General features: G+C 51.6%; 14 protein-coding genes, 2 long non-coding RNA genes and 1 other non-coding gene across 46 annotated transcripts in view; 10 read left to right on the forward strand and 7 right to left on the reverse strand.

The window, feature by feature from the left end:
- Nucleotides 1-10197: 10197 nt before the first annotated feature.
- On the forward strand, nucleotides 10198-13877 carry LRRC25 (leucine rich repeat containing 25). The gene is made up of 3 exons (XM_006186254.3): nucleotides 10198-10416; nucleotides 10917-11725; nucleotides 13441-13877. Exons 2-3 carry the CDS (start codon nucleotides 10926-10928, stop codon nucleotides 13577-13579), a joined length of 939 nt encoding a protein of 312 aa, XP_006186316.1. The 5' UTR covers nucleotides 10198-10416; nucleotides 10917-10925; the 3' UTR covers nucleotides 13580-13877.
- Nucleotides 13878-16302: 2425 nt separating this feature from the next.
- Nucleotides 16303-19219, reverse strand: GDF15 (growth differentiation factor 15). The gene is made up of 2 exons (XM_006186242.3): nucleotides 18790-19219; nucleotides 16303-17361 (listed from the first exon to the last, which is right to left on the reverse strand). The coding sequence occupies exons 1-2, from the start codon at nucleotides 19088-19090 to the stop codon at nucleotides 16718-16720; spliced, it is 945 nt and encodes a 314-aa protein (XP_006186304.2). The 5' UTR covers nucleotides 19091-19219; the 3' UTR covers nucleotides 16303-16717.
- A 26929-nt stretch (nucleotides 19220-46148) lies between these two features.
- On the reverse strand, nucleotides 46149-76570 carry PGPEP1 (pyroglutamyl-peptidase I). 6 transcript variants are annotated; one of them, XM_032465274.1, is made up of 6 exons: nucleotides 76413-76501; nucleotides 74314-74366; nucleotides 73877-74013; nucleotides 57505-57621; nucleotides 52277-52509; nucleotides 46149-49440 (listed from the first exon to the last, which is right to left on the reverse strand). In XM_032465274.1, exons 3-6 carry the CDS (start codon nucleotides 73982-73984, stop codon nucleotides 49248-49250), a joined length of 651 nt encoding a protein of 216 aa, XP_032321165.1. In that variant the 5' UTR covers nucleotides 73985-74013; nucleotides 74314-74366; nucleotides 76413-76501; the 3' UTR covers nucleotides 46149-49247. The 6 variants fall into 6 exon arrangements, with proteins under 6 accessions (XP_032321165.1, XP_032321163.1, XP_032321164.1 ...); XM_032465272.1 differs by having other exon boundaries at nucleotides 57490-57621; XM_032465273.1 differs by lacking the exon at nucleotides 76413-76501 and adding an exon at nucleotides 74553-74572 and having other exon boundaries at nucleotides 57490-57621.
- Nucleotides 76571-90742: 14172 nt separating this feature from the next.
- On the forward strand, nucleotides 90743-102468 carry LSM4 (LSM4 homolog, U6 small nuclear RNA and mRNA degradation associated). Its single transcript, XM_006186244.3, has 5 exons — nucleotides 90743-90888; nucleotides 95007-95048; nucleotides 97032-97130; nucleotides 99690-99873; nucleotides 101786-102468. Exons 1-5 carry the CDS (start codon nucleotides 90886-90888, stop codon nucleotides 101875-101877), a joined length of 420 nt encoding a protein of 139 aa, XP_006186306.1. The 5' UTR covers nucleotides 90743-90885; the 3' UTR covers nucleotides 101878-102468.
- Nucleotides 102469-117793: 15325 nt separating this feature from the next.
- On the forward strand, nucleotides 117794-119612 carry JUND (JunD proto-oncogene, AP-1 transcription factor subunit). Its single transcript, XM_032465266.1, has one exon. It carries the CDS (start codon nucleotides 117927-117929, stop codon nucleotides 118965-118967), a length of 1041 nt encoding a protein of 346 aa, XP_032321157.1. The 5' UTR covers nucleotides 117794-117926; the 3' UTR covers nucleotides 118968-119612.
- Nucleotides 119613-124915: 5303 nt separating this feature from the next.
- On the forward strand, nucleotides 124916-137777 carry IQCN (IQ motif containing N). Of its 2 annotated transcripts, none has more exons than XM_032465239.1 (2): nucleotides 124916-125045; nucleotides 126282-135520. In XM_032465239.1, exon 2 carries the CDS (start codon nucleotides 126312-126314, stop codon nucleotides 135354-135356), a length of 9045 nt encoding a protein of 3014 aa, XP_032321130.1. In that variant the 5' UTR covers nucleotides 124916-125045; nucleotides 126282-126311; the 3' UTR covers nucleotides 135357-135520. The 2 variants fall into 2 exon arrangements, with proteins under 2 accessions (XP_032321130.1, XP_032321131.1); XM_032465240.1 differs by lacking the exon at nucleotides 124916-125045 and adding an exon at nucleotides 136768-137777 and having other exon boundaries at nucleotides 126153-129929.
- Nucleotides 124948-140024, reverse strand: LOC116659013. Its single transcript, XR_004314282.1, has 4 exons — nucleotides 139578-140024; nucleotides 126495-126693; nucleotides 125989-126145; nucleotides 124948-125085 (listed from the first exon to the last, which is right to left on the reverse strand). It is a non-coding gene; the product is annotated as an uncharacterized LOC116659013 (long non-coding RNA).
- LOC102513931 (cell wall protein RBR3) lies at nucleotides 138603-142904 on the forward strand. 2 transcript variants are annotated; one of them, XM_014568536.2, is made up of 4 exons: nucleotides 138603-138773; nucleotides 141004-141411; nucleotides 142489-142640; nucleotides 142758-142904. In XM_014568536.2, the coding sequence occupies exons 1-4, from the start codon at nucleotides 138668-138670 to the stop codon at nucleotides 142770-142772; spliced, it is 681 nt and encodes a 226-aa protein (XP_014424022.1). In that variant the 5' UTR covers nucleotides 138603-138667; the 3' UTR covers nucleotides 142773-142904. The 2 variants fall into 2 exon arrangements, with proteins under 2 accessions (XP_014424022.1, XP_032321162.1); XM_032465271.1 differs by lacking the exon at nucleotides 141004-141411.
- Nucleotides 142905-158723: 15819 nt separating this feature from the next.
- On the forward strand, nucleotides 158724-172296 carry PDE4C (phosphodiesterase 4C). Of its 5 annotated transcripts, none has more exons than XM_032465255.1 (15): nucleotides 158724-158921; nucleotides 161973-162164; nucleotides 162695-162731; nucleotides 162818-162891; nucleotides 163150-163202; nucleotides 163461-163573; nucleotides 163651-163744; nucleotides 164278-164441; nucleotides 164641-164739; nucleotides 165161-165325; nucleotides 165412-165511; nucleotides 166143-166297; nucleotides 167694-167816; nucleotides 168182-168259; nucleotides 168781-172296. In XM_032465255.1, the coding sequence occupies exons 1-15, from the start codon at nucleotides 158776-158778 to the stop codon at nucleotides 169168-169170; spliced, it is 1983 nt and encodes a 660-aa protein (XP_032321146.1). In that variant the 5' UTR covers nucleotides 158724-158775; the 3' UTR covers nucleotides 169171-172296. The 5 variants fall into 5 exon arrangements, with proteins under 5 accessions (XP_032321146.1, XP_032321147.1, XP_032321149.1 ...); XM_032465254.1 differs by having other exon boundaries at nucleotides 158725-158921; nucleotides 168077-168259; XM_032465257.1 differs by lacking the exon at nucleotides 158724-158921 and adding an exon at nucleotides 158967-160809 and having other exon boundaries at nucleotides 168077-168259.
- Nucleotides 172297-173859: 1563 nt separating this feature from the next.
- RAB3A (RAB3A, member RAS oncogene family) lies at nucleotides 173860-179085 on the forward strand. Of its 2 annotated transcripts, none has more exons than XM_032465277.1 (5): nucleotides 173860-174017; nucleotides 175179-175406; nucleotides 176500-176618; nucleotides 177229-177353; nucleotides 178246-179085. In XM_032465277.1, the coding sequence occupies exons 2-5, from the start codon at nucleotides 175179-175181 to the stop codon at nucleotides 178434-178436; spliced, it is 663 nt and encodes a 220-aa protein (XP_032321168.1). In that variant the 5' UTR covers nucleotides 173860-174017; the 3' UTR covers nucleotides 178437-179085. The 2 variants fall into 2 exon arrangements, with proteins under 2 accessions (XP_032321168.1, XP_032321169.1); XM_032465278.1 differs by having other exon boundaries at nucleotides 173865-174106.
- Nucleotides 179086-179139: 54 nt separating this feature from the next.
- MPV17L2 (MPV17 mitochondrial inner membrane protein like 2) lies at nucleotides 179140-182113 on the reverse strand. The gene is made up of 5 exons (XM_006174843.3): nucleotides 181868-182113; nucleotides 181058-181228; nucleotides 180273-180349; nucleotides 179972-180100; nucleotides 179140-179661 (listed from the first exon to the last, which is right to left on the reverse strand). Exons 1-5 carry the CDS (start codon nucleotides 182052-182054, stop codon nucleotides 179563-179565), a joined length of 663 nt encoding a protein of 220 aa, XP_006174905.3. The 5' UTR covers nucleotides 182055-182113; the 3' UTR covers nucleotides 179140-179562.
- A 3284-nt stretch (nucleotides 182114-185397) lies between these two features.
- Nucleotides 185398-190009, reverse strand: IFI30 (IFI30 lysosomal thiol reductase). Of its 2 annotated transcripts, XM_032465268.1 has the most exons (7): nucleotides 189585-189987; nucleotides 188410-188592; nucleotides 188242-188316; nucleotides 187908-188000; nucleotides 186963-187115; nucleotides 186710-186763; nucleotides 185398-186625 (listed from the first exon to the last, which is right to left on the reverse strand). In XM_032465268.1, exons 1-7 carry the CDS (start codon nucleotides 189717-189719, stop codon nucleotides 186563-186565), a joined length of 756 nt encoding a protein of 251 aa, XP_032321159.1. In that variant the 5' UTR covers nucleotides 189720-189987; the 3' UTR covers nucleotides 185398-186562. The 2 variants fall into 2 exon arrangements, with proteins under 2 accessions (XP_032321159.1, XP_032321160.1); XM_032465269.1 differs by lacking the exon at nucleotides 186710-186763 and having other exon boundaries at nucleotides 186484-186625; nucleotides 189585-190009.
- Nucleotides 190010-192341: 2332 nt separating this feature from the next.
- Nucleotides 192342-204837, reverse strand: PIK3R2 (phosphoinositide-3-kinase regulatory subunit 2). Of its 3 annotated transcripts, XM_032465252.1 has the most exons (17): nucleotides 204706-204837; nucleotides 204054-204230; nucleotides 202154-202894; nucleotides 199222-199314; nucleotides 198823-198864; nucleotides 198616-198747; nucleotides 198317-198527; nucleotides 197673-197758; nucleotides 197416-197524; nucleotides 197228-197326; nucleotides 196898-197078; nucleotides 196695-196820; nucleotides 195484-195626; nucleotides 195076-195252; nucleotides 194191-194262; nucleotides 193856-194026; nucleotides 192342-193541 (listed from the first exon to the last, which is right to left on the reverse strand). In XM_032465252.1, exons 3-17 carry the CDS (start codon nucleotides 202473-202475, stop codon nucleotides 193334-193336), a joined length of 2172 nt encoding a protein of 723 aa, XP_032321143.1. In that variant the 5' UTR covers nucleotides 202476-202894; nucleotides 204054-204230; nucleotides 204706-204837; the 3' UTR covers nucleotides 192342-193333. The 3 variants fall into 3 exon arrangements, with proteins under 3 accessions (XP_032321143.1, XP_032321142.1, XP_032321144.1); XM_032465251.1 differs by lacking the exon at nucleotides 204054-204230; XM_032465253.1 differs by lacking the exons at nucleotides 202154-202894; nucleotides 204054-204230; nucleotides 204706-204837 and adding an exon at nucleotides 201608-201650.
- Nucleotides 204838-205971: 1134 nt separating this feature from the next.
- MAST3 (microtubule associated serine/threonine kinase 3) lies at nucleotides 205972-243036 on the reverse strand. 14 transcript variants are annotated; one of them, XM_014550739.2, is made up of 29 exons: nucleotides 242965-243036; nucleotides 237333-237364; nucleotides 234803-234892; nucleotides 227004-227092; nucleotides 226852-226924; nucleotides 226654-226674; nucleotides 226060-226138; nucleotides 225447-225607; nucleotides 225191-225266; nucleotides 224668-224877; nucleotides 224481-224582; nucleotides 224067-224199; nucleotides 222420-222484; nucleotides 221923-222008; nucleotides 220935-221143; nucleotides 220138-220276; nucleotides 216559-216691; nucleotides 216225-216390; nucleotides 215604-215705; nucleotides 214780-214902; nucleotides 213840-213949; nucleotides 212691-212827; nucleotides 211897-212141; nucleotides 211258-211464; nucleotides 210697-210923; nucleotides 210175-210297; nucleotides 209373-209509; nucleotides 209079-209260; nucleotides 205972-208033 (listed from the first exon to the last, which is right to left on the reverse strand). In XM_014550739.2, exons 1-29 carry the CDS (start codon nucleotides 243001-243003, stop codon nucleotides 207501-207503), a joined length of 4029 nt encoding a protein of 1342 aa, XP_014406225.1. In that variant the 5' UTR covers nucleotides 243004-243036; the 3' UTR covers nucleotides 205972-207500. The 14 variants fall into 14 exon arrangements, with proteins under 14 accessions (XP_014406225.1, XP_032321136.1, XP_014406227.1 ...); XM_032465245.1 differs by lacking the exon at nucleotides 234803-234892 and having other exon boundaries at nucleotides 226852-226921; nucleotides 242965-243026; XM_014550741.2 differs by lacking the exon at nucleotides 234803-234892 and having other exon boundaries at nucleotides 242965-243026.
- Nucleotides 219588-219659, forward strand: TRNAA-GGC. The gene has a single exon. It is a non-coding gene; the product is annotated as a tRNA-Ala (tRNA).
- Nucleotides 243037-248495: 5459 nt separating the features above from the next.
- Nucleotides 248496-266279, forward strand: IL12RB1 (interleukin 12 receptor subunit beta 1). 2 transcript variants are annotated; one of them, XM_032465250.1, is made up of 16 exons: nucleotides 248496-248639; nucleotides 249552-249614; nucleotides 250473-250602; nucleotides 251030-251199; nucleotides 252549-252688; nucleotides 254200-254233; nucleotides 254721-254843; nucleotides 255596-255678; nucleotides 256523-256760; nucleotides 259662-259829; nucleotides 260528-260665; nucleotides 261022-261177; nucleotides 262958-263092; nucleotides 263969-264074; nucleotides 264387-264468; nucleotides 265215-266279. In XM_032465250.1, exons 1-16 carry the CDS (start codon nucleotides 248570-248572, stop codon nucleotides 265581-265583), a joined length of 2205 nt encoding a protein of 734 aa, XP_032321141.1. In that variant the 5' UTR covers nucleotides 248496-248569; the 3' UTR covers nucleotides 265584-266279. The 2 variants fall into 2 exon arrangements, 1 of the variants encoding a protein (XP_032321141.1); XR_004314281.1 differs by lacking the exon at nucleotides 263969-264074 and having other exon boundaries at nucleotides 265215-265260.
- Nucleotides 266280-271144: 4865 nt separating this feature from the next.
- LOC116659014 overlaps nucleotides 271145-277223 on the forward strand; it is a 12281-nt gene continuing 6202 nt past the window's right edge. The window contains exon 1 of the long non-coding RNA XR_004314284.1: nucleotides 271145-271280. This is a non-coding gene — a long non-coding RNA (uncharacterized LOC116659014). The remainder of the gene's footprint in view (nucleotides 271281-277223) is intronic.

Here is a 277223-nt window from a genome sequence, read left to right on the forward strand (position 1 = left end):
CCCGGGCCGGGGGTTGGAGGGGAACGCCAGCCCTTCCCACTTCCTGTCCAGCCGGCCACCCCCTCCCCCAGCTTCCTCTCCCTCAGGCCTCCCGGGGCCCCGGCCCGCGCGGAGGAGGGGCCCTCGCTGCGCGCAAATGGGGGCGTGGCCGGCCGGCTAATGTCGGGCGTCTAGCAGGCGACTGCTCAATGCCCTAGGGGCAACCGGTGCGTGGGCGTCAAGGACACCCTCATTGTAATACCCGTTCCCATCACCGTTCTCCAGCACCTACTCCCAGCCCAGCACAGAGAGGGTGTGACTCACCCAAGTCACACAGTATACTGGTGACTGCTGTGACTCCCGGGTCCCACGGACGCTCTCCCCATCACCCCAGGTGCCCCATTTATTGCCTAATGCTCTGTGGCTCCCCAGGATTCTGTGTGCCCTGGGCAGGTCCCTCGCCCTTTCTGAACCGCGGTTCCTTGAGTCGATGTGTCTTCATTCTACCCACAAACATTTATTGAGCTCCTGCTGTGTGCCGGCCCTGTGGCCCCAGCCAGGTCACGTTGCTATTGCTTGTGGAGCTAAGGGTCTGACGAGGAAGGCGGACGGTCAAAAGCTGACGAGTCAGTAGGACAGTTTCAGGGAGTGCCACGTGCTAGCGGGGGGGGGGTGTCCCTGGTGAAGAGAACTGGGCGACCGCTGGGTTGGAAGGCGGGGGAGGGAGGGAGAGAGAGGGAGGAAGGAAGGGTGGGAGGGAGGGAGGGAGGGAGGCGGAGGCGCCCGCGGTCCCACGAGCTGCCAAGCAGGAGGCGAGGCGGCGGGGGCGACCAGCGCGGTTCTCATGGTAACCGGGACGGATCTTCAAAACACAGCCTGGGCGCCAGCGGAAAAGTCCGAGAAAAGCGAGCTCTGGGCCCCACACGGCGTCCGGGAAGCTGAGCCCCGCGCACATCCAACCAGGGCGCACGCCCTGCAATAGCAGAACCATAGAAGGGCCCCCTTCCCCGCCACCCATGCGAGGGAGGAGCATGAGGGGAAAGGAATTTTTTTTTTTTTTTAAGAAGGGGAGGAGGTGGATCCAAAAGATCTGGAAAAAAAATGTTCAGATTGCAGTCAAGGCGCGTGCAAAGGCTCTAAGGTGGGCACACGGTGAAGGTATTGGAGGCAGAGAGAAGAGGGCCATGTGATTGGAGCAGAGGGGCCGGGCCACTCCCGGCAGAGACAGGTTGGGATTTGTTTTGAAAGGAATAGGGAGCAACGGGAGGGTGTGTAGCTGCGAGGGGCAGGATCTGCATTCGAATTTTAAGAAGCTCCATAGGGCTATCGGGTAGATCGGGATGGCGTGGAGGAGGCAGGGAGCTTGACCTGGGAAGAGGGCCAGGTAGACAGGGGTCCTGGGACAGGGCAGGCCCGGGAATTGGTTTAAGAGACGGAGTGGGCCGTCGAGGAGAGCTCAGGCTCGAGACTGGACCATAGACCTGAGGCCCCTTTGCTGGCTCCCGGTCGCCCCCGTGTGGCTGCGCGGGGACTGCAGCCACCGACGCCAGCAAACCCAAGCCCCGCGGGGTTGGAGTCCGTGCCTGCGGGAGCCCGAAGACCGCTCTCCTGGTCGGGCATGCGGCCCACCTGGAGGAGGGGCCATCCCTCCCCTCACTGATGCCTCTTCCAGTCCTTGCATTCTTCAGGTCCATCCTTCACAGGCCCACCTCCCGGCCTTTGCACTGTATGTTCCTGCAGCCTGGAGCGCTCTTTCTCTGGTTCCTGGTCTGGCCTAGTCTGGCTCTTCGGCCTTTGGCTGCAGTCTTCGTTCTTCTCCCCCACCCACCATCTCTTTCTCCTCCTCTCCCTCCCTTTCCTCCTCCGCCCCCCCCCCCTTTCTTCTCCTCCATATCTCCCTCCCGCTGCCTCCTCGCCTTCCCTGGCCATCTCTGCCAGATTACTGGTTCTGCACTAGCCTTGGTTGGACTTGACACTGTTACGATAAAATAGTGCCTCAAGTAATCTGTTGGCAGCGTCGGCCTCCCTTTAGATCCTCCCTCCCGGCAGACACAAAGGTGGGGGTGTCCATGAATATGTTACTTGAGTCCCTCCATTAAGGGGTGGGGACTTTGGGAGGGGCCTGGATCCAGGCGGGAGACCCCGGCAGCCCCTCCCTAGCACTGCGTGGGAGGCGGCCACAGCTGGGAGCAGGGTCTGCGCCTTGAGACATTGCCTCTTAGAAGCTGTAATTATGGGTAATTTTCTAACTGCAACACAAAAATTAAAACCCAAACAACACCGGGAGGGAAGAAGCCACAGCAGCTGGTGAGCACCGGGGCAGGCTGGGGTACGGGTGGAGGTTCCAGCCTAGACTTGGTGGGAGGAGCAAGAACCCCTGGAGGGATGAAGGAGCGGGGGGTGGGGGGAGCGGGGAGGGCCATTCGGATCGGCTGGACTTCTTGGAGAGCCAGCAACCTCTTGGAGTCGCAGGTTTGCGAAATGGGGACTATACCGCAAGACCAATCACCTGGCGGCGGAACTAATTTCCCAGATGGAGGACCGGGGCCTGGGTTTGAACCCTGGCTGTGCCGGTCCAGCTCTCAGGCCCTGAGCGGGGGCGGGGGCTTATTGAACCTCAGCCCCCAGGCTCTCAGAGTCTTGATGAACTCCAGGCGAGAGAAGGGACGCCGGAAGACTGGGTGGAGGACCTACAGCCCCCGGAAAAGACAAACACACACACACCCTCGCCCACACACACACTGGGTGGAGGACCTACAGCCCCCGGAACACACACACACACACACACACACACACACACACACACACACACTCGCCGCCGCCCCCCACACCCCTCGCCGTGCTCCACAAAGCTCCTGACACTCACCGCTTCCAGCACCTTCCGTGGCGCCACAACCCACAAATCAAAACCCTGGCCCTGCCACCCTGTACTTGAACTCCTGAGTCAAGCTAATAATTAGAGCTTAGTGCACCCAGCTCTGATCAGCTCTTAAAAACCTCCCATCAGCCTCATGAGAGAGGTAGCCTTTCTTCTCCTCATGTTACAGAAGGGGGAAACTGAGGCTCAGAGAAGCACCTACGGGGTCACATGGGCGATCCAGAAGCCGCATCCCGTCCAGTGGAATGCCCCCAGCTCCCTCTCTGTGTCTGGGATACTCACTCTGGGAAATTGGAGGCATTTTGTGGAAACCTCAAGAGTAGGGAAGGAAGAGATGGCGGAGGGAGAAGCCTACAGCAGCTGCAGATAAAGTTCTGCAGGTAAAACAGGCTCAGAGCTGGGGAAGCTACTTGCCCCGAGAGTTGGGGCACAGGGTCCCCCGTTGGGGTGTGCTGGCAACGCCCCTCCCTCACCTCTCTCTGGAGCTCTACCTCTCTTCTTGTGTTGGAGGAAGGAGTTTCCATGGCAACCTAAGGCCTTAAGCTCCCGGGGCGGCACAAGGGGAGGAGTCTTTTCTTCCCTCGGAGAGACTCTCCAACCATCTGGGTCACATTGCACTGTTGGATTTTCCCTAAAATCTTGTTTTTGCACGTTGATTTCCCATGTCTCCAGTAATCCATGAGTTCTATGAGAATAGGGAATTCGAATATTTTGTTCAGTGCTGTGTCCTTAGTATTCAGAACAAGTCTGACACACGGTAGGGGCTTAATAAATTTTACCTGTTGCTGAATGAATGAGTTAAAAATGACCAATGTCTCAAAATGTAGAATGGATAAACAAGATTGTCCTCTGTAGCACAGGGAAATATATACAGTATCTTGTGGTAGCTCACAGCGAAAGAGAATGTGACAATGAATGTATAATATGTTCATGCATAACTGAAAAATTGTGCACTACACTGGAATTTGACACAATATTGTAGAATGACTATAACTCAATTAAAAATGTTTTTAAAAAAAAGACCAATGTCTCCTCTGGGATGGGGTGTGAGGCCTCTAGTGCCCTCAGGGGTCCCAGCCTGAGGGCGACACAGACAGTCATGACTTCCTCACACCCACCCGGTGTGGCCCAGGTGGAGTCTAGGGATCAGAAGAGAGAAGGACCAATTTTCTGCCTCTGCCAAGCCACCAGTACATGCAATTCCGAGCATGGCCACACGAGGACAGCAGAGACTTGCAAGTCCAACTGCTGAGAGTCCTAGCCGACCCCTCCTTAGCGCCCCTTTGGAGTGGCTCTTGAGACCCCAAGTTTCAGGCTTGGAATCTAGTCCACCTCTCTTGATCTTATCCACACCCTCAAGTAGGCTTCCAAATATATGTTTACGTATTTATGTACTGAATTATTTAATGGCAAAAAGAAGAAAAATACAGAAAAAAATCACCCAGCTTTCCCACTCCTCTCCCCAAAAAACTCGTTCTCACTTTGCTCTCTTACCTGCACATGTTTTCCCTTTTTTGTCTTTTTCTTCCTTTGAGAGACCTTCTTGGACTAACCTTTCCCCAAACTGCAAACCGCCCTGTCTTTTCCCCCAAGTCCCCAGAAATCTGTTTAACTTTTCTGCCCTAGCACAATTATTTCCTAACCTCCTTTAAAAAATGTGATAATTTATAAGTCATCGCATCTCCCCCCTTGGAATGTCAGCTCTCTAAGGGCGGGAGTTTTGCTGCATCCAGTAGGTGCTCAGTAAGTATTTTTGGAACGAATGAAATCTGACCAAAAATTTAAAATAAATAAACCTAGCAAATAAAACTAAATAACCTTCTCAGCCACCACCCCCAGGCAGTCACTATTACGAAGTCAAGTCTAAACTCACGCATCTGGAAGCGACAGACAGTCATTGTGGGCCATGCAACGGCTTTGCACACCCACCCTTCCAGGTAGATGCAGGCAAATGCATCTTGTCTGAGCAAGTGTAGCCTAAAGGTCAACCACACGGGTTCAAGGCTGACCCTTTGTTGCTGTAGAGCCTTGGGCACACCATGCCTCAGTTTCCTCGTGTGTAAAATGGGGGATAATGACAGTTCTTACCTCAAGGAGCTATGGTGAAGATGACATCACTTAATGCTACTTAAATAGCCAGTGCTTGGCCACTGGTTTTTTCTTTTTTGTTTCTTTTTTCTTTTCTTTTTTATTTAGTTTTGTTTTTGTTTGAAGAGCCTAGTTCTTATTTTTTCTTTTTAGATTTTTTTTTTTTTTTGGTAGGGGAGATAATTTAGGTTTATTTACTTGTTTGTTTTTAAAGGAGGTACTGGGGATTGAACCCAGGACCTCCGGCATGCTGGGCATGCTAAGCCTGCCTGTACCACTGAGCTATACCCTCCCCTCACTGCTATTTATAATTACTTAAAATATTTAAAAAATCTAACTGTTAGTATTCCCTTATATTCCTCTACCTATCTGAATTTCGAGTCCCCTAAAAGTAGACCCGGAGACCGGTCTTCAAGAGCATAGTTATTTGGAAGAAAGCCTTGGTCCGGGTGAGGAGAGAGACGGAGGCCTGCGGGGGGCACCAACTGGCAGGCTTCACTGGGCTGGGTTCCCAGGGGTCCCTCAGGGAGCAAGCGTGGAGCATGTTCTGTCTGAGGCAGGAGGGAGCTGAGGTGTTTCTAATCAACTCTCCTTCCGTCTGTGGTCGGGGCTGCTCCCAGGAGAGCTGTCTCGACCAGCAACATGGCCTCCCATGACCAGAGCAGCCTCAGCAAATTAATGCAGATCTGGCAGGTGGAGCGTGACGACCACAGCTGCCTCAGTGCCAAATTTTGTTTGTCCATCCCCGTCCCAAAGGCATTCAGTGTCTTCTAGAATTTTACTATACTGTGATCAACAAAGCCGTTTGACCACAAATGAGGTCTTTTCATTTCATTAAAACTCAAGCTTTACCTTCTGAATTCGATTTTTGTGCGGGATGGACCATCTACCCGTCCTTTGCCTTGGGACACTCAGCTGGTGTATTGGTCACACAGGTTCCCAACACCAGACACATGCTCACATTCATGTTTGTCTCCCAGCCCTTCACAGCCACTTTGCACAGTGGTTTTTACTGTCCTCATTTTATAAAGGAGGAAGCTGAGACAGAGAGAGTTTAAGGTACTGGCCCCAGGTCACACAGCAATGAAGTGGCTCGGTGGACCTCAGTCACTGTTTGCAGAATTAATGCCTGGAGGTCTGCAGTCACCCGAGTCTGCTCGTGTTCCGGGTTTGCGCCTAAGTCAGCTTGGCCACCTGAGCCTGACCCTCAGGCATCACACATGTCTCTGGTCCCCACCTACCAGCTCCAGAACCTCTCAGAGGTCTCAGGATCCCCAGGCCCTGGGATCGGCCTCTGCTGCTGTGTCGGGCTGCCTAGCACCCTGCCCTCCACCCTCCCGGGGTAAGACTGGACTCTAAGAGTAGTGAGACTCAGGCTAGGGGTTGGGGGTGTCAGTTGTTTGAAGGCTGTCACACGGAGATAGGAATGGCAGGAAAAGGCTGGGGCCAGAGATTTGGAGGCCTGGCCCTGGGGAGGCTCAGAGGTAGAGAGAGGGGGCAGATTCCGGAGAAGTGTGGCAGCCCCGGGACAGGACTGGAGGGGGATGAGGGGGAGGGCAAACCCTTGGCTCTGCTCCATCTCCCCAGACTAGGGGCTCCTGGGGGCAGGCTAAGGCATCACTCAGGCCAGGATGGGTACAGGGAGAGGTCAGAGGTTACTGAGTCAGAGGGAACTCTGTGCATCTCTGTCTTTGTCTTTGGGGGGGATCTCTGAATTTTTCTAGGTATCTCTGGGGTCTTGGGGATGTTTGAGTTTTTCTGGGTATCTCTGGGGGTTTCTGAAGGTCTCAAAGTATCTCTGATGGTCTCTGGGTGTCTCTGAGGGTTTCTGGGTATCTCTGGGAGTTCCTGAAGGACTCTAAGTATTTCTAAAGTTTTGTGGGTATCTCTGGGGTCTTGGGAATCTCTGGGTTTTTCTGGGCATCTCTAGGAGTTTCTGAAGATCTCTAGGTGTCTCTGAGGCTCTCCAGAGGTCTTGGTGCTGACAGGCTGGCCTTGCCTGAGACTTGGGCCTGTCTCAGGCCGAGGCTCAGTGTATATCAAGTGGGCAGGAGAGGAAGTATGAATGTGTGCCCTCCAGAAGCTTCTGGCTCCTCTCAGCTGGGGAGTGAGGGGAAGGCAGCAGACCCAGGAGCTACCTTTCTTCACCTTTCTTCCCACAGCCTGGCGGTGACCTGTGCCAGCTGCACAGGAAGGCCCAGACCCTAGGTCCCCCCCAGACCCACCTCCAAAACCCACGGTCTCAGGTCCCAAGCCTGCCAGACCCCACCCCTCCCACCCCAGCCTGAGCGCCTGACACTTTAATTCCTCATTTTCTTCACTTCATTTCCTCATTTCCTCCTATTCTAAGAGGCCTCAGTGCTGGAATCCACCCACACCCAGGGCACCCCTCTGTTCCTCTTGTCCTAAAAGCCTGAGTTCTTGTGTGTGCTTCTTGGTTGATTTTTTTTTTAACTTTTTTTTTTTTTAAGGGGGCAGATAAAGAGGTTTATTTATTTATTTTAATGGAGGTACTGGGGATTGAACCCAGCACCTCATGCATGCTAAGCATGCACTCTACCACTGAGCTATATCGTGCCCCTCTTCTTGGCTGATTTCAGTGTTTCCATTGACTGTGTTGACTGGGATTTGCAATTCAGCTGACATGATAGGATTCTAAAGGAAAAAAATAGAAAAACATATATGGGGAAGTTCTCCCTCCCATCCATCTACCACTAAGAGCTAACCCTAACCCCGGGGTATTTGTTTTTCCTGTTTCATTGACAGTTTCAGTTACAGGAAGCTTTTTTTTTTTTCCTCCAGTTTGGAGACATCTGCTCTCAGGCCTGCTCTCACCTCAGGGCCTTTGCACCAGCTGTCCCACCCCCTGAATGCCTTTCCCCCACCTCCTTACTCAATAAGCCCCTTCTTCTTTGCAATAAGGGCCCACTTGATCAAACCCATTAAAAAGTTGCCACCCTCCCTGCATGCTTCCCGACTTTTATTTTCCCTTCCACCTGTTACCTAGTTTCCTGATAGATTCTGCATGTTGCCCGTCTCCCGGATTGCTACCAGAACTCCACGGGAACTGGGAATTTGTGTTTTGTTCCTGGCTGTGTCTGCAGCTCTTAGACCACCATTGCCTGGCACACATAGGAGCTTAATAAAGGTTTGTGGAGGAAATAAATGAGCCTTTCCTTATTTTTTCATAGAGATCTGTAATTTCATTTGCATGATTCTGTGGCACCTCCCAGGCAAGATGAACTGTGACTGATCTAATCAATCCCTTAGGTGGTTTCCAATTTTTTTCTTAAAGCAAACAATGCTGCGACAAACCATTCTGTAGCTCTCTGACTTTTGTGTGTGAGTATGCCAAGTATACTTAACATAAAATTGACTATCTTAGCCATTTTAAAGTGAAAATTCAGTAAGTTTTAGTACATTCTTAGTGTTGTGCAGCCATCACCCTATCTAGTTCCAGAACATTTCCATCACCCCAAATGATGGTCACCCCAAACCCCTTCCCTATGAGCAGTCATTCTGCACCCACCCTCAGCCCCTGATGACCACTAACATACTGTCTCTGTGGATTTGCCTGTTCTGAACATTTCATATCAGTGAAATCGTACACTCTGTGGTCTTTTGTGTCTGGCTTTATTCACTCAGCATGATGTTGTCAAGGTTCATCCACGAGGTAGCATTTATCAGAGCTTCATTCATTTTTAAGGGCTGAATGATATGCATTGTATGGATAAACTACAGTTAGTTTATCTACTCATCACTTCCTGCCCCTGTCATTTTGTAAACATGCAAATATTCAAGAGGGTCCCAGTAGTGGGACGCTGGATCAGGGAGCACTTGCGTTCCTAATTCCCCTGACAGTGTGCCTACCATCGGGCTGAGCTACAGATGCTCCCCCCACAATGAGTGGGGTTGCCTGTTTCCCCACAGCCTGGCCAGCACTGAGTGTTATCACACTTTTGAATTTCTGCCAATCTGATAGGTGGAACCAAACAGTATCTCTGAGTTGTTGTAATTTGCTGTTTTCTTACTAGGAGTGAGTATCTTTGGGTTATTGAAGAACAATTTGCAGCCCTTCCTCAAAGTCTTTGTTCAAAACCTTTAACCATCCCTCTGAGTTTGGAACTAGAAAGAGGCAGAGTTTGAGGAGAGGGGAAAGCATGAGGGAATAGATTCTAACCTCCCAGAGTCCAGGAGAAGGCTCTTAACATTTATCTCATTTTACAGATGTGAAAACTGAGGCTCAGAGCAGTTAAAGTCAGACAGTGAGCCAGGGACTGGAAAAAATTTGAAGCTAGTCTGTCGGATGCCAGGACACAGTGAGGCTGAGACCCTTCCCACCCCACCTTCCCTCCTCTATCTCACTATCTCTCGGGGATCTGACTCAGGCCCCCCTCTCCCTCTGGGACTTCAGGCACCTCACAGAGTTGCCCATCTCCAGACCCCAGGCTCACTCCAGAGAGATCTTTTGACCCAGTGGCCTGCCTCTGCTCACTCACCTGCCTTGGCCCTGGGAATAAAGCCCTACTCCTCAGCCTGGTTTCCAGGGCCTGTGTCGCCTGTCCCCTGCCCATGCTACCAGTTCAGTTCCTCTGCTTAACCTCTTCACTCCAGCCATTCCACTCCTAACCATGCAGTCCCGGCCAGCCAGGCTTTCTCAAGCTGCAGGACCTTTGCTCCTGCTATGACTCCTGCCTGGAATCTGCAAGGCATTCATTTCTGCCCACCATGTCAGCTCATCCTCCAAGCCCCAGACTCAGCGTCCCCTCCCCTAGGAAACCCGCCTCACCTCCCCCTGCAGCATGGAGGCATGACTGGACATGAGGAGAGCTCTGAATTTTTGGCGGAGGCTAGAAGCTTAGAAAGGCAGGTTTTAGAAATTCTTGGCAAACTTCTACTCAGATGTTGAAGCCCCAATTCTAATGCCTTCTTCTCCAGGAAGCCTTCCAGCAGCCTGTCCCTTGCTCTGTCTTCTCCCAAGACTGAGTGCTTCTGGAGAAACTGGCCAGAGCTGAAACCTCTTGAGGGCTCAGCATGAATGATGTTTGTCAAATGAATAGATGAGTGCATAGGTTGGGAGTCAACTGAGCTGAGACCAGGAAGTGAGTTGATGAGTTAGCAGTTAATTGGGGTATTAATGGGGGACATGTGGTCAGTGGGTTCCAGCAAGAAGGAAGCGGGCTGCCCCTCCCCCTCCCGTGAGACTCCTGGTCCTTGAGGCCTTTGTGTGGGGCGGCTCTCTGTGTCTTCTTCATTCTTCCCCTCTACTCCACCAGGGCACCAGTTCCTCTTCCCTCTGAGTCGCTGGGTGCCGAGCTTGAGAAGCGCCAGGGACGACAGCGGATACGGATCCGGATCCGCAGAGGGTCCGACGCTCTGGTCCCAGAGTCCAAGAGAGCCACGACGCAGCCTCTCTGCCCTGGAGGCTTCCAGCACCGCCAAGGCAAAGGCGTGGCAGCGGGACCAAGAAGGTAGGACCGAGGCCCTAGAACCTGGGTCTGTGCAGGGGCCTCAAACCAGAACTGGAGGCCCTTTCAGCAGCCCCCACCCCCATCCCAGCCCAAGCCTCCCAGACACTCACAATTTGCAATTTTGGGAGAAAGGCCATGGGGCTGGGCCGTTACCGGGACAACCGCTCATTTGCAACCGCCCGTCTTGGCCCGTGAGGGCTCCCGAAGTGTTTGGGGAAACATCTGAAGGGGCTCATCTGAGAGAAGGGGAAGGGGCTAACTGGATCGCCTCTTCTTCCAAGATCGTGAGGCGCCGGGGTTAGGTACTCTTAGGAAGAAGGGGAGACTGAGGCCGGGGACCAGAGCCAACCAAAGAGGAGTGACCAGCGAAGGGCTAGGTTTTAACATTTCAGAAGTGGCCTGACCTGCTCTGAGCTATAAAAAAAAAATAAACAGAGGTGGTGAGTGGGAGGTTGACCACAGGCTGAGGTCAAGGCCTGGATTCTGGTGTCTTTCCCTAGGTGGCTTGAATGGGGGGTGCCCTGATGTGGGTGCTCTTGTTGCTGCTGCTGCTGCTGCTGCTGCTGCACAATCCAGGCAGCCAGGGGTTGTCGTGCAACGTGTCATCGGGGGACGTGGACTGGACCAGGGAGTTCACAGACACGTGCCTGAACTTCAGCGGCCAAAACCTGAGGCAGCTGCCCCAGAACCAGTCTCTACAGGCCAGCAGCGTGCTCCTCCTGGACCTGTCTGACAACCACCTTAAAAAGCTCCCACCGCTCTTCTTCACCCTCCTGGGGGAGCTGCAGGTCCTGGATGTGACAAACAACCAACTGGACCCCGTGGACAGGGCGCTGGCTGAACGCTGTAACCTTGACCTGAAGGCTGACTGCAGCTGTGGCCTATTACCCTGGCATGAGGTCCGGCGGGACAATTGCTCTGACCAGTTGCCTCTGCAGTGCCTGGATATGGCTACCGGAGGCTGGCACAACCTCTCTGCCTTCTTGGAGGTGGGCTGTGCCTCTGGCCTGTCCACAATGGCCATAGGAGCTCTGGCGGCCAGTGGAAGCCTGCTCCTCCTGCTTGCCGTTACTGGCCCAGTGCTGGCCTGGAGACGCTGTGGCCATTGGGTGGATGGTAGCTGGGGACTGAGCAAAACATGGACTGCGCAGGATGTTCCCAGGTCTGGCTCTGGCTGGCAGCCGAGGTACAGTAGCCGGAGCCTCAGCCAGAAGCCCCCAAAGGCCACCCTGCCCCAACCTTCCACACCTGACTATGAGAACATGTTCGTGGGCCAGCCAGCTGCTGGGCACCAGTGGGCCGAACCCAGGTGAGTGACAAACACACATCTACCTACAAGACTCTTGAGCTGATGATCAGGGTTCAATTTCCCAGCACTGCCTCTTACATACTGTGTGATCTTGGGCAAATAGTTTCATCTCTCTGGGCCTCAGTTTCCTCATCTGTAAAATGGAGCTAATAACAGCTCTCCACCTTATGCAATTGGGCTAAGAATTAAGTGAGTTCCTGTATGTGAAATAAGCTTCCCCCTTCGTGACCTGCAAACCCAGTTTCTGGCTGCTAAGCATGGGGAGAGAGGAGGCAAGTGTTCAAGGCAGAGTGGGGGCTCTGCAGTGGCAGTCAGTGGCCTGGGCTTAGGTCTCATGTCATCCAGGGCTGTCTCTGAATCCCTGTTTCTGTCTTGTAAAATGGGACAGCACCCCCATCTCCCTCTGACACACAGGAGATGCTAAGAAAGCCACCTGTGTCCCTCTACCCCTACAAAGCCCCGACACCTCCAGAATTGGCTGGGCTTAGATAGATAGGTTCAGCTTTTCCAGGTTGGATGAGGGAGTGGAGAGAATTTCAGGGAGAGGCACAAGCAGGGGCAAAGGCCTGAAGGTGGGAGAGAACAGAGAATCTGCTGTGGATGTGTTTTGAGAAGGCAAGATTGCAGAACTGAGGTTGGAGAGGGCTGGGGGGAATCCAAGCAGGAAGGGAAGAGGGTCATGGCTGAGTTTGGGCAGCAGAATCCACAAGGCAGAGAGGCCTCTGGGAGGCTGTTGGTGAGAAATGAGAACATATGCAAAGCAGATGCAAATATGGCTCAAAAGCAGAAGTAGTCTGCGGTAGGGAGTTGAAGGCACCAAACTCCCTAAGGCAGCTTGTGTTCTGATGCTCGCCTCTGCCTTGCTGTCACCAAGATCTCCAGGACTAATCTCTAAAACCATTGTTTAGAATTGGATGTGTCAGTTCCCTCCTACATTTTACAGTTGCAGAAATGGAGATTCTGGGAGGTAGGGGAATGACTTGCCCAGGGTCAGAAGCAGAGGCAAGAAACAAATGCTGACTTCCATCCCCATACAACCATTTATATGTTTGGAATGATTCATACTAAAGTGTAAATTACTGACAGACATAGCTTGCCCAAAGGGGCCTTTATTACAAGAGGAGCCAGGCATAGGGTTAGGCTGTTCTGGAGGCAGGAAAATTCTTCTCTGGGGGTCTTGTCCACCATAGCAAGACATACCTAAGAAGCTACCTCCTCCCTGACCAATTCTATGGATGTGGAAACTGAGACTCAGATTTATTTTTGTATCGAGGCCACAAAGTTAGTTGCTTCAGGGGACCTGGTGAAAACACTTCCCATCTGAAGAGGCACTGGCTCGGCTCCAGCCACTGGTATCCATGTGGCTGGTGTGATTAGAGCCTTCAGTTTTTCAAGAGAGAACCGAAGTCTAGATTTTAATGTAAAATATGGGCAACCATCTTCAACTTTAAGGAAGGAAAAAAACTTCCAATGACTCAAGGTCTTTGGACCAGAGCGTTAACAATGCTGAATCCACAGAATCTTCTCTGAATCACTGCCCCTCCTTGCTTTCCTCAGAAAAAGTTGGGCCAGGCTGAGAGAACACTGTCCTGAGCCTCAGTTTTCTATGTAAATATCAAGAGTTGCCTCAGCTGCCCTGACCTTCCTTTGCCTCTCAAAGCTGACATGCAAGCTCCCTGAGTCCTACCTTCCCTCCCATCTGTCTGTCCCCACAGGGCTCACCCTTCAGAGGACAGCGACTTCTACATGAACTATGAGAGCCTCCACCAGGACTCCCAGCCTGTCTACTGCAACCTGCAGTCACTGGGCCAGGCCCCGCTGGACGAAGAGGAGTATGTGATCCCTGGGTGCTGAGCCTTCATCATCTCAAACTCCAGCCTGCCCCCTTCTGGGTGACTTGGGGCATTCTGGCTCTTCCCTGGCCTCAGTCTTCCATCTGAGGAATGGGGCCAGGGAAGGATCATCCTTGAGACCCCAAAGAGGCTCTACAGCCCCCTCCCTAGCCCACTCTGCTCTTCAGGCCCCTTGGAGGCTAGAGGGGGTGGAGGAGAGACCCCAACACGGGGACAGGAGGGTCAATGTGTGAACTCTGTCATCACCCTCCTGTTGGTATGCAGGTGGTACTCAATAAATGCTGCAAGGTTGACAAGGCTGCTGGTGAGTGGGCTCCTCAGGGCGGGGATATCTGAGCTCCCAAGACAAGAGCTCTGAGACTCCCAGATTGCTCTCAAGCCCCAGTCTCTCCTCTGCCCCTCCCAGGCCCCCTTCTCAAGTGCCTGGTATCCAGACTCTGCCCCCCAAAGCAGCCCACACCAGCCTCAGAGGGATGTTTATAGCTCATGAATGGGACTGTTTCCCTCCCCTGCTCACACACCTTCCATGGCTCCCCACTGCCCCCAAATCTTCAGCCTGGTGGTTGGGACCTGCGTGATCCAGACCTGCCACCCTCACTGTCCTCTCCCCCCTCCTTCTGCCCTTCTGGTCTGGACCTTCTCCCCATCCAGCCCACTTCCTTCCTGAAGCTTTCATTTTTTCATGTCATTTACCCATACCATTTTTTTAGGCCCAGAATGCCGTTCTTTTCCCCACATTTTTCAACTCAAACATCTTAATACAGAGGCAGAACTCTGGCCTGGGCATCAGAAGGCATGGGTCGGGTCCAAATCTTGATTCTACCATTAACTCTCTGAGCCTCAGATCCCCCCATCTATAAAATAGATCACCTAGGGGTGATTATAATTGGTCTCTAAGGCTGTTTTGGCTCTTATATGCTGGGATACCTTAACTCATTCTTCAAAATCCAGGTGCAATGCCAATGGCCTTCTGTGGTACCTCCTCAGGTAGAGTTAACCACTCCCAGAGCTCAGTGTTTTTCAAGAGTTTGTTTAAGTTCATACCTCAGCTGGTCTCAGCCCAGCTCCTGCCAAGACCCCAATCCAGGGGAGACAGAACTGGACACAGACCCGACCAGGCCCAAGAGGTCAAGCCTGGGCCAGATGGAAGGATGGAGCTAGGTCTGCCAGAGGGCGATGAATGAATGCAGGAGTTTGAAAAATGCTGTAAGAGGGGAATCTGGAGTGGGTTTTGAAGGATGCATAGGTGTTTGAGAAGTAGAGAGGACAAGGCATACTGGGCAGGGGGACCAAGTGTGGAGGCATGAAAAGGGCCATGGGCAGGAGGGACTAGCAAATGCAATGGCTGATGTTTGGGGAGAGACTCAGTATGACTTCTGCTAGTTTTGGGTGATCCTGGTGTTGAGTTTAATTTTGAGGCCCTCTTGGGTTCTCCAATACTTGGGGGAGTGACCTGGGTGGAAAAGGTAACCTATGAGGGTCTTTGGTTTCCTTGTACCCCTGTATCTCTGCCCAAGACACTGCTCAAGCCCCCAATCCTGCCCCCAATCATCTGTCTTCTTCCTCCCAACAGAGATCAGATCCCATCCCTCCCCAATTCCTGTAACCTCATGTCCCCTCATTACTCTTCCAATAGATCCTCCCCCCTCACCAGCACCAAGGGGTTTGGTGGGTTCTGGCCCCCACCCAACTCTCTGGCCCCATTTTCAACAGTTTCACTGCTGGATTCTGAGCTTGTTCCCACCTCAGGACTCTGCACCTCCTGTTCTTCCTGCCTCAAATACCTGTCCCCCAACTCTTCCCTTAGTCCTAGTCTTCCCCCAGGTCTCAGGTCAGGTGTAACCTCTTCAGAAAGGCCCCCTCCCCTGACCACCTAAATCAGCCTTGCCCCTGTTCACTAATGCATTGCCTGGGCTGACTCCTTGGCACAGTTCTTAGTACAACCAGCTGCTTCCTTACAATTTATCTTTTATTCATTTATCTTGTACTCATTTGTCTCCTGCACTTGATCGAGCTTGAGTGGAGTGGTTTCAGCCTATCGTGTTACTTTGCATCCTCAGTGCCCAGCCAAGGCCTGGCACAAAGTGGGTACTCCCTGAATACATTCAGGGGCACCTGTAGTTGTTCAGATCCGCCTTTGGGTGGTGGTGTTCACAGGGGATACATCCTACTCACTGCTCAAGCTGGGCACTCTGTCCTCCAGACCCTCATAACAGTTCCTCAGGGTAGACAGGCAAGCAAGTGTGGGGAAGGAGCTGGACTTGGTACACCTCAACAATTCCAAGCTCCTAAATAGGAAAAAGTAGAACCTGGGAGATGTGAGTGAAAATGTTCTTCACAACTTACTTGTTAATCCCTGCTCTTTTTATAGGAAAGGAGAGAGGCACCATTAACATGAAGGGAGGTACCACAAACAGGAGGACTAATGGGACACTTCTAGGTCAGGGGCGCCTGGTTGCAGGGGGACAGGACTCTGGGCTGCTGGTGTTTGGAAAGGTGATTCCAATGTGGGGAGAGACAGCAGGATGGTGTTAGAGACAAAGTCTGGTAACTACAGAAATAGGAGTACTGAGAGATGAGTGGAGATGGATAGAGACTGAGACCCAAAAAGGTCTCAGAAAGAAAAACAGACGAACAGGGAGATAGAGAAGCACAGAGACAGACAGAGAGGGATGTCCCCAGCTGCCCTTGTCCCCATGATGCCCACTGGCGTCATGACCACCATCCAATTGCTTGGCATCCCCAAGAATGTCCTGGCACCCATTCCCTGAACTGTTCTCATCACCCCATAGCATGTCCCCGGTGGGAATTGAGGCCAGGGAGGGCTCTTCCCAAAGTTACCAGTTCCATCCTGGGCACCACAGGGGTCAGGTCAAACAGTCTCATTTTTATTACCAGAGTTTTACATAAATGCACACTCTGTCAGACCACCCCACCCCAGCCCTCTAGGCCCGGGGAAGATCACCCCAATAAATTAGTAATAAATAACAAACTTATAAATACAGCGGTTTGGACGGGAGGGGGCAGATAGCAGTGGTTAGAAATCGGGTCCTTCAGGTTCCACGAGCCCATTAAAAAGGCAAGGACGACTTAAGTCACTTCCATTGCGCACGTGCCATAAGTGAAGGACCGGGGCCGCTCATACGCAGTGGCAGTCCTTGGCCACAAGGTCGTCGAAGGGCGTGAGTGACACGCTGCCCTCGCTGTCTCGGTGCATGAGCACCACCGGCTCGTAGCTGGCCGGCACGCAGCACGGCGCAGGTGCAGCATCAGGATTCAAGCCGTGCAGGCGCGCCTGCATCTGCGCGTGCGTGTTAGCCGACCGGAAGTGGCTCGGACAAGCGCCGATGCACATGCGCACGTCCAGCTCGCGCGGCGCCACCACCCAGTCCGCCCAGCCCAGGTCCTCGACCGAAGCGCGCAGGCTCTGCAGGCGGCAGCAGCGCTCCCGCCCGAGCGGGCAACCGTCCCGGGTGTTCGCATTCGCGTGGCGACGTCCCCTGGCGGCTCTTGACCGCCAGTGCAGCTCAAGCTGGGGCTGTGTAGAAGGCAACGCCTCCAGCAAGTGGTCCGCACGCGGCAATAGTCGCAGGCGTATTACGGGAGCCCGGGAGCCTTCGAGGCTGAGCTGACGCTGTAGTGACCGTGTCACGTCCCACGAGCTCCTCGCCGTCGGGGACAGCCGGAGAAGGGCCCGATGCAGGCGGGAGGATGCGAGGAGCCCCTCAGTTAAGTCGACCCGGGGGATGCTCAGGTGCAGGTGGCCACCTGGCCCAAGTCGCACTATGGGAGAGAGCGAAGAAAGCCAGTCACCCACTGGGCTACTGTGGGCCAGTCACAGGGGTGCCCATTTCCCCCAACACCTCAAGCTGGATCCCACCTCAGGACCTTTGCACAAGCTACTTCCTCTACCACTCACTCTTTCCCCCTGAATCTCAGCATGGCTGGTTACATATCCCTCCATCCTGCCTAAAATAGACACGGCCCTATTTTCTTTGGTTGTCTATCATTTGTCTCCCCTACTAGAAGTTCAGCAGGGATTTATGTCTGCTTGGTCATCACTGTGCCTGGCACACAGTAGGTGCTCAGTAAATACGTGCAGGAATTATGTATATCTGCTCTGTAGGGAGACTGAGATTTCAACACTGCCTCTGCCTCCTCCTGGCAGTCAAAATCATTTTTATCAAAGGCTAAGTGCCCAGGGCTGGGGATACAGCAACCGGCTACTGTGTTCAATTGTCTGGGTCTCAGTTTCTACATCTGAGAAATGAAGAGTACGCGGCTCCCCAGAATTCTCAGACCTCCAGGTTGGTACAGATGTTGGGAAGATTGGGGAGACTGAGGTTTGAGGGCTCTCGACCCAGTCAGTAGGCTTAGAGACGGCGAGAGGTTTACCTGGAGTCTAACAGCACAAGTAGCATTAGGGCGGGATAAGAGCTCTTTCCTGTCCCCTCCCAGTTTCTAGCGCAGCCCAGCTCTCCTTGCATCTCTTCTGCCACCCGGACCGTCGGTGAAGGGCGTGAAAATACTCCACTCCCTTTCTAAGGCACCAGTAGTCACCTGATACTTCGGCAGTGTCTTGGCGCGATTGCATCAGATTCGTAACCAGCCCAAGGAGGTTCTGCCCATCTCTACGCACTAATCTCTCCCCGCCTCCTTCCCCACTTCCGCCGGACCCCTGGATCCTCCCTCCTGGAATCCCCCAACTACCCTTCCCTTACTTCCAAGGCAGAGACCACGCCCCGCGCCCGACCGTGTCTCCGGGTTCTCCAGGCTCTACGAGCCTGCAGTAGAACCGATGGATTCTCTGGGCTTTAGTTTCCCCATCTGCGATCCCCGGAGATGTTGTAACATCTCACGTAGGCTAAGCCTCGTCTTGTCGCGATGCATCCCTGGCCACTAGCTCCCCACCTCAGCCCGGAAGGGGGACATTCTTGCTCTGTTCACAGATGGGGAAACTGAGGCTCGGGGGCAGACCTAGGCTTCTGTGTCTCAAAACCACTGGTTATGGGGGGGGGGGAGGATATAGCTCAGTGGTACAGTGCATGCTTAGCATGTGTGAGGTCCTGGGTTCAATCCCCAGTACCTCAATTACAATAAATAAAGAAAAAAAGAAAGAAAAATCTAATTACCAGCCCCCCCCCCCCCAATAAAAACCACTGGTTAGATGATGGGAGCTGCTCAGGATGGGATCTCGGAAATTTCACTTACGCTTTGGAGTGAGTATCTGGACTTGAGGGGCGGTGATGAGGTCCGGGTTCCAGTCCTCCCAGGTCTGGTTCGCTCGAAGCCGGGTCAGGAAATCTTCGTAGCGTTTCTGCAACTCCCGGAATCTGGAGATATCCAGACTGGAGTGCACGTTAGAGGGTCCCGGCAAGGCTGGGAGTTGATCCTGGGCCAGAGATAGGGCGCCTCCCGACGGTAGCCAGGAGAGCATCAGCAGCATCAGCAGCATCAGCAGCACCAGCAGCACCGGAGAGCGGTGCAGTGGTGTCTGTAGCTGCCCGGGCATGGCTGTGCTAGTTAAGCTCTAAGCTGGGACTGACCGGACGCTGCTGGACTGGCCTTTATAATCCTCGGACTTTGTCCGCCCCCGCCTGCCTGGTCCCGTGGATGCAGAGTAAACACTCCAGGGGCCACACTGGGCGAGGTCTTGGGCTGCTTTTCAGGGGGTGGCGCTTTTGATGGGGGGGGGTGGGTGCTCCTAGGTATGCTGGGAAACGCCCCCGCCGCAGGAGCCTCTTTGAGCCTCACTATCCTTTTCTGTGAAATGGGGACAGCATTCCAGCTTGGTGGGCTGGTGGAAAGAATACTTTTCTCAAAAAAGATTTATTACTATGTGCTAAATACCATAGCAGAAGTTTAAGAGGTGACCTTCCCTGATGGGAGTCCCATCTCTCCCCTCTCAGCTTAGGATCAAAGGCTGAAGATAGTGAAAACCAAACCTAGAGGAAAAAAGAGCCTGAAAGAGTCAGAACGTGCAACTTGGGGGCAAGTCATTCCTTTCCATCACACCTCTGTTTCTTCATCTGAAAAATAAAGACTGAGACTTTCACAGGCGAGAAGGGCAAATGAGGCATAAAGGACAGGATCAGGCACATAGCAGGTGCTTGACCAACTGGGTGTTTTTACAGTTACTCAGCCTCAACTGGGGACTCCTACCTATTCTTCAAAACCCTTCTCTAAAAGCCCCTTTTCTAGGAAGCCTTCTCTGACATTACCTCTTCACCAGGGTGCTCCCAACCCCATCCTTTCCTCCAGCCCAGCCCTGACCCCACAGCACTGAGAGTGTGTGTGCTTGGCTCTGTCTGCCCCAGACTGGGGGCTTCTTGAGGGCTTGGGCAGGGATGAAGCTACTCTGGGCCCTAATCCCTTGGCTGCACCCAAAGAGGAGGTAGCAGGGACTTGGGATGCTGGGGCCTAGGGCAGGGAGGGCTGGTGTCAGGTCCAGCCACCAGATGATGGAGAGGCAGGGGGTGCCCAAGGAACACCCTTCCCTCAGGGGCACCCAAACCTTGTTCCACTGCTCAGGACTCCTGGCCCCAGGCATCAATCCCTGTGCCTGCCTCCAGCTTCCTGGCCTCAGAGAGGGTAGGCAACTATGCAAGGCAAACTGTAGGGGTATGTAAAGTCTGACAGGGGGTGCGCAGACAAGAAGTACAAGGACTTGCTGGGGGTTACACAGCCAGGCTCCCACTGGAAGAATGGGGTCCAAGCCTCTCCCACCTCCCAGTACACACCCCTCACTTGCTGTGTGAGCCGAGCCAAGCCTCCAGCCCCCCCTGAGTCTCAGTCTGAGCCTCTGTGCTGTGGGATTGTCACCCAGCTGTGGGAGGGGTCCAGAGGATCCCCTGGCGATGCTCTGGGCTTAGGAAACACAACTGGTCACGCTACCATCCTGATGGGCGCTCGCTGGGAGGCTGAGCGTCTTGAGCCATCAGTTTGGCACCCACGGTAAGTGCTCAGTAGAGGGTGCAGGGCTGATGAGACCTAGGGCTGGGGCCCCGCTCCACAGCCACCCCACCACGCCCCCTACAGAGGCCGGGCCCCAGAGGCAAGCCAGATGCTGAATCAATACTAACATGGCCCGGGCAGGTCAGCAGAGGCCACTGATACCCAGGCCTGACTGGAGGGTTGTGGGGGCAAATGCGATGCTGTCTCAGGCGGCATCACTGCAAGATCAATAATGGTGAAAAGCCAACATTTTCTGGAGTCCAGGCATGGGCACCGCTCACACGCACTTCCATTAATGGGTAAAGGAATTAAGCCTCAGGGGGGCAAATATGTGTGTAGGGTCGTGGGAGGGCAACTCCACAGTGGGGAACTTGCACATACCCAGCTTTCTACTGGGCCATCTGTTTACCTGGCATTTCTAGGCTTGTGGTGGGATTCTGAATTTCCCTCCATCTGTGACTTGTTTTTCTCCAAATTTAAAAGCCTCTTGAAGAATTTGCCCTGATTCATGTTTCAGCAGCCTGAACAGCTATTGGCTCCAGAGAAGTCAGAGGGTTCACACTCCCGCCTCTCTTCTCCCTGGGACAAGGGGCTTCAACCCTCAGAGCCTCAGTTTCCCCATCTACAAAGAGTGGTATCGGCAGCCCCTTTCCTGACAGGGTCATGTGTGAATGGGAATTCCGCACACACTGGTGGGGATCAACATGATCACGATTCAAATCCCAGCACCCACCCCACCTTACTGTGTGACCATGGACAAGTTACTCAACATCTCTGTGCATCAGAATAAAGAGCTATAAGGGAGAACACTCAGCGGGGAAATCCTCTCATCATTCTCATCCAGCACACTCATAGCAGCCACCACAAACCAAGCACCAGGTCACCCACCAAGGACAGAACTATCAGTGATTTGGAACTCTCTCTGCCAGCCGATGACCCCAGGCTGAGGGGGACCCTGGTGGACACCAGCTTCTCACAAAGACACACAAGAAACCACATAATTCAACTGTTTATTTGCTTTCTGAGGTGTCAAGTTTGGGGTCTCCCAGGGCCCAGCCCCTAGCAAAGCCTGGCAGACCCTTGCCCGGTCTGGGGTCCCAGACACGGGGGTTTCAGACAAGGCACTCACAGGAGTCTCCCCGGGGGGTCAGGGAGAAGCCACCCCGAGGCTGCAGGGGCTGGACTCTCCTTTGGGGACAGGACACAGGGTCACCTTCAGCAGGAAGGGTTTTTCCAAGAGAGAGATTTAGGACAAGATAGAAGCCTGAGCTGTTAAGGGAGTCCTGGAAACATGCCAGGTACCCCCTGGGCAGGCAGAAAGCCAACTCTGCTTCCCAAGGTCCAGATGGGGCCTCCTGTGGCATCCAGCCAGGACTTCGGAGCAGAGGGCACAACTTCAAACCTACTTTCTCTGGGATTTTCCTCAAGGTGTGTAGGACACAGAAGCCTGCGATGAGCTTGGGTGAGCCCGGCCTGGGCAGTGGGGGGCCAGGGCCACCTCCCAGAGCCTGAGGGTGCTTCTCTCTTTCCCGTCCCGTCCCCTTTCTCTGTGACCCGTGTGTACCGGAGAGGCAGGCACTTCTGTGGATCTCTGGGCGGTTGAAGGGAAGGCCTGAGTGAGGAGAGGGAGGAGGGGAAATGGATTTTAAGTAGGGGGAGCAGCTGGGGCTGGACTGGGGCCCCTCGAGGTCTGGAGCCCTGGATACTCAGCTTGTGACCACTGAGCCTCAGATTCCTCATCTGTTAAAGGTCTTGTAGGGGAGGACTCGTAAGGACCGGGTCTGTTAGACTGTGTGCTCAGCACTCATTTGGAATTAAGTTTCAAGACATGGACCTTGTGGAGAAAAGGAGTCCTCCTATACTGTTGGTGGGAACGTAATTTGGTGCAGCCACCACGGAGAACAGTATGAGGGTTCCCTAAAAAGCTAGAAATAGAGTTACCATGTGATCTAGCAATCCCACCTCTGGGCATATATCCAGATAAAACTGTAACTCGGAAAGATGCATGCACCCCAATGTTCATAGCAGCACTGTTTACAATAGCCAAGACATGGAAGCAACCTAAATGTCCATCCACAGATGACTGGATAAAGAAGTTGTGGTTTATTTATACAATGGAATACTACTTGGCCATAAAAAGTAATGAAATAATGACATTTGCAGCAACATGGAGGGACCTGAAGATGATCACACTAAGTGAAGTGAGAAAGACAAATGTCATATGATATCACTTACATGTGGAATCTAAAAAATGATACAAAATGAACTTATTTACAAACCAGAAATAGATTCACAGACAGAAAACAAACTGTGGTTACCAAAGGGGAAAGAGGTTGGGGGGAGGGATAAATTAGGAGTTTGGGATTAACATATACACACCACTATATATAAAGTAGATAAGCAACAGGACCTACTGTATAGCACAGGGAACTATATTTCAATCTTTTGAAATAATCTATAATTGCAAAGAACCTGAAAAAGAATATATATATGTATAATGGAATCATTTTGTGCTTTACCTGAAACTAACACAACATTGTAAATCAACTATAATTCAATGGAAAAAAAAAAGACATGGACCTTAGCCAATGCCCCCCTCACCCTCAATGCTGCCATTCTGACCTGAGGGCCTTGAATTGACCCAGACCTTCAATTGGCATAATTGCGGTCATACAAGGGGGTGCCAAGAACTCTGGACTGGGCACCTGGTGCCCTCTCTGGCAGACCCAGTGTATCAGGGACCTGGTCATGACCTCTGGGTCCAGCGATGAGTTGACCCCCAGCTGGGGCTGCAGGGACCATGAGACTCCCAGCAGACTTGGTGTGACTGGGGACAGAGGAAGCAGGGCCTGGATTAAAGTGGGATTTCTCATCAGCAAGGGGCAGTCTAGGCCAGAGGTTCCCTGGGGGAGGGAGAGAGGAAGGCCAGTCACCCAGAACCTACTGTGTGCCGGGCTGGGGTTCCCCATTTCCTCCAACACCTCACGCTGGATCCCACCTCAGGACTTTTATACAAGCTGCTTCCACTACCAGCCTGAATCTCAGCATGGCTTGTTACACATCCCTCCAGTCTGCCTAAAGAAGGCACCACCTTCTTTTATTTGGTTGTCTATCATTTGTTTGCCTTGCTAGAATCTCAGCAGGCATTTCTGTCTGTTTGGTCGTCACTGTGCTCAGTAAATACTTGCAGGAGTGAATGTGTATCTGCTCTGTAGAGAGACCGAAATTCCAGTGCTGGCTCTGCCTCCTCCTTCTGGCCGTCAAAATCGTTTTTACTGACGGTCTACTAAGTGCCCAAGGCTGGGGATACAGGAACCAGCTTCTGTGTTTTCAACTCTCTGGGTCTTGGTTTCCATATCTAAGGGAGGAAGGGTACCAGACCACACAGGTCACCCAGTTTCCAGAATCCATGGACCCCAAGGATCCCTAGGCCTCCCTCAGAGTGGTCCAGATCTTGGGGACAAGTGTAGGTTGGGGCATGGTTCTAGGACCCTCAACCTAGTTTCTGGGCTCAGAGAGGACAGGAGTTTACTTGGTGTCACACAGCACAGGTGGAATTAGGGAGGGATTAAAGTACTCTTCTGGGTCTGACACTTCCCCCACCCCATCCCCCACACAAACTCCTCACAGATCCTTCTGCCCACTGGAACCTCCATGGAATGAAGGGAGTTGAAAGGAAAACTCTGGAGGGCACCTGCTACTGGTGACTTCAGCATGCTGGCCCACGATTGCTTCAAATCTGGAAGCAAACTGGGCAGGTTTTGCCAACTCACCCTTTCCCTCCCCTCAACACGCATCCCTGGGTCCCTGTTCCTGGATTCCCTCTTCCCTTCAGTCAAGGGCAGGAACCACTCCCTCCTGGTGATTTTGTCTCTGAGTTCTTCAGGTGCTGCGCCTCTTCCGGAGAGTCGCTGGTCTCTCAAGTTCCCCATCTGCGTTCTGGGGAGGGGTTGTAACAATCCTACATTGGCTGAGCCCCACCCTGTCCTGCCACAAATGAAGCCGCTAACCCCCCTATCAGTCCCAAAGAAGGAACGGGTGCTCCTGCTGGGTTCACAGACGAGAAACTGAGGCTTAGCGGCAGGTCTGGGTCTCTGATTTGGAACCACGGGCCAGATATGGTGGCTGCCCAGGGGGTCTCTGTGCTTTCACTCACGCTTTAGGCTGAGGTCAGGGTTCCAGTCTTTGGACTTCTGGTTCACTCACAGCCTAGTCAGCAAGTCTTTGTAGCATTTCTGCAGCTCCCGGAATCTGGAGACATGAGGACCGGATTGCACCTCTGAGGGATCCTGGTCCACGGCCAGTGGCAGGGCGCACCCCAGTGGCATCAGAGAGGAGGTGGTGGCTAGCCCAGGCATGCCTATGTTAGGTTGTGATCTGAGCTGGGACTGACACCGCAGGACCTCCCTTTACAATCTAAACCTATCCACCCTGGCTTGCCCAGTATCTTCTGTCCGTCCCTCCGTGCAGAATGAACACTCAAGACGTCAAAGCCAGTCCTGGTACCAGGGATGTGCTCCTGGGGAAGCTGAGGCACCACTCTGAGCCTTAGTATCTTCCTCCATAACGTGAGAACATCATCCCAGCCTGATGGGCTTGTGGAAAGAATAATTTTGTCAACCTCCCTGCACTCAAAACCAAACTTATTAGTCTCCACTATGTGCTAAATTCTGTAACAAGGGCTTAAGAGATGGCCTTATTTCTTTTTAGGAGTCCCTCTCTCCCCTCTCAGCTTAGGATCAAAGGCTGAAGATAGTGAAAAACAAAGGAAACAGAGGAAAAAAGAGCCTGAAAGCCAGAAAGAAGGTCCCAAATGAACTCCCCCAAAAAGTAAAAGAGAATAGGAGAAAATCTCCTCCTGCCTGGTGAAGATGGGCTCTTGGGCTGGGGAGGAGGGAGCAGGAGGGAAGGGGAGGGGGGTCTTCTCAGCTGAAGAAAAAAGAGTAAAAAAAAAAAAGTGCAGCCTGGGGCAAGTCATTCCTCTCCATCACACTTCCATTTCTTCATGCGAAAAATAAAGACTGAGACTTCCACTGGGGAAGCCCCTCTAGCAGTCACTCCCCATTCTCCTCCCCCAGCCCTGGGCAACCGCTAATCTGCTTTCTGTCTCTGTGGATTTGTCTGTTCTGGACATTTCATATTAAACATTCTTGGGGGGGAAGATATCACTCAAGTGGTAGAGCGCATGCTTGGCATGCATGAGGTCCTGGGTTCAATCCCCAGTACCTCCTCTAAAAATAAATAAATAAATAAACCAAATACTCCTCGCCTCCCCCCAAAAAGAACATCCTTTCTCCACACAATTCTCCAACACCTGCCGAGTGCCCTATAATTCAATTCAATTATGGTACCATCTAACCAGAGAGAGCATCAGACCCCATGGCTTAAGGGCTGAGTCCCACAAGACTGTCCTCCACCACCACCCTTCTTCAAATGCCAGTCACAGGTCCAGATTGTCACCTGGCCTTCCAACCCAATGGCTAAAATCAGAGGTTCCCAAGATCCCCTCCTTGGGTTTGATTAATTTTCTAGAGCAAGTCATAGAACTCAAGAAACCTGTATATTCACTAGATAACAGGTTTATTACAAAGGATATTAAAGGATATGAATCCACAGCCAGATGGAAGTGAGGCATAGGGCGAGGTGGGTGGAAAGGGCATGGAGTTTCCAAGCCCGTTCTGAGTGTACCACCCTCCCAGCACCTCCACATGTTCACTAACCCGGAAGCTCTCCAAAGCCCATCCTTTTGGGGTTTTATGGAGGCTTCATTACCTAGGCACAACTGATTAACTCATTGGCCATTGGGATTGAACTCCATTTCTGGCCCCTCTTCTATGCCCAGCGGTGATGAGGGAGGGGTGAGGCTGAAAGTTCCAACCCTCTAATCACGTGAGTCATTCTCCTAGCAACCAGCCCCCAACCTTGGGTTGTTCTCCAAAAGTCATCTCTATAACATAACAAAAGACATCTTTATCTCACTCTTTACAGGAAATCCCAAGGTTTTTGGGAGCCCTGTGCCAGAAATGGGGTAGAAGACCAAATATATATTTCTTATTATAAGTCACAGTATCACACATATAAATGGAATCACCCAACAGGTGGCCTTTGGGATCTGACTTCTTTCACTCAATGTATTTTCAAGGTTCATCTATGTGGTAACATGTGTCAGTGTTTCATTTCTTTTTATGGTTGAATAATATTCTGGTGTATGAAGACACCACACATTGGTCATCCATTCATCCGCTGATGGTCATTTGGGTTATTTCCACCTTTTGAACTATTGCTAATACAGCTTTATTGAATAGTCATATACAAGGATTTGAGGATCTGTTTTCAATTCTTGTAAGGCTATATCTAGAAGTGGAATTGCTGGGTCATATGGTCACTCTATGTTTAACTTCGAAGCACCACTAGAAGATTTTCCACAGCCTCTACCTTTTATATATATATATATATATATATTTTAATTGAAGTATAGTCAGTTTACAGTGTTGTGTCAAGCCTCTGCCTTTTTATTTTTAAACTTTTATCAAGATACGACTTACAGATAATAAATGCTGGAGCGGGTATCAAGAAAAAGGAACCCTCCCACACTATTGGTGGGAATGTAAATTGGTGCATCCACTGTAGAAATTCCTTTAAAAACTAAAAATAGACTTACCATATGATCCAGCAATCCCACTCTTGGGTGTATATCTGGAAAAGACAAAAACTCTAATTCGAAAGGATACACACACCCCAATGCTCATAGCAGCATAGTATATATATACTATTCAGCCATAAAAAAGAATGAAATAATGCCATTTGCAGCAACATGGGTAGACCTAGAAATTATCATATTAAGTGAAATAAATCAGACAGAGAAAGACAAATATCATATGATACCACTTATACGTGGAATCTAAAAAAATGGCATAAACTCTATTTACAAACCAAAAACAGGCTCACAGACATAGAAAACTATGTTTATCAAAGGCGAAAATGTGGGGAAGGGATAAATTAGGAGTTTGGGACTAACAGATATATATTAATATATATAAAATAGATAAACAACAAGGACCTACTGTAAAGCACAGGAAACTATATCCAATTTCTTGTAATAACATATAATAGAAAAGAATCTGAAAAGAAAAAAATATATGTATGTATATGTATAACTGAATTGCTTTGCTGTACACTTGAAACTAACATTATAAACCAACTACACATCAGTTAAAAATAAAATTAAATTACTAATTTTTTTAAATAAAAAATTTAAAAGATAAAGATATTTTAAAAAAAGATATGACTTATCAAAAGCAAAAAGGGCTAATCTTAAGTGTTCAGTTCAACAACATTTCACATAACTACTTCCTGAATGGGATTCTAGGACATTTTGGGCCCCATCCCTCTCCCATTACTCTCCCTACCTCTGGATAACAGCTGTGCCCACCTCTGTTACCCGTTTTCCAACTTGCTATACACAGAACCAGCCAGAGCACCCTCTTTTCTATCTGGTGACTTTCACCCAATACACTGTCTGTGAATCACTGCATTCTTCACCTGTCATGTGTTTCGTTCTTTATCATTGCTGTATAGTATGCCACTGTGCATGTCTGGGAGTGAATATGCTGACTCATGAGTGGGTGTTTGTCACTTTATGAGCGGGACCAGGAATTAGTTCATTTTATTCCTGGACCTTCTCAAGGGGACATAGCCCGTGGGTGATCCCTGGGGACACGAAAGGGGGTCATTAATTCCATGGCAATTTCCACTTCACCAAACTCTGGAATGCTGGCAGCCAGGCTGATCTGGCTAACCCCTTTACGGCATCTTTAGCCGATGACCTCATGGCCAGTCCCACAGCCAGTGTAGGAAGAGGGATATGGCAGGCAGCAGGCAGCCAGCCAGCAATGAGCTCAGTGGGCCGGGACCCTGCGTTTCTCACCTGGCAGCTTCCACGAGTCCCAGAGGCCGAGTTAGGGCAGAGGTAAACAGAGCACAGAAGCCAAGGGTCAAGCTGTTCCCTTCACTTGGCTTGGCCCCAAACCTCCCAGAATTTTCCCTCACCATCTACTGTTAGCTATAGTCACCTTCATCAAACACACATACTGCACAAGAAAACACACAAACCCACTTCTTTCTGTTGTTTGTTTCTCGTGATGCAAGGCAAACATGGTCATGTCAGGAGATCCAGAAGGGATGAGAAAGCAGATTATTTAAAAATCTGTGAGTTCATGGACTAGGAGAACTGCTAGCCTATCGCTGTGTATGCCCATTTAGGTCAGCACGTGACTGTGTCATCCAGGATGTCCCCAGCCAGCCTGGGTTCAAATCCTGGCTTAGTCCTTGAGATGCCAGGCAGATCTGGGAAACATTTCTAATCTCTCCAAACCTCAGTTTCTCAGCATTACCCCATTATATGGCAGTTCTGAGTAAATGAGATGTACTTGGGGCTACAATCCCAATATTTTAGAACTAATAACTATTATTATTATGGGTTGTTGGCCAATAATGTCTCAGCTTCAGTCAGAGTTGGGTTCAGACAGGCCAGGCAAACTGGCTTGGAAAGTATGGCCTCCATTGGCAAACTCTTATTTATCACTTAAACCCAGGCTTTGATGTCCCATCTTCCAATCAGCCTTTCTTGGTCTCTCCCCAGGTTCCTTCAGGCTGAGGTGCCTCCCTCTGGCCCCATCCTGACCACACAGGGCTGGAGTGTCTGAGTCTGGATCTATGTCCCATCAGACCAGGGCCCAGAAGTTTGAAATTAAGGATCGGCAGGGCTCTGCTCCTCTAAAGGCTCTAAGGGAGGAAACTGCTCCTCCAGCTTCTGGTGGCCCCAGATGTTCCTTGGCTTGTGGGTCCCTCACTTCAGTCTCTGCCTCTGATTTCCCATGGCCTTCTCCTCTTCTCTGTCTATCTCCCCTCTTCTCTAAGGATATCTGTCATTATATTTAGGGCCCATTGTAAAACCAGAATAATCTCATTCCAAGACCATTAACTTCATTACATCTGCAAAGACCCTTGTTCCAAATAAGGTCACATTCACAGGGACTGAGGGATAAGTATCAGATTGTCAAGGTGGGTGTGGTCCAGAGAAGCGCCTTGAAACTCCTTAAGAGACACCACAGCAGTGGATGTGTGGTGATGGCATGGGGAGACACCTACATCTGCAGCAGAGTGTAGAGCAAAGAAATAAGTAACAAGGGAAAATGTTTTGAGCACCTACTGTTACTGAACTGAACTTGGGTCTGTTCGTCCAATGTGCTGCTAAGTCACTCTACTGACACCGGGTTGTGGTGAAGGAAAGTACAGCATTTACTGCAGGGCACCCAGCAAGGCAGTGGGAGACCAGCCTCAGATCCACTCCACCTTGGTCCTGGAGTGAGGAGTTTTTTAAAAGGGAAGAGCAAAGAGACTGGAATTAATCGTTGTTTTGTGACATTGCTGTGACATTTCTTAATCGTAGTTTCAGGTATCGAGATGTCTATGGTTTATGAGTCTCTGGCCAGGTGTTCCATGGCTCCAGGGCTCTGTTAGCTCATCTTACCTTGGAGAAACAACCTGGATTTTTACCTTAGCGATGTTATCTACAACAGCAATTTTGGTACATTAACGATGTTATCTACATCAGCAATTTTAGGCATCTGACTCTGGTTGATGAGTGTTCAGTGAGCACAAGATTGAGGTCAGAGGGGACAAGAGAGAGAATAGTTTTGGAGAGACGGATTGATCATAAACTTGGTAAGGAAGCGCAGTTTTGGGGAGCTTGGTTTCACTACTATGTGTCTGGCATGAAAGACACCATTCTTATAAGATCTGATGAGGTGAGATGGTTATTTTCATTTCACAGGTAACAAACTGAGGCCAGAGAGGTGGATGTGCCAAGTCCAGAAGCCAGTGAGGCTGGACTTGGAGCCCTAGGCAGCCAACTCCCCAGCTTGAGTGGTCTCCCTCAGAGCTTCTAAAACGAGAGGATATGGCTGCCCTCAGGGGTGAGCATGTGCTGTGTAGGCGGGTCCGGGGTCCGGGGAGGGAGGGGCACGGAGGAAGAAGAATTCTCCCTCTACCCTTCTGAGTCCTTGGCTGAGACCCCCTGTAATAAAAGACAGACTAGCAAGAGAAAAACAAGCGAAAGTTTAACATCTATACTTTGTGTGTATATGGGAATGGGAGATATGGAAGGAAACTGAATAAAACTTCCCAAGGTGGCCCAAGCCACTACCTTCAACATCATCTCCAGCTAAAGACAAAAGAAGGATATTGGGGAAGAGTGTTGAGGCCAGTTATGGAAGGTGATCAGGAAAAACCAGTAAACAAGGGTAAGATCTGTTACACAAATTTTAATTTGTGCCTTCTCCATTGATAAGATACTCCAGGGATTTAGAACCAACCTTCTCTTCCTGGTACAGAGAGGGAGACACACTTCAAATGGAAATTTCCTTTATACATAGAAATGTCCCTTACAAAATGGTAACTTCTGCAACGTTTTCAGAGTTTCCCTTATATCTGCAGTTTCTCAAAATCATCCTTATGCCACAGAGTTATGTTCTGGAGTGGCATCTCCTGCCACCCCTCAGATGGGACTGATACACTTACAATGTCGGGCGTACGATGGGCTTGCAATACCTGGGCATTGTGGGAAGAACCCAGGCTCAGGGAAGGGAGATCAGGGATCGAATCCCAATCCTGCCATTCCCTGGCTATGTGACCTTGGGCAGGTGGCTTGGCCTCGTTGTGCTAGGTACCTCCTTTGATGTTCTGAGTCCTGGACAGGCCACAGCTGTGAGGATCAACAGGTCTTTCTCCTTGTGCTCACATGAGAGGTGCTTTACAGGAATCTATCTATTCATGTCTTCATTCATTCATTCATTCATTCCGCAAATATTTCTTTAACATATATTATGTGCCAGGCTTCCTTTCAAGTGGCAAAAGAGGTTTCTAGGCATGGGAGGAGTAGAGGGAAGGGTGATCCTGGCAGGGGAACACAGCATGTTCAAAGGCCCTGAGGTCAGACAGGCAACTCCAGACCACAGCCTGGCAAAGGAACTTGAAAGCTGACCCAAGCCCATGAGGTCAGTCACAGCAGACAGGCCTGGTTCAAATCCCAATTTGGCTTCTCCTTGGCTCCATGACCTGAGCAAGCAAGCATTTCACATCCAGAATCTTCTCCTTGTCAAAGGTCATTTTCCTCACCTGAAAAGGTCTCTTTACAGCTCTTCAGGATCAAGAGTAAGGTTAAAAAAAAATATATATATATGATCATGTAAATGCCCCCCCCGAAGTGCCCACCTCAGGGGAAGGTATAGCTCAGTGGTAGATCACGTGCTTAGCATGCACGAAATCCTGGGTTTAATCCCCAGTACCTCCATTAAAATAAATAAATAAATAAAAACCTAATTACTTTCCCCCTTAAAAAAAATTTTTTTTAATTGCCCAACTGATGGCTGGGTTACTTCTTGAGCAAAGTCAGTTTTATTTTACTTTATTTTATTATTAAAACAATGTTTTGATCGTGGTAAAATACACATAACATAAAATGTATCATTTTAACCATTTAAAAATGTACAATTTAGTGGCATTTAGTACATTCTCAGTGTGGCATAATCATCACAACTATTTCCAGAACTTTTCCATCACCCCAAAAGGAATACCATGTTCCCAATTAGCGAGACTCCCCATTCCTTCCCCTACCCCACCCTTTGCAGCCACTGAAACCGTGCCCCAGAGAGTTAACAGAAGCCGATGACTAACAGGAATCCTTGCATTTCTCTTGCAGAGCAACGGATAGGGGAACAGCTTGTTATGACCCTTTCAACTGCCTTCACGGATTAAGTTCACTTTAGTTATTTTTTTCTTTCTTTCTTTCTTTCTTCCTCTCTTCAACTGCATACCTTCCCAGCGTCACATAGCCCAGTTGTTTTATAGGAAACTTGGAGTCAGCTCTTGTCCACCGAGAGCCAGCTAAGGCTGACTGGGACCACTGACCCTAAAACGGAGACTGTACAGGTGTTGGATAAATGGCCTTTTGACGTCAGTGGGCCAGAAAACTCCACCCTCAGATCGCATTAAGGATCTCCATTTTTGAATATGCAGAAGCGTGTAACCCAGATATGCCTGTGCAGAATACTGATTATCTTACGTTTTGCCTATTTCCAGTCACCTTTCCCCATGCCCAGGACCACCTGCTTATTCCATAAACATCCCACCCCCTCATCTTCGGGGAGATGGATCTGAGACTTGTTCTCCCGTCTCCTCGCTTGGCTGCCTTGTGAATAAATTCTTTCTGTGCTGCAAACCTCAGCACTCAGCATTTGGCTTGCTGTGTGTTGGGCAGATGGACTTGGTTCAGTAACACTGGTATCAATACGCATGTACAAGTTTTTGTTTGAACACCTGTTTTCAGCTCTCTTGGGTATAAACCAAGGAGTGGAATTGTGGGGTCATATGGTTATTTTGTTTAACTTGTTGGGAAATCACCAAACCTTCTCCTGTCAGTTTGATTTTTCATCATAAAATATTCCAGGCAGACCCCAAAGTATCAATAATAAAATAACAAATACCCAGGTACCCAGCACCCTGCTAAAGAAAGAAATATTCCCAAGGGAGTTGAAGCCCTCGTCCACCTCTACCATCCATCATTCATCAAGCCCTTGTCTAAAATTTGGATTTGATCATCCCCATGCCCGTTTATATATATACATATATATAAATGTGTATTTATATTTATATATTTAGGTGGTTGGCGTGATACAGGAAAAAGAGGGGGGTGCAGGAGGATGGCCGTGTCCCAGGTCTCATTCGAGTCCCTGGGATGCATCACGCCAAGTAAGGGTCCTTGTCTTCACACAGGGAAGAATTCAAGAGTGAGCCATAGTTGAGTAAAAGTAGGTTTATTTAGATAAATGTACACTGCTGGGGTGGGAGCAGGGGGTTAAAGTAAAGGTAAATACACACTCCATAGACAGAGTGTGGGCTGTCTCAGAAGGCAAGAGAGAGGGACCCTGAGGTAAGGTGTTGCTAGTTTTTATATGCTAACAAGTGAGAGGATTATTCCAACTACTTTGGGGAAGGGGCGGGGGTTCCCAGGAACTGGGCCACTGCTCCCTCTTTGACCTTTCATAGTTAGCCTCAGAACTGTCTTGGCTCTTGTGGGTGTGTCATTCACCATGCTAGGACATTACAATGTGTATAATGAAGCTCAAGGTCCACTGGAGGTTGACTCTCCCGCCATCTTGGGCCTCCAGGTCTATTGAGAATTGACTTTTCCACCATCTTGGTGCTAATTGCTCTGTCATTCCTTTAATGGCTGTGCCTTTCCCCCTTCCTTTCTGTCTCAGGTGTATTTATAACTTTATTGGCAAAATGGTGAAACAGGTAGCTCCAACCTCTCCTTCCCCGACAGTAACATCAAACAAAAACCATCAGAATCAACTTTGTTAGAACTCAGAAAAATGGTCAGAAGTTTGCAGCAACTAAGCAAATGTTGAAACAAGAAAAAGGCAACCTGAGATGGTAGGAAGGCTTTGTGGCATTTCTACTTGCCCTTGCCCCATCCGCTCTCCAGCTCAGCAGTGGTCTTGTAGCAGAAGTAACCCATGTTCCCACTGCAGGACCCCAGTACCTGGTTCTGGGGGGAGCAGAGCAGATCTTATTCACAAATTACTGTGTCGGTCTGTTCTAACCTGTCTGGAGGCTTCTCAAAGGACTGACAGGACTGCTCACCTCTGAACTGCCTAACTTGGAGCTTAGGCTGGAAAAGTGCTCAAAAATTGCTCAAAAAAACTGCAAGCTGAACCAACCGCATACAGACACCTAGGGCAAAAGTTTATGGTCAAAATATATCACAAACATTAAACCCTGGGAGGAAAAGCTGGGGGAGATCCTTTGAGAAATTAGGACATGCAAAAGCATCTGTGTATATGGAGGGAATTTAGAAATCCATGTGCCCGCCCAGGGGCAAGACTTACGCTCAGAAAAAACCTGAGACCAAGCTTTCACCTCAGGCTGATCTCTAGACTCAGGACAAGTCTGGCCAAATGCTGGAGGAGTATTCCAGCGCAGAACCAGTCTACAGAGACTGGGAGATGCAGACTTTGCAGACTTTTTGTTTGTTTGGCTAGCTTAGTTTTTTGGTTTTTCTTTTTAAGTTCCTAGAATTCAAGGAAATCTCTGTTAAGACATTAGCTGAACATGAGCTAAAGGAAGAGAGGCTTCAGCAACCATTCGTGAAGGGGAATACAGTCTTTGCAAAAAATAGTTTGGAAAAGTACCTAAACTTAAGATATACTACAGCTTTCGATGATTCAAAAATAAAAATAAAACACCAAACCCTCAGGAAGGGGTAGAACCGAATTTCCAGAGTTACCATATTATAATATTCAAATGCCTAGTTTTCAACAACAACAAAAAAACATAAGGCATAAAAACATGAAAGTACAGGCCATTAAAAAGAACAGAATTAATTGACAGAAATCATCTTTTAGAAAGCCCAGACATCAGACTTACCAGACAAACACTTTAAAATAACTGTCTTAAACATGCTCAAAGAGCTAAGGGAAAATATGAAAAAAAAAGAACTAAAGGAAATCAGGAAAACAAAATGTATGAACAAAATGAGATTATCAATAAAAAGATACAAATTAGGAAAAGAAATCAAACAGAAATTCTGCATCTGAAAAGTACAATAACTGAAATGAAAAACTCACTAGGGGGGCTCAAGAGAAGACTTGAGCCACAGAAGAAAGAATCAGCAGATCCGAAGACAGGACAATTGAAATTATCAAACCTGAAGAGCAGAAAGCAACAAGAATGAAGAAAAGTGAACTGAAAGGAAAGATATCTCATGCTCTTGGACTGGAAGAATTAATATTGTTGAATGTCCATTGACAGATGACTGGATAAAGAAGCTGTGGTATACTTATTCAACAGAATACTACTCAGCCATAAAAAAGAATAAAATAATGCCATTTGCAGCAACATGGATGGACCTAGAGAATGTCATTTTAAGTGAAGTAAGCCAAAAAGAGAAAGAAAAATACCATATGATATCACTTATATGTGCAACCTAAAAAAAAAAAAAAGACACAAACTTACAAAACAGAAACAGACTCACAGACATAGAAAACAAACAAGGTTACCAGGGGAAAGGGGGTACAAAGCGATAAATTGGGAGTTCGAGATTTGCAGATATACAATACTATACATAAAACAGATAAACAACAAGTTTATACTGTATAGCACAGGGAACTACATCCAATAGCTTGTAATAACGTATAAGGGAACAGAATATGACAAGATATACACATAGAAGATATATTTGTATAACTGAATCACTATGCTGTACACCAGAAACTAACACAACACTGTAAATCAACTATACTTCAATTTAAAAAAAAAACGAAGGTGAAATCAAGACATTCTCAGATGAGCAAAAGGAGATGATTTTTTTTTTTTTAACCATTATATCTGTCCTGCAAGAAATGCTAAAGGGAGTCTGGTAGGTTGAAATGAAGGAACACTAGGCAGTAACTCAGAGCCATATCTAAGGACTGAAGGGAGAAGTAACTAGTTCTACAATAACAGTTGGAGACTTCAATATCCTACTTTAATAATGGATAGAACGTCTAGACAGAAGAGTAACAATATGCAGGATTGAACAATACTGTAAACCAACTAGATTAAACAGACATCTACAGAACACTTCTTCTACAAGGGCAAAAAACACATTCTTATCAAATGCACATGAGACATGCTCCAGTATAGCTCATATGTCAGGCAAAGAAGCAATTTTCAATAAATTTTAGAAGGCTGAAATCATCTCCAGCTACAAAGGAATGAAGCTAGAAATCAATAATAGAAGGAAAACTGGAATGATCACAAAGATGCGGACATTAAATGACATTCTCTTAAAGAAACAATGGATCAAAGAAGAAATCATGAAAGAAATTGGAAAATGCTTAAGGATGAATGAAAACAAAACCACAACATACTAAAAGTAATGGGATGGGGAGAGGGTATAGCTCAGTGGTAGAGCACATGCTCCTGGGTTCTGGGTTCAATTCCCAGTACCTCTATTTAAAAAAAACAACAACCTAATAATAAATAAATAAATAGACCTAATGACCTTCCCCAGCCAAATTAAAAGTAATGGGATGCAGCAAAGGCTCATAAGGAAATTGACAACTTTAAATGGCTACATTGAAAAAGAAAAAAATCTCCAATCATTAACCTAACTCTACACTTTGAGGAAGTAGGAAAAGAAGAGTAAACTAAAATCAATGCTAGCAGAAGGAAGGAAATCATAAAGATTAGAGCAGAGATCAATAAAATACAGAATAAAGAAATAACAGAATCATTGGAATTAATGAAACCAAAAGCTGCTTCTTTGAAAAGATCAACAAAAATCAACAAACTTTTAGCTAGGTTGACAAAGAAAAAAGAAAATGCAAATAACTCAAATCAGAAATAAAAATCGGGCATAACTACTGATTTCATAGAAATAAAAGAGATAATAAGAAACAACATGGTCTTACTGTATAGCACTGGGAACTATATTCAGTAGGCTGTAACACCTATAGTGAAAAAGAACATGAAAAAGAATATATATGTATAACTGAATCACTATGCTGTACACCAGAAACTGAACACAGCATTGCAAATCAACTATGCTTTGTTGGAAAAAAAAAAAGACAATAAGGATACTATGAAAAATTGTATGTCCAGAAATTAGATAACCTAGATGAAATGGACAAATTCCTAGAAACATACAAATTACCTAAACTGACTCAAGAAGAAATAGAAAATCTTTACAGACCTATAACAAATGAAGAAATGGAATCAATAATCAAAAACCTTCCAACAAAAGAGAAGTCCAAGACCAAATGGCTTCACTAGTGAATCCTACCAATCATTTGATGGATAGTGAATGCCAATTCTTATCTAATTCTTCCAAAAAATAGAAGGGGACGCAACAGTTCTAACGAGGCCAGAATTACCCTGATAATAATGACAGATACACATGTCACGAGAAAAGAATATTACACACTGTGAGATAATAGTATATATATATATATATATATATATAAGTCTCTGCCCTCAATTCCTGGCACAGAACTCTTGAAACCCTTGTATCTTCCCAAGTGGTAAGAGCACTAGGACATCTTTTGTTCTAACATTTGGTCTTTGACCCTGGTTCCCGACACAAAGTTCCTCAATCCTCTGGAATTTCCTGGGTGATAGGAGTGTCTTTTGTTGTAATGAGGTGACTCTGGCTGGGCTTGTAGTAGATGGTTCCTGGATGAGGGACTGGTCACCAGGAGATCCAAGCCATGATTAGAAGCTTGGAATTTTCAGCCATATCTCCCATTGTCCAGAGAGGCAAGATGGCCTGGAAATGGAGTTAATGATTGATCATACCTACAGGATGAAGCCTCCATAAAAATCCCAAAGTACGGGGTTCAGAGAGCTTCCGGATTGGTGAACACGTGGAGGTGCTGGGAGAAGGGCAGAGGAGCTCTGCGCCCCTGCCCACACACCTTGCCGTACGCATCTCTTTCAACTGGATGCTCCTCTATATCCTTATCCTATCTTTTTATAATAAACAGGTAAACACAGAGTAAACTGTTGTCCTGCGTTCTATGAGCTGCTCTAACAAATTAATTCAACCCGAACAGCGGGTTGCGGGAAGCCCCGATTTATAACTGATTAGTCAGAAGCACAGGTGACAATCTGGACTTGAGATTGGCATCTCAACTGGGGGCAGTCTTGTGAGACTAAGACCTTAACCTGTGGCTCTGATGCTATCTCCAGGTAGAGTATCAGAACTGAGTTAAATTGTCAGACACCCAGCTGGTGTCATAGAGAATTGTTTGTTGAGAGGGAAAAACACGGAAGTGCTTTTCTGTGTCAGAGGTGTTGTGAGTGTGGTAGTGCCGTGAGAGTAAAGGAAAAACCCAAAAAAAGTACTGAGATTTTTCCTAAAACAAAGATCAATATCCCTTACCAATACAGATGTAAAATCCCTAAACCAAATGCTAAACTGAATCCAAAAGTATATTAAAAGAGCTACACACCATAACCAAGTGGGATTGATCTCAGGAATGTAAGGGTAGTTCAACATAAGAAAACCAATCAATGTAACATAATATTAATAGAATGAAGAGAAAAAAATCCCATATCATCATCTCAATTGATGCATTAAAGACACTTGACAACATCCAATATCCTTTTTGATTAAAAAAAAACCTCAGGAAAGTAGACATAGAAAGAACTCACACATGATAAAAGACATTTATGAAAAAGTCACAGCTAACTTCATACTCAGTGGAGAGAGATTGAAATCTTTCCCCATAAGACAAAGAAAAAGACAAGAATGTCTACGTTTACCACCTGCTATTCAACATCATACTAGATGTTTTAACTAGAGGAATTAGACAAGAAAAATAAATAGAAGGCATCTAAACTGAAAAAGAAGAAATAAGACTGTCTCTATTTGCAGATGACATGACCCTATGTATAGAAAACACCAAAGAATTCACAAGAAAGCTAGAAAATATTTATATATCATATATCTCAGGAAGGTTCAGTATCTAGAATATACAGAGAACTCCTATGACTCAACAACAAAAACACAAACAACACACTTAAAAAATAGGTGAAGGATTTTTTTTCCTTTAATTTTATTTTTTTATTGAACTATAGTTGATTTACAATGTTAGTTTCAGCTGTGCAGCAAAGCAATTCAGTTACATGAATTCATATACATATATGAATTCATATACACATATATTTTCAGATTCTTCTCCATTATAGCTTATTACAAGAAATTGAATATAGTTCCCTGTGGTACACAGTAGGTCCTTGTTGTTTATCTATTTTATATATAGTAGTGTGTATCTGTTAATCCCAAACTCCTAATTTATCCCTCCCCCGCCAAGCGAAGGATATTATATCCAAGGAGGATATACAAATGGCCAACTAGTAGGTGAAAAGATGCTCGCATCATTAATCATTAAGGAAATGCAAATGAAAACTACAATGAGATACCACTTTACACACATTAGCATGGCTATTATCAAAATAACACGTGTTGGTGTGGATAAATTGGAACTCTTTTGCACCTCTGGTGGGGGGAGGTGAAATGGTGCAGCTGCTGTGAAAAACAGTTTGGCAGTTCCTCAAAAAGCTAAACACAGAATGACCGTATGATTCAGCAACTCCACTTCTGGATGTATATCCAAAAGAATTGAAAGCAGGGGCTGAAATTGAGCTTGTACACCAATGTCTACAGCAGCACTACTCACGATAACCAAAAAAGGTAGAAATAACACAAATGTCCGCTGATAACTGAATGAATAAACAAAATCTGGTATATCCACACAATGGAGGAATTACTCAGTCATAAAAATAGAAAGAAGTTCTGTTCCATACTACAATGTGGTAGAACTTTGAAAACATTATGCTGAATGAAATAAGCCAGTCACAGAAGGACAGACATTATCTGATTCCATTTTTATGAAATACCTAGAATATACAAATTCATAGAGTCAGGAAGTAGATAAGAGGTTACCAGGGGCTGAAGAGGAAGAGGGGGAGGAATGAGGAATTATTGCTTAATGGTTACAGTGTGTCCGTTTGGAGGTGATGCAAAAGTTTTGGAAGAAGACAGTGGTGATGTCTTGTGTGTATGCTCAACATCATGAATGTACTTAATGTCACAGAACAGTCCACTTAAAAATGATTAAAATGGTAGTGGGTAGAGTACAGTGGTAGAGTGCAGGCTTAGCATGCACAAGGTCTTGGGTTCAATCTTCAGTGCCTCCATTTAAATAAATAAATAAATAAATAAGCCAAATTACTTCCCCCCTGCCAAAACTTAAAGCAGCAACAACAACAAAAACCAAATATATATATGTGTAAATAAAAAAACTTTATAAAAATGGTATCACATGGTTACAATTATTTTCACTCAGTGATCTGGGTTTGTCTGCAAGTCTGGCTCATCCTTTTTCATCACTGTATAGTACTCCGTGGTAAGATCACACTCTAACATTTCCCTAGGTTCCAACTCATTATTATTATGAACCATGCTGCTGGGAAGAAATGCATTTATAGGTTTCTCTGGGGTTCGTACCTAGCACAGAATGGCCAGGAGGGAGAGTCCAAACATCTTCAATTGCACTCACATGGCCAAATTGTTCTTCCATGTGGTCAAGTGGAAGTGACCAGTCACCAGCGACTCTGTCCACTGCCCCAGCCCCTGCCTGTGAGCCTCCCTAGGAGCGAAGAGGGATTGCAGTGACTTTCATTCGCTGACCCCTAGGCTGAGCTTCTATTTCTGGTTGTCCTGGGTTTGTCTTCCCTAAATTACCTGTTCACAGCTGTACAGCATTGAATAGTGTGTCCCCAAAGTCACGTCCACCCAGAACCTCAGATTGTGACCTTTAGGGCCTTTGTAAATGTAATTATTTAGTTAAGAGGAGGTCATACTAGAGTAGGGTGGGCCCTAAATCCAGCGACTGATTTCCTTGTAAGAAACCGAGACTGGAGTGATGCTGCAGAGACCGAGGGATGCCACCCAGTACCAAAGTCACCAGAAGCTAGGAGGGAGGCCTTGGACCAGCTCTCCCTCACAGCCTCCAGCCCTGCTGACACTTTGATGTGGGATTTCTGGCCTCCAGCAACTGTGACAGAATACATTTCTGCTGTTGTAAGCCACCCAGCTTGGGGTCGTTTTTATGACCAAAACAATTCTATCTGCCCTTTTTTCAGTCTGGTGTTTTTCCTTTCAATCTAATGTGTCTGGGAGGTCTTCATAGGTTCTGGAAGCTTCTCCTTGGTCAGTTAAAGGCATTGCAGGTATTTTCTCTCAGTCCTAGGCTTATTTTTTCAATTACTGTATGGATTTTTTTTGGGTGTCCAAAAGTTAGAAATTGTGATTGATTCCAATTGATGTATTCATTTTTTTTTTCCTCGTCAAAGGCAGGATTTCATTTGCCAGGCAGTTAAGGCTGGGGTATGGTTTGCCTCGGTGATGCTCCCGGCTGTGACCTCCCTGCCTTCTGGGTTTGGGCCTCTGCCAGGCCCCTTCAATTCTGTCCACCCCCGCCTCAAAATCAGGACTCATTTGGGGAAGGATGGGGACAGCTGAGTGTGAGTCAGCAGAGCCTGGGCTGCAGGGGGATGGGGGGCGGAAGTGGTCGGCTCAGGGCCTGGGACCGGCTGTGTGGGTTCCTTGCCTCCGGGGTCACCAGGACAGCCCCTGGCCAGGCAGGAAGTGGGTGAGCTGAGGAGTCAGGCTTCCGGCCCCCATGTGCTCACTGCCCGGAACCCTGACTTCCCTCCCACCTCCCGCCTCTGCACACCCCGCTCCAGTGCCCCGGTTTGCATGCCTGCTCCTGGAATGATTTCACTGACCACGGGGTGCATTTACGTAGCGCCTGCAGTGTGCTAGGTCCTGGTTGACGTGTGGACACGCAGCCCCATCCAGGTGGATGCAGGAGTCAGCTCCCTGTCACCGGGGAAAACTGAGGCTCAGAACGGGGCAATCCTATGCATGGCTCATACAGCTTGGAGTCCAAGTCCACCCAATAGCCCAAGTCTTCCTCCTTGGCTGGTTGGGGCGCTTTCTGCCTCTTGGGTTTCTCACCCCCAAACATAGCACCTTGGCAGAGAAAATGGCTAGAAAGTTTCCATGTTTTCTCTCTTTGTCTCTTTCAGTCTCTCTCTTTCTCCCTTGTTCTCTCTGCATTTCTGTTTTTCAGTTTCTCACTGCTCCTCCCCAAATCATCACCGTATGGTGTGTGTGTTGGGGGGTTGGGGGGTAGTGGCAGCCTGAACCCTTGCCTCCTCCCTTTCTGGGACCAGGACATGTCCACGCAGCTCTGGGCACTCCTTATAGAAACTGCTGAATGCCTAGTGGCAAGCGGCCAGTGTAGGAAGGAGAGGATAGTTAAGTTAAAGAGGGTGTTGGGGAAAGACTTATTTGGGATTTCCCATGTGGCACTTTGCCCTTCTTACCCCTACCTAGCCCTGTCATTGTCAAAGTGTCCCAAGATGATCTCAGCATGTTTTCCCATATTTGGGTTTTGAGGGATGCATAGGAGTTCTCTAGGTGTAAATGGTGAGGAAACTTCCAGGCAGAAAAGACAGCCTGGGGTCAGCAGAGACAAGGAAACAGGGATTCAGATGTCCAGCAGAGGAGGCTGTTTTCTCCAGTGGGCCAATGGAAGCCACCGAGGGTGTGAGAGGTGGGGAAGGGTCCAGGCAGAACCTGGAACGGGATGGACTAGAAGGGTCAGACTGGCTTCTGAGGACTTCACCTTTAAGACTGAGAATGTCCAGGCAAGAGCTGAGGGAAACTCTGTTGAATGAGGCCAAGCCTTACCCTTGAATGAGCCTCCCTGATTATGCCTTGGACCCTTCAGCTGCCTGTGTGTTACCTGTCACAGCTGGGACCTCTGCACTGTCCTCCCAGCCTGGGAGCTGCTGGATCCCTGGTGTGTTCCCAGCCCAAAGCCCCGCGCATAGTAGGTAATTCATAAGGGCAGCTGTGAGGAGACCAGGAGACGGGGCTCTAGAAGCTGGGAACTGGCAAAGTGGGAGCCTCAGCTGGAGGAGGAACCTGGCTTTCTGGGGTGTGTCTTCCCCCTAAACCCAGGCTCAGGTGCCTCCCTGTACCTCCTGTTGGCCTCAGAATGGAACACCCAGCACTCACTTGTCTCCTTTCTCTGGTAGTTTATTGCATACCTATTAAGCGCCCAGTGCTGTACTGGGTGCAAGGGACACAGGGGACCCCAGATAGACCTACCTGTCCTCCTGGACCCCCACAGAACCAGTGAGTTACTACTCAGAGTTTGTGGGTTGAAGGGGATGGATGAGGCAGCTATGGGAGGCAGACAAATTGCCTGGACAGCCAGGAGGGCTTCCTGGAGGAGGAAGTAATAATATTTATACTTATTAAGTAACTACTATGTGCCAGACACCCTGTTAAAAGCTGTAAAAGCAGAATCTCACTGAATGCTCACACACGTCCCATGAGTATGGGGAAACTGAGACTCAAAGAAGTGGAGCTCAGGTCATCCCCCACCTCCCAGCTTCTCATGGCCTTTGGAATAACACCCTGACCACCTGCCAGTCCGTCAGGCTCTCTGAGCCATCAGCCCACAGGGCGCCATCACACACCCCTACCTGGATCACCCACTCCCCTCCACACACTGCCTCACAGGGCGCAGGTGAGGCCACAGGGCTTTTCTCTGGGCAGAGTAGCCAAGGGGAGGCAGGGGTTCCCGTCAAACCAAGGAGGCAAGGGGAGGTTTTCAGGTTTTGGGAAAAGGATCCCCCATCTAAAAAGGGCACACAGGCCCTACCAGTGACCAAGGAGCATCTATATGGTAAACCTAAGACTGTGGCCCACACCCCGGGGCCATGGAAAGAGTCAGACTTAGGAGCAAAACCATTCAGCATGGACACCTCATCCGAGGGTGCAAAGACCCTGGGTGCTGTGGAACTTGGAGGGGGTACTCTCTCTCCTGGGACCCATGTTGTCAAAGACAAGCCATTTTCTGTATTGCTGAAGCCCTTTTGGTTTCAAAGCTCTCTTCTTTGAAAGCCACTGACCCTGGAGTATCCTCATTTCTTCTAAGGACAGCCATGGGGGGAATGCTCGAATCCTGCTTGTGCTGTTTAAGCTGCTCAGCTCCAGAGACGCTGGCTTGGGTTCATACTCCTGCCCCTCCTCTCCCTGAGACAAGGGGCTTCAACTGGCAGAGCCTCAGTTTGCTCATCTGCAAAGGCAGCTTAAATGGCAGAAAAAGATTCGATTAGTTTCCCCTATCAGTTTCCCCCATTCTCTGAGAGTGGGAATTCTGCACACACCAGGGGGTCAACGTGATCATGATTCAAATCCCAGCACCAACTCCATTGCTGTGTGACCATGGACAAGTTACTCAACATCTCTGTGCATCAGAACAAAGGCAGGGGGTTTGGAGGAGGAAGAACACACAATGGAGAAATCCTCTTGTCATTCTCATCCAGCGCACTCATAGCAGCCACCACAAACCAAGCACCAGGTCACCCACCAAGGACAGAACTATCAGTGATTCGGAGCCCTCTCTGCCAGCCGATGACCCCAGGCTGAGGGGGACCCTGGTGGACACCAGCTTCTCACAAAGACACACAAGAACCCACATAGTTCAACTGTTTATTTGCTTTCTGAGGTGTCAAGTTTGGGGTCTCCCAGGGCCCAGCCCCTAGCAAAGCCTGGCAGACCCTTGCCCGGTCTGGGGTCCCAGACACGGGGGTTTCAGACAAGGCACTCACAGGAGTCTCCCCGGGGGGTCAGGGAGAAGCCACCCCGAGGCTGCAGGGGCTGGACTCTCCTTTGGGGACAGGACACAGGGTCACCTTCAGCAGGAAGGGTTTTTCCAAGAGAGAGATTTAGGACAAGATAGAAGCCTGAGCTGTTAAGGGAGTCCTGGAAACATGCCAGGTACCCCCTGGGCAGGCAGAAAGCCAACTCTGCTTCCCAAGGTCCAGATGGGGCCTCCTGTGGCATCCAGCCAGGACTTCGGAGCAGAGGGCACAACTTCAAACCTACTTTCTCTGGGATTTTCCTCAAGGTGTGTAGGACACAGAAGCCTGCGATGAGCTTGGGTGAGCCCGGCCTGGGCAGTGGGGGGCCAGGGCCACCTCCCAGAGCCTGAGGGTGCTTCTCTCTTTCCCGTCCCGTCCCCTTTCTCTGTGACCCGTGTGTACCGGAGAGGCAGGCACTTCTGTGGATCTCTGGGCGGTTGAAGGGAAGGCCTGAGTGAGGAGAGGGAGGAGGGGAAATGGATTTTAAGTAGGGGGAGCAGCTGGGGCTGGACTGGGGCCCCTTGAAGTCTGGGAGCCCCCCAAACTCAGCTTGTGACAACTGCTCCCGAACTGGAGGACAGGATCTCTTAGCAGGTATGCCCAGCGTCCCCCCAGAAACTAACTTTCAAAGTGTATATTTTGGCAAATGCCCTCCCGTCTCAACAGCCATTCTGCCTAGGGTCTAAGGGGACCCTGGCCTTTAATGCACTTCCTCACTGCAAAAATGGAGATGTTTTTCCTCCCAATGGCAGCCCTGGTCCCTTAAGAGGCACTTGTTTGCAGAGAAAGGAAATTTAATCTGAGAAATAAGAATAAAGCCCTTTTCGGCTCCTCACAAGCCTGTGGGTGTCATGGCATTTGTGGCCACAAGGGGTGACCTGAAAATGAGGTGGCTTGCCTCAACCTGTGTGACCACCATCAGAGCCCCACGCTGGCTGTGGGCTCATGAGGGTTTCCAGTGGTCTCAGGGTGGCGGCTGAGGCCTCAGAGAAGAATGGGGCTTTGTCCCACCATCCCTGAAGGGGACTTTTGGGTTCAGACTCTCCAAGGGGCGGAGAGTTCAAAGGTCAACAGTCTAGACAGTGGCAGCAAAAAAGAGCCCAATGTGGTGGGCAGCTTTCCAGGAGCAACTCCCCTCCCCTGCCCAGTCACCCCCTGCGGGGCACAGGCTTGCGGTGTATACAAACACACACACACACATACACACACACACCAGCTGGCCTGGCTTCCTGGCAGGAACTTTGAAGATAACAAAAAGGCATCTTGAGTATACTTTTCCAGTCGTCCCCCTGAGCAGGCCCTTTCTGTTCTAGAAGTTTCCATGCCAGTAAAGAGCAGGGTAGCTGAAAACTATTTTCCTGGTGGAAGCTATGGCAATTTGATCTTTCCCCAAAGACCTGGCACTGACTGGGAAGCCATGACTTCTGCCTCCCTGTCCCCACCCCACCGCCCCATGGCCCTGTCTCTCTCAATGGCCAGGGCACCTCAGTTGTTCCTTGATTTGGAACCAGGTGAGCCAGGTGGCACCAAGTCCAGTCAACCAGCTGGAATTCCTGCTTCTACCCACCTTTCTTTCTATCCACTCTGTCTTATTTCTTTTCCAACTACATACTCAGGCACAGACCACTGACCTTCTTTTTGGTGGTGGTGGTGGGGGGGACCCAAAGTGGCTGAAAGAAGAATAAAGTCATAAGGTCTGAGGCTCTGGCAACTTAAAGGAGATGCCATCACTAGTCCCCCAGATCACTACCCCTGCCCCATCCTCCACCTCAGCATCCTCTGCAGGGGCTCACCAGAGGCCCCTCCTTCACCTTCCCTTGGCTCCACCCCCAGCATCACCTCTCACCTTTCCCCCATCAGCCTTCCCATCACATCCCTCAGCCCATCTTTCTACACTCACTGCACCCACCACTTCTGGCATCGCTCACCTACATACCTACAAGCTGCACTCACATCACAAACCTGTCCCTTTCCTTGTTCTGTGCCCCCCACAGTCTGAGACTCTGAAATGGTAAGGGAGAAGGAATGCGACCAGCCTCACCCCCACCTTCTCAGACAAGGATGTTTTAGTCCGGGACCCAACAAATGCAGACAGACACACCATGGAGTGAACAGATGAATTTGCCCAAAAGAAAAAGATAAAAATAATTAAAACAGGAAAATTAAAAAGCTGGCAGGGAGCGAATGAAATGTTTAATGACTGTCTGATTAAATAAAAACAAGCAATATGCTCTGTATCGTGAACAAGGACAGGGTTCCAGCTTGACTTGATGAGGAAATCTAAAACCATTGCAGGAACATAAAAATGACACACACACACTCGACAATGATCAGACAATAAGTTATATCTCTAAGTTGCTAAATCACACGGTGCTTTAAACAGAGAGAAATGAGGACAAAAGAAAGATAAAAATGCAGAGTCTGGAGATGGTGTGTCTGGGTTCCAGCTAAGCTCAAACCTGGCTCACTTCCAGTTCCCCCCTCCCCTCTCCAATTTGCCTGGATCCATTTCCTCCTCAGAGCCCCACAGATCAGACCTTTAGGGAACCGAGCTAGACAGAGCTTGATGTCAATCTGAATAAGACATCTGGCGGACCCTCTGGCTTTGAGCCTCCCATATTCAAAAGAGCCACAACCTCTGCTCACAGAAGCCAGCTGAGCGAGTAGAAGCAATGATAACCCACATTCCAGATTTCTCAGGAGACAGCAGACTAGGACTGGGGATGTGAGGGAGGCATTTCTGGCAGAGGGAGGGCTGACTTGGGGGGTCCTGATCATTTCACCCTGCCAGCCACCATCCACGCTAACTGCCACATGCTGACCCCAAGTCACCCACCTGCACACATTTCCTCCCGCCCAGAGAAAGTCCAGGACTCAGAAATGCATTTAACTCAGAAACCCATTAACCTGGTTTCCAAGCAACACAGCAGCTCAGCAGAGGCAAGAACTACCCTGGGCATCGGAACAGGAGGTAAAGAGGGTGAGTGTTTAAGAAAACAAAACAAAACAAAAATCTCAGCTGTTTTCAGAAGAACTCCATGCTGGGAAACACCAACAGGATCCAAACAGCGTCAGATCCCAGCATGCCTCACACTTAGGGAGATGATAAAACTGCGTGTTCTCCAAAAAAAAAGAAGACTATTTCCCAGACGTGGATTTTCCTCATGGTTGCTGCTGCCACTCCCTCTCTCTGATGGGTGTCAAGGTCCAGGTGAACTCAGTTGCCTCCTGGGGGTTGTGACTCTCATTCCTGGCTAGTAAATTCCAAGTCACCCCAGGGAGTGAGATAAAAATTTACCTAGTCCTGGGTCCCAAAACCATCTACATAAAAGCTTGTGGCTGCCCTCCTGTTCAAACACACCAGCACACATGGAGCTCAGCCCCCAGACTCCCTTTTGGGCACCCCACTGCTGAAGGAAAACAAGAAGCTGGTCCCCAGCACCAAAACTGAAAACCCAGGCCAGATGTGGGGTAGGTTTGCAGCTGCTACACATTTTTACGTGTTAAGAAAAAAAAGTCACATGCACGTTGAAATGACAGTCTGCCTTCCCGCTGGCGCCCAGCTCCGGAGGCCCTGTGGGTACAGCTCACAGCTCTGTTGTTGAAAGGATCAACCAACTCTTTCAATCTCCTGGGGCAGCAGCTACCCAGCCCCTCCCTGTGTTCTGGCCATGGGCCAGCACCCCCAGCCCCCAGTGAGGGGATCTCAGTGTCAGCCCCCAAACAAAGATGTAGGTCCAGTGTTTGGGGCAGGAGGCAGAAGGGGCCACACCCCACAAAAGACACTTCTGTGTTTCGCTAGAGCCCACGTTTTAACCAAAGGGAATATAAATTACTCTGCCCAAACTAGCGCTATTGTTTTTAAAAAGAGAATAAAAAAGAAAGAAAAGAACCCATGACATCCCAAGGCGGCCCTAGTTGGGGAAGTCCAGGCTGTTGGGACATAGATCAGGGTAAAGACTTTTCATAAAGCTTTTAAATTTTGACAAAACCAGTCCCAGACAGAGGGAACTCCGGAATCCCTCCAACACAGACTTAGAAAAGCAGGTGGCCCCAGCCATGGGATTGCAGAGTGGAGCGCCACCTGATTAGGGTTCTCTGCAGAAATCAGGACCTCAGGACCTCCTGGCTTCCTGGCTGCCACAGCTGCATCCCCAGACGCAAAGAGAAATAGATGGAAAAAAATCTCCAGCTGCCCCCTTCAAATCAACTGGTGCTTTTGCAGAGAGAAAGGGAGAGGAAGTGAGTGCTAAGCTGGCAAATTCCATTCAAATTGGATCCCCAGCTGACAGGCTTTTCGTTTCAGGTCAGGCCCCTGCAGGTGGACGTCTCTCCCAGGGTCCCTGGCAGGATGAGGTCTTGGGAGGCCTGAATGGCTCTCAGTGTTTGTGGCAACAGTTGATTTTGCCTTCTGATTGCTCCAGGACGTCCAGCATCTCCTCGATGATGGCCTGAAGCGCCCTGCCCAGCTGGTCCGCGTTGTATGGCTTGCCCAGAGGGGGCACGTGAACAAAGGCTGAGCGGCCGTGACTCTGGTACAGAGAGGTATAGTAGGTGAAGTCACAGAGGTACCTAAACCACAGGGCGCAGGGGATGGGAGGGAAACCAAAACAGGGTCAGAGAGCGAATGTTCCATCCAAATGCATCGTAAGACATTCCCCTCCCCCACCAACCTCACCAGCAATCCACACGATGGAATATTGCTTCCTCCTCCCCATGCCAGCAAAAATGAAAAAAAAAAAAAAAAACAAACAAAAAACCCCAGTAACTTCAAGTGCTGGAAAAAAAAACAAAACAGTAACTCCAAGTGCTGGTGTATATGTGGGGAAGCAGGCAGTGTGAGATGCTGCTGGTGGGGATGCCAATTGCTCCAGAGGAGGGCAATCTGGCGGGCTAGTCAAATTATAAATGCAGAGACTTTATGACCTGATGTTTCGAGTTTCTGGACTCTATCTCAGGAGCCAGCTGCACAAGGGCCCAAGAAAGATGAACGAGGTATCTGCTGCAGCATGATGAATAAAAGCAGAACAACTGGAAGCAACCTGCCAGGGTCTGAATGTTGATGGTCCCCTCAAAATCCCTCCCGCCCTGTGAGGACACAGCAAGAAGTCAGCAGTCTGCAACCTGTAGGAAGGCCTTGATCTTGAACTTTACTGCCTCCAGAACTGTGAGCAATAACATTCTGTTGTTTATAGGCTGCTGGTCTGGGAATTTTTGTTATAGCAGCCTGAACAGACTAAGACACCACCTAAAAGTCCACTGACAGAGGAGTGGCTTAATAAACTCTGTTCATTCACACAGTGGAATAGTATGCAGCCATTTACAATGTAGGCAGTAGGTCCACAGGAAGACAGAGAACTCACTAGGACCATGTCGTGTGCCCACAAGTGAAAAACAAAGAAAGGGAATTCTCACAAAAAATGCACACCATGTAACCACATCCATGTAGAACCAGAGTGAAACAGGACAAAATTTCAAAGCAGCATGCCAAGTGTCCTACATATGTATGGAAATGTGGGTGAGTTGGAAGGTTCACAACTTAAGTCTCTGATCTAACAGAGGGATTACTGGGGCAGGGGGTGGGAGAGGAGAAAGGGCAAGAGAATCTTTAATACCAGGAAGGTATGAGAAAATATTCCAGAGATATCTGAGTAATTTAAAATTAGTTTTAAAGAAAGACTGTTAGGGAGCAGGGTATAGCCCAGTGGTAGAGCATGTACTTAGCATGCATGAGGTCCTGGGTTCAAACCCCAGTACCACCGTTAAAGTAAATAAATAAACCTAATTACCTCCCCCACCAAAAAATTTTTTAATAAATAAAATAAGTTACAAGGACATAACATGGGGAATATAGCCAATATTTTATAAGTATAGATGGAGTATAAACTTTAAAAATTGTGAATCACTATACTGTACACCTGGAACATATTCTACATCTGTAACATAACTTATGTACCTCAACTATACTTCAATTTAAAAAATAACTTTTTTTAAAAAAAGGAAAAAGAAAAAAGACTGATGGTAAATTCAGCCACTTCTTCATTCCATCAACTGAATTTGCCACATACTGCCTTTGGGCTGGAGAAGTATACAAAGTATTGAGAGACTGAGGTACCTGGTGCTGAAAGCACACAGAACAGAGAGGTCTGGGAGGTTGGGGAAGCCTTACCAAGGAGGAAACATGATGGAGTGAAGACTTGGAAGAGGTGTTATCAGAGGGAGGTGAGTTCTAGGCAATGGTCATGGCATGTGCAAAGGCCCTGAGGCTAAAGTGAGCCAGTGTTTTTGAAGAACAGGAGGAGGTCTGGAATATAGTGGGTAAGGGGAGAGTGGAGGCAGATGAGGATGGAGAGGTAGGCAGGGGCCAGACCACAGAAAACCTGTGGATGGTGGGGAGTTGGGATTTTATTCGAGGTGTAGTGGAAGCTGCAGGAAGAATCAAGCAAGATAGGGACATCATGTGACTTAACTTAATAAAAGACCTGGTAACAGGCTGAACAGTTACTCCCCAAAATTTATGTTCACATGGAACCTCAAAATATGACCTTATTTGGAGATGTATTTTTTGCAGATGCAATTAGTTAAGATGAGGTTATACTGGACCAGGGTAGGCCTTAAATCCAAAGACTCATGTCCTTGTAAAAAGGCCATGTGAATACACACACAGGGAAGAAGGCCATGTGAAGATGAAAACAAATATTAGAGCGAAGCATTTACAGGCCACAGAACACTAAAGGTTGCCAGTAGTCAGGCACAAGTCAGGAGAGAGGCCTGGAACAGATTCTCTCTCAGAGCCTCCAGAAGGAACCAACCCTGCTGACACCTTGATTTTGGACTTGTAGCCTCCAGAACTGGAAGATAATAAATTTTTGTTGTCCTAAGCCACCAACATGGTAATTTGTTACAGCAGCCTTAGGAAACTAACAGAAACCGACTGTTCAGGGGAGAAAGACTGTCAGGGTTGGGGTAGAGGTGGCAGCAGGAACACAAGGGAGGGGGCCGGAGCAACATCAATGTGGGAGATGCCAGGGGTCTGGGTGGGGAGAAGTGGGTAGATCCACATATAATGAGTTCCAGAAGCAGAATCAGTGGGATCAGTTATGTACATATACTTAGCTCTGTGCCTCATGCACGGTGAGAATTATATATTGTGAAATGCTACATAAAGTTTTCAATGTAAAAATATTATGTATAATACTGTTAAAATATCCCATGCTTTAATTAGGTTGCAAATCAATAAAATTTTCAAAAGTTTTTTTAAAAAGTGCTTAAAAAAAAAAAAGATAAAAGAGTGCTCAGCCCAAAGAGGCTAAGTTAACACACTTGGCTTGTCCAACATCCAGCCTGGGCTGATGGACGAGGGAAACCTCTACTCACACCTACCCCATCGGGCTCCGTGGTGCCTTACCTGCCGGCATCTTGTGAGATGGTCACCGATACATCCAGGCCCAGTGTAGTAACCCTCTTACATACAGCGTCCATGTCGATGATAGAGTCAATGCTTTCAGGCCCATCCTCCACACAGCACTGGGAGCCAGGGCAGAATCGGCAGTTGTCCAGCCCCTTGTAACCTTTGTTGTGCCCGCATTTCTCCAGTGTGACTGCGGTCGCCATGCCTGACACCCCCACATGTACCACAAGCTGCAGGCAGATAGGCAGGGCTTAATAGGGTCTGGCAATGGGATTGAGGGGTCCCCTCAGGCCAAGGAGAGGGCAGCATCCTTGCTGGGCTCTGCATAGGATTACATGCTTTCTGACCTCTTGCTGCTGGAATAGACACTACAGTCACTCTTACAGAAAAGTATGCCAAGTGAAATACACAAGAATGTGAAATATGCAAAGATGTTCACTGAAGCTTTGTCATTACAATCAAATACTGGAAATGACCTAATTAGCCATTCATTAAATAAATTATAAGCTACTTTGTAGCTGTTAACATGCCAAAAGTAATTCTGTATGCAATAATCTTTAAGACATATTGCCAAATGCAAAAGGCAAGATATAACTTCCAGGAATCTCACCTAAATATAATCAAAGAGATAATCTGTCCATGGTCACTACAGTGTTATTTATAAAGGTGAGAAAAAAACATGGAAATGACTAAGCATGCCCAATAATGGGAGAATGGTTGTATTAATAACTAAAAGTTACCCTGCCATTAAAATCATGTTTAGGGAGAACTTTTAATGACCTGGGTGATTAAATGCTTGCAACAACATATTTATACAAGGCAGGATACCAAACTGAATATAGTTTAACTTCAGCTGTTAATTATTTGTGTGTATGCTTGGACACAGAAGGGGCACTGTAAGAAAATACGTGAACATTTGAAATACAGGCTGACGAACACGCTGTCCCCTATGGCAGCCCCAAGCCACAGAGCAGCACTGAGCACTTGAAATGTGGCTGTGGCACAAATTGAGATGTGTAGTCAGTGCAGAACGCACACCAGATTTCGGAGACTGGGCACAAGAAAAGAACGTACAATGTCTCATTAATAATTTTTAAGATGTTGATTACACGTTGATATAATATTTTAGAACTATGAGGTTTACATTTAAGATATTATTAAAATTAATTTCACCTATTTCTTTGTATGTTTTTTAACTGTCGCTTCTAAAAAGTTTAAACTGTCCTGTGTAGCTGGCATGGTAACATCTAGTGGGCCATGATGCTCAAAAACCTAACTGGCAAGGAGTAGGAGCCCCTGGGCTGCTTTATCTGCTGCTGGATGCCTGGCATCTGCACTGTGTTATCTCATGCTCCATACACTGAATTCTGGTGAATGCAAAATGAAATTAACAGCTGTAGTATAGAAGGTTGAATGGTGCCACTACCACCACTACCAAAGGAAGGAGGGAAGGAAGGAAGGAAGAAAAGGAAAGGAAAGGAAAGGAAAGGAAAGGAAAGGAAAGGAAAGGAAAGGAAAGGAAAGGAAAAGAAAGGAAAAGAAAAGAAAAGAAAAGAAAAGAAAAGAAAAGAAAAGAAAAGAAAAGAAAAGAAAAGAAAAAAGAAAAGTCCCTGCCCTAATACCTGGAAACTATGACAGGGACCTTATTTGGGAAAAGGGTCTTTAAAGATGTAATTAAGTAAAGGTCATCACGGATTATCTGGATAGGCCCGCGATCTATTGACAAATGCCTTTAAAAGAGACACACTGAGGAGGGAAGAGAGAGCCGAGAGGAGAAGGTTATGTGATGACAGTGGCAGGGGTTAGAGTGATGTAGCCACAAGCCAAAAAACTCCTGGAGCCCCCAGAAGCTAGAAGAGAGAAGGAAGGATCCTCCCCTAGAGACTTTGGCCCTGCTGCTGCCTTGATTTTGAACTTGGGCCTTCAGAACTGTAACAGAATAAACTTCTGCTGTTTTAAGACACCCAGTTGGCAGTTGTTTGTTACGGCAGCCATGGGAAACATCCATGTGCTAAGCAGCTTAAACAGCGCATGCGTGCACACACGTCTATGCCAATTCATGTGTGTAAAGAACGCGTGAGTGGTGACAATAACCAAGGTACCAGTTAACCATTACAGAGAGCTTACTATAGACCAGGAGTTCTCAACCAGGGGTGATCCAGCCCCCAGAGGACATTTGGCAGTGTCTAGAGACATTAAGGGGTATCAACATTGAGGACACAGTGCTCCCAGCATCTCATGGGTGGAGGCCAGGAATGCTGCTCAACACCCTACAGTGCACAGCACGGCCCATCACAGAGAATGATCCAGCCCCAGCATGGCTGAGAAACCCTAGGGGAGGCTGAGAACTGTTCACCACCCTGCTGGCCTCCTCTCCATCAACCCCACCACGAATTCATGATGTTGGTACTTGTACTATTGCAATTTATAATAAGAAATATATACCTGTTCTTAATCCACTATTCCTGGCACAGAGCTCCTCATAGCCTTAGAATTTCCCAAGTGATGACAGCAATAAATGTCTTCTCTTGTTCATGAGGTGACTTTTAGGAAGCACCTAAGGATGGGGGCTGGTTGTCAGGGGAAATAACCATGTGATTAGAAGGTTAGAACCTTCAGCCCCGGCTCCCTACCTCAGAGGAAGGGAGAGGTCCTGGAGATGGAGTTTAATTGCCAATGGCCAAAGAACTAATCAATAATGCCTACGTCATGAAGCCTCCATAAAAACCCTAAATAATAGGGTTGGGAGACCTTCTAAGTTAGTGAACACATGAAGATTTGTGGAGAGTGGGGCACTCAGAGAGGGTGTGGAAGCTCTGTATACCTTCCCACATACCTTTCCCTCTGCATCTTTTTCATCTGGTTGTTCCTGAGTTATAGCCTTTTATAATAAACCAGTAATCTGGTTTACAATATAGTAAATAGGTTTCCTCAGTTCTGGGAGCTGCTCTAGCAAATTTATCAAACCCAAGGAGGGGGGTCATGGGAACCCCTGGTCAGAAGCACAGGTGACAATGACCGAGACTTAAGATTGGCCCCTAAAGTGGAGGGCAGTCCTGTGGGACAGAGCTCTCACTTACCCTGAGGGATCTGATGCTACCTCGGGGTAGACAGTGTCAGAACTGAGTTGAGTTGGAGGATATACATGCTGTCCGAGAATCACATGGTGTGGGGATAACCTCACACATGCACTGAAATGGTGGTAGAATTTTAGTACGACAGTCATCCCTCAGCTCAGTATCCACAGGGGATTGGTTCCAGGACCCCCCTCCCCCGCTCAGATATCAAAATCTAGGGATGCTCAAGTCTCATATAAACTGGTGTAAAAAAAATACATATATATATATATATATAAACTGGTGTAGTATTTGCATATAAACTACCATACATCTTCCCATATACTTTATTTTTTATTTTTTGCAATTTTATTTATTTATGTATTTATTGAAGGGGATTAGGTTTGTTTGTTTGTTTTGTTTGTTTGTTTGTTTGTTTTACCCATATACTTTAAATCATCTTTAAACAACAAGGATTTACTTTATTGCACAGGGAACTATATTCAATATATTGTAATAGCCTGTAATGGAAAAGAATCTGAAAAAGAATATATATATGTATATATTCAGTTATATACATAACAGAATCACTGTGCTGTACACCTGAGAGTAACACAAAATTGTAAATCAACTATAGTTCAACCAAAAAATATCTCTTATAAACTCATTACCAAGGTATAATTTTAAAAAATCATCTCTAGGGGGTGGGGTATGGGGTATAGCTCAGTGGTAGAGCACATGCTTAGCATGTGTGAAGTCCTGGGTTTAATTTCCCACTCTCTCCATTTAAAAAAGGCAAAAAACAAAAAAATCACCTCTAGATTACTTGTAATATCTAATATAATGTAAATGCTATGTAAATAGCTGCTGGCTCAGGCAAATTCAAGTTTTGCTCTTTGGAACTTTCTGGAATTTTTTTTCCCAAATATTTTTAGTCTGTGGTTGGTTGAATCCTGACTGTATTATTATTCCCACCTATCACAAGAGACTGAGGCACAAGGAGCCCAAGGAGCTTGCCTGTGACCTCACAGCTGGTCAGGAGCAGCCTGGCCCCCAAATCCTTTTTCTTTATCCCTTTCTATATGGTGAGAAAATTTTTAAAAACATGTTCCTGCGTTAGGTTTTCTTTTTAACTAGAGTAAAGCAGGTCTGCATAGACGCAGCTCATTCACAAAACCTTCAGTCACATGTGGCTAAGCCTCCAGGTCCCCCTCCGTATAAAGGGGACAGTTCTACTTGAGGTGCGATGGGAGGGCACCTTAGAAAGGAAGGCTCCTCCAGCCAGTGCTGCAGAATCCAAAACAGCAGGCTAAGGTGGGAAGTTAGGTGGGGACCCCACAGGGGACCTCACCTGTTGGAGATACCAGTCCAGGTGGGTTCCCAGGCAGCTCCTGCCCCAGGTCTTAGCCGGTTCATGTGTACCTCTGGTGGCAGGGTTTGGTTCCTCTCTGTCTGGCCTCCATTCATTGTATATGCTTAAAACCAAAGTTCCCTCCCCCAGCCATTTTCCCTCTGTGGAACCCACCTGCTTCTCATTCTAGGGAGTTCGGAGAAAGGTGACACCACCTGCTGGCCACCGGAGTGGGCATGTGACCCAGGCCTCACCAATCAGAGCATTTCTTCTTTTCCAGCTAGAGTGACTGGCTCAGGGACTAGCCTGTGACCCAAGCTGGCCAATGAGAATCAGCCATAGACTTCGGGGAATTATTTGGAGAAAAGGTGTTCTCTTTCTGCAGATGGGCTGAGTTGGGAGGACATCAGCCAGTAGCCACCTGTCTTTGCCACAGCAAAAGCAGTGAGCAAAGCACCGCTGAGTGGAAAGAGAGAAGGCTGATGACACTGGGTGAGTGCCTGGATCAAGCTACATCTGAACCATACGAAAATTTGTGCTCAAGCTGGGTTGAGGTGTTTTTTGACTGTCAGTTATAACCAAACATGCCATGACTGGTACAGAACTCCAGTCAGACAGAACCAGGCTCTGGGAAGTTCCAGATGTTGCCCTCCTCACTCACCTCCGGGGGTAACCCAGGAAAGTGTGGCTCTTTGAGGGATAAGGCTGTGATCAGAGCAGGAACAAGACCACACAAACTATCCATGCTTGGGGCGCCCATCTGCAGGTCCTGATGAGGAAGCACCTGCCCTCACCCCACTCACCTTTGCCCCACTCACCTGTGGACTGTGCTTCTCCCACAGGGCGGGGATGAGCCTCTGGACTGTCTTGTACTCCACTGGAATCTCATACACATGCAGGTCCACGCTGTCACCTAGCCCCAGCTTCTCCAGCTCCTGGAAGCAAGAGGAGAGGAAATGTTAGGGCATTTGGTAAAGGCTGCAAGGATAACTCGATCTCTGGGGTTAAACTGACCTATCCTCAGAAAACAGGTGGGGCTCCAGACTCACTGTGCAGAGCAGGAAGTCATGCATGCTGAGCTACCCTAAAGCTCCTCCCTCATCCCCTTCCCCACCCATTCGTCTCGAACTCTCTCAGCATCCCTGTGGGCTGCAGCATGACACTGTGGTCTCTGGAGCTAGGTTCCTGGGTTTGAACCCTACCTGTGTGACTTTGGGCAAGTCACTTAACCTCTCTGAGCCTCAGTTTCCTCACCTGTAAAATGGGGATAAAAGAAAGCACTTACTGCACGAGGTAGTTATAAGAGTTGAAGGAATTAATCCATACTAAGAGTTCCAAGCAATGCTTGGCACATTATAAGTACTCAAGTACTGTTGGCCACCATTACTACTGTTGTTTTTGTTGTTTGTTATTATGCCTTGTCTTTGTTATACTTGCTAAGAATTATTTATAGACTTGGTGCATGGCATGTAGCAGGGTCTCAACATACATTTACAGATGGACCCAACTCCTTAGGGAGCCTCTGTCTCAGGCATGAGGGGGTTTAACATCATGAATTATATACAAAAATGGGCTGTGAAGACCCCAATGTTCATAGCAGCACTATTTACAATAGCCAAGACATGGAAGCAACCTAAATGTTCATCGACAGATGAATGGATAAAGAAGATGTGGTGTGTGTGTGTTAATATATATAATGGAATACTACTCAGCCATGAAAAGGAATGAAATAATGCCATTTGCAGCAACATAGATGGACCTAGAGATTATCATACTAAGTGAGGTAAGTCAGAAAGAGAAAGACAAATATCATATGATATCACTTACACGTGGAATCTAAAAAATGGGCAAACATTTATTTTAATGATTTTTTTTTCTTTTTTCTTTATGGGGGAAGGTAATTGGGTTTATTTATTGACATTTGGAGGAGGTACTGGGGATTGAACCCAGGACCTCGTGCATGCTAAGCATGCACTCTACCACTGAGCTCTACCCTCCCCCAAGGCAAACTTATTTATAAAACAGAAACAGACTCTCAGATCTAGAAAACAAACTTACGGTTACCAAAGGGGAAAAGGGGGTGTGGGATAAATTAGGAGTTTGAGATTTGTAGACATACACTACTATATATAAAACAGATAAACAACAAGTTTGTATTGTATACTACAGGGAACAATATTCAATGTCTTGTAATAGCCTATAATGGAAAAGAACCTGAAAAAGAATATATATATATATATGCCGAAAAAAAAAAAGGGCTATGATGGATCAGCACATGTGCACTTTTCTGGGAAAAAAGATGCTTTCCTCAGATTCTCAATGTGGCAGAGCCCAAGACTGGGCCTCCTTCCTCCAGTGGCCCAAGTCCCAGCACACAGCAGACCCAGGATGAATCTTTTCAGAGGAACAATGATTCTGGGAACCCTGGCACACAGGGGCTGTCAGGGACATTTGAGGATGAAGGTTTCAGCTCAATATCAAAAACTCAGCATTCTTCATGGTAAAATTAATACTCCAAATAATGATGATCGGTCAGGCTGTTTCATATTATTCTCAGATCTCATGCAGTAGTTTGGAAACGTTACCACTGGCAGATGTTACAGAGTTCTACAGGCAGGTCTTGGGTGAAGCATTTTTTGCATCTGGCCTTGCTGAATTCACCAGAGGTGAGTTCTTGCCTTTCCTGCAGTGGCTTCAGGATTTCCTAATGCAGTCACCTTGACCTTGCCATCCACGCTGGCCCAACTCGGTGCCCCATCGACTGCAGTTGCTCTGGAGAGTATCTGATGCCTGGAAAAGCAGGTCCCCCCTCACCAACAGATACTTCCAAATGGCTCCCCAAAGAGGGTGCGTCGAGGTCACCTGGAGACAGGACGCCTGGAGGGTAGGCGGGGCATGGTGGGGGTGAGGTGGGGGTGGGGAATCGCAAAAGTCAACACTGGAAACTGGGACACTAGCCATCTTGCCAAGTTTGGTGACAAGTGAGATTTGGAAGGGCCCCCCAAGAAACCCCACAGCTGGACAGACGAGATCAGAGTGCAAACCTGCTCCCCAGCCCTTGGCAGCCAGACAACGGGGGAGCAAGGCAGTTCTATTTTGTGTGAAGTCAATTATAGGACATTTAAAACATACTACAGAGAAAGTTATATAAAATATTTCGTTTCTCCCACAATCATTTTTCTTGGTCATTAATATTTTTATTCTTCATGCTCCCTTGTCATCTAAGTCTCAACTCCCTGGACTGTGCAATGAGAGTCAGAGGGGACATTCATTAAAGGGTTTGAGGATTCAGAGACGCGGCAGGCCCAGGGGTTGCCAGCACACGACTGCGATTCCTCTGACCGAGTTGCTTTTTAACGTCATCCAACTCCTGCCACGCACTCAAGGTTTGAGGTGTGTGCTCCCTGTGTCCGTTTCCACGATTTCATCAACATTCACCCACTTTCTGCACGCTGTATGTGGCGCGCTGCACACCCAGAGTGATTGCTTTGAACGGCCACGCATTAAAAACAATGGGATAAAGTGGGGAGGGTATAGCTCAGCAGTAGAGTGCGTGCCTAGCATGCACAAAGTCCTGGGTTCAATCCCCAGTACTTCCATTAAAAATAAATAAATAAATACCTAATTATCCCCCCCAAAATAAAGTTAAAATTAAATTTAAAAAATAATAGGATATTATAGACCACTGTTTGCTTGAGGTTTGTTGGATACACCCAAGTTTTGTTCAGGAAACTGATTTGGAGACCAAGCCCCACTTCTCCTGTCCTACAATGCCCCCACCTCCTGTCCCCCAAGGAAGAATCTAAAATCACATCACACTCTCCCTGCTTCTGCCCTGCTGCGGCTTCTGTCATGATCAGAATTAAAATCCTAACTCCCTACCAGGGCTCACAAGGCCCTAAGGGGTCAGGATGCTGCCTTCTTCTCTCTTTGTCCCCATTTTTGCTACTTTTGCTCACTCTCCCCAGCACACAGCTTCCCACATACCAGGCTCACTCCAGCCTCAGGGCCTTTGCACCAACTATTCTCTCTGCTTAGAATGCTCTTCCCCTCACTGCTTAGCCTTCACATCTCAGCCTCCCTAGAAGATCTTCTGGATGCCCAGCCCACTTTACATGCTTTCTTGGCCCCACTGGTCAATGCTGTTGCCACGGCCCAGGATGTGTGCACATTAGGTGCTGGTGAATGTCGGCTGGAACAAGTGAGCCACTCAAGCTTGGGCTGAGAACAAATATAGGCCAGGCAAGTCTGGGTGAGTACCAGACCCTCCTGAGGGTGTCTTACTTTCCTTAACTGTAAATGGGAGTTTGGACTTGCTGCTGGCTGGGACCCCCCTTCCCTTTTCATCCTTTCCTGCATTTAAAAGTAGCTCCTCACTATTCACAACAACCAAAAGGCAGAGACAGCCCAAGTGTCCATCAATGGATGGAAGGATACAAATAAAATGTGGTCCACCTCTAAATGGAATATTATTCAGCCACGAAAAAAGGAAGCCCTGACACATGCTACAATGTGGATGAACCTTAAAAACATCTCGTTGAGTGAAAGAAGCTAGACACAAAAGGCTGCCTAGTATATGATTCTGATTATATGAAATGTCCAGAACAGGCAAATCCATAGAGACAGAAAGAGGATTAGTGGTTGCCAGGGGCTTGGGAATGGGGATGGGAGTAATTGCTCATGGGGACAGAATATCCTTTTGGGATGATAAAAATGTTCTGTAACTATACAGAGGTGGTGGTTGTACAACACTGTGACTGTAATAAATGCCACTGAATTGTACACTTTAAAATGGTTAATTTTATATTATGCAAGTTCATATCGATTTTTTAAAAAAGGAAAAAAGCAGCTCTGAATGGCATGGATGGTGGAGGGTAGGAGTGAGGGGTGTAGACCCTAGAGCCGGAGAACCAGCTTTGTTCCCCCTCCCTCATTGGGTGGGTGACCTTGGGCAAGTCACTCACTCTCTCTGTGCTTTTAGTTCCCTCATCTATAAATGGGATTAGCAGTAGTACCCATGTCATAGGGAGAAAAAAAAAATGAAACAATACACATGAAAGGCATAGAGCCAAACAGGGCTCAACACATGTTAACTCAAACTATATTTTAAACTATACACCACCGAAAAGCACAATGCAGAAGAAATTGACAATTTCTTAGCAAGGTACAATTTGCCAAGACTAAACCAGGAAGAAATAGATAATATGAATAGACCAATTACCAGCACTCAAATTGAACCAGTAATTAAAAACTTCCCAACAAACAAAAGTCCAGGACCAGGTGGCTTCACAGGTGAATTCTAGCAAGCATTTAGAGAAGAGTTAACACCTATCCTTCTGAAACTATTCCAAAAAATTGCAGAGGAAGGAACACTTCCAGACTCACTCTATGAGGCCATAATCACCCTGATACCAAAACCAGACAAGGATATCACACACACACACACAAAAAAGTTCAGGCCAATATCACTCATGAATATAGATGCAAAAATTCTCAACAAGATACTAGCAAATCGACTCCAGCAATGCAGTAAAAGGATTATACACCGTGATCAAGTGGGATTTATCCCAGGGATGCAGGGATTTTTCAATATATGCAAATCAATCAATGTGATACACCACATTAACAAACTGAAGAATAAAAACCATGTGATAATCTCAATAGATGCAGAAAAAGCTTTTGATAAAATTCAACATCCATTTATGATCAAAACTCTCCAGAAAGTGGGCATAGACGGAACATACCTCAACATAATAAAGGCCATATACGACAAACCCACAGCTGACATCATATTTAATGGGGAAAAGCTGAAAGCATTCCCTCTAAGATCACGAACAAGACAAGGATGCCCACTCTCACCACTTTTATTCAACATAGTTTTGGAAGCCTTATCCATAGCAATCAGAGAAGAAAAAGAAATAAAGGGAATCCAAAGTGGGAACAAAGAAGTAAAACTTGACACTGTTTGCAGATGACATGTTACTATACACAGTAAACCCTAAAGAAGTGACCAGAAAACTACTAGAACTCATCAACGAATTTGGTAAAGTTGCAGGATACAAAATTAATATACAGAAATCAATTGCATTTCTATACACTAACAACAAAATGGCAGAAAGGGAAATTAAGGAAATGATACCATTTACCATCACACCAAAAAGAATAAAATACCTAGGAATAAACCTACCTAAGGAGGCAAAAGACCTATATGCTGAAACTATAAGACATTGATGAAGGAAACTGAAGACATAAACAAATGGAAAGATATACTGTGTTCTTGGATTGGAAGAATCAATATTGTTAAAATGGCTATACTGCCCAAGGCAATTTACAGATTCAGTGCAGTTCCTGTCAAATTACCAATGACATTCTTCAAAGAGCTGAAACAAAAAAATGTTGAAATTTGTATGGAAACACAAAAGACCAAATAGCCAAAACCATCTTGAAAAAGAACGCAGCTGGGGGAGTCAAGCTCCCTGACTTCAGACTATACTGCAAAGCTACAGTAATCAAAATAGTATGGTATCTGGCACAAAAACAGACACATAGATCAACAGAACAGGAAAGAAAGTCTAGAAATAAACCCATACACTTACAGTCAATTAATCTATGAAAAAGGAGGCAGAAATATACAATGGAGAAAAGACAGTCTCTTCAACAAGTGGTGCTGGGAAAACTGGACAGCTACCTGTAAAAGACTGAAATTAGAACATTCTCTAACACCATGTACAAAAATAAACTCAAAATTGATTAAAGACTTAAATGTAATATCAGATACTATAAAACCCCTAGAGGAAAACATAGGCAGACACTCACGGACATAAATCACAGCAATATATTTTATAACCAGCTCCTGGAGTAATGAAAATATAAGCAAAAATAAACAAATGGGATCTAATTAAACTTAAAAACTTTAGCACAGCTATGGATACCATCAACAAAATGAAAAGACAACCTAGAGAACGGGAGAAAATATTTGCTAATGATGTGACAGACAAGGGACTAATTTCCAAAATACACAAACAGCTCATATACCTTAATATCAAAAAAAAGCAACCCAATCCAAAAATGGGCAGAAGACCTAAACAAGCAATTCTCCAGTGAAGACATACAAATGGCCAATAGGCACATGAAAAAATGCTCAGCATTGCTAATTGTCAGAGGAATGCAGATCAAAACTACGACCAGATATCATCTCACACCAGCCAGAATGGCCATCATTGAAAAGTCTACAAATGATAGATGCTGGAGAGGATGTGGAGAAAAGGGAACCCTTCCACCACTGTTGGTGGGAGTGTAGATTGGGGCAGCCACTATGGAGGACAGTATGGAGGTCCTTAAAAAACTAAAAATAGACTTATCATGTGATCCAGCAATCCCACTCCTGGGCATATACCTGGAGAATAATAAAATTCAAAAAGACACCTGCACCCCAATGTTCATTGCCGCACTGTTTACAATAGCCAAGACATGGAAACAAGCCAATTGTCTATCTGACAAGGGATCAATATCTAGAATGCAACTGACCCTTGAACACAACACAGGTTTGAACTGCACGGGTCCACTTACATGCAGATTTTTTTCAGCAATAAATACTACGGCACCACACTATTCGTGATTGGTTGAATCTGTGGATGCAGAACCATGGATACAGAGGAACAAGGTCTGTGGAAGGCTGACTGTAAGTTATAGATGGATTTTCCACTGTGCAGAGGTTTGGCACCCCAACCTCCAAGTTGTTTGAGGGTCAACTGTATATAAAGAATGTTTACTACTCAATAACAAACAAACAAACAAACAACCCCTAACAATTTATTTTAAAATGGTCTAAGGACATGAGTAGACATTTCTTCGAAGAAGATACATAAATGGCTAATAAGCACATGAACAGATGCTCAACATTATTAGTCATTAGGGAAATGCACATCAAAACCACAATGAGATGTTACTTCACACCCACCAGGATAGCTTTAAAAAAAATGGAAAATAACAAGTGTTGGTAAGGATGTGGAGAAACTGGAACACTTGTGCACTGGCGGTGGGAAAGTAAAATGGTGCAGCCCCTGTAGAAAATAGTTGGGTGGTTCCTCAAAAAATTAAATAGAATTATCAAATAGTCCAGCAACTCCACTTCTAGTATATATCCGAAAGAATTGAAAGCAGAGTCTTGAGCAGGTACCTGTACACCCATGTTCATAGCAGCATTATTCACAATAGCCAAAAGGTGGAAATAACCCATATGTCCATCAACTAAGCAATGGATAAACAAAATTTGGTATATCCATACAATAAAATAATATTCATCCTTAAAAGAGGAAGAAAATTCTGGCCTGTGCTACAGCATGATTGAACCTTGAAAACATTATGCTGAGTGAAAGAAGCCAGACAAAAGGACAAAATGATATAATTCACACAACACTGTACATCAACTATACTTCAAAAGAAAAATTAAAAATAAGTAACAACAAGGGGGAAGGGTATAGCTCAAAGTGTTAGAGTGCATGCTTAGCATGATGGAGGTGCTGGGTTCAATCCCCAGTACCTCCTCTAAAAATAAATAAATACACCTAATTATCAACCCTCCCCCCCCAAAAAAAATAAGTAACAACAAAACTATACGATTCCACTTAAATGAGGTTCCTAGGACAGCCAGATTCATAAAGACAGAAAGTAGAATGGTGGGTGCCAGGGACTGGGGGACGGGGATGGGGAGTGAGTCTTTGATGGGGACAGAGTTCCAGTTTGGGAAGATGGAAAAAAGTTCTGGAGGTGGAGGGTGGTGATGGTTGCACAACAATGTGAATGTACTTAATGCCCTAAGCAGGACATGTATAAATAGTTAAGATGATAAATTTTATGTTCCCTATATTTGATCACAATTTGGAAAAGAAAAAGCAGGAAGCTACAGTCTGTATTAATTGCCTTACCTTTGGATGGCTCCCTGAGCACATATAATAAGGCATATGCTATTGTGCCAACACCAAGTGCTCTCAGTAGCCAGTTAACAGGAAGACAAACAGCTGCCCTTGGGCCTCCCGTGTCCAGGATCTGAGCACAGGATTCCCTGCGGCCCAAGCTGTTCCCTGTGTTACCAGCCTCTCCCCACTGGGCATTCAGGATGTGGCTCTTTGCCAACTGCACTTCATTTGTTGAAAGCTGAGACCTATCAGATTCTGATTTTAAATCCTCCCAAACTTTCTGGCATTCCTCCCTGCCTTTTCTTGATGGAAGTATCTAAAATCCACAGAGGAAATATCCACTTCAATGCCCTCCCCACAAATTTGCAGGAATTTCAAGTTCACAACAGTCTGGCCAGGAGGATGGCCCCGGATATGTGAAGGCACCCAGTCTGGAGTCCTCCTTGGTTCCCTAAATGACTAATCCCATCCCTTTATCAGATCTTGAACATGTCAGGGAAATGGGGATGCACCCACTTTTCATTTTCAGGAAATGTGAGTTTTCCAGAAAGTCATGAGTTTAGAAGCACAGAACACCCTTTCTCAAGCCCTGGGCTGGACATCCTGCCATGTTCAACTCAGTTTTTCCAATGAAGCTAATATTTACTTAATATTTTCCTCAAACTCATTCACTTAATTTTTTTCCCTTAAATAAATTCAGTCTCACCACTAGGTGACAATATCCATGAAGTTATAGGACTAGTTACATACGTTTTTCTAAAATACATTATATTAAATACATAACCACCATAATATTTTGTGCATGTATACTTTTCATATATGGGATATTTCAAAAATAACTTATGGCACTTCTCTCTTCCTCCAAAAACATCTTTAAGTTATTTTAACTCAGGAATTTTTTTGAACATGGCATTTGGACTCTGCCCTCAGGCTAAAGACAAAAAGAACTAGAAGCAAATACTAAATTCTAACAAGTAGGCTTTCTTTTGGTGAATCATGGGTTAGCAATTCCGAAATTCCTTTCTGTTTATTCTAGGCTGATCAAAGAAGTGAATGCACTGGGGATTGCGGGGGAAGAGCGTTCACACTACTGGTGGAAGGAGTCACAATTCTGTGGTGTTGGATCAGAACTGGAGGTATCTGTGCAAACTCCAGGGTTTTGATACAGAAATGGGTGTGGAGGTGTGTGTGTGGATAGGTGTGAATGTACATGCCTCTATTTTCCAGCTCTGTCCATTGACAGCTCAGAAGCAATGACATCCTAGCAGCAATGAGCACACCCAGGTCTAACCTGCTGGTGTTAAATATTATTCTCCATTAAAAGAATGAAGGCTTTTTCAGAGAAGTTGCTCATTTCAGGGATGGGGCAGAGAAAGTACAAAGGTGAACCGGAAATTACCATATGACTCAGCAACTCCTCTCCTGATAAATAAATAAATAAGTATGTGTGTGTGTGTGTGTGTGTGTGTGTGTGTGTGTGTGTGTATGAGAAATGAAGACCTACAACCACATAAAAACTTATGTGAATGTCCATAGCAGCATCATTCATATTCATAACCAAAAGGTGGAAATAACCCAAATGTCCATCAATGGGTGAACAGATAAACAAAATGTACAACAGAATATTACTAAGCGATGAAAAAGAGTGATTAATGCTACACTGATTCATGCTACAACATGGATGAACCTCAAAAATGTTACGCTGAGTGAAAGAAGCCAGATACAAAAGACCACCTCTTATATGATTCCATTTACATGAAATGTCCAGAACAGGCAAATCCATAGAGATTAGTGGTTATCAGGGACTAAGAAAAAGGAAGAATGGGAGTGATAGTTAATGGGTATGGGTTTCTTTTGGAGGTGATGAAAAGGTTCTGGAATTAGGTAGAGGTGATGGTTGTACAACTCTGTGAATATACTATAAGCTGCTAAATTCTATACTAAAATATAAAGAGTGAATTTTATGGTACCTGATTGTATCTCGATAAAATTATATTCCAATTTTAAAAAAAGCATACAAAGCATCTGACATCCAACACTCAGGCAAAAATCAGAAAGGGGGTGTAGGGGGAGGATGTCCTGCTAAATGCTATGTAGGATCCAAGGTAGGATCCTGGAACAGGAAAAGGACATTAGTGGGAAAACTCGTGAAACCCAAATAAAGTCTAGAGTTTAGTTAATAGCAATGGACCAATGTTGGTTTCTTCATTTTGAGAAATGCAGTCACTATTTAAGATATTAACACTAGGGAAAATCGAGTGAAGGGTAGATGGGAATTCTTTATATGACCTTGGTAATTTATCTGTAAATCTAAAATTTCTCTGAAATAAAAAGTATATTTCAAAAAAGTGAGCCTGGAACCAAAAAGGAAGGAAGTGTTCAAGAATGCCGGGGACATGGTGAAAAGACAAAGGATCCCACCTGAAGGGGCCAGGGGCCAAATCTGGGACAATTTGAACATCAAAGTTAAGAGAATAAGAGACTATCACTTATTGAAAATGGTAAGTACCCATGAGTCCACAGAGACACTAACAAACTTACAGTGGAAGGCCATAAAAAATGTAGAAGGAAAGACACAATTAGAAAACCACCATTCGGCAGCCATCGTGCTAAAATAACAACTGATTCAGGAGAGACTCACCAGAGGATGCTAATATCGTCTCAAAGTATCTCTTTATGGTCTCAAAGTATCTCTCTATGGGATAGTTTTTAATTACAAAGAGCAAGATAGTAACTTTGCAGGAAAGAAATTCACCAGACCTCGCCTTTAGCAACTGATGGAGATCAACGGTACCAGTAATGAGACACAATATACACAGTGCCTCCTGATACCATGCACAGAAAAGGACACAACACTACTTCTGTGGGATTCCTGCCCCAAACACCCAGCTTCAATCTAGTCATGAGGACGCATCGGAGAAACCACCTGAGGGACCCTCTCCAAAGCACCGAGCAGTTCGTAGCAAACATGTTATGCCATGAGACACAAAGTAAGACTGAGGGATTTTCCAGATCATGGGGGATTAAAGAAATGGGACAACTGAATGACATGCATAATCTGGAATTTTCTTTTGCTGTAAAGGATGTTAATGAAATGACTGGCAAAAACCTGACTCAGGGCTACAGATGATAGAATTGTATCAATATTCAGTGAGTCTGATTTTGATCACTGTGCTGAGCCTGTATTTTAGGAAATATACAGTGACTTATAAGGGTAGAGGGGTATCATGTCTGCAGCTGACACAGAGCATGACGGCTCCTCAAAATATTAAATACAGAATTAGCATATGATGCAGCAATTCCACTCCAGGGTGCACACCCACAAGAATTGAAAGCAGGGTCTTGAAGAGATATTTGTATGTCCATGTTCATAGCAGCATTATTCCCAAGAGCTAAAATGCAGATGCCTCCCAGCTGTCCTGACCAATGAATGGATAAGCAAAATGTGGTATACACGTGCAACGGAATCTTAATCAACCTTCAAGGGGAAGGAAATTCAGACACATGCTACAACATGAATGAACCTTGAAAACATTATGCCAAATGAAATAAGCCAGACACAAAAGGACAAAATTGTATAGTTTTGCTTACACAAGGTCCCTAGAAAAGACAGATGTATAGAGACGGAAAGTTAAAGAGTGAGGGCTGGGGGCTGTCAGGAGTGAGGAATGGGGAGTTAGCGTTTAATGGGGACAGTTTCAGTTTGGGAAGAATGAAAAAGTTCTGGAAATGAATGATGGTAATGGTTGCAAAACAATGTAAATATACTTAATGTCCCTGAACTGCACACTTAATAATGATTAAGATGGAAAGTCTGATGGCATATATATTTTACCACAATTTAAAAAATGACTTGAGAGTCAAGAAAAAAATTTTAACTTTATCTATGTAGCTACCTATTTATCTATAAAGAGCAAATGGAATATAGTGTTAACATTTGGGGAATTTGGGTGTGAAAGGACTTCTTTGCACTATTCTTATAATGTGTCAAATGTTTTTTTAAATTATTTATTTGGGGGGTAATTTGATTGATTGATTGATTGGTTTTAGAGGAGGTACTGGGGATTGAACCGAGGACCTCACGCATGCTAAGAATGTGCTCTAGCCCTTGAGCTATATCCTCCCCCACCCCAATTTTTTTTTAACTGAATGGAATAAAGATTGTTTCCTCTTCCCCTATGGCTTGGAGGAGAAATCTCTAGTATAGACCTTCTCCCAACATAAAGTAAAACAACAACAACAAACAACAACAACAACAACAACAACAAAAACTCACCTATCTATGCATCTGATCAACCACAACCCTATTTTTCCTTACCCTCCTGTCCCTTGCTGCTTGAAATTTTCCTGCCGCCTCCCCTGTTGTTTCCTTATGGCCCTGGCAGCTCTTTCTGGCAACAGAAAATATGTTGAAAGGCCAGTAATTAAAAGACTCCATCTCCCAGATTAAGTGAGGACTTTTATTTGTTCAGAGTTTCACTTGGGGAGTTGTCCCCAAACTGAGACTGCTGTACACAAGCCCAGGCAAGTCAGTTTGGTGGAACCACCTCCGCAGGCTGGGGTGGGGGGACTGCTGCTAACTCGATTAGTGACTAAGCCAAGGAACCCTCTGTGGGGTGCAGGAACTCTCTGGGTGGCCACTGTGACATGTTACGTGCCCAGGCAAGACACCCGGCTCAGGGCAGCAGCCCCTCCCCATGGACCCTCTCTCTGCCCCTCTCCCTTGACCCAGTAGAACAGGTGCCATGTGCTGAGCACCCTCACCAGCCCAGAGCAACTCAAGGGTGGCTCCCACTGGGTGATGTTTACCGAGCATTAGTGGGAAGAATCACCCACATGGATTCTTCATGGCAGGAAATAAACTGGGGCCACCAGGGAGCCACGAAGTGAGTCACTTTCTTCTCCTGATCTTTGTCCCTCAAGTCCTCTGCGTCCCCACCTAGATCCTCCCAATCTGGGGGAAAAAAAATACAGAAACCACCAGCAAAGATGGACACACACCCTGTGGCCAGCATCCCCACAGAGAGGCATCCACATGTTCACCAGAGACCCTGAGGGGGCGTCCCTGCTGCTTTATTCTTGGGGAGCAAATCCCAAAGCCCCCAGGGCCAGGGCCCATGGGAAGAGGGGTGAGTTAGAGAAGGAGCCAGTTGCCCCCCTCAATCGCTGGCCCCCACTACACTAATGCAGGCTGAGCAAAAGCAGCTGGAGCTAGAGGAACACAGAGGCTGTGCCATCCCATTCATTGGTTTGCAGCTTGACAGCAGGCAAAACTCACCTGTGGAGACTGAGCTCAGGACAGCAGCTGCTTATGGGCAGGATGAAGAGTGATGGGGGAGGCGAGGGGCAGGAAAGAATGTTTAGGGTGGATAGAAATCTGCCAACTCTCTTGATCAAAGTATTGGTGACATGGGCTTAAATACTTTTCACCAAAGTGACGGGGGCACTAAAGATCTGTTCATGTCTTTCTACAAATTATTCCCCAGTTCTAATAAGGGCAACAGTTGCATGTGGGGGGCACCAGTAATTGAGCTAAACTCTTTGCCTCTAAACTTTCTGCTCCAAAAGGGCCAGATAGGTTCTCCTGGGGTGGGGAGCAGTGCACCCCAAGTCCCACAACAATCTGCAGTGAGTGCAGTTACCAAGCACATACTGTGAAAGGAATGGGGCTTGTGCGCCCCAGATGACACATTGTCTACACCCTGTCTACCTGACAAGACCCCGCCGCACGGCTGCGTCTGACCGATTCCCTTGACCCCACAACAAAGACCCCCTTTGTTCCCTGGTTAATATCCTTAGCAGGTCTGTCTAGACTCACTGTGCCAGTGATTGTCCCGTGAAGTCACCAGGACCTGGGACCCAGCTCTTCCTTGCCCCGCTTGGGCAGGGAAGGCTCCAGAAGCCCCCAAGACCCAGAGTTTCCAGCCCTCAACACCCACCTGAGCCTCCTAGGGAGAGACAGACCCAAAGCTAGCATCCCACGTCCACCATCCAAGACCTGGGAGAGACAGGACACTTGAAAAATCCACTCCCTCTTGTGTGAGGGGCTGAAGGGAGGTGCCATCCTGGGAAAGAGGCAAGGAGGGTTGCCCCTCTGTCCCTAGAACTCCCACCTCCTAAATGTGGCTGGTGGGAAACAGTCCACTCTCTGCTGGGACACAAGTTCACCCAGGGCACGAGGAAGGAAGGTCAGATGAGAGAGAAAGACAGAGAGACAGAGAAACAGAAAGAGAAGAGGAGGGGAGGGGGTGAAAGACAAAGATGGAAAGAGACTGATGGAGAGAAAAAGGGAGAGAGACAGAAAAAGAGTGAGAGACCAAGAGGGACCCATAGAGAGGCCAAGAGAAACAGGCAGAGACAGAAGAGGGGAGAGACAAAGAAATAGAGAGAGAGAGACAGACAGAAACAGAGAGATGGAGAAAGGAGGGGGGAGAGACAAAGAAATAGAGAGAGAGAGACAGACAGAAACAGAGAGATGGAGAAAGGAGGGGTGAGAGATTGAGAGAGAGAGAGTAAGAGACAGGTGGGAAGAGACAGAGACCCAAGAGTGGCCAAGAGAAACTGAGAGACAGAAGAGAGAGAAAGACGGGGAGAGAAATATGGAGAGAGATGAGAAAAGAGAAGGGGAGAAACAGAGAGAGACACACCCAGAGAGAGGCTAAGCATGACAGAGACAGAAAGAAGGGGAGAAACAGATGGAGAGATGCTAGCTGGCCCCTGGGAGAGGAGGAGGACTTCCTTCTACAGGTGGCAACTTGAGCTTCAGAAAAATTCGTTGGGACAGGAAGTTAACTGCCGATCACTCTGCCTAACCAAACACCCATCTTCAGCTTGAGGTGACAGACATCAATTGTCACCCACAACTAGTGTCTGGATCACACCAAAAACACCCCGAGGAGTATTTTCTTGAGGGACGAGTTTGAGCCATCCAATGCCACCCTTTCCAGGGGCAAATCCGTATTGTCCAGCAGAACTGAAAAGTGCCAACAGCAACTACGAGCCACTCCACTGGCAGATCCTGCAGATGCCCTGCTTCACAGAAAGTGGAGGACCAAAGTGAGTCTCTATTGACACCAAGTTGTAGCAAAGGCAAAATGCACCGATGATGGTTATAAAGTCAGCAGAGGTTTACACCTGGAGGTGGGGGTGGGGCGCAGTGGGAGTAGCTGAGAAAGGACACTAGGAGCGTCTGCAATGGAGAGGAAAAGAGAAGTGGCTGGCAATGTTCTAGATCTTGATCTGGATTCAAGGGATGCGAAGGTGCACATGTGTAAAATTTCAGGGAGTTAGCTGCACACACTCAGCATATGCATGTGTGACTCCAGGTTTGTTTTTCAAAAGAGAAACAATCAGATCTGGGAAGGTCAGCGTCATTTTAGCTGGGGAATGGTGGAGATTCCTCTCTTCTTGTTTCATAAACATGAAGAAGAAAACTGGAAGTCTTCTAGAGGCGAGGTCTGGAGAGATGGTTGACTAAAATATAAGGGGTATTTCCCCTCCAGCAGCAGGATGAAAAGCTGCTATCCTCCACCATCTGAGTCCCAAAGCTTGGAAGGATTTCCAAAGATTGTTTAATTGATTTTTCTCCTATTTAGATGCAGATCATAGTGTCTGGGGCCCAGGAATTCAGACACACGGCTTTGTGTCCACTCAGCCCCGTGAAGACTCCTGTCTGAAACTCGCACAAAGCCAGACACACATGTCTTCAGAAACACGCTGTTTCCTTTTTGTCTGGGGCTCCAGGGAGCGGGTGCAATGAGCAGGGCCTCAGACACGCTCCCATCTGCAGGGTCCGGGGGACCCCGTCCCCCTGTCCTGCTAGCAAAGTGGGGTGAAAATTTTCAAAATGGGGGAGGAATAAGGCTGAGATTTTGAGGTCTGGAAGAGGGGTGATCAGAAAGGTGGGGAGCCCCAACTGACAGTTGACACACTGAAGTTTCAACTTGGATTTTTCTCCAAATTCAGGGCTCTGGAGTGGGAAACGGGATGCTTTAAATCAAGCAGCTAATGGGCTAGGAGTAACACGAGTTTGGCTCCGGTCTCTGCAGATCTGATTTATATAAGGAGAAAACGTTTCTCTCTCTCTCTGCCCATTGTTCCCCAGTCTGTCCCTCCAAATGCCCCATCTGACAAAGAAACTGGACAGTTCACGACAGCGGGAAACCCCCCCCCCAACCAAAATGCAGCCTCCTCTTACTAAAGCTGCCAGGAGGCAACACTGAGGGTCACTGCACCCCCTCTACAAGGTTAATACATCCCCCAACAACCCTACCTGGTCCCCCCCCAAAACCTGGTTGGAGCATGGGACACTTCTGAAGCAAGGCCACTCTGGTTTCTGGGCTGGATGATCTTGGATAACTCTGGGACTCAGTTTTCTCATCCAGAAAGTGGGCCCAAGAATAACTGCACCTAAGGGTTGTTGGGAGAACTCAGTGCTGGGCAGCAAAAACAAAACAAAACAAAACAAAACAAAACAAAACAAAACAAAAAAAACCAACAGCAACAAATACTGCTTGGCATAGAACAAGCACTCAACAAATGTGAGCTACAGCTGAAACTATCTCGGAGGAAGTGTGTGTCAGGCTTAAATCTCTCAGGAAGCTTCACAGGAGATGTTCTCTTCGTAGATTCCTTTCTTTCTTTGGTGCCAAATATTTCCAGGGGAAGCCCAGCCCCCAAGCCTGATTCCTCCCCTCTGGATCCAGTTACCTGGACTGCAATCCAGCTGGCGTTCACCGTGTGTTCCCCAAAAGGGCCAAACCCTGAAAAAAAAAAAATAATAATAAAAGCGGCATGTCACCACCCAGTGGCCCTCCGTGGCCCAGCCCAGGGCCAGGCTGCTGCTTTCATTCAGGCGAATGGAGCTGGGAGCCTTGGGAGCAGCTGCCACCTGGGACATAGTTATGGGGTGCACCCAGCAGCCCTTCAGAGCCCTCCACCACACATACCTGTCTGCTCTTAATTGAAGCTGTGAGTCCTTTCTTGGCCTCGCTTTCACCTGATCTTTGTGCCCGGCAAGGGGTCCAGCAGCCTCCTTTTGCCCCAGAAAGGCTAGCTTTGTTCCTGTCTCAGTTTCTTTCCCTAACCTCGACCCCCAAATATAATTATTTTATCACTATCTTTGTGCTTCTTCCTTGGACTCTGGGGCTGCAGGGCCAGAGGAGCTCCAGGGATCACCACCTGGTAAGGAATGGCCCTTAGAGGATGCACATGGGTATCACCCAGGCCAAGCTGTCCAGACACCATCCTGCCAGCCTCCTCCCTACCGACTCAAACTCCAGGCCCCATTTATAAACCAGAAAGTCACCTGAGGATGCTAAATGCTCTGTATGCCCTGTGGCATTCAGCCTCACTGTGTACCCCTTTCAGGCAAGGGTGAATTTTACAGGCCCATTTTACAGGAGCTGGGACTGAGGCACAGAGAGGTGAAGCCAGCTGCCCAAGGTCACACAGCAAGAAGACAGAAGAGCAGGGATTCAAATCCAGACCCATGAGAGTCCATGATCTCCCTCTTCTAATCACCCCAACACACTGCCTAGAAAATAAACTCCAAGAGAGGCTGTCATTGAAGCATGGGTCACTCCACCTGGGCTGAGTGTCCAAGTGGTGTCAAGGCCCCGGGGAGAGATGCTATGCCCTGGTACAGCAGGGAGTCTCCAAATAGGGTCAGAACCTCTCCACCCCATTCCTCTTCCTGCACAGACCAAGTATGAGTTTCAGTTCAGCCACTTACAAACAACGTGCCTCTGTGAGCCTCAGTTTCCCCGTCTTCCAAATGGAGACAGTGAAGCTGTAATGAACTCATGTAAGAAAAGTGCCCAGTCCAGTGGCTGCCTGCTGAGTCAGCACTGGAGTAATAAAAGCAGATATAGAAGGCTGCAGGGGACAGGGACCCTCTGGCAATTTTACACAATTGTTAGTCAGGTAAGTGGCTCCTTCCATCTTCCTGGGATTCCAGGACCAGCTCCACCCTCCCGTGGCTACAAAACACCTATTAGAACCTTAGGTGAATTTCTCACTGTACTCCTCCAGACAGGGGGTCAAAAGGATCCCTCAGTCAGAGGCCGGCCGGAAGCTGATGCTCACGAGGCCCCTGAGGCAGAGTCTCCTCGAGGAGGAACAGTTGGTTTTGGGGAGTTGGTGACAGCGGCGGCCAGGCTCACCCACAAACAGCCTGGGCAGAAAAGATTTTGACCAAGACAGTCCCTGGGAAAACCAGGCGAGCGGCCGGGTTCCCGAGGTCCCCCAAACTCCACCTGTCTCTGCCTAGAGGAGCAGCCCCCCATTAGCGCTGGGCTCTGGGAACAGTGGCTGGCAAGAGATTCATTTGTCACCGGGGCACTTCCTACCCGCAAATCAGTCTTTGTCCCCTGGGACCCGGACGGTGACAAACCCGACCTCGGGAGGGGCAGGGAGGAGTCCAGTCCAGCTTGCCGGCAGGGTAGACAGAACAAACAGGTGCCCGTTGGGTCACTGTCCCCAACCGGGGAAGGAAGGACGCCAGAAGGGCCTGCTCCGTGCGGGACACTTGCCAGGAACCCCCACGTCTTTCCCTGCTCCGACCCCTGACAGGGGGACCACAGGAGCGCTCCCTTCTTCACTTTCTGTATCCCACTTTCTATGTCGCAGGGACTGACTTGGGCTCCCGTGGGCGATGACATCTTCCAAACCTGGGACGACTTCTATCTAGCACCTGCCCCGCCCGGGCCACGGCGCTCCTCCCGGCCCGGCTGCCTCCTGAGCCTCCCGACCCGCCCCTGCCCCGGGCCGCTGCCACCGCGACCGCCATCAGCGCACTGCCCGCGTACCCGTCACCACCACTGCCTTCCTGGGCTGCTCCATGGCGGCTTCAGGCTGCGCCTCTGACCCGCTCCTGTCGGGACTTGAGAGTCCGCTGCGGCCGCCTCCCCCGCCGCCGCCGCCGCGGGGACCCGCCGCCGCCCCGCCCCCAGGCCCCGCCCCCGGCCCCGCCCCACTGCGTGCGCGTCCCCGGGCCCGAGACGCAGCGTGCGCGCCCCATCCCTAACTCTCACCCCAAGTTTCTGACTGCCGGTACTTCCCAGCCTCAGTTTCCCCACCTGTAAGATGGGGACAGTTCGTCCCGCAGTGTGTAGTCAGGCACTGAGGAAGAGCCGCTCGTTTATTCCGCAGGCGTTCACTGAGCGCCTGCTGTGAATTATGCCGCTTCCCCCACCTCCCTGTCAGCAAGTCTCCACTATTCAGCCCCGTTTACAGCTTAGGAAACTGAGGCATAGTTCGGAAGGCCACTCACCTAACGCCTCCTGAGGTCGCAGAAGCGCAAAACAGGCTCCTATGTTGCTAAGGAGGCTGATGTGGCCCCAGAGACCTCAGCCTCCCCTCCTTCCATCTCCCCAATACTCAGCTGCTCTAACCCCAGCAGCCCTCCAAGGGCCTAAAACAGTCCCACCTCAAAGCCTTTGCACTTGCTGTTCCCTCTGCCTGGAACATGCTCTGCAGTTACCGGCTTCTACAGGGCTCAGCTGGAACATCACCTCCTCCTAGGGGTCCAACTCACCCTGGCCAAAATCTCCACCCCAACTCACTACCCCAGTAGTTCCATCCCATTTCCTTGTTTCCTCCTCTTCATAGTTGCAATCACATTCAGAAATCATTCCTTTATAGGCGCTGCTTTTCTGATTTCTTTTCCATTTCCTGCCCTGACTTGCAGGGCAGGGGCATGTCTCCATTAGAGCCACGTGCCTGGCACACAATAGGTCCCCAACCAACGTTTAGCAGAGGCCAGAATTCCTCCAAAAATAGCCAGAAAAATTAAGCTGAGTTTCTGGCTACATCATTAGAAACTGGGCTGGACCTTGGACTTGGGTCACTGACATCTCATTCCAAGCAGCCTTGGCCCTGGATTAGCCAGGGTGCTGACCAAGGACTGTCTGCCTCTGTCCCAAGCCTCAGAATACCCAGGGCAGTGTCTCTGGACTGCCAGGAGCCTTGTTTGTGAGCTCAGACCAGAGGTCACACACTCAGCAGCTATTTTGGTCTCTGGCAGCTTCAGGTAGAATTCAGAAAATCTGAGATCCTGCCTGGGCCGGTTGTGGGACTGAGACCTCTGCCAAGTGGAAGAAGAGAACAGAACAAAAATCTCACCAAGAATCAGGTTTTATAACTCAAACATGTAATGAGTGTCTGGTACTAAGTGCCAGTGTTGCTGCTAAAAGCCGGGGATGTGGAGACAGGCAAACCACAGCAGGTTTCATTCCCCTCAACACACTGGGGGAAAAAAAAGAGGAAACTGATGACACTCAGAGTTAGTGGTGATGGGAGAAACTGAGTCACATGCTATTGCTGTGAGTTACTGGGGGTAAAGGCTTATGTTCCCTGGACATGGACCCTGTTTAAGCACATCACTTTTCAAAGGTTCTCTCTTTTTTAATATCACAAACCCTTGGAGGAAGGAACTATTCTTATCCCATTTTGCAAGTGAGGAAACAGACCCAGAGCAGCTAAGCCACTCGTCCCAAGTCACACATGGAAGGGGCTGGGATTTGGATCAGGAATAAGTGGGTGAGTCCTTAGCAGAGGACAAATGGGGCCGAAGAAGCCTGGCTGGAGGGACTGAGATATGTGTTCACAATCCGACTTTGCTGTAGTGTAACCAGCAGCACACGCCTATGAGAGGTTAGGTGAAGGGATGGGAAGGGATGGAGCGCCCTTTTTTAACAAAGCAAGATGGTTACATTGGAAAGCCAAAGGCAATAAAGTGGGGCAGCTACTGTGGATAAGTTTGGCAGAAGTTAAATGTAGTTACCATAGGCCCCAGCAGTTCCACTCTTAGGGAAAAACCCAAAATAATTAAAAATAGATGTTCAAATCCTGTAGGTGAAAATTCATGACTGTACAATTCACAATCGCCAAAAGGTAGAAAAGGAAACAAATGTTTATCCATAGATGAATAGATAAACAAATTGTGGCCCATCCACACAGTGGAATGTTACTCAACAGTAAAAACGAAGGAAGCCCTGACACATGCAACGACGTGGATGAATCTTGAAAACATCACACTGAGCGAAAGAAGCCAGACCCAAAAGGCCATATAGTGTATGGTCCCACTGATATGAAATGTCTAGAGCAGGCAAATTCATAGAGACAGAAAGCAGATTAGAGGGGAAGTGGGGGAAAGCGACTGCTAGTGGGGACAGGGTTTCTTCTGGGAGTGATGAAAGTGTTCCGAAACTAGATAAGAGAAGGGGAGTACACAACATGGGGGATGTATTTAATGCCATTGGATTGTACACTTTAAAATGGTTTAAGTGGTGTTTTGTGTATTTTATCACAATAATAATAATAATAATAATAATAATAATAATAATAATAATAATACCAGTGTGGAAGCATTGATGGAAAGAAAATCAAATGTAAGAGAAAGAAAGATGTGTTTGTGAATGCAGAAAATAGGAAGGAAGAGAAAGAAACTGCTAACAGCGGGGTCTTTGGGGAGGGAACCAGAATGTGGGTGGGGGTGGAGGCGGGACACCCTCAGCCTTCCTTCCACGTGTACATACATCAACTACTCAGAAATTAATATGATAACAGGCCTCTCTTTTTTAAAAACCACCACTAGATTTTTTTAAAATTGAAGTCAAACACACATAAAATTTACCATTTTTAAGAGTACAGTTCAGCAATGTTAAAAGTACAGTGTTGTGCAACGGGTCTTCAGAACTGTTCTCATCTGGCAAAACTGAAACTGTACTCGTGAAACAACTCCCCATTCCCTCCTCCCCCAGCCCCTGGCACCCACCCTTCTACTTTCTCTATGAATTTGACTACTTCTAGAGATTTCATAGGAGCGGACTCATACAGTATTTGTCCTATTGTGACTGGCTCAATCCACATAGCATAATGTCCTCAAGTTTCATCCATGTTAGAGCAGGTGTCAGAATGCCCTTCCTTTTTAAGGTTGAATAATATTCCCCCGTATGAATGGACCACATTTGTCTATCCATCTATCCATCAGTGGACACTTGGGTTGTTTCTGCCTTTTGGCCATTGTGAGTAATGCCACTGTGAATATGGGTGTACAAGTATCTTTCTGGGAGCCTGCTTTCAATTCTTTTAACCACTCAACTTTTCTAACTTCTTAAAAATAGTTTAAGATTGATGCAAAGTTGCAAAAATAGTTCAGTTTCCATGGACTCTTAACCAAACCATTGTTAAAACCAGGAAATCGACTTTGGTACAATATAATAGACTCAGGTTCCACCCCTTACTTCCCAGAGTTGTAAAAAAAAAAATTCGTTTGTAAAGAATTGTTTCTTTTTGAATTCTTATGCAATTTTCTTAGAGAGAATGGAGGACAGCAAGTATGGTGGTTAGAGCCAACTGGCCTGGGTTCACCTCATGTGGTGCGTGCTCTCAGATGAGTTTTTTTCCCATTCCAAACCTCAGTTTTCTCATCTGTAAAGGAGTGCTAGGCCCCTGTGAGTCCTGGGAAGGGAGGCCAAGTCTACAATAGCAGTATTAGCATAGATAACAAAGTGATCACACAGAATGTCTTCATAGGGCGTCTTTTTTTGTTTTAATAGAATGGGCTGAGTACATATGGGCAGAAGAGAGTGATATATTGCTTAGTCAATCAACAAACCCATAATCTACGCAGTCCCTTCCACATGCCCTCGCTCCATGCCATCTCCAATCTCTCCTAACCCATGTCACAGCTGTAATTTCACATTTATTCATGTGAGTGTGCAGCAGTTGACTGTCTCTCCCACGAGACTGTGAGCCTGGGGAGAGCAGGGACCTAGTTTAACTCGGTCACCACTGCACACAGGGCCCAGCACACAATAGGTGCTCAATAAATGTACCAAGTAGAGCAAAACCCACCTGGCTAGAGATTGGCTTGGGAGAGAAGCTACATTTCTCTGTGGGTTCCCACCCTAAGTGCACCGGGAGACTGGGGGCCCAAGACTTCAGAGAATCAGGTTGGGGAGGCTGGGACTGGAGCTTTCTGTGTTCAGATCCTACCCCTGGGATCTCCAAGGCTCTTCTCATGGCCAACTCCTGCTAGGCGTGGCCTTGAGGGAGAAGGGAGAGAGAGTGGAAGCGCATGGGACCACATGGCTCCTTCTTGGTGCTCCTTCCTTTTGGCTCTGTCAAGGGCAAACTGGCCTCAGTTCAGGAACTGGATGGGCCTTTTGGCAGAATTAAGCAGAAGGATATCAGGCAGACATGCACATTTAAAAGGGTGAATGCCTCTATGTCTCCTGGTGGTCTTGGGACGTGTGAGTCCTTTAGGGAGCTCGGGCTAGAAGATGGAGGGGTGGTTTTGGTGACTGCCCATTGCCAGGTCCCCTCCATGGTCTGCTTACAACTCTGCCTGCTCCCCATCCCACAACACACGAACGTTGAGGCTGGACCTGGCTTTCCTTTGGATCTGTGCTAGCACACAGTAGGTGCTCAATCAATTCTTGAGATGTAGGGAATCATGGGAGCCAGTGATCAAGCAGTCCATGTGTTCACCTAAAGATCTTCAACCGCAGGGTGCAGGGGCTCGATTTCCCTACACTCTTCCTGGGGAATTTCTTTGCTTCTGATTCTGGATGATGAAAACAGACAAGGTCCCATCCATCACCGTCTCCTGGGCTGAAACGAAACTCTGTTCTTTGATTCCTGTGCGCCCAGGAACATGCTGGCCCAGGTACAAATGATATTTTGTTTCAGCTCAGGATACCCATGGCCAGAAAAAGCCCCCCTAAAGGCTCTGGGTCTCGTGGAGGGGAGAAGGACTTGGTCGCTGTCCTGAGCAGCAAGGTCTTGACCCATAAGGATGTCTGGGTTTATAGCTTCTCAGAAGAGACAGACGGACACCTGAAGATCCTAGAAAAACTTCACCCGATGTCCCCTTGGTGCTCCAGCCTTGACGGAGCGCCCTGTGGTCCTGAGGATTCTATCCGGAGATGTTTGAAAACATCAAACTGTTCACAAGTCCCGTAGGAAACATTTGTTTTGAGTTTGTATCCTTGGCACCCCCACTTTTTTTCGTCTAAGGAGAATTCACTGTACACATTGTACTTACAGTTCTGTACACCATCTTTTATGAATGGGACCCCTTATCTACTTGAGTCATTTTTTTAAAATTGAAGTACATAGTTGATTTACAATGTTGTATTAGCTTCTGGTGTACAGCAAAGTGATTCAGTTAAACATATATATATATTCTAATCCATTATAGGTTGTTATAAGATATTGAATATAGCTCCCTGTGCTGTACAGTAGGACTTCGTTGTTTATCTATTCTGTATATAGTAGTTTGTATCTGTTAATCCCAAACTCCCAATTTATCCCTCCCACTTCTTTCCCCTTTGATAACCATGAGTTTGTTTTCTATGTCTGTGAGTCTGTTTCTGTTTTGTATCGTTTGTTAGATTCCATGTATAAGTGATATCTTATGACATTTGTCTTTCTTTGAGTTACTTCACTTAGTGTGATAATCTCTGGGTTCATCCGTATTGCTGCAAATGGCATTATTTCATTCCTTTTTGTGGCAGAGTAGTATTCCATTGTATATATACACAACATCTTCTTTATCCAATCATTTGTCAAAAGACATTTAGTTTGCTTCCATGTCTTGACTATTGTAAATAGTGCTGCTACGAACACTGGGTGCATGTATGTTTTTGAATTGGAGTTTTCTCCAGATATATGCTCAGAAATGGGATTGCTGGATCATATGGTAACTCTATGTTTAGTTTTTTAAGGATTCTCCATACTATTTTCCATAATGGCTGCACCAAATTACATTCCCACCAACCGTGTAGTGGGGGGTTCCCTTTTCCCCACACCTTCTCCCGCATTTATCTTTTGTGGACTTTTTAGTGATGGCCATTCTGACCAGTGTGAGGTTCCCTGAGCCATTTTTTAAAAATTGAAGTATAATCAGTTTACAATGTGTCAGTTTCTGGTGTATGGCACAATGTTTCAGTTATTCATATACACACATATATTCATTTTCACCTTGAACCATTTTTAACCAAACCAAAATAACGTAAGTAATACAAAGTGTTAAAATGCAACATCAAGATACAAAAACAGACATACTAATTAGGAATGTCATTATGATGTTACTTTTTTGAAAATCCAAAATTGTATTTTACCTATCCACACTAATCATGAAAGAACATGGATTTCTATACCTTGCAGGGGAAAAAAAAGTCTCTCCATGTTGCATTGAATGCAAGAGCATATTTTGCGGGATTGAAAGAGAAGTTTTCTAGCGATTTTATTTCTTTCCTCCATTCTTTTTGCTGAGTAGGTTCTAACAATCCTTAGAAGCTGTGAATGTCATTGGGGGGGGATCATACTCAGAGATAGTACCTCATTTTCCCCACCTGTCATGTGGAGGAAAATCCTGGAACCACCTCATGGGTTAGCTTTTAGGATTCAAGGAGGAACTGAGCCCTTAACCTGTACAAACAGCCCCCTAATCTTCCTTTTCCCTCCCCTTCTCTTCCTTATCAATTTTTTTGTATAATGCATCTCAACATAACATCATAACCTGTCTTCTATGTCACATGTATGGCACATGTAATTTTTAAAAATAAGCTTTTTATATCAGAATAAGTTCAGATTTCCAGAAAGGTTGTGAAGACTGTATAGAGTCCCCATCCCCTCCCCCATATTCCCTGAATGTGGACCTTTAACATTATCAGGGCGCATTTGTACAATTAAGAAATTTACACCAATGCGCTGCTATCAACCAACTGCCTGACGTTATTCAGATGTCCCCAGGTCTTCCATTTGTGTCCTCTCTTTGGTCAAGGACTCTGGCCAGGGAACTCTTTTGCATTTAGCTGTCATGTTGTTACTGAGTCCAGGCTCATACTGCTCACAGGCCAATAAAGCGAGAGACCAAGTTTTGGGGCAAGGAATAGCAAGACTTCGTTTGGAAAGCCAGCAGACTGAGAAGATGGTGGACTAGTGTCCCAAAGAACCAAATTTCCCTGAGTTAGAATTCAGACTTCTTTTAAATCAAAAGGGGGAGAGGGTAAAGTCATTGTTCCAGCCAGACTCCAGAGGGGATGTGTTAATTTCTTCCTTCCTGCAGCCATTCACAGGGAGGCCTCATCAGGATGTTTCCTGTGAGCTAAACAAAGGTATTTTAGGTTAACACTCATGACCTGGGAGGCAGTGTTCCCAGAGATGGACCATTATGTGTAATTGAAGCTTATAGGCAATATCCCTTTAGTGATTAACTCGTAAATACTGATACTATAATACTGATACTGATAAAGGAATCTGTACCAGAACTGAATACTGATAAAAGAAATTTTCACATATTGAGATACAGGGAAATCATTGTAGCTTATATATGCATTAACTTGAGTTTTATGCTAACTAAAATAGCCTGTTTGTGGGCTATCAAACACATATTGTATACCTGCTTTAATTATTCAAGAAAAGGGCATATTGACCAGAAGTAAATACTGTCCATGTTAAAAATAAAGATTAAATGCCCCTCTTCCTGGGATGCCAATGCTGGTTCTCCTTTGATGATAAGGCTCCCTTTCCAGGTGCCAAGGCCATACTGACTTGCTGTATCCATACTGATTTGTGTGTGCGTGTGTGTGTGTGTGTGTGTTTTGAAACCTTGAAGAAATATACCCCTGACTTATTTAATGTTCTTTGTTCTGACAAGATATAAAACTGTGCTGCCCCAATGTTCATAGCAGCACTATTTACAATAGCCAAGGAGTGGAAAAAACCTAAATGTCCATTGATAGATGACTGGATAAAGAAGTTGTGGTCTATTTACACAATGGAATACTACTTAGCCATAAAAAATGACAAACAATGCCATTTGCAGCGACATGGATGACCCTGGAGAATGTCATTCTAAGTAAAGTAAGCCAGAAAGAGTTTGAAAATTACCATATGATATCACTCATATGTGGAATCTAAAAAAAAAAAAGACAAGTGAACTTATATATAAAATAGAAACAGACGCATAGACATAGAATACAGACTTGTGGTTGCCGGGGGGAGGGGGATGGGAAGGGATAAACTGGGAGTTCGAGATTTGCAGATACTGACTGATATATATAAAATAGATAAGCAAGTTTATACTGCATAGCACAGGGAATATATATTCAGTATCTTATAGTAGCTTACAGTGAAAAAGATACGATAATGAATATATGTATATTCATGTATGACTGAAGCACTGTGCTGCACACCAGAAATTGACACAACATTGTAAACTGACTACACCTCAATAAAAAAAAAAAAAAACTGTGTTGGAATCCATGCTTCTCTGGAGCAGTTTCTCAAAGTCATTTGGGAAGCAGGCTTCTGGGCTAATCCTCAGTTTGGCTCAAATAAAACTCTTTTCTATTCTTATTATTGATTTTTTATTGATTTTTTTCATCAACAATACAAAGGTTCACCCCTATTACAATGTCTCCCCAGTCTCCTCTGGCTGGGATGGCTCCTGGCTCTTTCCTTGTTGGTCATGTCAACTGAAATAAAGTGCACAAAAGGTGAGAGTTATATTTTACTAGGCTGAGGTTTCTGAGGACTTAAGCCTGGGATGACAGCCTCTCAGATCACTCTGAGGGACTGCTCCAAGGTGGCAAGGTAGAAGCCAGGATATATGAGTTTTTGCAACAAAGACCAGGTAGTCAAAACATCAAAAGATTACTGTTAATTAAAGAAAAATATATCTCAAGTTAAGGAATTCAGCACAGTCTATGTATGGGAAGGTGCAAAGGACTAGGCTCATTGAAATCATTCCTTGGATGAGCACCTAGCTCTCTAGAGCCAGTATTCTGTTCTTTCACATTCTGAGTTTCCTTGGGGTGCACTGCTGGGGGTGGCTGCAGAGACCTGGCTGCCTGCTTGTCTGCATCCTAAGTTCCCTCTGTTCACTGTCCAGGGTGGCGGTAGTGGCTGATGACTTGATGGCCACAGCATTCTTTTACTGATATGGCTTACAATATTTTTTGTTCACACTCATGATCTATGCAGTCTTGGGGAGGAGTGGCTGGCGTCCTGTAGAATGCCTCCTATCTGGGTCTGTCTGATGTTCTTGTCATGATTAGAATAGGGTTCTACGCATCTGGGAAAAACCACAGAGGTGAGGCGCCCATCTCATCTCCCCAGATCAGGGATCCCTGATATCCACATAACTCCTCACAGTGATGCCATCAGAATCACTTGGTTAAGGTGGGGTATGCAGTTCCCTTGGCTGCTGTAACAAATGACCACTGGTGTAACAGAGCAGGACCCTGGGGGGCTGTCCTGGGACAGACCCCTCCCCATGTCCTCTGCTGTAGCTCCTCTCTGAAGTACCCAGATAATAGTATCTCATTTATACGTCCTCAGTTTTTCAGATGCTAAAAACCACCACCAAAAGGAAGACATTAACTACTTGATAATCAAGTGCGTGTAGCCCCCAGACCTATTAGAGGTTGACAGTGTTCACTGCCCCGTTATCTCAACGTCAACCAATCAGAGAATTATGCACAAGTTGATCACATACCCTGCGTCCCCATCCCAACCTGGTCTTTAAATATGCTTTGCTCAAACCCTTTGGCGAGTTCAGGTTTTCTTGGGCCTGAGCTACCCCATCCTCCTTGCTCAGCCCTGCAATAAACTTTTCTCTGCTCCAAACTCCAATGTTTCAGTTTCTTAGGCCTCATTGTGCATCAGGCACACAAACTTGAGCTCAGTAACGGGAGGACTCCAGTCCATCCTAAATCCCAGATGATCTCATCTCAGCATCCTTAATTAACTACATCTAAAAACATACTTTTTCCAAATAAGGTCAAATTCAAAGGTACTGGGGGTCAGGACTTGGACATGTGTTTAGGGGGCCACGATTCAACTCACTACAGGTGGTATCTACCAGGAGTCTCTGCTGTCAATTTACTATTTTCCCTTTTCTCTGTTTTTTAGAATTGAGCCACTAAGTTCAGCCCACCTCCAGGGGTGGGGGTGGGGAAGGATTTACATATAACTTTTTTAAAGAATGGAAAATACTCTGTCTAGTGGATGAAACAGCTTCCTCAAGTCATCCACTGCTGTTAAACCTTTATGTTCTTTCTGCTATTTTTAAATTGGCAACATTGCTACAAGGCCTTGGCATAGAGTGGTTCTTGTCATTTGCAAAACCTCCTTAGTATAAATTTTCAGAAATGAATTACTGAGTTGCATGGTGTGACACTTCTATGGATTTTTGAAACATAATACCTTGTTACCCCACTTGAAAGAAAATATATGTTTACCAGTTTCGTGACAACCTTGACTTTTACAATCCCCCTCCTCCTCCTTTTTTAAAGCAGAGGGTAGTGTATCTTTGTTAATTTGATAAGTACATTAGCTCACACTCTTTAGGTTTCTACTGTCAGAAATACAATTTAAACTGGACTGGAAAAAACAGAGGTGTATTAGAGGAGAGGGTGTAACTCAGTGGTAGAGCACCTGCTTAGTATACATAAGGCCCTGGGTTCAATCCCCAGCACCTCCATTAAAAACTAAATAAATAAACCAAATTACCTCCCCCTCTAAAAATAAAATAATAATAATAATTCTTAAAAACGGGGGAGGGTATAGCTCAGTGGTAGAGCACATGCTTAACATGAACAAGGTCCTGGGTTCTATCCCCATTACCTCCATTACAATCATTAAAATAAATAAATAACCTCAATTGCCACCTAAATAAATAAATTAAAAGAAACTGCTATGTAAACAATTTTTAAAATTTAAATAGAAACAAAAAATTAAAAATTAAAAAACAGGAGTATTAAAAAAACTGGAGTATTTTCAAGGAATAGGGACGGATGAAGATTTATGAAGCATCAGGTACAGCTGAATCCAGGATTAAACAGGGCCAAGACTCTGAAGTCGAAAGATGGCCATGTCTGTACCTGACTCACTTTACTCCAGCCCTGCAACTCCAGAAGCACCCCAGGGAAGACCTCTCATCCACTGAGCCTGGGTCATATGTCCATGATGACGGAGGAACTGTGCTGATTGCCTCAAACAGTGGCCCATGCAAATTCTCACGTTGCTCCTACAGGTCAGAGTCAGGAAGGCTTAAGTGTGCAAAAGAGCAATTACAATGTGGCACAAACCAGGTAAGTATGAAAATCAGTGCAGGTACTGAAGTTCAAAGAATAAGAGAGGGAATGATTAGATTGGGGATGGGGCAGTCATTGAAGAGTTCACAGAGCAGCTATGCATCAGTGCAGGGTCTGCCAATTGTTAGGGACAGACCAAACTCCAAGTGGATTATGCAATACAGGACAACTTCTTGGGCTCTTATAAGTGGAAAGCCACGCCTTATGACTTCAGGTATAGCTGGATCCAGGGGCTCAAACTGTACCTCTTTTCCACAGAGGAATGCTTGTGTATGTTAGACTCAACCTGCAGAGAGAGCTTCCAGAAGATCAATCATGATGGCACTCGTCTTTCACTAGCGCACTTCTTTTTCTCTCGTTTTTTTTTTTTGAGTTACAGTCAGTTTACAATGTTGTGTCAATTTCCAGTGTAGAGCACAGTTTTTCAGTTATACATGATCATACATATATTCATTGTCACATTCTTTTTTGCTGTGAGCTGCCACAAGATCTTATATATATTTCCCTGTGCTATACAGTATAATCTTGTTTATCTATTCTACACATGTCTGTCAGTATCTACAAATTTCAAACTCTCAGTCTGTCCCTTCCCACCCCTCTCCCCCTTGGCAACCACAAGTTTGTAATCTATGTCTATGAGTCTGTTTATGTTTTGTATTTGTTTTTTTTTTTTAGATTCCACATATGAGAGATTTCATATGCACTTTTAAAAAGCTCTATGGAAAGCGTTCTTCTCCGCGCAGCCCTCAATATTCCTCCCAAGGGAGATTCTAAATGGCCTCGGTCGGTCACTTGCTCCTCTTTAACCAATCACTATGCCCAGGTGGATGGAGACCTCTGGCCACTCTTATGTTGAGTTGACAAAACTGCAGTAACCACATTCCGCCACATGGGGTCACCCAAGCAGAGTTTTCAAGGGTAAGAGTTTGTCAGTTGTGCAAAAGAAGAAAGACTGCAAATAGAAAAGTCTAGAAAAGTCAGAAAGAGGTGAACCAGCACGCGATTTTCTTCCTACTTCCACCACTATGTTGATGCTGGAGGACTTCATGTACCCCCCAGTTTCTGTTATTTAAATCAAAGTGGCCTTACCCTTGGCAAATAAGTCTTGGCTGGTCACCCTGGTCCCTCTAACCCATTTGGCATATCACTGTTGGCCGCCTACCAGCATCCTGCACACTTCTCAGCCTTCACTAGCATTCCTGGAATCATCCCCAAGCCAGTGATAGCAGGGGGAATAAACACCTCAGCTGCCCTGATGCTTGGTGGGACCACTATGAGACACAAGCTCTTATGCTGTCTCCTAAGGTCCAGAGCTGGACTAACCCATCACCTTATCGTTGGCGTCCACTGCAGGGATACTTCCCTCCTTGTCTCAGATTTCCATCCCCATTGGGGGTGCCTCCTGAGGTCATCCCCTGAATATGCTCTGTGTCCTTGAGTCCTCGTCTCAGGGTCAGATTCTGGGGGAGGGCAAACCCCAATCCAAGACATGAAGGACAACTGTTGGTCCAGGGCTACTGGGAGCCTGGCACTTTATACAAGTTCCACATCTGATCAGTCAACACAGTAACCCTGATTGGCAGAGTTACAAACAATTCCTAACTTATGATGGTTTGACTTTAGATTTTTCAACTCTATGATGTGTGAAAGCAATCATTCCATACAAATCGAACTTTGAATTTTTATCTTTTCCTAGGCTACGTGGTACCGATACTCTCTCAGGATGCTGGGCAGCAGCAATGAGCCTCAGGTCTGTCAGTCACATGGTCACAATGGTAAACAGCTGATATGCTTACAACTATTCTGTTTTTCACTTTCAATGCAATATATAATAAATTATATATGATATTCAACACTTCATTATAAAATAAATTTGTGCTTGATTTTGCCCAACTGTAGGCTAATGTGACTGTTCTGAACACGTTTAAGGTAGGCTAGGCTAAGCTAAGCTACGATATTTGGTAGGTTAGGTGTATTAAATGCATTTTCAATTTACAATATTTACAACTTACAGTGGGTTTATTGTGATGTAACCCCATCATAAGTCAAAGAAGATCTGTATTCCTGTTTTTAACAAGCAGGAAAGGGGAGGAATCCCCTCGCCAGACCCATCTCCCCTCACCAGGTCCCAGAGGGGAGATTTTAGTGCCCCAAGCCTGCCTGATGGCAGGTGACTGGACCAATGGATTCTCATCCTCTTCTGCCCAGGTCTCTGAGACCTGATGCAGGGGAATCTTTTATTGAGAAGCTGAGCAGCAAGAGCTCCCTGAGTCAGCTCTGAGAGGCATAGGGTCTTTTCAGCTGGAAGAACCTGGCCCTGGGCTTAGTAAGAAAAGGCTCTCAGGCCAATGCTGACTCTCAGGAAGCCTAGTGAAGGGTGGTCACTAGAGGAGGACACCTATTGCTCAGCCTCAGAAGGGCTAGGAGTTTTGTACGGTTATTCACTTCTGTGTTTCCAGGAACAGGCACATAGTAGGTGCTCGAGAAATATTTGTTGCATGCCTGTGTATCAAGTGCTCAGTATGTGCTAAATGATGTTCTATGTGCTTTTACATGGCTTGATTCATTTAGTCCTCACTGAAACCTTCTAGAGCAGACACTTATTACGCCCATTTTACAGGGAGGCAAACAGAGGCTGAGGGGCACAGCCGAGATTCCAATCTACCAAAAGACGTGCCTTAGATAACGGTCAACTACAATAATGAAAATCAGCAGAGTAAGAGCCCGAAGGGAGACATTACACACATCTCAATAACCACGGAGTTTTCGTTCCTCCATTTGGAAACTGACGGCAATAACCGAATTTGTCCACCCGGTGGAGCCCCCGAGATCAGCCTAGGGTTTCACTTGCGCATGCGCCCTTACCCACAAGGCCTCCTGCGCCGGCGCACGTTGCTCCACCCCCTTTTGCAGCTCTCACAGCGGCACTTTACGATTCTGTCCCTTATTTCTCCGGTGGGAACACGGCCTGCCCCACCCCTCGGGCTTAATAGGTCCCGCCCTGCTTTGCTTGGATTGGTTGTCCATCTCATGAGTACCGCGCTGACTGGCTTGCGTCACTGCCACTCCATTTCAGGCTTGTGGCGCGCAGCGGGGCGGCTACCGGCGGGAAGGTGATCGGCGACGGCGGCGGCGGAAGTGGCCGGCGAGCCCGGTCCCCGCCGACACCATGGTGAGGGCAGGGGAACGAGGGAGCCGGCTGTCGAGGGACTTCGGGGCGGGTGCTGGGGCAGGGATAACCCGGAGGGATCGTGCAATCGGGGCCTCGAGTTCTGCCCCCGGCCCGAGGTGGGGGAAACTGAGACTGAAGAGGGTAGGGGCTTTTCTCAGAACACCCAGCACGATGTTGTCAGGGGAATTTGGGATTGGACGAACGTGTTATCATAGTATAGCGGCCTAGCCTCACCGTACCCATTTTGCGTATGGAGAAACTGAGGCCAGAGAGGACGGGAACCCATCGAAGGGCACGGTGAATGCAGCAGTTTTCGGGCAAGGAAATGGTTCCGAGTGCATTCTATCCAGTCTAACCTAATAGTTAGGAAAGCTGGAGTGCCAGAAGTAGGAGACAGGTCTGCGTTCTCAAATTAAGCCAATTTGAAGAATTTCATGGCTTGTAAGGCCCTTAGGATACTAACCGCACAGCCTCCTGTGCCACTTTTCAGACTGAAAAATAGACCTAAGAAAGGATTTGCTTCTCCCTGGGTCACATGGCATGTCATTCCGGGGGGTGGGGGGCATTTTGAGCCAAGGATGGACTAAGCTCATCCCAGTTCACAGAAATAAAAATCAATCGAGGACCTGACAGGAAGCCTCCTCCCCAGGGCAATGCTGCTCACAAGTTGTGAAAGTTGTGGATGTAAGTCAGAGCGTGCCTGAGCCTTCAGTGTACGACAGGGAAATGGAGGTCCATCCAGAGGAATTTAGAACTGGGAACCTCCTGGGAGAGTGGCTGGCCCATCAGCACCTGAGTCGCTCTGAGATGGTTGCTGCACATTTCTCAGAGCCCGTGATGAGGGCTCACACTAAATCCTTCTAGTCGATGTAGAGATGGAGAGAAGGGAGCAGATTCCTCTCTGCTGGAGGGTAGACTTGGTTGAGGGAATGGGTAGAGCTGGAAGAATCCATCTCTGTTAAGCTCCATGGAAACAGGATCTTTGTTTTTTATCCCTGGTATATTCCCAGATCTTAGAACCATGCCTTTGTGAAGTACAGATTCATTCATCCAGCCTGTTGCCATCTTCTGAAGAGTTTTCAGGCATGGACAAGGCATGACACACCGCCTGTTCCCTGTGGTCGGGACAGGGCCAGAAGTGGAGATCTGAGTAACAGCTTCCTGAATCGGGAGCCTTAGGGCACCATTAGGTCTAGTCCTGTATTGGTCTGGACCTGAGGGCCAGACACCAGACATTCTGAGAAAGGAACTTGCATTCCTGAAGCTTTTTTGTGACCTTCCCAGCTCCAGGTGGCCCTGTCTCCCCCTGAACTGGGTGTTCAACCCTCTTCTGTCTCCCTGGCACCTTCCTCTGTCTTTCGCTTCCCGCCCCCTGGCTTTCTGTTTCATCAGGATCCTCCCCTTCCCCTTGCCTCTGTCTCCAGCATAGTTCCGGGACAAGGATGTAGAGGATGGCAAGACGTGGCCACTGCTCCAGGCCATTGCAGTCTTGGAGGGCTATCCCAATGCCACCTCCCCCTAATCTGAGCCTCTGCTTGTCTGTGGGGTTGGGCAAGTATCCCCCTGCCCTAAGTGTGTCCCTAGGTGGTATGTGCTGTATTTGGTCAGCAAATATTTACTGAATCCCTCTCATGTGCCTGGCCCGGTGTTTGGCGCTGGACAAAGTCCACACCCTCTGAATTTTCCAGTCTAGCAGGAGGCTTGGCGTTTCCAGTCTAGCTAGGGAGACATAATAAATAAACAAGTTAATTAGAGACTGGTTACGGCCTATAATAGAAACAGCAGAGGGTGGCCCAGGTGGAAACCTTGTTCCCTAGATGGGGTTATAATGAGGGCCTGGCTGTAGGCGGATCTACCAGCCAGGGGAAGGGCACCCCAGGCAGAGGGAACTGAGGAACAAAGGTTGGCCAGCAGCAGCAGGTGGGGTGTGTGAGGAACAGAGCAGGCCAGTTTGCTGGAGGCGCATCAGGCCTGGCTTTGCTGCCTACCTAGGGAGTGGGTGCACAGGAGGACAGTTGTGAGCAGGTGCTGGTCCCATCTGCATCGCAGCCGTACTTGGAGGGAACACTGCCAGCAGCAGCTGAGGAGGCTGTGGGTCCTCCAGTAGCTGGGATAGGGTCAGAGCCAGAGAGAAATTGGCATAAAAGCTGCATATGCCATGAAAGGCCATCTCTGGGTCCCCTGCTGACAGGCATCAGCCTGCTTTCCCCAGGTTTACCGGGACCTTGCTACATCCCTGAGTAGGTCCCTCCTGCTCTCGCCGCTGGTGCCTCATCTAGAGGGGCCTTGGCTGTACTGCTCCGACCCTCCCTCCACCTCTCAGCACTGAGTCCATCTTCACTCTCCCCTTCCAGGGCTAACCTGGTTCTGTCCGCTCTCTGGTGATCTGGGAGGAGGACCCAGGTGTCTCATCTCCCCAGTCCAGGTACCCACTGGGGACACAAGAAAACAGGCTTGCCCAGGAAAGCGCAAGGCTTCTCCATAGTAAAGTGCCACCTGGGTGTGTGGCTCCTGCAAGCCCTTCTGAGCCTCCTGTTCTTCCTCCACGGCTCGCTGCGCCCGGGCAGCATCACACAGGTGCATTCCAGAGGTGAGGGCAGGAGCTGCAGGTTGGCCATGTTGGGACCCCAGTTGGCCTGCCTACCCACCCATCCTTCTCAGAGCAGCCATCTCTTTCCACGTGGCCCCTTCCTCCTTATCTTGCCCTTCCAGGAAGCCAGTGCAGGAAGTGGGCTTGGGCCTGGCTTCCTGTCGCCACTGGATCTCCCCCCGCCCTCCCGCCCCTGGGTGGCTCTTCTCAGGGAAGGCCCATGAGATGTGGGATTTCCCCTCCAACACACACCAAGCCCTTCCATAGAGAGCCATCCTCTGGGCATTGAGGGCCATTTGTGGCCTCCTCGCAGAGAGGCCTCTGGTTCCCACCAGTTGGAGAAGAAGCTGCCCCCTGTTGGGAACGTGAGGGCGGCCTGAAACTCCCCACGAAGAGCTCCTGGGGGTCAGGCCAACTTAGAATTCCAAATTGCTAGGGCAAGGTATGGTCCTCTCTGAAGCAGTGTCTTGTCTTGTCTTGTGGGGCTCTTGGTCTAGAACCTTCACCTGGCTGTACTGGATAGGCTGTCACCGGACCCTGGACCCCAGCACTGCCACTTGAGTGCCCCTTCTAGAGACCCAGAGGCAGGCCCCAGTGTATAGGTCATGATTTGTGTTCCCAAAATGAAAAGAGCTGATTTTTTCCCCAGTTATGTTTGTTATAAAAAAGAAATTTAGTAAAGATGGAAAAAGAACTCTCTTGAAAGTTCACCTTACCCAGATGAGTTTTTAAATTCCATCCTTTATCTGCTATCATTGCAGTAACCACAGACTTTTTTCCTGAAATGTTTCTTCCTCTCATCTGGTGAATTCCTCTCCATGAACACCCAGCTCAGATGTGGCCTCCTCAGATCGAGTTAACTCCCAAATACACCTGGCCGAATCACTCTTGGTTCTGTCGGGGCTGCCTTCTGAGGCGTGGGCTCGGCAGGAGCTGGCTCCTGGCAGATGGGGTCCAGCGAAGCTCTGTCTCTCACTAGCTTTCGGTTGGGCAAGTTCCTCAGTCTCGAAGCCGCAGTAGCCCCATCCGTAAAGTGGGTGTGATGATAACCATCAGTGATGCTGAAAATGAAAGGCCTAGCTAGAGCTGTGTGTATTAACATGGATATGTCTCAGAAGCATCAGTTGAGCTAAAAGACGCAAGTAGCAGCAGGACCTGTGTGCTTTGATGCTATTGATAAGCTTGGAGGGCTACGCCTGGTCCTGTCGAAGGTGTAGGTGTATACAGCATGAGCCACAAAGAAATGCCCAGAATGGTCAGCATCAAGCCCAGAGGGCAGCTGCCTCTGAGATGGCCGGGGTAGGGGAAGTGGTTTCTGAGACTTTTCTGTCCTAAACTGGGAGGCAGGTATATGTCCTGGGGTTGGGCAGTTAGGATGTGTTTCTATGGAGGGATGAACACTTCTGCACCCCCAGTGCTGTGATGAGCTGGCAGATTTGTGGGCACTGAAGCTCCAGGCATGCCCAGAGCGGGGGGCTCCACAGCCCTGATGAAACAGACCAGTCATGTGCTTTTGTCTGCCTTTCAGCTTCCCTTGTCACTGCTGAAAACAGCTCAGAATCACCCAATGGTGAGTATGTGCAGGTCTGGGATGGCAAGTTTCAGTGGCTTCCAGCCTCAGCTCAGGGTCAGGGACACTGGGCAAAGGGTGAGGTGCCTCCAGCCAAACCTGCTTTCTACCTGTCCATGAAACAGTGGTTTGACCTCTTCCCTCTCCCACACATCTCAGGACCTGTATCATTGCTGCTGCTGCTCAAAGTAATACATGCTTATTTAAAATGTCAAATAGTTAGGGGATGGTATAGCTCAGTGGTAGAGTGCATGCCTAGCATGCTTGAGGTCCTGGGTTCAATCCCCAGTACCTCCTTGAAATAAATAAATAAATAAATAAACCTAATTGCACCCCCCCAAAAGTTTTTAATTAGAAAAAAAAATCGAATACTAGAGAGACCTAGAAAGCAGAAGCCCCTCTTCATTTACTTCCCAGTTATTTAACTAATTCTTTGATACATACATGTCCAGACTTAATGTGTATGTAAATGTGAATGATTTTTTAAAAAAATCTTATTTATTTATTATGAAAGTATAATTGATTTACAATGTTATGTTAGTTTCTACTGTTCAGCTGAGTGATTCAATTACACATATATATATTTTTTATTTTTATGTGTTTTATTTATTTTTGGTAGGGGGAGGTAATTAGGTTTGTTTATTTACTCTTAGAGGAGGTATTGGGGATTGAACCTAGGACCTCATGCCTGCTAAGCTCACGCTCTACCACTAGAGCTATACCCTCCCCCCATATATTGTTTTTCATTATAGGTTGTTTCAAGGTACTGAATATAGTTTGCTTTGCTACACAATAGGACCTTGTTTTTTATCTAGTAAATGTGAATGATTTTTTTAAAACATGGATGTGCTCGTGCAACACATATTCCCTAAACTGCTTTTGTCCTTCGTGACCCAGTGTGGGGTCTGTCAATAGGTTTTGTGGTCTTCTGTTTTTGGATTCAGATATTATTCACATACCATACAATTCAACCTTTTAAAAGAGTACAATTTGGGAGCATTCAGTCCATCTCCCACGTTGTGCCATGTGCCACCACCACTTCTGTGCAGTTCCAGAGCAATCCCGTCACCCCAAAAGGCAACCCCGTCTCCCTTAGCAGTTGCTCTCACTGCCCCCTGCCCCCTCAGCCCTTGGCAACCACTCATCTGCTTTCTGTCTCTGGATTTGCCTGTTCTAGACATTTCCTGTAAGTGGGGTCATATACTGTGTGGCCTTTCATGTCTGGCTTCTTTCAATCAGCGTGATGTTTTTGAGGTTTGTCCATGTTGTAGCGTGTGTTGGGGCTTCATTCCTTAAGGCTGGATGATACTCCATTGTATGGACACACCACATTATATTTATCCATTTGTCCATTGGTGATGTGGACATTTGGGTTGTTTCCACTTTTTGGCTATTTGTGAATATTTTGGCTGCCATGAACATCCGTGTATACATTTTTCCATGGATGTGTTTCTTCATTTCTCTTGGGCAGAGAACTGAATTGATTCTTTTTTAAATCTCACCCTTTTCCCTTCCCAGCAATAGCATGTCTTCAGAATTACGTGCTTTTCCCCAAACACATCAAAATAGACGAGTAATTATTGCAATGAAAAACAGTGTTTCCAGACCATCAATGCTCAGGCATATGCCATCACTGGGCACCCACCTGCCCCCTGGGACGCCTCCTGGCCCCTGGCCACCCTGTTACCCTAACCTTACTCGTTCCTTTAAAGATTTGTAGGTTTTTTTTTTTTTCCCACCAAGAGGAAAAAAAAAGTGGCTTCATTGTAGTGCCCAGCAAAGCGTATAGAGAAAGCAGAGCACATTGCTTCTAAGACTAGGTCATCATTGAAGAGGGTTGGGGCACTATATGCTGTGGCCACTGGGTCCTGAGAAGAGCCGAGGATGTGTCTGAATGGGGCCCAGTGAGAAAGAGCCACTCTTAGGCTTAAGGCTCTACCTTCCTTGGGGCCCAATACTAACGTGGAACCCACTTCTCTCCAGTTGGTGGAGCTCAAAAACGGGGAGACATACAACGGGCACCTGGTGAGCTGTGACAACTGGATGAACATCAACTTGCGGGAGGTGATCTGCACATCCAGGGTGAGTCCCCTGTGCCCCGAGTTTGCGCCCGCTGCCTGGGGGCCCAAGGACAGCACCGGTATGGTGAGCACCAAAAGTGGGGGAAGTGTGGCTGGGAATGTGCACTTGGACCTGGGGCTTACTGAGCCTCAGCATTCTCACTTCCAAGTGGGGTGAAGGCCCCTCCTTGGGCCCCGTGGGAGGAGTGGGACGGGGCATACTGCAGCCTATACTGCAGGTCATCCTGCTGTGGGTGACTCCTCATGGCGGGCGGGGCCCGAGGGACTGGGCAGGATGTGGAGGGAACAGACGGACAAGGCTCCAAGTCTCTAGTGCCCTGGACTCTGAACCTGACCCTGAGGGACTTAGGCCTTGGGGTACTTCTGGCTGTAAATACCTGCTCTACAAGGAGGGGGTGGTCTCTGGGCCCACCTCTCCTTGTCAGCCTCTGCTGCCTTTGGTCCTGGCTGTGGGCATTGCCCACCATTCAGGCCGTGGTGGCATGGCCCTGGGATGTCCAGTCCACCCGGTGGCTTGTTTACCTCCTCAGACCTGAAACCAGGAAGTACAGGGCCAGGGCTGGGGAGAATGTCACCCAAGGTCAGAGGCCTTCCCCGCGTTGGGGTGATCCACAGAGTGCCGAGGATGAGGACGGTGGTGAAGGCTGGACTCCCTCCCACTAACCTGCACTGGGTTCTGCTAGAGCTTTCCTTTCACCTGGATTCCGGTCTCCGGGAGGGCATGACCCCCTCCCCGCACCTGCTCAGCTCTGTGACCTGCTTCTTGTGACCGAACTCCTGGTGGCAGGTGTCTATTTCCAGTGTGGCTGCAGTGTCCAGCTGAGTGCATGTCTTCCTGCACACAGCCCATAGGCCTAGGATCTAGAACCAGTCACTGGGTCTCAGAGCAAGGTCAGTCCAGCCTCCATGGCCAGCTGAGTCTGGACATGTGGCTCCCCCCACTCTGTGACCCAGTGGTTGGGAGGAGAGGCTGGTGTGAGGTACGATCTCACTCAGGCCAGGGGCGTCCTCATCTGTAAACAGGTAGTGGCAGCCCCTCCCTCCCTTGGGCAGCGGGCTGAGAAACCACAGAAGAGCAAGGGTTGAGAGGCATTTAGCTGCCCCCATGAAAAGCAGAAGAAGCTGTGTTCCTCCTGGGAGTGTGCTGGGCTTGGCCTGTCCTTAGCTGAGGGAAAGTTGAGCCCTGAGCACCCAGTCCCAGCCCTAAGCTTCCACAGAATCTTTGTTTCTGTCTGGCTGTACTTTGGATCCCCAGGGACTTGGCCCCTCAACTCCCCTTTCTGGGAAGGAATGCTCTGAGGCCTCTTGGGGTTCCTCTATGGGTTGGGGGCTCTTAATGTGTGTTCCTGGGAAGAGTTGGTCTTCAAACATTCCCTTTGTCCCTGCCTAGTGCCTCCACTGGGCTGGGCCGGACCGACCCAGGCACCGCTGACAAGTGTCAGGCAGGAGGACTGGGGGTTTTGAGGAGGCTGGAAGCAAAGCCTGTTGATGGCTAGAGTTAATCAGACAACGAAAAGGTGGGAACAGCGTGTGCAGAGTGCTGGGGGCCAGAAGCCCACTGTGTGTGTTCCCGAAAATTCCAACTGGAAGGCAGATTGAGTGCTGAGAGAGGGCAGCCAGGGTGGGGCTGGATCTTGGGCCCTCTGGAGCCACGCTGAGGAGTTTGGATCTCATCCTTGGGCTGACAGGGTCCTGATTGGGATCTAAGCAGGGAGATGTCTTGGTCTGATTTATAGGGGCGTGTGGGGGTTGGGGAGAGCACTGCCCTGGCTTCTGGCTTGGGGCAGCAGGGGTGGGGCTGAAGAGCTCATCTGATGGAAGAAGCCCTGGTCTCCTGCCCAAGGGCAGCAGGAGGAGGCTGGCAGTGGGGAAGGCCTTGTGCTGGTCACAGGGTGTATGGTGGAGGGGGCGGGGCATTCTTCCTATGAACAGCAGGGTTGGCGTTGCCCTAGAGTCTGCAACGTTACAAGCCCCCTTGTCTCTAGCCTCCATTAGCTCCCCTGAAAACTGGCATCACTGGAGCAGCCCCTGGCTGGCGCCAGACCTGCCTCCCCACCCCTCTCCTAGCCCTCTTCACCTGTCAGGCAGAGTCTCCATCCTGCTCGCGGGTGTCCCCTGCCCAGCTCAGACCCTGTCAGGAGATACTTGGGTGAAGGAATGAGTCAGGACATGTAGAGAGGGTTCCAGAAGATGAGTTCTGGGAAGCTGGGGGCAGGAGGTGGAAGGAGCTAGGCTGTGGCAGCACCTGGCATGTGGGACAGACTCACCCGTCTTTGGGCTTTGGGCTGCATCCCACACCCGAGGGCAAGCTGAGGACACGGAGGCCTTCTCACGTGGCCCCACCCCACCCTCCTCATGTTGGAAGGGCTGTCCAGGGTCTGGAGAGATCCTGCTGGAGGGGGACCCTTCTTATGTCATGTCCAGGACAAGAACTTTGCAGCCTGAGAAGGTGGTGCCCGGCACAGGCGGCCTGAGGGGACAGATGCTGCCCGCGCTGTCTGCATCCATTCTGCGGGGACAGCCCCTCTTCCCCAGATCAGACACCTCCCTTCTCGTGCAGGATGGAGACAAATTCTGGCGGATGCCTGAGTGCTACATCCGCGGCAGCACCATCAAGTACCTGCGCATTCCTGATGAGATCATCGACATGGTCAAGGAGGAGGTGGTGGCCAAGGGCCGTGGCCGAGGTGGCCTGCAGCAGCAGAAGCAGCAGAAGGGCCGTGGCATGGGGGGTGCCGGGCGAGGTAGGCTCCCCTCTCCCCCCTTCTCCCCTAGCAGGCTGGCCACCTGAAGCTGCCAGGGCCTCCCCACTGTGGGGTGAGAGCAGCACGTGGTGTCTGTCCCAGCCCAGTGTTGACATTCTTGGCTGGTGCCGTCACGGTGCCCCAGGCCTGGCTCTGAGCCCCTCCTACATAAAGCTGAGGGCTCATGACTCACGGGGTGCTCCTGTGTGGAACGGCTGATGCTGTTGGGAGCCTGGCTGAGTCCTGGTGGTCAGTGCTGACTCCCCCGCCCACTGGGGCCCTCCTGCAGTGGCTCTTGATGCTCCTTAACTCCAGGTCCAGCCCAGACTAACCCAGCGGGACTCGAGCCCTGCCTCTGTTTCCTGGCAGGTGCTCTGGGCATCTCCCCGAGGAGGCTCAGTTTCCGCTCTGCAGAGAGGGTTCCATGGTGCCTGCCTCATCAGGCTGCTGCTGAGGACCCCTGGTTCAGGGCCAGTATGGGACCCTTCCCTGCTGTGACTCCTTATACAAAGCTGGCATCATATCATGCCTTTTTGATAGATTCCCACCCACACCACCCTGAGATTATAAATCTGGCATAAAATTTAAAAGCTGACTTGTGCAATCAGCTGTGGCCTGAGCCCAGAGGCCATCTGCAGATCCCACCCCTCCCCACCTCTCCCACCCAGCTCTTGTTCTTAGAGGGACCTGGTTTTGTCTCTTCCATCTGGAGGGGCCTCCTGTGTGCCAGGAAGGACACAGCAGCCAGCCCTGAGCCAAGGCTCACATGTTGGTCAGTGACATGTGAGGAACCAGAGGGAAGAGGGCAGGAGGGCATTCCAGGTGGAGGGTAGCCAAGGCCTGGGTGTGAGCAGGGCCCTTGGGGGTTTCACGACCTGTCCTGAGGGCTGGGCTCTTCACTGGGGGCCACCAGTGTTCAATAAGCTGCCCGAAGGAGCTGGGAGGTTGGGGAGAGTGGCTTGCTGGGGCTGCTCTGAACACAGGCCATGGGGCCCTCACCAGCAGGTGGAAATCTCGCAGGAGCCCCCAAGTGGCCAGGCTCCCCTTGGCGACGCTGGTCTTGCCCTGTGAGAGATGAGGTTAGGCAGACCCTGCCAGCATTGGCTTCTGTCCCCAAAGGGCCCCCCACTGCATATTTGTGGCAGAAGGGGGCTGTGTGTACATTTCTGTGTCCCCATGCTACCCTGATCCTTCTGGGACCTCCTTGGGCAGGGGCACACCTGATCCTCAACTACTTGCTTCCTTCCAGCAGCACTGCCACGTGCTCCATGTAAAATGTCTTTTGGAAATAGCCCCACCGCTGGCTGCAGAGGTCGGAGCTCAGGAGGCTCCCCTTCCCCTCTCCAGGCTGGATACACAGGAGACCCCCCAGTCATTTCTCTCCTGGGACAGACATGGGCAGTGCTAGAGCCAGGGAGGCCTGGGTCGCCTGGTGCAGTCGCCAGCCTCACAGCTGGGGATCATTGCCTCACCCCTGGACTGAGTCCAGCCCTTGTCCTAGCGTTGTTCCGTCCTCCTCCTGGAAGCCCTTCTGGCTTTGTCCTTCCAGTGACCACCCACCACCTTAGCCCCCCGCCCTCTTCCCAGGACGCCTGCCCCTAGCCCCAATGTGACTTGGTGCCAACCTCTGTCCTCTCTGGTATCCCTGGCTCCCCTGGGAGGCCTGGTCTTGTCCCTTGTCACACTGAGAATGTTCTGGAGCACTACCTATGCCCTGCCCCTCCACCTCAGGTTTTCAGCCTGCCCTCCTCTTTGGAGATACTGTCACTGCCCCCACTTTACAGAGGTGGAAGCTGAGGCTCAGAGGGGTTTGATGACTTGGCCATAGTCCAAGGGTTCCCATCCCTGTTCCCAGTCCACTGTGGGGCCTCCCAGCCCAGCTCCGCTGCAGCCCCTTTCCTCTGTCCCACAGGTGTGTTTGGCGGCCGGGGCCGAGGCGGGATCCCAGGCACTGGCAGAGGTCAGCCAGAAAAGAAGCCGGGCAGACAGGCAGGCAAACAGTGAGCCACCCTCCGTTCCGCAGAGGCTGAGCTGCCTCTGCCACCACCACCGCCACCGCCACCACCGAGCATCTGCTCCCACCCCCGAGGCTGCTTTTCTACTCTCCAGTTCATGAGTCAATTCAGAACAAAAAGAAGAGGCAGGTGTCGGGGGAGGACCCCTTGCCTGTCATCTTGTGAGCCTCCTCTTTTTTTTTTTTTTAAGCCAGCAGTTCTACAGTTGGAAATGTTATTCTGTGCTTCTGGTTTGGTGAAGTCACAGCCAACTTGATTCCTGGAAGATCCTGTGTTTAATGCATCCTTAAAGCCCGCGCTCTTGTTTTCAGGGCCGGCATTTTTCCAAACAGGTTTGTTTTGCATTTTGTGTTAGACCCCCGTGTGGCGAACAGATGGGAGGTTTTTCATTTTAAGCTGTTTGCACTGAGATTGACAGCCTGGAGAGTTTCCTGAAACACGGACCCTGAAATTGCCTTTGCAAAACAAATCCGGACTAATGGATGCCTCAGAAGCTGTCCCAGGGTGACGCTGGGCCCTGTCCCTTCGCCTCCTCTCTCCCTCTGTGTGTTACAGAAATAAAAACAAATACAACTACAAATGGCAAATCCATAATTCCTTTGAACCGTTGGGTTCATCTTGTGTGTTCTCAGGAAATCACAGACCCATGAAAGAAATTTCCTTTTGCAGGCTGTGGCCTCTCACTAAGGGGAAGCATTTCACCGGGGCACAGGTTGCAATGTCCCTCAATGTCCTCTTACGAAAGTTGAAAAGCAAGACTGGTGCCTGGGCAGTGGGGGAGAGAGTGGGAGCCGTGTGGAGGTGGGGGAGGGAAGTCCTGGGCGGGAGCCAGCGTGACACCCACATGGCCTGGCTTTGCCACCAAGGTTCTGCCCTCTGTCCCTGTTTCGCAAGCACCATTCACACCAGAGTTCACCAAGAGAGAGGCTGTGACGGGCAGCTGCCTCTAGGAACAAGTGAGGGAGGTTTTCGTGAACCTTTTACCTCCTCTCCAAGTCAGGGAACCACCTGTCCACATCTCAGTGATTTGCCTGAGAGGCTGAGCCAGCGCTTGTACAAAATGCTTCCAGTGATGGGGGAAGGTATAGCTCAGTGGTAAAGTGCATATGGAGCATGCACAAGGTCGTGGGTTCAATCCCCAGTACTGCCATTAAAATAAATGAATCTAATTATCTTCCCCCTGCAAAAAAACACTACGTTACACAACATTGTAAGTCAACTATACTTCAATAACAATAAAACTCAAAAAATAAAATTAAAAAAAATGCTTCCAGTGATATCGTCTGCTAACTGATTCTCCTCGGAACCGCAGGGACGGCCCGGTGCTGGGAGGCCAGTTCCTGTGGATGTGGGTGCTACTTGTCACCATCCTGAGACCAGGTGTGAGGAGCGATGGGAAGAAAAGTTGGTGGGGCCTGTAGAGCTCCACTTAGCAGACCTGCAAAGTCCTGGCCTAGTTATCTCAGAGATCTCTGAATTTAAGATTTCTCCTTCCAATCCTATGTGAAGAATGTAGTTCCCCACCCCCAATCATTGCTTCTTCCCTGTGGCCCCCCTCCAGGGACGTGCTGCTGCCTGAATCCTTGTCTAGTGACAAAGAGACACTTTAACAAAGGTGAGGGATGGGGGTATGGGGTCTGAGTGTGTGACCTGGGCCCTGAGAACCCACATCGTCATCAGAGATGTGGGCAGTGGCCCCTGGCAGGATGGGCTGTGCAGGGGCCCTGCTGACAGGCCTGAATGAACAAGGAGACAAGGGCCGCTGGGGAGGGAGAGGGCAGCTTTCATAGCCCACCTCCCCCATCGCCCTGGACGCATAATCTCATAATGGTCTCCGGGGCTGGGTTTCCTCCCTGCCGCGGGTCATCTGGTGAGGCTTTGATGAAATCCGGGGGCGGGCGGCTCTGGGTGGGTGTCCTGGGCTGCTGCGGCTGCGAATGCGAAGCCCTTTAAAAGCCCCACCCCACCCCCACCCCCGCTTCGCGGTTTGGTTTTTCTTCCCTTACTTAGCTCTGGACCAAGAATGTGTACAGACAGTCCCTAGGGTCACTTCGCAGCTCAGGGTCTTGGGTCCCCGACGCGCCGTCTCGGATCTCCGGCGCATTCCCCGCGTGCGTAATCGCGGCTTCCCGCCCGCGCCGCCAGCCGCGCCTGCCGGCCCTGACCTTTCCAGCCGGGCAGTCCCGGCTTGGCTCGTGGCCCAGTCCCCTGCTTGCCCGCTGGTGACGTGAGCCACCTCCCCAGCTCTGGCCTCTTAGCTGCCCATGGGCATCCGGAAGGCGCCGTCCGCCTGAGCTGGGTGTCGGGACATCCCCGTTTTCCAGTCTTCTTCCTTAATTTCAAGAAACTGGCCTCAGCCCCTCAACAAGAAGAGAAACCAAAAGCATTGGCCTAGTTCCTACACCATGGCCTCGAGCTTTCTGCCCTTCTGGGGGTCTGTCCTCAGGAACTGGCACCCCCATCAGCTGACTAGTGCTGGCTTCCTTAAGTTTAGGTGGTTCTCTAGGCCTGGGCCTCCTCCCCTTGGAGTTTGCTCCTGTTCCTGGCTGGTTAAGGCGGCTCATATGCCCAGGTGTGACTCAGCCTGGGGCCAGCTCCACTGGGCCAGCCTGGGTGGCCCTGCTGCCTCAACCTGGGACCAAGAGTCCATTTCAGAGACTTTGCTGCAGCCAGCAGCCTCAAGCAGCCCCACAACGTGGTACTGGGTGGGAGGGAGTCTATTGCTTTCCTGTGTCATCTCTGTCCGCACACACCTCCGCACTGATTCCTCCTCCACTGGGCCTCTAAGAGCAGCTCCATGGAGCAGCTCTACCCTGAGCCTGCCGCCTTTCACCTCCTCCAGGTGGGCTTGATGGCAGTTGTCCTCCCCACCCATCCAGCTGGACCCTGGGGTCCACACGTCCTGGCATCTGCAACATGCGTGTCCCTAGTGGCTCAGCACGTGACTTGGTGTCCTCTGATGTCCCTCTGTGGACAAAGAGCTACTTGACCTCTGAGGGGTACTGAAGATGGTCTGATGTCCACTCAGATGACCTCACTGGGAGAAGCTACCCACCACAATGGGAGCAGAAGGCCGGTGGGAGGCATGGAGGAACTGGGGCCACAACCCCATCCCAAGGCACTGGAGACTCAGTTGTGAATGAGGCAGAGAACCCCCACTATGGTGGCCCTTAGCTTCTGCAGTGGTGATCTGGCAAAAAACAAGCTGAATGCATAAATTCGGAGAAGAAACCAAGGATGGGGAAGAGAGTTGGTCTGGGCAAGCTAGGGGGTGACATTTGAGAAAAGGGCTTGAGGGAAGCAAGGGAGCCAGTCATCTGGGGAAGAGAGTTCCTGACAGGGAAATGTCTTGTGCAAAGGCCCTGTGCAGAGTAGTGACAGGAACAAAGCGAGGAGACAGGAAATGGGGTGGGTGCAGGCCCTGAGTTAGATGGTAAGCCACAGAAGATTCTGGAACAGACTAAGGCAAGGTTGGAAGCCAAGAGACAGGAGGCAGTGCTGGGGGCTCAGCCCAAGCTAGAGGCTGCTGAGGTGAGAGAAGGGGCAGGGGTGCCGTGAGGGCCCAGGCAGACAGGCTTGTTGTTCTGCAGGAAGTTCAGGAGGCTGGGATGGGACCTTTCCACAGAGCAGAAGGAGAACATGGTCAAACCAATTCCCTGAAGGACGAGAAGCCACTGGCCTCGGGAACAGAGCAGGGAACAACAGCAAATGCAAAGCCTTTGAGCTTCTGTGGCTGGCCAGGGGAGGGCAGAGAGGGCCATCAGACCCAGGGGCATGTGTGATCCTAACAATAGCCTGGCACGTGCCAGGCAGCTCCCACCTGCAGACACAGAGAGGGTGAGTAACCCACCCCAGGACACACAGCTCCAGAGCCTTCTCAGAGCTCCTCCTTCCGTCATCTCCTTGAACATGGAGGATCCATTTACCTTCTCTCAGTTCCACTGTGTCAGGTGTAGAATCAGGAGTGGGGGCCGGAAGGGGAAGCGGGAGGCAGATGAAGTCGGCACCTGCTCTAAAATTTACTCCCCAGCCTCAGCTGAGGGACAGGGTTCGAAGCACAGAGAGTGCTAGCAAATTTAACCCCACTGTGCCTCAGTTTCCTCGCTGGTCAGCCGGAATAACAGGGGACTCCACCTTACAGGGGTTGTTGGGAGGACGACATGAAGGCCAGAGGGTCAGTATGCATACAGCCAATGTACCACATATGTTTGAAAACACCTAGGAAAGGTGCTTTACCCAGCACCTATGGAGTGTCTGAAACCTCACCTGGGGCCTTCTTTATCTCCATAAGCCATGGGGTCCGAGTGATTGGTTCACTGTTTGGGGGGACCCGAGTGGCAGTGCCACACAGCAGGCAGTGGCCAGGCCACTGTTTTCTGTTCCCTGGAGGCTGGCATCCAATGCCTGGCCCAGATCAGTGAATGGTCACCTTACAGGCCCCAGGTCCTGCCCTGAGAGCCCCCTCCTGGTTTGGGCCCAGCCACCCTGCGGTGACTCACCCCGACCCCGCCTCCACTGGAATCAGGCACCGAAATAGTCACCCAGCTCACTCCCGGGAGTGGCCGTGGAAATATTTCAGGGCTGCATTCAGCGCCTAAAAATACTTGGCACAACCTCATGCATCTTCCCCTCCCTCATTCCCTTCTCTGTTCCTTTGAAAACAGTCCTTGGAATCACCCCAGGGGCCTGTCCCTCCACACTGCACCCCTCCAGCATGTTAGGCATCCCTGGCAAGCAGGGCAGTGGGATGTCCCCAAATGCCCAAGTCCATGTGGAGGGTGGCGAGGTGGCCTCCCTCCCTTCCTCTCTGTTGCCATGGAGAGACTCAGATGAGTTTCCCCAGAACTCTCTGGAAGGGCAAAGCCTTTCCACAACCCCCAGAAGTCTTGGTTCCTGGAGGGGGAGGCCAGGGCGCAGCAACATTGTCCAGGGAGATCTTCATTAGTCGGCAGTTTTCCTTAAAAATTAGAAAATGGTTCTTACCATTAGTGCTCATGAGGCTGCCAGAAGCAGGCCCCTAGGACAGGGGCCCTAGCTGGACTGAATTCCGTTGCCTCCACTGCCCACTTGCTTTCGGACCCCACATAGGTTGCAGGTCCTTTTCCTCCCCAAGGGGAGCAGACTTTCCCCTCCAAGGTACCCAAATATCCTTGATGTCATCCCAACCACTCAGCCTCCCAGGCACACTCCATCCTAATCACCAAGCCCCTTGACCTTTCTGGTGGCTGCAGGAAGGTGGAAGGAGCAATTGGAGTCAGGCTGTTGCTTGGCCCACCGGGGTCTGATCCAGCTTCTCAGTCCCCTGAAGCCTCCAGCTAGAGGGAACAGCTGGTGCAAAGGCCCTGGGAAAGATGAGTGCTGGGTGTCTTGAAGATGCAGCAAGTTGACTCTTATTGACTAAAGCCCACTCTTTATTCAGATTTCCTTAGTTTTTACCTAATGTCCTTTAAAAAAATTAAGGTAACATTTTCTAATGTAAAATCTACCATTTTAAAGTGAGCAAGTCAGTGAGATTTAGTACATTCACAATCATCTCGAAAAGAAACTCCATACCCATTCCCCCTTCCTCAGTCACTGGCAACTACTAATCTGCTTTCTGTCTCTGTGGACTTGCCTATTCTGGGCATTTTATATAAATGGGATCACACACTACGTGGTCTTTTGGGTCTGGCTTCTTTCACTCAGCATAGTATTTTTAAGGTTCATACAAGTTGTAGTGTGTATCAGTACCTCATTCCTTTCCTTGGCTAAATAATAGTCTATTGGAGGATGAATCACATTTTGTTTATCCTTCATGGACATCTGAACTGTTGAGCGTTTACTCTGTGTCAGGTACAGTTCTAAGCACTTAATACCCATCGCCCGACTACAAGGTCAACTGTGAACAACACACCCATTTGCCCATTTCACAGTTGGGGAAATGAAGGCACCGACAGGCAGGCCACCGAAGGAACCACAGGTTATCTCTTGGGTCTATATTCTCTGGAGATGGAGATAGAGAGATAATAAGGCAACCAAGAATTAAACAATGTAGATACTCAGTGAAGACCCTAAGGATCTTCCAGGCAGGGAGAGCAGCATGTGCAAAGGCCCTGAGGTGGGAATGAGCTAGTGTGTTAGAAGAAAAATGCAGAGGCTGATGTGGTTGGAGTGGAATAAGTGAGGAGGGAGGTAAGTGGTGGGCGCAGCTTCAGGAGCCTGAGGGATGTGCAGAAGGGTTTGGGCGGTACTGTGAGTTAGAGAGAGAGAGAGAGAGAGAGAGAGAGAGAGAGGGAGAGAGAGAGAGAGAGAGACTGAAACAGATGCAGGAAGAGAGAGGAGGAGAGACTGGGAGCAGGAGGAGAGAAGGAGCTTTGGCATCTGGAGGGCTGGGCCCAAGTGGCTAGGGGTCTTTCGCCTGCTTCCTCCCAGCCCAGACCCCTCTGTGATACCCTGACTTCATGGGCAGGAGGTAACGGCTTTGTGCTGAAAACAATGTGGACACACAGAGGGTGGTCCATAAATGTTCGGTGGATGAACAGAGGGATGGACAGATGGTGGATGGATGGATGGACAGACAGACAAATGGACAGGGCAGAGGGAGGGAGGAAGACATGATACCCAGGTCAGTGCAGTGTGAACATCGTCTCCCACCTTCCAGCAGGTGATTGGATGGGAGTCAGTGGAGGAACTTATACAGCTGCCCTGGGACCTCACCCACTTCTCTCAAGTCTCAGAAGATGAATAGCGTGAAGTGGAGGCTACAGGAAGGGGGTTGGGCAGGGTGCCGTGAGTGCAGAGGCGGCCTGGCCCCGGCGGGTACCAGATGCTGCTACCTGCCTCTGCCTCTGAGTCAGCGTTGCCTTGGCAACTCGGGCCCTGCCGGATGCTCCTCCGGGCACATCCCCCATTACTGCAGCCACCTTCACTGCCGCCTCCTCACAGGGGGCAGGGGCAGAGGGGGCAGCTATTTTTATCCAGACTGTGGGCAGAGCTCAAGGACCCTGATGCCCACCTTCTCCCATTTCCGTCAGCTTGTCTCCTGAGCCACCCTATCCCTGCAGAGCTTGCAGCCAAACCTGGGGTGAGGAGGTTGAGTGAGGGGCCCAGTGGGGTTGGAGAGCCAGTTGTCCGAGGATCTCTGGGCTCTGTTTGGGAGGGGGGCTGGAGAGTGTCTCGTGAGGTTGGCCCTGGTGAGGGACATCATGGGCAAAGGTTGGGTGGCAGGATGGCAGCAGTGGTCAGAGAGCTGAGGAGTAACTGGGAGATGAGCTGAATCAGTGTGCCACAGAGGGTGTGAGGAGGCCAGGGTGGCACTCACAGAAAGAAGAAGATGGGTCCCTATGACCCTGGGCAGCTCCTATGCCCCCTGAACCTCCCCTTCATCCCCTGGAACATGGCACTGGTGGGGAAATGGAGGCAGGGAAGGTAGTCATGGGATCTACTTGGGCTAGCAAGGACTCCAACTACCCCCAACTGCAACTGCTGACAAAATAGATAATCTTGTGATCTCCCACACCCTGACCTTCTCCCATCTCCCCTTTCCTCACCCCCACTCCAGGCCTCTTCCATGATTCTCTTCCAATACATTTTGCATTCCTACCTCAGGGCCTTTGCATATGCCAATCCAGCTTTCAGGAACATCCTTCCCTGGTGCACCCTCAGGGTATTCCCTTTGTCTGCAGGTGTCAAGGTCTCTGTACTCTCCACTCCCCTTCTGAGAGGTCTTCATAGCTCTTGTCACTGCCTGATATTATATTACTTTTCTTTTTTCAGTTATTGCCACCTTAAGAATGTGGGTCCTGCTCAGCCTCAGTTTAACACAGCTCAATAATGGCAGTAGCCAGTGTGCCAAGAGATGGGGGAGCCAGGCAGGGAAATATGGGTGTCTGGATCCTCTCCACATGACTCAGAGCTGCATGGGCAGGGTGGGGACTTGGGAGTGACCTACAGCTACCTGGGCAGGGTTGACCTTCAGTTCAGGCCACAAAGTCCTGTCAGAGGTCAGTGAGTAGTGGGTGAGCCAGGCCAGGGCCAGGAGCCACCACCAGAGATCCCTCCCCGTTGTCCTCCTGGACTGTTGGGGCCTCCAGCTCCCAAGATAGCCTGTGAGTCCCCTAATAACTCACATACTGAACATCCCCAGGGCCACTGTGTCCCCGCTGGCCCCAACTGTGCTGCCCTAGGGGATAGTCACTCCGCTTTCTTTGTGCAGATTTATAGGGTCATCTTCTCTTCATGCCAGAGACAGAAGATTGGTTCCAGTCCCCAGCCAAGACCTGTGGATCTTAGTGAAAAATGGGGCTTGATTTAAAAACAATCATGTGTCTCTTCCTATTTCCCTGTTGTCTCCTGTCTTCTCCAGCTGGTTTCTCTTCCCACCTTGTTTCTCTCCGTTCTCTAGCTGTCCCAGTCCTGCTCCACCAGACTTTCCCTCCCTCCCTCAGGCTATCTCTTCCTCCATCTCAGCCTTTCTCCCTTTGTTTATCTCGCAGGCACTCTAATTCCCTTTCCCCTCCCATTATTTCTCCCCTCCAGCCCCCCTATTAGGAGGCCCTGATGAATCCGGCCTTGCGCAGAACCTGGGGACAGGCCCCTTAGCCTCGATCTACCCATTCATCAAATGGGCTGATCCTAGGCCATGAAGTCCTGGGAGGAGGGGAGTTAGGCAGTGTCAATTTCCTCTCCCCTGCTCCAGTCTGCACTCCGGGGCCAGGCCGGGAAGGGGTTAACCGCGTGCCGTCCCCTTCCCCCCAGCCCTGCATTTAATTAGCGGCCCCGCGGGCAGACTAGCCTAGCTGGGAGGAGGGGAGGAGTTGGGAGGGGGGTAGGAGTTGGTGGTGGTGGGGAGGCGGGGGAGAAGTGGAGGGGAGGAGCAGAAATGAAGGGAGAAGGACGAGTAGGGGCCGGAGGTAAAGAGAGGGGCGGGGAGCCAGCCGGGGGATTCGAATCCCGCCTGGCTAGTGTCCCCAACTCGTACCTCCGGGCTCTCGGTTCCCTTCCCCGACACTGGGGATGGGAATCCCCTCCCAACCCCCTCCCGAAGGCCGAGCCCAGCGCCCGCAGTGAAGGTCAGCTCTCTCCCCAGAGTCCGGTAGAAGAAACTGAGGCCCATGTAGAGGTGGCGACTAACTAGGACATTTATTTAGGAGTTTTGTCTGCGTGCTGGAGAGAAAAAAGAGAACACCAGTTAGTCCCAGACAGGCCACCCCAGGGGCGGTCTCTGCCCGTAGGAGGGGGCGACGGTGTGGGTCGGGGAAGCCGGGGAGGCTGGGTCCGAGGGGCCGTGACCTGGAGCCCAGAGGCCTTGGGGTGTTCTAGGTAGGCCATGCCCCTTCCTATGCCTCAGTTTCCCCATCTTTGCGTAGCGTCAAGGAAACTGGAAGGCGGACCCTCCCAACCACCACACCCACGGTCTCCGGCGCGACGTGGGGCGCGGGCCGGGAGGCCGAAGCATCAGCCTCCACGCCGCTCCGCCTCGCCTTGACGTCGGTGTTGACGCCACCGGCCCCCCTAGCCACAGAGTCAGGCCGCTGCGCAGGGTTAACTCTTGCGCTGCCGCCGGCCCACTGAGACCCCCAATAACATTTCTCCTCTCCACCCCCGTCACAGAAGAGGCCAGGCTGCGGGGACCGACGTAGGACATGTCCTGGGCAGACCCAGCCGCCAGGAAAGGCGGGAGGCCCCGATCAGTCGCCAAGCTTTTACCAGAGCCTGGAATGCGCCTCCCTCCCCAATCCAAGTCCCTGTTTACTGCGACACCCCTCCCTCCGGCCCGACCCTGACCCCTCCAGGGCTGGGCGTGTCCTTGTCCGGATCGGTCTCCCCGCCCCGGGCCGGAGACCCGGGGCGAGGTCCTCTCAACCAGCAATTTACTGCTTCAAGGTCGACTTTCTTACTCCTATTTTTAAGATGAGAACCGTCGAAGCCCAGAGAATTTAGGGGTCACCCAGAGCGGGGCTGTGCAGCCCTGGCCGAGCCCCAAGTCTTGCGGCTCCCTGGCCCCCACCCCTGTTGGGGGGGGCGATTCTTACGGCGGAGGCGGGGACCTTGCAGGCCCTCCCCTGCCCCAGGGGAAGTGAGAATGGGGGGGCCCTCCCCCGCATCCTCACCACTTCCTCCCGAGGAGAGGCGGCGGCGGGGGCAGGGGTAAGGGTGGGAGGCGACAGGCAGGAGAGTACCTAGGAGCGGCCTCAGGTTCAGAGTGGGTCTCCCTGCCCCCACGCCCGAGAGGGGCAGGACTGGCATTTATATGTGTCGCGTACCGGGGCCCCTCAGATTTGCTCCTTCCTTGGGGCCTCTTCCAAACAGGCTCGGACTCCTCTTGTTTCTCCCCATCCGGTCTGCCTCCTCCTTGCTCCCTCCGCAGCCTGCCTCACCCCTATTCCTTCTGCTCCCCTACACGGGCCTAGACCCCGTAGGGCTGCCGACCGGGTGCTGGCCCACAAAGCTCCCCGAAGGCCAGAAGTCCAGCCCCATCTCCTGTCTGCACCAACCCACCTCCCTTTACCCCGCCCCACCCGAGTCTGCCTGTAGAGATTCACCTGGATTCCAGCCTGCCCTCCAGAGATTGGAGCCATGCTTTGTTCAGAGCCTTAGTTTGTCCACGCGAAAAATGAAGACGAGTATTCTTTCCTCCCATGCTGCTGCGAGGCTTTTAAGGAACAGTGTTGAGGGTGGGGTTCCCATCTTGACATTGTGGAAGCATCTGCTCATTACTTCACTAACTCATCCATTCCAGCATCCATTTATTCGTTTAGTTATTTAATGTATCCATTGATTTACACATCCCCCATTCCCCAATCCCAGGCAGCCTGGGAAGGACGTCAGGGGCCCACAGTACCGTGGATGGGGACAATCCCAAAGTCTTGAGGCAGAAGTAAGAGCTTTCACGTAGCCAACCTGAAGCCTCCCCAGAGAGGCCCCTGGGGTCCCATCTCCATGAGGAAGCTGTCTGCCACCCCTGCCTCCATCTGTTCCCCAAAATGGGCCAGTATCTCCCCGAGCCTTGGGGATCTGGGCTGATGAAGGCAAACCCCACACATAGTAGGTACTACATAGTAGGTACTCATCACCAAGGCTGTGCACATTACTGAGCTCCTACTGTGTGCTGGGGCCCTCGGAGACGGGAAAGTGGTATGGGTTCCCGTGGCCCCTCCTGCCACCTGTGTGCACATGCCCCATTCTTCTTGGCTTGGCTGGGGGCCTTTAATGCTTTGTGGATACTGGAACATTCACCGTCCAGGACTGGCCCAGAGTGTCCCTGAGGAGGGAATGCCTGGGTTTTGCTCTTATTTCATCGTTTTTTGGTTTCCTTCTATAAAACTGGTTTTCCATTCCTGGTGGTGACTGGAAGCTTCCCTTTTGAAATATATTTACTGAAGTAAAAACAGAAAAGGGGTCGACTGAAAGGAAAAATTGTGACATTGACCTAAAGTGGGTTTCTATATTCTGGTGGTTACTTCCCATAAGTCATGTCAGTTCAGAGGTGATGAGAGATGGCCCAAAACCCTCACCCAGCTCACAGGCCTGGGCACACAGCAGGTGCTCAATAGAGGGTGGGTGGAATGGATGAATGATGGGACTGGAGGTTGGCCCAAAGTAAAGGAAAAACAAATCAACTTCTTAAGTTGGTCTAGTGAAATCGAATGACCCACCGTCTGACCCCCAAATCTTCTGTATCCAACGTCGGCCTATAAAAAGGGCCTACCCTGGGCCTGGGTATACAGCAAGTGTACATTAAATGTACCCTGGATGAATGCAGGGGCCCTGCTTGTCTTGGGGGGAGGGAGGCAGGGTGGTAGGCAAAGTTGTTTTCTCCTTGCGCGATCGCCCTCCACGGCTCACTCGGGACGATTGGTCCCAGCGTCTCTCTTGGACCTGTGGGACATCGTAACTTCCGGGAGCATCAACAGGGCCACGGATCATAAAGCAGACTCTGCCAGGTGTTAATCTGGTGCTGAAGGTATCTGTTTCCTGGTCTGTAAAGTGGTTTCGTGAGACTAGACAGACCCGATGCCAGCCCAGAGGGCAGAGGCTGGGTTCCCTCCCAGCGCTGGACAAACACCTGCACCGGACAGGGGAGGTGACTGGGGTTCCTGCTCCAGGCAAGGGCGGAAGCTGGGCAGAAGGTGAGGGGAGGGGCCGCCGCCTGCGCCAGTAACCTGATCCTCAGGAATGCGCCGGGGCCAGACGCGCCCCCAACCCGCGGCCAGCGCCCTTCCCCCGGCCGCCCCAGGGGGTCCTGCCGGCGGGCGGGCTGCCCCAGCAAGCCCCACCTCCACCAGCCCATGGGTCCTAAGCACCCTGGGACTGTCCCTACAAGCCCTACCCAGCCCCTCCAGTGTCCTGAGCGCCAGCGGACCATTCCTGGCCAGGCCCTCTGCCCCAGGACCACGCTGCTTTCACGCCTTTCTGCTTCCTGCTTAGCTCTTTTTCTTTGGGCCTTTACATTTTATCAAGTAGATTTTAGTCTCTAGGTCTTCAAATAAAGGCTAAACATTAAACCAAATTGCAGGCTGCTTTACACAAGAAAGCAAATCTTTTCATGCTGGGGAGAAGCCAGAACCGCGGAGATTTGAACACTGGCGCCGGGCATCAGGCTCAGCCTCCATTTGGAAGGCAGGGGTGGGAATGGGACTGAGTTCTCTTCAGGCCTAGGCTGTATGACCCAGGGCAGGTGGCACACCCTCTCTGGGAAGTGGGATGTCCCAAGAGTTGGGGAACTGCAGGGAGAATAAAGGCAAAAATGACTGCTGACCTAGCCCTAATTACCATCTCCTCCCTCAATCCCATCTGCCACTTCCACTGCCATTAAGACAAACACCACCTAGGTTTCCACGGAGATACCTCCACTGCTACCCTTGCCTTCCTTCTCTCCGCCTGGCTCAGTGAATCCAGTCCCACTTGCCTCTCTACCCTCCATCAATGTAGCCAGCTGGTTTTTGACCCTGGGCCTTTGCACTTGCTGTTTTCACTGGGACCCTGTGCCCTTCTATTATCTCATGATTTACTCCAGCTCCTCCTTTATTCAGCATCACCTCCTCGGGTGCCCCTCCCAGATTACCCAACTCTAAAACACTTCCCCCCTTAATTCTCCATGAAGGAGGTACCTTTCATTCTCCTTGAAGCTGTGCTTGTCAGGTTCTTCCTTCACCCTGTGTACTTAGAGGGTGTGGGTGTTTGTGTCATTCATGTGTGTCCCTACCACTAGGCCCACAGTAGGTGCTCAATCAACGTATGTGGAATGAATGAATGCATGGGAATTATTCCTAGTTCATTGCATGGGGCTGGTTGATGAATTTTGGGCCCCCCTTGACCAGCTTGAGGAGTCCCCAGTCTGGGAGGACTGAGCTGGACACAGCTGCCTCTCAGTTCTGCAGGGTCAGGGCTGGTCCAAATGGAGGAGCAGGACTGGGATGTCCCAGAGGGAGGAAGGAGAGGATGAGGAAGGGCATTCATTGGGTCACAGGGAACAGCAAGTACACAGCAGAGTAGTCTGAGAGGGGTAGGCTTTGAAGAGTAAGGATGGCAGAGGCTGCCAGGACAGCACTCCACACTTAGAGGCCAAGATAGGTCCTCCTCACCCAGCCCCAAGGATTCTCCTTCCCCTGCCTGGGGCAGAGAGAACCAGACAGATAGTGGACAGAGCTCAGCCAGAGGGGGTCTGGGGGAGTCCCTGGAGGCATGGTTAAGGAGGGCTTCCTGGAGGAGGGAACACTGGAGGTGGGTTTGGAAGGACGAACAGGAGTTTGTCAGGAGGCTAAGGAAGGGCACTCCAGGCTGAGGGAGCTCCAAACCAAAGAACTGCAGTTAAGTCTGGCCAAAAATTAATAAAGCAACACAATTATAGAAAACATTACTGAGCCCTTACTATTTATTCAAATTGTCCATAAACAGACTCAGAGAGGTAACAAGCCTTGGCTTTCCTGTGCTTCCATTTCCCAAAGTCTGTCTGCTGGTCAACCTCTCAGCTCAGGCTGGCCCTGCCCACAGCTTACCAGACCATTCACCTACCTATTAATGATAAGGTTCAAGGTTAGGGTGGAGTCTCCCTAGTCCACCCACTCACCTTCCTGCCTTGGAGAGAACCATGGCCCCATCTATTCCAATTGAGCCTCAATGCCCAGGCCCAGAAGGGGTCCCAGAGCAGGGCTGGCTACAGGTTGGGGGTTACATCCCCTGCCATCAGGCAGGGACCCAAGAAGACAGGTCTGGATGGCACAGAGACCCACATGTTTATAAACACACAGATACATACATACGCACATGTAGATAGATACTTACACATACACAGGTACACAAATCCACACCAGCACAGACACCCACCCTATGTGTGAACACACTTGGGTACACTGACCCACACATGAACAGACACACTTGGGCACAGACATTTATGTACATAGACACACATGCATACCCTTCACCCTCTGCCTGCCAGGCGAGGCCTCTTGTTCATGGTGACACCCTCCCTCATGGCCTTCTTGCTCCACAGCCCAGTTAGGGGGCAACACCAGGTGAGGCCCAAGATGGGTAAGATCCCAGCTCTCCAGGGACTTATGGTCCATCCTATCATTCTGGATGGTTCTAAGGATATAACGGAAACAAGGTGAGTGGGAGGGGCCGCAGGACACAAGTTAGCACTGGGGGAAGGGAGCACCAGGCTGAAAGCATAGCATCTGTCAGGGCCCTGAGGCAGCAATGAGTTGGGAAGACAAAACTAAAAAGAGGATGAGGGTAAAAGGTTAGAGGAGGAGCACCAGAAGAAGGCGGTCACCAACTGGCTGAGGACTGAGCTCCATCTTGAATGTGGTGTGAGCCACGGAGGGATTGTGTGCAAGGGCGGTAGGTCAGGTTTAGATGTTCCAAGGATCTCTTGGGAGTGTAGGGAAGGACTCCTCCCACTTCCCTCATAGCTCATCCCCAGCCAGCCTTTATGGAGGCCAATTAAGCCTGACCTAATAGTAATAAACAGGTAATAATTACCAGCTGGGATTCCTGCCTTAATAGCCCGGTCCAGAAGTCACCGGGGGATCCATGGCAGGGCCTAGGAGATACAGAGTTAAAACGTAAGCGGCCGCCCAGCCCAGGGGAATGGACAGGTCCATGCTCCTGGCCCCGGGCACAGGTCACTCCACCTCGCAGAGCCTCAATTTCCCGTCAGTAAAGTCAGGAAGTTGGACTCTGCGCTTTAGACCCCACCCAGTGAAAAGTATCAGGCCAAAGCGCTTCTAGCAACTTCTGGCAGCCCTACTGTTCCCTCCCCTGGCCTTTCTGGGGCAAACACACCACCGGGGATTGGGATGCTGGTGGGGGTGAGGTGGAGAAAAACCTAGCCCACACCCCCGGCGAGCAACCGGGCACAGCTCCCTCAAGCCTCTCAGTCGACCCTAGCCTGCACAAAGCCTAGTGAGACGCGCGCTAAGGGAGACACAAGCTTAGTGGAGTGGGAGGCGCCAGGGAGTTATTTATCCATCCGGGGCCCCATCCCCCTCTGGTCCCCGGAGGACGGCACCGCCCCCGCCCCTGCCCGGCCGGGGCCCCACGCGCGGACGCTGGGCGGAGCCTCGGGGCAGGCGGGCGCCTGGTGGCCGGGCCCATCACGCCACCCGGGACGTGCTTGGCGGCGGGAGGCGGCTCTGGGGGCATTGGTCGTACATAGCGCTCTTGGGGCGGAGTGACCGGCCCCGGCGCGCGGCACGCCCCCATGACGTCAACCCACAAGGCAGCGCGCTGTTGTGCCGTTTACTGCGCGTCACCGGGACAACGGCAGTCGGTGGGGGTTGAAGGGGGCGTCAGTGACTTGGCCCCGCCCCACCATGCAAATGACCGACGTCATCCGTGCCCAATGGCGAGCGGGGGCAGTGAGCTCATCGCGCCCGGCCGAGGCTATAAGGGGGCGCGAGGGTTACGCGGCGCAGGAGCCGCCGCCAGCGGAGGGCCGGGCGCAGCGGCCGCGGCCGGGGCGGGCGCAGGGCCGAGCGGACGGGGGGGCGCGGGCCCCCCGGGTGGCCGCGGCCACTCCCCCCCCCCGAGCCGGCGCGGCGGGGGAGGCGGAGGATGGAAACACCCTTCTACGGCGATGAGGCGCTGAGCGGCCTGGGCGGCGGCGGCGGCAGTAGCAGTGGCGGCGGTGGCAGCTTCGCGTCCCCGGGTCGCCTGTTTCCCGGGGCGCCCCCGACGGCGGCGGCCGGCAGCATGATGAAGAAGGACGCGCTGACGCTGAGCCTGAGTGAGCAGGTGGCAGCGGCACTCAAGCCGACGGCTGCGCCGCCCCCGGCCCCCTTGCGCACCGACGGCGCCCCGGGCGCGGCGCCCCCCGACGGCCTGCTTGCCTCGCCGGACCTGGGGCTGCTCAAGCTCGCCTCGCCTGAGCTCGAGCGCCTCATCATCCAGTCCAACGGGCTGGTCACTACCACGCCGACGAGCACGCAGTTCCTTTACCCCAAGGTGGCGGCCAGTGAGGAGCAGGAGTTCGCCGAGGGCTTCGTCAAGGCCCTGGAGGACTTGCACAAGCAAAACCAGCTGGGCGCGGGCGCGGCCTCCGGTGCCGCCGCCGCCGGGGGACCCTCGGGCACTGCTGCGGGCGCTGCACCTCCCAGCGAGCTGGCCCCAGCGGCGGCCACGCCCGAGGCTCCCGTCTACGCGAACCTGAGCAGCTACGCGGGCGGTACCGGAGGTGCGGGGGGCGCTGCGACTGTCGCTTTCGCCGCGGAACCTGTGCCCTTCCCGCCGCCCCCAGGCGCGCTGGGGCCGCCACGCCTGGCCGCGCTCAAGGATGAGCCGCAGACGGTGCCCGACGTGCCAAGCTTCGGCGAGAGCCCGCCGCTGTCGCCTATCGACATGGACACGCAGGAGCGCATTAAGGCGGAGCGCAAGCGGCTGCGCAACCGCATCGCTGCCTCCAAGTGCCGCAAGCGCAAGCTGGAGCGCATCTCGCGCCTCGAGGAAAAAGTGAAGACGCTCAAGAGCCAGAACACGGAGCTGGCGTCCACGGCGAGCCTGCTGCGCGAGCAGGTGGCGCAGCTCAAGCAGAAGGTCCTCAGCCACGTCAACAGCGGCTGCCAGCTGCTGCCCCAGCACCAGGTGCCCGCGTACTGAGCCCGCGCGCGGGGCGCATGCGCGGCCCCCTCCCTGAGAGGCGGGCTTGCGGTGGGGGGGCCTGGGCGCCTAGGACTCAGAGAGGGCGCGGCCCCGGGGCCCCCCCCCCGGAGGGTGCCAGGACTCGGAGAGGGCGCCTCAGACTCGACAAGCTGGACCCCCTGCTCCCGGGGGTGAGCGCATGACCCCCCGTCCCCCGCCCTCGCGCTCCCTCTGTCTCCGGCGCGCGGCCACCCCGTGTTGCACAAATCCGCGCGTCCTGGCCGCCCCTTTGTACACACCACCGTGGAAGGGGGCTCCGAGGGGGCGCAGCCTCAAGCCCTGCGTTTCCTTTTCTTTTACTTTTTTTTTTTTTTTGGACTTTGGAAGAGAGAACAGAGTGTTCGATTCTGCCCTATTTATGTTTCTACTTGGGAACAAACGTTGGTTGTGTGTGTGTGTGTGTTTTCTTGTGTTGGTTTTTTAAAGAAATGGGAAGAAGAAAAAAAAAAACTCCCTCCTCCCCTTTCCTCGCTCTTGCTACCCCCTCCTCCCGCCCTTTTTCTTCTGTTTTGTTTTTTGTTTTGTTTTGCTACGAGTCCACATTCCTGTTTGTAATCCTTGGTTCGCCCGGTGTTCTGTTTTCAGTAAAGTCTCGTTACGCCAGCTCGGCTCTCCGCCTCCTTCTTCCCCCGCCAGGGCCTGACGGGCCGGGCGGGGCCTGGCCGGGTTTCCTTCCCCGTTTGCCTCCGCCCCTGGTCAGAGGAGGGAACCGGCGTCCTGGAAAGGTCTGCACATCTGGCGCGCAGCGAGCGCCATCTAGGCGCGCCTGGGCGCGGGGCCGACTCTTCCGTGTTGGGTGGGGGACATTGGGGTTTCCAGCCAGCGTTTGGAACCAGTCTGCGTTTGTCGCCTTTGCGGAGGGGGGACTGCAGGAGGGAAAGGGGACAGCTCCAGCCCAAGGCACGACGGAAAAGGCAGAAATCTAAACTTTCTGGGCTTCTGTTTGCCTGTCTGTAAAAGGGGCAGAACAATCAGAAATTTGTCCCCAAAAGTTGTGAGGATTAAGAGAGTTTGTTTACTGAGCAGTGCTTGGTTTACAGGTGGTCCTCAAGGTAAGCTTTTATTATTGTTCTTGTGATGGGGAGCCTGAGTCTCAGGACCAGAAGGAAGATTGACACAGGTAGGATCTAACCCAGCCAGTCAGGATTCCAGGACTAGAGGTGTAGTTAGGTTCTGTGGGACCTCCCTCTTAGGGCACTGACTTGAAATCCAGGATTTTTCAAGTACTCCCTGAAACTCTGCTCCGCAACATCCTATTCTCTCATTTTGAAAACACTAAGTTCAGAGAGGTTGAGTGACTGGCTTGAGGTCAGACAGCTTTTCTAGGAGACTCTGCAGGGATACTGAGACCTTGGGTTTCTCACCTCTAGAGCCTTGACTGCCAGGCTACCCTTTTCCCCTGCCTGCTCTGGCCTTTGCTGTTGTGGAGGCAAAAAACCCTGGATCTTAGGCTTCTACCTCTCTTGGGGCCCAGGGGGACATAAACATTGGTGGCCAAGGATGCAGGGCAAGTGAATTTTGAACACTGATCTTGTACCCAACCCTGCTAGGGAAGGTGGGCAAATTGTGCCTGTTTTACAGATGAAACAGGTGCAGAGAAGGAACACAGTCCCACCGCCATCAAGAGAGTAGGGCCCCACCAACCCACATGTTCCCTCTTCCTCTGGGTCACGCTGACTGCCAACTTTTCTTCAAGGCTTCAAGAGCTGCCTTAGGGTTTGGTTTTTAACCCTGTGACCTCTTGTACCACCTTCAGGCAGATGTGTCAGGAAAGGGGCCTGGAGTGAGAAGGGGGCTGATGGGGGTGTCTTGACATGGAGGAGACCATGTTTTCTGGGGGGCAGAGCTCTTCAGGAGACTGAATCCCAGCTTGGGTGCCAGTTGGCTACCATAACCTCAGCCAAGTCCCCTCCTCACTGTGGTTTTTACCTCCTGTGCTGTGAAAAGGATGTGTTTCATGTGTCCAGATAACATGTCCCAGGTCAGAAGTTGGAAGGACTCGGTATGAACAACAATGAAACAGTACTCAGGGGTGCTCTCTACAGCCCCCAATCTATAGAGAGGGGGAGGCCCAAGGAGTTTTCGAGATCTACTGGGATACCCCCAAAATGTTTTTACCCACAGCATTTCTGACACCAAACGTGTGGGTGTTTTTTTCCCCCACATCAACCAGTTCTTCCAACTCCAGACACCAACTGGATATCCTACAATTCAATTCTGACACGATCTACCTGGAGTTAGCACAGACAACACAGGTGAAGGGTTCAGTCCCTCAAGTCCACCCCCCCTGCAGACGCAGGTCACGTGTCCCAGATTGCCACCTGTACTTCTGTAAACTTGATGGTTTCCACAACTCCCTCCTCAAGTTCAGTAATTTGCTAGAACATCTCCCAGAGCCCAGGAAAGCACTGTACTACTATTTCCAGTTTCTTATAAAGAATATAACTCAGGAACAGCCAGGTGGAAGAGATGCATAGACAATGTATCAGGGAGGTGCGGGGAGCTTCCATGCCCTCTCTGCACACATCACCCTCCCAGCATCCCTGTGTGTTCACCAATGCTTAGGCAGGATCGATTAAGTTACTGGCCTTTGGTGATTAACTCAATATCTATCCTGTACCCTCACAGGAGGTGGGGCTGAAAGTTAGAATCTTTTTTTTTGGTGACCAGTCCTGGTTCTGAAGCTATCTAAGGGCCCCAGCCCTCTATTAGCATACAAAAGACACTTACCATTCCAGAGATTACTAAAGTTTTAGGAGCTCTGTGGCAAGAACCAGGGACAAAGACTAAATATATCTTATATATTAAGATGGGAACCGTCCTAGTCACCGCTGAAACAAAGGACAGAAGTTCTGTCCAACAGCCATGTCCCTGGTTTTGCCCAAAGCCACAAGCACAGGGTGGAGAAGACTTAGGGAATCTTTGCAGAGGGAGGCTGGACATCCCTGTTGGCCTCTTGCTTCAGTGGCTCCCCAGGGAGGCCAGGCAGAGGCCTCTGGGCCAGGCTGTGTGGCTTTGGCAGGACCCTGCTGAGCTGAGGCCAAAGTGTGTGTCAGCCCTGGCCCGGCCAGCAGTGATTCACCCCAGGCCTTGGCCCAGGCCCAGGATGTGACTGGGGACCGTGGCCTCACTTCCCCTTCCAGGACTGTGACTCAAGGTCAGTGCCCACTTTTGCCGGGCTGTTGGGGGATTGCAGGGGGCCTTGGGTCGGGTGCTACCCTAAGGAGCCCCTATCCTCAGAGCTGGACACAAACACCTGCCTGGCCTTTTAGGACATAAGTCAGAGCACAAGATCCTGGGCCTCCTTTGCTTTAAACCCTCTCATAGCTTCCTGGCTCCCTCTCAACAAAATCTAAACTCCTGTATTCCTCTCTGAAGCTCCTATACAGTCCTCCTTCTCTGCCCTCTTCTCCCTTGCCTCCAATGGCATTAGCCTCCTTCAGGTTCCCTAAACATGCCCAGCTAGTTTTCACTCAAGGCCTTTGCATATGCTCTGCCCACCACTTGGGACTCCCTTCCCACAGCTCTCCCAACTCTTTCTCTCCCTGTGGGGCTCAGCCTATCCCACCCCCTCTTTGGTTCCTTCCTAGAAGTTTCACATCCCTAAATTATTTGAGTTGTTTGTGTCCTCAGGCCCAGATCAGGTCCCAGCAAATGCCCAAGGGATGGGAAATGGAGGCCACCTCCAGGCACATGGAGGGGAAGATTTTGGGGTCCCCTATGTGCTCAGAGCCCTAACTTTCTGCTCAGGATGGGCAGGCCATATGTAGTAACGACCATACTCCTTAGCCCTGACCTGGCTCCTGCTCCTCCCCCTCCCCACTGAGTCTACCTTCTAGAACCTCCCCTCCCCCCAGGAGCTGGTAGGGATTGGCTGGAACCTGGCTGTGAGTCACAAAGCCACTGTGGCACCAGGGCCCCAAGGCTGGCCATTCGGGCTGGTGGGTTCAGCTTCAAGGGCAGGTGAGTGAGGCTGGTGGTGAGTTTGGTGGGGGTGGGTACATGGCAATCTGGTCATTCTCCCCTGGAGCTGAGTACCCTTGGAGTCCTCCCAGGCCCTGCAGGTGGCTCTGAGAGGTGGGTCAGCTCCGCAGCCCCTCAGAGCAGAGGTGCTAGGGGCTCCAAAAGGCCTGATGGTGGGTTTGTCTGCCTTGGGGGCCCAGCCTGGAGAGCCTATCACATCTTCTTGGGAGCGTGGGAAAGTGGGCTTAGTTCAAGTTAAGACGTCGGGAAACTGAGGCTCAGAGGGATTTACTCAAAATCGCCTTACTGGCTACTTGGCTTATGTGTCAAGGGCTCCTATTCCTTCATCCCATCTCTTGCAATCTGGTTTCTCTTTTCCTGGCTTTCATATAACCCTTTTGGCTTTTATGTAATATTTGTTCCTATGAATTGTACGGTTTTGGATATTACTATGAATGGTATTTTCTTCTCGTTTTCATTTCCAGATGGGTTTGTCTCAATACAGAAGAGCTGTTGGTTTTTGTATGTAGCCATGTGCCTTAGCAAAGATAGGATACATGATAGATAGATAGATAGATAGATAGATAGATAGATAGATAGACAGACAGACAGATTGATAGACAGACAGACAGACATATTTTTAAACTAGAATCTCTTGGGTCTTCTAGGGTGGCAATTCTTGCTAAGCGCTCCTCCTTTTCAAACATTTACACTGGTCACTCAAGTCTTTGTCACCTTGATTTTGCTGTGACCACCAAAAATGATGAAGTGGGTAACATCTTGCTCCTTCCTTTAATAGAAATGACTTCAGTATTTCATCATTTAAAATGACATTTGCTGTGGTTTTGTGATTAGGCTTACCATTTTTAGGCACTATCCTATCTATGTATTAAAAATGTTTATTAGAAATAGCTATTGGATTTGATAAAATGCTTTGGGTGTCCTTTTTGAAAAATCATGTGACTATCTTTTTTTCCCCCTTAATGGAGGTTCTGGGGACTGAACCCAGGACCTTGTGCATGCCAAGCATGCACTCTACCACTTGAGCTATACCCTCCCCACTCCTTCTGTTTCCTTTTAAATGGCCTATAATTGGAATAACCAGTTTATCCTCTTTTATGTCCAGCTTCTTTCGCTCAAAACAATGTGAGATGTATTCATACTGTTGACCTCGTGGGTCATTGATTTATAAATAAGTCAATATTTCTATTTATTTATATTAATACATTGATGAATATACAGCTGATTTATTCACTATTCTGTTGATGGGCAATTGGATCGTTTCTGGTTTGGGATGAATATAAACACTTGGACCTCTTGAGTCTATTCGTCAGGGTGGGATTGATGAGTAATCTTCAAGATTATCATTAGTTTCCCCAAGTGGTTGTAACATGTTCATCTCTTAAATTTTAGCCATTCTTGTGTATCTGGATACCATTTCTAATGGCTGGATAGCACACCACTGTATGAATGTTCTACTGATTATTCTACTGATTAATTTCAGACATCTCCTGTTAATAAGCATTTGGGTTGTTTCAGTTTTGACTCTTCTAAACAATGCAGCAATGAACATCCTTAAACACCGTTCTTTATGCACTTGTAATTGACCCCTTAGCAATCACCTTTTTGGTTATTTCCAGTTGTTTTGTTTTTAGGTACAAAATAACACTGGAATAAACGTCCTTGCACCTTCATCTTTGTAAACTTAAAGTCTTTTTTTTTTAACCCAAAGACATGCATGTAGAGTAGATGCACTGACAGTTGTAGCAGAAGTGTTCATTTTTGACGATGGCTTTACCCCACCCTATGGCCTGACTGGTATTTCTCTAGTTTTACCTCTGAATGCATAAGTTTTGCAAAAAAAAAAATAAAGATTCTTGTTTTGTTAGAGAATTTAGGTTTTTTAGCTTTTAACATCTCTTCTCACATTGTTCTTGGGGACAGAGCCAGCCCAGGGCAGTGTTGCTGCACATTGCGTGGGATGAAGGGCTGAAAGCTGCTTCCTCTTGCAAGCTGGCTTCTGAGATTGCACCTTCTCCTCCTGCTCCTCTTCCAACTCTATGACCCTCCAAGGTATGAAGTCTAGTTGGTCCAGCCGGAAGGGGGAAAACTTCTGCAAAATAAATGTGTTATGCTCCAGATTATATATCAGGGCTTCTTGACAGTGTCTGAACTCTCTCTGCACCAAGGTCCTTCTGAAAGCCAGTCATCCCCTCATCCATCTTTCTACCCATCCTTCCATCTGCCATTGATCTATCCATCATCTATCAGTTATCCACTATCCATTCACTGATTCACCCAGCTGTTCATCAATCCACCTCCTATTCATTTATCTCTTTACCAATTCCTTCATCTTTCTTCATTCACACACTCATTTATCTACTCAGATTTCATCCACCTGTCCACCCACTCACCTATCCTCCCTCCATCTATCCATTTATGCCTCCACGCACCCATCCATCCATTTATCTATCTACTCATCTATCCATCCATCCATTCCTCCATCCGTCTATCCATTTATCCATCCATGCACCCAACTACACATCCATCCCATTTATCTGTTTACCCACTCATCCATCCATTTATCCATCCATCTATGGGTCCATTTCCTTATTTACTGATCTGTTCATCAGTTCAGCCATCAACTTCCTTTACTCATCCATTTTTGATCCAACCCTTCATCCATCCTTCCAACGCATCCAACATTCATTCATCCACTGATTTATCCACTCAGTATCTAGTCCTGCCCATCTATCCATCCAACTTTCAATCTCTCACCCACTCATATATTAGTCAAGGTAGCCACCCAGCCACTATCCACCTGTTCACAGCCTGGAGCCAGGTCTTGTGACTGAGATGGGGACAGAGAAATGACTCAGATTTGGTTCCTGCCTTCTAGGAATTCACAGTCAATGGGAAAGGCAAATAATAACACCACGCACACACACGCACACAATGTGCACATATACACACAAACAAGATATTTCCAAAACAGTGTGATCAATGCTGTACTCACAGTATGCTCCAGATACAGAGGAAGATTGAAAAGCTGGTAGGTGGTTGGCCATTCAGGCGAGAATGTGCACTGCATGCTAGTGTCGAAGTAGCTACAGGATGATGGGGAGATATAGGGACCAAAGGCCACCTGGGCATGTGGCCAGGAGAGAGAGGGCCTGCAAAAGAGAGGAGGAAGACTGCAAGGTGCCAGGAACAAGAAGAAATAGGTCCAAGAGTGAGCACATACCCCAGGCAGGAGACCTTGTGTCTGCTGGCCCTACTCCCTGACTGCCTCCCTGCCACCTTCCACAGGCAGAGCTGACCCGCCTAGGAACCAAGACAATGCAGCAAGCAACACAGCTACAGGTGCCACCCAGTGGGCAGAGCTCCCACCAGCCCATCCCTAATCTTCAAGACAAAGCGGGGACACCACGTCCACAGCCCCAGCACCAGCCACCTGCATCCAAGGAGACCCTCCTGCAACAGCCTGACAAGGACAAGACGGTGGCTCGCCATATCCCACACCTCCGGGCTGTGGTCGAGAGCCAGGCCTTCAAGAATGTCCTGGTGGACGAGATGGACATGATGCTTTCCCGCGCAGCCACCCTCATCCAGGCCAACTGGAGGGGCTACCGGCTCCGGCAGAAGCTGATCTCTCAGATGATGGCGGCCAAGGCCATCCAGGAGGCCTGGCGACGCTTCAACACCAGGCGCCTCCTCCGATCTGGCAAGACGGTGGAGAAAAGAGTGAAAATGGAGGAGAGGGACATTCCTTACCACCCACCCCAGCAGGTGCGGTTCCAGCATCCAGAAGAGGGCAAATCCCTTCTGGCCCCACCCATCATGCTGAGCAAGGAGACTCAGTTCCCATCCTCTGACAGCCTGGCCACTTACACCGAACAGCTGGCCCTGCTACAGTCCCAGGGCATGTCACAGCCTGGTGTGCAGGCTACATGTGCCGTTGGAGGCCCCAGTGTCACCTTCCTGCCACATCAAGCTGTCGCCATCAAACTTCCATGTCCAGTGAGTCTAGAGGCAAAGTGCCACCCATGCCTGCTGACAGGAACTGTCAGAAGTTCCTGCGTTGTCCATGTAGAAGGCGACACAACAAAGACCAAGCCAGTAACTGGCAGAGCCAACAAGGCAGGAGCCACAGGGCCACCACTGTCCGGAAGGTATGCCCAGGCAGTACATGGACAGCTCAAGACCCAGACTCAGGCCCACATGGAAGCAGAGGTCTTCAAAGCCCCACCCCAGACAGGCCCAACATCTGTGATAACCAAGACCCCACCCCAGCCAGTGCCCACCATAACAGTCACCAAGACCCCGCTTCAGATGTACCCAGCAGCCAGGATAACCAAGACCCCACTCCAGCCTTGCCCAGTGCCCATGGTAACAATAACCAAGACCCCACTCCAGGTACACCTGGCAGCTCCAGTGACCAAGACCCCAGCCCAGACATACCCGGCAGCCACAGTGACCAAGACCCCACTCCAGTCATGCCTGGCGGCCATGATGAACAAGATCCCACCCCAGCCATGCCCGGCACCAATGGTAACAATAACCAAGGCCCCACCCCAAGTGTACCCGGCAGCCCCAGTGACTAAGACTCCACCCCAGACGTACCCACCAGCCATGATGACCAAGACCCCACTCCAGTCGTGCCTGGCAGCCATGATGAACAAGATCCAATCCCAGCCGTGCCCAGCACCTGCAATAACAATAACCAAGACCCCACCCCAGCCATGCCCAGTAACCCCAATGACCAAGACCCCAGTCCAGATGCGGCCAACAGCCTCAGTGACTAACACTTCACCTCAGACACGCCCAGCAGCCATGATGACCAAGATCCCACCCCAGTTATGCCTGTTGGCCTCAATGATCAAGTCCCCACCCCAGACACGCCCCACAGCCACCATGACCAAGACCCCGCCCCAGACGTGCATGGTGCCGATGATGGCCAAGACCTCACCCCAGATGCGCCTGGCAGCTACGATGACCAAGACCCAATTGCAGACATGTCAGGCAGCCACAATGGCCAAGACCCCATCTCATCAGATGCTCCAAGGAGGCTCGGTGACCAAGGCTCCTCCCCAGACACGCCTGGCAGCCATGATAACTAAGACCCCGGCACAGTTACGCTCAGTAGCCACCATCCTCAGGACCCTATGCCTGCCCCCTCCAGCAGCAGCTGAAAATCCGAAACCTTCACTTTCAGCAGCGGCAGCAGCAGGAATTCCTGACACCTCATCCCACACCTGTCTAAGTGGGCCAAAGACCAAGGCTGTGGGGAACACCAGGCAGGCAGCAGGGGTGGTCAAAGTCTCGTCCCGCTCATATTTGACTGAGGGAAAGGTGAAATATTTCTCCCCGTCACATCTGGGGGCTGGGGCTCCCAAGGTTCCAGCCAAGCCTCCTTTGGAAGGTGAGAAAATCAAGGCCTTCTCCCAGAAACAAGTGAAAATGGAAACCGTGTTTGATACCAGTGTCGCCATGGAAATGCCTGGGGCTTTGTCCTGGGCAAAAGTGGCTGAGGACAGGAACAAGCAGGCCCACCTGAGGGCTGATATCATGAAGATCCAATCCCGGGTGTATGCGCCTGTAGAAACAGCTGTGGTGCCCCAGGCACAGCTGGACACGTGTCCCGACAGAGTTTCGCCTCCGGCACAGCCAGGCTCATGTTCAACCACCATCTCATCCCAGAGACATCTGCTCGCTGAGCTGACCAGGGCTCTGCCCCAGGCCCACTTGGGCACGTGTCTGTCCAAGCCCCTATCCCAGGCATATCTGTCTACCAAGCTGACCAAAGCCCCGTCCCAGGGGTATCCACCGTCACCTGCTGAGCTGACTGCAGCCCCAGCCCAGCCACATCTAGCCACGTGTCTGTCCAAGGTGCAGTCCCAGGCCCACCTGCCCACCAAGCTGACCAAAGCTCAGTCCCAGGCACAGCTGGTCACAGGAGCGATAAAGATCCAGTCCCAAGCCCATCTGCCCGCAGGGCTGACTAAGGCGCAGTCCCAGGCCCAGCTGGTCACAGAAACAGCCAAGTGCCTCCATGCAGCCCACCAGGCTGCCGAGCTCAGCAGCAAGACCCAGTCCCAGCCACTCCTGATTGGGTTCAAAGCTTCCACCCAGCCCTGCCAGCACATCAGTGCCCTGGGCACTCTGCCCCGAGCCAAGCCAGAGGACAGACTGACCCAGCTCCCGTCCCATAGCCATGTGCAGGCCAAGGCCACCCAGGGCCCATGCCAGGGGGTCTCTGAGACCCAGAACGTGCTGGTGCCTCTGCTGGCATCTGCTGGGCACACCACGTGCAACGTCGAATCCTGGGGGGACAGCGGGGCCACCCGGGCCCAGCCGTCAATGACCAGCTCGGCCCCGCCCTGCCAGGAGGAGCTGGCAGCCTCCCAGCTGGCCTCCCTATGTGCTGAGCTAGCCGCCGTGCTGGGCTCCCAGGAGGACCTCCGTGCCCTGCTGGCGAAAGCCCTCTCCCAAGGGGAAGTGAGGGCGGCCCTGAACCAGGCCCTGTCCAAAGAAGTCTTGGGAGCCACAATGGCCAAGGCCCTGCCCCAGGGCATCCTGGGCACGGCACTGGTGAAGGCGCTGTCCTGGGGCGAGCTGGGCACCACCCTGTCCCGCGCCTTGTCCCAGGGTGAGCTGCGGGCGGAACTCACTAAGGCCATTCAAGGCCGACTGGCGGATGTGCTCAGCAAGGCCCTGACGGAGGAGGAGAGGGCCACCTTCAACCAGGCCCTGTGTCAGGGGGAGCTGGGCGCTGTTCTGAGCCAGTCTTTGTCTCAGGCAGCCTTGAGGTCTGGAGTTGTCCTTCCCAAGGCTGCCTCGAAAACAGCGGGAAGCAGGATGACGGTGATGCCGACCCCAGTGGAGGTGGACTACAGGGGGAGCCCGTCGGCTGCCTGGGGGCCCACCCTGGGCTCCATGAGACTACAGCCTGGCAAGGTCAGGTTTCCTTGGGGTGGGGCGTGGGAGGGCTTTGTCACCAACTGGCCCTCTGGGCTCTTGGGAGAGATGGGGGATGGGGCCATGCTCGTGGGGTCACCCTGCTCATCAGTGGTCTCTGTGGGAGCCTTATTGATTGGTAAGGTGGTCACCACCATTCATCAGTATTTCCTGCTCGCTGCCCTGGACCCCACTCTGTCATGGGAGATGGGGCCTAGCAGGGACTCCTTAAACCTAAGCTCTGGGGTGAACGAGGAGAATGTGTGCCTGCACCCAGGGGCCAGTAAATTGGCATCAGATCTCAACCCCGTGTTGAGTGACATTGACTCCAATTTGCCCAAGTCACCCCACCAGCATCCTCCCTGCAGTATTTGGCAGCCGCTCACTGCCAATGGTGTGGGCCCTAGCACCAGCCGGCCATCATTGGCCGGTGGTGGCATGACCCCGAGTTCCCACAATCCACCTGAGGTCAGCACGGTGGCCCCACGTCCATGGGCGTCGTCGAGGGAGGGCAGGGTGGCACCAGCCAAGCTTCCCAGAACTACAGGTGGTAGGAGGGCCACCCACTCCCACCAGTGTGCTGCCACTTCTGGGGGGTCTGCTTGCTGGTGTCAGCCCTCAGGGGTTGGCAGGGTGCCCCCTGGTATGTGTCGATCTTCAGTGGCCAAGGGTCCCCAACAGCCATCCATGGTCCCCAAGGAGATCCTGCAGAGGACTCAGTCCCCCAATCATAGACGGGCCTCCATGGGCACTAGGGAGATGACCAACAAGGTAACCCCAAGTCCACCGCATGCCACCACGGTGACCAAGGTGCCCCTAATCCAACCACAGGCGCCCAAGGCCTGTGTCATAACCCCAGGTCTTCGGCCTGATTCCATGGCCCCTGGTCATCACTGGGCACTCAAGACTCAGGTTGATCCCAGTGTTTTCCAAGCCTCCCCAGGCAAGAGGTTGGCACTGACCCTTCCCCGTGTAGCCATCTCCAGGCAAGAGAAGAATCAAACACGGGGGACCATTTCCAGTGGATGCTGCCCACAGGAGCTGGTGACTAACCATATACTCAAGGAACTGGTGGCCAGTTTACCACAGGGTTCAGACAGTGACCTGGCCAGGAGCTTCTCCCAGGGCTCCACAGGCTATGGCCCCAATGTGAGCAATTCCCAGAGCTCACTGTGTAGTTGCAGTTCACTCAGCCTTTCCACCATGTCTGTGGCCAGCTTGACCACTGTAGACCTGGTGGAAGGGGAGTCCTGGGAAGCCAGTTTGGACAAGGACTTTCATCAAGATGCTCTCCTCTCTGGAGAGGCCAGGGATAAATCCCAGGGACCCGGAAATATGGAAGAGATTGAGAGAGCAGGTGTTGGGCACGTGACCCTAAACCTCCACGACCAGTCCTCTGGAGCCTCAGAGCTGATCCCCATTCTGCATCACAGCTCAGTGTCCAGTCGCATGACCTTGAGTGTCCACTGGGGCTCAGATGACTGGGATGAGGGAAATATGTCCTCAGGCCAAAGCTCCATGGATCTGAGGGAGAGCTTGTCCCAGAAACCCTATAAGGCTGGGTTGACAAGAAGTCTGTCTTTTAATAATGTCCCTACTGCATATCAGTGGTCATCTGTGGCCAGTAGGTTAACACCATGCCTATCACAACCCACAATAGCCAGTAAGGTGGCCCCAAACCCAAGCCAGCCTTCTATGGCCAGTAGGGTCATCCCCAGCCTATCTGAGCTCTCTATGGCCAGTAAGATGACTCCCACCCTAGGTGTACCATCTAAAACCAATAGGGTGGACCTCTGCCTAGCCCAGCCATGTAGGGTCAGTGGGGTGGCCATTAGCCTAGGCCAGCCACCTGTGATATGTGAAGTGGCCCCCAGCCTACCTCAGCTATCAATGACTGATGAGGTGGCACCCAGCTTTGCCCAGCCATTGATGGCTGGTGGGGTCGCCCTCAGCCTAGCCCAGCCACCTGTGACCAGTGGGGTGGCCCCCAGCCTAGCCCAGCCACCTGTGACTGGTGGAGTGACCCCCAGCCTAGCCCAGACATCTATGACCGGTGGGGTCACTCCCAGCCAAGCCCAGCCATCTGCAACCAGTGGGGTGACCCCTAGCCTACCCCAGCTATCTGTGACCAGTGCGGTGACCCCCAGCCTAGCCCAGCCACCTGTGACCAGTGGGGTGACCCCCAGCCTAGCCCAGCCACTTGTGACTGGTGGGGTGACCCCCACCCTAACCCAGCCATCTACGACCAGTGGGGTCACTCCCAGCCTAGCCCAGCCACCTGTGACCGGTGGGGTGACCCCCAGCCTAGCCCAGCCACTTGTGACTGGTGGGGTGAACCCCAGCCTAGCCCAGCCATCTATGACAGGTGGGGTCACTCCCAGCCGAGCTCAGCCATCTGCAACCAGTGGGGTGACCCCCAGCCTGTCCCAGCTATCTGTGACTGGTGGGGTGACCCCCAGCCTAGCCCAGCCATCTACGACCAGTGGGGTCACTCCCAGCGTAGCCCAGCCACCTATGACCAGTGAGGTGACCCCTAGCCTAACCCAGCTATCTGTGACCAATGGGGTGACCCCCAGCCTAGCCCAGCCATCTATGACCGGTGGAGTCACTCCCAGCCGAGCTCAGCCACCTGCAACCAGTTGGGTGACCCCTAGCCTAGCCCAGCTATCTGTGACCGGTGGGGTGACCCCCAGCCTAGCCCAGCCATTTATGACCGGTGGGGTGACTCCCAGCCTAGACCAGCCATCTATGACCGGTGGGGTGACCCCCAGCCTAGACCAGCCATCTCTAACCAGTGGGGTGACCCCCAGCCTAGCCCAGCCACCTGTAGCTGGTGGGATTGCCTCCAGCCTAGGCCAGACATCTATGATCAGTAGAGTGGCCCCCAGCCTTGCCCATCCAGCTATGACCAGTGAGATAACTCCCAGCCTAGCCCAGCCACATATGACCAGTAGAGTGGACCTTAGCCTAGGTCAACCATCAATGGCCGCTGGTGTAACTCCAAGCACAGTCCAGCCATCCATGAGAGATGGGATGACCCCCAGCCTAGCCCAGCCATCTGTGCCTGGTGGGGTGGCCCCCAGCTTAGCACAGACATTTATGACTGGGGGGGTTGTCCCCAACCTAGGCCAGACATCTAGGGTTGGTGGGGTGGCCCCCAGTCTGGCCCAGTCATCTATGACCATTGGGGTCACCCCTAGCCTAGGCCAGCCATATTTGACCATTGGGATGACCCCCTGTCTAGCCCAGCCATCCTTTGCTGGTGGGGTGGCTCCTAGCTTAGGCCAGCCTTCTATGGCTTGTGTGGTGGCCCCCAGCCTAAGCCAGCCATCTTTGACCAGTAGGGGGCCCCCCAGCCAGGCCCAGTCACCTGTGACCAGCGGTGCGGGTTGTGCACTCAGTCAGCCAAGTTGGGCCCCTAGGGTGGGTTCAAATCTACCATCATCAAGGGTGAACGCAGTGGCTCCCACTCTGAGTCATTCATCATTTGCCATTGAAGTCACCTCCTGTACACCGTATCCATCACTGACTAATGGCTTGGGCCAGGGTCTGAGCCAGCCAACCATGTCTACTAGGGTGGACCCATGTCAAGATCCTCTGATGGTTAGTGGGGTGGCCTCAAATCCCCAGGCCCCTGAGTTCAGCGAGATATCCCTTGGGTTTTATCAGCCACACAGTATTGGTGGAAGGCGCCCAAGCATAACTGAACAGTCTGCTGTCACAGTTTCAGCTCCAAATCTCTACCAGGAATCTATTACCAGTGGAGGGGACTCTTGTCTGGGCCAGGGAACCAGCATATCTCAGGGGATTCTGTTCCAGGGTATGGCTGCAAGCATGTCCCAGGGCACCATGGCTGCTGGCACGCTCCCGGGTGTGTCTCAGGGGACTCTGGCGGCTGGCATGTTTCTTAGTATGTCTCGAGTACCTATGTCTCCTGGCATGAGCAGGAGTATGTGCCGGAGAAGTGTGGCAACTGGTATGGGCCCAAGACAATCTCAAGGGGCCAGGGGCGTGGCTCCCCTCACATCCCGGGCCTCACTGGCCAGTGCCCCTTTGATTCATCAACCAGTCTCAGGGGTGCGCCCTGGCTTTTCTCAGGCTTCAGTGCCCAGTGGACTGGATATGAGTTTGTCCAAGTTTTCCCTGAGCAGTGTGAGTCCCAGTATATCTCAGATCAAAGGTAGTCTCCCAATACCTTTGGACCACCAGTGTCCTTCTGTGTCCACAATCTCCACATCCAGTTATCAACAAGCACACGGTGGCAGTCAGCAGCCTGGGATGGGCATAACCAGAGGTGTGGTGCCAGGTTCTGTAGCCAGTAGGATTTCCACGGCTGTGGCCCCAGGTTCTATGGCTGAGGGCATGGCCCCTAGCCCTCCCCCAGGGTCCGTGATCAGGGGCGTGGGCCAGAGCCTTCCTCCAGGGTCCATGGTGACCTGTGTGGCCCCCAGCCTTCCACCAGGTTATATGATCAATGGTGTGGTTCAGACCCTCCTTCCAGGGTCTGTGATCAGCAGCATGGGCCAGGGCCTCCCTCCAGGGCCTGTGATCAGTGGCATAGGCCAGGGCCCCCCTCCAGGGCCTGTGATCAGTGGCATAGGCCAGGGCCCCCCTCCAGGGCCTGTGATCGGTGGCATGGGCCAGGGCCCCCCTCCAGGGCCTGTGATTGGTGGCATGGGCCAGGGCCCCCCTCCAGGGTCTGTGATCGGTGGCATGGGCCAGGGCCCCCCTCCAGGGTCTGTGATCTGTGGCATGGGCCAGGGCCCCCCTCCAGGGTCTGTGATCTGTAGCATAGGCCAGGGCCCCCCTCCAGGGCCTGTGATCGGTGGCATGGGCCAGGGCCTCCCTCCAGGGCCTGTGATCGGTGGCATGGGCCAGGGCCCCCCTCCAGGGTCTGTGATCTGTGGCATGGGCCAGGGCCCCCCTCCAGGGTCTGTGATCTGTGGCATGGGCCAGGGCCCCCCTCCAGGGTCTGTGATCGGTGGCATGGGCCAGGGCCCCCCTCCAGGGTCTGTGATCTGTGGCATGGGCCAGGGCCCCCCTCCAGGGTCTGTGATCTGTAGCATAGGCCAGGGCCCCCCTCCAGGGCCTGTGATCGGTGGCATGGGCCAGGGCCTCCCTCCAGGGCCTGTGATCGGTGGCATGGGCCAGGGCTTCCCTCCAGGGTCTGTGGCCAATGGCATGGCCAGAACGCTGTCTCCAAGTTCCGTGGTGACTGGGGTGTCCCCTAGTCCGATTGCAGCCTCTGGTGCTGGTGGGAAGAGGCAAGGTCTCTCTGTAAGACCCTCAGCCAGTCTAACTGCTCCAAACCTGCTCCTAGGTTCAGCAGCAAGTGGGGTGGGCCCAGGTATCCCACCTGGTCCTGTGGCCTCTAGTAGTGGCCCCATCATCTATGAATCAGAGCCTGGTTCTGGGGTCCATGGCTAGTGCAGCTGGTCCACCCTCCACAGTCAGAAGCATGGCCCAGGGCCTTCCCCACGGGTCCCTGCTGATTGGGATCACCCCCCGTCCATATCATGGAATCCTGTCAGGGGAAGGTTCTACAGCCTCTTTCCAAGCATCCCATGCCACTGGCCTGGCTCAAGTTCATCCCCAGACCTTGGAAGCTAATGGCACAGCCAAGGGAGTGCACCAAGTGCCCACGGTTCTGCAAAAAGCCTCAGAGTTGAGCCAGGCTCTTGGGATGATGCCATTTGAGACCATAGGCAGACAGACAGGGATGAAGCCAGAGGACGTGGACAAGGTTCTGCCCCAGGAGTCCATATCCAGAAGGGGGTCTGAGGTACTTGAGGCAACCCCGTGGATGTACCATAGTCCCCTGGCAACTGACATCGACTATGGCCATGACTTCCCTCCAGAGGACGAGACTCTTCCCAAAGGCCAGAGGCCGCTGTTGAAGGAGGTGGCTCCAAGCCAAGCTAAGTCTATGGCCAGTGGCATGGCCTCTGTCCCTCCCCAGTCTCTGAGTTTTGCCAAGAACTCCATCGCCAGTGGTGGCACCCCAGCCCTGCAGCAGAAGACAGCAACCAGTTGGGGGGCCCACAGTTCTCACTCTGTGGCTGCCAGCAGGGTCCCTGGTGTTCATCAGCAGGCATCGGTGCCTCACGTTGTGCCCCGGAGCCCCTCAGTGGCTCGTGTGGTGCCCCGGAGTCCCTCGGCTTATCAAAAGGCTTTGGTGGCTCACATTGTGCCCCGGAGCCCCTCAGTGGCTCACGTGCCCCGGAGCCACTCCCGTGGGATGATGGCTTCTGCTGTAGTCTCAAGGTCACCCAAGCTGGCCAGTTTGCACCCAGGGTCTGTGGCTGGGATGGGGACCCCAAGCACTTCTCGGAGGTCAGGGGCCACCAGCGTGTCCTCACATGTGCCACTTCATCCACCCCTGGCTAGAGGGGTAGCGCCCCGTGGGTTCCAGAAGGAAGCCATCCCCAGCGCACTCTGGAAGCCAGTGTCTGGGGACCTGATTCAGAATGGCCACAGGTATCTTAGCCATAGAAAATCCTACAGGTCCATGCATGGTATCCCTGTCCCACAGAGGCCAGAAAATTCTGTGGCAAAGATTGTGCCCTCCCATCAGGTGCAGGAGGATGCCTCCAAGTCCTCACAGGAAGTTCTTAAAAATTCCATAGGCGCACCGGTGGCCATAATGCCAATCATCCGCACGGCCATCCCTAGGCTGAACCTGGGGGCTCGGAGGGTGTCTCTGGGCTATGAGTCTTCACCGAGTGGTTCCCTGCGACCCCTTTTTAACCAGAAGTTGCTGCTGGGATCTCAGGACTCCCATAGCTCTGTGGCTCCTGTAGACAGTCACAGGGCCTCCCTGACTCCCACTGTACTCCAGGGCCCTAAGGACGCTGGCGTATCTGGTGGCCAAGCGTGGAACTCCGTCGTCCCCAGTGTAGCGGTTGGGCGCAGGAACAGCACCGTGGCCCCTTGTGGTGCGTGGGAGCCACCCAGGGACGCTGTGCCATGGGATGCCATGGGCAGCAAAGTGGCAGTGGATCCCAGACAGCCAGGGGAGCTGGTGGCGTCAGTGCAGGCTGTGGAGAAGATAATCATCCACGCCGTGGTCATTATCCAGGCATGTACACGAGGCTACCTGGTGCGCCGTACCATCAAGATTTGGCACCAGTGGGCCATCATCATCCAGGCTGCCTGGCGTGGCTACTGTGTGCGGCGGGACCTGGCCCGGCTCTGCAGGGCTGTCACAATAATCCAGGCTGCATGGCGAGGCTTCTGCACCCGCCGGAGTCATGCTCAGCAAATGCTGCTCCCAAGCATGTGGGCGGAGGTGGGCGCCAGGGCCAGGTCTACATCTGACCACCGCTGCTTCCAGTCCTGCCAGCCACATGACTGTACCCTCTGCCGGTCACTGAGCTCCGGGCTGGGGAGCCCACCCAGCGTGGTGATGCTTGTGGGATCCAGCCCCCGCACGTGCCACATGTGTGGCCACACCCTGCCCACGAGAGTGGTGCATGGCATGGGCCGGGGTGCTGCGGTCCAGGCTGTCATGCCTCGGAGCTGCATTACCCAGTCAACACCTCGGAGCCCCCGCCAACCCCATCCCCCGAACAAGGCGGCCACGGCCATCCAGTCCGCCTGGAGGGGCTTCACTGTACGCCGCCGGCTGAAGCAGCAACAGCTAGCAGCCAAGACGCTTCAAGCCACCTGGCGCGGCCACTCCACCAGGGCCTCCCTCACCACGGATGCACTTTTGGGATCGGCGATATGGGACAACTCGCGACACACGCAGTGGCCTGGCATCTAGGACCTTGGCTTCCTAATCGGGGGACACCAGGGGAGGGGCCGTGTGGCTCTCTGTATCTAATGAATAAAGCCCTCCACAGCCTGCGTCTTGGTCCAGTTGTGCTTATGGGGGCATCTTGGGCATGATGTGGGGGGAAATTAGGGAAATCTGGAACATCCTGGACAGGAGGGGCCTCCCAACTTCCAACCATGCTGTTGGCACCTGGGGTCTATTGCTAGGGTGGGAACCCTAAGCCTTTCCCAGAGGTCATGGCTGCCAGCGTGGCCTCACATGTCCCATCGTGTCCATCCATGGCTAATGGGGCAGCGTCCAGTCAGTTCCAGATGGAAGCCACCCCCAGGGCACTCCAGAAGCCAGTATCTGGGGACCTGGCCTACAAGGACCACCATGAGTCTCTTGGCCATAGAAAACCCAACAGGTGCATGCATGGGTGCCTCATTTGGGAAATGCTAGAGGTCTCCTGATTCGGGATGCTGCACCCACCCCCAATGAGCTGCCGTCTGGGTGAGAGAGAGACGGACACAGACATCCCCAGCCGGTGGGGTCAGGGACAGGGCAGAGATGTAGGGAGGAGGTTTGGGGGCACCCGGAGGGGACAGCCTGGCCAAGAGGAGGAGCAGAGGGGGTGACAGCATGGGTTTGGGGCAGCTATGGAGGAGGCCATGGAGTGGTGGGGGCTCCAGGGGAGAACGGGAAATAGAAGGGGCAGGGGACAAGCAGAGTGTAAAGCCTCAGGGTCGTAAACCAGACGGGTTTGTTAGAAGTGGGGGGTGGGGTCCAGGTGGAGGGGGGGCTCAGAAATGTCATCCCTGGTGAACAGTAGCGCCCCCAAGAGGCCCTGCGTCCTGAGGCCCCGCCTCCGCTTCTCCCCGAGTAGCCTCGCAAGCCGCCAGCAGGGGGCGCGCACGAGTAAAGAGCAGTCACCCGGCCACACACCTGTACAGAGCGCGCCGTCCCCACTCCCCACGCCGGAATGGCTGGCTCCCAGCTGCCGCCACCGCTTCTGCTGCTGGCTTTGGTATTGCTGCTGCCGCCGAAAACTAGTACGACTCTCAGTCCTCACACTGTCACCTCTACAGGTAAGAACAGGAAAGAAAGAGCCACGGCTTCCAGGAAGCTGAGCATATGGCCTAGCCACACACCTGTCGTCTGGACTCCTACCTCAGGCCGCGCTGATGGGCCAGCCTCCCCCTCCTGCCCAAAAAGGGTTGCTCCTTCTCTCAGAAGCAAGGTGGGGAGGTCATGGGAACTGCTGGAGCACCACCCCCCTCCACCCCTGACCCCAGCCCTGCTGAGGCTGCCTGTTCAATGAACCCCGGCATGACCTGAGCCAGTGAGAGGCTGGTGACAGCCTCATACCCAGTTTGAAATTCTGTTTCAAACCTCAGTTTCTCTTAGCCAGCCCCCAAAGGGAGAAGGGTGAGGACTCCAGCACCATGAAGTGGGGAGGTGGGGAGAAGAGCTCACTTCCTGGTCACTGAGCATCTATGACTCCCAGGAGAAGTTCAGATGCCTGACTGAATTTCTTTCTGCTCCCCCATAAGACGGTTCCCAGTGTGGAGAAGAGTTGAACTTGCTGCATCCACTCCCCAGCCCTTCCATCCCACTAAGTCATCATTCTCTCTGATCCATGTCCCAGCCCCAAACCTGGAATATTAGAGTGGAGGCCACCATGCCTGAGACTTTTACAGCGGACAAGGATTTCGCTCAGAAGGCACCATGTTTATCCCCATTTCATAGCTTAGGCACTGAGCTGAGATCTCCCAGCCTGTTGCTGGACCCAGATTAGAACCAGTTGACTTGGCTCATGCCAGCTTCCTGGTCTGGGAGTCTCTGGGCAAAGCAAACTCCTGGCCAAGTGCACAGAAACAGCCCCATTTTACCTTCTGGTCAGCTCTCCAGCAGGCACTCAGCAGAGTTTGCGTCCTCCACCACCTCCTCTTTCCAGGCCCACTAGTTTTCTTCAGTTCCTTTAAAAGTTCAGCTCCCCAGAGTTCTGGTTTGGCTTGGGATCCACTGTGGCCCCTGAGTCCTCTTCATTTCAGCAGAAACCTCTTGTCATCTGGATTCCTCCTCAAATGATGGTAAGAGGAAGTTTGGGGAGGCTGGACTCTTAGTCCTTGACTCTTTGGAGGTCTCTGAGAGGCCCTCTTCCCACCTCCCAGTCACCTGGGACCAGACCCTCTACTATTCTGAGCCTCAGCTCCCCATCTATAAAATGGGGGTGAGGTCAGGCCAGCGCACCATGCCTCCTTTTTTTCAGGGGAGGATCAGGTTTATTTTTAAGTTTTTTAATAGCAGTAGTGGGGATTGAACCCAGGACCTCTACCGGTGAGCTATACACTCCACCCACCCCCACCATCCCTCTTCTAGATTCATCTGTTATTCCCAAAGGGCCTGGGAAACTGGACAGAGAAATAGGGGTCTACATGTGGACCCAGCCCTGTCCTGGGGCCAGTGCTGGGTATTATTTCCGCATTTCTGCTGCTTGGGGTGAGGCAGGGGAGGAAGCACAAAGATTGACCCAGGGCGGAGTGGGTAGGGGTGGGGCAAGGAGTGGTTGATGAATAAATTTGCAAGTAGCTGAGGTGTCCAGCAGCCTGGAACTGGGAAGGAAGTAATTGCGGGAGATGGCCCATGAAATCTTTACTCACCCTCAACCTGGCCCCTGGGCTTGGTGTCTAGGATGGAGTAGGGACTAAGGAGCAGCTGGAGCAAGGGAGTGGGGGTTCCAGAGCCTTGATCTGCTGACTGTTCCTAGAGCCCTAGAGCTCTGTGCTCCCATGAAAACTCTGAGTTTAGCCATGGGGGACCTTCCAGGTACCTGGGGAAGAAGATAAGGGTGGATCCTCCCTGGATGCTCAGATGTGGATCTGTGCCACCCAACATTATTATGTGCCAGACCTGTGTGAACTCTCAGAGACTCTGACTTCCTGTGATGTCCATTTTACAGACAAGGAAACTGAGTCCCAGAAGGTTTAAAAGAGCTGTCCAACATGTTGCCTGGGTTGCAACTGTTCCCTATATCCAGAGGGCTTCTAGAGCCCTGAAGCAAGAGGAGGGGGCAGGGAGGGTCCAACCTGGACTGGAACCCTGACTGTGGGACTTCAGATAAGGAACTTCAGACAGGGCACCTCAGTTTCTGAGCACCGACATGGTGCACTAAGTCCTCCAACTCTCCTTAAACAGTGGGTGTTGATTATCCGGCATAATGGGGGAAGAGGCATCCAGAGGGGGGTTGGGGCCAGAGTTGCACACCCTCATTCCTAATCATCTGCTCCCTGCACCCTGATGGTATCTTCCTTCCAGGTGTTACAGCCCCAGAGGCCACGAACTCAACTCATGAACCTCTGATTTCCTCCTCCAGCCACAGCTCCTCCAGTTTAGTGACAACCCGCCCCTTGAAATGGAGCCCAGAGACAGGCTCCACCACCCACCCTAGCACCCTTAGTTCAGAGGCAGATTCCACAACCTCCCACAGCCCCTCAAGTTCATGGGCAACCTCCACCATCCCACCCACCCTACTACAGTCAGAGACAATTACCCACCCCAGCTCTGGCTCCCCCAGTTCAGAGCTCCCCCCCACTCCCAACTCCAGCCCCCTGAGTTTCACCTCCTTCACCCTGCATTCGAGTCCTACTTACCCCAGCTCCAGCACGGGGCCTTTCTCCATGTCCTCAGCCACCGCTGATGGGACATCCGTGGCCTCTGGCCTTGGTGAGTGAGTATTGGAACATTTGGGCAGGTGAGAAGGGATGGTTGTTGGTACCAGGCTGCAGCTCTGAGATTGGCCACCAGGGGGAGACATAGTCCTAAGAATATGCTGGGAAGGGCCTCTTCCCACCCCCTGACGCCCCAACCCAGCATCACCTAAACCTCTTCAAGCCTTTTTCTTTCCATGCACATTTATGAAGCACGTAGAATGTGTCAGGTCCTGTGGGACCTAGTTATGTTGGGAGACGGTATAAGTAAATTATATACTTGTTTATAAAAGAACAAAATAGAGCAAGATTAGGGAATCAGAATGTGAGTGCAAAGGATTTGAAATTTTAAAAGACTATTCAGCAGAGGTCTTGGTTTGAAGGAGGTAAAGGAGGGAGCCATGCAGGTACCTAGGGGGAGAACAGCCCAGGCAGCAAGCACAGCAAGTGCAAAGGCCCTGAGGGAGAACTGAGCTGGGTGCATTTGAGGAAGAGTGAGGTAGCTGGAATGGGGCTAGTGGGTTACTAGTGAGGGGCAGTGATGGTGGGGAAGTTGCAGGGTGTGATCACATGGGGCCCCAGGGGTCTAATAGAGGCCAAGCATTTTCTGGGGGTCTAGAAAAATTGGCTTTCAAAATAGTATGTTTTCTCTAAAACATTACAAGCAGAGTGCAAATAGGAAGCATAATGACATTTTGCTTAAAGACACAGGATATAAGTCATCTTCACAAAGTGTCCAATTTTGGATGTATCCCAGAAGGTCATTGGGAACAGAGTTTCAGGTTGGATTTTTTTTTCTCCCAATTTGCAAGAGCTCCTAAGAGTGGCCAATAATGGCATCAGAAACACACTGAAGAAAATGAATTTCTTGTAGACAATATATTCAAAAGAGAAAGGAAAAGAAAGTAAGAAAGAAAAAAACAAAAGCAAAAGCAAAAGGATAAAAATGTGCTTGAAAGTGGTTACAGCAGTGACTGGAGAGGGAAGTAAGCACAGCTTCCTGAGAAGGGACTTAAAAGGCCCTGGGCCCTGGTGGGTGGCTCAGCTTTAGGAGGGGTGGGGTCCAGGGCTGACTCAGGGCTCCTCCCCTCAGCTCCAGGTGACACTGGGGCCCCCAAGTTACACAGAAACCCAGGTGTGGTGGTGGCCGTGTGTCTGCTGGTGTCTATTTTGCTCATCGGGTCTGTGGTAATGGCCGTGAAGTGCTGCCACAAAGACATGTCTGAGTTCCAGAGGATGGATGAGGTATCCATGGTGGGGGGAATGATGGGCTGGTGGGGGGTTGCCCTCCCAAGCAGGGCAAGACCCTGCTGCAAAGCCCACTGGTGCCTGAACACCCTCTTGTCTGCATTCCTCCTTCAGGAGACTGTCCACTGAAGGTCATCCTTTGCCCATCACCCACTGAAGTGATCCTCAGGAGGCTGAGAGAGAGGGGGCTTGGATGGAGCTGGGGCATCTGGAGAGGGGCAAGGCTTGTGGGAATAAAGCCCCTACTGTTCCTCTGTGGCATCCTGAGTCATTGATTCATTTGACAAACGTTTTTGAGTGCCTACTATGTGCTGGGGTCACAATGGGGACCATTTCTCCTACCTTGTGGGGCCAACAGTCTCAAGGAGGAGACAGACAACAGCCAGGGGATCAAATGACATAATTTCAGATGTCGCTGGGGGTCGCAAAGTCACAGATCGGGGTTGTGGCTGGATCCCAGGGGCCCATGTGTCCAGGTTTGCTGAGAAGGTAGGGAGGTCTCTCTGTAAGGTGATATTTGTGCCTAGACTTGAAAGGGGAGAAGGAGCCACCCTGGGGAAACCAGGGAAGATGTCCCAGGCAGCAGGCGCAGCAAATGCAAAGGCCCTGTGGTAGGAAAAACTTGGGGTGTTTGGAAAAACAACAAAGAGGTGAGCAGGACCAGAGCCAAGTGAGGGAGGGGTCCATGGGGCACCAGGTGGGCTATGGGAAAGAGTGTAAGTTTCAGCCAGAACTCTGGGGAAGATGGCAATGTGTTCTTGGGCAGTTCAGTGGCCATCTTCGACCATGGCAATGGGAAAAGCAGGCCCAGCTGGGGCTGCTGTGCGCTCCTGTTGGTGGGGCCAGACAGCAAAGTGGTGGGCTCACGCAGGTGCCGTTCCTCAGCTGACTTCCTGGTTAAGCGCTTGTGCACCAGGTGATAGCTGAGGTCCCACTGCTCAGTAAAAATCCACCATTTCCATAGAAAATAGGATAAAACCATGAGGGAGTTTCTAGTCAGCATGTGCCAGAATCTGGCTGATCTTCCTTCAGATCTTTAGGAGGGCAGATCAACACGGGGAGCGGCTCTACAGGAGTCACGAATAGCCTGCTCAAAGGCTTGGAGGCTGGAAAGGGCTGGCAGCATGCAGAGAGCAGGGAGTCAAAATGCTCCTCCTCCCCAATCCCCATTGTCTCAGTCCCATTTCCCAGGATCTGAGCCTGGAAGCCTACTCTCTCCTCTCCCATTGTTCAAGAGAGAAAGCTGAGTTCAGGAAGGGGCAGGCCTGGGGCTAGGCACTCTGGGGAGTTGGGTGGGGTCTGTGGGATCTTCCTTCTAACGCCCCCCCCTCCACTGGACCTTCTAGGCTTCTCTAGCAGATTGGGAGACTGAGGCTCCAGGCTGGGTCTCAGCCGTGCACCTTGGCCATGACTCAGGCCTGGAGCTGTCCCCTCAGGGCTGGGTTTACCCCATAGTGAAATGGGTGGTCAGAGAGTCTGGGGGTCAAGGTCATCCAGCACTTCTAGGTGAAGCCTGCCCAGGGAAGGGTCATGCTCTAATGATTCTTGGGGGCAGAGGGGACAGCATGGCCTCCCCAGCAGGCAGCGGGTCTGGTGAAACATTAACTTTTGGCAGCTTGGGAGGCAGCAGTAATACAGAAACCTCTTTGCCCTGCCCACAGCCCCCCTCACCCCACAGCCTCTCCTGATGGGGTCCCCCTGGTTCCTGCTGCAGCTCCAGTCCCCCACTGTTTGTGGAGGGAGTATTGACCAGAAGACCAAAGAGGGTCATAGATCTGCCTGGGGCGGCAGAGCATGGTGGGCAACTTTCTGGGAGCCTCTAGGGACCCCCAAAGGCCATCCTCAAACTCCCGAGGCCACACCTCCCAGGCTCTGCTGTGAAGCCTTGGTCCCAGACCCCAAGCTCGTAAAATCCTCCCGTGTTTACCTCAAAGCTGCCCCTCCCTCTGTTTCTCTCTCTCTAACTCTTTCCTCTTCTCTCTCTGGCCCTCCATGTTTTCATCTCCCTCCCTCTCTCATAAGCAAACATAGGAACAATTAAACTTAACACCCTCTGCACTGGATTCCCCTCCCAAACCCACCACAATCACACTTGGTCATGCTCCTGGCCACTCTCTCTCTCACACTGTCTTAGTGACAGCCTCACACCCTCCCAGTCACTCTGCCCGCCACCTCCTGGCTTGGCCCCAAAGGTAGTATGTGGGTGTGTCCTGCTCAGGCCTGGCACTCATCTAGTTAAGGGGCTCACTGGGGCGGGGACCCTGGGCCACCTCTTAGGCAGGCTTAGTCCGCCCCTCCCCTGCCCCTGCGAGGTCACAGGACTCAGGCAGCACTCAATGGTGGCAGTGAGCTTTGGGTCTACCCAGGCCTCACAGAGCTTTTGTGAGTTTTGAGGGTTCTCAAGGGTTGGTCTGGGGTCCCTGAACCCTCCAGAGCTGGGCTGGAAGCTGAATGGATCCTCCACGGGACTCCCGGGGCCAGGGGACTTCTTCCTGAGGGTCCTAATGCTCCAAGGCTGCTGACTCTGGCAGGGAGTAGGGAGGGGACTTGGGGATTGTGTGGGAGGGACCAGGCCTGCTGCCCCTGGATGGAAGTCCCACACTGGTGCCTGTGGTCCGGCCCAGGCTACCTCGATAGAGGGCCTGCGGGCCCCAGAAGAGGGTGCGGGATGTGGGAGTGGGCTGTCTGTCTAGGAGGGTCTCACAGGTGCATAGAGGGGATCCCGGAGCCTGGAGGTCTCACGTCCATCTCCTCAGGTTCAGAGCCACCTCACTGCTGCCATAAGGCGCAACAAAACAGAGCTCTCCTTCCCGCTAAGTCAGGTGAGCAGTGGGGAGTGGGGGGTGGCTGAAGTGGGGTTGTTTTGTCCAGGCCATGGATGAGGGGATCCAGTACTTGGAAACACCCAGAGCTGCCTGGGGACCCACTTCCAGGTGGGGAAACTGAAGCCCAGAGAAGCCACAAGAGGCTGAGTCTCCATTCGAGTATCTAGCCCAGGGCTGCAGCCATTGCTCTGGGGAGCAAGGGGACCAGCGGTGGGGGCAGGGGCAGCAGGGACTGCTTGGGTCTGGATGCAAGGTTTTTGGTTGCCCAAGAAAAGGGGCCTGGGTGCTCTCAGCCCAGGGCAGGGAGGGTGTAAGGCCAGACATTCGAGGCCGGGCCAGTGGCCCCATTCTGGGAAACTGAGGCAGGAGAAAAAGAAGGTAGTGAGCGGAGAACCAGGCAGGAGCTGAATCCCAGGCTGATCACTGATGCCTGAGTGGCTGGTAACCTCTCTGGAACTCTAGATGCTCATATGAAAAAATGGGCTAAAATTATGTGGCCAAGAGAAGTGAGGATGAGCTGGTCCCTGGCAGCAGGCAATGTCCCACATGCATTAACTCCAAGCCCTAGCTGTCTGCTGGAGGAGGAGAAAGATAAGGATAGCCCCAGTTTGTGGATGAGGAAACTGAGGCACAGAGAAGCTCACCCTCCCTCAAGGTAAGTGGCTGAGCGAGGTTTGAACCTGAACCTTCAGGACGCTTGTCTGTGACTTGAACCCCTGTGCTTGAGCTGAGCCCCTAACTGCTCCCCACTCCCAGACACTCCCTGGCCCACCTCTTTAACGTGGTAGGTGATCAGATATCCCCAGTGAACCCCAGCATCTTGCTCCCTCCCCAAGCTGCACCTTCCTCTTCTGCAAAGTGGGGACCCCCGACACTCCCCCAAAACACTCAATTTACAGCATCAATCTTTCCATTTGTACATGGAGCACCTACTCTGTGCTGGGTCCAGCACTGGGCCTGGAGGATGTGGAGGCTCATAGGCTGGCAGACAGATGTTAAACCAAGAGAAAGGATAATATGTGGGGGTGGGTCAGTGAGTGAGGCTGTCCAGGCTGGGCAGGAAGGGCTTCTCTAAGGCTGTGCCATTTGAGTTGAAGAATGGATGAATATAAGCAGCCAGTCATGGGGAGAACTGGGGGAAGGGCATTCCCTGCTGAGGGCACAGCTTGTGCTAAGGTCCTGAGGCAGGTTTAAGGAGCAGCTAGACGAAGACAAAGCTGGTGAGCCTGGGGCAGGTTGAATGAGGAGAGATGGAGGAAGGTGAGAGGCAGTGGAAGGCAGAGACTGGGGCACGTGGAGCCTAGGCTGCAATGAGGGGTGTGGATTGTGATCTAGGGGTACTGGAAGCCACGGGAGGATTAGGAGCAGACAAGGGACAGATTTAGGGTTTGTCTTAGAGGCAGGACTTGGTGTCACAGCCAGAGCTAACACATAGCAGGATTTCAGGGAAAGGAGAGATGGGAAATCAAAGGACAGCTTCTTGGGGGAGGGTATATATAGCTCAGTGGTAGAGTGTATGCTTGGCACGCATGTGGTCATGGGTTCAATCCCCAGTACCTCCATTTAAATAAATAAATAAATAAACCCCTAATTACCCCCTCCCCAAATAAAAGTAAATAAAATAAAAAGTAAAAGAAAAAACGTTGGACCAAAAAATTTTTTAAAAGTAAATAAGACAGCTTCTCAGTCTCCCTGAAATCCCTTCCTCACCCAGGGCCTCCCCCCTCCACCCTCCCCAGCTTCCCGACAGGCCTTCCACCTCATCCCCACTCCAGCCTCACTGCAATTAGTCTGGAGTGGCAGGTTGATTAACACTGCAGCTGAGAGGCCCAGAGGACACTCCTTTCCCCTGCCTGCAGCTCTGAGAGCCCCTTGTCTTTACCCTACCCTCACTCCAGATGGGAATGGAGCAGCTGGACTGGATCCTGGGAGTCTGGGCTTGCTGAAGAACCCATTACCTAACCCATGGCAGGTGCTGTCAACCGCTCCCCAAAGGGCCTGTCTTGTCTGTTCCATGCCAGCCAGATTCCCCACAAGCCCAGACCAAGCTGCTTCCTCTGGCTCCCCCAGGGGATCATGTGTTGCTCACCCAGATCTTAGTGCTTCCTCTCTTTTTTGGGAGGTTAGGGGAGGTAATTAGGTTTACTTATTTTTTTTAATGGAGGTTCTGGAGATTGAACCCAGGACCTCTTGCATGCTAAGCACATACTCTACCACTGAGCTATACCCTACCCTTTTGGTGCTTTGTTTCAAATCTTCCTCATCCAAGGTAATGGTGGTCCCACCCACCCAGAGAACTATGTGACTAGTCGCCCATCATGATCACGAGTTTCCCTTTAATCCCTGTGAACACCCCTTGGCCATGGCTTGTCTCTCAGACTCTGAAATATGTCCCAAATCCACTCATAGCCCATAGCCCACCCAAATGCCCCAGCCTCTATGCTGCCGTCAATGTTCCTCACTCTCTGGTGCAGACACAGAAAGCTTCTTAAAATCATAAAGGAAATTGCATCCCTTGAAAGCCCTCAGTGCACTCCCAGAACAAACCCCTAACTCATCACCCATACTCTGAGACCCAACATCAAGTCCTCACCAACTCATATCACCACACTCCACTCTATCCTCCCCTCCATGTTCATCTAACCTACCAGCTTGTTCCCACCCCAGGGCCTTTGCACATGCTGCCTTCTCTGTCTGGTAAGCTATTTCCCTAGCTCTTTCCTGCTCAAAGTCGTCTCCTCAGCAAGGCCCATAACCACGCCTGTGCAACATGATTGGCCCCTCCTCCAATCACTTTCCATGCCCTTACACAGTTTAATTTTCTTTCTAGCACTATGTGGACTGTCTTTTCATATTTGTTGAATGAGTAAATGAATTCATATAAATGTGGGCATATGGCTTTCCCATTTGGAACTCAGTTTTCTCCAGAAGAAAACAGGCAGGTGACATCTCAGTGGGCTTCCTGTTCTGGGAGAAACCCACTGCCTCCACACATCCCACCCTCAGTTATCCCTGCATATCCTCCCAGCTGCCAGAAATCCTCCCTGGGGAGGCCTAGTGTGGAACACTTGCATTTCTGCCTTAGAATTCAGGTACCCCTGGTAGAGGGTGGTGACAGTATTGCTCAAATGATATATGTATGTGGGAACAGCTAGGTGTCCTGGGTCCTAGAAGGATCAGATCTATGCAAAGAGTTGAGGGGAGGGGAGAGGGGGATTGAGTGGCCCCCAGCAGTGTGACCCTAAGCAAGTTGTATCCTCCCCGAGCTTTGATATCCTCCTCTGTGAAGCAGGAATAAAAGAACCCACCTCAAAGAGAGGAAACGAACATAGAAGAGGTTCAACTGATGTCCCCTTCTCTCACCTTCTTCCATACTCTCCTTGCCCTGGCTTTAGCCCTGATTACCCTTGTGGTCTTGGACCTCAGTTTCTCCATCTGCATATTGAGTCTGATGGTGGAGACAGACTCAGTTGTGAGGTGCAGGGGCAGAGCGGGAGAAGGCTGGCTCTGAGCTCCACCTCTCCCACATCCCCATTTGTTCCTTTGGCCTACACTCCTACCCCTATGGCGGTGGGTTCTGGTTTCGTTGCCACTTCCTAGAGTCAGCACTGGGGACAGCTCCCAGCCTGCGACTGGCACATATTCCTTGATCTTTCTATCATCAACCCCACAGGATCTGTATCAATTTAATCACCAGTTCACAGATAGGGAAACTGAGGCATGCTTGCCCTAGATCACATGGCATGGATTGAACCCCTATCTGTTGGGCTGGAGAGCTCACACCCCTAACTCATCAGTTCATCTTGGTTCTGTTTGATTTTTAAACGTCTCAGGTGTTTACCCAGAGCATGCTTGCAATCACCAGCTCACTGAATTTTCCCTATTCGGTCCTTCCTTCCAGAAGTGAGGCACTAAATCTCAGAATCCAGAATTCCATCTCCACCATTTACTTACTAGCTACAACCTTGGGCAAATTACTTAACCTCTGAGCCTCAGTTTTCTTGTTTGTACAATGAGAATAATTGTATCAAATGGCGTCATCATGCCCTTGTGAGCTAATCCACGAAGAATCGTCAGAACAGCACCTATGTGGAGTGAGTATGCAAGAAATTAGCTATTGGTACCCTCATTATTTGCTCGTTTACTTACTTCATGCCTCATCTTTATATTTTAATAAATAGTATAATATGATAGAATAAAATTACAGTTCATATTATTATAAACAGTGGTATATCTGATATAATGTAATAAATAATGAACATACTGTGAAATAATTGATTGATAAATATTTTTGCAATGTTTACTGTGAGCCAGGAACTATTTATATCCTGCAAGGTTGAGATCCACATCCCTATTTCATAGATGAAGAAACTGAGGTTCAGAGAAGGAAATTCATTCTGAGAGAAAGTAGGACTGAGCTCTCTGGGTCAGTTCAGGAATCTGGGTAAGGGTATCTCAGAGCCACATAGTCCCCAGGGTCCCAGAGAGACCCCATGACTGGGAACTTGCTCATGTTTTGCTGTTGTCTGCCCAGGCAGTCCTGAAGTCAGTGGATTCTGGCTTGTCTCCCATGAGCCCCCTTGGAAGTTGTGTCATTCGGAGATGCTTCTCAGGGACCCCATTGCTGCCACCACTGTCAAGCCGCCTTGGGACCACTGGAGAGGTGGAGCCCAGTGCCTGTGTTGTGTTCACCATCGAAGCTCGAGGGACAGAGCAAAGCCACGACCTGGACCCAGGCAGGTGAGAAAACAGATGGGCATGAAGGGGGCCAGTCCCAGGAGAGGGAGAGTACCTCTTCTACCTTTCTTTAACTTATTCAGAAAACATTTATTAAGCACCTACTGTGTGCCAGGCTCTGTACTGGGGACACAGCCATGGGCAAGCAGGTGTTCACAGGCTGATGGCAGAAGTAGACTCATAACATCTGGAGAGATCTCTAGAGGAGTCTTCTGACCCACCCTTGGAGGCTAGGGGGTGAGGAAGGACTGCTTGGAAGAGCTGACATCTAAATCTAGCCTAAAGGATGAAGAGAACTCAGCCAGGAGGAGCACAAGGAAATGTATGTCAATTAGAAAAAAACAGAACATGAAAAGTCCTGGTCTCAGGATCAGGTGCATGAGAAGTTGAACATAGATCAGTGTGGCTGGAAGGTGGGAGGGGAGCCTGGGGAGATGGTCAATGGCTTGACCACACAAGACCTCATGGAGTGTAATGGGAAGCCATGGGTGGGTTTTCAATGGAGGAAGTTGATCAGATTGGCATTTAAAAAAATTTCGTGTGGCTGCTGTAGGGAGGACTGTCAGGAGCAGGGGTAGAAATAGCAGGAGCCCAATGAAAAGGCTGGGACAGTCCTGGGTAGGAGATTGTGGTGCCTGGGCCAGGGTGGGAGCCATGGGCTGGAGAGAAGTAGGCAGATTCAGAAGTTATTTATGAAGTAGACACACCAGGCATTGGTGGATACCAGCAGAGGGTAAGAGAGGGTGGGGACTGGTGGACAGCTCCTGGTCTTTGATCCTTCACTTGTGACATCCCTTTTCATCCTTGCGGCAGTGCCAAGAGGTGGGAACACTATCATTACCCCAATTTTCCAGAGTAGAAAACAGGTTTGGGGAGGCGAAGTGACAGCTAGCCACTGGCAGTACTCATATCCCCCATCACTTGACCAACATGTCTCCCACTGTCAGCTTTGGAGGGCAGGGACTGAGCCATGAATGTAATGGGCAGAGAGGAATCACTTGTTTTGCATCACTCAGCAAGACGTGATAGTACTGGGGCTTGAGTTCAATTTGTCTGACTCGCTGGCCCAAGTATTTTCCATTTCCAACCTGGGGACACAACTCATGTAGAGGATAGACAATCTTCATGGGAAATATCCTTGAGATATACTTCTGAGCCCTCTGAAAATATTATGGCTCTTTCTGCCCCACGTCTGCTGCAGCAAGTGGCCCCAAATACCTCCCTGCCCCAGCCCACACCCATGCACTCAGCCCTGCTCTTGTCCATGTCTACTTCTGTTAACTGTGGTAGAAAATGTTCTCTCCCTCCATTTGCCAGGAAATTACCCCTGAGATTAGAATGCCTGGTGGGCAGGGCCTTGAGCTTCTAGAACTAGGGAAGGGAGGGGCAGGCCTGGGAGTTGAGAGCAGGAATTGTGGCTGTGAGGTGGGGCCCAGGGCGTCACAAGGCAAGTGAGATCCTGCTATTTCCTCTGAGGGTCTGGGCGTCTGTGTGGCTATAAAAGAGTGTCCCTCTCTACCCACCCCCACTGTCGGCAACCCTGACAGGCTTCTGTGTGCCTACCCCAGGCATGGGAGGGCCCTACCACAGCCCTCCCCTTTTCTCGAACTTTCTCGGATCCCTGCCCTGCGTGGATGGGAGTTTTAAGATCCCAAAGAGACCCCATCTGGGGCTAAACCGCTGAGCCTATCTTCCTGAGCAGAGAGACTGCTATCTGTGCCTACTTCTGAAGACCAAAGCCCTGGATTCTGCTTCCAGACTCCTCTTTGCTACAGTCACGGGGGAAGGTTAAGGACTCATCCCTACTCAGCTTTCAGCACCTCCTGGGTGGACGGCGCACTGGTCTGGGGTCACTCCTGAACCCTTGTCTGTCTCTGGGCCGGCCTTCAGCACCGACAAGTCGCGGACAGCTCCTTTCTGTCTCAACCACCCGGAGCCCCTGAATTTACTACGCCCTTCCCTTTCATCATCAGGAGTAGAGTCAGTGCCTTGGTTCTGGGGGTCTCCCGAGACCCTTTCCCTGCTCTCCATTCGGCAGCAACCAGGAGGACAGTTTCTGTCTTCACTCCAAGTCCATGTCTTGACCCTATTTCGTTCAGCACTGGAAGGGACGGCAGACCATTCTTGGCGCTGGGGGTCGCCCCAGCCCCTGTCTCCAACGCCCACCCCAAAGTTCTTCTTTCCCTGCTATCTATCCTTCAGCTCCATCTCAGCACGAACAGCTCCTCAGGGTCAGCCCCACCTTGAGCACCTATTTCTACCTTCTCCCGCCTCAGCACCTCCGGCGCGGACAGCTCCTCGCTGTCGCCTCCAACCCCGGCTCTGGCCCCATCCGGGCTCAGACACTCCTTGCTACCGAGGACCGCTCCCACTCCCTGCTCTCTGCCTGCTCCACGGCTCTGGCGCATGGAGACTCCGGGAGTCCAAGAAGGGGTAGAGGCATCCCGCGAGCTGAACCGCGCTCGCAGCCGCCAAGGAATAGTCAAGCCCCCAAAGCACCTGTGGCGGCAGCCCCAGCGCCCCATCTGTATCCAGCAGCGCTTCCACTCAGACCCGGACAAGTCTGTGGGTTGCAGGGAGCGGGACCGGAGCCCACGGCCCGGGCTGGAGAAGTCGCAGCTCTCCTGGCCCACCTCCTTCCACAGGCGGTAGGTGGGCGTGGGCAGGGCCCTCCCGCGGTGTGTGGGAGGGGCGCGCAGTGCCTGATGGGAGTTGCGGAGGGTCCCTGCTTCTCCAGGGGCGGAGGTCTCTACTGCTTGGCTGAAGCCAGAGCTTTGGAGGAAAAGCTGTTTTTAATGCAGGGTGGAGCTGGGGGTGGGTAGTTTGCTTGCTTGTGGGGCTGTGTGACCGGGTGTGCCCAGGTGCGGTTGCATCTGAATGTGTGTGTGAGTCTGAGCAATTGCGACCCCGTGTGCGCTCTAATCTATTGTATGAGTCCACAGCTGTGTCTCTGTGGGTGATGGGATGTGTGTATACCAGTTATGTACCTGCTTGCATATTTCATCTTGTGGTGCCCATGTGGGTGGCTGGAAGTGACTGTCCATGCTCTGTCCCAGTTGGTTGCCCAAGGGTCCTCCAGACCCTGGAGTGTCCTTGGATGTTTGTGGAGTTTGTGACCACTGAGAGCATTTGAGGGGAGCTTGGGTTGGGTAAATGAGGAGGCCAGGGCCGGCTGTCTGCTCTGCTGTGGGGAGGAGCCTCCTCTGTAGCCTCTCCTGACACACACACACACACACACACATGTTCCCTGCTGCCAGAAGGAAAGCCTCTTGGGGACCCTGAGCACAGAATGTTTCTTCCACATAAGAAAGAATGGGATGGAAAAGAGGGGAGTAGTGATGGGAGACGGGCTGCTCCTGTTTCATATAAACTGGGGGAGTGGGGCAGAATAAGACAAAGACAGAAGAAAAACACAGAGAAACAGGGGCATTTGAGGGAACAGAGGGTCCTCAGTGTGGCAGAGGAGCAAGTCCAGGAGTCCCAGGCCCTCCTTGGATTGGAGGGGGAGCTAAATCAAACCAGACTTAGAACCCAGGGTTTGAGGGCAGGCTGGGTGAACTTGGGTGAGTCACATTCCTCTCTGTATTTTTTTCCTGCCTCGGTCCACGGACCTACCATGGCCACTGGCTTCTTACTTAATCAGCAAGCCTAGCTTAATGCCCCCAGCCTGGCCCTCCAGCAGCCCTGTTGGTGTCCGGGACAGATGGGCCCCACAGCCCAGAAGGGTTGGAGTTTTCCCAGGTGACCCAGCAGGCCCCTTGCCCCCACCCCTCAGTTCCTCCTGCCCTCTTTCCTGGTGACTCATGATTTTCCATCTTCAAGAAAGAACAAACAAAGACTGGGTTTGGGCCCATCTGGGGGGAGAGCCAAGTGGCTCTGGAAGGCAGGAGTGGTGGATTGTGTCCCTGTGAGCATGTCTGTGTGTATGTGTCCTGCCTGTGCATATATATGCAGATGTGGTGGGAGAGGCTCAGCTCTTGGGGAAACTAGGTTCGAAGCCAATGTACTAAACACTCCCAAGCAAATGGTGGTGCTTCCCTGAGCCTCAGTGTCATCAGTGAGATGCAAACACAAACTCATACTTTCTGCATTTTGTTGTGAACTTTCTGTGCCAGAGCATAGTCACCAGCTATGGCTGTCTTCCCCACCACCCTAGGAAGATCACGTGAGTCTGGGAGGATCTGAGCATCTTGTTCAGCAAGCATTTATTTAACACCTATTGTGTGTCAGGCCCTGTGCTGGGGACACAGCCCAAGGGCAAGTAGGTGCTCATAGGGTAATGGTGGAGACAGACTCATACCAGCTGGAGACAACACAGAATGATCTGTGCTGTGATGGCGAGAGATCTGTGTGCCATGGAGCCCAGAGGAAGTTCTGAGCCAGCATCTGGGGATAGAGGGTGAGGAAGGACTGCTTGGAAGAAATGATATTTAAGCTTAGCCTGAAGGATGAAGTCAGCCGGGAGGAGTGCAGGGAAGGGTATGCCAAGCAGAAGGAACAAAATGTTCAAAGCCTCAGACTCAAGAGGATCAGGGTGTATGAGGAGCTGAACACAGATCAATGTAGTTGAAAGGTGGAGGGGGAGGCTCTATATTTATTGCAAAAGCATTTATTGAGCATCTACTGAGTGCTGGGCACTGAGGGCACAGCTGGAAGCAAGGCAGACCTGGTCATGCCCTTAAGGGGCTGTAGGGTGAGGCAGACATAGATCAAATAATCATGACAGTAAATGTGAAATTGTACCAGTGAAAGGAGGGTGCTCTAAGGATATTTACTCAGCTGATCAGGGAGGGCTTCCTGGAGGGGATTATACTCCAGCTGTGAACCAAAAGACAAAGAGTCAGCAGGGGAAGAGCATTCAGGCAAGGGCATGGGGTGGTATGACCCTGGCTACTTCAAAAAAACAAGGAATTGGGTGGGGGTGATGAGGGCTGGAGCAGAGTGAGCCAAGAAGAGGGGGATGGGGAGGCAAGCAGGGGTCAGGCCACTCAGGTCCTCCAGGGAGGTGTGGATTCAGAAGTGAGGGCAATGGGGAGCCAAAGGAGGATCTGGAGCAGAGAAGGGTGAGATCTGGCACATGTGAGAATCTTCATCTGGGACTCAGCCTCCAGCCTCCTCTCTCTATCAAGATTCTTCACAAGGACTTTGGCAAGTCATCTCTCCTCTCCAGATCCCAGTATACTTGTCTGTAAAATGGGCATAATAGCACACACCTCCTGTCTCACTGGGGCCACCTGATAGTGGAGGAGACAGGTGCTTGCCCGGGGAAGAGAGGCTGAAAAGGGGGGAATTGAGAGATATTGATGTGCTAAGGGCCCTAGAGACTGTTGGGCACCTCCTCAGATCACACAGCATGCAGGGACAAAGTCAGGATGAGACAAAGTCATGTCAACCCCTTCTTTATCCTCTGCTCCTTTCTGGGTGAAGCTTGAGGCCTCCCAGGGTCAGGCAGGCCAGGCTTTGAATGCTGCGTCTTGACTCTGTGGCTCAGTTTCTCCATCCAAAAAGCTATTATTAACAATGCATTACTGTTAAAACTGGTTATAAAATATTTAAAGTTGAATCTTTTAATGAAACATTAATATTAAAACTATTGATAAAACATTAATGTCAGAGTAGTGTCTGGGACTGCAGAGGGGATGGAGCCAGTTAAGCATTAAGTGGGAGACGGCACAGGCTGGGGAACCTGGCAGCCTAGGCTTGAATGACCCCAGCCCTCCCACTAGTGCCTGTGTGATCTCAGGCAATGAATACACCTCTCTGTGCCTCAGTTTCCCCATACAAAAAATGGGAATGACAGTCCCCACTTTATAGAGTTGTTCCAAAAATCAAAAGGTTTTTACATGCACAGATTTTGGCTCAGCACTAGGAGAGCAGGAAGGGCTCAGTTTGTATCCATGTGTTTGTATATACATACTGTGTGTGTGTGTATATATACATATATATATATATATATATATATATATATATATATATATATATATATATATATATATATGTACATATATATAGTAGTTAGTATCTGCAAATTCTGAACTCCCAGTTTGTCTCTTCTCACTCACTTTCCCCACTGGTAACCACAAGTTTGTCTTCTATGTCTGTGAGTCTGTTTCTCTTTTGTAAATAAGTTCATTTCATTCTTTTTTTTTTAGATTCCACATATGAGTGATATCATATGGTATTTTTCTTTCTTTCTGGCTTACTTCACTTAGAATGATGATCTCCAGGTCCATCAATGCTGCTGCAAATGGCATTATTTTATTTCTTTTTTATGGCTGAGTAGTATTCCATTGTATAAATATGCCACAACTTCTTCATCCAATCATCTGTCAATGGACATTTAGGTTGTTTCCATGTCTTGGCTATTGTAAATAGTGCTGCTATGAACATTGGGGAGCATGTATCTTTTCAAGTTAGAGTTTCCTCTGGATATATGCCCAGGAGTGGGATTGCTGGATCATATGGCAAGTCTATTTTTAATTTTTTGAGGCATCTCAGTACTGTTTTCCATAATGGCTGCACCAAATTACATTCCTGTCAGCAGGGTAAGAGAGTCCCCTTTTCTCCACATCCTCTCCAGCATTTATCATTTGTGGACTTTTTAATGATGACCATTCTGACTGGTGTGAAGTAACACCTCATTGTAATTTTCATTTGTATTTTCCTCATAATTAGTGCTATTGAACATTTTTTTATGTGCCTTCTGGCCATTTGTATGTCTTCATTGGAGAATTGCTTGTTTAGGTCCTCTGTCCATTTTTGATTAGGTTGTGGGTTTTTTTTGTTATTAAGCTGTATGAGCTGTTTATATATCCTGGAAATTAAGCCCTTGTCAATTGCATCATTTGCAAATATTTTCTCCCATTCTGTAGGATGTCTTTTGTTTTGCTAGTCTTTTTTTTCTAATCCTAATTTTTTATCGAAGTGTAGCCAATTTACAATGTTATTTTCAGGTGTACAGCAAAGCGATTCAGTTATACATATATCATATATTTAGTCTTAACCTTCTGTTTTATGTTTGTGAATTCAGGAGAGGGATTGAATCTCTCTGTGCCTCAGTTTCTCCTTGGGGACATGAGAGCATTGTGAGCCTCTCCCATGGGGCTGGGGTGGTGTCAAGGTTCCTTGGACCCAGCCCCAGTCTCTCCACCAGGCCCGTCCTGGCGGCCTCTATCCCTTGGGGACCAGCTATAATTAGGTCCAGCCACAGCAGCTACAGATGGTATTTTTGTCTTGGGGACAGTCTGATTCCCACCAGGTGTCCGGTTGCAGGGCTGTGGGGACAGAAGGGGGTTCCCAGCCAGACCCTTGAGACTCTCTGTCTTCCTGGGCCGCAGTGTGACCCTTCTCTGAGCCTCTGTTTTCTCATCTATACAACGAGGACCATAGTGTGCTTGAGATGTCACAGAGGGTCAGAGTCTCCTCCCTGCGGTGCCTTAGGGTCTCCCATTGAAGCCCCTATCTCCCAAAATGGTATTTCATGTCACCTTAGGATTGCCAGAAATGTGGGTGGCATTTGTCTGAGGACCCCAAAACTGGTGCAGTCCCCTGGGGTAAGGCCCAAACAGGGGGTTGTCATTCCACAGCAGGACACTCGGGCCCACAGCTTCTGTGTGGTCTCAGATGGGAGGCCCACCCACCCTGGGCTTTGGTTGCTTCTGCCTGAGATGTGAGTGTCCTGGATCCTACCTCCAAATGTGATGTTCTTCAAGACTTGGCTTCCCTTTTTGAAAAATGAGGCAGGACCACCTGACACCAGCATTCCAATTGTAGGCCACCTGGTACAGATCCCTGAACCCCTAGACACCAGAAACAAGACTTCCCTTTCCAGGGGTCCTTCCTGGAGTGGGGGTGGGGTGGCAGGTGAAGCTTCACAGGACGGAAGGCCTGGCGGGAGTGGAGTGCGGATGTTTGTCCGGTGGAGACAGCAGGACAGGAGAAGGGATCCAGAGACAGGACCTGGGGAATGTCAGAGCAGGTCGGGGGCCACGTGGGGACTTGTGGAGGGAGACTGAGAGAGGGGGAGCTGCCCTGCCATGAAGACTGGCATCTGCCACCACCTTTCTCCAAGCCTCAGTTTCCCCATCTGGTAAAGGATGAAGGTTTTGTAGTTTCTAGGCAGCCCCTTGGTGGCTCAGGCCTCAGTTTCTCCATCTGGAAAATGGATAGAGGGGGATTGCAAGCAACTGTGTAGGATCTGGGCAGCCCCTCCTCAAGCTCTGTGCCACGGTGACTCCCTTGTAGCAGAGGGCACTTCCTTTTCTAACTTCCGTATATCACTTTTCAGCCCAGTTATCAGATGAGCAAGCCGTAGTAATAGGGGATATGCTGACAGAGGGAAGTGGTTTCTGGGCCCCATAAAGAGTGGGAGCAGAGAATCGCGGCTAGCCCATTGCCTCAGTTTCCCCATTTGTCCTAGCGGGGGCGTCCCTGAGCGGTCCAACGGCGGCGAGGCGGGGCTGGTGCGCCTTCTGCCCTCTCCCCGCCGGGCCCCGCCCCCGTGGCTGTCCAGAAAAGGTCCCGCGCAGTCCGCCCTGAGTCCAGCCTCCAGCCTCCACGCGGTCTTGGCGATGCAGGGGCCCCCTGCGCCCGCCCCGGCCCCTGGGCCCAGCTCCCCCCGGTGCTCCCCGCGCAGCTCCCCCGGGCTCTTCAGGAAGCTCCTGGTGAACCAGAGCATCCGCCTGCAGCGGCGCTTCACGGTGGCCCATCCGCTGTGGTGAGGCGAGACAGTGGGCCTCGCAGGGGTCATCGGAACCGCAGGGCTGGAGGTGGGAAAGGCAGAGTCAGGGACAGCTGGAGCCAGGTTGGGGGTCAGGGTATAAACCCTCTGCTCCTCCGCGCTTTCTCGGTATCTCTCTCCCCCTGCCCTATCTCTGACTCTTAGAGTTGGTGACTGTCTCTCTTCATCTGTTTCCCTCCACCCTCCGCTTGGATATATGCCCAGGGAACCAGCCACTGTTCCTTTCCAGCTGTGTGGCCAGGAGCAGCACGGGCTGAGGCTCACGTCTCCTCCTGACCCTCGTTGACCCAGGGCAGGCAGGTTGAGCCTCTTGGCAGTGGAGGGGGGAAGGTCACTCCTTCCCTTGGTCTGCCCCCACCATCCGTCCCGGCGCCAGCAACGAGATGGCCTGGTGGCCTCATAGTAAGCCCTCGGTGTCCGTGGAGGAAGACGTGGTTTGATGGGGGCCTTCCAGACAGGGTATTTGTGGTGTAAGAGGGCTCCTTGCATATCCCCAGGCTGAGAGCTGACTTCTTGGTTGCTACCTCCAAGAACTCGTTCCACTTCTCTGGGTTCGAATTCCAGCCCTCAGGAAGCGATTGTAACTTCGTGGGTCTCGAGGGTGAGGCTGGGGTTTGGAGGTGGGGGCTGGTGGGCGCCGACTGGGTCTGGTTCCTTGCTATTGATTCGTACCGCTTTTGTACACACTTGATAATTTGGCACCTGGCGGCTCAGAGACTAAAGGTCCCTTCTCCAAGGTCACACAGACAGTGACAGCTGGTGGAGGGAGGGAGGCAGCCGTGACTGTGGTCCCTGATGGCACTATTTCAGGCTGGGAGTGGGTTCCAGTGTCCAGGAGAGGGCCCTCTGGGTACCAGACGCCTGTGAAGAGGGGTCCCTGCCGAGGGCTTGGGAGTGAGCACAGGTACGTGGCGGACGTCGAGGGAGTGGGGCTGGAGGAGGGCGGGTCTCTCCAAGGCTCCTGTGCCTCAGTTTACCTGTCTAACAGACGGACATAAGCGCCGTTCCCACAGTCCGAGCGACCTCCTCCTGGCCACCCGCGTCATGGAACCACCGCCTGACCCGGCCGATCTAGGCTAAGTTTAGAGCAGAAAGAAAAACAGCTTCCCCCGGGGCGAGAAAACCTTGGCCCAGACCTTAACTCTCCGCTCTCGCTACTTGGATTCGAACCCAGCACCCTGTGGCCTCTCCCAGCCTCAGTTTCCCTATTTATCCATAGGTGGGCCTTCCCAGAACCTTTGAGGAGGCAAGGGAGGGGTAGGAAGTAGTCACCCGCAAGCCTCCCCCTCCGATCACTGGTTTAGAGTATTCACCTCGGTTAGCCTGCCCCCAAGAGCGTCTCTCCACCAGTCACGCGCCCACTCCAAGGCTTGAGAAGCACTAAGAAGCCCCGCCCCTCATGGTGACGTCACTAAGCGGGAGCTGGGACTCGTTGGCTGTAGGGGTTTCTCTAGGAGCCACCGGGCCTGAACAGACCGAGAGCCGCCGGACATACCCGAACATTCCGGAACTCACCCGAGTGAGGCCGGACTAAGTCGAATGTGCCCGATCCAGCCCGAGGACCATCCCCCCACCTCCGCGACTTGCTCGGAAACCTAGAGCGGCCAGACATAGCCGAACACACCCGAACGTATCCGAACCTACCCGAGCGCGGTTGGATGTAGCCGAATCTTGCTGAACTCACCGATCGAACTCAGCCGGACGAGGCCCAACCCTGTGTGATCAGACCCAACTTAGTCAAACCCAGGCGTACTTGATCGAGCAGGGCAGAATCCTGCCGAATTCCCCAACTCCACCCCGGGTCTGAGCCGAATCCCTTGTTCGGAGTCTTCCGGCAGGCGCCGATCCCCGCCAGTGGACCCGGGTAGGGTGATCTGACTGGGAACCAAGTGGACATTGGCCCTTGACCAGTAGTCTCGCGAATTAGGGCGGCCCCTGGGGTCTTCCTGTCCCTGCCTCTCCTGCCTGCTCCCTTCTCAAAAGCCTGTGACCCATCTGCAGTCTCTCTCCCTGGTCATTAACTCCCTCCTCCCACGCTTCCTGCCACTGTTTCTCTGACCTCTGACTAGAAGGTCCCCCTAGAGAACTAGGGTGGGTCTTCTTTCCCCATCAGGGTGTGGCTGGAGGGAGATTCGGGGCTGAGAGATGGGAGGAGGGATTGGGGATTGTCTGGAACAGAGGGCGTTGTAGGGATGACGGTGCTCTGGGCAGAGGGCACACCCTGTGCAAAGGCTCGGAGGTGGAAGAGAACAGGCAGAGCTTTTGGGCCGAAAATAAAGCAGAGGATTTGGGGAGCTAAGGCTAGGGCTAAGCGAGACGGGGATGTGGTTGACGAGATTGGGGCGGGGCCATGTCGGCCAAGGGTTGGGGCTTGGAGCTGAGGGAGGGGACAGGTGGTCCAGGGCGGAGCCAAAGCTGCCTGGGGGCGTGGCCTCTGCTGGCTGTGGGGAGCCTTGGAGTGTGACGGATCTAGGCAGGACCCAAGTCCCCTCCAGAGAGGAAAGCCCAGGAAGTCATTTCCAGTCCCAATGAACTTACTGTGCAACCTAGACCTCAGTTTATTCCTACACTTGATCTTAGCCAAAAGGCCGAGAAGCGATCAGTTTATTCCTCAGTAAAAGGGCACCCAATTGTCCTCCTCAGGTGCCTGGTTGTAACCCCCTAAAAGCCCCCTCAGGGGTGAAGTCTACCACACCCACACTAGAAACAGGGTGGTTGATGTCCACAGAAATGCTGAGACCTACCCATGGTCACACAGCCACTTGGGGACAGATCTGAATCTCACGTCCTTGAGTCTAGGTTAGCCCCAGTGGAAGAGGCTTTGAGATACAGAGGCGAGATGGAGGCATGAGGGGCGTGGCATCCCAGACAGGGGGTGTCACTGTGGGACAGGTAGACAAGCTCGAGGCTACTCCTGCCCAGCCCACTGCATGGCCCCAGGGAGGATATGACAGAACGGGTATGGGCCATGGCTCACCACTCACATGCCAGGACCCTCGTCTCTGACTATGCCTCCTTTGCCTTCAGTTTTGACCTGGAAAATGGACTCTCGTGTGGGAGAAGCGCCCTGGACCCTCAGGCGGGGTCTGGCCTTGGCCGAGTCATCCAAGCCCCTGCCCAGCACAGCCAGAGGAGGGAGTCCTTTCTCTACCGTTCAGACAGTGACTACGAACTCTCATCCAAGACCATGTCCCGGAACTCCTCCGTGGCTAGCGACCTGTGAGTCTGAGGCTGGTGGGATAACACCTCCTCGTATGACCTTTTTTCCCTTTGTTTCTCCATTCAGCACACCTCCTTCAAGTGATCATTTGAGCTGGGCTTTGAGGTTTATGTAGGAGTTTGTCAGGCAGCTCACTTACTCAGTCCAGCATGCCGAGAATGATATGGGGTGATCCTTTGTGCCTGACTTCAGGCTGGGGTTGGGTGGCAATCAAAAATATTAAGGCCAATTAACAGCAACTGAACAAACACCTTGATTTGAGCTTCCTGGTAGCCGTAATTTCCTGCCTCTAAGACTCCTGTTGCCCCTGGGACTCAAATTCCCCATCTGTGATTGGTCAGAGGGGCTGTGGCGGCTTTCAGAGAAGAGTCGGGTGAGGAGAGCCCAGGAACTACTAGGAGGACATCCAAAGGAGGAGTCATGACGATAGGACGCACTCAGCTGAGGGCATATTGTAGGTAAAAGCTGGAAGATAGGAATGTGTGGAGGGCTCCTCCTGACCGCCATTCCATGTCCTGTCTCCCCACAGACACGGAGAAGACATGATTGTGACACCCTTTGCCCAGGTGGGTACCCACATCTTGCTTCTCTCGTGAGCCAAGCAGTCAGAGCCAACCCCTCCTTTCCAAGCTGACCACCCCGCTCCCTATAGGTCCTGGCCAGTCTGCGGACGGTTCGGAGCAACGTTGCGGTCCTTGCGCACCTGCAAGGCCGCGGGGCAGCCAAGTACGCAGGGGGCGGGGGGCGGGGCCTGGCCGAGAGAGGCGGGGTCGACAGGGGGAAGGGCAGGGCCTGTGGAAGAGAAGGGAAGGGCCTGGTGGAGAGGGGAGGGATGAAAGACAAAGTGGTCAGGCGCGGAGCATGGCTGGAAAGGGCGAGGCTGGCAAGTCACGGGGAAGGCTGGGCAGGGCGGGGCCTGGAGAAGTTGGGGGCGGGGCCATATGGGTGAGCAGGCCACCCCTGAGCCGACTGTGTTTACTGCAGGCAGGGATGCGTCGGGAATACTCCATCTGGCAGTCAGCCCCCTCCACCAACAGGTACTGCGCCTGCTCCTATCTTCTCCCGCTGTGGGACAGCTGTGAACTTCCTCATTATGGCGACCTCCCAGCCCATGAATCCTTAGGCTATGCTAATTGTAACCACCAGCTTCAACACCCTTGGGGATGGGGAGATCCTGGGGTCCTGAGTAGCCTCACTGGGAAGGGCTCTGGGCTCCAGATGCAGATATGGAGGCAGAAGGGGCTCTGGGTTCCCGAGTGGGGATGGGGCAGGCCCCTGACCAGCTTGACCCCCAGAGGACACTGGGCAGAAGCTGGCTTTGGAGACATTGGATGAGCTGGATTGGTGTCTGGATCAGCTGGAGACACTGCAGACACGGCACTCCGTGGGGGAGATGGCCTCCAACAAGGTAAAGAGGGCCAGATACCTGAGATCCTTTGCCTCTGTTCACAGTCCCATCCTCACTGTCCTCACTTTCTCCTGCAGTTCAAGCGGATGCTGAACCGGGAGTTGACTCACCTGTCTGAAACCAGCCGCTCCGGGAACCAGGTGTCCGAGTACATATCCCGAACCTTCCTGGGTGAGCTATGGTGGGTCACTACCTAGACCACATTATAGAAGTAGGAAGAGGGAAGAGAAAAAAAGATTTCTACTACAGACCTCAACTGAGGAAGACAGACCTAGACACAGACACCTCCAGCCCCATGAATCAGGGCTGGACCAGAGGGAGGAACAAGAGGAAATTCCAGGAGGAGGGGAACATTAAAGCTAGGGTTTTGAAGCATGAGTAGAATTTCACCAAGGAGAAAATGGAGGGAACCACATATCTGGGTCTCCAGCTTGGGAGATGGAAAGGATATTCAGCTGTTTGGGGAAAAATACTGAGCTCTAGGTGCCCAGGGGCCATGTCCAGTAAAAGGGCTCACTAAGGTCAGCAATGAACGAGAAGGGTAGCTACAGGGCAGACAGGAGTTCACTCTGAGATTACTTTGATACAGCTAACAAGAAAATAGGTTGATCTCAAGGCTTGGCAAAATGTGGTACCTAAGGCCAAGCAGGCCAACCCTAGCAGGTGAATAGGCTTCTCTGAGCCCTACCCTGCCCTGCCTACAGACCAGGAGACTGAGGTGGAGTTGTCCAGGGCGACCTCCACGGAGCCCCGGAGACCTATGTCCCAGATCAGTGGACTGCGTGGGCTCCCGCACAGTACCAGCCTTCCTGCAGCCACAGTCCCACGCTTTGGGGTCCAGACTGACCGGGAGGGGCAACTGGCCAAGGTGGGTTTCCAATGGGAATGCTGAGTCCCAGGTTTGAGTCCTGGCTCTGAGTGGATGCCCTATCTTGGGACTCAGTTTGCCCACCTGTATACTGGCAAAGTGGGGCTCAATGTAGGACCTGGGACCTGGGGCTGGGGGTCAAGGCTCCAGAGTTTGGGGAAGCTGGGCTGGAGTTAAGCTCCAGTCTTTCACATTTTAGGAGCTGGAAGACACCAACAAGTGGGGCCTTGATGTGTTCAAGGTGGCAGAGCTAAGTGGGAACCGACCTCTCACAGCCATCATCTTCAGCATCTTTCAGGTATCTCCCCTGCCCTTGGCTTCTAATACCCTTGTGTTTCCTTCATTCCTTCCTACCTCAGGAACTCAGGGGACATATATTCTTCAAATCTTCCCTAACATCCCTGAATGGGGTTATTTGAGCAGGACATTGAAGGATGAATAGGAGTTCACTAGGTTTAAAAGTTCATTGCTGATTGTCAACAAGCCTCCGCCTTGGGCCAGGCCTGAAGAGATCCAGTCTGGAGGGAACAATTGCAGGTCAGGGATGAGCCAGAGGGGAAGGAGAGAGACCAAGGGAGTTAGAGGGAGAGTAGAGAGGGCATCCTAGAAGAGGGGGCATTTGAAAGATGGATAGGGATTCAGAAAAAGAGAAGACAAAGGAATAGTTTGTGCTGCTGCCCAAAGGCCAAGGCCCTGACTGGGGCCCTGTGATGGACCAGGAACGGGACCTGCTCAAGACATTTCAGATCCCAGCAGACACGCTTGTCACCTACCTACTGATGCTGGAAGGTCACTACCACAGCGATGTGGCCTACCACAACAGCCTACATGCTGCTGATGTGGCGCAGTCCACACATGTGCTGCTGGCCACACCTGCACTTGAGGTAGGGCCCAATGGCTGCAGTCAACCCTGGTGGGTGCAGGGTGCCAGGAGCCTACCTCTCACCTCTTATGCCCCTTGCCCACTCAGGCCGTGTTCACAGATCTGGAAGTCTTGGCTGCCATCTTCGCCAGCGCCATCCATGATGTGGACCATCCTGGTGTCTCCAATCAGTTTCTCATTAACACCAGTGAGTTAGGGGGCAGGGCTTTGTCACCACCTGTCAATCAAGTGATCTTAGGTGGTCCCATCCCTGCTCTGAGTCTCCCTGCTTGTGAATGGCTGCCACAATCTTCCCTCCCTTAAGTGCTTGAAACAGATCCAGATATGCAGTAGACACTCAATAAATGAGAGAATAACAAATGTGGCAGAGCTGATATGGGCCCACTGAAATTTTGAAGTTTAGGGTCCTTTGGGGTGTCTGAAAAACTCAGTCAAAAAGCAATTATTAGACACCACATACACGTCCCTAGAGAGTTGAGGATGAGAGTGGAGCCCTCTCTCTTGAAGATCCCAGAGTTTAATAAGACAAAGATTCAGTAGTTCATTCAACCAGCACTCAGTGTGCACTGTCTCCTGCCATGCCAAGTCCCCAGGGAGTCATCAGTCTTGAGGTAGAGCTGAACACAGATGCCCTCAGCCCTGCAGAATCAGGGTAGGGCCATGGGGAGAGACAGGGTCTTAGAAGGCTTCCTGGAGGAGGGGGCATTAGAATTGGGGTTTCAGTGCATGAATAGGAGTTTACCAAGAATTCACAAAACCTGCCTTTGGGTGGCGTGGGTTGGGCAGGCAGATCTTGAGGTACTCCACCTCCCCCATAGACTCAGAGCTTGCACTTATGTACAATGATGCCTCTGTGCTGGAGAACCACCACCTGGCTGTGGGCTTCAAGCTGCTACAGGCAGAGAACTGTGACATCTTCCAGAACCTCAGCATCAAGCAGCGGCTGAGTCTGCGCAGGATGGTCATTGACATTGTGAGATCACAGCGATGGATGGGGTGGGACAATCTTGGTTTGGCTGGGGGTTCAGTTGGACCATGACATGTCCCCATTCTGAGTCTGAGCTTCCTGGTCGGTAAAATGGGGCAGTGACTGTCCAAACCCTGAGTGACTAGGCCCTTGGTTAGGCTAATCAGGACCTGGACATGATTCACGTACAAACAATGTGGAAACTGTTTCTGGTGCAACTTTTCACATGCTTAAATCTGTCCATTTGATATTTTTCAACTTGGGAGACATCAATAGGTTTTGGGGTCTTGTGCCTCATTCATGTATTTAGCAAGCATGTATTGAGCACCTATTGTGTGTTTGCCCTGTGCCAATGACCATTAGAGTTCTGGCTTTTATGACACTCACAGTCTGCAGGGGAGACAGACATTTAGGTGGGAACTGTGGTGGGGAACCCACAGGCAGAGCTATGATGGAGGACCTGTAGCTAGAGCTGTAACGGGGGAAGGTACTCAAGGTTGGGGAGGCCTTCCCCAGGAGGGAGCACTGAAGCTGGGGCCTGCAGGGTGCAGAGGGCCAAGGGGCAGGGAGGAGCATTCCCAGCAGAGGGAAGAGTATGTGGGGAGGGCTCAGAGGAAACCCAGGCTCCAAGTGAAGAGGAACTTTGATGAGGTAGAGCTGGGGCTTTGGGAGGTGGGCATCCTGAGAGGGAGCATCATTTGGGCCAGATGAGAAGTTTGGGGAGAAGTTTTCAGACTTCTGTCTGATTCTCAAAGAAGCCTATGGACTGCCATGTGGGTCATTCCTGGGCTGGGTCCGGGTGGGTCCAGATAAGTGATTTTAAAATAGCTGTGCTCATGGCTGAACTTCCCTCCCAATGACTGAAAACAACCCTCCCACCACAGGGAGGCTTGGAGAGCACCAAATCAGGTTCCTCATTGCTTCAAATCCATCTGTGGATATATCCCCCATGGCCCTCTGGTTATATTCCCTACTCCTCCCTGAGGCCCTCCCCACTTCATCACCCTCTGTCACTCCTGCACTCACCTGTTCCAGCCACAACTGTCTCCTCTATGTGCCTCAGCTCATTCAGCCTCAGGGCCTTTGCACTGGCTGTGTCATCTGCTGGGCCTCTCTGCCACCCTCAGGCACATCTGACCTCAGCCCCCAGGTTTAATCTCCCTGTCCCACATGTGGGATGCACCCTACAAAGCCCAACAACCTTGGAGAAGGGACTGTTGACTCAGCCTCTCTTGTTAGCTAGGTTTTCAGTGAATCTCTTTATATCCCCCCATTTGACAGATGAGGATGCTGAGGCTCAGAGGGCTGAGGGTCCAAGTGGGTGGGGCATACGGGAGGTGGGGTGGGTGAAATGGAGCAGGCGCTATCCTCATACCTGTCATCCTTGCTTGCCGGCCCCCAGGTGCTGGCCACGGACATGTCCAAACACATGAACCTTCTGGCCGACCTCAAGACCATGGTGGAGACCAAGAAGGTGACGAGCCTTGGAGTCCTGCTGCTAGACAACTACTCTGACCGCATTCAGGTGGGTGGCTTGGCCAGCCCTGGGGCTTTGGTTTCCACTGTTCTCATTTAGCCACATTTATGAAGAGCTGACTGTGTGCCCAACTTGAAGAAATGGAGGCACCTACAGTCACATGCCTGTGCCTTAGCTATTCCTTCCCCTCCTGGGCCTCAGTTTCCCCACCTATAAGATGGGTGTGTCCATGGCACCAGCCTCTGGGGGGTGGGTACCAGGCCTGGGGGTGGCCTGGCTTGAGTCCTCCCGAGCCATGGTCTCACCAGGTCTTGCAGAGCCTGGTGCACTGTGCCGACCTCAGTAACCCCACCAAGCCGCTACCGCTGTACCGCCAGTGGACAGATCGCATCATGGCCGAGTTCTTCCAGCAGGGTGACCGTGAGCGCGAATCAGGCCTGGACATCAGCCCCATGTGTGATAAGCACACAGCCTCGGTGGAAAAGTCCCAGGTCTAAGAGTAACTGACTCAAGCTGGTGGGCACTGGGGAGAGAGGAGGGGAAGGAGTGGCTGAGCTGACCCCAAGAGTCCTGGCTTGACCCCTTGCTGGAAAAGGAGGGGATGTGGCCTAAGGGTCTGCACTGGACTGTGCAGTCAGGCTTGGGACGCATTCCCTCTAGGTTGCAGGAAGAGGGATGATCACTTGTGGAGTTTGGAAATGTCTATTCTGGGTGACATGAAAGATCCTAAAGGGGCTCCCAGTCTGGGGGGGCACATACATCCAACACTGAGGAGTCAGGGCTGAGGTGAAAGAAAGACTTAGGGATTGAGGGAGACCAGAAGGGGCAGGGGGAGGCTTCCTAGAGGAGGGGTTTTTTGAAGAGGGTTTTGAAGGATGAGTAGGAGTTGGGAAATAGCATTCCAGGAAGAGGGAACAACCTGGGCAAATGCTTGGAGGCTGGACTAGGTCTAGGTTCCACAGTAACTTACCACACAGCAACCTCTACCCCCCAACTCTGTATCACCCCACAGGTGGGTTTCATTGACTACATCGCCCACCCATTGTGGGAGACATGGGCTGACTTGGTACACCCAGATGCACAGGACCTGCTGGACACTCTGGAAGACAACCGTGAGTGGTACCAGAGCAAGATCCACTGCAGTCCTGTGGACCCCACCAGCCCCAAGCAGAGTGGCCCTGACAGATTCCAGTTTCAGCTGACTCTGGAGGAGGCAGAAGAAGAGGAGGAAGAGGAAGAGGGAGCATTGATTGAGGAGGCCTCGGAGACACCTGACATTGAGCTCCTGTCCTCTGAGGCCAGCCCAGACCCTGGGGCCCTACATCTGGACAACCAGAGGACCATGGGCAAGCCCTGCATGGACCATGAGGGCAATATGATGGCTGAGCCTTTGGGCACCTAATGGCTCCTGGTGGGTGGGTGGACTTTCCCAGGAATAAGTCCCAGGTGGCCCCCGCTTTGCCTTTCCCACCCATTGAGGGAGACAACCAAGCTTTCAGTAATAGGCAGTTCTTAGGGCTGAATTGGAGGCACCTAGTGGGGTCCACTCTGACCCTGGGCTTGGCTGAGAGAGCTCTCCAAGGAGCTGGACTGGAGGCAGCCTCTTCCAGGGCCCTTGAGTTCTCCCACCTGGATTTCCACCACTGGTATAGAAAAGGGTTGTCTGCCAGGCCCATTGTCCATCTTCTCCAGTGGTCACTAGAGCCACTTCCATCACTTTATTGTTTCATTCTTTACAGATATTTTCTGGATACCTATTGTGTGCCTGTTATGTGCCTGCAAAAGAGGGTGGGGAATCAGCCCCAAGGAGATGCCCCCTCCCCGAGACGCCTCCCCTTCATCTGCCAGGCAGCTCATTGCAAGAGAACAAGAACTTGAATGGGGGAATTTCCACCACCAAATCTTTGTCCAGACCCAATATGGGCTCTGGAACTCTGGTGGAGGGCGGTAGGGGGCCAAGAAAGAGAGGGCTCTGTGTCAGGGATTGTCTCTGAAGACTGACTCAGCTTGTCACTGCTTGTGCACTGACTGACTGTTGCTTTAAGTCGCCATAGTTTCTGTCTTCAGGTCTAAGGATCCTGGTTCTCCCTGGCCCCAGGACCCCCTGCTGATTCCTTCACACGTTCTTCCTCTTCTAGAACAGCAACAGAAGCACAGAATTCTCCCCCATGGAAGTTCTCTCCATCTCCTGATTGAGGCTGTCCCAATCTCCCGTAGGGAAAAGGAAGCCCCTTCTTTCCCTCTACGGCCAGATCCTAATACTTGGGTAAACTTTGATTGGAGGGTGGTGTCTGTGACCTCCCTGAAATATCTTAGAAATGTGGGGGATTCTCTGAGGTTAAATAAACTATTACCCCAAATTAGTACTATGCCATTTCACGGATGGGGAAAAAGGAGCAGAGAGGTCCGGTTGCCTGAGGTCTCAAGGCCATGCAGCTGGGCCCCAGACATTAGCCAGCGGCGCCCCCTTGCGGCGGGAGGCGCAGAGGGGACGTGGGACGAATTCGGACGTCCTCCTTGCCTTGCTGGAAGTCCCTCTCCGGCCGGCTTGGCCCAGCTCATCCCAAGAAAATGAGGCGGCTCTGTGCTCAAGTCTCAGGTTCAATTCCCACTTCCGGAGGACTCAGGATCCCCCACCCCCAGCCTCCCTCCCCGCGCCCCCAGCCTCCCTCTCTGCATGTCTGAGGATTTATACACGACACAAGTCATCACAACCCCTGGCTTCAAGAACAGCAGGCTTCATTCCTAAATAATTCCATTAATAATTCCATTCCATTGATCATTCATCATCATTACAATTAATGATCAGATTCCACAGAGGGAGAATTAAAGGTCATCTGGATTATAACTTGGTGCATTTCCTTCCAGTCTTTAACAAGGCAGAGATTTATGGAATTTTTATTTATAATTTTTTATCCTTCCCCCTTTACTTGCAGGTACTACATGTTTCCCACAGAGAATTTGGAAATAATGGAAACATAATAATGGAACCAGAAGAAAACAAAATTCTGCTATACTTCAACCATTGATCAGCTTTTCACCATTTTTTCTCCACCCATTCATAAAAACGTTCTTCTGTTCTCCTTCGATTTGGGCCACAGGCATTCTTGCCTCTCTCCTTTACTGACTGCACTCTACCCTATGCTGGCTTTTAACACTCCAAGCACAGTCCCACCTCAGGCCCTTTGCACATGCTGTACCCACCACCTGGAATACATATCCTTTCACTCATCCTCACCCTTTGGGTCTCACCTCAGCATCCCCTCCTCCAGGAAGTCCTTCCTGACCCTCCACCTTCCAACCCAGGCTGGCACTTGTGGAAGTTCTTTGGGATTCTTTGTTTCATGTCTACCATCCTCTCCAGGCTGTGATCTTCAGAGGTAGACTTAACCTCCCTGAGCTTTTGTCATTTCATGGGTAAAATGTAAAATGGGCTCTTTGTGAGGATCACAGAATTGTAACAATGGGTCACATTTGAGGAAACTGTGTCCTGAGCTGGGCACTGAGCTCTGAGGTATCAACTCTTTCTTCTTTCCATTTCACAGATGTAGAAACTGAGGCCCACAGAAGGGGTGAGTAAGAAGAAATCACTCACATTCTCCAAGTGCCCCATTTTCTTGTTTAGGGTCCTTCCTGAGGGACATAGTCCTTACCTTTGTGGCCCATCCTTGACCCAAAGAGGAAGGTAGGAGAGGGTCTTCAGGGTCCCTGGAAACTTTCAGCCCTTGTGACCTAGGGTGACTCCTAGGGCCTCAGTTTGCCTTCTGTTGAGGGAGAAACTGTTGCCTGGCCCCCTTCCTTACAGAGTTGGAGAGGGGCTGTCCCTAGAGCTTGTTTAGTGAGTTTCAGCCTCAGGGCCTTTGCACTTGCTGTTCCCTCTGTCTGGAGCTCTGTTTCCCCGCTTCTCCTGGTGGTCAGCTCCTTCTCCTCCTTCCGGTTCCTGCTCAAATGTCAGTTCCTCAGAGAGGTCTTCCCTAATCTCTTTGGCGAAAGTCACCCTCCCTCCAATCATTTATTCATTCACTCATGTCATACCATCACAGGGCACTTACTGTGTCCACAGATGCAGGTGCTGGGGATGCTGATCCCTGCCCCTCAGAGCCCACAGCTGGCTATTGGATAAGTAAGTCAGCATGATCATTTCTGATGAGGGGATGTGTTAGGAAGGAGAAATATGGTGACACGATAGGAGGTGACAGGGTGAAATCAGAACTTCTGGAGGGAGGTGGTGTTGATTGGAGACCTGAAGGGGATGAAAGAGCCAGGCACAGGGAGAGCTGGGGAACAGCTCAGGCAGAGGAAACAGCAGGTGCAAAGGCCCTGAGGCAAGATTGTATCTGGAATCTTGGAAGAGAAAGATGGGGAGGTAGTGGGGTGGGATCTGGGAGTGTTTGGTTTTATTTCCCTTGCCACACAGGAGACCTCCCCCCAAGTCAACCACCCCTAATTCCAGAGCCTTATGCTGATTCTTAACAATAAAGGTCTTCCATTATTTTTATTTTAAAATACAAACTCCTTTGTGCAGAAACTGGTGCATGTTGTTGTGGTCTTTTACCCTACGGGAAATCCATCCATGTACAAAGTCCAAAGCATGCATTTGGGAGGTCGGGGAGCCTGGAGCCTAGCGGCCTCGCACGCCCTCACTTCCACCCGGGTCGCGCCTGGAGGCCCCCCACCCCAACCCCGAAGCGGGAACTCGACTGCTGGTCTTCCCGTGGCGGGGGGGATGGGGGAAGAGATTGGAGGTGGACTTATATTTATGTATTATGATTTTCTGAGTTTTCCCAGTTCTCCGCAGTGGGTTTATGATGCTTTTATAGTCCGAGTGAGGGAGAGGAAAAAAAATGTTACCCTTAGAAAAAAATAGATTTCCCAAATGCAAGGAGAGCGGGAGGGAAGTCTCCGCACTTCCGGGGCGCTGGGGGCGGGGGTGGGAGGCAGCCTCCGGGCGCGAAGTTATTCTGGTCTCTCGGCACTTCTGCAGCTGGCGAGCTTTTTATAAACAGGACAAGTCCCGCCCCTCGTCTCCTGAGGAGCAATCAGGGAGATCAGAATTTTCCTGGGGCCATACGCCACTTGCCGGGTGTGAGGACCGGAGTTGGGGGCTCAGGGGCCTAGAATGGAGGACAGGGTCTCGTTATTCCACCGCCCCCCACCCCATTCTGATTTTCTCATATCAAGATTTGGGTGGGGGAAAGATGGAGCATCTTAGACCCCAAAATCCCCATCTCTGAGTCTTGTTTCACCAGGATGGAGGAGGGAGGGCTCTCCGTTCCCGTCTTTTAACTCAGTAACCAGGGAGGAGTAATGCATCTCCCATCCTGCGTCTTTGTTGTTGAGTCTTTGAACCTCGCTCGTACCCTCTCTGTTTCCTGGTTTTTTTTTTTTTTTTTACTGGAGGCTTTGTGAATTTCGGGGACAGGCCGTTTCTCTGCCCTACTTCCACCATTTCTTCGAATTTTTATATGGAAAATGGGACTCAGAAAGAAGAGGGGTTCCCGGAGCGTCCGTCAGCCCCTCCCTTCTTTTCTGGAAATTGATGGGTAAGGGTATTTATTTTGAACCCAATAAATAGGAGACATGGAGCATCTTCTCGGACCTCTTCCTATTTTCTGGGAATAGGGGGTATTTAACGAGAAGTCACAACACCCTGGACTGGGCCAGGAAACTCTTGAGTCTCTAACCTGGGGTGAGCGGGGCGGGGAACGGTAACGCCCCCAGAAGACCCAGGCTCTGCCAAGGTCTCGGCCCTTCAATCTTTCGGGAACCACCATTGGACAGGGGGAGGGAGTGGCAAGCTTTGATTGGCTACTCAGCCCATCGCTCGAGCGCTTAAGCCAGTGAGAAGGCGCCGCGCAGCCCCGCCTCCCTAACGCTGGAGAGAGGCGGAGCCGGCAGGCGATTCCACCCCCCCCTGCACCGCTTCCGCTTGTTACTGGATGCGCTCGCTGGGCCCCGCCCAATTCTCGCGTCAATCTGCGTGGGAGCCCCGCCCCTCAGGCTCCGCGGACAACCGGGGCCTTAGCTCCGTGCGTGGCCCCGCCCCAGAATTGCGTCACGGTCGTATCTGCATATGAGGCCCCGCCCCTATCTTTGCAGGACGTCACCGCGGACTGCAGGGGCCTGAGCTGCTGCTGCCGCTGCCTCCGCTGCCGCGCAGCCCCACATCGGCGCACTGGGGGCCAGATAACCACCGCTGCCAAAAAAGTCGCCGTCGCTAGGGTCGTCACCTCACCAGTGCAGGGCAAGGTGAGCTCCCGGGCGGCCCGGTGCGTTTCTGCTCGGAGCACCTACATAACCTTCATTTGACTGATGGTCTGGCTGGGATCGGGGACAAGGTTAGCGGGCTTTAAATGGGGGAAAGGAAGCGGCGGTCGCGGGCCTGGGGAAGGGTAGGGTCCTATCTCCCACTGCCTGCTGGATCCTCACCCCGACCCCAACCCCCAACCCCTCGCTCTGCGGCGTTGGGGGAGGGGAGGCAAATGCCTTGCGGGAAGCTGTGCGCGCGGGAGGCTCCGTGCGTGCGCGTGCGCGTGGTGTGCACACGCGTGTGCGCGCCCGCCTGTGCAGGCGAGTCTGCGTACTCTTGCTTGTGTACCAGGGTATGTTCGTGTGACCCCTTAGGGGTCCCTACCCAAGTTTGTAAGTGCTGCATGCGTGTGGAGGGAGAAGCGTGGACTGTGCGTGTGCGTGCACAGCCATGTGCATACATGCACCGAGATGGGAGCTCGTGTAGGTGACGTGTACTCGGCTGCATGGGTGGAGGACGCAGTGCTCATGAGTGGGTTTGCACATTTGTATATGCATATCGGTGTGCAGACAGCTGTCTGCCTCTCTACCCTGTGCACTGTGTTCGATGTTCATATATGCACAAGTGTGTATGGATGAGTGTGTGCCCTGCTGTGTGCACGTGAGCGTGTGCACGCCCTGCTCTTATCACGTGATGAACCTGTTTCAGCCTGATCTCTCCCAGCCTGGGAGTCTGGGAGGAGGACTGCTGACACGCGTCCCTGCAGTACCATACCCGCGTGTGCACGTGCGCCCGCGAGGCTGAGTTCTGAGGAACATGAATGATGGGGGGTGGGGCCGGCCAGTCACCCCTCCTGGCACAGCTGTAGGGCTTAGGTTACAGCCAGACCTCGGGAGCAGGCCTGCTGGAGGGGGCTGCAGGGGTGTCTCCATGCCCTTCCCTCTGGAGGTCCTCCCCTGAAACCTCTAGCTTTTCAAGGTCACGGCCCGCCCTCTGCCATGGGCCCCATCATTAGTGCTGGGGCTCCTGATGGGTAAGTGTAATCTCTGCACACTAGTCCCTGTCTGGGAACTCTAAAATTCTCCCCATCCTGTGCCTGGGCTTGGGCGTTTGGGGATGGAGGGAGACTTCTCATATTGGCCTATACCCCACACCCCCAGATGGCATCCGCCACAGACTCGCGCTATGGGCAGAAGGAATCCTCTGATCAGAACTTCGACTACATGTTCAAGATCCTCATCATCGGAAATAGCAGCGTGGGCAAGACGTCCTTCCTCTTCCGCTATGCAGACGACTCCTTCACGCCTGCCTTTGTCAGCACTGTAGGCATAGACTTCAAGGTCAAGACCATCTACCGGAACGATAAGAGGATCAAGCTGCAGATCTGGGTGGGTCCAGCTGGGGGGCTCCTGGCTCCATAGCTCTCCCTCTCCAGAATAGCAGCCCCAGCTTTGCCTGTCTCTCTCCTGTCTAGATTCATTCATTACACACTGGGCATTTATCAGGTGCTTACTGTGTACCCTGTGTACCAGGGGCTAGAGACACAGAGGAAAGTGCCCCCATTCTCCCCTCAGTACCTAATTAGTGCTCTCCAGGGGTGGAGAAGGAGCAAAAGCTGGGTCCTCTCCTAGCCCTGACATCATTTGGATGCATCATTTGCTTGGTGCCTCAGTTTTCCCATCTTCAAGTTCTTCTATGTAGTTCTATATGAGGTTTCGGATGGAGCTTGACCCTCAACCTCATTCCCTGGGACAGAAGCAGGCTCCTCCCCCAGGGTCTTCTGGCCACCTCCCTCAACGCCTTCCTACCTGAGGGAACCTGCTAAATCCCCTTCTCTGCTCACAGTGCTCCCACAGCTCCCACCTCACTCCAGGTAAAACCTACACCCCTCCCCCGGCCAAGCTGATACCCCATCTCAAGCTTCCTCGTTGTTCCTCAAAGGCACCGGACGCAGTCCTACTTCAGGGCCTCTGCCCAGGCTGTGTCCTGCCTGGATTGTCCTTCCCCTGATCCCCACATGGCTCCCTCCTTCATCCTTCAAGTTTTAAAACGGTACCCCAGTGCATGCTGCCCATCCTTGTTTGGCTTTATTTTTCTCCTCAGTCCTACCCCTCCAACATAGCATACATTTTCTTCGTTTTCATGTGTTTATTTGTCTGTTTCCTGCCCTGGGCTATCAGTTCCACAAGGGCAGTGATTTTGGTCCATTTTTTTAACAGTTGGGTCCCCAGTACCCAGGACAGGTCAGTGCCTGGGACACGTATTGAATGAATGCAGGAATGATCCTATAGTTACCTTAGGATGACTGAGTACCACATTCATGGTGCAGGCAGTCGGTTCATTCTCCCTGACCTACTGTGCCTCTGGGCAAGCCCCCACTCCTTGGGGCCTCAAGGCTGGCTGGACTAGACAATCTGAGTTCATTTCCATTGAGGAGTTTCCGTGTGTGTCCTCTCTGACTCCCTGTTTTTTCTTCCCCAGGACACAGCGGGGCAAGAGCGGTATCGAACCATCACGACAGCCTACTACCGGGGCGCCATGGGCTTCATCCTCATGTACGACATCACCAATGAGGAGTCCTTCAACGCGGTGCAGGACTGGTGAGCATGCCCCCACCTGCTCTTGGATGGTCTTCTGAGCCAGGCTTGGTGCAAGGCCTGGGGTGCAGGCCGAGATGAGGGAGCCCCAGTCTCTTAGCTGAAACCTAAATAATAATGTTGGGGTCCCAGACTGCTACCAATTTATAATCATTAAAACAGTGTGGTACCAGCTCAAAGTACTGGGAAAAAATATTTCAGGTGGAAAAACGAAACTGTAAACACGTAAAGAAAAAAAAGTCTGGGAGGGACAGAAAATATAAAGACAGTTTGCATAGGATAGAGAATATAACATTTAAATTTCTGCCCAGAGTAATGATATATTTTTAAGAAAACGTTTGTATTTGTTGAGGAGGGAGAAATCTTGAGGGGGATGGATCTGGGAAGGGTGGGAAAGGCTGCTTGAAAGGACTCCCAGGATCAGTGAACTGCTGGAGCAGATACGTGCAGAGAGGAAAATGTTCCTGGCAGGACAAAGGCAGCGAGGAGGGACAGAGCCTGCCTCCCTAAGGAATAAATGGGAAGGTGGGGTGAGCGAGGGGGAGATGGGGGAGAAGGGGGTGGAGCTCAGATTCTCCAAGCCCTAACCTGCCTATGTCATGGCCTCCTCCAGGTCAACTCAGATCAAGACCTACTCGTGGGACAATGCCCAGGTGCTGCTGGTGGGGAACAAGTGTGACATGGAGGATGAGCGGGTGGTGTCGTCGGAACGCGGCAGGCAGCTGGCTGACCACCTCGGTGAGTGCCCGGTGGGACTGGACACCTACGTATAAGCTAGGAAAGGAACACAAGCCCTGAAAGGGGAGGAAACATACCCAAGTTCTCATAGCAAAGCCAGGGTGGAGCCTGGATTCCAAGCCAGGCAATTCACACTTTCTGCAAACTGGCCTTCATCCAGGAGCTGTTTTAGGTGGGTGTTGATGGATGCTTAGGAGTTCACTCTGCAGGAAAAGTGACTCATTTATTCTGATACCCTTACTGCCCAGCTTCGTGGTGGGTGTTGCTAGGCCCCTGAGCTTCCAGCTTTGTGAGATAAAGGGAGGGACCTGGGCTGGGGAGTTCTTGGAGGAGCCAGGCTCTGCGTGGTGTAGTAAGGCTTCCTAGAAGTGGGACATTGGATCTGGTACTTGAAGAAAGGGTGGTCTTTCAGACAGAAGAAATGGCATGGGCAAAAACCAGATGTGGGGAAGATCTTGTGTGTTTTGGAAATAGTTTCATGTGACTGGAACGTGAGGATCATTTGGAGGAAATGTGGCTGACTGTGTAGGGCCTGAACCACAAGCTGAGAAGCCTGACTATTCGGAGGGCAGTAGGGAGCCATGGAAGGTGTGTGAGCAGGGGAAGGCATGGCTGGACCTGAGTGTCAGATGCCGCCAGGACCAGTGAATGGGGCTAGGCTGGATGGTGGGAGCAGGGAAGTAAGTCTTGCTAGGGCTCTGGGGATAATGAGGAGTTTTAGGGTGAAGAAAGAGGGGCAGGATATCAGTCCAGTGTTGCTTCCCGACAGGACCTGTCAGTGGTTTTAACATCATGCAGTTGGTGCTGGGAATCTCCAGGTGTTGCCTGCCCCTTAGAGTGTCTCTGGGAGTGGGGAGACCACGGTCCTCACCCTTCCCTTTCACCACCACAGGATTCGAGTTCTTTGAGGCAAGCGCCAAGGACAACATTAATGTCAAGCAGACCTTTGAGCGCCTGGTGGATGTCATCTGCGAAAAGATGTCCGAGTCTCTAGACACGGCCGATCCCGCAGTCACGGGCGCCAAGCAGGGACCACAGCTCACCGACCAGCAGGCGCCCCCACACCAGGACTGCGCCTGCTGAGAACTGCCCCGCCCCATCCTGGCCCCGCCCCCTATCCACCCCCCTGGGCCTGAGCCAGGCCCCCTACTCGCCATGGGTGCGAGTCCCCTGCCGCAATTTAGCCCATCACCCTATTTATTATCGTAGCTATTTATTTATTTATTGGAGATGTCCCCCAGGGGCTCGGACGCCCCACCCACTCTGCGCCCCACCCTGTACATACAGCCCTGTTCCCGCTCTGCAGTGGCGTGTTGTGGCCCTGTGAACTCACCGCTCACTCTTCTCCCCAGACCCCACCTTTTTATAAATTCACCCCCATCAACAGGTATCAGTTTTGGAGAGGGGCCAGATGACACCCCAGGGCAGGCTGATCGAGTAATGGGAGGTAGCCAGGCCTGCCAGCCCCTTAGTTGTGACACAGTGGGCCAGGGTGGCTGCAGGAGTCTCAGCGTGAACCACGGGGTGGGTGAGAGCCGGGAAATGGCCTGCCTGGCTACTGGCCTCATGGTTGTACCTTTTTTTGGAAAGGGGACTGCTGTGGGTACTCACCACCCTGGGACACCCCCTACAAGACCTATTCTGACATCATGAGTGTCAGACATGCCCCTCATTCCCCTGGGAGATATGACAACACTACATACCCCCAATAAAGCGAATGGATGACACAGTGTCCCTCTGAGTGCCAGCATGCCAGTGCGGGCTTTGGCCATCCACAAGACTGTCAATTTCAGAGAGAATTTAATGGAATCTCCACAGCCCATGACCAGAGGATGGGACAGGAGGTTGCCCAGCCCTATCTGAGGCTCCAGATTTTGGGGGCCGACTACTGGCCGTGCTCCTAGGGTATGGGCAATGTCTCCACCTTGGTCCCAGAGCCCAGCCCACAGTAGTGTTAAGGGCTTGGGACTGGCTGGCTGGCTGGGGTCCAGGGCTGAGGATGGAACATCTGTTGCCAGTCACTAAGGCTCCCCTAGAAGGGCTGAGGGATGACTGTCCATCTTCATTGTTTGTTCGTTTCCCCAAAGTGAAGCCTGGCAGTGCGCTTGGAGGGGGCAGCCCAACCAGATGTCCAGGTATCAGGGTGGGGCTAGAACTTGGCCCAGGAGCATGTTCCCCTTCCAGCCCAAGGCAGCTGGTCAGCTGAGGATCAGTCTTGTCCTGTCCGGCATCCTGCTGGAGCACGAGGCAGCTCAGTCTGCATGGTACCCAGGGCCACGCAGCCTGGATGTGTCTGGGAGCCTGGGATCTGTCCACACAAGAGGGTCTGGTTACAAGCCCCGTTCATCCCTCAGGGCTCCTCCTCACAGAACCCTCCACCCGTTGGGGCTGGAGTTACCCTCGCTGGACAGATGCAGCAGGGACCTGGCTGAGGTCACATCAGACAGCAGAGGTGGGCTTGGTTTTCACCATACTGGTCATCAGCTCCCTGCCCACCCACCACAGGGTGCAGGTTGTCACAGGCCCTCATCCTGGAGGGTAGCTGTACAGCTGTTTGGGGCTCACACATGTGGCCCCCCAGGAGTCCCCTGGGTGCTTGGTCTGCCCACTGCGCTCACCCGGTATTTCAGATAGGAGAGGTACGTGTCCCAGCCCAGTGTCAGGCCGTTGATGTAGGTGACTCGGAACTGGGGGGGCACGAAGAGGAAATTCACCAGCTGCGCAGCAGGCCACACGCACCAGTCAGCCTATGGGGAGGGGTGAAATGTAGTGAGAGGCGGGGTCAGGAGGGATCTGGTGGGGTCAGGTGGCTGTGAGGGGTGGGGCCTTGAAAGGGGGTGCCTGTGAAAGGGAGAGGTGGGACAGATGCAAGGGGGTGGAGAATGAAGGAATAGGCGGGACCTGGGCAGGCATGCCCACCTTGTAGAATTCCCAGAACTTATCTCGCAGCTCCTGGCAGCTCTCACCTAGGGTCTGGCCCTCCAGGCAGCCAATGCCTAGGAAGGAAACCAAGAAATGAGAGTGTCAGAGGATGGGGAGTACTAGAGAGGGTAGGGTGGGGCCCCTGAGGGACAGGGTGTCCCAAGCAGAGGGACTAGGACATTTAAAAGCCCTGCAGTGGGAAGGGCACACAGAGAGTGGCTGGTATGGGTAAACAGCAGAATAACTAGGTCCCAGTGAGGGAGGGAGGTGGGTTATGAATAAACACGTACCCTGAGGTATGGAAACACACCTTTCCCAAGGCAGAGGCTGTTTTATTACCAGTCCTTTACAAATAAGGAAATTGACTCTGGGGGGCAAGGAATGGGCGAGTCTCCAGAGCCAAAGGCTGGAATGACTGTACCCCTTCAACCCCAGTTTCAGCTCCTTTCCCTTCAGCCTTAGGGCCTTTGCACGTGCTGTTCCACCTGCCTGCTGGTTCCTTCTTCAAGTCTCAGCAGAGTGTCCTCTCCTTTGGGAAGCCCTCCCAACCACTGTCCATGGCAGCCCCATCAGTCTTCACTCTTCCTACACTTAGCACCATTGTCTGTGAGTCTGCCATTCACACCTGCCTCCACTGGGTCTGTCCTATTACCACTGTAACCCAGCCTCCTGTCCAGGGCCACCCACACAGGAGGTGCATTTTTGATTCCTTCTTAATACAAAGCTGGCTCTACCCCTCCTGACCTATAAGGGGCAAAGCACAAGCTCACGTGGCTCCTTACCCAAGAAGTACCAGACACCCAGTGTGGGAGAGGCCACCAGTTGGTCGATGAGAACCTTCCTGAGGACGTTTGGGAGGCCACGGAAGCCGGATGCAGGGAGCAGGTGGTCCAGCCAGAGGTACCAGTAGTGCAGGAAGGGGCCCATGCTGCAGCCCACTGCAAACATGCTCACTGTGGGCAATCCAAGAGTCGGGGGCCGGGGGCTCGTCAGGCCAGCAAATCCCCCAATCCGCTCCCTTCCTGGCTAAGACCGGGTTAGCTTCATTCGCTTCCAGAGCCCAACCGTGTAATATTCCATTATTAGTCCCACCGCCAGACAATGTTCCAAGGGCTGTTTTTGCATCTTCTTGTCTCATTCCTTCACCACCCTGTCAGAGGGTTCTACCATCGCCCCATTTTCCAGAATAGGAAACAAAGGCACAGCGGGTAGGGAAGTATGGGGCCAGGGCGCGACTCCAGGCTGGCTGGGGCCAGATGCTGCGCCCTTAACAGCCCCGGATGCAGCATCCCGTGCTCAACGCTAGGTCTCTCAGTGCAGGAGGGAAGCAGACGAGGTGGTGGGTAAGGACCTGATCCCCAGGATAGGAGTGGACAGAAACCTTACATCTTGGAGGGAATGAAGACCCCAGTGGGGAGGGGACGGAGACCCGGAGATGGGCTACCTAGGGTGAACGCGGAGGTCAAGGGTCTTGCCAGGGACTGAGGCCATGGGTCAAGGGTCAGGGCGCGAGGGTCCAGTTCACGGGTCTCCGAAACAGGTCGGGGCCAAAGATCCTGTGGAGTCAAAGGCCAGCAGCACCAGCCCCTCACCTGAGCGCCGCGGGTCGAACTTCTGGCCCGTCCGGGCGCGGATCTCCCAGGACTGGCGCACGCCATCTCCGGCTGCCATGAGAGCGCCGCAGCCCAGCGTATTTGTCACGAGCAGCGCACGGCCTTGGAACAGGGGCTGTCCCGCGGCCCATAGGCCGCGCACCCAGCGCCAGCCTCTGGACGCCATCGCGAACGGGGACCCAGGAACCGGCGCACCGGGCCGCCCCGCCCATGCCGACCAATCGCGCGTCACCGCAGCAGCGGGGGTGCCTATCCCGCGCCGTGTTAGCCAATCGCACGCTGTTTGCGCGATTTGCACGCCCTCTCCAAGCAGCGCCAGTCAATCGCTAACCGCTCTCTGCTTCACTATACCCGCCCCGAGAGGCATTAGCCAATAAAAGGCCGGTATCCCTTCCCAGGCCAATCGCTGAACGAAGCCTTACACCGCCTTCTGCGCCTTACGGACCAATCACAAATAGGCTTCGCGCCACAGCGCGCATGCCAATTACTGACTTCGACTCTCGTTGTCCCGCCCCTTTATGCTCTGGCCTATGGGTAACCTTCGCCATATTCAGCCCAGTAGTGCACTGGCCAATCGGAGGCCCTCGCAGACTAGCTGGCAAATCACTGACTGTCGCCCTGCCTCTCACGTTGAGATGGCCAATCTTAGTTACCGAGTTCGCCTGTCTAGTTGCCCTCCAGTTATGCAGATTCTCCCGGAATTCCCGAGAAAGAGTTCGGACCTGTGGCTATGACAGCTACCGGGGCGAAGGTCCAATCCCTCAAAGACTGAGGAAAGTGGAGGCGGAGCTACAGTTCTGCTGCGAGCGCAGGCCACCGGGATTCTTGTCTAGACGTTGACCTTGGTCCTGACTATAGCTGGTCGTCTGACCTTAGTTCCAGAGGAATAATAATTCAAACTTTAGGCACTGTTCTGGGCACATTACGTGCATTAAGACATTTTACAGCAAATTTGTACTGCTGCAGGAACAATTATATCCCCATTTTATCTCCTGTAGGGGAAAATGTGAGTTGCAACGGAAACCTATGCACTACCTACAGGAACAGGGTGTCGCAAACTATAGCCTAGGGGCCAAAACCTGTCATCTCCTGTATTGATGAGGCTCAAGAGCTAAGCATGTTTCTTACATTTTTCAATTGGTCGAGGAAAAAAAAATCAAAATAATACTCTGGGACATGTGAAAGTTATGTGAAATTCAAATTTCCTAGTCTATAAATAAAGCTATACTAGAACGTAGCCATGCCCATTTATTTATTTTCTGCTCTCACGACAGTGAGTAGTTGCAACAAAGATTGGTCTGCAAAAATGAAACTATTAACAATATGGCCTTTAAAAATTCTTTTTGCCCTGTGTTAGAGGACACCCTTTAGGGTTTTCTGATTTTGACTCTATGGGAGATATTTTATAAACTCAGTGGTAATAACGGATAACAGCGAAAAATAATTCTTGCCTATAGACATGCAAATGAATTCTACCAAGTGGAGAGCCGCTCCCCCCAATTTTTTTGCCTTCATTTGTACATTCATTTTGCTGTTCCTATTTTGTCTGTTGTTTGGATCTCCTTTGAAGTGGTTTTTAACACCTGACCAGTTCCTTTTATTAATAACAAGTTAACAATAATTTTTAACACATGCTCATTTTTATATCTGTATGAGAGTCATGATTTTACCTTTTTTTGGGAGAATTGTCCTTCAACATTTCCTATTGCTGTCAAATACCTCACTGGTATTCCAGGCTCTAGATTTTACTGCATTTTGGTTGAAAACTTCCAAAATGGTTAAAAAGGTGGGTGAGTGGGGAGTCAAATTATGATTCATGGAACAGAGTCAGGTAAACTTTGTCAACAGAGAAGTGCACTTCACGGTGGCTGAAGCCCTGGCACCTCCAAAGGGATGAGAGAATTTTGCTAGTTCTCTATTTTTCTCATTTTTGTTTTCTTTTCTATAAATGCATGCCTTGTTTTTGGTGCTTTTATGATGGCTAATGTCACTGGCTTGGTGGCATCAGGGACTGGGTATTTAGCTTCATGGGCTGACCATTTGGCAATATCTATCAATGGATTACTGGTTTCTGGCTGAAAAACAATGGAGGATCCATTAAGAATTTTGTGCCCACCAGGAGGAACAGATTTTGTTATCTAGACCTGTGATTTTGTGTGTTTCCATTGAAGGAGTTCAGAACATACCACCCCGAAATATGCTGCTCTGGCAGATTGATTGCTTTGAGTTAAAGGCTCTTGGATCTTCCTTTTTCTTCCTGAAAGCAGGAGATGAAATTCCCATGGGAAAGGTGCCCTCCCAGTACTAGGAGGAAGAAACGCTCTTAACACCAGAGACAGGAAATCAAGGCTGAGAGAAATCTGTACAAACACGTCTTGTTGAAATAACTCATCTTCTTTTAGTCTCCCCATGTATTTTAGTTGCTTTCCTGCAATTGACACACTGTACAGCCTCATAAATAACAAGTCTTGGGGGCTTCCTTTTTCTTGCAAAGACCCCCATGGACATGTAAATACATTTAGTATGCTTTTTCCCTGTGAATCTGTCTTGTGTGTCAGTCTCAGCTGCGGATCCTAGAAGGTGGAGGAAGGTTTTACTTCTGCTACCATTTCTGCATCATATGTGGGCATGTGATATGCACATGACTTACCCCGCTGACTCACCTGGCTCACGTGGTTAGGGGGAAGTCTGCCATGTGTCTCTACTCCACTGTCAAGTTAGCATTTATCACTTTCCCTACTCTTTGGAGTTGAGTTCCAAAATCCAGTCCACTCTCAGGATTGGGCTGAGGTGGCGGAATTAACACTTCACCTCCTGAAAGAGAGACCATCTCCTTATACAGATTTCATCAGCCAATTTCAAGAAAGCAAGCTGGGCTTTTAGGAGCCAGTGCTTACAAAACCCTCACAGGAAAACTGGCTTGTCCCTGGCTTGCAGGGTCAGCCTTACAGGTCAAATCTGGCCAATCAAGATCCTTGCAATAATTTGGGAACATCAAAGAAGAGAAAAATTCACCAAAAGGCAGAGATACTGCAAGTGAAACTCGAGTTCTCACCTCGAGTTAGCAAATGATAGAGGTTTTTAGATTTGAAGTTTGAGATTCCTTATGGAAACTTCTAGTAAAGCAAACTGAACGCCTGCTGCACCTGTGTAATCAGAGCAAATCCCATGAGACCAGCCAAGGAAGATCTTTCTTTGAGATTATTTTTAATGAAAGGGACAACTCAAATATTATTCAGCCATAAAAAAAAAAAGAGAAGGAAATCTGGCTACTTGTGGCAACGTGGATGAAAGTGGAGGGCGTCATGCTAAGTGAAATTAGCCAGACAGAGAAAGACAAATACTGTGTGATTTCTCTTGTATGTGGAACCTAAAATGGTCAAACTCATAGGAACAGAACAACGGTGATTGCCAGGGGCTTGGGTAGGGGATGGGGAGATATTGGTCAAAGGGTACAAACTTTCATTGTAAGAAGAATAAGTCCTGAGGATGACCTGAATACTGCAGAGTGACTTTTGTTAATAGTTCTTTATTGTATACTTGTAAGTTGCTAAGCAAATACATCTTCAGTGTTCTTGCTACACACATCAACCGCTGATCACATAGAACTGTGGTAGGTATTTAGTGAGAAAAAAAAAATCCAGGTATAAGTGGACCCACGCAGTTCAAACCTATGCTGTTCAAGGGTCAACTGTATTAGAATTAGGAAAACATTATCAAGCTGGGTGGGAAAAAAAAGAACTCTTTCTTCCCCTGCCCCTGTGAAAAAGGCAGTTTTGCACAATCATTTCAATATTTCTGATCTATAAACCTGTATCTTCTTTGAACATCTGACCAGTTTCTTTCATTAATCATGAATTCAATAAAATCTTTAACAAGTATTCATTTTACATCAGTATGAGAATCATGATTTTTCCTTTCTTTGAAAATTATCCTGTAACATGCCCTGTTGTTCTCAGGCGCCTAAGCCTGGCATTCTAGGTCCAAATTTTGCTGCCATCTGAATCTCTGCACACTTATGCCCTTTCCTGGAACACTATGATACCCCCTTAGTGAACACATTCTTTCAAATTCCCGGGACAAGGTTCCTGCCGCATCCTCTGGTCTTGCCTGGCCCCAGTTACCATTCTTTAGCTTAACCCATAACACCCAGAGTAGGGTCAGCCAAAAGGGGTAGCTAGGGATGTTTTTTGAATTAATGAATACATTTTCTGCCTAATGAACTTTTAGTCACTCTTCAAAACCCCAGCCCCAATGTCCATTTTCCCAATGCAGGACCTTCACTCTTCCTCTGGACTTCTCTAGCCCTGGTGCCTCTCCATCTGGCCCATTGCTGCCCGCCATGGGACTAGGGATGTCCATCTGGCTCTGCATCCCCTGGACAGGGGTCTTCTCAGGGGTCCCAACATTGTGCAAATCCAGAAGAAGGGGATCTGCTGCCTTAGCAAATGAATCACAACATCCAGAAGTGTTTATTGAACAAGTTTCAATGTAGCACCATTCTCAGTAGGGCAAGATTCTTGATCTAGGGGCAGAATTTTGAGTCCCGGATTAATGGAATGTGTAGAAGTTATCCAGATGATGAGTAGTGGTTGCTGAGAGTTGGAGATCAGAAAACGAGGGCAGATGGGATCCTTCTCTTCCTACATCAGCCCCCTCCCGGGGCACTGGCCGTCACTTGAAACAGACTTCCTTGTGGGAACTGGTCATGATTTGGCAGACATCCGGCTTCTCGCCCTGGAGGAGATGGCCATGAATTGGGGTCCTGATAGGAGACCCTACCCCCACTGGCTGAATCCCTCTGGTCCCCATACAGCTTACCTGGTACAACTGACAAACGAGGCGTAAAAGCTGACCCTGCTTTTTCATGGGTTTCTACACAAGCAAGACAGGAGGTCATAAGTCCCACCCACCTCAACCAATCTGTGCTTGGTCCAGAAGGGGCTGCAAATGGCCCCAAGTCTGGCCCCTGCCTCTTGCCTCCCAGATCAGTGGGCACATCAGTCCATCCTCCCACATCAGTGGGCACACCCATCTGCCTGGGGGCTGACCTGAGGGCTGCAAGAGTTCTTACCCCATTGACGACGACCCAGGGCACATATTCGTGGGGTGGTTGCAGAGCGTCTGTCAGCTGGGCGTTGATGTGTAAGAGCTGCATGCCACGGTCCCCCATTGCGCACTCCATGATGGTGTCCGGGGACACCTTTGGAGCATAGATCTGCAGGCACTGAGGGCAGAGGGGGACCTGGTCAGCTGGGGCATTGCCTCAGCTTCCTCCCTGTTATCTCCCCAACGGTCCCCCAACCAGCACCGCTCCCCCAACCCGGCCAAGCCAAGCTTCTGTTTCCTCACTGGCAACGGGGGACAGTTGGGTTCACAGGGATGCAGCAATGCCCACAAGTAGTAGGTGCTTAATACATGCCTAAGTGGAAGCCCCCAGGGCAGGGGCTCAGGTTGCTCCTGTCTTCCATAAGACCAGACCCACAGCCCCTGATCCCTACAGTGTTTCACTTTCCTCAGAGCTTCCATACATGCTGTTCTCTCTGCCAGAAACACCTTTCTTCCTCCTTTGTACTCCCCCAGCCCCACTATGACTGTGCAGGGCTAGGGGTGTCTCAGGATGGCCCAGGTCTCTTGGGTGGCCCAGATGTTTGATGAATGAATAAACAATTGGGGCAGATGAGTCATTCGTCTGGGAGTTCCTTTTCATAATCCTCCAGGGAGAGAGGTCCTGTCCTGTCACTCCCATAGAGAAGGATCATCATCTATGTCCCTGCTCATTCCTGTTCATCCAAGCCCAGCTCAGAGACACCTTGTCCAGGAAGCCCTCCCTGATCTACCCATGTCCCCAGAAGATCTTCATTCTCTCGATTCAGAGATTGAGGCTATGAGAGGGGAAGCCAATTTCTCAGGGCTGCACAGAGAGTGACCGTCAAGGTAAAGACTTGAACCTGGGTCTGTCTGGATGCAGGGAGGTCAGGGCCCTGCAACCCAAGCTGAGTGAGGGGGCACTGCTCACCGGCTTCAGATTTTTCTCCATGTCATCCATTTCCTCAAGGCAGACAATGGTTAGGAAGGCCACGTTCCTCTCTAGCTGGTCCAACAGGCAGGCCTAGGGGTGGGGGCAGGCAGGCAAGGATGTGAGGGGGGCCCAGAGCACCCTGAGACCACTCTGGGAATAATCACGGGTGTCCACTAACAAAGTGGAAAAATGAAGACATGATGACATGAGGGCAGACAGGCAGAGGACAGTGCTGGTCCCAATCCCTTCTGAGCCTCGCTTTCACCTTCCTTATCATGGACAGTTTTCCCAGCCTCGGTGCTCCCCACCCGGGAACTCTGGGGCTGCTCACCTCCACCTTGTTAAGCTTGCATTCCTGCTCCCCGTGTTGACATGTGAACTCCCACTTGCCACTGATGTTTCGTTCCTGAAAGGCAGTGGGATGAGTGCTGGCAGCCCACCTCCTTCCCCTGCCCTCCTCCCCTGGCCACGTGCCTCAGTTTCCCCAGTGCCCACGTACCTGAGCGTTTCCATAGGGCACCAACGTGACATTGAGGATCTCCTGGACCAACAGCCACGTTGGGAAAAGCTCTCGGACCAGAAAATATCGGCAGCCGGGACACAGCGACTCATAATAGAGGCTCACATTGACAGGTGGTGGGTCTGACTTCCCCAGGGGCGCTCTCAGGCATAGCTCACCAGCCTGGGCGGGAGGAAGGGGTATAAATCAAAGGCAGCCCTGCTTGGTTCTCTTGCAGAAAGGGAGCTGCAAACAGTAGGTGCCCCGTCTCCCACTCCTTCCAGACCTTGCCAGGTGGAATTCTGACTCTGAGGATTTACTACGTCTCTAAATCTTCCTACATCTCAGCCTGTCTGCAAAATGGATGTGACAAGATTTGCAAACAGTAGGTAGTTAATGTGTACACGAGTCTTGCTTCCATCTGGGTGAGCTGAAACTTTTCACCCAGGGGGACAGCAGGAGGTAAGAATTCAAGTCATGCACATTTCTGGTCACTGCTGTCAATCCTGCCTTCTGTGGTGCATACCGCCAATGCACGCTCACTTGTTGCCACTTCATCCCTAGAGACTTGGCCCTGAGCTGAGCAAGGTCCTACACCCCCGCTGACTCCTTATTTAGTCTTCCCCTCAGCGGGCCCACTGAACTCCTCCCAAGGCTACTGCAGAGGCGGCACCTAATAGGTGCTGACTTCCGGCTACAGCTGAGGGGTGGCGGGCGGCGGTGTCTGTGAGCAAGTCGCTCAGCCTTCGGGGCATCTGCTTACTCCGCACCAGAAACACGCGAGCTCTTCCCGGGCCGAAAGGCACCCAGTAAGCAGCACCTAGTGAGAGCGGGTAGCCATAGGCAGGCTTAGCTTGTCTGGGCTTCCCCTGGCATGAAAGAAGAGACTGATTTCCGCTCCAGATGTACACAGTAGGTGCTCAATGCACCCTGGGTGGAGGGGCAGCGGGGAAATCCGGGTTACGGCCGAGCGACTCAGACTCCAGATGGGGAAGCGAAAGGGAAAGGAGTGTGGCCAGTGTCAGGATTGAAGTGGATGGGGTCGGCACCGACCCAGGTTAGCGTCCCCTCTGGACCCTGGTCTTCCCTGGAGAAGCCCGGGAGAGAGGAGGAGCCGCCGGCCTGTCGCCTGGGCGCCGGTCCCGTTGGCCCGCCCGCCGCATCGCCGTCCCTACCTTGCAGGGGGCCGCCCCCTCTGGGAGTGTTCCCAGCAGGGACGCCCGCGCCGCCGAGGGGCCCTCCAGCAGCAGCAGCAGCAGACGCAGCAGCAGCAGCAGACGCAGGAAGGGCAGGAGAGGCAACGAGGCCATCACAGCGGGGACAAACGTGCGACGCCGGGAGCAGCGGCCGCGGGGAAGGAGCCGCCTTTAACCCGGCGATGGCCCAGCCCCCAGGCCGGACCCGCCTCCTGGGGCCCACGCCCCTCGGAGGCCGGGCCGCGTCTCTGGGTATCTCTTCTTCTCCGAGTCTCTTTCCAACCCGACCCCCACCCGCACCCCTGCCAGGTGCTGGGCCTCTGATCTCCTGGACAACGGGCTGCCCTTCGATCCCCCCAACCCTTCCCCACGATCAGCCCCGCCCAGTCACGTGAGGCTGGGGCTCAGGCACCTTGAACAGAGATGAGGTGGGGGCTTAGAGACAGAGTCACAGAGAGACTGGGAGATAGGAGGGTCTCTATGGCCCCACGGATCCCTCTGGGGGTAGCCAGGGTGATCCAGGCCCCTGGCCCAGCCCAGGGACCCCACCTCCCCACCCAGTGCTGGGATGGGGTGGGGTGGAGGGGGGCCATCACTTGCCTAGGAGTGGGCAGGGGCTGTGCAGCCCAGGCCCCCTCCCCCGAGCGTGGCCCAGGCCCTCCCTCATCCCCAACTTTCAGCCCCTCCCCTCCTCAGGCTCCCCAGCCCCAACACTCTAGATCCACCAGCAAAGTCCAGGTCCCGTGGGGCTGACTCAGACTTGGCTGCAGCTGGACCAGAAAGCAGAAGCCAGCTCAGGGAGCGGCGCCTCGCTTCACTTGGACCCCCACCTCTGGCTGTGGGTGGAGGGAGAAGAAATTAGCTGTTCCTTCTTTCCACCATCCAAGGCTTGAGAAGGGGGGCATTGCTGCTCTCACAGTGAGTTCCCTCGCAGGAGAGAATCCAGGTTGGAGCTATCACTCTCTGAAGCCTGTATATGGGGTGGGGGTTGCGGATTGGCCATGTTGGACTCAAACCCACAGGAATCAGCCAGACCCAGGTTTGCCCGGGAATGCTGGGTACCTCAAGTGATGAAGCCTCAACTTCCCCTTCTGTAAAATAGGGGAAGTGAGGCTGAGGGAATAAAGCAAGCCTGGAGGGCTCAGAGGTAGAGGGAGGGTTGCCCCAGATTGGGATCAGGGGTGGGACAGCTGGGTTTGTGAGCCTGGGAAGGTGTTGATACTACACCCAGAGAGAATAGCCTGGATGAAGGCTTGGAGACTGGAGGTGTTGAGGGAGTAACTGAGCTGATCAGACTTTGCAGGGCCTTAAATGCCAGGCATGACTTATGACCAGATCTGGCAGGAAGAAACACCCATTCCTGGCCCAGAAAACAGCCCAGTCCTCAGCTCCACAGCTTGTATCTCCCGCCAGTTCTAGACTGCGTAGCCACGTTCATAGTAACAGGTTGGGAAGCTGGGGTTCCCCTGAAGTCCCCATGGCTGGACAATCCCCCATCCCAGCCTTTTGAGCCCTTCGCAAAACTCATGTCCTTTATGAAGCCTCTGCGAGACTAAGCCACACAGCTTTGTTAGTTTAGTGTGTGCTCCATCCTGTGCTGGACTGTACAGAAGAAATGACAATAAATATCATTGCCACAATTTTCCCAGTAGTTATTAAGCACCAGCTCTAATGGACAAATCCAAAAACAACCTTACCCATTTTATCATAGAATTCCTGAGACATCCACTCGGGGCAGGAGTAGCAACTCTTGACCTAGCTTGGTAAGAGGAAACTGAGGCTCAGAGAGGGGAGGTGACGTTTCCGAGGAAACACGGTTGAGTGTGGGGACTGGCTAGAGGCTGCGTGTGCTATTTTCTTCTGCTCCCAGGTTCTGCCTTGCTGGGCTTATGGGACTGAGGTGAGTGAGCTTTACCCCGTGTCCACCCATGTCGAGGGTGAGGACCACAGTGAGGGTAGAGTCTGGGCTGGAGTTATTTAGGGGATGCCTCCTGACTGGCCACACAGCGGGTAAGGATGGGATCTCTGAGGCCAAGGAGGCAATTCCTTCCATTCTGAGAGCACAGTGGGAGATGGGTCAGGGGCAGCCTGGTTCTCATCCACCCAGGGGCTGCTTCAGGGTTGTTGGGTCCTGCCAGGTGCTGTAATAAGGAGGGGGAAGGAGAGAAGGTTCCCAGCCCTGGGGGTGTGGGAGAGGAGGGCTGAGGGACAGCCCTTGGGGTGGGGGTGAACTTGAGTCCAGGTCAAAGACACCCTGAAGACCCAGCTCTGTCGCCTGGGACATCGCAGAATGAGTGTCAGGAGCAGGCATGGAGAGAGGCTCAGTGGAAGGTCAGCAGGGAGGGGCTGGCACTGGGGGCATCAAGGATATGGGTGACCCATGTGGGTGGCATGGGAAGGGCTGTGACTAGTGACCCTGCCTGACAACAAGGAAGCTGCACATCAGAGGGGAGTGTCTTTTGGAGTGCAGGGCTGGTGGCTGAGTGCCAAAACTCAAGCCCAGGGACCAGTGATTAGCTGGTCCAGGGTCTGAGGTCCCCTGAGCAAGCCAGGGTAGGGCGCAGGGCTTGGGGTCTCGGCCTCTCTGCTGTGACCTCGGGCAGGTCTCTCAACTTCTCTGGTCAAGAGCATCTAAACTATGGTGGGGGTGTGGAGGTGGGGAGGAGGCACGAGTTGTAGGTCCCCACTTGGCAACCCAGAGCCAAAGAGAAGCCTGTCACCAAAAACAGAAGCCTCTACCATGTTCAATGTTTTATATCCATATCAGTATCAACGTACCATACAAAACCTGCCTACCAGCCTAGCCAGGCAGGCAGGAGGTGGCGGGGGGGTGTTCCGTGGTAGCGTAGAAAACCAGGGCTCTTGTCCCAAAAGAGGAGAGAAAAAAGGGCTTTACATACAATTAAGGAAAAATAAAATCAGAACCCAACATGATCGAGAAGCCTTGAGTCTGTGTCAAGTGGAGGTGCTGTGGGCAGTGCTGCGTGTTGGCCGCCCCAGGATGTGCTGGGGCCTCGATTCCTGGGAAGCCTGGGGTCAGCTCATGAGTTTATTTTTAATTATTTTCCTTTTTGGGGGTCACTTCTTGGCAGCAGCCCCATTGTGGGGATAACCCAGTGTCAGGTTTCACTTCAGGGTTTGAAGGAGAAGTTGGGGTCTGTGGGGCAGGTCCCGCCTGGCCCCAGATGTCACGGCTGAGGTTCTTGGAAGTGGCTGAGCGAAGTTCCTTCCTGCCCTGACCCCAGGTCTATGGCTTAAAAATCGGGGAACCCAGGCTGGGGCCGCGCAGCCTGGGGGCCTCTGTAAACATGGCAGGTGCAGCCAGGTGGGGCTTTGGGGACCCCAGGAGCCTGTGGGGGGCAGGGCACAGGGTCGTGGGTGGCCAGAGCCGTAGGCAGGGCAGTGCCTCTGTAAGGAGGCAGGGGAAGGAGAGTATGGAGTAGGGGAGGCAGGACCCCCCAGCACAGATACACAGAGGGACAGAGACCAAGAGAGAAAGAACAGACAGACAGATGGCGCTAGAAAGTGACAAAGGGTGACAAGGGGAAATGGAGAGAGGCTCTGAGAAAGAGAGATGGAGAGAAAAACAGACAGGAAGAGATACAGAGAAAACCCAAGAAAGAAGAGACAGATTCAGAAAGATGGAGACCTGGGATGCCGTCGCTAGCCCAGCCTCCAGCTTGGGGGCAGCTCAGCTCCGGGACAGGTCTCTTGCTCTTGCTCAGCCGTCAGCGGGCGGCAGGTGGGGGCCCGGGGCCTGGGGCGCGCACGGGATGGGCGAGCGTGACGGTGAGCGCGTCGTTGTGCTGCACCAGTGAGGCATGCTGGTAGTGCAGCACCAGCTCCTTCAGCGACCCGTACAAGTTATAGGGCTCTGCAAAGCCGAAGCCCGTGGCTGTGCGGTAGATAACGCAGTGTTTGGTGTCACCATCCACCCTGTGGGCATGGGCAAAGGGGTGGGTCAGATAGGCCTCCACCAGGCTCTCCCAGCTCAGTCGTGCTGCTCCTGTCAGGTAGTCCCTGCCTGGGACCCAGATTTCCCTATTTCTTGGGCACTGACTTAGTCTAGACCCTACCATCTCCCCGCTCTGATACTGTCCCAGCTCTCTCCCCTGCTCCCAAGGATCCAGGGCTTCTTCCTGGCTGTCTTCCCAAGGCCTAGCAAACAGCTGGTGCTTAATGAGAGATCTTGGAAGGAATGCTTGGGTTCCCCACCCCCTCAGCCCATTCTTGGCTCCCCTGCCACTCACACCACGGAGCAGGCGTAGCAGCCGCGCTGGCTGCTCTCACGGATGAGGAAGGTGCCATCCCGCTTGCCACTCAGCATTTCCTCAGCTTGTGTGCGGTTGATCTTGCCTACATACCACGTGCGTTCCTCATGGTGGGGAAGGTCATCCTCATCTTCCATCAGTGAGTACTGGCTGTTGGGGAGGCAGGGAGGTGCCCTGGTCACTTACCTGGCTAGCCTCCAAGGTCCCCCTGCCACCTGGACAATTCTCCCACCCTGGTGAACTCCTACTCATTCTACAAAACCCACCAAAAATGGCCCCTCCTCTGGGAAACCCCCCTCCAGGTGATCACTCACTCCTCAGTCTCGTTTTTGATTCCCAACCATTCGTTGATTTTCTTCTGCCGGGCACCTTTCTGAGTGAGCCACCTGCAGGGAAGAGGAAAGGTGGGCTTGTGCTGCTCCGCTGGTAGGGGAATGGAGGCTGCAGCACAGGCAGGGTGAGCCCACCGTGGGCCAGGCCAGTCTGGCTGGAGGCAAGGACTAAGTGCAAATTCTGGGTGTGATACCCCTAGTTGCTATGAGGGGTCAGTCTTGGCTTGGTCAAGGACACCTTGAACCCATGAGGGCTCCCCAGGCTCTGTCAGGGAACTCGCCCTATTTATTATGTTTCTGTTAACACTTTTCAAGTCCCTGGAATGTGCCATCCCGGCCAGGTCTTATCACTACCAGAGGCTTAGTTCTAGGGTTACATGCTGTCTGTTCAGCACCTCATTTTCTCTGCCTGTAAAGGGGAAACTTTATAAAAGACTTTGAGAGGCCAAAGTGAGCTAACGCCTGCATGGTGCTCAGCACACAGAGGAGGCACACAAGCTTCGAAGGCCCGGGTGGGAGGGGGAAGCCCTTGATGAAGTCCTTAGCGGGTCAGCAGGCAGAGGCAGGATTTTGGGCTCAAGCTGGGGCTCCTGCAGCCCCAACACAGGCCAGATTGTGCAGTCAGCATTCATGGAGTGGATCCTGTCTGAGGCTCCCAATGACCCAGCCCCATAGGAGCAGTACTCCCATCCACAACTGAGGCTGAGGCTGCCACACAGGGAGCCCTTCTGAGAGGGCCGGGAGGGACCTGATCAAGAGGGAAAGGACTTGCGAACAGATGAGGAGGCTAGGGGGCTAGGCAGGGCTACTTCAGGTGTCCCAGTGCTAATGGGGGACCCATGGGCAAGCACAGAGCCGGGCACTCACACAAGGTACTGGTCTCGGATCTTGCGCAGCTGCATGAGGTCTGGCTTGAGGCTGTTCATGCGCTTGTCGATCTCTCGGTTGTCAGAGGCCTGCACCCGTAGCTCCTGCTCCAGCTTTGTGCGGCTCTCGTGGATCTCAGCAATGCGAGACTTGAGCCGCTCGGAGTTCAGCAGGATCCTGTAGAGGAGGGAGGAGTGGCTCAGAGGCCTCAGACAGCTCCCAGTCCCTTAGCCTTCGCATACACTGTTTCCCTGATGTCTCTGGCGAACTCCTATTCATCCTTCAAAGCCCATTTCCACTGACCCTCTCACCTCCTGGAACCCAGGCTGCCCACTCTCTCCTTTCTTTCCCCACTTGCACTGTGGCAGAGCAGGATGGGCTAGGGCAGGGCAGAGGAGACAGACTCACCTCTGCATCTCCTTCTCATTGCCCTCACGCCGGAAGCGCTCCAGATACTCCTTGCTGCACTTCTCTTGCGTCTGGCCCTGCTCTTCAAAGATCTTGATGGTCTCATTGAAGGCCTCGATGGCTGTGCGCTTCATCTGCAGTTCCTGCAGGAGGGGGTAAATCTTAGCACCCCCTAGGATTCCTCATGAGTTCCTCCTGGGGGTAAAGGCCGATTCCAGTGCTGATATGGAGATTGCTTAAGTACCTCCTCCACCAGGCACATCATTCCATCAACTACTGCTACAGTGAAGGAATTCCTATTCAGCCTTCAAACCTCATGCTCCCCACACCTACTCTTCCTTTAGATCCTCCTTTGGGCACCTTACAAACACCTAAGTCTGTTAGCACTGCTGAGAGTTAATGTTAAGTCTAGTTGCTACAATGCATGGGGCTTCTTCTCAGAAGAGATGCTGCACTGACTGAGCGCTTTCCGTGCATTGTCTCATAGAACCTGCCAAGAGCCTCCTACAAAGTCAGAACTTACTTTTTTTTTTTGAATGGAGGTACTGGGGATGGAACCCAGGAACTTGTGCAAGCCAAGCACATGCACTACCACTAAGCTAGACCCCCTCCCCAAGTCAGAACTATTAATGGGGAAACTGAGGCTCATGAGGCCTAAGCCATTTCCAAGATCATGATGTTTCTAACCAATCCCAGATGGGTGTCTTGTCCACTCAGAAACTCAGGTGACCCATCACTGAGAGGGGCTGAGAAAGAAACTGCTCAAGGACTACAGGGGAGACTGAGAAACTCCCTGCTTAGACAGGATGTTCAATCTGCATATGTTGTATCTCAGCTTACAAAAGAAGTCTATTAACACAGTCTGTGAGTGATAAAACCTCCCCTCTCACCTCTTTTAAAAGACACTGTTCTTTCCCATGATCTCCTGACCCTTTGACTTAGACAACTCTTTGTCAAGTTGTTGTCGTCATTTTGAATAACGTCCAGGTTGAAGGGGACAGAGAAATAATTAAGACCTCACGGTTCCAGTTTACAAATGGGGAAACTGAGGCCCAAAGGCTTAACCAAGACATCTCCCAGGCTCAGCTGCTCCCGGGAGGCTTCTCATTTATTTGTTTTTTAAGAACCATATACGTTTATTTCTATGTTTTTAGGGCAGTCTGTGGAGCTAAGAGCCCCTCTGTGCCCGGGGGTGCGCAGGCCCACGGTACCTGGGAGGTGCGTGTGTACTCCTCATAGAGCTGGTCGTACTCGCGGCTCTTGTCTTGGTACTGCTGGTGATAGACTTTAAGCTGGGCGCCCACTGCTTCCACGCTGTCCTCCTTGACAATCTGGTCCTGGGGATCCCCGGTTGGATCAGGGCCAACCAAGCACCCCCAGACCCTGGCCCCCAGCTCCCATCCCCACCCCGGACCTGCTGGTACTTGGACACTGGGTAGAGGAGCCGAGTGTCCAGCTTGGCATTGTACTGGGCCAGTGACTCATGGCGGTAGTGGGTGATGAGGTCCACGACAGAGCAGAAGGTGAGCGGCTCTGAGAAGCCGTAGTGACCGTCTCGGTGGAAGACCTTGATCAGCTTGTTGTTCCCGCCTTTCCTAGGGGTGGGTGAGAGGGGACGTCAGTGCCCACTGAAGCCCCCAGATCCCACACACATCCCACTGCCCATGCAATCCCTGGTCATCTGACCTGGGTGTGCCCCCTCCCACTTCTCACCGCTAATCCCCACGAAAGGACAGGTCCCCACCTAAGGGTCAGCGTGTACTCCCCCTGGATCTTGCTGGATGCATCTCGGACCAGAAAGGTACCATCAGGTGTGTCCCGGAGTTTCTCGTTTACCTCCTCCCTGTGGAAACAGCCAGGATTGGGGCTGCCCATTCGGAGACCCCGCCCTTCAGGCCCTGCCCACCACATGGCTCTGCCCCACAACCCTACCTGGAGATGTCACCCCAGTACCATTCAGCATCCTGCAGGGAGGGCGGGTTCCCCCCATTGGCCAGGCCTGTGGAGGCCGGCTTTGCCTTGGGGGGTTTAGGCGGCAGTGCTGGGGGACAGGAAAACAAATGCACATTGAGCAACAACTGTATATAATGGCCAGCTCCCACTGCAACCGAGCCTGATGAAACTGGCAGGCCCCATCAGCAATCCTGGTCCTCAACAATAAGAACTAACACAAGGGGGTGGGAGATCACCTGGGGGCGCAACCTCCTGCTCCTCCAGATGTTCCTGAAGCAACTTCTCCACCAGCAGAGCAGGGAAGTCGGGGATGGGCTCAGTCCTAGGGGGAAGGAGAATGCAGTGAGCGCTGGGTAGGGGCCCCGGTGTGCACATGGCCCTGCACAGGCGCACTTGCATGCCTGGAGAGGGGCGGGTATATGCGAAAGCATGCAGTGGGGGGTGGCGGGCGGCTAATAGTAAATGACACAGGCAGGTGTGGGAGACCACCTGCTGTTCATGTATCTGCAGTAAGCGCTCAATAAATGCTCATATGACAAACAACAAGAATCTAGCGTGTGGGGTTGAAGAAGTCGAAGTCAGGTACAGACAGCACCCACATACCTGCTCTCAGATCTAGGCCCCATCTCCTTGTCCTAAGCCCTGCTAGAGTCTTCTTGGAGCTCAGATCCCACCCCTTGTTCTTTCCTAGCCCCTCCATCACAATGGCTCTGGCTTCTTCCCCCCTGGGCCCTGGACCACACTGCTTTCTCATTATCGAGCCCCTCTACCTGGCGGTTTCTCCAGCACTTCCTCGATTTAAAGCCCCATCCCTTTTTGCTCCAGCTCAGCCCTGCCCATTTTAGAATATAAAGCCCCGCCCCCCGCAATAGCCTCTCACCCGTCGGGCGCGCCCCCTGGTGGCGGCGAGGGCGGTGGCGCACGCAGCAGCAGCGGCCCGAAGGTGGCGCCCAGGGCACGCACCACGGGGCCCGGCGCTGGGGCGCGCCGGGCCACCCGGCCCAGATGCTGGAGCAGGAAGCGCAGCGTGAGCGCGTGGTGCAGTGGCAGCGTCGGGGGCTCCAGCACTGGCCCCACGGGCCCTGCGGCCTCTGTGGACAGATGACCAGGGCAGGGTGAGCAGGGGCTGGCACCCACACCCCAGTGCCCTCCTCAACCCGGGGTTACCGCCAGGCTCACCCCGCAGGGCTCGATGTGCTTCGGCCGCGGCCTCAGGTGTCACAAGGGGAGAGGGCAGCGCTAGCAGGAAGCCCTTCACGCCATCTGACAGGGTTGCCGCGTCCCACTGCTCCATGTCACTTAGGGACCAGTCTAGGGATGCACGGGGAACACATCGGTCCAGGGCAGGTTTCTCACCCACTCTCACCCACTGAAGCTTCCCCTCACCTGTGCGTGCGGCAGGTGGCTCAGGTCTGTAGCTGTCTAGCCCTGAGGAGAAGGGGATGAAGTAGGTCAGCTCCACCCCAGGTGGCAAGACCAGCTCTCAAATGCTCCCCTGCCCCTCCACCCCCGACCCCATGGGGGGTCTGGGGTGGCTACTTAACATCCCAGATATAAAAGCAGGAGAGGAGGGAGACTGGTGGCAGAGGACACAGTACATGCAATGACAGGGGTCTGGTGTCCATATTCCCCTGGGAATTACCCCTCCAATTCAACATGGAGACCCAGAGCATCCAGACTCATCTTCCTATACAGAATGAGCCCAGCTGCCTGGTGAAGGGGATGAGTTGCCCATTACCAGAGATAAGCAAGCAGAATCTGGGCTGCAGCCAGGCAGAGGCTCACCTGTCCGATCAATGGCCTCCACAAGCTTCACCAGGATAGGGGGCGCCACATCAGGTGGGGAGAACTGCTCAGGTAGGTCAGGGAGTGTGAGGCCTGGCAGGAGGGGACAGAATGTTGGCAGGAACCCCAGCGGAACCCCAGCCCCTCTTTGCCTGCTGCATCTCAGTTTGGGTGGCTTCAGGCAGGGCTCAGCTCAGGGAAGTGGCTGGCATCTGGACCACCACCCTGGGAGAGACAAAAGGCCTGGCTGGTGCGGCTGGGAGGGCCGAGTTGGTGCGAAACAATTTTCTGGGTTAAAATATTAGTTCACACAGCGGGGCAGGGGGTGGGTATGTAATAGCTCAGTGGTAGAGCGTGTGCTTAGTGTGCAAGAGGTCCTGGGTTCAATTCCATTAAAAAAAAATCAGTTCACACTTCAGAGACCAGGTATAGTTAGTTGGTTGATTGGGGCCCCCCGAATGCTATGTCCACTTCCTAGTCCTTGGTACCTGTGAGTATGACCTTACTTGGAAATAGGGTCTTTGGAGATAAAACTGAGGGAAGGATTTTGAGATGAGATCATCCTGGATTAGGGCCCTAAAGCCAAGGTACACTTGGAGCCCTGAGAACCTGGAAGAAGCAGGAAAGGATCCTCCCCTAGAGCCTCTGGAGGGAGAGCAGCCCTGCCCACACCTTGATGTTGGACTTTGGGCCTCCAGAACCATGAGAGAATAAGCTCTTGTTTGAAGCTGCCGATTTGTGATAGTTTGTTACAGCAGCTACAGGACACTCATGCAGCAGGTTTCAAGCTCTGCCATTGCTTGCTGTGCAACCTCAGGCACAGAACCCACCCTCTCTGTGCCTCAGTTTCCTCAACTGAGAAGCTGGCTAATGGCATCATCTCTCTCAGTGGGAACAACAAAGTGACTGAAAAGAATAAAAGGAAAATAAATACCCTATCTGGGTCAGAACACCTTATTCCAAGGACATTTCTCCATTTTTTTTAAGTCCTTTTGCTTATTTTATATATATAGATAATCTCCTTCTCTTTTAAAAATGCTGAACCCCCTTCCCGGTCCAGCTCCCTCCCAGTCCATGTTCTGCTCCACCCGGTCTTTTGTGTTCAGGTGTGCTCTGCCTGCACAGCCACCATGTGATGCAGCTTTGGCCCTTGGCGGGGACGCCCTGGCACATAGCAGGGGCAAGCTGGGGCCTGCGGGGCCTCCCTGAGTGATGGGCCAGGTGGCACCTCAAGCTGAATAAAGGCCCAGCTGCATCAAAAATGCCAGGGGGAAAAAAAAAAGAAAAAAAAAAAGAGCAAACAAGGGGAGAGGAGGTGGGCGACATTCCAGCTGGAGTGGGGGATTTCAGAACTCAACTCTGAAATTTGCCTGTGACCAGTTTGTAAAACAGGGAGGGGGGTCCCATCAGAGTAGGTGTCACCCCCACTTTCTGGATGAGGAACTGAGGCTCAGGGAGAGAGCAACCTCCCCCTGGGTACACAGCCAGGTCAGGGCCTGGATGACATTAGGGTTTGAGCTGACCCACATGGAGCTGAGGAGGGAAGGCAGGCAGCTGTAGTGTGTTGCCCAGTGGTCCCAGTATCCCAGAGAGGCGAGGCGTGAGTGCACAAAAGGACCAGTCCCCACCATTTCCAGATGAGGAAACTGAGGCCTGGAGGGGGCTGGACCCAGCTAGTGTCACAGTCCTGCAAGATTTGGAGGGCGGGGCTAGGTGGCTGCCGGTAGTGGGGATGTGTGTGGTGGCTGGACCCAGGCCAGGCAGAGGAGGGAGGCGGCTGTTACCAGGGGGAGAGGCAGATTCTGGCTGGAAGCCCGGATGGGGCCGCCTCCTGCTCCTCCAGGCTGAGGCGGGACGCAGACCCCGGGCCCTGGAGACACCAGATGCTGCAAAGCCCAAGCCAGCACCACACTGCCTCTGTACCCCGCCATTCTGCCCCATGCTGTGGGACTCTAGCCTGATCCTCTTTGGGCCTCGGTGTCCCTCTGGCACAAGACCATGCAGGCCATTGGGTGAGGCAAGGTGCCTCCCAGGGCTTTGGCCTTCAACGGGTGACTGCCTCTGAGTAAGTGGTTCAACTAACCCGCCTTTTGTCTTGGTTTCCCCATCTGTACACAGGGCCTCCCCGGGATGCTGTGAGGGTTAGAGCAGATTACACTGTGTGCTCAACACTCATCAGCCTCCTCCCCACAACCTGAGCCTCGGTGTCCCTGGTTGGAACCCACACACCCTGCCCAGCATACAATAATTTCAGCATATGCTCAGCACCCTCAGTTCTCCACTCTGGGCACAGTCTTTGGAAGTTGGGATGGCCAAGGGCCTCCTTGGGAGGGATGTAGGGGCCTCACATGCTTCTGTGCTGCATGGCCTCGACTGAATATCCCACCTTCTTTGGGCTTTTTGGCTCCCTTCATCTTGGAAACTGGAAAATCAGGGTAACAAAGGGGGTTCCTCAGGGGAATCTGTCTGCAAATCAGAAAATGAAGCTAAATTGAGCCTCTGAATCCTACTGAACACTCTCCATTATCTTCGAAATGAATCCCATGAAGTCCTTGAGGTCCTGTTGCTTGTTCCCTGAACCTGCCATTACATTCCCACCTTCTGGCCTTTGTGCCTGCTGCTTGGAGCCCTTCACCCCCAGCTCTCCTGAGAGACTCCTGCCTCATAGCCTCTGTCATCACCTAATCACATTGTCACTTCTTGAACCAGCAGCCCCATGAGGGCAGGGCCAGGCCTTGTGTCCACCACCGTGTGCCTAGTTGCACCCAGCCTTTGACAGCAGTGTAATCGACCCTTGTCGACTGACCAAATGTCCTTATTCCTCCTCTCCTGGAAGACGCACCATTGCCTCACTGGAAAGAAGAGGAAACTGAGGATCTGAGAGCACTCCCTACTTCCCCCACCCCTCCCAGGGTCCCTACCTGTTGCTCACCTGGCTCAGGGGGCCCATCTCGGGGCCTGGCGGGCAGCGGGCGGGGGCCACGTGGGCGAGGGCCAGGCCGGGCCAGGGCCACAGGCCCCAGGAACTCAACGTAGGTGCCAGGGAAGTCGCCGCGCTGCCGTGTACGCTCGTTGAGGCCAGGCATCCAGCCCACACTCTGTGGGCAACGCTCGCTGCCCTCAGCCACGCCCAGTGCCTGTAGGGCCGCCCGGCTCACCACAAGGACATCACCTGGCAGCAGCTCCAGGTCCTCTGGCCGTTCCCGGCGGAATGGGTACAGAGCACGGTATTGGAAGCCCTCAGCCCCAGCCATGGCTGGGCAAGGTGGGGTCTTGATAGTCAGGTGGCTGCTTGGGGCCTCAGTGGCCCCATCAGCTGGATCAGGAGCCAGGAGGGTCCACTGGGTCGGCTTGGGGACTCAGACCTCTATTTCCACCAAGAAGTTACAGGTGACCACAGGGGATGCTTACACCTTGCTTCCCACCATTACTCCGTGACCCTGACAAGGGTCACTCGTTGCTTGGTCCACCATTCAACTGGTGGGAGGGGGTCGGCAGCGTGATCTCGGGTCGCTCAGCCGCTGCGTCCCCCCTCAATCTGTAGGGTTGGGCCAGGCTGCTCACTCCCTCACGTGGGGGCCCATTGGCTCCCGAGGCTGGCGGCTCTTCCAGCTGCGCCAGGCGAGGGGGCCGGGGGCACAGGCTGTCACCATGCTCGGCTCGGGATGCTGACCTAGGGGGAGAGGGGCAGGGCAGCATTAGCTAGTTTGGACTCCTGTCACCTCCACCTGAGAGAACCTGGCCAAATCCCAGGTTCAAATCCCTGGACTCACTAGGTAAACTTGGGCCAGTTCCTGTCCCTCTCTGGGCCCCAGTTTCCCCAGCTGTAAAATGGGTGCAATAACAGCACTCCTTTGAAGCTGTTGGGAGCAGAGCTCCCAAGAACCTACTTCAGGCATACTGCATGCTCAGGAAACAAGCTCTTCATTGCCCCTGCGGGAAACTAAGGCTCTGAGCAGGGAGGTCTTTGTTGGACCACTTCCTTGTTAGGAAGCCAGGACTCAAAAACTCAGATCTGCCCAACTTTACAAAGCCCAGGGCGGATGAGAGGAGGCAGCAGGCATGTGGCCAGATAGTCATACCCAGAGCAGGTAGTGCGTGATGGGGGATGCTCAGGGTGCTGTGGGAGCCCTGGAGAGACATCAGGCCAGGTGAGCACAGAAGGAGGCAGCAGGGGCCAAACAGTGTGGGAGAGGAGGTCCAGGCAGAGGCCCCAGCACAAGCAAAGGCCTAGAGGTGAGTCCAAATAAATGGATCTCTGATCTCTGCAGGGAAGGAGGGAATGGAGCAATAGGTGGCAGTGAGTGGTGTCCAGGGCTCAGCTTGGGGCCAAGAGTAGGTACTCAAAAATGAAGGGGGTTGGTAGGAGGCCAAGAAGACCTTAGCCCCAGGGTAGACATGGAGCCAGGAAAGGGTAGATGGGAGGAGGTCATTGCAGCTGCTAAGGGGGAGGCTGCCAGATTCAGAGCAATGATCACCCCCTAGAAGTCCCCAGTCTCAGGGAGACACAGCCCAGCACAGACACACTCCCAATCTTAGCCCTGTAGGTTCAGTTCTTCTGAGAGGTTTTGGGGTGGGGGGATGGTGCTTTTCTAGAGGGCGGGTCCTCACAGGGGACAGGAGTGGGCACTGGCCAGAGGAAAAATAGTACATGCAAAGGCTTGACAGCAAGAAATGCTTGCCAAGAGTTCCAGGTAGCTTTAAGAAAGCCGAAGCCCATGCTGGGCCTCGAGTGCCAGGCAGAGGCTCAGGCTTTATCTCCGACCACGGGAAGCCACTAGAGGTGTCCAAACCAGAGCAGAAGCTCCACATTCCAGGGCGCTGCAACTCACCGGCTCCTTGGACCCCATACCCTTACTCCGCAGATGGGGAAACTGAGGCCCAGTGAGGGGACGTCCAGGAAACCGCCTGAATCCGCTTGCCTGCCCGCCTCCGCATCCCGGCGTGCACACGTCTGCACACGCCCCGGTGTGCGCGCCGGGGAGCCAGCGCTCCCCGAATCCAAGAGGCTGCGTGGAAGGGCCAGGCCTGGCTGGGGGCTCAGTGGCTGGACGCAGGGCCTGTGCGCTCACGCGTGTGCAGACGCGCACTCGGGCCTGCGTGAATCCCTAGCCCATCCAAGGGGACGGAAGTAGAGTCGACCCTTTACTGTCTTGCACCCCACTATGCCCCACACAATGCCTGGGCGCCCCTCATTACTGCTCGATGCCCCACTCCCGGCAGGGCCTCCCTCAATTCAGGGCCGCGGCTCCAACCCCTTATTTCTGCCTAGGGTCCCCGTTCCGCCACCATCGTCCGGGGCAGATTGCACCGCAGCCAGGTCGAGCCCGAGGCCTCCTGCTCCCTGCGGCCCCCCTTTCCCGCGGGGCCCGATGCAGCCCGGCTCGCATTCTGGCTTCCACCGTGGCCCCACACTTTGCCTGGGCGCCCCGCATTTGAGTGCACCCCCAGCCCCACCTGCCACGCGGACCAGCCCGGACTTACCTGGTCGAGGCCACCGTCACGCCGAGCGGAGTCCGACCCGTGGCTATACCACGGACGCCGTCGCCGCAGCCGCGGGATCCCCGCCTCCGCCGCCGCTGCCGCGGTTCCGAACGGTCGGGCCCGCCCCCGGCGGAAACTGCCGAGCGTACTCGGGCCGAGCGGGTGAAGCGAGGCCGAGGCGGAGCCTGGGGACAACCGAGTGTTTCCGGAAAGAGCCGAGTATACTCCCGCGGGACTGGAGGGTAAAGGGGGACGGTGCCCCGAGATAATCGATCATTTCCGGAAACAACCGAGCGCAATCGGGTCATATGAGTGATCTCGAGGCTGGGCTCGGCTGGGCTCGGCTGGGCTCGGCTAGACTCGGCTGGGCTGAGACGTCCGAGAGGTTCCGGAAATGGCCGAGCGCGTTCCAGCCGGACTAGCAGAACAGAGGCTGGGCCCTGAGACTTTGTGATAGAACCAAGTGTGGTTGGTCCCAAATGAGACCCTGGGAACTTAGATCCAGAGGTGACCACCAACTTCCGGAAACTGCCGAAGCACGGACGGCTCCAGAGGGCGGGTGAGCGGCCCCGAACTCAAGGAATTGAAGGCGGCGGAGTTGTGGGGAATGGGCTCGCTACAGACAGATGAGCTTTTCAGGAAACAAACTGAAGGCCGAGGAGGAGCCGGGGTTGAAAGCCGGGGTTTCTATGCTAGCCCAGAGCATCCGGAAACAGCTGAACTCGGGCTGGCAGGGAGTAATAGCGCTGGCCCAGATGCAGACGACTGTTTCCGGAAATGACCGAAGACACTCGGAAACAGGGGGTGTGGCCAAAGGGTTCCGACCCTTTGGAGCGCTCAGGAAGTAACCGAATGCGCTCAGGCTACGCTGGGTTCAGAAGGGGGTGGGGGGAATTTTAGGGCACAGGCCAAGAAAAGACCAGTGTAAGAAGTACATAAAGTAAAAAAATTAAAAATACTTTCTAATGTTTAAAAAAATTTAAAAGGTCAGAAAGATGGCTTATTTATTTATTAACACAGCTTCAGGGCCCCAGATTGGTGTCTAGATGAAGCTTTTAGCCTGTGATGGGTACTCCCAGAGAGGGCAGGTGGAAGCCAGGACCGGAGAAGGCACCAGGAAAAATCTCAGTAGTGTACTTCCAGCAGCCTTCAAATCCCATCTCAGGTGACTTTGAGCCAAGGGTCTGTTTTCATCCTGCCCGCACCTCACTCACTGATCCCTTCCCCTTTTCTTGGCCCCTCACAAATCCAGACATTGGAACTCTTCTTTGTAAATGTGAGCTTTTATTCACTGTCAGCTCCAGGATAGAAGGTGGGAGCAAGTCATGCACAGCCTTGGTCTAGCTCCAACACCAGGCAGTGCTGGGCAGGTGTCTTCAGAAGGAATGCAGAGCGGTCTGCAGTGCCTGGAAAGTGCCCTCACCATGTGGGGCATGCTGATCTTGCTTGCCACCTCCAAATGGGAAATGGAGGCTCACAGATGCCCAGTGGGTCACACAGTGTTACAGGGGAGAGAGCTAGAGCTGGAGTCTGCTGTATCTGACATCAGATTCTCCATTCAAGCTCCCTTGATAACAATGCCCAGGACAGGGCCTGGCTGTGTGACTTTTACCAGGCAATCACAGGACAAGTCTCCACCCTTTGCTAGGCCTTAGTTATTTGTCTGTAAAATGGGGATGACAACACCACCTCCAGCCTTTTCAAAGCTGGCTGAGGGAGAAGCCACAAGTAAAAGCACTTGGCATACAGGTGCTTAATAAATAGTTACTGGTATTAGTTTTGTAAACACAAGGAAACTGAGGCACAGAGTAGGGAAGCCATGTTCCCAGAGCCAAACAGTGAAGCCAAGGTTCAAACTTGGCCCCCTAGTTGGATTTTTCTCACTCGAATTTCATCCTAGCAAGGCTCTGGCACATGGAGGGAATCCCCAGGGGGTATTTTCAGACACATCATGGGTAAGGGCTCACCCGGGTGTGTATCAAACACACAAAAAATCTTGTCCAGGGTGGCAATTTACCCTGGCGGCACCTTTGAGGCCTCTGCCTCCAGGGCATCAATGTCTGCCTGTGAAGAGGGCAACCCCTCTGTCTAGATCTGGTGAACTTCTATTCATACATCAAAGCCCCAGTTCCCACACACCCCAAGCCTATAGGACTGGAGGCAGACACTAGCAAGGCTGGCCTACATAGAGGCTATGATGTGGAAAGTAGCCTTCAGAATGCAGTCCATCATCAGGATTACTTCGTTTTGTGGTGGAGGGTATTGTTTATGGACCCTCCAATCCAAACTGGGCCTGGACAGGTAAGCTTGGCTGTGTCCCTTTGAATCAGTGGGTCTGGAGTCAGGGATGGGATCAAGTAACACAAAAAGACTTTAAAAGTACAGAAAAACCAGAAAACATGAACACATGTGATTTTTCAAAGTGCTTCCTTCTCAGCCCAGGGGGCAGGGTCTGCAAATGGGTCCCAGGTACATGGGGCAGGGCCTGGGCAGCCGCCTCAACAGTGGCAGCTCACTCTGGCTATCGCTTATAAAAAGTAATAAATTAGTTGCAGGGATTTGCTGCTATTTACAATGCCACCCTAGTCTCCCACTCCTGCCCCTATGGCTCCCTGACTGATCGACTCCAGAACACGAGGGAGGCACTGTCTACACCTGGTAAGAACCTCCATGGCTTCTCATCTTCCAGGTGTCATAGGCTGTTGGCTCAGTCTCTATCCAGGTGTCAATTTATGGAAAAAACATTCTGCAAAAATGCTTGACTTCCAGGCCAGGGAGAGGCCACATAGGAGGGGTTAGTCTTTCCCAGCGGGTCCAAGGGCTCCTGGCATGGCCTCAGCACCCTCCACAGCGATCTGAGGCACCAAAGGGGGTGGCCCAGTGGCCTCCTCAGGTGGCTCGTCAAAGCTCACCTCCTGCACGGCCTCCTGCTTCTTGAAGGAGTCTCGGCGCTCAGATAGATGCAGCCGCCGCATGACCACCAGCTCGGAGTCCGGCCCACGGCTACGGCGCCCCAGCTCCCCGTCCAGCCTCTCACTTGTACCCAGCTTGTCAGCCGACTGGCCCCGGCGCAACCTCGGGGACCGGGCAGGTGCAGGTGGGTGCCCTGGCAGAGGTGAAGGTGAGCGGGGTGGGGGTGCAGGCACAGGCGGGCAGGCCAGTGGGGAGGGCGGGATGCTGCTGGTGGACTTGCGGCGACCAGTTTTGGGGCGAGGTGGTCCAAGCTTGGCGGCCAAACCATGCAGGGAGCTGGGGCGGGTGTGGCCAGCGGCAGCCGGAGATGCAGGGCTGCTGGAGCTTGGGGATGCACTGGGTGGGGACGCCGTGTCTGTGGGGTGACAGGTGAGGGTCAGGGCCACCAGCCTCAATGTCCCAGCCTTGAGAAGGGGCCCTGGGACTGACTGCCAAAGCCCACATTGTTCCCTGTGGCCACCCATCATTCCTGGTTTTCCCTTTGTTTGCACAGGTTGTTCCTTTGGCTTAGATCTGGTGACCTCCTACTCATTCATCAAAGCCCTAGCTCCTATTCACCCATTTTTCACCTAATGACCCACCAAATCATTGGGCCAAAGGTACCCATCCACCAACCGTCCATCCACCAGTGAGCCGTCCACCTACTGGTTCTAGAAGTTATCCAACAAGGGCCCTGCCTCTGCCTGTGCCCACTCCCCACCCCTACGCCTCAGCCCCAGAGGACTCCTGGTCTGAGGAAGGCAAAGATGGCATAGATGTTCTCAGCCCCATGAGGTCAGGGTAGGCCAGAGGAAGAGACAGCAATTGGGGATCCCCAGGAGGCAGGGAGGGCTTTCTGGACAAGTAGCTCTGTGGCTGTCCTTCAGGAGGCCTTCCCTGTCTGTCCTCTGGATTGTTCCAGCCTGTTCCTCTCTCTAGCCTATTGCTAACCCAGTGAGGCTAGAAGTGTCTGTCTCTAGCTGTCTCTCACAGAAACTAAGGGTCCTCAGGATTGGGCCAAGTCATCATCCTTTCCTGATCCAGAATAATCTTTCCATGCCCACTCTGGCTCACACACTCTTGATGGCTCCCTACTGACCCCCAATTTAAGCCCAGCTCTTTGGCTTGCTCCGTCCCCCATCCTCCCTCCCTAGCTTCTCCCTGGCTTTTACATCTCTCCTGTCTAGATCCCCTCTGCTCACGATATTACTTCTGCTGGGCACACCTTCCCTGCCCTCAACTTGTATCTGACCACCCTAGGCTGCCTCTTAGACTCAAGGCAACTGGAAAGGCCCTTCTGGCCGCCTTGTGTCATACATCACATCACTCCATCCTCCCAACTCTGCTCGCTCCCTCCCTGGGCTGACCACTGCAGGCCTGAGCAGCCCTTCTTCCCAGGGTAGCCCTGGGGATGCACCCACCTGCTGGGGCATCAGGAGCCGGACTACGGCAGGGTGTGGTGGGGCTGGGAGAGAGGCTGTGGGTGGGTGAGCCTGGGAGGCTCTCGCTAGACGATAGGGAGTGGTGGAGGCCGGAGGAGAAGCTGCGGCTGGTGTGTAGCACAGACGACTGTTTTGAGATCTTTTTGAAGAGGGACTTCCGCCTAGGGGTTAGAAAGCCAGATGCTTCAGCACCCCTGCCCCTAGCAGCTCTGGTCACCTAAGTACACCACGGGTCCTCCCTCAAGCCTCTCTGGCAGCTAGCCCACCACTCACCGGTCCTGCGTCTCCCGCCTTCGGCTCCGCTTGCTCCTGCGCGCCATGCGGCCTTTGGTCACATTCTTCCGTGCAGGGCCCACCTTGATGGAGGTGTTCTCCAGGGCTGTGGTCCGAAGGGCGATCTTGTTGCCACTCTGCAAGTGGGATGGCAAAGGGTTGCCTATGTGCCTCCCATCCAATAAGTCATCCACCCACCCCTGTTCCCATCTACTCATCCGTCAAAGCCCCAGATCTTATCCACGCACTTTTCACCTCATGACCCCACCAACCATTGGGCCAAAGATGCATGTCCACCATCTGTCCATACATCCAGGGAGCCATCACCCACCCACTGGTCCTAGGAGCTATCCAACCTGGGGCCTGCCTCCTCACTGGTGCCCACCTCCCCTCCTCTAGACCTCAGCCTTCGGGGACCCTCAGTGTGAGAAAGGCAAAGATGTCCTGGATACCCCTAGCCCACAGGGTCAGGGTTGGCCAGAGGGAGGGCAAGAAGCGGGCACCCAAGGGGCAGGAAGGGCTTCCTGGAGGAGTGGCTCTGAGAGGTGATGTCAGAGAGCTAAAGAAGGAAGCAGAAGGGAGGGCGCATGCAAAGCCTGGAGCTGGGACAGAAAGTGGAATGTGTGGTTGGAGGGGAGAACCATGCAGAATCAGGAGCTGAGGTCAATGGGTGGGGATGGCAGGTCACAGGAGCAGCCCAAAGGGTAGGCAGTGAGGGGAGATCTGGGGACCCTGCAGATAGATGGGGTTGGAGGGTCTGGGAGCCCTGGGGGTGGGTGGGGGAGGGGGAGGGGGGCTGTACCTTCAGCAGCAGCTCCACAACATCCATGTGCACCAGCCCCAGGACCGACTCCCCGTTGATGTGGGTGATGAGGTCCCCAGCTCGCAGGCCCGCTTCCTGGGCGGGGCTTCCCTCCTCCACACTCTAGGGGTTGGAGTTGGGGTAGATGGCAGGGATTAGTGGCCTAAACCCCATAGCCAGAGATCCCACCCAGCCTGGCTGAGTCAGCTATGGGACCCCAGCAAGCTGCTGCCTGTCACACTGCCTAGCATCCCAGATCCTAGGGCTGTTTAGAGAGTGACCCACAGGGATGGGACAGGCCCTGGGCTGAGGGAGGGAGGACAGCACACCCACTGTGTAGGAGCTTCCTGCCCCCTTGGGGTCTCCTCCCTGTAACTGACAGGGACCACAAAGACCCAGGTGGCACCAGTCCCTGCTCTGGGCCCCTAAACCTCATGGGCTTACTTTCCAAGACTACAAGCTGCAGCTCTGAAAGGGCTCTGCCACGTCCAGCTGTTCCCGCCCATCCCGAGGCCAACTCACCCACACGACATGGTGCACGGTGTAGACGTCACTGTCACCCATGTAGACACGGATTGCCCGCAGGCTGAAGCCGTACTTCTTGCCTGAGCTGTGGATGACAATGGGGGGCCGCAGGCTGCCACACACAGGGGAAGGGTCTCGGCTTGGAGAGGAGTCTCGGGACGATGGGTTCGAGGACAGTGAGCGTGGGGACAGGGGGCTCATGAGGGGGCCACCGCTGCCGTCATCTGTAGGGACGAGGTTCAGGGAGGGGTCACTCCCTTATCGGGCCCCTCAGAAGGCAGCTTCTCCTCCCCCCACACTGATCCTTCTGGCTGTTCTGTTACTGCTCTAACGCCCCAAACACAGTCCCACTGCCTCTGGGCCTTTGCACATGCAGTGCCCACTGTGGGAATGCCAGTCCCCCAGCTGCTTCCCCTCTCCTGGGGCTCAGCCCCAAACAACAGCCCCCACATCACCTGGAGGGATGCCCTCCAGCTCCTGCTGGCCAAAACAGACCCCGCCCCATGGTTAAAATGGATGTGGACAGACAAGCAAAGACAGGCTGGCCGTAGGCGTTACCGGCCGTGATGATGAGTGACAGTGCGGACACCGAGGCTGACTTGGGCACGCGGCCCCCACTGGGGGAGGCCCTGGATTTCTCAGGGGCTGAGTCTCTTGGGCCCCCCGGGCGTCGGCCCCGGCCGGCATCCAGGGCCCGCGGCGTGGAGTGTCGTGCACCAGTGCTGTTACTTCGTAGTCGCGCGTGGCTGAGGGCAGCTGTGTCAGCTAGGGGGTCAGCAGGGTCAGGGGGTCAGCCTGGCCCCCCTCATCTCACTGCTTGGCCCCTCTGCCCTCAGGAGGCAAAGCTCCTTCCTCCCCAGTCAGTGTATACACAGTGGCCTTTGTTCAGAGGGTTCCCTCTTCCTACACCCTTCTTGCACTCCCCTTCCTGGGAAGCTCCGCTCCTCAAGTTCCATCCTCCAAGAAGCCTTCCCCTCACCCCAGTCAGATGACTAATCACTCTCTGAGCTCCCCAGTTCAATTCCTCTCTCCCTGCTAGACAGGGCTTCCTGGGAGCCCAGCTGAAGCCTGAGGCATTTGTTAGACAAGTGAATGGTCTTTCTGGAGAACTACTCATCCTTCAAGACTCATCTCAAATAGCCCTTTCTGTGGGAAACTTGCCATGACATTACCCTGCCCACCCTGGACTCCACCTACCAGAAAGGCTTGAGGGCTTTGGCGCCACTGGGGTGGCTGCTGGGGGTGGGTCAGGCTCCCCTAGAATGAAGACGGGCCTTTTGGGGCCCACAGCAGTTGGGCCAGCTCCCTCGTCCTCTGACGAGAAGGCAAACTTGGGCATCGTGTCCAGGCTGATGGTGCCCAGGAGAGATGGGCTAGGGCCTCGTTCAGGCTGGGAAGAGGATGAGTGGCAGGAGGAACCAGAGGATGTCCACGACCTTAGCCTGCAGTAGGGAAGAGCCTGAGTCACACTTGCCAGACGCCCTCACCCCAGGATACCCAGTCTTCTCTAGTGGCCACATCTTAACTCTCAGCCTAGAGTCAGAGGTAATTTGTAAACATAAGGTGAGTTCCCTCTCCCTGCTTAGTCCTCTGTGTCTTCCTGGAGACTCCTATTCATCTTTTAAAACCCAGTTTCCAACCCGCATTCTCTAGCAGACATGGATTATTTCTGCTGAGTCTGGACTTTGAAAGGTGAACGAGAGTTTGTTAGCAAAAGGTGTTCAGGGCAGAGGAAACCATGCAAGCAAAAGCCTAGCAGTGGGATGGTATGTGGATGCTTTATGTTTGGTGTGGTTAAGAATGCAAAGCCAAAGGGAGTGATGATAGGGGCCAGGTTGACAGGGTCTGACAGGCTGGCCAATATGTTTGACCCTTTTCTACTGTGCCACTGGGAAACTCTTTCCAATGTTAGACTTTTTTTTTTTTTTTTTGTGGCTCCACCTCCTAGCAGTTTGGAAACTGGATCTGCTTATACTCCCCAGCCCACCTACCGGACCTCGGTGCTCAGCCGGCGCCCATACTCCCCCTCGCTGCTGCGCTCCCACCCTTCCTCCCGGTCCTCACTGAAGCTCCGTTCAGCGAAGGTTGGAGTGGGCTGGGCGGCCAGGAACTCAGAGCTGCTGTAGACCTGGGAAGCAATGAAAAAGAACAGTAACAACAACCGCACCCATGGGGGACAGCTTAGTTGAGTGCTTCCTGTATATCCAACACTTCCCTGAGTCACTTCCTTAAATCCTTACTCACCACATCTCTAAAGACAGAGAGCCTTTAAGAGGGGAGGGTATAGCTCAGTGGTAGAGTGTGTGCTTAGCACGTAGGAGGTCCTGGGTTCAATCCCCAGTACCTCCATTAAATAAACAAACAAACAAATAAAAATGAACCTAATTACCCACAAAAAAATTAATTAAAAAAAGAAATGAAAAAGACATAGAGTCTTTAGCCCACTGTACAGGTGAAGACACTGAGGCTCAGAGGCGCCTGGCTACCAAGTGGGTCACAAATGGCATTTCCTGCCTGGGGCCCAGGCCCACAAACAGTACAGGGTTTTTGACCAAATTATACACCAAAGGAAGGAACTTAAGTTATGCTAATGAGGCTGGAAGATAACACGCAGCATAGTAGGTCTATTCATGATTGCCCCCATGTGGAAGCAACCCCCGTGTCCATCAGCTGATGAGTGGATAAACAAAATGTGGTTTACTATACAACGGGCTATTACTCAGTCATAACGAGGAATGAAGCCTCATACATGCAACCACAGGGATCAGACTTAAGGAGCCAGACACCAAAGCACACATAGTGTATGAGCTTACGTATGTGAAATGTCCGCAACAGGTAAATGCAGACAGTCAGAAAGCAGGTTAATGGTTGCCAGGGGTGGGGGAGGAAAAAAATGAGGAGTGACTCCAGATGGGTACATGGTTTCCCTTTGGGGTGACGGAAGTGTTCCGGAAGTAGATAGAGGTGATAGTTGCCCAACACTGTCAATGTGCTAAATGTCACTGAATTGTACAGTTTAAAATGGCTAAAATAGTATACTTTATGCTATGCGTATTTTAGTACAATAAAAAAAGTCAAAACAAAACAAACATCTTGCCGTGCTTCCTGGGCACTGGCTACACACAGGGCCCCAGGCCCACCTTGCTGAACCGATGGGAACAGGACGAGAACTGGGGTATCTCCGTGGATGACTCCTCATCATTGGTCTCATCATCCTCTGAGCCCAGGTGGTGGTAACGTTCCGAGCGTGCTGCGGGAGGGAAAGGCTTGTGCAGCCCACCTGATGCCCGGAGGTGGCCACAAGGGCTGTCAGGTGAGGTTGGGAGAGCATCCCAGGTAGGGAGGTGCCGTCAGGGCAAAGGCATTGAGGTGGGACCATGCCTGGTATGTTTAAGGACCAGAGGAGGCTTGGGTGGCAGAGTTAGTATCTGGGAACAAATCCCAGTTGTGTCCCTAAAAGCTGTGGGGCTGTGGATGGGAATTCTTGGGTCTGAGCCTCAGTTTCCTTACCCTTGAGATGGGTCACCCAGAATCAGGTAAAATTGTGCATCTCAAACATAAAGGATGTTCCCCATTTTACAGAAAAGGAAACAGATGCTCAGAGATGACCTCTGTCATGCCACAGATCACTCATCAAGTTCTGGAGGAGGCCCTGGAAGCTGAGGGCGTTTACTCTGTGTTCAGCCAGAGCCCCAGGGAGATAGATATCTGTCTGAGCCCACCTGAAGTGCTCACCCCCTCCACCAAAGCTGAGCAAGAGACCCCACCCTCCTATATAACAGGCAAGGCTCCATGCCTGGTTTAGCCTCCTGACCCAAAGCAAGGGTCTGCCACACTCAGTGCCTTGGTTTCCCCTCCTGCAACCCGAGGGGGTGCTGCAGCCTCCTGAACCCAGATGCATAGGAGATCCTAGCCAGGGGGCAGCCAGCAGACATGCCCCAGCATCTTGGAAAGCTCAGGAAGTCGGAAGCTCCAGGCCCAGGGAGAGGCGCCAAGCTTGGGTGGAGACCCTGGCAAATGCCCCCTCACCGCCTGGGGGATTATGGGACAGCAGAGCCCACCTATAGGACCCCGGCTTACTGTCAAAGTAACTGGTGTCATCCTCAGCCTCAAGCTGTGGCACGAACTCAGCCTTGTGTCGCAGAAGCCCTGCCCAGTCCAGTGTCCGGAAGAAGGGGTGCTGCTTCACTTCGTGGGTGCCACCTGCAGACATGCTGGGCTGAGTCCTACCAGTCCCCACCCCCCGCTCCCTCCTGGGCCAATTAGGAACCCGACCTTGGCCAACACAGGACTGAAAGATGGGAGGGGAGACCAGCCATCATTTAAGAGCCCAGGGAGGGACCAAGCTAGGGCTAGAACCCAGGCCCTGCTCTTCCCTCTGCTAGATACTGGGATCCCACCACCTGGAGAAACCCGAGCCTTAGGAGGGCTTCCTTTCCGGGGCCTTTTCCACACGTTTCTACCCCTTGGAGCAGAGGTGACTGCATGAAGGTATCCTGTTGCCCAACCTCAGCCCTCACAGTCCTCTCCAGTGGCCAAGCTTGATCTTGAACATGATCTATAGTGGCTACATAATTGGGTGGCTGCATGAGTATCAAATAGTCCCTTAATCACTACTGAAGTGGCTGGGAAACTTAGACAGTGGGATCCACTGGGCTGGGCCTTTGGAGACCTCAGAACATGGTGACCTGGCAAGCTTACATGCACAGCCTCAGTGCCCCTTGTCTGTACTACACCCAGCTACCTGCTGTTCCTTCCAAGTCTTGTACTAGTTCCTGGCGAGCTCCTATGCATCCTTCAAAATCTCAGTTCCAAGACCCCTCCTCTATGCAGCCTCTCAAACAGAGCTCTTGTTTACCCCAGCCCCCATCCCACCCACTTGGGCCCCACCCACACCTACATACCAGTGCCTAGACGGTCCAGTGGGCTCTGTCGGAGCAGCCTGGTGATAAGGTCCTGGGCATCAGCTGGAAGGGCTTCGTCCCCCTCAGGCCACATGATCTCATCTAAGTTGAGAGGAGGAGTGAGGGAGTGAGGGAGCAGGAATAGCCCTTCTGAGCACCTCCCCTCACTCACTGTGCTCCAAGCCATCAGCCGACTCTGCTCCTCCAACATACCAGGCTTGGTCCTTCATAGCCTTTGTTCTGGCTGTGCCCTCTGCCCAGAGCACCTTCCATCTCTGTGGCTTCCCTTTGCTCCAGTAGGGCTCTGTGACTCTGTTGAATATAGCATCATCCCCCCTCCACCTGCCACCCCACACCCTCCTTCTTCCTGCTGCTTTTCCTCCTTGGCATTCTTTTTGCCTCTGTCTGCTCCATAATTTGCTTGTTTATCTCCCTTACTGTCTGTCTTGCTCTTGGCTGTATCTCCAGGGCCTAGCTGGGGCTGGGCATGCCATAGGCACCCAATCCACACAAGGGGCTGCTCCTCTCCCCAGTAAGGGTAGGGGAATGGGGAATGGCTGTCCAGAGCCCCAGGGGGACTAAGACTTAAACCTGGCACCATGGGGGGCAGGGGGAACGCACCACTGACCACCTGGCCAAAGAGTTCCTCAGGGGTATCTCCGAAGAATGGCACACAGCCCACCAGGAATTCATAGAGGATGACGCCCATGGCCCACCAGTCCACTGGCTTCCCGTAGCCCTGGCGGAAGATCACCTCAGGGGCGATGTATTCAGGCGTCCCACATACCTGGGCCAGGTGGGACAGGGAAACTGAGGATAGCTCCCAGCCAGGGAAGAAAGGTTGGGTAGAATGATGGGGAGTTCATTTTCTCCTTTTTGCTGCAAAGTCCCCCCCTGTCCCAGGGTCAGGCCCCAGGCAGAGGGAGGCAGCCCTGTACCCTGCCCGTCCACACACCTGCTTGTCCACAAACTCCCGAGTGTCCTTCTCGATGTGGCCCTCGTAGAGGTTGGTGGCCATGCTCATGAGCCCGATCTTGGACAGGCCGAAGTCAGTCAGCTTGATGTGGCCGAGCGAGGTGATGAGCAGGCTGTGGGTAGGCAGGTGGTGGGTTCAGGGCTGGGGGGCCCGCGGTGCCTGGCTGCTCCTGCTGCCCCCTGCCCCCACTCCCAGAACTTGGTTCCACCTGAGGTGGCCTGACCCCTCCTTGGATTGAAAAGCACTTCCTGTGCACGATCACATTGCTGAAAGAACCAGTGGGTCTTGGGCAGTTATTACAAATTTGGCAAACATCTCAGTGCGCCTACTGGGTACGTCTGGTGTGGCTGTTGAGCACCAACTGTATATGCCACTGTGCAAAAAGAAATTTCCTGGGGGGAGGGCATAGCTCAGCAGTAGAGTGCATGCTCAGCAAGCATGAGGTCCTGGGTTCAACCCCCAGGACCTCCATTAAAACAAACAAACAAACAAACAAATAAATCTAATCACTCTCCCAAATTTTTTTTAGATAAAATAAAATAAAATAAATTTCCTGAGAATCACAGCATCTAATGCCCACTGGGCATTAAAACATCTGAACACCTCCTGAGGGATCTAGAGCATACTTTTGTACACGTGTCCATCATTTTATTTTATTTTTTAATTTTTTTTGGTGGGGGCAGGTAATTAGGTTTATTTGTTCATTTATTCTTAGAGGAGATACTGGGGATTGAACCCAGGACCTCATGCATGCTAAGCATGCGCTCTACTGCTTGAGCTATACCCTGCCCTCCGTGTCCATTATTTTAACAAACTAAATACTTTACAAGCAACTATTCATCTCCCCCATTGAAAAATGAACATATCTTCAGCACCTGCTGTGTACAGAAATGTCTGCGCATCTCACGAGTTTTAAAAACCTGCACACCTACCACGTATGCTGTTGTTCAAGTTTTCCTGCAAACTTAAGTATGTAAATGTTTTCAGTGATAAAATGATATGCCCCATCTTTATAAAGTCACATTTTTCAGGCACCTCCTGGGTACCTCTGCCATTTAAAAAGTAAATTTCTGGAGAATTCACTGTGTGTATCCAGGCTCTCTGATGAACCATTTTTGGGGGGCACCTACTGTGTATCTCAAATAGGGATGTTTCTTGAGCAACTATTGCGTACACTAGTGGAAAAAGCATTTTGGTATAGCTACCAGGTGAGCCAACCGACACCTTCAAACCAAGGCCGTGCAGCAGGCCTGGAGCCACCATCTGCCAAGACAACCAGTGTTTCTTGAACTCCAAGGGGCAAGTCCCTGTCTAAAAAAAAATGTTGATTTCTTGAATGCTGACTATATTTGGTATTTAAAACTGTTTCCTTCTCACAAAGAAAATGACATGATGCCTGGGATTTGCTTCAAATCATCCAGTGTGGAGGACGGAGAGGGTGAGGAGGAAATAGGACTGGCCTGTGGGATCTGAATAAGGATGTGGGGAATGGAGGTGGGGCATGGTATACTTCTTCTGTTGTGGTCTGAATTATGTACCCCCAAATTCATAGGTCCTAACCCCCAGGAATTACAAATATGACCTTATTTGGAGATAGGGTCATTGAAGATGTGAATAGTTGAGATATGGTCATACTGGAGGACAGTGGTCCCTAATCCAATGTGACCAGTGTCCTTGTGAAAAAGGGGAAATTTGGACACAGACATGCACACGGGGGAATGAGGTGTAAAGATGAGAGCTACCTGAAACTAGTGCTGTAAATCAACTACACTTTAGTTAAAAAACTGCAAGAAAAGAAAAAGATGAGAGTTATCCTGGCCACAGCCAAAGAACTACCAGAAGCCAAGAGAGAGGCCTGGACAGATCCTTCCCTGCCACCTCCAGAGCTGTGAGAATAAATTTCTGCTGTTTCAGCCTCCCGGTCTGTGGGGCTTTGTTAGGGCAGCCTTAGCAAACCAATATACCTTGTCCTGACTTGGGTTGTATCTGAAATTTTCCGACGTGAAAAGGAAAAAATCTTTTTTCTCAAGCACCTACTGTGTGCATTTGTCCCTCCATGAAGCCCCTGGTGCCAGGCACCTTCCCACCCCGTTTTGCTGATGAGAGTGGGAGGGGCAGGTCCTGCCTTGGGATTGGACCTGAAACACTTGGAAGACCCTACTCTAGGATGATCGATCCCACAGCGGCCTGATGGGCACAGAGCAGCCTTAGAATGTCGAGCACAGAGGCCCAGATATACAGCAGGTGCCAACTGTGCATTTGCTTTGTTTACTTGGCCACTCGCAAACTACAAGACTCCCTGAAAACATGCAGGGCTCTTAAGCCTTATGTTCACATCCCCACATAGCAAGTACTTCCTTTGGAAGTACTTCCCCGTCCCTGGCACACAGTAGGTGCTCAATGCATGCTGACCTCAAAATAAAAAATTCTAAAAAGGCAGTTGAAGTGTTCAGGGCCTGACCCACAGTCATTTCCTAACAACTGCTGTTCTGATCACCTTTATACAGCTGGTGCCCAATAAATACATGCCAGCTAAAAAATGTGCTTTATAAACCCAAAAGGGTCATTGGAGTGTGAGGAGTTAATTATACCACTGTTTGGGTTCCTTAAAATGGCTAGCACAGACTCACGTATATAGCAAGTGCCAAATACATTCGCTTTGTTTTCTCAGCCACTCGCAGACTCAAGATGAAACCTGAAGCCTGAAAACATGCAGGCTTCTTAAGGCTACTTCTACATCCCCGCACAGCAGTTACCTGAGAAACTCAAAACTTCTTGCCTGGTACCCAGAGGGTACTTGATGTAAGAGCAGCCCTTTCCTCTGTAGACACTAGGTGCTCAATTAATGCAGGGAAGAATGCTTTGAAAATTACAAAGCACGAGGGATTATTCACTCACACTTGTGTTTCCCAGTCACCCACAGAGGACCTGGCACTCAGTACGTGCTTACCAGATGCTAGAACAAAATAAATACCCCCAAGATGCTCAATAAACATGTTTTTGGGGGTGGGGGTATAGCTCAGTGGCAGAGCGCAAGCTTGGCATGCATGAGGTCCTGGGTTCAATCCCCAGTGCCTCTGTTAAGGGAAAAAAAAGAAAAAATGAAATAAAACACGTTCTCTTCCTTTCCTCCCTGCACTCATACACAGCAGGTGCTCAAGACATGCACAGTTCCTTTCTTCACACATAAGATCTTACAAATTGCATGTCACTGCTCTTTGTATACAGCTGGTGCCTCATAAGTGCACGTTCACTCCCCTGGTGCGGCAGTAGCTCTGTGAGTGCATGGTCCCTTCCCTGCTTAGTTTGTGCACCCTCTCTTTCTTTGCCTGGCAGAATCTCCCTAAGTGCACTGCCCTTCCCTTGCACACAGCAGGTGCCTATTAAGTACTTGCTCTCCTCTGTACACACCAGGAGGATACCTGCTCAATGTTGCCAGGATCCCTGGCTTCCTACCACAGGGGTTCCAGGATGCCAGCAGGATCCAGATGGCAGGGCTCATGAGTAGCCCCAGGCCCGCTCAGAGGCCCCACCCCTTGAAGCCCCAGGACCACTCACTTGTCAGGCTTGAGGTCCCGGTGCACAATGCCATAGTTGTGCAGATACTCGAGTGCCAGCACTGTCTCAGCGAAGTACATGCGGGCCATATCCACAGGCAGCGGGCCCATGTTCTTGAGGAGCGTGGCACAGTCGCCGCCTGCAGAGGGGCAAACATGCTGGCAGAGGCCCTCGGCTCTATAGCCGTGCCCAGAATTGTGCCTACATGACTTCCCTATCTCTTGCAAAGCATCCCCAGTCTGTCCTCAATCGAGATGGGGAACTGGGACGGGGAGGAGGGCAGCAGACCCTGCCTTCTGACTTTCCCCTGGCTGGGCAACAGCTCTATAAGTGCACAGTCCCTTACACAGTAGGTGCCTCCTAAGTGTACACTCCCTCTCTTTGCCTGGAAGCACCTTGGTAAATGCACATCCCTGCCCTTACCTGAAGGCCCTGTTCTTTCCTGAACTGAACTGCAATCCTGATCCCACAATTCCTTACCCTGGCCTCTAACCATCCTGGCCCCTCCCACCCATGCCGCCCTCCCTTCTCTGCTCTTACTCTAGCCTCCAGGCCTCTGCCCGCCAGTCTCCCCTGCCTAGGCTGTCCATTCCACCCCTATTCCCTAGGGTCCTGCCCTCACACTCCTCTTTGGCACCCCCTGGACCCAACTCCCCGCCACAGACAGAGGGTCCCCAAGGCAGGCTGGGACCCCATGGAGGACAGAGTAGACCTCAGCTTGGTCACAGGAGGGACAGTCTCCCGGATAAGGGGTGAGCTCCCCATTGCTGGAGGCATACAAGCCCCAGTAACCGCACCTTCCACATACTCCATGACCATGCACAGGTGGCGCCGGGTCTCGAATGAGCAGAACATGCTGACCACAAAAGGATTCTCGGCAAAGGTGAGGATGTCACGCTCCACGAAGACCTGCTGGATCTGGTTGCGCAGGATCAGGTTCTGCTTGTTGATCTTCTTAATGGCGAAGCGCTGCCTTGTGTCCCGGTGCCGCACCAGGTAGACAGCGCTGTAGCGGGGTGGGGAGGACCAGGCTCCCTGAGGCCGGAGATCCAGGCCCTGGTAGGCACTGGACTGACCTGGGCCCAGAATCCCACCTGCTGTGCCTTCCACACAGAACACCCATTCTCCTTACCTGGCCTTTCTCCCAAAGCACCCACCCCATGGGTTTAAGCCACCCTTCATGGTGTCATATAAAGAGCCACAGATGGCCCGTAGATTGTTAATTTCTTTACAGCCGACTGAGACCGTAAGCTCAAAAGCCCACTGGCACAAACTCAAATTGCTTTAAATATAGCTCAGATAAGCAGATTTTTAGCCATTTAGAGCCTGCTGGCTTTGTGCACCCTGGCTATAAAGACCCCAAGCTGCTCCTGCCCTATAGCACTCTCTGACCCAGAGACTCCCCACTGTGCTGCTAAGCTATGCCACCTGGACACACGTAAGCCACCTCTGAGCCCCCTTGGGATGGTCTTAAGCTGTGAGGGACTCCCCCCTGCCACAAACCTGTCCAAGTGGCACTTAAATCATGCTCGCTGCATGTTACTGTCATTACTTGGCCATCTTTTTCCTTGATCAGCCCCCAAATTCCTAGAATCCCCTAGACCTGGGGCAAGGAAGGACCGAGATCAAGGCCAAGCCCTTCCAAGGCCACACCCTGGCTGTGTTGCCTCTCCACTTCCCTCTGTGGGCCTCAGTTTCCCTGTCTGCACACTCAGGGGCCTAGTGGGCTTCAGCCATCCCCATGCGTATCTGAGAAATGGGTCTATAGGGCACCCAAGGACTCACCCATAGGCCCCATTGCTAATGAGCTTGATAGTCTCAAAGTCGCTCTCACATGGCTTCCTCCGTGAAGGGCCGACCAGGGCACGACTCTGCGGGGCAAGAGGGAATTAGGATCCTGCCCCACCACAGAGAAGGCTGGGTTCCTCCCGCCCCAAGTCCCAGCCACTGGTCCTGGCACCTGATGTTACTTCCTCCCCTGTGCAAACTTCACAAACTCAGCTTCGGAGTTTCTGAGCTCTTGCTCAAGACATACATGCCCACCATCCAGAAAACTCCTACACATCCTTCAAAACTCCCCTTTCCTTAGCCCCCTCCAACTCTGCCCTGTCCAACCTGCATGGCAGGGCAATCTCACTTGCCCCCACCTTCCCCACAAAGGCACAGGCATTTATTAAGCACCTACTACATGCAAAACCTCAGCAAACAGCAAACCCAGCCCCTCCGTGGCCAGCTGGTCAAAAGAGTAAGACAAGTGGGGTCGCCAAAGCTCTGTGACTTACCTCTGGGGACTCTGGTGCTGGAGGCTGTCCTCCACTGTCATCGAGGTGACTCAGAGGCACCATCTCTGTAAGATGAGGGAGGATCCTCGAATGGGGTTTCTGAGTCCTGCCTCTCCATCACCCAGAGGGTTCCTTCCGGGGCTTATCCTGGGCTGGAGAAGTGGTGCCTCCCCTGACCAGCTCCCAAGATACTGTCATTGAGCCCCTATTGCGTGTAGATCTCGGTCAAACCCAGGAAGCTGAACTGAGCAATGACTGAGGAAACTTCTAGAAGAGCCAGTGGGAAGCCCAGGCTCCACCTGCTCAGCTTTTTTTGAACCCTGGCTCTGAGCCTTGGGCCTGTGATGTGGGCCCTCTGGGTAATGACTCTTAACATTTTCCTAAGCTCAGGGCAAGGCTGGGAGGATCCACCTTATTTTCCAGCCCCAGGGCTTAGCACAGGGGCAGCCTTGAGCGGTGGGTGAATGTCAGCAGTGATGGTGGCAATGAAGACAGTGATTAATGGTCACAGAGCAACAGAGCAAGGTGTGGGGGGGGGGGGCGGGCACGGGCAGGGCAGGGCAGTGGAGCCTCAGGGTGAGGGAGGCTGGGTTCAAATGTAGCCTCTCCCACTCTCCGTGGCAACCCACTCCGTGCAGTGCTGGGTGTATGATCTGCCCCCACAGTCCCAGCTGCCACCTGCCTGCCTAGCCACTTCCTGCTTCCTCTGACCTCCCTGGGCCCATCCACAGTGCCACCTGCGTCATCTTCATCAGACAGACAGGAGGACGGCTGTGGCCATACAGCCAGTCTATGGGCGATCTGGCCTCTGGCACATCTGGGTCTGAACCTCAGCTCAACCTCACCTGCCTGGAGCCTTGGTCTTTCCAGCTTTAAAGGGGACAAAGGCAGAACAGACCCTGGCTTGATACAGCAACAATGCTCAGCGGACACCGGCCACTGTAGCTTGGCCCTCTTGACCCTGCCACCTTCCCCCAGCTCCCCTCCTTCCTCTCTGCTCTTGCAACAATGCCAGGCACAGTCCTACCCGAGGACCTTTGCCTTCACCATTCCCCCTGCCTGATTCACCTTCTCTCTTCCCCAAATCTTCACCTGGTCACTGCTCTGTCCTCCAGGCCCCAACGTGAACATCATCTCTTCCCAAAGCTTCCCTGCCCACTCCCAGACCAGGCCAGGTCCAAGTTCAATGCTCCCCTGGCACCATGTCTCAGATGCTCCCTTATCCTGGCTGTTTGGGGGACTCCTTGACTGCCCTGGTCATGCTCACAGGTTGCCCTGTCTGACTCTGTCCCACTTCCTGGGCCACAGTCAGGTGAAACTGGCAAAGTGCTTGGTGAATTCACAGGACAATGTGAATCCATTGCTAACGGTAGCCCCCTGGCCCCCTGGCCCATCTTGACTTAGCATTTGAGGACACTGAGGCTCCAAGAGCCTGGCAGGTTAAGGGGTCCAACCTGTGGCTGCCTTACCCCGACATCCTGGGTACTGTCCCCACAATGTACCCTGCAGGTGGCCGAGGACAGGGCTGCAGACAGAGGACTGGATGGTGTGGTGGCTCTGGAGTCAGATGGGTGTGGGTCGGACTCCCAGCTCCACCCTAGACTTGCCGTAGTTTCCTCTTTCTGTCCCAGTCCCACCCCAGCTCACCCTGGAGAGGGTCCTTCGTCAGGCCCAGCTGCTCAATGATGTACTGTGGCAGGTCCGTCTTGATGCCCTGGCCCTCGCGGGCCTGGCCCTCAGCAGCCTCCAGCAGGTGGTAAAACTCCTCAGGGTCAAACTCCTAGGGGTGCAGAGGGACTGGTCAGCCGAGGCCTGGGCCTACCCACAGGCCTCTACACAGGCCACGCCCTCTGTCTAGAGCACACTCACTGGCAGCTCCAACTTGTCCCCAAGATCTCAGCTCCTGGCGCCTTCTCTGAGAAGCCCCCTCTGCCTGCAGGCACCCTGTGTTCTTCTTAAAACTCTACACTGATGGGGTCTCTTGTATCTCAGCAGGACCGCTGGGAGCCTAGTCTCAGCCCTGCCAGGACCCTACACCCGGCTATGGGCCAAGAGACTCACCAGGCACTCGAGGAGCCTCGCTGGCCGCGAGATGATGATCAGCAGCTTCCTGACGAGCTGGACAATGAAGCCAACTTCCTCACTGTCTGAGCGCTCGTGGGCCTGGGGGCAGATGGGTGGTTGTGTCACCCACAGGACCTTGGTCCCACCCTGCCCTGCTTGAGGACCCCTAACTCCCACCACACACATCCTGCAGCAGCCTCTCCAGCTTCTCCTGCATCTCCAGGAAGTAGCGGGAGGTGACAAGCGCCTCTCCAGACTTGGCCAGGCAGTCACGGGCCAGCTCGATGATTTGGTGGTGTATGAAGCCCAGGACGCCATCGGCCAGTGCCAGCCGGGCGCCGGGTGAGAAGGTGGCCAAGAACTCCTGTAGACGGCCCTCCATCTGTGCTGTGGCCTGGGAAGTGGGGAGAGGGGGTGACCTGGTCACTGGGCAGGGCTAGGGAGTGACATGCACAGATTGGGGCAAGAGAGACTGTCGGGGAGAGGGAGGAAATGTGATGATGGGGTCCGAGGATTGGAGGGAATGAAATATGTACACAAAGGGGGTGGAGGGGGAGGGATGAGACAGAGAGAGAGAGATGAAACAAAAGGGGAAACCAGAAATGGACAGATTGGGGGGCACACAGCCAGGAGGACAGAGCGTGCCATGGAGGGAACAGCAATGCGGAGGGGATTTGGAGCTGGTCCAGCCACCAGGTGCTGCCCACCTTGGGGAATCTCTCCCGGTACACATGATTCATCATGACGATCTCATTGTCGAAGGTCCCTGTTGTGCGTCCAGGGCTGAAGAGGGGGAACAAGTGGCTCATGACAGGGGACCCAAAACACAGCTCAGGACAGGGCAGCTGAGCCAGGACTAAGGGCCATGTGCCAGGGGCCAGGCTCAGGCAGGGTCAGGACCAGGGGTGGAGGAGGAGCCAGCCCAGGGAGGGGCTGGGGCTGGGGTCAGAGGTCGAGGCCCACCTGAGGCTGCGGGAGCGGGGGCGAAGGCGCGGTGAGCGGTGGCCACCCTCCTCATCAGCCATGCTGTCTGAGCTGCGGAAATGCTTGGACAGGAAGCAGAGTTCGTCCGGTGTCGGTTGGAAAGGAAGCTGGTGGAGGCGCTCCCGGGAGGATGAGCTCGACTGGCAGAAGGGGGTATCAGGGCCATGGGTTCATGCTCAGCACCACAGCCAGGATCCTGACACTATCCCTCAAGGCCCAGCCTGTCTGCTAGTCATCACATGGTAACTCTCCTGCCTGGTACCTATGCATCCCTCAAAACTCCAGCTTTGATGCCCCCTCCTCCAGGAAGCCTTCGCTACCTGATTTCTTGGCAGCCCTAAGACCTCCTCTGGCCAGGCCCTCCCTGACCATACAAAGATGAGAATATCTGTGTACCCCAGACTGGGAGCTCCTTGGGCCAAGGCTGGGTCCTTTCAGGGGCCCCCACACTGACCAGAATGGGGCACGGGGGGCAGCCAGGATGTTTGCTGACTGAACAACTATTCAACACCTTAAAAAATCCTGAGACATGTTTCCCCCACCCCCAACCTGGCACTCCCCTGTCTGCCCGCCAAGGTAGGACTATGGGTACCGAGACAGTGGAGCTGGGCGTGTTGGTTCCATAGCCAGAAGACGGGAGGGATGCAAGGGACCATCTTCTGCCATCAGCCCTGGAGAGAAGAATAAGTTAGAAGGAAGGCACAGCCCCTGGGGTCTGTGGGGACCAAGGGCAGACACTACGGCTGGCAGATTGTGGCCAGCTGGAGGAAGGACCTTCTGAAAAGGCTGAGAACAGGATTACAGGGTAAGCAACCAAGTGTTTTCTTCTTGTTCTTCAGATGCCTCCTCCAGGAAGTCCTCCCTAATGCCAACTGCCAGGATGTTCCCTAACAAAGCTCTTCTCTGAGTCGCAGCAGCTAGGGTACACACTAGCCACCCCTGCCAGACTGAGGATTCCCTGAGGGCCAAAGTCCATCCTCCAATTCCTCAGCCCCCAGCATAGGGCATGCCACCCAGCAGGCACCAAATAAACATTGTTGAGTGAATAAGTGACATTTAAAGGCCTGGCACACAACAGGTCCTCCATCAGCTCTGGTTAAGTGAATCAATAACTTTTAGTGAATGAATGATTCTTGGACTGGGCCATGCCACCCCCTCCTCCTCCCTGAGGGCTCACAGAAATTACCTGTCTGTACGCGGGATGTGGCTGCAGGAGGCCGTGCGTGTGCCAGGGGTGGGAGTCAGAGGGAGAGACCGACACAGGACAGAGGCCAGGGGAAGGGAAAAGGCTAATGAGGAGGCAGGTCCAGCCACCAAGCGCATGCCCTCACCTGTCCCCTTGCCCATCATGCCAACACCATCCCCAAAGGCAGGGACCACTCACCTCCGGGCGAAAGGGAAGTTGACAGCAGATACAGCTGAGAAGTTCCGAGGACTATCCAGGGGGCTGCTGCCTGCTGAGAAGGAGGTGGGGGAAACTGAGTCAGTGGGGGTGGAGACAGGACACCTCGACTGCCCGCTTGCCCCCATGCTCACCCGTTGGGACTGACAGTGGCGACAGTGGCCGGGAAAGGGTCGGTGAGGGTGTTCCTACCACCAGGCTCTTGCGGTTCCCACTGCGGCAGCTGTCGGGGAAGGTGGGGACAAGGTCAGGCCCAGGCCTCCTGGCTCAGAGGACCATGTGCCCAACTGGGAGCACATGTGCACCAGCATTGGGGCAGGACAGGAAGCCGGGCATGACGACTCCCTCCCTGCTCCCCAGGGAGACCCCATCCAAGGCCCTGAGCTCAGCCCAGGAACCCCTGGCCCAATTTTTCAGGCTTCTGTATTTGCAATCCCAACCTCACCACCTTGTCCACATTGTGGCCGCTGCACTGGCAAATAAGGTGGAGGGGAGAGAGAACCCCGGAGCCCCTGAGGCAGACTCCCCCTCCACTCCATTCTTTGCACCTTTTCCTAGGGCCACTGCTCCAATCTCTTGGCAAACTCCTGCCTCGAGATCCCCTTAAAACGCCAATCTGACCCTTAGAAACCTCGAAGTCAGCATCTTGCACAGTTGGGTCCTGTTGTTGTTCTGCCGAACTTCTGCCCACACATTTCCCCTCCTCCAACCTAGCTCCCTCCTGGCTGCCAGACCCTTGGCCCAGGCTCTCCCCCAGCCAGTTCTCCCCACCCCCCACCTTGCCTAGGCTCTCCCACCTGTGCCCCGGCCCCAGCCCCCGCCCTGGCAGAGGGAAGTTGGGAGCGACACAGTCCCCCCCCCCCCACCGCATCCCCCAGCAGTCGCCCGGCAACAGCTCTGCTTGTTAGACAAGTGCATCAGCCCACACACCCCGAGCCACCAACGCAGCCCAGCCTTGGCGGGAGAGAGCTGCGCAGAGAGGGAGAGATGAAACCTTGAGGCCTCACGGGGCCAGGACTGGTGTCCCAGGCAGAAGGCACATCGCAGGCCAAGGGGAGAACGGATCAGTAACCAACTCAGGAGACAAGACGTGCAGGAGGAGGGGTTCAGCCTTTCCACGGCTCCATGTGTAGCTGCCCTCTCTGAGCCTCGGTTTCCCCATCTGTACACTGCAAAGCACTCGGAAGATTTGACAAAACCCATACGCAGTGCTCAGCCTTGGGCCTGGGACTGGGTAAATTATGGCGGGTATATATGCTGTCATCTTTCTCCCGACCATGCTCACAGGGCCTGGTGCCCGATGGAAGAGCAGGCAATGCCTCTCTGGCAAATTAAATCATCTACATTTGCCAATACCAATGAGCCTGGAGGAGGAAGAGACCAGCTGCACCCATTTCCTAGCCTGGGAAACTGAGGCCACAGATGTCAACAGCCACAGAGATGGCCCTCTAGTCTGAGGTGCAGAAGCAAAAGCGAAACCCACAGATTCCTGCAAAACTTCCTGTCAACACCCCCAACACACACAGACAACACACGCCCAACAGCCCATATCCTCTTCCAGCCCTTCACCTGGTTCCTCACCCCCATGCTGCACCCTGCTGCATCACTTTCCACTTCCAAAGGCATTTGGGAAAAACACTTGGCCATCTCTCTCTTGTTCTCAGGCAGGGCCTTCTTGAAAACAGCCAAGTTTGAGGTCTCAAAGGGGAACAGGGCATCAACTGTTCACTTCCTGAACATCTACTGAGCAACAACTATTTGCTCAGCTCTCCCTCGAGAAGGCCCAGGACTCTGAGAAGCTGTTTAGTTTTTCAATGCAACTTCGTAGTACAACAGAGAGTGATAATTATGTCAGAAAAGAGGGGCCTGAGGCCAGTTTGCTGAACCTGACCCCCGAGGTGTCCATGAGCCTTCTGTGGCTCCCCAGGATCTGGGAGAAGAGTCTAGGCATTCAAGGTCCTTCGGCAGCTGGTCCCACCACCCAGTCTTTGCCTGTGCTCCCCTCTGGTGTTCCACTCCCCTCAACCAAGCAGTGATGAGACAACCAAGCACAGAGAAGTTAAGGAACTGTCTGAGATCACACAGCCTGGCAGTGGCTGAGTTGGAATTTGAACGCAGGTCTAGTAGAGCCCACAGTCCTCTTTTAGTGTCTGCTTTTCAGAAGGGGAAACTGAGATTCCACTTTGCCCTGGGTGGAAACACCATGATTTTCCCCCCTGACACCCGACATACACACCAGCCTCCAGCAGCAAATATTTGTTTCTGAACCAGCGTTTCCGCTGACTGAGCCCCACGGGCTGAACAGCCTCAGTTTTTCCAAGAAGCTCCTTCCCAGGTCTGTCCAGAGGACAGACCCACGTTCGAATCCTGATTCAGTCCCAACTCCCTGCTGCCTCTGTCACCATCCGAGCTGCGACCCCGGCGGACAGACACCCTAGTCCGGGTGTAACGAGGGGTGGAAGGAAGCTGCCTGGGACCCCAGAGGATACCTGGATACCAAAGCATCCTCCCACTTCCTCCTACCGCCGCGCACAGTGGCTCTCGCCACGCTGCCGAGACGCACTTCTGGCAACTCGTGTCTGTTTGATCGGCCGCCGCGCCTTTGCCCGCGCGGAGCCCCCTACCTCTTGGAGCGCTGCAGCAGCGCGCCCTTGGCCAGGCGGCTCCGGTGGCCAGGAGCTGCCACCGCCGTCCAGTAGCTGGGGTCGGACATGCTGCTTCTCTTTGTGCCGCCGCCGCCGCCAGAGGCCCGAGAGGCGCGGGGGCGCAACCAGCGGCGGCGGGGCGCGAACCTTCACGGTGGGATCACCACGGTGGGAGGCTCGCGGTGAGGGGCGGAGGAGATGGTGCGCGCCGTGGTGCTAGGGGTACGTGGTCGAGGAGGAAGCGCGCGCCTGGGAGCGAGGCCGGGAACCCGGCTCAGGGCAGAGCGGGGGCGGGGCCTGGCCTGGCGGGGAGGGGCGAGCGACGCGGAAGCAAGGCCGGCGGACCCGCGTGCTGGCGAGTGGGCGAGGCGTTGCCATAGCCGCGGGTGGAGAGGCGGGACGTTGCCAAGGCCGCGGGCGGCGGGGCGGCGCGTTGCCAGGATTGCGGGCGGCGGGGGCGGGGCGTTGGCGGCACTTTGATGTTGGGTCCTGGAACTTGGCTCTCTTTCCTCAAAATGTAAATCCGATCACGCCCCCTGTGCCCCTTCGGTGCGAACCCCTTCTGAGTGCGGCACTCAAGACCCATCCAGCGGTCTGGCCCCGCTCATGCTACCGTGCGCCCACGCCGGCTCCACTCCTTGGAATGCCTTTCCTGCCTGGCAAAATTCAGCGTCCCCTCCTCCAGGAAGACTTCTCTTGCACCTATCCAGCTCTGTCTTCCCCCGGCTTGGATCCTTGGGGTCCCAGCATCTTCCAACACTGGACTGGCACAGAGGGTGTTTTTAACAAACTGAGTCAGGGCACCTGGTAAGCTCTGTGCGATGGGGAAAGGCCATCAGCCTGGCCACTATCAGGAATCAGATGCTTGATTTAACTTCTGAAGCCCCAGTATTCTCAACTGTAAAATGGGAGGAAAACGGGGCTGTTACAGTCCCTCACTAGCCTCCTTCACCTGAACTCCTGCCCAAGAAGTGGATGATGACTACACAATTAAGTTGTAAGGCTATGACTCCAAGAGTGCCTGGTAAACGTTGGATAAACGTTAGCATTAGACAAACTTTCAGGCTTCTGTTTCCCCATCTACCCATGTCCCCTTGTGAAAATGGAGTAAAATCAGAGGCACAGAAAGTGCCTGGTACAGAGCTGGGGGTACCGTTCATCTTCACTATGGAAGGAGGAATGTCTCATGCAGTAGACAGTGAATTAGTGCTTCCTCCTTTCATGACAGCCTGGGGAAGTCAGGGACAGTGTCACCCTGAGGGTGGACCCTTCACAGGCCACATGACACTTTGGGAACTGACTGGTCCAGGATTGACCTGGAGCCCAGACTCCACACCTGAGAAAAGATAACTGAGACATGTAGGGGTGCTGCTGCACAAGTAACGCTAACTTCACCCATCCATCTTGCCACTGATTTTGCTTCTCAAGTTTCTCTCAGACTCCCCACCCTGCTCCCTCCAAGCCCAGTGTCCCACTCAGATGGCCCCCCACCCGCTGTGGCCTAGATACCTACTGAGTGTCTCCCCAGGCCTGCTCTCCAGGTCCCCCAGACTGGGGCTCAAATACTCATGTCTGGCCATTCATTCACTCAACAAACATTGATTGAGCATTTACTGTGTGCCTGCTCTCTTATGGAACCCTGGGGAGGCAGGCCACAAATAATCCCTGCTCTCAGGGGTCCCCAGTCCGTCAGGGGAGGCAGAGAGTAAATAGGAAACAAACAAACAGGTTAATTTCAAACACTGAAGTGGAGGAAGGAAAAGAACCTTCCCTGCTCATCAGCAAAGGACAACTTTAGCCAGGAGGATACTGCAGCCAGCTGAGGAACTGAGAAGGAAGAGGAGCCAGCCATGGAGATAGAGAGTCCTGGGCCAGTGAGCATAGCTCATGCAAAGGCCCTTAGGGAGGACTGAGGGGAAGATGCCAGCAAGATGGACCATGTGGGCCTTATGGGCTGGAGGGAGGAGTGCAGTTTTACTGTAGGAGCAATAGGGAGCCATGGAGGATGTGTGAGCAGGGGAAGGGTGTGATCTGGACTATGTTTGTAAAACACCCCCTGACGTCTGCCATAGGGAACAAGAGCTGTTGGGGCAGGAATAGAGGTGACAGGAGGCTAGTGAGGGGCTGTCCCAGGGTCTAAGAGGGGGATACTGAGTCCTGGACCAGGGTGCAGCTGCAGAGTAAAGTAGGTGAATTCTGGACTTATTCTGAGGCCAAAGGACAGACCCTGTTTCAGGATCAGATGTGGTCCTCAGATGTTCAGCGTGGGAGGAATTTGAAGTCCCATAGGTCTGGGGACCCAACTGGGGATGAAGCCATAGTCTCGTGTCACCATATGCTGACATGCTGTGCCCACAAGCTCCCCCCAAAATGTGGGCCAGAGACACTTCTGCACACAGTCAAGGAGCTGCCCCTCATCCCCAGCCTGCACCGCCTACAGGCCCCACATTATGCCCACTGCACTGGCATCCCCAGCAGCTGCTTCTCCCACGCCCATCTGGCCTTAGTTTCCTCCTCTGCAGAACAGGGCTACAGCTGGCAATCCAGGGGGCCTGTGGCCATGGCAAAGACCTCCCATGAGAGACTGGCTGAACTACTGACTTTTGGCACCAGCCCACTGCCCACCAGATCATGCCCCACCCCTGCTCACACACCCTCCATGGCTCCTCATTTTCCAGCAAGATCCTACTCCTCGGTGAACCTCTTTCCCAGAGCTGAGATCCTAATTCCGTCTGTGCCTTGGACTTTGCCTCTATCTTCTTGATCTGTGTAAACTGTGTAAATAGCAAAGCCCCAAGTGGACATACAGACCCTCACCCTCTGACCCAGCTTGGTCTGACCACCCCAGCCCTTCCTACCTGTCATGAGCTGTCCCCGTCCCTCCAAGCCCTGTACCTTGTGTAGCTTTCAGTAGCATGAGTAGAAAAATCCAAATTCTTCCTGTCCTTGGCGTCCAAGGCCCCAGAGGGAACACTCCTCTGACAATGCTGTTCCTGCCTAGAATAGCCTCTTTGTTGCCTCCTTGTCCATCTGGGCCCAACTCATAACCTTGTCTTCAACCTCTTCCCTGCTACCACCACAGGGAGAGCCCAGCTGCTTCCCATTTGTCTTTGCCACAAGCATTAACTGAGCACCTGCTGTATACCAGGCCCTGCCTGAGGATCTAGGATGACCAGGACAGATCCAAGTCAGGCCATCAAAGGGCTCCCAAACCTCTGGTGGAAAAAAACCCCCTATAATCACATAAGAAAACATGGAAATCACACTCAGAGGTGGTTGGGATGAGGGAAACGGATACACATAATGGATGGAACTAGTGCTTGGGGGCCCTTAAGGTGGGGCAGGGGCAGGGAAGGTTGGTCAGGAAAAGCTTCCTATCTGATGGCTTGGAGACTTGACAAATGAATAAAGGAGTAAATGGAGAAAATGGAGCTCTAGGCAGAAGGGCCAGCAAGTGCAAAGGCCCTAAGGCTGGACCAGCTTATATTTCTGCAGTCCAAGAAGCCACATAGCTAGAGTTGGGTGAGCATTGGCGAGGTAGATGGGGAGGAGGTGGGGGTGGGGGTCATAGGGGCTGGACTCACAGGTCCTTAGAGGCTGAGGGGACAAATGACGGTTTAATTCTAAGGTGCTTTGAGCAGGGAAGGCAGGGACCCATCTCCTTGCCTGGCCCAAGGCAATGTGGTTCTGCTGCCCCCTGGTGGCATGTAAGGGAGCCAGCAGACTGAGCTAGAGCTTCAAACTCACCTCCCATTTCCTCCTGGTAAAACTGGCTTATCTGCTCTCAATAGGCCCCTCCCCTCATCCTGTCCTCACCTGGGGTTGAGGCCAGGGACTCAGAGTCAGATCTGGCCTGACGCTTCTCCCAGGGTGCCCCTGAACAACATACTCTGAGGTTCTATGCCATAGTTTTCTCCTCTGCTAAATGCGGACGACAGCAGTCTCTGCTTCCCACTGGATGCCCCAGCCTGGTCCATGGTCCACCATTTCCTACCCAGATGTTTCCCTAACCACCTCCCTGCCTCTGCCACCTCTATTCCTGTCCCCCGTCCCCAGCAGATCTTTCTTCCCCCAAGGCAGCCACAGAGGCTTTAAAAACCTTCGGTCCTGCCTCAGGACCTTTGCATGTGCAGTTTCTGCTGCTTGGTGCCTCTCTTTCCTAGCTCAGCCCAGGCCTTGGCTCACGCACTACATTAATGAGGTCCCTGTCTGAATGTATCTCATTTGTCTGTTTACTTGTCCATTGCCTACTTCATGAGAGTATACTGAGAGCCTCCTGAGGGAGGGCCTATGTTCTTGTTCACAGCTGTGCCCTTAGAACCTGGCACACAATAAATGCCTACTTAATGAAATTATCTGCCTTTTGCCCAGCAGCCAGTGGGGGCTTCAAATCGTTCTCTCTTCTCCCCATTAAAGGCCTGTGGGAAGAGTCTGAGCAGCTCATTCATACTAAGGTGTAAATGGTTGATGGGCCATCAAATTCTAGACATCACTGACCTGTATATCTGTCTCTTCCCTGAACTTCTGCCTGAGCTGTGTGAGGGGCCCACTATAACCCTGATATTCCCTCCATACAGGGACAAGACCCTGAGATCTGCCAGTCACAGAGGGTGGCTCAAACCCTCAAAAGACTCTGATCACAAAGCTGGCCCTCACACTTGGCCCCTAGACATACTGAACCAGAAGAACTAGTGTCTCCTCTCTGAGCCTCAGTTTCCTCCGTGGGGAAAAGGGGGTCAGGAAGGGTGCTTCTCTCCCAGGGATGCAGAGGGGACAGAAGGCACTGGGGACTGAGCTGGTGCTCAGTCAAGTTGGTCCTTTTTCTCTACACCACTTTGCCTGGTTAAGTTTAGTGCATGGGGCTCTAATGGTGAATTCTCAGTCTTGGGTGTGTGTGTGTGTTGTGTGTGTACATTCAGAGGGAGGAGCTTTCCGGCCAGCTGACCTGGTTCAGAGCCCAAGCGGCCAGGCCAATTCAGCAGGGTTCTGAGAAGGCTGGGAATCCAGCACCTGTCTCGAGGAAGTCCTTGGGCAACAGCTCAATTTCTGGCCTCGCCCTGGCCATCTGTCAGAAGGGAGACCTGCTGGCTATGTCTGAATATGGAATTTTCCCATTGTGGTTCTAGTGTGGATCACAGTGCCATTTTATGGAGGGGTAAACTGAGGCCCAAAGTGGTGATGTCACCAACCCACAGTACCTTGTGGAGGGAGCTGGGTCTGGGTGGCTTCCAAGTCTCTGGGGGTGCCAGGGCAATGTCCGTGCCCCGCCCCCACGCGCTGTCACTTACCTCCAGGGGTGCAGGCCCAGCGAAGGGCTGCAGGGGCTGCAGGGGCTGCTGGGGCTCAGCAAGGACGGGCTCTGGCTGCTTGGAGACAGACTGCAAAGAAAGAGGCCAGGGACGGTGAACCTGGCAGCGGCCCCTGCGTGTGGCCGAAGAATCTGGAGACGGGACCAAGGCTGTGGTTTCCTCGGAGAAGGGGCCCAAGGCTGGGGATTCTGGGTCTCGCGCAGGCCGCGAGGGCGGGGCCAAATCGATGACCCGGGAGGACTCCCCGGAGGCGGCGGTGCGACTCGGGGTGACTTGAACGGAGACACGGAAGAAGGGTGGTTGTCAGCCTGCCCCTCTTCCCCCTCCCCAACTCTCCCCTTCCCGGGCCAAGCACTCACTCGAGGGTCAGCGCCGGGATGTGCAGCTTGTCCCTGCGGGACTTCATGCCGAGGCCGGGGCCGCGTTTAAGCAACCAGGTACCGATGCCCCCTTCGTGGCCCCCAAACCCTGATTGTGGCGCAAGCAGACGGACAGACAGACGCGGACGCCAGGACCGCACGCCTGGCAGGCGCGGCATGGCGCGGAGAGGGGGCTGGGCCGCCGAGGGCGCGGGGGGCGGACTCTCCCCGCCTCGAGGCGGGGCTCGGAGTCCCGCACCTGCGCGCAAGCCCAGCCCGGCAAGAAAGGTCGGGTTACCCAGGACGCAGGTCGTGGGTGTTAACCCCTCCCGGGGAGGGACGCCCTGTGTGCCGCGTCTCGAGTCCCCGAGCCTTCCGAGAGGAAGGGCGGTCACTACCTTCTATGCCGGCTTTATTGCTCCATCGACGGGCCCCGCCCCCTCCCGGCCTGGCCGGGCCTCCGCCCTAGCCCCGCCCCCGGGGGGGTCTCTCGGACCCCGGAACTGAGCGCACCCCGGCCCTATCTACTCACCCGCAGCCTCTCAGCTTTGCGTTCCCCGCCGCCCGTGATGGGTATCAGCATCTCGGCGCACACCAGAGGTCCGGACCACACCTCCAGGCCTTTGCTTCCCTGGGTTCCTTTACTAGGAGCCTCGTCCCCCTCATTCATATCTGACTTCAGACCCACCAGTCCTCCTCCGCGAAGCGGCCCCTATACATCGACCCCTGGAGCCCCAGTCCCCATCCTCCTTGCTCAACCCAGGTCCCCAAGGTTTGGGGTTGTCTGTGTCTGTCCACGGCCTCTTTTAAATCCTGGTTGGACCCAGTCAGGCACACCGCCAGTGGCAAAGAGTAGGCAACCCTTAGGAGTCTTTGTCCTGGTCCTACTCTGTGGCCTGGGACTTTGCCCTCCATATTTCTGACTGATTGACCGTCCACCATCCCGCCCCTAACCTGGGCAAAGGCTGGGGACAGTGCCTGCCTTCCCGGCAATGTTCAAACCCAGCCCCTACTGGGGCCCTCAAGCTGCACTACCCCCAGCCCTACAAGAGGAGATGGTCTGGGCGTGGGGACCATTCTGACCCCATCCCCCCCATAAGATTTCAAACTCTCATCCAACCCCCAGGACCTCCTCCTTCTCCTCTCCCTCCACATCCCCTATGTTCACATTACCCCAGCGACTCCCATCGCCATGCTGTTCTTCCAATGCCAAGCTGGTTTATACCTCAGGACTTTTGCCCATGCTGTTCTCTCTGCCTGGAATGCTGTTCCCCCTAGACTTTCCCCTTGGCCTCTTCTTTCTCTTTCACATCTAGGCTTAAATGTCACCTCTTCTAAGAGGCCCCATATCTTCAGGGTAAAGCCACCTCCCAGCCCTCTCTGTCTCGCTGTTTAATTTCTCCCCTGTGTAACATCACATCTCACCCAGGAGAGTGAGAGCACTGCGGGCAGGGTCCAGCATTGATTTGTCTCCATGTCCCCTGTGCCTGGAACAGGAACCAGCACATAGTAGGCCCTCAAAAAAAAGTTTGTTGAGTGAGTGATTTCACTGAGGCTCAAGGGAATTCCCACCCCCAACTCAGGCAAACGCAGCCCCCAAAGAGGGAGTGTCTGCACTCACACTCCCCCAGAACACCAGCACAGGGCAAACTCCTCCTCCTCCTAGGCTTTGGTTTCCCCATCTGTCAAGTGGCGAAGGCACTGAACAAATGTTCTTTGAGCTTTGTGGATCCAAAAATGCCAACCTTCAACAACATTAATGTGACACTGAAGGATATGATTTTCTACCGGTGTTCCTTGAAAGAGAGTGAGCTTCCTGTCATGGGAGGCATGCAAGCTGGTTCCAGGATGCTTGGTTGGAATTCTATAGTCTGAACTCTGGAAGTTACCCTTCCAGGTTGGATGCCTTTGAGCCAGTGATGCAACTCTTTTGCACTTCAGTTTCCTCATTTGCAAACTGGTATGGTTTATACTTCACCTCCCAGCCAGTGGTGTGCATGTAAAGTACTTTGCAAACACTGGGGGCAGAATCAAGGTGAGAAGCTTTGTAGTCATTATTAAATAAATTCAGAATTTGGAGGCTGCTGCTGAAATTTCTATGCCTAGAATCATAGGGCCCCACCCAGCCCACTGGCCCCAGGTGAACTCACCCACGTCCCCGGCGCGGTAGGCTCAGCTCCTTCTGAAATGAGAAGAAAATAGGGGTCATTTCCAAGGAGACAGGCCCTTCACATTCCTGGCCCTCCTCATCTCCATTTGGCCCCTTGCTCACCCTGGGTTTCAACCAATGCCTGTTTTCTGCTCACCCCACACACTGGACACAGCCCTGCCTCAGGGCCTTTGCACCACCTGTATCCTTTGCCAGAACCACTTTCCCTCCCTTCTGGTGCTTGTTAATTGAAACTCATCCCTCAGGTCTCAACTCAAGCATCCTTCCTCTAGGAAGCCCTCAGACTCCCAACCACCTCCCTGCTCAACTCCCCTACTTATATTAAAAATAACTTCATTGTTTAAAAAAAAAAGAGTTACATTTACAAAGATGTATGTCAAAAGTGGCTAAATACTAATAACCTGTTGAAGAAAGGGAGATTCCTGAGTCATCCTTACCCTGTCCCCTCCCAGATCTGAAAGCCATTTCCTGCTCACCTTCTGCACAATCTAGGCAGGTTTGGGTCCTGGGTACCAGTAGGGGATGGGGCCATTGACCGGTGACTCCCTATTGAAGACTCTTTTAGAGCTCAGCAAGCTGATCTGCACCAACCCTTTATGTCTTCTCCATATATAGGGCAGAGAGCCCTGTGCTAAGGGTCCTCTGTGACCCCAGAGTCCACCCTCAAATATGGCTTGCCCAAGAGGGTTTTTTAATTTTCAAAAGGCTGTGTAGTACAAGTTTAGAATACGAGGACAGTCGGACCTGGGTTCAGATCTATTATCTGTTCCTTTCTGGCTGTGGGACTTTGAGCAAGTGACTGGTACTCCCCGTGCTTTGGTTTTCCCATCTGTAATTTGGAGATAATGTAAAGAGAGTTCTGGGGTAAAAGTGATTCGAAATGATTATTGTTGTTGTTGTGTGGTGTTGTTGTTGTGTGGTGTTGTTGTTGTGTAATTGTTGAGTTCAGCAAGGGCCTGCGCAGACTATCGCAATACTTGCTAAATTTTACTCACATTTACTGAGCCACTATTACGCACCAGGAGCAGGGGCCTTTTTATAGGCGGGGAAACTGAGGCGCAGAGGACTGCCTCATCTCTTGGCGGAGGTGGGGCCTGGAATCCAGGTCTCTGGACACTTGCTCCTCTACACACATACACACACACAAACACACGCCAGGGCGGTCTTGTCGAGGACACACGACTATTTTTACCGCGGTGGGCTCAGGGCTGCCCACATCCAGAGCTGGGCGTTTGTCATGGCAACCAATGACGTCATCAGCCCCCGCAGCCAACTGGAGGGGGCCGGAAGCTGCTGGGCGCAGGATGACAGGGCTGGGAGGGGTTGACAGGGTCTCCAGGCAGGGGAAGAGGAGGATCTGCAGGGGGTGGAGCGTCGCCCCGAGACTGGACTCCAGCTACTTTGAGTTCAGAAACCCGAGTCAGAGACGTTCAAGGTGGAAGGAGGCTGACCTGCGACCCTGAGGTCTCCTTGTTTGTTTGAATACCTCCAGGGACGGAGAGCTCAGCATCATTCAGGGCAAGCAGTCATAGACCCAGAAACCACTACCACCACCATTAGGGTCTCCTTTGGTCTTCTCCAATTGTTATGAGATCTTATGCCAGCTTCCTCCTCCCCCTACTAACCCGCGAAACAGCGAGGAGCTGGGGTCTGAACTCAGGGGTACCTTTTGCACCTATGCACCTGCATCATACACATCATCCCAGCCATTTCCTTCCAAAGCCCTGACAGTTCTGAGTTCCCAGTCTGACTCCTCCTGTCTGGGTTGAGTGATCCCCCTAACCAAACAACTTCACCCCTCTGTGCCTCAATTTTCTCGTTTGGAAAATGACCCAGTTACATAGGGCCCTGGGAGGAATCAAGTAGCAGGCTCAGGGCCTGGCGCTGGGGGAGGCTTTGATGAATCGGAGCCAAGCCAATGATTTTGTGAGGTTAATAACCACCAATTTAACCACAATTTTTAATTTATTTCACAAAAAGATGTGAAGTGGCAGAGAGGTGAGGGAAAGTCAGCAGCCCCCTGCAAAGGCTCAGTGAAAAGCTGGGCTCACATGGAACTCTCCTGGCACCACCCCCGGACCCTCCGCTCCCTGCACCATCTGCTTCCGCCTTCAGCCCCCTCTTTGCCGGCTGTTCCTCAGAGAGTAGTTCCTGCCTAGAAATGGGGTGGGGGTGGGGGTCCGACCCCCTGGAACCGCCCTTTAAATATAATATTTATGGCATCCTCTTCTGTGCTTGGTTGGGCGTAGTGATGCTGCCTCCTCACTAGAAGCCTCAGCTCCACTTCAAGGAACCCCCAGTCTGGAGGAGCAGGGCAGGGCATGGACACCCGCATACTGGAGGCATTGTAGGGGACCCTGAGGAAGAGAAGAAGCTTGAGGGGGCAGGGAGCCAAAAGGCTTCCTGGAGTGGGGCTTCAGCTTGGGCCAGTGGGCTAGTGGGAAACAGTAGGGTGGAGGTGGAACTCAGCCTGGTGGGCACTAAGCCTCATGGGAAATTGGCAGCTGGAATGAAGAGAGAGAGAAGTCAGCAGGGACCACATGGCACCAGCCAGAGGGCTTCTGGAGGAGGAGAATAGTTGGAAATGGGCCATGAGGATGCAGAATGGACCTTCCAGAGAGCCTCCCCATCAGCAGTAGAGACAAAGTCCTGGCCACTTTCTCTGAACTTGGATGCTCTGTTTGGGGATCTGGTATTTTAAAATTCTGTCATTTGTGAAACAAATGTCCAAGTGCATGATGATGAAAATAATGATAAAATAATACTGGTAGCAGTTGTAGTAATAACAGCTTATTTTAACTGGCACCTACAAATGCTACACAGAAGACTGAGCTTAACCCCAACCAGGAAGGGACAGTCTCCACCACTTCCCCTTACCCAGGGTCAACACAAACTGGTGGCCCACGGGCCAAGCCAGGTCCTGTTTACAACCTTCTAGTACTCAGCCAACCACAGGCCATGCATACCACAATCAGATTGGTCAGGATAACCCCAGCTATTGTCTCAGCGGGCCAATCAGCACCTGACTCAAGTCCCCTAGCTTTCTCAAGCTTTTCTGAGTCCACTCTTTGACCTATGGCAAGGATCAGCTTCCAGGATACCTAATTGGCTCCGACCAGCAGGCTGCCACCTGTTTGGCCAGGGGCGCATTGGGGCTCCAGTTAAAGGAGTATGTGTGTGGCTGATGCCCCAAACTGAAGCCCTCAGCATCTTTGCACCCTCATGCGCCAGACCAGTTAGAATTCCAGCTCTCTGACTTTTGGTTGTTACTTTCCCTCTCAGCCTCAGTTTCTCCCTTTGAAAAATGAAGCTAATAATCTCTTGGGCTGTTAGAGAATTAAAATGCATGTACAGTGCTTAGCATTTGCCCCTTAATGTGAGCAGTTATTTATACTTCTGTTATTTTAAAAAGTATTTTCATTGTCTCCTACTTGGTCTTTTACTCTAGGCATCTTGCTGGCTTCTGGTCCCCTTTCTGGCCCCAACCTGCTCCAGAGGAGTTTTTCAAGTCTTTCAAAGCCCTCAGATCAGGCGCATCCTCTCCTGCTCAAGCATATTCCATAGCTCCCAATCACATTCCATAGCTCCCAATCACCCTAGGGAGAAAGTCTAACCTCTTCAAAATTGGAGCTGGAAGCCCTGGAAGCAGATGGTCTCCTCTCACACCCCCAGCTCTAGAGCTAAGAAATGGCTTCTAGTTTCCCCATAAACACATATGGTTGCCTACCTCTGGGCATTTGCATGTGCTGTGCCCTCACTCATCTGGGCACTCCCTCCTTGTCTCTCTGCCTCCTTGGATGGAAGCCTGCCAGTTTGGGGTTGGTCTGAAGGGAGAGCCAGACCTGCCTGGGTTCAAATCCTAACTGTCACCTATGCACTAACATCTGGACAGTGGCTATGATTCTATGAGCCTCAGTTTCCCCTTTTGTAACATGGGACTTGTTATCAGGGAATGGGTGCCTTCTCCCCATGAAACAGGCCCCCACTTTCTGACGTCAGCTGCACCCCCATTCGCCTACCCGAAGGCAGTTTCTCTATTTTAAGAGGCCGCGGGCGGGGCTGGAGTCTATCTGGGGCTCCGGGAGGGGCCAGTTTCCCCACAACACCCCACGGCTCAACAGTCCTGCTGCAGCCCTCCTCTATGCGCAGGCTCCCTACTCCTGCCTTTGGCATCAGCCCCTCCGCTTCTGCCCTCTGGCCCCACTGCAAGCCCTGGTGGGTCTCTGCCTTGCAGCTCTACCTGCACCCCCCCGACTCCCAACCCAAACACACAGGGCTCCATTCACCTTTGGACAACTTCCCAGTTCTGCAGCCCAGGTTCAAGGCTGGCCTTCCCCCACACCCCTGACAGCCTAGCCCACCTCCCCACCCCTATTCTTTCTAGGATCTAGCTTTCCTCAGCTTCTTTCATTTCCCCAAACATCTACCCTCTGCCCTGCCATCCACGGCTGCCTCCTCTGTCTCAAAGCCACCCAGCAACCGTTGGTTCAGGTGCCTTCTCCAGGGATGCTTGAATGCGCCCCATTGCCGCTGACCACTCCGCAGGGTCACTGCTGCTCAGGCGTTAGTTTCCCGCAACAGACTAGGGAATCCAGGAGGGTTCCAGAGAGTGAAACTCCCCCCAAACCCACTTCCTCAGAGTAGGACACACAGCAGGCAATAAATGTTTGTTGGGTAAATGATGAATCCCAGGTTCCCTCCATTAGCAACTGGTGGCTTCTTAAGGGTGTGGTCTAAGCCCCAGAGGGAAACAGCTAGATTGTCTGAATTCCCATTGCACAGATGGGGAAACTGAGGCCCAGAGAGATCAAAGGAGTTACCACCTGGGATCACATGGGTTCGAATATTAGCCTCTGCTAACCCTCACACCTATGTTCTTCTCTCCTGGTGGCACTGCCTCCTGAACACAAACCCAGAGCCAGAGGTCAGAAAAGTGCCCTTATAGTGAATGGGGAAACTGAGGTCCCAAGAAGGAAGAGAGCCTCCCACCATCCCACCCCCAAGCCCCACAACCAGTTGGTAGAGGTTTGTGCACCAGAAAGCTGGTTAAGAGCGGTGAACTGAATCCCTGCTGGACGACCTCGGGTTAGCGACTTTTCTCTAAACTGGAGCTTCAGTTTCCTTATTTGAAGAATGGGCGCCTGGACAGCTCCAACCTCCCTAGCTTGCCTTAGGGGCCAGCTGAGGCAGGGGTGTCGTGGCGCTGCGAAGGCACTAGGCAGGTATTAATGCACAGTAATTAGTATTAATATATCACTAGTAAAAGGATTAATGCAACATATCACTAGCAAAAGGATTAATATAACAATGAACATATGGTGTGCGTTCAAAGGCTGTTGTTGCTCATATTAGAGCTGCTGGTGGAGAGGGCAAAACCCTCAGCCTCCTCCTACGCTAGCGCTTACAGCCTCAGTTTCTCCATATGTCTAATGGGCATACCCTCTTCCCACCAGGCGAAAAGCACTTTGAGAAGCCAGGGGACAAGAAGGGAGACTCCGGAGCGCTCCCAGTCCTTCGCCTCAGTTTCCCTTGGCCCGCTAAAGCACCGCCCCAGGCCCCCAGGCCAGGTCCATCCCGCCCGTGCCCTTCGCCCGCCCGCGCAGGACCCTCACCTGGAGCCCACGGCGCCGCAGGAGGCTCGGCTCGTCCATGGCCCGCTGGTCCTCGCCACCGGCCCGCCCCCGGCCCCGCCTCAGCCTGCCAGGCCCCGCCACCCCACGCCATTGGCCAAGCCGGTCAGCTGACGAGTCCTGACCACGCCCTCTCCCGAAGCCGGTCTCGACGGGCCCGCCCCCTTTGGGCGGGCCTGCTCCGCCCTTGCAGGCCCCGCCCCACCCTGGAGCCTAGAAGTAAACATTTTTCAGTGACTCTTCCGAGAAGCAAGGGAAAGTTATCACCCCCATTTTGCAAATGAAGAAACTGAGGCTCAGAGAAGTTAATGTGCCCCCGATACACAACAAGGGTGAGGCCAGTGAGGCACTCACCTCCATGCAAAATTAAAGAAGGGCCCACAATAAATCAGTAATCAAGGTACATAATATTTTAATACAATAGTTTAAAGAGTCAAAACTAATGCAAAAATGCGTGATGAACTATACATCAACATTTTAAGCAAAGACAGGATCAGACTCTGTTCTTGCACTACCTTGCCTCCCACTAATCCTGGCCCTTGTTTCAATAAAACTTTATTTGCAAGAATAGGCAGCCACTATAATTATCAGTTTCTTTTACGAGGATGGCTCCTTTTGCTGAGTGCCAACTGGGCACCCAGCTTAGTGCCTCATGAGGACTTCCTTTCACAGGTATCTGATGATAATTGTTCAGCTTGACTTTGCAGAAGGGAAACAAAGGCTGGGAAAAGCCCAAAGTACCAAGATGGCACTCACATTCTCACTTTCACTAGGACCCCACTGTCTGTGCTGCTGCAAGTTCCTTGGGTTACCTCACTGTTCAACCTGAGCATGCACGTTCTCAGGTTGGAGGGGACCCTAAGTAGGGTCTCCTGCTAATCGCTGAAAAAGTACTGAAGGATCCTAGCAAGTTATTATGGTGGCCAGAATGAGCACACAAAAATACAGGACTCCAAGGCAAAACTTATTTTAATCATATGCATTTTGAAATTGATGTGTAATTCACCTACCATAAAATTCACCTTTTTAATATATACAATTCTGTGGCTTTTAAGCATATTCACAGAGTTGTGCAATCATCACTACTATCTAGTTCCAGAACACTTTCATCACCCCTAAAAGAAAGCCTGGACTGATGAACAGCCACTCCCCATTCTCCCTCCCCAGCCCCTGGTAACCACTAATCTGACTTCTGTCTCTATGGATTTGACTGTTTTGGACATTTCACATCAGTGGAATCATACATGTAGTCTTTTATGTCTGGTTTCATCATACAGCATGATGTTTTCAAGATTTATCCACTTTACAGCAAATGCCCCTAGTTCATTCCTTTTTATGGCTGAATAATATTTCATTGCATTGATAGACATTCATCCATTAATGGACATTTGAGTTTTTCCACTTTTTGGCTATTGCGAACAGTGCTGCTGTGAACATTGATGTACAAGTTTTTGTGTGGACGTATACTGTCAAGTCTCTTGGGTATATACCTATGAGTGGAATTCCTGAGTCCTATTGTAACCCTTCGTTTTAATTTTTTTAAAAAAACGAATACACTGCTTTCCAAAGCAGCCACTGTTATGGGCTGAACTGTGTTCTCTCAAAATTCGTAAGTTGAAATCCTCACCCTCAGGACTTCAGAATGTGATTGTTTTTGGATTTCAGGCCGTTGAAGAAGTATTAAAGTAAAACGAGATTTTATGGGTGGATCCTAATCCAATATGACTGATGTCATTATAAGAAGAGGAGATTAGTATGCACACATGTAGGAGGGAGGACCACAGACAGACACAAAGAGAAGATGCCATCTTCAAGACGTGGAGAGAGATGCTGGAAGAAAGCAAACCCGCTGACACCTTGATCTTCGACTTCTAGCCTCCAGAACTATAAGGAAATAAATTTCTGTTGTTGAAACTGCTCATTCTGTGATCCTTTGTTATGGCAGCCCTACCAAACTAATACAGACACTTGGTTAAATTTAACTTCAGGTAAACAGTGAATACCTTTTCAGTATATATCCTGCCCAATAAATGGGAAAAAGATATGCTAAAAAGCTATGTGTAATTTATCTGAATTTCTAATTCAACTGGGCATCCTGTGTTTTATCTCACAAACTTACACTAAGTGGACTTCAATTGGAGCTTGCATTCCCCAGGTGATGGTAAGCTCACACCTTATAATGGCCAACTTTCTGTCTCTGGCTAGTCCTGCCTAAATATTCTACTGTAGTCCAGGCTGGGGCGGACATGTGACCTAGAGTCTTTCATCCATTTCAGCCACGGGGATTGGTTCAAGATGGAGCTGTGACTCAAGCTCTGCCAATCAGAGTCTTCCCTGGGACTTTGGCTGGAACCCTAGGGAAAGAGAGTTTCCCTGTACCAGAGGTGGTTGGGAGATGTTGGAGGGGGGAACCACCAGAGAGAGCTCTAATGCCTATGATCCAACTGGAGAACTCTTACACTGAACTCCTTCCCCAAAGACCTCTTCAATGGGCAATGGGGAGCATTTATTGACTGAATAAATGAATGAATGAATGAATGCAATTTTCCCATGATGAACATCTATCCTTCAAAATTTTCTTTAAGAAGCATCGGAGAACATTTACTGAATGAACAAATAGATTTTTCTTTTCTTGTGATCTTCTACACATCCATGAAAACCCTCCTCAAATGTCTCTATGAGGGACATCAGGGAGTGTGATTGTTGCATGAATAAATGAATTCTTTTCTTGGTAACCTATGTATTCTTTTTTAAACTGAATTGTAATTGGCCAACAACACTATTTAGTCCAGGTGCACAATATATCGATTCAATATTTCTATACCTTAAATGATCACCATTATATATTCTTTAAAACATCCTCAAATCATCCTCTGGAGGCATAAGAAAGTCCTGGTTGAGTGAATGAAAAATACTCTTGTTAGTTAATGATGCCTATAAATGTATTTGTTAAATGAACCAATGGATTTTTCTCCTTGCCAACTCCTACTCATCCTTCAAAATCTTCCTTAGATGCCCCTCACGGGCATCAGGGTCTCTTGACCACATGGAGGGATACTCAACCCTTCTTGGGCTGAAGGTCGCTCCCCACCCCTTCTCAGAAGGTGGAAGCTGAGGGAGTGGGGAAGTTCTGTGGTTTCTCTGTTACCATTTCCTGGGGAGGGGGGCCTATAACCCTATCCTTCCTGCCTCCCCTTCCCCCCAGTTTGTGAGGCATCTGAAAGTGGGACAGCCCTGGGGACATATTCCAGCTGTGCTTCTGGGGCAGCTGAGAGGACATCTTGGAGTAGGCAGCAGGCAGGCCAAGAGAGATTTGACAGAAGGTGGGCTGTGTAAACATCAGGGTGAGCCTCGGGCTATGACCTCAGTAAGACTTGCACCACCACCTCACATCTGGCTAGAATCCTGCTCATGCACCTGCCATGGCTCCCCAGTGCCCTCGGGAAAAAGTCCAGCCCTTCAGCCCAGCACTCAAGGCCCTGGTCCACCCCACTATCTTTATCTCTCCCATGGAGCCCCAGACTCACCATGTTCATCTTGGTGTTCACCGAAGCATGTCCACTGAACTTTTGCCTCTGCTGTGACCTCTGCCAGGAATTCCTTTTAATTCTACAAAGCCAGTTCAAGAAAGCCAGCTCAAAGGCTTCTCTGGGCAGCCTTCTCTGGTCCCCCTCAGAGCCCCTCTAGCTTCTGTCTCCCTCCTTGCCACCAGCCCCTGACCCCAAAGAGCAGGGAGCATCCGGTCAGCTCTGCCCCACCCTCCTTGATGTTTTTCCAGTGGCTGCTCTAACTTTGGAGGGACAGGAAAGAGGTGTGACAAAGCAGAGGCCACTAGCGACACCAAAACAGTGACTAATTGTACTGGCTGCCTGATGGGCATAATCCCTCTTATCCTCACTACAGCCCATTCTGCAGATGGGGAAGCTGAGGCCTGGGAGGGCCAACTTTGATGGAGGTGGAAGTTTGGAGGAAGCCTGGGGGCATGGCCCTTACTCCCAAAGGTGCAAAGTTCAGCCCCACTGTGAGAAGCTCTGTCTCAGGGTTTGAATCCACATCTTCACCCCTGCCCTGGGCCCTGAGTGGTCTGGGTGTTCCTGGGGTCAGTTTCTGTATCTGTAAAATGGGGCACCTAGGGTAAGGGGTCTCAGGATCATCGCGATGCGGCAGGTCATAGGTTTGCACATCTCCAACAATCCCTTCCATCTTTCTTTGTTTCTCTTCTTTTTTGTGTCTCTGCCTCTCTCTGTCTCTGCTCCTCCCCCAGCCTCAAACCCACACCGCCCCTTGGCCTGGCCTAGGCCCTGCTGCTGGTGAAGGCTGCTCTGTACAAGGTCACAGGGTCCCCGTCCCCACTGTGCCAGGCCTGGAACACTGCCTCTTTGTTCTCGTGGCTCTGACTTCATGGCCTGCTGGGCGCCTGACCCTGGCCATCCTGGCTGCCCCTGAGGACCAGCTCTCAGAGGAGGGACTTCCTCCCCCTGCCCCGTCTCCCACATTGGTCAGTTTTCTCAGATGCTTTTCCTCAGGAGACATACTTACCCTGCTTCTTGTCTACCTGGGCTCTGTGAACATTTTTTTTTTTTAGGTGAAAATCACATAACACAAAATTAACCATTTAAAAGTAGGCATTCAGTGGCATTTAGAACATTCAGTATGTAGTACAACCATCACCTCTCTCTAGTTCCAGAGCATTTCCATCACCCTCAAAAGGCAACCATAGCCCCATAAGCCGTCACTCCCCATCCCACTCCTCAGGCCCTGGCAACCGCTAATCTACCTTCTGTCTCTATGGATTTGCCTGGTCTGGACATTTCATATACTAAGAATCATAGAACATGGGGGCTGCTGTGTCTGGCTTCTTCCACTCAGCCTGATGTTTCTGGGGTCCATCCACTCTGTAGCATGACTCAGATCTTCTCCATAGACATTTTGGGGCTTTGTTGACAGTGGGGAGAGAGGACCAGAAAATGAGACCCTCCCACCTACCCACCCACCTCTGAGAAACAGACACAGAGAAAAAACTCAGTTGGGTCCAAAGGAAGCAACAAAGTACATTCCTCAGGAGCTGGGACCCAGGGTGCCCTCGGGCTGGAGTTTGGGAAATGGGGAGGTGGACATTTTGGGAGGAACCCAGTATACAGCAAGCACTTCATAATGGTCTGTTGCGAGAGTGAACTCAGACGTTCAAAGAGCCTGGCCTCCCATGCAGCTCCTGAGTCTCAGAAGTAGGCCATAAAAGATTGAGACCTGGCCAACAGCACAGAGCCCCAAGCCACTCATGGGGCTCGCACTCAGTGTCCCATTTGGGTCTGGGGCCAGCAGAGCAGGACCCGCCCCCACCCCACCCAGGCCCGGAGCTCAGGGTCCCACTGGCCCCCCGGGTGGATTTGCAGCCTGGATGAGGCCACCACCACCAAGCTGACTTCCTGGGTTTCTCTTTCACTTTGACTTGCACTGGGAGGGGCGATGACGCCTAACTCTTTTTTTTTTTCTTTAATCTTTTTAGTCTTCTTTCTTGCTCAGCTTCAACGTGTTCCTGGGTGAGGACGCGGTGGCTGGGGCCTCGCCGGCAGCACAGAAGCTCTGCATGGACCCAATGGGGCAACAAGTAGCCAGACTGATCCCCCTCCTTTTCCTCCTGCTCCCCAGGCAGGGTGGTGAGTCCTCTATCCTGGCACTTCAGCTCTTCTTGCTGGGGAGGGGGCTGTGTGTATGTGTGTGTGTAGGGCTGTGAACCCCAGTTCCAGGGTTGGTTCTGTATCTCTGTACCTCACTCTTGCCCTCTGTCAAATGTGAGATCTGTAATCATAGGGATGAGATTTGGGCATCTCCCCTCTGGTCTTGATTTTGTCTTTCATGGAGTGGGCTGAACCTTTGAATCTTTCCCACTTCCAGAGTTCAGTGAGAAATAGCAAAGGAAGGGATAAGGAGCAAGTGTATGCATATTAGATACACACAATATAGTATTATGTATCTAGCTTATGTAATATATATGCTCTCTCTCCATCTTGTGGACTGGAATGGGAAGGGGCCCAGTCCCCTGAGGATGACTGGCTTTGGACCCTAATCCCAGCTCTGCTGTTGCATGATCTTGGGCAACTTCATTGCTTCTCTGTGCCTGTTTCCCTCTCTATAAACTGGGGATCAGCAAGGTTTCAGGGTTTTCAGAGGTCAGGTAGAGCTGGAGACCAGTGAAGGGGAGGGAGAAAGAGGATTCCAGATTGCTTTAGAGGAGCAGCCTGAGAAGTGGATAGGTGAGTGAATGAGTGGGTGGATGGATGGGTAGGTGGATGGATGAATGAAAGGATGAATGGATAGTTGAGTGGATGGGTAAATGGATGGATGGATGATGGGTGGGTGGGTGAGTGGAAAGGTGGGTGGATGGATTGTTGGAAGGACTGGGTAGATGCACGCATACATGCATGAATAGAAGTGTGGATGGATGAATGGACGGGTGAGTGGGTACCTAGATGGGAAAGTGGGCTGGTGCATGGATGGTCACTGGGCAAGCGCCTCTCCCCATGCAGTGAAAGGCGAGGAATGTCATTATCTTTTCATTGTCTTTGCAGCTGAAGCTTGCAGTACCAGTGGGTGCTGTTTTCAGGACCCGCCATATCCAGATGCAGACTCAGGTCTGGGGCAGTTCCCCATCATGGGAGGGAGGCATTGTGCTGGGCTCTGACTGACCCATCCCTTGCAGCCCCTCCCACAGCTCCCTGCCCAGTCAAAGACTCAGTTCAGCCACCTGGGGTCTTGGGAGCCCCAACCTGACAGTTTGATCGCTTGTCCTCACCAAATTCAGATCTGTGTAAGCCTTGTCTCCTCCCTCAGAGGGTCACAGGAGTGGTGTCTGCATCTAGGCGAGCATTTCATCCATTCTTTTGTTCAAGAAATATTTACCAAGTGCTTACTAGGTGCAGACACAGTTCTAGACATGAAGGAATCAGCTATGAGCTGGACTGTCCTCCTGGGGTCCCAGTCTAGTACAAGAGGTGGACAACAGGCAAACAAATGCATATAGTGCATACAGTGGTGTGCTATGACAAAACAGAGCAGCATGTGAGGGAAGGAGCTAGTTCAGGTTGGCTAGTGGTTGAGGAGATGATACTAAAGGAGAAACAGGAATGTCAAGATCTGGGGAAAAAACAAAAAAGAAAGAATGAAAGAGAGAGAGAGAGCAAAAGCAAGAAAGCAAGCAAGAAAGAAAGATCTGGGGGAAGGGTGTTCCAGGCAGAGCACATGCAAAGGCCCTGAGGTAAGAGTGAGACTGGTGTGGCTGAGGACCCGTGAGAAGCCTGGTATGGCTGGAGCAGGAGGAGCAGGGAAGGAAACAGGAGACAAACGAGAAGGGCACAGGAAGGTGCTGGAAGCCACAGCATGTTTAAGCTGAGGTGACACCAGATTACATAAATGTTACAAAGATTCCTCTCCGGAGTGTGTCTGTGTGTGGGAGCCCCAAACCCAACTCTACTCTGTTCTCAAACCTCCAGGATTTTCTCCAGTCTCAGCTTCAGGCCCCAGGGACCTGACCTGCTACCGGACATTCAGCAGCGCTGGTTATGAATGCTCCTGGGAGTATGAGGGCCCCACAACTGGGGTCAGCCATTTCCTGAGGTGCTGGTAAGGATCCGGACTCTGTGGCCCTTCTCTTAGATATGTGACCTTGGCAGGGCCTTTGACCCTTGGGCTTCAGTTTCTTATGTTGGAAGGGAGAGTTGGAGATCTGTGTTGTGGGGGTCAGTGTGGATGGGCATCCATTTGGGTGGCAGTTAGGATCCCACTAGTCCTTACTTCATCCTCATCTTCTCATTTATTGGTCCATCTGTCTATTCATTCATCCATCTATCCATTTTTTCCTTCCCTCTGTGGCAGCCTCTGCTGGGAGATTCTTGGGTCCTCCAAACCCCTTATTCCCAGGCTGAGAGGGGGAGTAAAAGGGGCAGAAAAGGATGCTGGGATGTGACGCACATTGTCTCCTGTGGCCGCTGAGATGTTCTGGGGTCCATTTAGGACCTCAGACTCAGCACTAACACCCCCCTTCCCACAGCCTTAGGCCTGGGCGCTGTTGCTACTTTGCCGCAGGCTCGGCCACCAAGCTGCAGTTCTCTGACCAGGATGGCATATCTGTTCTCTATGCTGTCACGCTCTGGGTGGAATCCCGGGCCGCCAACCGGACGGAGAAGTCCCCCAAGGTTACCCTGAAGCTCTACAGCTCAGGTCAGCACCCTGTTCTCCTCCTCCCCGTGACCCCTTCCTCACCCAGAGAAGCCTCTGGTTCCCAAGCCTAGACCTGGGGGAATTCTGGGCCCCTGGCAAGGGACTTGATAATGCCAGCCATTTTCACATCCAACACTGCTGGGTGACTTGGCAGAGTCTTTCATGGTCCCCTTACTGATCCCTTACTGCTGGACATTTAGGTAACTTCAGGTTTCTCTTTGATGCCAAGACCCTGTTGGGTCTTTGAAATCTGTTTTTGTGAATCAACAGCATACACTTAGCATCTCCTTGTGTGCCATGCCCAGTCACAGGGGGACATGGGCAAGGCCAACACAGGTCACAGTCCAGGACTGGGACTAGGGTAGGTGAATGAGACACCCTCTTTGGCCACAAAATTTTCAGGGGGTGTCAAAAATCTCAGTTGTCAATATAAACAGTATCTTAATACCATATTTAAAAAATGAATATTAACGCAAAAAAACCCATGATGAACAAAATATCAGAATTTTAAACAGAGGAGCCAACCTTGTATTTGTACAACCTTACTTCACTCACCTCACCCTAATCCCAGCCCTGTCCCTACCTTCATGGAGCCCAAATTCAAGGAGGGTGATGGACAAGGCATGATCATTCTCACATGATGAGATAGTGCTGGGAGGTCAGGGAGGTCTCCAGTGCAAATTGAGCCCTGAAGGAAAAAAAAGATCCAGCAGGAATAAAGGTGGAGAGGTGTATACAGGCAGCAAGCACAGCAAGTGCAAAGGCCCTGGGGTAGAATCAGGCACCGTATGATCAGGATGCGGAAAGAATGATCAATGTCTCTCCTTAGGTCAGGCTCCTTGAAGTAGGTTTAAAAAGTTAATAAGATTTCCCTAATAGTCCTCCAGAAAAATAGAATCAGTTAATTACCCTCTTATCAGCAATTTATAAAAGTGCCTGTCTCACAACAGCCTTGCCAGAAATCAGTATTAATATTTTTTTAAGTTTTATTTTTGGGGGAAGGAATTAGGTTTATATTTATCTATTTATTTAATGGAAATACTGGGAATTGAACCTAGGACCTTATGCATGTTAAGCATGCACTCTACCACTGAGCTATACCCTCCTGCCGAGTATCAACATTTTACTGATAGCTTTACCAGCAGGATCCTGTATATAAATCTTGACTCTTTGACTCATAGAACCCCAGGCTTAGATAGGATTTGCAGGGGTGTCCCTGATTCACATCTCAGGGTCTTGGTGGGCTACTCTGGGCCAGGAAGATTATAGGCAGATTTTCTGGAGTTTTGGGGACCAACAACTCACATGCATGGTGTCTTCCCCTTCCCAACCCCAATCTCTGCTTCCAGTTAAATACGACCCTCCCCCAGGAGACATCAAGGTGTCCAAGTCAGCAGGGCAGCTGCGCATGGAGTGGGAGACCCCAGCCCGTCAGGATGGTGCCGAGGTGCAGTTCCGGCACCGGACACCTGGCAGCCCATGGAAGTTGGTGAGTTTGCTCCCCAGATCAGGGGTGTACACAAGGCACAGAGTACTTTCACCCTCCAATCAGTTTCACTATCTCTATATCTGTCTACCCCTCCCACCTGGCCTCCACTCATGTCCCAGGTCTAGCCCCTGCAGGCTCTCTGACATGCAGATCTGATTGTGACCTCCCTTGCTCACACACCCTCCCTGGCTCCCCATTACCCTCAGGAGGGCATCCTTATCCTCAAAAAATATAGTAAAATTCTCACTAAAGGAAAAAAAAAAGCAACGTGTAATTGTTGGATCCTACGTTGGTTCTATTTTTAATATTTTGAGGAACTTCCGCGCTGTTTTCCATAGTGGCTACATCAATTTACATTCCCACCAACAGGGCACAGGGTTCCCCTTTCTCCACATCCTCATCAACAATGGTTATCTCTTGTTTTTTCCATGTTAGCCATTCTAGCAGGTGTGAGGTGAGAGCTTAGCATGGTTTCAATTTGCATTTTGCTGGTGATTGGAGCACCATTCATCTACCTGTCTGCATGTCTTCTCGGGACCTTCATTCATCTTCAGTTACTCTCAGGGGGAGGGTATAGCTTAGTGGTAGAGTGTGTGTGTGCTTAGCATGCTCAAGGTCCTGGGTTCAATCCCAGTACTTCCAATAAAAAAAAAAAAAAGGAAAAAAACGCCAACAGACTAACAGCTTCAGTTATTCTCTCTTCTTCCCGACCTAGTCCCTAAGGAGCCCCTGGTTTGGAAGAGACAGAGACTTCCGGCTTCTGAATTGTGGTGTCTCCTCCCTCCTCAGACTGGGAGCATCTTGAGGCCAGGGAGCTGCCTCAGCTCTCAGCTTTGGCCCCATCTTCCCTCCAAATGTCATACCCCTCCCCGAGCCTCAGTTTCCCCATTAGGTGAATGGGTTCAGATCAGTCAGAGGCAGGTAACATGGGACCCCCAATGGAAAGGGGCATCTCTTGATGTTTTATTTCCAGCCCCGTAAGCACACTCTGTAGTGGACTCTCTCAGCCCCTTTTACAGATAGGAAAACTGAGGCTCAAGATGTCCAGGGACCTCTCAGAGTCACACGGGGAGTGTGGGGCCAGCTGGGTCCTAAACTTGAATTTCCTGACCCCCAACACCACAGACAGATAATTTTTGTCTCTTAAAATATTTTTTTTGGAAATTATAAAATAATAATTTTTCCTCCTAAAATGATTTTTAAAAAACACCTTTTATTTTGGAATAATCTGAGATTTTCAGAAAAGTTACAAAGAAGTGTAGAGGCCTCCTGTGGAGCCTTCACCCAGCTTCCCTGAGTTTACTTCCCCGAGTTTGTCTGTCACTGGTCTATTGCTATGAACTAAACTCCAGAGTTTATTTAGATATCACCTGTCCTTCCAAGAATGTCCTCTTTCTGTTCTCAGATCCCATCCAAGGTTGCATTTAGCAAAATAATTGCTGAAAATTTCAAAAGAGGTAATATTTTCCACACCCAAATGTAAAACACATATAAATATGCTCTCATTTTAGGGTGACTGTGGACATCAGGATGACACTGGCTTCGGTGAGAACAATAGTGACAACGACAGCTGCAGCAACTTAGCATGAGTTGAGCACCACTGTGTGCTAGGTGCAGTGCTAAATTCTTTGTAGGCTTGTTGGCACCTCCCTGTAGTTCTATTGGATTATTCCCATTTCACAGGTGAGGAAACAAAAGCTTGGGGTTGAGAAGCCATTGGACAAAGGTCACATCCCAGGGGGTGGCCTTGCTGAGACTCAAATCTCAGGCAGTAGAAGTGGGTCATCCTCGAAGCCAAGAGCACAGGACCTGGTCAGTTTCTACTGTGTCCCTAGGGCCCAGCACACACTTGGCTCTCAATAGGGGCATGTACACCATTGATACTCGATAAGTTCACAGTTGGCATTCAATACGTGCATGTGCAAGTTGGTGCTCAATAAGTGCATGATGGCTACGTGATCGATGCCAAGCCCTGGGCACTCCCAGGTGTGGGACAACCCCTCAGCCTGATGTTTGATCTGCTTCTCCCCAGAGTCATGCCTCTGCCCCCTGGAGATGGACGCAGTGCAGGAATTTCAGCTGCGGAGGCGGCTGGGGCCAGGGATCCCAGGAGGTCCCTGGAGCAGCTGGAGCAGCCCCGTGTGCATCCCCCCTGGTGAGAGCACCCTGGGACATAGGCAAGGAGACAGGCATCAGAAAAACGGCAGTGATATTAGAAACAAGGCAGCAAGGGTTAGCAATAAGGTGATGGGTGTTAGAAATAAGGCTGCAGGAGAAATTAGGGAAAATCAGTGCAAGGTGGCAGGGCAGTGAGTGAGCTTCACTTTGGAAGATGTGGCAAATACGTCATCTAAAAAGAAAATGTTTCTCAGTCTTTCTCTCCTTCCAATTAGTGTGGTGGGTTTTGTTCTTTGAAAGTCGAGCAAGAGGTTGACAGGTGCAAGTGGCCTGTGTCTTGAAGACCGATTTCCCCCAATAACACGGGAAGCTGGAGCCTAGGCAGCTCCAGAGTGGAGATGCGGCCCTGGGGTGGGGGGTGGGGAGGGAGCGACGTGGTAACTGTCAACATTCGCACCCCCACCCTGTGAGCTGGGACTTCCTCTTCCCCACCCAAGTGCGTATCTGCTGGGAAACAACTCTAACAGTTGTTTTCAGGATTTTTTTTTTAAATTGTGAAAAAACACATAACATAAAATTTACCATCTTAACCATTTTTAGCAAATTGCCTTAAGTATATTCACACTGTTATGGAATGGATCTCTATGTTTGCAGATTTTGGAAACTATTTAGTAACCCAAGGAATCCTGTGTTTCATGGGAGGAAAGGACAAGGGGCTTAGGTCCCCACCCAGAAGGTTGTGAGCAAGGGCACCATCCACAGTGTCACCGTCTTGCTATCTCATTGCAGAAACCCCTCCACAGGCTGAGGTGAGTTTCTCAGTGGAGCAGCTTCGCCCAGATGGGAGAAGGCAGGTGACCTTGCATGAGCAGGTAACGGGACCATTGCAGGGCTGTGGGGTGGCCTGAAGACAGCAAGAAGGAAATACAAGGCTGGAGTGGGAGTGCATAAAAGAAAGGAGATGAGCTATGGAGATGGTAGGGACCAGGAGAACTGTGGGTTGAAGTCTGAAGGTAATGGGGAGCTATGGAAGGTGTGTGAGCAGAGGAGGAATATGGCAGGACTCAGGTGTTCACCGGCTCCGTCTGGTGGCCACCAGTGGGGAGCAGACCATGTTAGGGCTCAGGTGGAAGCTGGAAGGAAGACTAGGAAGGGGTCAACTCTGTTGGTCTGGATGGGAGATGATTTCTTTGAAGTCCCTCAAACAGCTCATTATGTACAGTTGAATTAAGCCATTATGCAGAGGAGGAAATTGAGGCACAGAGGGAAAATCTCCTACCTGCATCAGGGGCAAAATCACCAAATATTTCAACCCCTGGCTTCACCATAATTAATTCAGCCATGTCATCAATGGGCTGTCACAATAAAGCTCTGGTGAAGCTCCTTCTCTTTTTAGGTTTCCTGTAATTTGAATTCCTTTTTCTTAGGAAAAATGTCCAGGCTTGAGTTAACTGAGTCCAAAGATGGAACCATTTCCCCCTACCAGCTTTCAGCGGCTTTTGCCAAATTATATACCCCCTCAAACCAATGAGCAGTGAACATGTCAGTTTCCCAGCTGCCTTGCCAGCAATGTGATTTATTGTTTTCTAAATTTTCTGTACGTGTCATCAACTGTGGCCCGTGGATGCGTCTGTGTTCACAGTCTGCATCCTGATGTCAGCCCATGGGGACAACGAGTGTGTTCTGGTCCCCACAAGCCATCTCTCACCCTTACAGCTGCCCCAGCTTGATCTTCCAGAAGGCTGCCTCGGGCCCGACTCTGGTGTGGAGGTGACCTACCATGTCCACCTGCACATGCTGTCCTGCCCATGTAAGGCCAAGGCTACGAGGATTCTGCGCCTGAGGAAAAAGCTCATCCTCTCGGGCGCTGCCTATGACCTGGCTGTCGTTGCCCGGAATCGCTTTGGCTTCGGCCCCAACCAGACATGGCACATTCCTGCCTACACCCACTCAGGTGCCTCTGGCTGGGGAGGGCAGCGGGAGGGCCCCTCGGAGCTGAGCATGTACTCTGAGCCTCAGCTAGACTGGGGTGAGGCAAGCAAGGCACAAAATTTTAAGGAGGGTGTCTAATTTAGGAGGGTGTCAAAAGTCAGTCCTCAAAATGCAGTGTTATAATGCAATATTTAAGAACAAAATTCTCACTGGCAAACCACAACCCAGGCCCACCACTTGTTTTTTTAAATAAAGTTTTATGGTGACCAAGGCCAGGATCAAGGTATGGAGAGTGAGGTAAGGTCATGCAAGTATAGGGTGGATCCTATCTTCATTTAAAATCTACATTTTGCTCCTTGTATGTATGTCTAGACATATATTAAATATAGGCAAATATTTATATATAATGGAAAAAAATGGTGAGCACGTGGAGAAAAGGGAACCCTCATACACTGTTGGCAGGAATATAAATTGGCGCAGCCACTATGAAAACAGTATGAAGATTCCTCCAAAAATTAAGAATTGAATGACCATATGATCCAACAATTCCATTTCTGGGTATTTATGCAAAGAAAATGAAAACGTTATTGGAGAAGATATATGCACCCCTATGTTCATTGCAACATTGTTCACAATAGCCAAGAAATGGAAACAACTTAAGTGCCCATCAGTGGATGGATGGATTAAACAAAAGAGGTTGTGAATGTTGACCATGGAATACTACTCAGCCATAAAAAAGAATGAAATTTTACCATTTGCAACCACGTGGATAGACCTTGAGGATATTATGCTAAGTAAAATAAAGTCAGATGGAGAAAGACAAATACTGTAGAATTCACTCATATGTGGAATATAAAAACCAACCAACCAACCAAACAAACAAACAAAATGGAAAAGCCAAAGTGAACATGGAGATACAGAGAACAGAGTAGTGGTTACCAGAGGGGAAGGAGTAGAGGGGGTGAAACAGGTAAAGGGGATCAACTGTCAGATGGTAAATTTTTGGTGGTGAGCACACTGTGGGGTATGCTGAAGTAGAAAAATAATGTCGAGGGGAGGGTATAGCTCAGTGGTAGAATGTAGCTCAGCATGCACGAGGTCCTGGGTTCAATCCCCAGTACCTCCACCAAAAAACAAAACATATATACAATGTTGTACACATTAAACTTGTATAATGTTATAAAACCAATGTTACCTCGATTAAAAATAAATGTAAAATTTAAAAAATCAAGATTTATATGTATGTATATACACATATTTTATTGAGGTAAAATTTACATATCAAAATTAATCTTTTCAGGGTATACAATTCGGTACATTAAGTACATTCACAATGTTGCACAACCATCACCTTTATCGCTCTGAAACATTTCCATCACCCAGAAAGGAAACCCTGTCCCCACGAGCAGTTACTCCCATCCTCTCTCCCCCAGCCCTTGGCAACCACTAATCTGTTTTCTGTCTCTGTGGATTTGCCTGTTCTGGACATTTCATTGGTCATATACTACGTGGCCTTTTGTGCCTGTCTTCTTTCACTCAGCATAATGTCTTCAAGGTTTACCTACGTTGTAGCATATGTCAGGGCTTCGCTCCTTTTTATGGCTGAGTAACATTCCATTATGTGGCTGGACCACATTTTGTGTATTGGTTTATCCACGGATGGATGTTTCAGCTGTGTCCATTGTTTGGCAACCATGATTAGTACTCAGTGCATATTTTTACGTTCATTTCAAATTTTTTAAAATATTGCATCAAAACAGTGTTTATCGGGGGGAGGGTATAGCTCAGTGGTAGAGTATACACCTAGCATGCACAAGGTCCTGAGTTCAATCCCCAGTACCTCCATTAAAATAAATAAGTAAATAAATAAACCTAATTACCTCCCCCAAAACATAAACAAATAAAATATTTTTTAAAAAACAGTGTTTATCTTTTTTTAAAGCCTTAACACTCACTTTTAAAAATCAAAGAAATATAGCTTAAATCATTTTTGTTTTTTGTTTTGTGGGGAGGTAATTAGGTTTATTTATTTACTTATTTATTTGGACCTTGTGCTTGCTAAGCGTGTGCTCTGCCACTGAGCTACACCCTCTCCCATCCCTGAAACAGTGTTTATCTTGATGACTGAGTTCTTTGGCACATCCTTAAATTTCACACCTGACATAAATGCCCCACTCGCTTTACCCTAGTCCTGGCTCTGCTGAGCACCCAGCCACCCTGCGATGGCAGAATGTTAGGAGGATGCCTGTTTCACAGATGAGACAACTGAGGCTCAGAGAGATGAAGGCACTTGCCAGGGTGGCACAGTGGTGGGTCTGTCAGCTCCTGGTCTGGTTTGGGGCATGGCCTCACTGTGTGACCTTGGGCTGGTGGCTCTCTCTCTTTGAGCCTCAGTTTTGATATTATTTGGCAGATCATGGTCCCACTTCGTAGGAAAGTGGTGCATATAAGATGCTTGGCATTGGCCCAGAGCATACAGTTGGAACTCAGTAAATGATAGTTGTTGTCCCCAGAACTGGAATCTGTACCACCCCTCAGATTGCTGCAGATACCTTTGCTGTAGGGAGTGGGACAGATGAGCCCAGGAGACTGAGGGAATGTGTCCTGGGTCTCCGAGTACTGGTCAGGCCGGGAGTCCCGTCCCACACCACAGCCACCCACTGCTGGGCGAGGCGGGTGGTGGGTGGCCAGGCATCTTCCTGGCAGGGAAACCAGTCAGGTTGGGGGAGGACTCGATTCATTCATACAGCCCTTACTGTCGCCTTTGTGCCCAGCCCCCAACACGGCAGCCCCCAGTGTAGGGAGACAGAATGAGATACAGGCACTTCCCGCCCTGTGGGGTTAGTGCTTGGTGAGAGGGTGGGATAGGAGCTATAGGAGCCTTGAGTAGCTGTCCTGATGTGCCTCCCTTGTCTCCTTCCAGAACCAGGGGCTCTGAATATCAGTGATGGAGCCAATGGGACCACCATGCATTGGCCAGCCCGGGCCCAGGGCATGACGTACTGCATTGAGTGGCAGCCCCAGGGCCAGGACAAGAGCCTTGTCACCTGCACCTTGACGGCACCTCAGGACGGGGACCCTGCTGGAATGGGTACCGTAACATCGGCTGCCCTGCCTCTGCCCCTGCATCCTCCATTAGTGCTCCTGGTCAGCTCAAACCTACAAGCATCATCCATCTGGGGTGGCTGAGGCCTGGAGAGGTCTTGTCACTTGCTCAAGGTCACAGAGAGGTGGGGACAGGCCAAGACTCAGCTCCTCCCAGCTGTGCAGGTCTAGAGCCTCCTGCCAGGATCCTGGAGAGTCAGGGCTCAGCCCTGGGCAGATTGCACCCTGGTAAATAATGAGTCTCACATCTAAGGGTGTTTATTAAACATTCACCTGTGCCAGGGAAGACAGCTGGTGGCAAGATGCTGGTGGCAAATTAATAAGGCCTTTGGAGGGAATGCAGGGATGGTGCCAAATGGCCCAGGCAGCCTCTCACTCTCCCACGTCCTGCCCTGATCCTGGCTGGGGCCCCAGGAAGCCTCAGTTGTAGCCTGACCCTCAAAGAGCTCCCAGCCAGGGAGAGAGAGCTGGATACAGACACCCCCTGCACCATGGAGCAGGGGCTGGGCTGGAGAGGATTGGGATGGGTTGGAGAGGGCATACAGAAGGAATCCTGGAGGAGGGGACATAGGTACAAGGGCTTTGAAGCATGAGTAGGAGTGCTCTAGGAGTTCCTGGCAGATGGTATGAGTGAAGAGGGAGATAAAATCTATTTACTGGCCTGGCCCTTGTTAATCCTTCCAGCAACTCACAGTTGGAGCCAAACATCTGGGGCCATGGGGCAGAAGGTGTGTTACCGCATCACCATCTTTGCCTCTGCACACCCAGAGAAGCCCACCTCGTGGTCTACAGTCTTGTCCACCTACCACTTTGGGGGTAATGGTGAGTGGCCCAAACCTGCTGGGTGGTCTCCCCAGGGGACTTGGCAGTATCCTTAGGAGTCAGGAGGGGGGAATACCATTTAGAGGCACCTACTGCCTGTTAGCTGGCACATAGAAGTCAGCTCAGTTGACTCCTAAGACACTCCAAGAGGCATTGTGCCATTTTATAGATAAGAAAACTGAAGCTCAGAGAAGGGAAGTGATGATACCAAGAGTGGTGGAGCCGGGATTTGAATCTAGGCCTACTTGACTCTGTGGCCAAGGTTATCTGGATCTCTGGACTGTACCGGGCTGGGCAGACAGAAAGTGCTCAGCCAGTGCACTTGGAGTTGACTGTGGCAACGGTGTTACTTGCAGCCTCAGGGGCCGGGAGCCCACAGCATGTATTGGTGAAGAAACTCAGCCAGGATTCAGTGTCTGTGGGCTGGACGCCATCTCTGCTGAGCACCTGCCCTGGCGTCCTGACGGGGTACGTTGTGCGCTACCAGGATGAAGACAGCAGCCAAGTATCTGGTAGGTGAGGCAGCACAGGTCTGGCTGGGGGAAGAAGGGGTCTGGACTTGAGTTCTGCCTTGCTGTGTGACCCTGGGAGCTTCACTGTACCTCTCTGGGCCTTGGTTTGCCCACCTATAAAACAACAGAGTTGGACTCAAGGGTCTTGATTGCCCCTCGATATGGCAACTCCCATGGAGCTGGGATGACTGTCTCCATTCCACAGATGGGGAGACTGAGGCTCAGAGAGGGATTCACCTGCCCAAAGATTGAACAAGCTTGAATTTGAGCTCAGTTAGGGACCCCTTCCTGCTCCATCAGAGGGAAACAAATGAGGATATACAGGATAGGTCTCACCAGGGCTGGAACCTCCTGTCAATTCACACACTGGGGGCCTCATCCTCCCCACAGGATAACACAGTCTTTCCGATACAGACTGGCCCACCCACCTTCTGCAGCAACAGGGTTCATGTACCACCTTCCCTCCAGGTGCCTGGCACATGAATGCTGGGTGGGGGAAGATGCCACTCTGGCATCAGACACAGACATCCTGCCATCCGCTTGGTCACCCTATGTTGTTTAGAGGGGGTAAATTAGGCCAAGTGGGAGTCAGTCACTTATTCAGCGTGGCTCAGCTGAAATCAATTTGCCAAAAGTCAAACTGCTGAAGATGAATGTACCAAATGCTCATTCAACCAAATTGACCAACTCCCCTGAAATTTCTTTCCTTTTTTTTCAGTTGAAGTCTAGTCAGTTACAATGTTGTGTCAATTTCTGGTGTACAGCCTAATGTTTCAGTCATACATATACATACATATATTCCTTTTCATGTTATTTTTCATTATAGGTTACTACAAGATATTGAATAGAGTTCCCTGTGCTCTACAGAAGAAACTTGTTGTTTATCTATTTTATATATACTAGTTAGTATCTGCAAATCTCAAACTCCCAATTTATCTCTTCCCACCCTCTCTCCCTGCTGTTAACCATAAGTTTGTTTTCTATGTCTGTGAGTCTGTTTCTGTTTTGTAAAAAAGTTCATTTGTGTTCCTTTTTTTTTTTTTTTTGAGATTCCACAGATGAGTGATATTATGTGGTATTTTTCTTTCTCTTTCTGGCTTACTTCACTTAGAATGACGATCTCCAGGTACATCCAGATGTTGCCGTAAATGGCATTATCTTATTCTTTTTTAACCCCCAAAATTTCCTTGGAAGAATATTCCTATGGAAAATTTACAAAGAATATGTATTTCTGGGTCTAGGAACCAACCACTATCTTCTCATTTTAAGAATTTTTATGAGGTGCTTTCTATTTTAAAGTCATCCAATGTCACAAAGACTTGCTGAGGTCCTACTGTGTGCTGAGGTGCTGGGGACACAGGGGGAACAACTGAGACAAAGTTAACCCTGATCTTGACCCGAAAGATGGGAAGGAAGTGAAGGAGGAAACCATGTAGTTATCTGGGGAAAGGATGACCCAGGCAGGGGGAACAGCCAGTGTAAAGACCCTGAGGTTCAGGGACTGAGCCTGGTGCCTTTAGGGTGCTGTGAGGAGAAGACAGATGTGGCTGGAAAGGAGTGGGTGAGGAGTGAGTGAAGGGCGACCTGGTCAGAATTTGAGGAAAACAGCATCATTCTCTGAATAGTTTGATGAAGACTATTTTTCCGTATAAGCTTGAAGTGAATGCGTACATTTAGGGAAGTGTTTTCAGCAAAACATCAGTGAGCCACCATCTCCACCCTCAGAGTGGAGTCCAGAGTCAAGGGGGTACAGGGACCCACAGCTGCTTCCCTCCCGCAGAGCTGCTGGTTAAGCCCACAGAGACTCAAGTCACCCTCCAAGGCCTGCGGGCTGGTGCGGCCTACACGGCGCAGGTTCGAGCAGACACAGTGAGGTGGCAGGGCGTCTGGAGCCAGCCACAGCGCTTCAGCATCGGTGAGTGTATTTACCCAGCATGCACTGCCCCATCCCAAGTGTCTGCAAGCAGTCCCGCTTGGCCCTCCATCCCTCAGGGCCTCCCCATGCATCCCCCTCAGGAGAAAGCCCCAGCCTGACCTGCTCCTGCTCCTCAGCTGCAGCTTCCCCTCATGAACCTTCTCTCACACTCGCACGGCCTTGCCCTTGCAGTCTTCTCTGCCTGGAATGTTGTGGTCCCCTTGTCAAACTCTTACTGATCCTTCAAAACTCACCTCAAAAGCTCTCTCCTCCAGGAGGCCTTCCAGGCTTCCCCCTGGGCAGCCTCTCCCTGCCCCAACTGTGACTGCCCCTCCTACCTGGACTGACACTTTGGGATTAGGTGGAAGTTTCTGTCTGGGCTCTGCCTCCCCCAGCCATGGGGATCCTGGGGAGAGGGAGTGAGCAGGGGGTGCTATTTATTGAGCAAATGAATGAATGAATTTCTCTCATTACAAAGGTAAGGAGGTGGGCTCTTTTGTCTTGGGGTGTGTGGCAGTGAGAGATTTGGAGACCAAATGATCCCTGTTTCTGGCACAGTCCCTGCCTTTTGTCCTTGCAGTGAAATCTGGTCCCAGGAGAACCAGTGAGTCAGACTTAGCGTGCATTGGGCTGGTCTGGGTCCAGGGGAGCAACCACCTGGGCCCAGCGTTCAGGTGCTTGGAGCTACAGTGTCCTGAGAACTTGCTGTGTGCCAGGGCTTTACCTGGAAGTCACAGGGCTGGTGGGGCCCCTGGCCTCCCACTTCACAAAGAAAGAAACTGAGGCACAGAGGGACCTGTGGTGCAGTCAGCAGTGAGTTGATGGAGGGCTCACCCCTCTCAGCTCCCTCCTCAGCTCAAGCTCTTCTGCCCCCAGAAGTCCAGGTTTCTGAGTTTCCTGACTTGTCCATCCTCCTTGCATCTTTGGGGAGCTTCGTGAGCATCCTTCTTCTGGGAGTCTTTGGGTACCTCGGCTTGAACAGGTAACTTGCAACCTCTCTCCCGAGATGCTCCGTCATAGTTAAAGTAAAAATAGTGACAACTGCTCACACCAAGTAGGTTTTTATGTCTACTTTAGAGATGAGGAAACTGAGGGCCAGATACTTAGGCCCAGGGCATCCAGCAGTAGGAACAGAGCTGGGATTTGAACCCAGGTCTGTAAGACTCCCAAATTCCTGTCCCCTAATCCACATCCTCATCCCCTTTATAACCTAATGGAGATGGAAAAAAAAAAGTCAGAACAATTAAAAAATAAGAACACACAGAAGCATTGACCGGTTCTCTTCCCTCCTCAGGGTGATAAGGCACCTGTGCCCACCCCTGCCCACACCTTGTGCCAGCACCGCTGTTGAGTTCTCTGGCAGCCAGGGGAAGCAGGTAAGGGCTCCTTTTCTATTCCAGGTCCTGTTTATTGGATCCTGGACCAGGGCTCTAAAGAGTAATGGCCATGCATTAACTCATTTTATTCTGATGCACCAATATCCCATTGGTGCAAGGACTCCAAAAACTTGTTCTATTTTATAGACAGACAAACAGAAATCCAAAGGGGAACCTCCTGTGGGTCATTTCCTAGTAGCCAAAACAGAACTCAGAGTGACCTCCACAAAAGAACCTGACTGGGGGGAAAAAAAAATCCCACAGTGGTGGACTTCAGGCATGGCTGAATCCAGGAACTAGGATTCCATTTCTCTGTGATGCTATCCTCCCTGCAGGCTTCTCTCCCAGGCAGGCTCAGCCTTCTACCCATGGAAGCAGGGTATCCATTTTTTCCATTAACTGGAGCAAAATTCTCAGGGCCATGACTGATTGGCCCAGCTTGGGTCACATGCCCATCCCTGAGTCTATCACTAGAACCAGGGGGCTGGAGTGCTCTGATTGGCTGAGCCAGGATCAATTGCCCATTGCTAGAGCCGGTGTTGGGCTGCTGCCTTGCCCAACCACATCAACTATGAGAAGGCCAGAGGCAATTTTCCAAAAAGAAATGGGAGGCCCTTCCAATTGATCCTTGAATTGGTCTCAGGATTGTAGAGGATTTAGCCAGAAGGGACCTGGTCCTCTCCATCCTTGTGTGGATGAGGAATAGGGCCCCCCCCCCCAGCCTTGACCCCACCCTCTCTCTCCAGGTTTGGCAGTGGATTAGCCTGGCAGACTTTCCGGAGGAGGTGTCCCCTCAAGAGGCCCTGGTGGTGAACATGTCCTGGGACAAAGGTGAAGGGGCTGACTTGAACATACCCGAGCCTCTCAAGGAGAAGACAGAGCTGCCTCTGGGTGCCCCTGAGCTGGACCTGGACCTGGAGCTGCCCTTGGAGGACAGGAGACAAGTGCAAAGATGCCCCAAGGCTGGGGCTCTGGGGCCTGGCCAGCAGGATGGTCTGGAGGGCAGCCCTGCCCAGGTGGCTGGACTCTCACTGCTCCTGAGAGACCTAAGGCAGACCCCCAGGTTTGTTTCCCAAGGAGAAACAGAGAGGAGGTCTTACAGAGAGGAAGACTGATGATCGCAATCACGACGGCTGGTTATTAAGTGCTTATTACGTAGTCAGCCTGTTCCATCCAGACACTTGCGTGATGCTCTGAATTCCCATAACCTCCTGGAGGTACATGGCTGTCCTATTTACCTATTTCTCTGAGCCTCAGTGAGGCTCACAGAGGGCAAGTGGCTCGCCTGTGGCCACATAGCATGGGTAGGAGTCAAACCCAGATGGAGTGACTTGGACCCCATCCCCACTCCCTGGACTCTGGGGCCACTGCCCCCCACGAACACTCAATCCAGCCCCTGTTGCCACATGTCCTGTGGTGGGAACCCTAGAAACCGTCATGAAATGAAATGGTAACTGCTATCCCATGCCGGAGCCTGACATCTCTGGGGCAAGACGCTGTCATTGGCCTCTTGAGGTGGGATAGACTAGGGGGCCCAAAGGGGCTCAGGCTGATTCCAGGGTTTTGGGCTGGGCATCCTGTCCCAGAAGCATTGGATGGGGAATCTGGGTGCAGAGTTCCCTGCTACACTGCAGGTTCTCCAGACTTAGAGGATCTAGGTGTGGGGAAAAGAATGAGGCTTTAAGCATTCTGAGAGAGGCGATGGCTCCTCTCTGGCCTCAGTTTCCTCCCCTGTAAAATTGGGATGATAATAATGTTGACCTCACAGAGCTGCTGAGGGTGGAAGTGTGTCTAAAGGTTAATAAATAGTGTCTTTCCCCTGACTGAAGCCTGAATGGCCTGCTCAAAATTCCCCATTAGGAGCCTGAGAATTCATTCATTCATTGCACACACATTTATTAAGCTCTCTCTCTGGGTGCCCCCAAAACATCCAATCTGTGGGAGACAGAACTACATGATCACTCGGAACTCTGCAAAGTTAGGACTGGGAGGCAGGGCTGGGGGAGTGGACATAGCTCCGACTGGGACTGGGGTTGAATCCCCTCACAGCAGGAGACTTGGTTGTCTCCCTAGCCCCGCCCCTCCGCCCAGGGCTCAGGCAAGGACCTGGGGTTCTTCCCTCGTCCTAACACCCAAAGCCCCGCAGCAGAATCCGTGCCCCTCATACACCATACACACCCTGAATCCGCCTGCCTCCGGTACCCTCCCCGCCAGACCACCCCTTGTTCGGATTCCCTGCCATGGCCACCAGGTGGCAGCAGCGGCGCGTGTCTACCTGGCCCAGCCCGCCCAGCCCCCTCCCGCCTGCCGCGGAGTTTGAAAAACAGACTTTTCCGGTTTTAAATGCCGGAGAGGGTGCGCGGTGGAGATTAAAACCTAGAACCACTCAATTGTGCGGCAAAAAGTGATGAGGCCTCTGGGTGAGGGAGGTGTGGTTGGTAGAGCCGGGAAGCTAGAGGTTCAGGCCCCTCCCCTTTGGGGGCCTCAGTTTTCCCACCTATGTGTCTAGATCGGGAAAGAAGACTTGGCCCCCAGAGCTCCTGCTTCCGTGGCTGCTCACTGTTCTGCGCATGCTCCCTCCCTTGGATTTGCCACCTCTCAGCTCTTGCTCAAGCCTTGCCCTCCACCAGATAAGCCCTCCCTTAAGGATCAGGCCTCCTCATTCTTTAGGCGTGGGCTCCAGCCCGAAGGGGAGGCCTGGACAGTGGCAGGGCCAAATGGATAGAAAGAAGAGGATGCTGGGTCAGTGATCTCATGAGAAAGATCACAGTGACCTGACCCCAGGGGCTCAGAGCTACCCACCTCCAGTCCAGAATCCCACGCACACATGCACAATGGAGCCTCTAAGGAGCTAAATGCCCCTCCGTGCTGGCCGTTAAGAGTCTTGGGTCCACCAGCAGCACAGGACCCAGTTAGTGGCCCTTCGAGTTGGCAAATTTATCCACAGGCACAGCACCCTGGGTCCAAGGAGTAGGAATTTGATTTTTATTAACCACCACCAGAAATTCTTGCTAAAATGAATGGGGGAAATGGCACCTTGCTTCTACCCAGGGAAGGCTGAGCATGCCTGGAAGAGAAGCTTACAGAGCGAACAGATGCACAGAGAGTTGGCATCTTAGTTTCTGGATCCAGCCAAGCCTGAAGCTCGCCACACTGGTTCTCTCTTTTTTTTTTTAAAGCCACTTGAAGTCTGTTTTGGCTGCTGGAAAATGACCCACAGGAGGTTCCTTTCTGGGCCTCTACTTGCCCATCTGTATAATAGGAAAGGGTTCAGGGCATTGGTCTGAATGCTCAGTGGGTTGGGCAACCCTGCTTAGCAGAGCCCTGTCCCAGTGTTTATTGAGCACCTGCTATGAACTTATTATTCTGGGGCTCCTCTGAGTGTTGATCTCTCAGATTCCTTCCAGTTGCTCCAGGAATCAAGACTGTGGTAGACCCCTTTTCACAGCTTCAGTCATTCATTGATTCAGGAAATCAATGTTGAGCACCTACTCCATACCTATTCCTGTCCCACGCAGGTCAGAATCAGTCCAGCCATGAGGTGCTTCTGGTTGGGTGAGGAAGGCAGATGCTAATCTAATCACCACAAAGAGAATTATAATAAACCTGGGAGAGTGACAAATGACAGTATGAAAAACAGGAGTGAGGGAGGGCTTCCTGGAAGAGGTGGTATGAGGGCCAAGATGGTGAATAAAGACCAGAACAGCAAGAGCAAAAGTCCTGTGGCAGATGTGGTCGGTGGGGAGTAGGTGAGGAGGGATAGAGGACACAGCCCACAGGGGCTTGAGAATCTAGGAGTTTTGTTCTTGGGCTGGTGGGAGATGGAATGGAAGTTCTGGAGCAGGAGAGTTAGAGACTTGACTTTTTAAAAAATTATAGTCAATTTACACTGTTGTCTTAATATCTGTGTACAGCATAGTGATTTAGTTATACATATATATGTATATGTGTGTATTTATATGTATATATGTATGTCCTTTTCATATTCTTTTCCATTATTGGCTATTACAAGGTATTGAATATAGTTCCCTGTGTTGTTTATCTATTTTATATACAGTAGTTAGTATCTGCAAATCCTGAACTCCCAATTTATCCCTCCCCACCCCCATCCCCCCCTGGTAACCTTAAGTTTGTTTTCTATGCCTGTGAGCCTGTTTGTTTTGTAAATAAGTTCACTTGTGTGATTTTTTTAGATTCTACATATAAGTAATATCATATGATATTTTTCTTTTTCTTTCAGGCTTACTTCATTTAGTATGATGATCTCCAAGTCCATCCATGTTGCTGTGAATGGCATTCTTTCATTCTTTTTTATGGCTGAGTAGTATTCCACTATATCGATATATCACAAGTTCTTTATCCAGTCATCTGTTTATGGACATTTAGGTTGCTTCCATGTCTTGGTTATTGTAAATAGTGCTGTTACGAACATTGGGGTGCATGTATCTTTTTGAATTAAAGTTTCCTCTGGGTACCTGCCCAGGAGTGGGATTGCTGGATCATATGGTAACTCCATTTTTAATTTTGTTTTTCACAGTGGCTGCACCAAATTACATTCCCACAGATGGGGTTCCCTTTTCTCCACACCTTCTCCAGGAGACCTGACTTGTGAATTGTTCATAGATTCTTCCTGCTGTGGTTCAGCCCTGGTTAAGCCTAGCTGGCCTCAGTATTCCAGTCTGTAAAATGGGTAAGGTGGCTTCTCCAGAACCCTTGCGCTCTTTCTCACCTCCTCTCCTCTGTCTCTTTCTCCCTTGGTCTGACTCTCTCTTACACTGTGGTTCCTACCATGAGTCAGGATGCGTGTCTCCATCAGGGAGACAGGCTGCCTCAGTTTACCTCCCTAGATACCTCCCTCTTCTGTCTCTGCAGCAGCCTCTGGGTAGTTTGGTCAGAAAGAGATGTCATCCCCACCTCTTCCCTTGAACTGGGATAGGGTTGGAGTATCAGGGGCCTCTGGGGACCATGGCCACAGGAGATGACACAGAACAGCCCTGGCCTGGCCTGTGCCCTGCAGTTGCCAGGCCCTTGGCTTGAAGTAAAATGCCCTTCCCTTAACTGTGCACCTTTGCCCACTCCTCCTTTTTTTTTTTAGATATATTCACATACCATACTATTCACCTTTTTTTTTTTCTTTTTGCTGTTCTAATTGGGTGATTTCTACTATTCTGTCTTCCAGATTGCTTATTCATTCTTCTGTATCATCTAACCTGCTGTTTTTTAAAAAAAATTGTTTATTTATTTATTGGGTTTTGGAGGGGGATGAAGTGGAAGATAATTAGGTTTATTTATTTATTTATTTTAATGGAGTTACTGGGGACTGAACCCAGGACTTTGTGCATGCTAAGCATGTGCTTTACCACTGAGCTATACCCTCCCCACCCCATTCACCCTTTTAAAGTGAACAATTCAATGGCATTTAGTTCATTCACAATGTTGTGCAACCACAATGTTGTTTACTATCTTGTTCCAGAAAACTTCCATCATCCCAAAAGGAACCCAGTTCCCAGGAGCAGGCCCTCCCCATCCCTCTCCCTCAGCCCCTGGCAACCACTAATCTGCTTTCTGTCTGTGGATTGGCCTGTTCTGGACATTTCATATAAGTAGAATCATATATGTGGCCTTTTATGAAAGACACTCAGCATTATGTTGCTTTTTTTTTAATTGAAGTATAGTCAGTTTACAATGTGTCAGTCTCTGGTGTATAATGCATGATGTTTTTGAGGTTCATCCATGTTGTAGCACATATCAGAGCTGAGTAGTCTTCCATTGTATGGATGGACCACGTTTTGTTTATCCATTCATCTGTTAATGGACAGTTGGGTTGTTTCCTATCTTTAGGCGATTGTGACTACTACTGCTATGAACACTGTGTACAATGTGTACAAGCTTTGGTGTGAACACCTGTTTTCAATTCTCTTGGTATATAACTAGGAGTAGAATTGTTTGGTCATACTGTAATTCCATGTTTAAATTATAGAGAAACTTGTTTTCCAAATTGCCTACACAATTTACATTCCCATCAACAGTGTGTGAGGACTCCAATTTCCCTATATCCTCATCAACACCTGCTATTCACCCCCCCATTTCTTTTTTTGAGTCTAACCATCCTAGTGGGTGTGAGGTGGTACCTCACTATGGCTTGATTTGCCTTTCCCTGATGACTAATAATGTCGAGCATCTTTTCATGTGTTTATGGGCCATTAGTACATCTTGGGAGAAATGTTCATCCAAATCCTTGGTTCATATTCCATTGGGTTATTTATCTGTTTATTAATCAATTGTGAGAGTTCTTTATATATTCTGGATATTAATCGCTTGTCAGCTGTGTAATTTGTAAATATTTTCTCGCATTCGGTGGGTCGTCTTTTCCTTCTAAGTGTCCTTTGTCAAAGAAAAGTTTTGAATTTGATGCAGCCCAATTTATGTATTTTCCTTTACTTGCTTGTGCTTTGGGTGTCATATCTAAGAGTTCTCCTTGTCTTTGATGTCCTCTGTTGCAGGAATCTCTCCCCATCCTCCCTGTCACCAGCCTCTCCCCCTGGCTGGCCCTGACCCACCCCCTTACTCCACCGACTCGGTCTGGACATCTGCGTCCTACCCTGTCCCCGCACTGGGAGGCCTCTTCGGGCAGGCACCCGGCAGCTGCCATCAATGTTTAATAACAGAGCGCTCGGAACCTTGGCAGGGACGCGGGAAACCCCGCCCGGAGGCGACCGCCCCTTGGCCACACCGAGCGACGCGCCCCCTCCTCCTCGCGCCGCCGTTGGCCACGCGTGGGGACCGCGACCACGCAGGGTCCCACTTTCCAGGTGGGGGAACCAAGATACGGAGGGGGCGGGAGGGACCCTGCCTGTTCCCTGTGTTGGGAGGATGGCGGAGGTCGCGCCCCGAGCTCTCCCCACCCGGGCCCGGAGCTGCTTCTGGCTCCCGTCCCCGCCCTCGGCTGACCCTGCCCGGCGGGAACCGCCTGCGGGCATGGCGGTTCCTGCCGAAACCAAACGCCCAGGAGGAGAGAAGAAAAACACTCTGCGGGCGGGCGGGCGGGCTGGGACGGGGATGGGGACAGGGAGAGGCTGGCGCGGGAGGAGGGGCAGGTTTCTCCTCCACCAGCCGTGGTGTGCCTTTCGGTGGGGGGCTGGACGGATGCGTGTCACAGAGTCGGTGCACAAATGTCTCCTGGCTTTGCCTCCAGCTAGCTGTGCAGCCTGGGGCTCTCCAGCCTCAGTCTCCCTATCGGTGGAATGGGGGTAGTTAACTCTCCTGGGGGGCTGTGAGACGCGAATAGGGTTTCTGGCTCCGGAGTCTCCCACCTTAGGGAGCTGTGTCCCTAACAACATCTTCAATAACACTGATGTCTCATTTTGCTCAAGAGCACGCAGACATTTGTTCCAGGAGGGGCTCCTCCCGCTGCTCTTGCATTCCCAGCTCCCCAGGATCTGCTAGGTTGTGTGGAGCTATGTCTCTCTGATTGGCCCCTGCATCTCTTTTGTCTCTCTGCCTCTCCTTCTATCCTGTTTCCCTCTCTTTCTCTTCTGTCTCGTGTCTCCCTGTCTATTTCTGTCCATCCCACGCCTCTTTCTCTCTCTGCCTCTCCTTCTATCCTGTTTCCCTCTCTTTCTCTTCTGTCTCGTGTCTCCCTGTCTATTTCTGTCCATCCCACGCCTCTTTCTCTCTCTGCCCCTCCCTACCACACTTGACGTGTCTGTCTCATTTCTCTCCCTATCTTTCTGTCTCACCCTATCTCTCTGTCTCTCACTGCTTCTGACTCTCCCTCAACTCTGCTCCAGATCTCCTAGACTAGGTCTGTGTCAGCCGGGTCAGCTCAGGCCTGGCCAGTGTCTTAAAGTCCAGATTTTCCTGTAACAAGCCAAGATCCTAATCTCCCCCAAGTGCCCCTTTTATGTCCTCAGGGTCCAGCTCCAGGCGACCTAGGGGACTCACCTGCTGCCCAGAAGACCCAAACCACATAAGAATCCCTCTCTAACCCTGAAACTCAGCAGCTCAAAACCCATAGACACAGGGGTCAGCTCTGATTTTTCAAAAAATTCTTCTTTTTTCAATCGAAGTGTAGTTGATTTACAATGTTAGTTTCAGGTGTACAGCAAAGCGATTCAGTTATGTATATACATACACATATACATATATTTTCAGATTCTTTTCCATTACAGCTCATTACAGGAAATTGAATATAGTTCCCTGAGCTATATACAGTAGGTCCTTGCGCTCCAATTTGTTTTTCTTTCTTTTTTGTTTGTTTTTCCTCTCTTTTTTTCTTTTTGTGTATTTTTGTGTGTTTGCTTTTTTTTTCCTGGCTGTGGTGTATTTTGATGGGGAAACTAAGGCCTGTATCATGCAGAGTCTTGTCCAGAGCCCCCAGCTTCAGTGCCATCACTGGTCACCCTGGTCCAACTACCAGGCTCTGTGGCTCTCAGGCTGCCCTCCAACCTACCCCTGCACCCCACCCCCGAAGGCTGGCCCCATAAATGGTCACTGCACATGGTTCCACCCAGACAAGCTGGGCGGAGACACCCTCATCTCCCAGAGCTAGTTTCCCAAGGGCAGGTTTGGCGGGTGGCCCAGGCTGTGTCCCAGTGGCATTGGCAGCTGCCTGGTACCAGCTGGGAATGGGGACCTGAGGGTGGGGTCTGAGGCGAGGCCTCAGTCCCAGGGAGTCTCTGGGGTTGGGAAGCCCCGCAGTGTCCCCTCCCTCTCCTCACTTTCATCATGGTAAGGGGGGCAGGGAGGAAATTTCTGGGCTTCTCAGGCTGAGGGTCCTTTCTTCAGGAAACACCCCACCCCTCACAAACTGCCTCCAAACCTCTAGGGATCCCCAGTTCTGAGTACCTTCCTCTGGCCCAGTCTTGACTCTATGAAGCTGGAGGTATCTATATTGGGCCCAGACCCCCCTAAGTTGGACATCTCTCCACACAAGGCAGGCACCTGAAGGTAGCTAGGAATGAGTGAACAAGCGAGTGAACAAACACGAGATATACCTGCATCCTAGAACCACAGAAACTAAAGCCAGAAACATCGAAACTGGAATTTTTAGCACACCCCTGGGGGGCTTCCACCCCTGCCTGCATCTAAAGCCAGGGACTGAACAATACATTCCAGGGTGGAACATTTGATGATGTGTGTCCCTCCCCCCAGGCAGGATGCGGCTCTGGTGCCCAACGTCCAGCGTTCACATCTTGCCTCTGCCACTCATTGACCTGAATGACCGCTTCATCTCTCAGAGCCTCAGTTTTCCCATCTGTAAAACAGGGATGATGCCCTGGTCTTGGGGCTGTTGTGGGAGTAAATGAAGCTGTGTGAAGCTAGGTCAAGCCTAATTTTAACTGTGAGTGGTGAGCCTCCTCCCTCTGACAAGGATTGAAATTAGGAGAAAATCAAAGAAAGATAGAAGGAGATTAGTTTCATCAGGAGAAAGCTGACCTCCCTGGTCAAGGAAAGTCAAGGCCAAAGTCTTCCTTGGGGCCACAAGGCCAGGCTGGCCTTGCTGCTCCCACTTTCCCCTCTTAACCCTGCTCAGACCACATTGGCCTCCTGAAAGTGCCTTCAACAAGTCCGCCACTTTCCTGCCTCAGGGACTTTGCACAAGCTGTGCCTCCACCAGAGACCAGCTTGCCCCAAGACACCCAGATGTTTCCCCTGCCTCCTTCAGGTCTCAGCTCAAAGTCCACTCCTGCCCACATGCCCTTTCTTCCTCTCCTACCATCAGGAGTCTAGATTTTGTTCACAGCAGGGTCAAATCAATGAGCTCACAAATAATCACACTGATTGTGAATCATTTATCAGATGCCTACTGTGTGCCAGGCCTTGGGCTCGGTGTCTGGGGACATAGCTGGGGATAATTGAGACATCCCTGCCCTTGTGGCACTCATGATCTGGGGGCCAGGAGGGAGATGGACAGTACAGATAATGTGGGACACACAACCAGATGTGACAGAGGAAGGGTCTTTCCCAATATGTAGTCACAGAGGCCCTCCTGGAAGAGGTAGCACTGGGGCCCAGGGCCAGAATGAGCCAAGGGAGAGAGCAGGAGGTGTGGGTGAGAAGGTTCCAGGCAGAAACAAGAGCTCCAACTTGGGAATGAGCTTGTTTGCCAGGAGGTAGTGGAGGGAGATGATGGGGGGAGGGCACCAGGGCTGGACCCCATGGGGCCTTAGGGACTGTGGGGAGGGTGATGGTCTCCAACTTAGAAACAGTGCAGCACCCTGGGAGGATGTCTAGGCGGATGATAGGACTTGATTTATGTCTCCCAAGGGAAGGACATGACCACATGCGGTCACTCTGGTGGCTGTGTGTTTCTCACTAGTTCACAGATGGAGAACCTGAGTCATTCACTCAGCATCCCCAAGTCCAATGTGCCCTGCTGGGAGCCTGAAATCTCCACCCGCACCCCCACCCCCACCCCCGGCACACATTCCATGTGCCCACTTGCAGATGGGGAAACTGAAGCACAGAGGCACTGGCACTCCCCGAGATCCCCCAGGAACAGCCTTCAGCCCCCTCCACATTCCCTGTCCTTCCCCCGCGTGGCGTCACGTCACTGGGGGACTTTCTCAGAGGGCGGAAGCAGCAGCGCTGGTTTCACAAGTGGGTGACTAAGGCCGCAGGCCCGGTTTTGATTTGCAAATAGCGTCCGGCTCCAACCGCCTGTTGCTGCCTTCTGGACGGTGTCTGTGCTTAAGAGGAAAAGGCTGGACACAACGTGCTGGCTGGGGAGGCAGGGCGCCCCCGGGTCACGGGAGAGTTAGGGGTCCTGGGGTCTGAGATTGCACTGAGCCCTCCTCACTGTTAGCTTCCATCACTCATTCAATCAACAGCCAATGCTTAATTCATGCTTTATGCTTTGTGCTTTAGCACATTTTATTCTCCCAGGGAACTTATATTAAGTGCATACCAGATCGTGTCAGGTATTTACTCACTGAATCATCCCAGCAGTCCTATGAGGCACTGCATGAGTTTCCAGGGAATGCTATAACAGATGACGGTAATCCTGGTGCTTAATACAACAAAAATATACTCTTTTGGCTTCTGGTGGCAGCTGGCGACCCTTGGTTGTTCCTTGGTTTGTAGTCAAATCACTCCAGTCTCTGCCTCCACCAGAGAACTGAGGCACAGAGAGGTCAAGTCACTGATCTGAAGGGCTAGGACTTAAACCCCAGCCAGCTGGAGCCTAGATTTACTCACTTCTCTGCTCCGGAATCACCTCCAGTCTGCTGTGTGCTAGGTCCTTGCCAGGAGCAGTGGACACAGAAAGGAACAAGAATTCCAGCATTAGGAATGTGGCTTTTGAACCTCAGGCTGATGACTGTTCTGTTTATTAGGTTATGATCTTAGGATCAAGGGTCTCCCCTATAGTGGGCTGAATGATTACACTCCAAAACACGTGTCCACCTGAAACCTGTGAATGGGATGGAATTAAGGTAAGGATCTCAAGATGAGCTCATCCTGGATTAGGATGAGTCCCAAATCCAATGATGAGTGTTCCAATAAGATAAGAAAAAGGATGAGATGTGAGACAGAGGAGATGGCCACGTGAAGACAGAAGCAGAGACTGCTGTAAGCCAAGACATGCTAAGGGTTGTAGGCAGCTACCAGAAGCCAGGAGAGAGGCATGGGACAGATTCTCCCTCAGAGCCTCCAGAAGGAACCAACCCTACCAGCACCTTGATCTCAGACTTTTGGCTTCCAGAACTGTGAGAGAATACATTTTTGATGTTTTAAGCAACTCAGTTCATGGTACTTTGTTTTGGTAGCCCCGGGAAACTCCCACACTTCCTCCCATCCCAAATAATGATGCCCCGTCTTTGTCCTCTTCATGGAGTTATAGGGTTTCTTTATATATGTTTGATACTATTCCTCTGTTAGTCAAGTATATTGCAGATATCTTTCCCTAGTTTGTTTTTCTTTTCATTTTTTTTTAAATTGAAATATATAGTCAGTTTATAATGCATCGATTTCTGGTTTACAGCATAATGTTTCAATTATGCATATATATATACACATATTTGTTTTCATATTTTTTTCATTATAGATTACTACAAGATATTGAATATAGTTCCCTGTGCTATACAGAAGAAAACTTGTTGCTTATTTTATGTGTAGTAGTGTGTATCTGCAAATCTTGAACTCTCAGTTTATCCCTTCCCACCCTCCTTCCCTCCAGTAACCATAAATTTGTTTACTATGTCTGTGTCTTCCCCTAGTTTGTTATTGTGTATATAAATATATATATATATATATATATATATTTTTTTTTTTTTTGCACATAACCCCTTCACCCACATGGGCTTGAGTTTTGTGTGATGTGGGAATCCAGTTTAATAATTTAATTGTTTTTAACATGGATTCTCACTTTCCAGATCCTTTATAAGATAGTCTCCCCTTTCTACTGCTGGGACAGACCTTCTCCAACTTGGAGCAAAATTCCTAACCTGCATTGGGTGTCTGTGAGTTGATCAATGTGTCTCTCCTGTGCCAACATCCCTCTGGTTCAATTACAGGCTTTGTAATGGGTTCCAGCATCTGGTAGGACAGGTCACACTGCCCTGTTCTTCTGCAGAAGCATCCTGGCTATTTGCAACCTTCTGCTTTTCCAGATAAAAATTTGAATCATCAAGTTCTGGGGGAAGAACTCTGTTTTGACTTTGATTGGAGTTGTGTTAAAACTTCAGAGGGAATCAGTGTCTTTTGAGCCTCAGCCTCCCTGTCCAAGAATATGATACATCCACCGTCCCCGTTGC

The sequence above is a fragment of the Camelus ferus genome, chromosome 22 (genome assembly GCF_009834535.1).
Source record: "Camelus ferus isolate YT-003-E chromosome 22, BCGSAC_Cfer_1.0, whole genome shotgun sequence".
NCBI lineage: Eukaryota > Metazoa > Chordata > Mammalia > Artiodactyla > Camelidae > Camelus > Camelus ferus.

Coding starts and splice junctions, on each gene's coding strand:
- LRRC25 (XM_006186254.3), top strand. CDS start 10,926: ATGGGGGGTGCCCTGATGTGGGTGCTCTTGTTGCTGCTGCTGCTGCTG. Junction 11,726..13,440: donor CACCAGTGGGCCGAACCCAG/GTGAGTGACAAA, acceptor CTGTCCCCACAG/GGCTCACCCTTCAGAGGACA.
- GDF15 (XM_006186242.3), bottom strand. CDS start 19,090: ATGCCCGGGCAGCTACAGACACCACTGCACCGCTCTCCGGTGCTGCTG. Junction 17,362..18,789: donor CCAGATACTCACTCCAAAGC/GTAAGTGAAATT, acceptor TCTCTCCCATAG/TGCGACTTGGGCCAGGTGGC.
- PGPEP1 (XM_032465272.1), bottom strand. CDS start 73,984: ATGAGAAAACTGAGTCCCAGAGTTATCCAAGATCATCCAGCCCAGAAA. Junction 52,510..57,489: donor CACAGGTGAGTGGGGCAAAG/GTGAGTGGGGTG, acceptor ATCTGCCTGCAG/CTTGTGGTACATGTGGGGGT. Junction 49,441..52,276: donor ATCTCACAAGATGCCGGCAG/GTAAGGCACCAC, acceptor CCTGTGGTTTAG/GTACCTCTGTGACTTCACCT.
- LSM4 (XM_006186244.3), top strand. Junction 95,049..97,031: donor CAGCTCAGAATCACCCAATG/GTGAGTATGTGC, acceptor ACTTCTCTCCAG/TTGGTGGAGCTCAAAAACGG. Junction 99,874..101,785: donor CATGGGGGGTGCCGGGCGAG/GTAGGCTCCCCT, acceptor TCTGTCCCACAG/GTGTGTTTGGCGGCCGGGGC.
- JUND (XM_032465266.1), top strand. CDS start 117,927: ATGGAAACACCCTTCTACGGCGATGAGGCGCTGAGCGGCCTGGGCGGC.
- IQCN (XM_032465239.1), top strand. CDS start 126,312: ATGCAGCAAGCAACACAGCTACAGGTGCCACCCAGTGGGCAGAGCTCC.
- LOC102513931 (XM_014568536.2), top strand. CDS start 138,668: ATGGCTGGCTCCCAGCTGCCGCCACCGCTTCTGCTGCTGGCTTTGGTA. Junction 138,774..141,003: donor TCACACTGTCACCTCTACAG/GTAAGAACAGGA, acceptor TCTTCCTTCCAG/GTGTTACAGCCCCAGAGGCC. Junction 141,412..142,488: donor ATCCGTGGCCTCTGGCCTTG/GTGAGTGAGTAT, acceptor TCCTCCCCTCAG/CTCCAGGTGACACTGGGGCC.
- PDE4C (XM_032465254.1), top strand. CDS start 158,776: ATGCAGGGGCCCCCTGCGCCCGCCCCGGCCCCTGGGCCCAGCTCCCCC. Junction 163,574..163,650: donor GGGAGATGGCCTCCAACAAG/GTAAAGAGGGCC, acceptor TTTCTCCTGCAG/TTCAAGCGGATGCTGAACCG. Junction 167,817..168,076: donor ACTACTCTGACCGCATTCAG/GTGGGTGGCTTG, acceptor TGGTCTCACCAG/GTCTTGCAGAGCCTGGTGCA.
- RAB3A (XM_032465277.1), top strand. CDS start 175,179: ATGGCATCCGCCACAGACTCGCGCTATGGGCAGAAGGAATCCTCTGAT. Junction 176,619..177,228: donor TTCAACGCGGTGCAGGACTG/GTGAGCATGCCC, acceptor GGCCTCCTCCAG/GTCAACTCAGATCAAGACCT. Junction 177,354..178,245: donor GCAGCTGGCTGACCACCTCG/GTGAGTGCCCGG, acceptor TCACCACCACAG/GATTCGAGTTCTTTGAGGCA.
- MPV17L2 (XM_006174843.3), bottom strand. CDS start 182,054: ATGGCGTCCAGAGGCTGGCGCTGGGTGCGCGGCCTATGGGCCGCGGGA. Junction 180,350..181,057: donor GGGTGTCTGGTACTTCTTGG/GTAAGGAGCCAC, acceptor TTTCCTTCCTAG/GCATTGGCTGCCTGGAGGGC. Junction 179,662..179,971: donor TCTCCTATCTGAAATACCGG/GTGAGCGCAGTG, acceptor TTGTGTGGACAG/ATCCCAGGCTCCCAGACACA.
- IFI30 (XM_032465268.1), bottom strand. CDS start 189,719: ATGGCCTCGTTGCCTCTCCTGCCCTTCCTGCGTCTGCTGCTGCTGCTG. Junction 188,593..189,584: donor AGGGGGCGGCCCCCTGCAAG/GTAGGGACGGCG, acceptor CCTCCCGCCCAG/GCTGGTGAGCTATGCCTGAG. Junction 186,764..186,962: donor CCTGGGTCGTCGTCAATGGG/GTAAGAACTCTT, acceptor TTGCTTGTGTAG/AAACCCATGAAAAAGCAGGG.
- PIK3R2 (XM_032465251.1), bottom strand. CDS start 202,475: ATGGCTGGGGCTGAGGGCTTCCAATACCGTGCTCTGTACCCATTCCGC. Junction 197,327..197,415: donor TACTGGGGTGACATCTCCAG/GTAGGGTTGTGG, acceptor CTGTTTCCACAG/GGAGGAGGTAAACGAGAAAC. Junction 193,542..193,855: donor TGCTACGCCTGCTCCGTGGT/GTGAGTGGCAGG, acceptor CCATGCCCACAG/GGTGGATGGTGACACCAAAC.
- MAST3 (XM_014550740.2), bottom strand. CDS start 235,361: ATGCCGCGCCTGCCAGGCGTGCGGTCCTGGCGTCCGCGTCTGTCTGTC. Junction 224,878..225,190: donor ACCGGGAGAGATTCCCCAAG/GTGGGCAGCACC, acceptor CCCACTTCCCAG/GCCACAGCACAGATGGAGGG. Junction 214,903..215,603: donor ACTGGACCGTCTAGGCACTG/GTATGTAGGTGT, acceptor GCATGTCTGCAG/GTGGCACCCACGAAGTGAAG.
- IL12RB1 (XM_032465250.1), top strand. CDS start 248,570: ATGGACCCAATGGGGCAACAAGTAGCCAGACTGATCCCCCTCCTTTTC. Junction 261,178..262,957: donor AGACAGCAGCCAAGTATCTG/GTAGGTGAGGCA, acceptor TCCCTCCCGCAG/AGCTGCTGGTTAAGCCCACA. Junction 264,469..265,214: donor CTGGCAGCCAGGGGAAGCAG/GTAAGGGCTCCT, acceptor CTCTCTCTCCAG/GTTTGGCAGTGGATTAGCCT.